We start from the raw sequence: 285,948 nt of genomic DNA on the forward strand, positions 1-285,948 counted from the left end.
TATCTGAACCATTGTGCTGCTCTTGCAGTCTCAGTCTGCTGTAACATGCCACCTTCTCCTGCAGGAGAGAGAGAAATGTGTTGGTGAAAGTGCTGCAATGTGTGTGTACAATATGTCTATCATGATTGAATATTGCAAGATGCATGTAGGATGTGAAATGTGTGCTTGTGTGTGATGGAGTAGAGTTTATCATTTGATGCGATTTGCTGCAGTTTCAATCTACCTTAACAAGCTATTAAACTGTCCCCACAACTAGAACCAGGTCCTCCAACAGTTACATTTCCCAGTGCTGCTTCATTTCAGCTTGTGAGGGCTTCTTGGGCTTTCAAATATGCAGAATTTCTTCAACCAGGATGTGAAGATTCATGTTGGTGAAATATGGCATCTATCTTTGCATTTGTGTTGCCACTCTTTTCCAGTGCTCCACAAGCTACAAAATGATTTCCAGCAGTAGTTGGATTGAGTTATTTTATTTTTTTATGAACAACAAGTAGTAATTGCACTTTTTTCACTGAACAGAAATAAGCCTTCTTCTGATGAAGCCAGTGCAGATGAGCCATCGCAGGAGTTACCTGTTGAAGCTTGGCACAGCCAAACCAGTCTTCATGTTGATGATAGGTCAGCAAGACATTGTGTTTTTGACAAACAGTTGTTTAAATGGTTGATTTTGACCAAGTTCTTCCTGCTGCTTATTTTTGATGTTGTTCCTTTCCAGGAAGCTATTAAAAGGTGTGGACTGAAATAACATCAAAAGGGCAAGTTTCTGATTCAAGATGAGCCAGGGTTGGGACAGTGTGCAGAGCTAACATTGGCACCCAGCAAATCTGGGAAATTCCAGGTGCCCTGAAATTAGCTTTATTGTTCAGTTTCAGAGTTTGACAAGATTAAACTTAAGTAGTACCGGTGCTATTGTGAGAAAGCACTTCTAGAAGCTGGTTAAGCAACTTTCAGTGGCTGTTGCCACCTTGAACATCTAGATTTGGTCCTTTATAGAAGGACTGTAGTTTTGCTTAAATGTATATTGGAAGGTGTAGACAATGGACGGAATTAATTCAAAATTGTAGCAAATAAAGAGTGAAAGAGAGCAGGAAATTTGTCTTCCGTACCTGGACTGGCCTGTATGTGACTCCAGACCTTCCAATGTAGTTGATTCTTAAGAATCTTTAGGACAACAGGGGAGAGGGGAACAGGGCAGCATTGCTAGATGGCATGACTTTAATTACTTAATCAGTTTTTTTGGTATTTATTGCCTGAAACCTGACTGGGTTTATTCAGGATCCACATATTTATTTCTGACCAGCATTGAAAATGGCAGAATCTGAACTTCCCAGATAGTCGGATTTCATTAACTATGGATGGATCCCCAGCTGCCCTGCTGCAGCTTTCAATGGATGGAGGCGTGCAGGAGCAGAAGCAGAGGCTGGAAGCTGACCTGGAGGAGCTGGGATCATTGAATGTTGTCAGTGAGCTGCCTGGTGTTGGAAGGAGAAGCAGTTCACACAAACAGGTTGAACAGCTCCAGGCATTTGCCACATTAGAACCCAGCAGTAAAAGCAGCAGGGCTGAAAGATGGCAGATGCAGAGTCTGTGTGCTGGGTGAGTGGGTAGGGGCTGAGTGGTAGGTGGGTGTGTCAATATCCAAGGGAAATATCACACAGATCTACAGCATGGAAACAGACTGTTCGGTCCAATCACTTCATGCCATTCTTTATGCTTCACTCAGAATTCCTCCTATCTTTCTTTGCCTAAACCCATCAGTGTAACCCTCCATTCCTTCCTCCCTCATGTGCATTCCTATACAGCAATGATTTAGGAAGGTTAATGGAATATTGGCCCTTGCAGCAAGGGGCCAAAATTCCATTTGCCTTCTTGATTCGTTGCTGTACCTGCATGCTTTTAACGTTTCATGTACAAGGACCCAGAGATCTATTTGTACCACAAAATGTTGTGTTCTCATTCCATTCTATTTCTTCCTTTCAAAGTAAATAGCCTCACATTTTCCACATCTTCCAACTTTTTGACCACTTGCTTAAAATATCCATTATCCCTTTTCAGGTTCCTTGTGCCCTCCTCATAATTGGCTAACCCACCCACCTATCTTTGCAAGTTAACTTGGTGTCTTGATCCAAATCATTAACATAGGTTATAAATAGTTCAGGTCCCCAGACTGATACCTTTGGTACCCCACCAGTTACTGGTTGTTGATCCAATCCATTTATCCCAACTCTATTTTCTGCAGGTTAACCACTCCCCAAAATACTATCCCCTAAACTAATGCTTTGTTACTTTGTGCAATAACCTTTTAGGTGGCAAATGCCTTCTGGAAATCCAAGTGCTCTTCATCTACTGGTTCCCCTTTATCCACCCTGTTTGTTACAGCCTCAAGGAATTCCAGCAAATCTGTCAAACATGATTTCCCTTTCATAAAACCATGTTGACTCTGTTTGATTGATTTATGATTTTCTAAATGTCCTGTTATTTCACTTTCCCAATGTTCATCCAATTGGCCTTTAGTTCCCTGCTGTCTGTCTCCCTCCTTTCTTGAATATAGGCATTGCATTTGTGGCTTTTCAATCCTCTGGGCCCTGTCCAGGATCCAGGGAATTTTGATAGACTACAACCAATGTGCAAAACAACAAAGCCTTTGGGTTATATTTTGATATTGATGTTTTTGATATTGGCGCTTAGGTTACATCGGCACATGTCATAACCTGTTTGGAAAATCAAAGTGACTAAATTCAGCTTAACTCATCAGTTTCAGATCTCAGCAGGGTTCAATGTCAAGTATTACCAGTGCTATTGTTAATGAGCGACTCCAGGAATTAGTTAAACTCTTTAAAGAACGAACAGAACAAGTCAAAGAAAAGCTCATTGACCCTGATGTATCCGAGGATGAGGGAAGTCCAACTGCAAGTAAGTAAAAGAGAGTGAATTCAGGACATGATGGTTGGGATGGGTCTGCAAACAGCAAGTATTTGAACAACAACATGAAATGATAAACTGGCTCTACTTTATTGTTTCCCTGAAATACTGAGTGAACTGCAAGAGTGTTTCAGGGAACATGATAGAGTGGGATTAGTTGCAATGAGTATGGAAGAACACAAGTAGATGCAAACATGGCAGGAGAGTCTGGAGCTCAGAGGGTTAACAAACTCACTTGACAGACCATACTTTGGGTACTGAGCCTGGCCAGTGGGTGGGATGAAAATCTCTCTCTGATGCCTACTGCTAGGGACAGCTCTGTGGGATGTGTGGGTGAGGGGTTTGGGAGTGTGGGAGGAGGAGAGGGATGTGGGAGAAAATGCAGGATTGATGTTTCAGTTTCTGAACTGGTCAATGCTCTGTCTGTTTTCTTCCATTGTTATGCCATCATTGTGGTTCACTGTTATGTTTCAAAATTTGGTTTCTAATTCATATAAGAAATTCTTTAGCGTTGAAAGCATTTGTTCATGATTATTATCTAATTATTGATTGGTTTATTTTTTCCCTTTAAAAGTCGTACTAGTGATATGTTATATTGTTAAAGAGTAATCTGTTTGCTTAGAATATACTGTACATGTTTTTCTCCTTTGGTGGATAAAATCAATACAATGCGTGTTTAAGTGAGGAGTATAGTTTAAAAAAACAATTAAGTAAGGGTTGACAGCTTCAAGCTCCTGGAAGTGAACATCACCAACAACCTGTCCTGGACAAACCACGTGGATGCCATGGCCAAGAAAGCCCACCAGCGCCTCTACTTCCTCAGGAAGCTAAAGAAACTTGGTTTGTCCCCTTTGACTCTCACCAACTTTTACCGATGCATATAGAAAGCATCCTATGAGGATGTATCACGGCTTGGTACGGCAACTGCTCTGCCCAAGACCGCAAGAAGCTGCAGAGAGCTGTGGGCACAGCCCAGCGCATTACGGACACCAGTCTCCCCTCCTTGGTCTCTGTCTTTACCTCTCGTTGTCTTGGTGTAGCAGCCAGCATAGTCAAAGACCCCACCCACCTGGACATTCTCTCTTCTCTACTCTTCCATCGGGTAGAAGATACAGGAGCCTGAGGGCACGTACCACCAGACTTAAGGACAGCTTCTACCCCACAGTGATAAGACTATTGAACAGTTCCCTTATACAATGAGATGGACTATGACCTATGACCTCATGACCTCATGATCTACCTTGTTGTGACCTTGCACCTTATTGTACTGCACTTTCTCTGTAGCTGTGACACTTTACTCTGTACTGTTATTTTTTTTACCTGTACTACATCAATGCATTCTGTACTAACTTGATGTAACTGCACTATGTAATGAATTAACCTGTAAGATCGGTTTGTAAGACAAGTTTTTCAATGTACCTCGGTACAAGTGACAGTAACAAACTAATACCAATACCAATAAGTACGTCTGGTTAGAAGGTGCTTGGCACAACCTCAGTAGCTGCTTCCACTGTGGAACCTTCCATCCAATGCCCCCACACAGAGGAAGTTGGAGCCACCCTGGCTCCTGTTGATGTAGAAATTCCAGAGACACCCTCCTATTGGTGAATCTCGGCAGGGGTGGGTATTATTTCCCTGTGGACATGCTCTTAAGTCAAATGGCAGTGTCTAACTAAACATTGTTATTCATTTTTTAACTATACTCTTTACTTAAACATGTGTTTTATCGATGTTATCTACAAAAGGAGATTAAAAAAAGTGTATATTCTATGCAAACACATCACTCTAACAATATGGCAGCACACTACTACAACTTTATAAGGGAAGAAAATAAGCCATTTTGGGAGGATACCATTGTGATGGCCTTACCTTAATTAAAGCCTGACCACACTCCAAAATTCTTCCATTGGCCATACTTTGAAAGTTCATGAGGGCATGAAGGGCAGTATATAAATGCACTTCTTTCTATTAATTTGTTCCGCTCAAGGCATGTCTCGCTTGCTCACGCATAAACCTGTTTACATTATGCCACAGCACCCATGAAGGCGGCTCCGGCAGCCCCTCCCCCACCCCCAGAGGAAAAAAAAGAGGAGAAGGAGGAGGACGAGCACTACTGTGAGATGATGTGCTGCCGATTCAAAACAGAACCTTGGCTCAGACGGATCAAATCAGTGGGGCTTCCATCCAGCGTTGATCCTTTCAGCAGTAGGTTTAATTGAGACTGTCTTTGAAAGTTTGAAACTGTGGTAGTCTGATTAGGAACTGATCAAAGTAACAACCAGTCCACAGTCATGGTACCTAAAGCAAACAGTACCTAGTTGGGCAGTAACTGGTCCACAAGATTTTTTTCTGAGGAGGAGGTAGTTAGCAGATATGTATGATGGGCCAAGATCTTAGCCAAGGAAGAATTGATTTGCAGGGACTTATCTGAGCAGTGTGAAGGGAACAGAGCCTGGTAGACTGGAATCACCCTGTAGTAATCAGGTTTTCATCACAGCAAGAGCTGTTCAGCAGAAACTAGTCAACAATTTGGAGTCCGTAGGTTAACTAGACAATAGAAAAGAATCAACAAATAATAGTTCAGCACTCTTGATCTTGAGCCACCCTGTCTGGCGGGTAGCAGGCAAGTCAGAGGTCTTCCTTTTGGAAATGGGCAAGGGCGGGATCATCATCCAGAGGCCCAGGCAGTATGCAGAGGAGAGGTTATCTGGCTCACCTCTCTCTTTTTTCAGAGACTTTATATGGGCTGTTTTTGTCCCTGGAGAAGGTGCACCATTTGTCACTAGTACACTTCAGAGGCAGACACTGGAGAGACTGGAATGAACCATTTACACCCAGAACCAAATTATATTTTAATTTGTCATATCCTTTAAAATGCTAATAACTGGCAGTTTATTGTTTGTGCTCTTTTGAAAGTGGAGATTTATGAACTCTCAATGATAATGAAAAAGGTCATCCTTGTTTGTAATTTAAATTACAGGTTTGAGCACCAAGTGTTAGTAATTTAATCAGTAACTTGTCAATAGGATCTAATCACAGCAATATCTGGATGGATAGGAAATAGCTCGGTCAAAAGTTGATTGTGGCAACTTTAATTAGTCAAAGGGGGCTAATCTGATAGGAGTTTGTCCAATGGATTTCACCTGCTCATTTTTAGTCAATATGGTCCAAATTATGCAGGTGTAACTATTTTATGATATCACATAGTAGGAAGTAGTCAGCAAAAACAAGCCAATAATTTATCTAAGCAATATCTAATTGACCAGATGTAATTGCATCAGTGTAACATTAATGAAGGAAAGATGTTTATTAAAACAACCAAACTGGCATTTGATAGAATGACTTCCTTTTGTATATAGTTTCAGTTTGACCATGTTCCTATTTAAGTTATTGTATTAACTGTAACTGTATGAAGTGTAGTGTGTGGGGCTGAAAAATAATGACATTTTCTTGTGAGGTTGTTCAAATAAACAGACCTTCATATCCTTGCTATGGCTTGAGCAGATTCCAATTTCAGTACCAAGTATCAAGCAGATTATTGTGTGGTGCAATGGGTGCACATGCTGCCATAAGAATTCTAAAAAGTAGCACAATGATTTTATGTGCTACACAATAAAATTTTATCCAAAAACTGTACATGATCTGCAACCGGTATGTAGCATGCTCCACAGAATTGCAGAGCAGTCCCCATGCATATGATATGCTTTGATATGTGGGATCCTGGGTGAGCACAGCAATATCAGTCAGCTTCAAATGCAAGGTCATCATTGGGGCAAAATTCTACCATGCAGAAGCAGTGTATGAGCACCATGAGCCTCAACTGCTGAAGCAGACCTTAAATGCTGCCGCCAGTATTATTGAAAGAGCTTGTCCTGACCTGACCCAAGCTCCTTGAGTTGATTGCTTTAGCTGGGAGCCTTAACCCACAATCTGTACTATGGTGCCCAATTTTGATGACATGGTCACCCAATAGCCACTCCTGCCACTCGAGGGCAAATGTGAAAACTGTGGCAATAAGAACACTCTGTATGGTGGAAGATCAGGCAACAAAGCTTGTGCTTCTCATGCTGCATTGCTGCTATGTGCCTATTTTATGCACAGTTAACCTCCAAAGGCCGAGCATTTGCAATTCTGTCACATGTGGTAGGCTGCTCGTCATGTGTGGTAGAATATCACCCTGGTGCCCACAGATCAGGCAGCTGTAACACGTCTTCAGATATAAACAGAATTTGTTTCTTGGTTTCTGCAGCTTGCATTTGAAATCAGTCCAGATCAGTTGGAGCATAGTCTTCTTTCTCTGTAGGCTAAATGGGATTAAAATGAAGTTCAATCTAATTGTAAGTCAACTCTAAATCTGAAGGTGGAGATTTAATGTCAGAGTTACAAGGATGGTTGGTGTGAAGACGTAAAAATCACATTGATGGAATAGGAGCAATACTCCTGAAATTAAGATTCAGATAAATTGTTGCGCAGTTGAAAAACTTTATTCCTCACCTAATCTTTGCCGCACCCACATGGAAATGTAGATCTCTCATACGTAACTCCTGCTCTGATTACCTGGGAGTATTTGTTACAGCAGAGGACAACACAATTTACAATGTAATCCTTATTATACTTAACCAAGAAACTTGATTGGGTAGTTAATAGAGAGCATCTCTGAAGTGTTGGTTTTTTGAGTGGGATGTTAAATCAAGCTTCCATCTGCCCTCTCAGGTGAACATAAAAGATTCTATGACACTCTTCTGAACAACAGTAGGGTAGTTGTTCCTAGACTTCTTGCCATTATCAGATTACAATTAGTGGGAGCCGCTCATGTGTACTTTGTCTCTGACATTTTCTCTTTGTCAACACTGGCAGTCCTTTGAAAGAATTTCACCAGTGGGCAAGGTGCTTTGGGATGACCTGAGGCTGTGAATGGTATGATATAACTGCAAGTCTTTCTTTGGCATCCAACTTGTGCTGTTGCTCTGCTGGGAGTGCTTGGTATGGATGCGAGATGTCAAAAGTGCCCCATCCAGAACATTGTCCTCTCCACAAAAAATTATAATGTAGAAGAGTTTTATTGTTGACTGAACATTGGTGTGGAATGTATATTTAGATAGTAAATAAAAATCAAAGAAAAGTGCAGATGCTAGAAATCTGAAATATACAAATGCTGGAAACACTCAGCAGGTCAGGAACACCTATGGAAAGAGAAACAGAGTTAACATTTTAGGTCTGAGACCTTTCATCAGAACCGTCTTGATGAAGGGTCTTGGACCTGAAACGTTAACTCTTTATGCTGCCTGACCCACTGTTTCTAGCATTTTCTGTTTTCGTTATGTATTTTCTTTTATCTGGGTGGATCTCAATACATATCTGTCAAACTAATTGATTGCTCTGCTTGGTCATTCCACCACAGCATAATCACTTTTCATCAAAACACCCATCATTTGCTACAGTCAGGGTATATATGTCCAGACTTCAGTTGTGTGGACACATCCAGACACCACACAGTGCACATCTGAATCACTCAGATTTGCCGGAGTCTCTAGGACCTAAATGATTAGAGCCATACCTTTCAGGGATGACTGGGAGACACTTCTACATGGTAATAGTTAGGAATCTCTTCCACAAGTGCCAATTGACACTGGGTCAGTTGCTGACTTTACATCTGAAATTGAAAGATTTTTGACAGAAGAAAAAAGTAGGTAGATGGAATTAGGTCATAGATCAGCTGTGATCTTGTCAAATGGCAGGACAGGCTTGGGAGGCTAAATGGCTTCCTTCTATTTCTATATTTTCTTGGTTACATTGTTTTACTCCACCCAAGGCAGAACAATCACCAGTTGAGACATCAAGTGACCTACCATCTGCTTAACCACTTCACAGAATTCAGCCTGCATGCCATTCCTAGTGTGACCCACCCCACAACAGCTCACTGTAGAGCTGCCACATTCAGATTCCAGTCTTGCCACCGTATTGACAGCTAAACAAGACATATAGTTCATTCTAACTATAAAGTTTGCTACACAATAAAATTAAATTTCCACTCTTACGGATTCTGGAGTCTGTTTCCAGAATCCGTGAAGGTTTCATTTCAAACCTGCTCGGGCTGCTGGAATACCAGTGGCAATGCCTTGATATTCTTATTACTGATCTCTATATCCACTTGTTATCTTCTTGAGGCTGAGGCCTATAACCTGAAATGGGTTTGGCTGGCAGGTATTCCTCCATTGGCACTGCTAGCTGCCATCTGCCAGGTAAGTGTTCATCTGCTTCCGATGTGTTAGGTTGTCTTTGTGTAAATGTCATATTTCCTGTGTTGATGTTCAAACTGGTGACATGTTGATAGTGATGTTTATACTAATATTAATACTAGTGATTGCTCACATTAGTGTGGCTGATATTTAATGTTGTTAAGGTGATGGTGTAAGTGCTTGTTGATACTGTTTAGTGGACCAATTAATCCAAGTGTGTCTGCAAAGGAAGGAATATTATTACTAGACAATGCCACATCATCTTCAAAGCCATTAAATATCAGAACCAGAGGTGCTTTTTGACATGAAATAATGAATCAGGAGTAATCTGTACTGCATTTTATTTTCACTTGGTGGCATTAGTTTGATATATGGTAAGAACTGCCTATTTCGATGATATCACCCAACTTTGTTCCTGTGCCATGCACAACGCTAACTATAGTAAAGAGTCCTCCTTGCTGTGGTAGCTACACTACAACCTGCTATGCGCTGTGACTGTATAGATTATACTTTTGCTGCTGTTAAATTAAGAGGCAATATGTCAGTAAGTGGCAATTTTCATTCATTTAGTGCCAACTGAACAGAGGGACTACTCCATTGCGTTTGTAAGTAATCTGTTATGTTTGGGTTTATCTACAATATTGGGTTCATATGTAACACAGTTATTTTTGTTTTCTGTCATAGATCCGTTGTATGTCCTGTGGTTATCCATTGTGGTATTAGCCTGGAATTGGAATGTTTGGCTAATCCCTGTGCGTTGCACCTTTCCCTATCAAACACCTGATAACATCCACCTCTGGCTTTTGATGGATTATTTTTGTGATCTGATTTACCTGACGGACATGGTTGTTTTCCAGTCCCGCCTCCAGTTTGTTCAAGGAGGAGACATTATAGTAAGTGATCATATCAATTTTTCCCTTGGTGATTAATAAAAGTTATTCACGCAGTCGGCCACCTCAGCCATATGTAGCCTTTATAGATTTTAACTTTCCTCATCTTCAACATCAGTTCAGACAACAATCAGGTTCTTTTTTAGATCTTTTCAAACCTTTTGTCATACTCAGCAAGTTAACAAAAGGTAGCAAAGGCCAAAAGCAATTCCGAAGTGTAGATTCTAGTCACATGGTTAATCTGTTCATTCCAAAACGTTGATGCATACCAGAGGATTTCAGCAACACTAGATTCCATGCAACTAAAAAAAAAGAAACACTCATTGAAACACTGCTCGATGTTGAATAAACTTTGTTCTTCTCTATTTCAGACAGCAAGGAAACCTATGAGAGAAAATTACCTAAAAACCCAGAAATTTAAGGTGAGTCGTTGCACTGGTGAGCATGGATAAGGTTCACTGCACTGTCTTTCAATAATCAAGATGAACAATTTATATTAGTGTATTGATGAATAGCTCTTGCCTGGAGTGATATTAATGGGCTCTGAAAATAGATAAGCTGCATTTAATGAAAGCTAGATAAGTGCATGAGGGAGAAATAGAAAGTTATGGCAAGGTCATTAAAGGAAGGGAGGTGGGAAGAAGCACATGTGGACCATCCACCGCATAATCAGGTTGGCCTTTATCCACAACGTAAATTCTAAGTATTCCCAACAACTGTGACCATATGGAGAACTCCCCAGCAGTTTTGTGATCATAATAGCACAGAAAGTGCTGCAGTGGCCTACTCAGCTTTGCTCTCTGGCCATTTCCACCCATTGTATCTTCTGATGTTAGTTCTTTTGGGCACCAGATCCATGTTCCACTCCATCATCCCATGTCATCCAAATATGGGGACATTTAACTAAACAGTAGCAATGGAACAACACACTCTGTTAAGCTGTCACCTCAGTAAAATGGCACTTGTCACACCAGCATTCAATGAGTGTAAATTGTTATTAGGCAAATATAAATTCCCAAAGCCATTAGGATAACTGAATAAGAAACTTAGTCAAATTTGGCAGCAAAGAGGAGCCACTAAATTGGTCCAGCTGCCCAGCTGCTACTGTAGCTACTAAACCCAACCCTGCCCCAGAACATTCTGTGCCCCATCATCGTTCATCCCCACTCCAGCATCAGCACTCCTCACCAGAGACGTGCTGCTCATGGAGTTGCTGCCTCACAGCTCCAGCAACCCGGGTTCAATCCTGACCTCCTGTGCTGTCTGCTTGGGCTCCCTTCTACAGGGACAGATCCATCGATGTGGAGTTTACATGTTCCTCCTGTCACCACTTGGGTTTTCCTCGATACTCTGGTTTCCTCCCACATCCCAAAGATGTGCAGTTTGATTGGTTAATTGTACACTGTAAGTTGCCTGTTGTGTGTGAGTGAAATCTAGGGGGAGTTATTGGGAATGTGCAAAAATAGGTTACAGGGAAAATTAGTGAGGAAATTGATTGTTCTGTGAGCTGGCATAGACTCAATGGGCTGAAATAGCCTCCTTCTATGTCATAATATGGAAAATCTGGAAATATAGAATATCTACTGACAGCTTCAACAAATGCAGTGAGGTGGGAAATACTTAATGAGGGAATATTATCTGAGGTATTTAATGGTTACATTGCTTTATTATTTAGGGCACATGTGTCCATTTGTGTGAGAGTAGAATCACTCCTTGCCTGAAGGATGATTGCTATTACTGACTTATCAGCACAAGCCCATCTCTTGAATCAGCAGTGTCACATTCAAACCCTATCCCTGCTCAATGTCCAGATGAGCCCCCAGTTTGTTAACAGTGGCCTTCAATCCATTCTGGAACTGGATCGTAGAAGGAAAGTGTTTGTCAGATATTTGATGTCTACATTGGGTCTTTTCACCAGCATTTTTTATCCAGCTCCCAAAGATTTTACAAATTTGTCACTTATAATATTCTTCATCTAACCAAGAGACAAGAATTGTTCATCATTACAGCAGCCTCCCACTTATACAGCAGGTTGAAGTGGTCATCCACTGGTCTATAGCTGGTGGAGAAGTATTTGCCTTCTAGAATCAATAGCTGAGTAGTTGAACCACATTGAACAATCCAGGCCCTGATAAAGTTTGATATGCAAGAAAGAGAGAGAAATTTTCAAAAACTAATAAAATTAATAAAAATATAACCACTTTAATTCTGTTTCCAGATGGATTTGGTGTCTCTTTTGCCTTTGGATGTTTTGTACTTGAAACTAGGCTTCAAAGTATTGCTGAGAGTTCCACGCCTCTTGAAGGTGAGTTTGTTTGACGTTTTCTTCATAGGTCCATTGTAAGTTCTGTGGTTACCCATGGTGGTACTAGCCTGGAATTGGAATGTTTGGCTAATCCCTGCCTGATAACATCTAGCTATGGCTTTTGATGGATTATTTTTGTGATCTGATTTACTTGATGAACATGATTGTTTTCCAGTCTCGCCTCCAGTCTGTAAAAAGGAGGAGACATTATAGTAAAAGCTTTACCCATAATTTGTTGCCTCTGGGTCCAACATCACCATAGGTACAGATTTATAAAGTCAGTAACTCATGGTAGAAAATTATACATATCAACAGTGCTTGATTGCAACCAGAAATCAATTAGAAAGAAATAGAATAGAACTTGCATTATGTAACACCTTTGAGAACCTCAAAGCACTTTACAGCTAAATAACTACTTTTCAAATGTAGCCAATATTGTAAGTTAAGAAATTTGAATTTAGTTTGAGCAAAGCTGGATTCTATAGCAATGAGTTGGGAATATGTTTTATTGCTGGTGGTTGAGGGTAAAAGCTGGACAGGACACTTGGCTCCCTGGTACAGGTACAAATACATCCGTGACCCAACACAATTAATACCTTCAAAGCATTGGCAGTTATAGTGGTGCATGAAGTGTCCCGTTTTCAGCTGTTACATGGTGAGCTAACACCTCAAAATGCAGACAGGGAGACTGAGTGCTCCTGAAACTGGAAGCTTGTTGTCCACATATTGTCTAAGAACAAAAGGCTTCCTTCACCTACTCCTGAAGCAGGTTATTATTAGACACTTTTCAAAATACAAACCTGTATCAGGTCCCCATTTCCACATTCTTGCCTCAGGAAAAAGCACATTATATATTGTGTACATAGAAAGGGAGGTCCTTATTATTGTTTCCATTCTTGATGGCAAAATTCCCCACCTCCAATTTCTTTCCCTACCATGGCACCAACTTCGTTAGGAGTTTGAGGAGATTTGGTATGTCACCAAAGGCTCTTACAAATTTCTATAGATGTATGGTGGAGAGCATCCTGACTGGCGGCATCACCGCCTGGTATGGAGTCTCCAATGCACAGGATCACAAGAGGCTGCAGAGTGTTATAGACTCAGGCAGCTCCATCATGGACACCACCCTCCCCACCATCGAGGACATCTTCAAGAAGCAGCATCGATCATTAAGGACTCTCACCATCTGGTACACGCCCCCTTCTCGTTACTACCCTCAGGGAGGAGGTACAGGAGCCAGAAGACCCAAACTCACTGATTCAGGAACAGCTTCTTCCCCTCCACCATCAGATTTCTGAACGATCCATGAACCCATGAATACTACGTCGTTATTCCTTTATTTCACATTATTTATTTATTTTTGTGACTTATAGATTTTATGCCTTTGCACTGTACTGCTGCTGCAAAACAACAAATTTCACAACATGTCAGTGATAATAAATCTGATTCTAATTCTAACCACCAGGTCCTGGCCTGGTCTCCAAAGTCTGAGCCCTCTGAACACCCTCCCATCCACAATCTCTTGGACCCCATAGCTCCTTCCATGGCTCCATGACATGGTGCAAAAACTCAAAGCCTCATTGATCCCAGCTACCTGTCCAAGACCAGGACTCACCCCTTCCCCTTATCTACATAGCCCAAAAACCAAGTTCCAACTAATACTGTCCAAAGACTGGACTCTACTCCCTCCTTCAATGACACCCTCCAAATCCCTCATCCCTCTCCCATTCTGTGCCAAGAGGTCCAAAGTCAGTGAACCCTCCCTGAGCCCATGTCAAAAATACCAAATACCTTGACCATCATCCCTGAATCCCACAACATCTGTCCAGAGACCCTTATTTCACCCATAATATGTCCAAACATTTAGCTCCTCCCTATCCCTTCAATCTGAGCTCTCACAGACTACATAACAATGGTCAATGATTGTATCTCTCCCACCCTCACAATAATGAGTTCAAAGACCCAACCTCATGACACATCCAAGGATTGACAGACTTGGAGCAATTACCTCATTCAACTTCCTCCTGCAGCAATTTTCTCTCTATGATGAGATCCGAGGCCAATATCGCAGCTGCTCAGACCTCTCCATTTATGATAACCTCATGTTGGGTGGCTCATCAATGTGGACAATTCTGAATTTACCCTCATAGAATCTTCTAGAAGAGAAGGTGGTCATTGAAATAATCTGCCTGATTAGTTCCACACCCCAGTGTTTCCCCATTTTCATTTACAAGAATATATCCAATTTCCTTTTAATACAAGTACTCTTTTATGCAGTTCATTCCAATTCGTATCAACTTGATTAGATTTGGCAAAGTTAGTGCTGGTTCAGTTGACGATATAAGCCTGCTTTTGAAAGATCCTGAATTTGCATTTTGTTTAATCGATCATTCACTTGGTATTGTGATTGCAATGCCAAGTGAATGGTACTTTCTGTATTCATATTATAAGTATGTGATTTTTAAAAATATTTAATATTACACGTTTTATAGTAAAGTATGTGGTGGTGTTACTGAATTTGTTTCAATAATCTTTTGTAACAGTACATGACCTTTCTTGAATTTAATGACCGATTGGAAGCAATAATGAGCAAGGCTTATATTTACAGGTGCGTAACACTGTTTTACTGCTCAGATGAACCTGTAATCATACCTTAAGAATCCATTGTGTGCTACACATTAACACTCAGGAATTTTAGTATGTAATACAGAAGTACCTCATAATACCTTCTGTGAAACAGTGATGCCCTGGTACTGCCAGGACTGTTCCCTTTAATCACAGTGATCCTTACTTATCTTTAAACATAATGATAATCATGGATTGACTCCTTTAAACATAATTGAGCATTGGCCCCTTGAAACACAGTGATACAAAGGTACTGTTCCCCTATAAATACATTGATGTTCAAATATGATTCCCTTTAAACACTGTGGTAATTAGGTGCTGTTCCTTTAAATAGAGGGACAAGTATTGCCCCCTTTGAATATGCTGATACCCAGGTACTGTCCTCTTTAAACAAAGTACTAAGCTATCACTCAGTTGCATGTGATATTATCAGGGTACTTTTTTGACACATAGGATAACACCAAGATTTCCGTGCAATGCATACAGATCAAAGTTCCCTCATATTGATACCCAGAGATGCAACTATAGCTTCATTTCAGTGAAGGCTAGGGAGATCAGAAACATGGTCATAGACTCCAATCGGGGTGGTATCCTAAAAAGAAACAGAGCTCTGTCACGTTAAGGAGTACTAAACTGCAGAAATATGGGTACAGATTCTTCACTCAAAGGGTCAGGATGTTCAGGAAAGGGGGCACACCTACTCACCAATGGTTAGTGAATTATTGAAGATACATACAATCTTCATCTCTCAAATAAACCAATCAAGAACTTTCCAATTATGCTGAATGTAAATTAATGCTTTGTTTTACAGAGTGATAAGGACCACGATATATTTACTGTACAGCCTCCACATAAATAGTTGTCTATACTATTGGGCATCTGACTATGAGGGCATTGGATCCACAAAGTGGGTTTATGATGGTGAGGGGAACAGGTGGGTTTGATTGTCAGATCTGATGTAATGCTTTTTCTGAGATTTTGTTTTGCTTGTTTCCTATTTCATGTGTTTGTATTTATACACGCCGGATTCCCCACCCAAACTACACCAGTGATCAATTGTTTGAAACAGAAACTCTGTACAAAACAGTTTAAATCTGAAAGTGAAAGAAAAAATGCTGGAAATATTCAGCAGGTCAGACAGGATCTGTCAAGAGAGAAACAGTTAACAGTTTCATTACAAATAGCAGGATGGGGTGAAAGAGACAAATGGAAATCCTGTTGGAGAGAGGAGCACAGCTTCTTCAGGGTGGGAATTCCTGGAAGGCAAATGGCAATGAATTCAGTAATAACCCCAAAGCAAACAACAGTACATGCTGGAAATCTGAATAAACAGGAAATGCTTAGCAGGTCCGGGAGCTTCTGTGGAGAGAGAAAGTCAACTTTTCAGATCAATGACCTTTCATTAGAACTGTTTCTATAAACAGCCTAACTTCTTCACTCTTTCCCACAGTTTCCTGTGGGAAGTCATAACATCTCCTTCCTGTCTGGCTCTCAACTTGTGGATTTTATAAAATTTGTCCTAAGTCATACGTTCTAAATATATAACATAGAAGCTTTTACATGTTGCATTTCCAAAATTTGGATATATTGATTTTAATGAAACCAAACTTTGGAAGCCAAAATTCAAAGGGCATATGTTAACATTTTACCTATTTGCCCACGATGATATCAGGATGGATTTTTACCCCATATCATTTCTGCAGTTTAGGCACGGAGGAACTAATATACCTGTTATGTCAGCCGTGTCTCAGTGGTAGTACACTTGGATCTAACTCAGAGAGTGGGGGGGGGAGTCCATGTCCCTTTCCAGAAACCTGAGTATGACATCACCACTCTAACCCTAATGCCACACTGTCATTTAGATGAGATGTTAAATTACCAATCAGTCTGCTTTCTTGAGTTGGCTGTAAATGATTCAAGGCCACCTTTTTCAAGAATAGCAGGAAAGTTCATCTGAATGTTGTGGCTAATATTCTGGTCTTTATCTTGCTACTATTTCTGGAATCTGGCTCTGCACAAATTGGCAGTCACAATTCATACAATCCAAACATCAGGGCATTCCAAAGGTATGTGCAAAGTTGCAAAGTGTTTTTGGATATCTTAAGGATGTGAAAAGTGCATTACCAAATGGGGGTAAAAATGTTACCCATGAAACCTTAAATTGTCAGATAACCTCCTGATGCTCACAGCGAGACTCAAAATTCAATAATGGTCACTGAGGTGAACTATTAGGATTGGCCGTACCACAGAACCACATCTCAGTTAGTGTTCACACCTTCAGGATAAACATCCAACTCAGGAATAGTGATGCAAAAACAGTAGAGCTCCAGATGCTTTCTACTCTTTGTCTGAAGTACTTCCTGAACACCCTGAATTTTGTTTTGACCCCTTGTTCTGGACTTCTCCACCTGAGGCTGTAATTTCTTTCTTTTTACTCTATTTATTCATCTTAATCACCATATGTCGATCAGCCCTAAAATGTAAATATTCAATTAAAATTACTTTGTACCTGAAACTGAGGTTTTATGCACTCTGCATTTCCTTTCCTTGCAGTTATATGAGGTGCTATTACTGGGCTGTGAAGACCTTGATTACAATTGGAGGGTTACCTGACCCACAGACAGTGTTTGAAATTTTCTTTCAGCTTGTCAACTACTTCATGGGAGTCCTCATCTTCTCCATCATGATTGGCCAGGTACTGAACTTACTATTGAAAGAAAAGGAAATGGCAAGTTTATAAATCTAAATGCAACTGAAAAGAGAGATTAGCTAATATGTTCAGTGTTCCTCTTCATTGGGACTGAAACGTACCATCTCTGTTTCAAAACCAATTAGCCTTGATTGTGATATTCCACTTTAGTTTACGTCATAGATCATCCATTCAAGAGAACAAAAGTGCTGTGACTTAATGGATAGAACTACCAAAAGGCAATGGATGAAAGGTCTTTGTGTATAAAATCCTGCCTACTGTCACTGAGAGAACTGGCAGGATTTAATGGAGAGAAAGCATTTAAATAAACAAGTTAACCCCTCACTTCACTAGTGACTCATTGCAACAGCAGAGGTCTAGAAGTCATGTATTGACCTCCACACTGGATGTTAGACAGAAAAATAACAATAAAATGGGATGCAATTTTTTTAAAAGCATCAACTTTCCTTTCTGACTAACCAGTTTGACTGTAGCTCTCTGAGAGGTGAAAGGTTTTTCAGTTTCCTCTTTACAATATAGCTGTTGGTCAAATGTCTGCACTGTTAGGGGTGGGTAGGACACCCTTTATGGATGAAGACTGAACTTGAGTATTTTCAGAATTACTGCTTTGTAAGCCTTTGCAGAGGTTGTGATATATGTTGGCCCTCTCCACCATTGTATCCATTATTCTCTTAGTGCACTGACATGCTTGTCTTCTATACTATCGTTGTACATTCAAAATTGAATATTAACATATCTATAGTTGAGGATTTGGCTCATATTCAGTTGAATATCCACAACTGAGTCATGGCAAAAATCCACTGTTTTTGTTGGTTCTTAGATGAGAGATGTGGTGGGTGCAGCTACTGCTGGGCAGACTTATTATCGAAATTGTATGGATAACACCGTGAGATATATGAACTTGTACAAAATTCCTCGAGGAGTCCAGAACCGAGTGCGGAAGTGGTATGAATTCACCTGGGAGTCACAAGGAATGCTGGGTAGGTCTGATATATTTGCCCGCAGTTTTGAGTTGTAATCTCACAATCAGCCTATGTGAATGAACATCAAATATGGTTTATGCTTGGGGTCAAGCTGTAGTTCTGCTGTATTTTCTAACCATAAAAAAGGCTGGATTCTATAGACTATGACTTTAAAAAAAATGATTGCTAGGACCAGGACCTGTAACCTGTAAGAGAAATGTCCTGTCCTAACTACATGGATCCTAAGAGCTTCCCGGTGTTCCATAGTTTCCATAGTAGGGGCAGGAGACCAAAAGAACTCCCTGATTATTTCAGGTTGGGACTGGTTCCAGGACATCTTGTGAAGAACAGAATTTCTGCCCGCCCTTAGAAAGCAGACGACCATTCAGAGATATAAAGAATGGGGAGGGTAGGCGGCTGTCATTTAGAGATTCTTGGTGATCAGGAAGCCACCAAAGGCACACTGATGGAAGAGGGCAGCTGATGCAGATTTTAAAATTTGGTGACAGATCTAGAGGTATCAGGGCAAGGAGAATGGCTACCAATAACCTTGGAAGCTACCAATAACATTGGTTAGCAGAAGCAGGTGAAATTGAAGAGATCATTTGGTTAAAAGAATGTATTCCGTACTAGATATCAGCTATGGATTTGTGGTCGCACTTCCATCTCTAAATTATAACACTGTGGGTTTAAGTACCACTCCAGAGATGTGAGATTATAATCCAGGTTGGCAATACTGGGGAAGTGCTACATTGTTGGAGGTGTCCTTCTTTAGCTGAGATATTAAACCACAGCCCTGCCAGCTATCTGAGGTGGACATGGATTCTTAACTATGGCTCACAAAAGAAGTTAAGGATAGTATTAGGATAGTATTAGATCCACAGAGTCATTTAAGATTGGCAGACAAAGTAGCGAATTTCAGGATTAGTTTATATTTAAGAAAAGGACAAATAAATTAATTAAGAGAGCAAAAGTAAAGCATGAGAGTAAATTTTCAGGGAACATAAAGGTGGACTGTAAAAACTTGTAAAAATATGTAAAAAGAAATATATTAATAAAGTCAAGTCTGGGTCCCCCACAGTCAGAAATGGATGAAATAGCAGAGCAATAAAATACTTTGGTTTTACCTTCACTGAACTGGACACAAGTAACTTTCTAGATGTGTTAGGGAAACAAGATCTAATGCAGGTGAGGGACCAAAGGAAAGTGTATTGAAGAGATTAAATTCCCAGGGTCTGATACTTTGCATCCCAGATTACAAAAGGAGGTAGCTGAGGAAGTGGTGCCTGCATGGATATCATTTTCAAGAATTGTGTAGATTATGGAATCGTTCCTGCTGATTGGAGAGTGGAAAATGTAACCCTGCCATTTACAAAGGAAATGAGTCTGAAAACAGGAAACTACAAACCAGATAGCCCAACATAATTGTTGGGGAAAATAGTAAAGGCTATTATAAAGGATTAGGTAACAGGACACTTCAAAAATATCAATGGAATTAGACAGTCAACAAGGATTTCTGGAAGGGAAATTGTGCTAACAAAATCTATTAGAGTGACTTGAGGATATAACTGGTAGAATAGATAAGGGAAAACCATTGGATGTGGTTTTCCCACATAATCCTACATAAAAAGGTTGGTGTGTAAAATTGAAGCAGAAATGGTATTGGGGTGATATATTGGCATGGACTGAAAATTGGTTGACAGACAGGAAGCACAGAGTAGGAACAAACCAGTCTTTCTTGGGCTCATAGTCAGTAATTAGTGGGATATTGCAGGGATCAGTACTTGAGCCTTAGTTATTCATAACAAACAGCTATGACTAGTGGTGTCCCACAAGGATCGGTTCTGGGACCAATACTGTTTGTGATATTTATTAATGACTTGGATGAGGGGGTAGAAGGGTGGGTTGGCAAATTTGCAGACGACACAAAGGTTGGTGGTGGTGTAAGTAGTGTGGAGGACTGTCGAAGATTGCAGAGGGACTTTGATAGGATGCAGAGCTGGGCTGAGAAGTGGCAGATGGAGTTCAATCCAAAGAAGTGTGAGGTGGTACACTTTGGAAGGACAAACTCCAAGGTGGAGTACAGAGTTAATGGCAGGATTCTGGGGAGTGTGGTGGAGCAGAGGGATCTGGGGGTTCATATCCACAGATCACTGAAAGTTGCCTCACAGGTGGATAGGTTAGCTAAGAAAGCTTATGGGATGTCAACATTCATAAGTTGTGGGATCGAATTTAAGAGCTGCGAGGTAATGATGCAGCTCTACAAAACTCTGGTTAGACCACACTTAGAGTACTCTTTCCAGTTCTGGTCACTTTATTATAGGAAGGATGTGGAAGCGTTGGAAAGGGTTCAGAGGAGATTTACCAGGATGCTGCCTGGATTGGAGAGTATGGATTATGAGGAGAGACTAAGGGAGCTAGGGCTTTACTCTTTGGAGAGTAGGAGGATGAGAGAAGACATGATAGAGGTATACATAATATTAAGAGGAATGGATAGAGTAGACAGCCAGCACCTCTTTCCCAGGGCACCAATGCTCAATACAAGAGGGCATGGCTTTAAAGTAATGGGTGGGAAGTACAAGGGAGATATCAGAGGGAGGTTTTTTACCCAGAGAGTGGTTGGGGCATGGAGGGCGGTGGTGGAGGCAGGTACATGGGTCAAATTCAAGAGATTGCTAGCTAAGCACATGGAGGAATTTAAAATAGAGGGCTATATGGGAGGAAGGGGTTAGATAGTGTTAGGCGAGGTTTAAAGGTCGGCACAACATTGTGGGCTGAAGGGCCTGTATTGTGCTGTACTTTCTATGATTCTATGAAAAATCAATGATTAATGAGAGAACAGAATGTAATATTTTTAAGTTTGCTGATGGCATTAAACTAGGTGGGATTGTGAATTGTGGGGAAAATGCATAGGGGTTTCAAGGCAGCATAGACTGAAGCATGGCAGATGCAGTATAATGTGGATAAATATGAAGTCACCTACTTCAGTAGGAGAAACCGAAAGGTGGCATATTATCTAAATCGTTTTACTTTGGGATGTGTTGATGTGCAAAGATATCTGGTTGCTCTTGTAAACCAAGCAGTTAAGAAGGCAAATGGTATATTGCCCTTCATTGATGGAGAATTTGAGTACAGGATCAAGGATGTCTTGCTAAATTTATGCAGAGCCTTGGTACGACCACATGTGAAGTATTCTGTGTAATTGTTATCTCCTTACCCAAGAAAGGATATACTTGCCATAGAGGAAGTGCAATGAAGGTTACACTGACTAATGAAGGTTCACAGACTGATTCCTGATATACCACATCAAGGAACAGAGGGAGAGAGTGGAATGTGATATTGAGCTAGATGATCAGCTGCGATCGTATTGGATAGCAGAGTGGGCTTGAAGGGACAAATGATGTACTCCTCCTACTTTCTATTCATGATCCTTTGAGTGAAGAAATTTTTCATCTTTCTCCAAAATGACGGACCTTTATCCTGAGACCATGACCTCTTATTCTAGACTCTACAGCCAAGGAAAATAACCAACCATTTTCTACCATGTCCAGCTACTGAAGAATTTTGTATATTCACAGATTACTGCCAATTTCATTTGATCTGTCCCCAAAAGACAATTCTCTTATCCCAACAATTACTGTGGTGAATTTTGTTGCACCCTCTGTAAGGCTGGCATATTCTTCCATTGGTAAGGGAATAACACAATGTACAACAGGGTGATGTGGTAGTGGTTAAGTTACCAGATCAGCAGCCATGGTACTTGGCCATTGACCAGAAACATGTTCAAAATCCCACATTGGTAGCTCTTCTTTCTGACTGAATCCTTGTTCTATCTCACTTCCTCATTGCGTCTCCAGATGAATTTAGCTGGGTGGCACAATGGCACTGCAAGTTGTGCAGTTAACCCATAGCTCCAGCAAAGTGGGTTCGATTCTGACCTTCAGTGCTGTCTTGGTGAAGTTTGCATGTTTTCCCAGTGACCACATGTGTTTCCCACAGGTTCTCTAATTTCCACCCTCATCACAAAACTGCTCTGGTTCTTGTGTTAATTGGCTCCATCATTCAATATGATTGCAGCTGATCACTTAAACTGCCCTTGCATGGGTGGCTGATAGGAGAATCAGGGGTTGTTAATGTTCATGTAAGTGAGAATAGGTTACAGGGAAATAGGCGGTGGAATGAGATTGCTCTGAGAGCTGACATAGACTCAATGAGCCAAATGGCTCCCTTCTTTGTTGGGAGCATCATGAGATATGAGAAATTCAAAAATTAGAAACAAAAGCTAGGCTTGATAATAAGTATGGAACTACTGGACTGTTTTAGGATCCCATTTATTCACTCAGGAAATCTGCCATCCTTAGTTGGTCCAACCTTTATCTAACTCCAGACCAACCAATTACCTTAATTCTTAACTCCCTCCTCAGTTTAAGGGTAGTTAGGAATGAACAATCAATGTTGGCATTGCAGGCAGTGTCTCTATCCAGTTAACGAATTAAAAAAAAATTTTAAAGGTGCATTTTTATTCCTGAAGGGAATAATCATTGAAAATTCTGAATTATGCCTCTGAATGTCTTTTGTTAAACTGGTTGGTCCATGGCCTCAGCTTTCTGTCTCAAATGCATTCCATGAATTTGTCCTCCAAAATACCTTTGCGTGTTGGGTTTGCTCGTTCTGTGGGAAGACCAACTCTTTCATAACCATTTCATTGTCTGTGTTATTCACACCTCAAATTTTTTGATACTCTGTCCAACTCTATGATTACTATTAGGAGACATATATACTACTCCCGTCAATGTTTTCTGTTCTTTGTTCCTTCTTAGCATCACCCACACTGATCCTTTGTCTTAATTTTCTGATCTTTGATCCTTTCTCCCCACTGCCTTTATCTTATTCTTTACTATTAGGGCAACTCCACCTTCTTTTTAATTTTGCCTGTCTTTTCTAGAAGTAAATTAACCAGGAATATTTGGTTCCCAACTTTGGTTACCCTACAAAGAGTAGTCTCAGAAACAGCTACCAGTTTTTCTATGTTGTTTTAAATATGATGTACATTCAGAAATAATACCATTAATCTTAATTTATAATCATTTGGCATTGAATAAGTTTTAGAAGCAGAATACAAGGCATAATTCAAGAAATTTTTACTGCCAAGTGCATTGATGTCTCATCTTCCCTACTGATACTTAATTTTATCTCTTTCTCCAGATGAAACAGAGCTATTGGTACAGCTCCCTGATAAAATGAGGCTGGACATCGCCATTGACGTTAACTACAACATTGTCAGTAAAGTCGCACTCTTTCAGGTACTGAGACAGCCAATAGGAGCAGGTGTAGAGGGACTGAATAAGGGGGACTTGTGTTGTTATAAAAGGGAAATACTAGCTGGAACACACAAGAGTGAATGATCAAAGTCTATAGGACAATGTTAAAACCATGTCCTCCTGCTCAGAGGCATTTGTATAATCAAAAGTAACAACGGCAAATAGAGCTTCACACTCAAATTTCGCAAAAATCACCTTGGTTGTTTGAGAGCTAAGATTTCTAAATCTCTTTTCAATACCATCCAAATTGTTTACCTTATCTAATTTATTTTATAGATGGGGATTTTAGCCCCAAGAAAAGATGAGCTGGTAGAGGTTGGGAGGGTTAGGGTGGGCAAAGGGTTTGTAAAAGTTTTGACTTTTTATATCATAAGGTGGTGCAATACACCCACTCTGAAGTTTAACAGGAGCATGTTTCTGTGAGAAACTGACTCAGTGAATCTGTTGATTTTCTGATTGAATGCAGGAGGGCACTAGCTGGTACAATTAACATCGTTGATGGATGTTAATACTGTGTTTTTTTTAATTATTGTTAAATTGGCTCCAAATTTAATTTGAGTAACACAGTTCCCTGGGACTCAGAGAAGTGTAGATGAGTTTCTACATCAGCTCAGGTAGGTATTTAAACATGCCTTTGTCCCGTCTGAATAAAATCTCACTTACTAAAGCTGCTGTCTTGGTGTTCTTTGACAAATTCCTGGTAGAGTGTGCTGATGGGGGTACAGCATTTATCACCATTGGACAATGTTAAATTTCAGACAGGGTAGAGTGTAGAACATATTTGTTAGCGCATCAGAAAAGGAAGACTACCACAATACATAGCAGTAGGACGGAGGAGTGGAGAAGGCACTGGAGAGGAGCCCGAGTTACAGGAATCACCTCCCACGTCACATAGTTTATGGACAGATCTCTCAGAAGACTATTCTTTTTCCTTTACAAAATTAATTCACATTTCAGCAAAAATCTATGCAGTTCTTGCAATCACAGGCAATATTTTACCGTTTCAGTTTTTTAATTCAACCTTTTTATACTAAAGAAGTGTAATTGTTATTTTTTTATAAATACACCACAAGCGCTTTTGTACGTTTTGTGTAAAGGAGGTGAGGTGAGGGAGGCATCACAAAGTAGCCCACCAGAGGATTCCAGGACCTTGGATTGTGTAGGTCAGCAGCTCTGGTTGTGGTTGGTCCCTTCCACTGGAAGATCAGCAGATTTTGGAGGGAACATCCGGCTTCTTTCCCAAGTTGATGATTCTTCAGCAGCAGCTGATCCCTGTCCTAGAAAAGGCACAGACCCTGTGTTATCAAGCTGGTGGGTTTTGAACCAGGCCACATTACCAACACTTCTCTCTCCAGGCTTCTCAGCAGGACTGCAAAAGATCAGTGCCTCCCCAGGCTGAGGTTAACACATCGATCTGTGGCAACTTATCTCCAGTCCTGTTTCTCCTCCTTGCTTTCTGCATTTCTTTCTCCTAACTAAGGACCTAGATACAAATCAGTGGCAGCATCGTACCCCAATATGAAGCTGACTCTGAGACAAACACAAATTTCAAGATGGTTGGAAGGAGCACCAACGGTGGACGACTGATTGGGAAGATGATGAACTGTTGCTACTGTGTGCTCCCATTTTAAATGAGAATGAGGAATTATGTGTTGGAGAACACTTAGCATGAGAGGATGATGGGGGTTGGATGGGGTTGCTCATTGCCACATGTCATAGTCCTATTAATTTTACTTTTCAAATATCCAGTTCCCTTTTGAGCATTACTACTGAATCTGCCACTTTTTCAGATGGTGCATTCCAGCTTCTAATAATTAACTGTGTTAAAAGAAAATTCTCCTCACCATTTCTTCTTTTATTTCCAACCATATTAATTTTCTGTCTTCTGGCTGCCAATGGAAAAAAAGTAAATATGGAAAAGTATCATAGCCCCTCCATAGCTTTGTACCCCTCTATAAGAGCTCCCCTAACCTTGTCTTAATATCTCATACATCTCCTTTTGTTGGGTCTTTTTTCACTTCATGAAGTGGCAGATGAGTGAAACAGACTATGCAGGGGCTGGAAGTTCAATTCTCATTCCATTTGTTTGACCTCTGTACAGGGCTGTGACAGACAGATGGTTTACGACATGCTGAAGCGACTCAAGTCAGTTGTATATTTGCCTGGTGACTACGTATGTAAGAAGGTAACCTCAAAACCCCTAAACTTCCTTTGGATATCTGGCACAGTAACAAGACATTTGACCTGAGTCCACATTGGTACCTGTGCTCCACTCCCACTTCCTCCCGTGTCTTCCTTTAAATCTATCAGTGTCACCCTTTGGTTTCTTTCTCCCTCACATGCTTGTTCAACTTCTCCCTAAATGCATTCTTGTAACAATTGGAGTATTGTGTATAGTTCCCATTGTCAAATTCCAAAAAGGGCATTCTTACCATTGCTTCAAACATGCTTATAACTTTCACTGCTCTTTAAGTAAAGAAATTTCTTCTAAATGTCCTTTCGGATATCTTGATGACTATCTTATATTGATGGCACCACTTATGTTCTTCTCCACATCTCCCCACAGAAACATTCACTCTGTCTCTACTCCATCAACATCCACCATCACTTTATAAAACACTATTACTTCACCCCTCAACCTTCTGTTCCCAAGAGAAAAGGGACCCAGTCTGTTCATCCTATCCTAACATGCATACCCTCACTCTTCTGGTATCATTCTTGTTCATCTTCTCTCCACCCTCACCAATGTCTCCACATCCTTTTTAGAATTTGACAATGGGAACTATACACAATATTCCAATTGTTTTTTGATACAGGTTGAGCATAATTTCCCTACTTTTCAAGTCTATCCCTCTAATAATAATTCTTGGTGTTTGTTTGCTCATTTTAAATGCCTTGCTAAACCTGTGGTACATCTTTTAGTGATTGATGCCTTTGCACTCCGAGACTCCCTTATTCCTCCATTCACATTACCTTGCATTTGGCTGTGTTGAACTCCATTGCCAATTATCTTCCCATCCTGCCTTCTGATAATTTATTGCAATCCCTCTCAATATTGACTATGTCCCACTTCCCAGGTTTCATATCATCTGCAACTTTAGAAATAGTGTTTTTGATTCCAAAGTCTAAATGTAAACAGCAATGATTCTAGCACAGATCCCTGCGGAACACCTGGACCTACCTTCTTCCATTATAATAGCTACCTTCACAGCCAATCTCTGTTTTTTGTCCTGAAGTCAGCCAGCTATCTACTCTATTGCTTGTCCCCGGTTCTGCACAGACTTACCGATTCATTAATGTCTCAGATACTGCGATGTGAATATGACCAGATATCTGTTTTTAATGGTATTTGTTGGGCTAGTAAAATTGGTTTGGCCACCAGCTCCCCTGCTCTTCTTTGAATAAGGTAATGGACCTTTTGTTTTTATCTGAGGCAGCAGGTGGTTTAATATCTTCTGTGAAAATCCCCACCCATGACAGGACCACACTCCCTTGGTACAGCAGTGGTGGATCAGCTCAGACGTTATGCTCAAATTTCAGGCATGAGAACTAACAATCTTCTGACTCCGAGTCAAGGATGTTACCACTGAGTCAAGGTTCAGCCAACAAGCTTTTGCTGAGTGAGACAAATCACTTTTGGAATAACTAACCAGCTAAGTTGCCAAAACATGGGCAATTTTAATTGATAATTGGGCTTTCTATTATACAAGCTCAGTCGCATAGCAGTCTTGTACTGTGTTTCCATTCTCCGCACAACCTCTGCACAACCAGAAATTCACTGGTTGTACTTTGGATTAGAACCAGTAGCTGGTTTTGCTTCTCTTTTGATTTTTATTTCCATTGATATCTGTAGAGGAGGTGCAACCACACTGCTGAAGCTCCTTCACTCATTTTACATTTGTGTTCAAAGTCATGACCTTCCCACTAAATAGTAAACTGAAAAAAATTCAGCACAGATATTCTTCATTCTACTTGTTGTTTCAGCCTTTAAACTTATACATGCATCATTATTTCAAATACTATCTTAAAGATTGAACAAAATTTACTTTTCTTTCATTAATCCTATAATATTATGAAATAAGTAATGCAGTTTACATCAGTCGTCATTAAAATGGAATAAACATCTTTTGCTTTGGTTTATATGCACTGACCTCCTTTTGATAAGAGTCATTTTACTTGTGCCGTTCATCACTGACGTGTTTAACAACAAGCAGAATCATCAAGCCGTGAGTTGTGAATAGACCCAGACTTTCCCCTGTCTATATATTGGATCAATTTGAACCAATTGGGTAGTTTCTGATCAAATACCAGATGTACCTCCAGTCACATTTATATGCCATCCAATTTCATTCTCCATTGACAGATTAAAATCAGGAGTAAACTGGCTATAGGAAAAAAATGAATGGATGAGATATGTATGTTTATGCAAGTTTCCTGTATGTAACTATCTTTACGTTAGTCTATATGTACTCATACACCCATACATTCATCTTTTTGAAGGATCATCTCCAGTTCTTGATGACAACGTTTCAAGCTGTCTGCTGAATAGAAGCTGTTTGTTTGTTTCAGGGAGAGATTGGAAGAGAAATGTACATCATTAAAGCTGGAGAGGTCCAGGTTGTTGGTGGCCCTGATGACAAGACTGTGTTTGTAACTCTGCGAGCAGGCTCTGTGTTTGGTGAGATCAGGTGAGGCTCCAAGTGTTTTTCTCAGACCAGTTCAGAATTAAACTTTTTTTTCACTTAACCAAATTGTAAAAAACCCTGAAAAATATACCCAAATGGAATCTGAAATGGTATGTAGGGGCAGTGCCATTGAGAAAAAAATGTTACCTCTATTAGCAAGCTTGTTTTTTTTTCCCCAGGGACAGAATAGTTGAGCGTCACCTTAAATACGAGGTCAGATAGAACTGACAGGTGCCCTCTGATACTTCACCCAAGACAGGAAGAATTAGCAGATTGCTCATCCATTGGGAATTATTATATCCTATGTACATTTAATGCCATATATCCATTATCATTAGTTGTCGGGTTGCAATAGAGTGCCATTAGATTACAATCAGTAACAAGTGGATGTTACTTGGAAACTAGAAGGTTAAATTTAGGAATAGGCAGCCTGTCCAGTTTCTGCAAACTGGGAATGGTGAAGCCAAGCTACCACTGTGCCACCCATCAACATCGATCAGTCACTGAGCCTAGCATCAGCCCAATGTATAGGGCTCAACTATTTGTGGACTAAAATCATTGAAGCCTCACATAAATGTGTGATACTTTCTAGGAATCATATCTACACTATTATGTGTTGAATTTAAAAAGATCCCATCTGCCCTCCTCTTTCACCTATGTTCATCTTATAGTTTGCTGTCTGTGGGAGGCGGGAATCGGCGGACTGCAAATGTCGTTGCTCATGGATTTGCAAATCTTTTCATCCTCGACAAGAAAGACTTGAATGACATTCTAGTCCATTATCCGGATTCTCAGAAACTGCTCCGAAAGAAAGCTAAGTCTGTACAAACTGGTTTTTAACAATTATTGTTTTTATTCATGTAATAATAGGAATACTCCTTTTGATACGAGTCATTTTATGCAATTAAGTAATTAAATGTAACCACGCAAGAGGTTCTAAATCTCAACCTCGGTGCCAGCTGCTCCTAAAATGGTAAATCTCGTCCAGGCAGCTCAGAGAGAGACCAGCCAGTTTGCTATGAGTGCACCTCCACCAGGCAATGGCCTGGTCGCAATGGCTTAGATTTTTCTCCATGGCAGCTCTGCTGCTGAAAATGGGGTGGATTGAGGATCACACCAGCCCATCAATCATGTCACTGATGTCAGAACGTTTCATGTAATTTGAATATTTTTGGCAGGCTTCCTGGCAATAGTACTGCTTCTGTTCAGGAGCTCATCATTGATGCAGAAACTCTAATCTGCTGCAGGATTTGACTCAGAAATGCAAATGCTTGGCTGCTTGACTGGCTGAGGGCTTCCAGCATTTCTGGTTTTGTTTCAGATTCCAACATCTGCAGTTTTATTTGTTTTCCATTACGGCAGGATTTGATTCACTGCTGTGATCTTTGAATTTCACATGTGAAGTTCTAATCCAAACCTCAATGCTAGCTGTTTCCCGTACATTCAAATCCTGTTCATACAACTTAATGAGAGATCAGCCAGCTGAAACACTGACATAGGCATAAGTAGGCATAGGTGTGTATAAGCTCCATGATAGGAGCTGTGGTGTGTTAGAAAAGTGCAAATCCAGAGATTTGATAAACCTGTGTTTTAAATGGGTAGTTTTAACTTCTATGTTAACTGGAGTAGGCTGACAATTCAATGATAGAAAGGGAGTGAGTTTTTTTGAGTGTATCCAAAGTTTACTGCATTGAGGGGGCAAGCCATATTAAATTTAGCAGTGAGCTCAATTCACTTAACAATGTAACAGATCATGAGTATATTTCAATAGCAATTATAATGTTATTAACAATGTTGGAGAGGGAGAAAGGCAAAATAGCTAACGTTCTAGATTGAGTTAAGTCTGGCTTTAACCCAATGAGACAATCTATCCACAATACACTGGCCAAATCTGCTAATGGGTAAGATGACAGTAAATCATCAGAAGTATGCCACACAATCAGCTTTAACCATTAAGGGACAAGATTCTTCTTGCCAAAAAAAATAGAACCAACCATGAATGACTAGGAAAGGGGAAACATAAAAGTAAAATAAAAAGCTTACAAAAATAGACATTACCAGTCTTGTGTGCAGAAGACATGCAGAAAACAACTAAAAGTGACTAATAGTGAAAAACAACTAATAGGTGATAACAGCTACAAAAAGAAAGCACGAAAAGGCATGTCAAAGTTAATAAAAACATATTCTATAAGGACATAAAGTGGTCAGAAACAACGTGGGCTCCTCGAACCTATGATAGTGATGTTGCAGATGAAAATGAAGAAATGGCGGGCAGACATAATCACTGTGCATTGGAGTCCACAGCAGGGGAAGTGTGCCAGCAAAGCTAGCATTGAATTAGGGAAAGGAAAATCAACAAAATTAATGGCAATAAAGAATGACAAATCTGAAAGACCAGATTGTTTCTAACTCAGGTTTTAAAGGAACCAGTTGAGAACATTGCACAAGACATAACTGCATTCTTCCAAAGTTCTCTTGGTTAGGGGACCATGCCTTTAGATCAGAAAGTGATGAATGTCATAAGGAAACAGAAACTAGGCATAATGGATCTTTTTCTGGTTGGCAAGATATAAAGAGTGTGCACTGTAGGGCTTCTACTTTTTACATGGCCATTAAAGGCAGAGAAAGTATGGTTGTGAAGTTTTTGCTGATGACACAAAGTTAGGTAGGAAAGTAATTTGTGAAGAGAACATAAGGAAGCTGCAAAGGGATATAGATAGGTTGACTGAATGGGCAAAGAATTGGCAAATGGAGTATTCTGTGGAAACGAGGTGAAATTGTCCATTTTGACAGGAAAAATAAAAAAGGTAGCATATTATATAAATGGTGAAATATTGCAGAGCTGTGAGATGCAGAGGGATCTGGATATCCTAACACATGATTTGCAAAAGGGTAGTGTGCAGGTTCCACCACATTTAGGAAACTTAACAGAAGCTATTATTTATTACCGCAGAACATCAATACAAACTTAGGGAACACCACACGCAAAATGCTGGACGAACTCAGCAGGTCAGGCAGCATCTATGGAGGGAAATAACACTTGACGTTTCAGGTCGAGACCCTTCATCAGGACTGGCCCCTGCTGCCTTTAGCTTCCCATGTGATATGATTCTTGACACATTTTTGCATCAGACACTGCTGTTAGTTGAAAATCACTGCCTTCAGTAGACAATGTTCACTGTAATAAAAAAGGAGCCAGAGGCAGTGTGGGCGAGTCCTGATGAAGGGTCTCGACCCAAAACGTTGACTGTTTATTTCCCTCCATAGATGCTGCCTGACCTGCTGAGTTCCTCCAGCGTTTTGTGTGTGTTGCTCCAGATTCCAGCATCTGCAGAATCTCTCAAGACAAACTTAAGGAAGTTATATTTCTTTTGTATAAGGCATTGGTGAGACCATATCTGGAGCACCATGTCCAATATTGGTCTCCTTATCCAAAGGAAGTTGTTAACATGTTTGAAGCAGTTCAGAAAAGGTTTACCTGGAAAGGATGAGTAAACATGCAGTACCCCTAAACTGGGTAACACTACTGATGAATGTTGGTCTGTACGCTGCCCCTAAACAGAGCTGCACCACAGGTGAATGTTGGTCTACACTTTGGCCCCAAACTGGGCAACGTAACTGGTGAATGCTGACCTAGATCTTACCCCTGCAGCCAGGAGCACTGTTGGTTAACGTTGGTGTAGTTACTTTGTCTTTAATCTAAATAAACACAGTATTGGCTGCTTTTTACTAGATTACAGTTTATACTGATAAGATCATGTCAAATAATTGCTTTTGCAATTTACTTGCAGGAAACTTCTTTCTAAAGATGATGCAAAATCAGTAAAGCCAGAACCAAAAGGATTCCAGCATATCATCCCACCCAGACCTGAGACTCCGAAGTTATTCCTCGCAGCCCTCTCAGTAGCAGGCAAATATGGAATCAAAGGAACATTCTCTCTTATCAAAAAGAAACTTGTGGAATCTGCCAGCATGCAGGTAGGATTATGCGAAGATTTTCTAGAAACAAATGTTCATGTTTTAAACTGTTATTAATAGGTATTAAAAAAGTGGGAAGAAATTTAAACAGCTCATCACTGTTGTGGCTAAACTCGCCAACAGTTTGATAGCATAAATAACAAGATGAATACAGAAGCATGGAAGGATATTTATAATTCATTGACAAAACTTCTCCGGTGTGTTAAGGACAGCAGTAATGGACCATACAAACTTCGGGTTCAGGGTTTCTACTCCCATCCTATACTGAGTTAGTTGAAGTCTGCTTGGGAAACATCAGCCTAGCTTCCAGCAAATGAATACTGTCCAAAGATCCCTGCCAGGAAATTCATCTAAGCAAAGAATCAGGCTCCTTTTATGATTCCATCCACAGTTGAATAGTATTTCTTAATGGCAAGATTTGTATTGATGTTTTAGAGTTCACAACAGCAGAACCTGCCAGCCAGGGAGTTGAGTTGAATATCAACTCAACTCCCTTTGCCTGCATTCCAGCATTTGCAGTATTTTTGATTTTCATTGCTTGCTTTTATTGGATATTGCAGTGAACTTCATTTGTGCCTGTGGAAGCATAAAAATTATAAGGACACCATGGAAGAATGTTGTCTGATTATTTTCCATTATTTATGTCCAAGCAAAACTGGGAGGGTAGGAGTGAAACTTATCTCCAACAGTAGCACAAAATGGGCTCCTGATGAATTGCTGCCTGTGATACTGCCAGTTATTATAAACCTGTTTCATGCCACAGCTGTAAACAGTTTCACCACCTCCCCCCAACCCCCAAGGTGTAGCAATGCCTTGATTTCCTTGTGTCAAGCTCCAGTAAGAAAATGGTTTAGTTCTGGGACTGCAAAATTCAAAGCAGCATTGGGAAAAAAAAGTGACTGTGTAGTGATGAAAAGCATTTAGCAATGGAGATAAACTAGAGTAAAGTGTTTCTTTGCGTCAGCACTGAGAACATGCTAATAACACAGAGGAACTTGTTAACAGAACTGAAGAAATTACTCTGCCTGATATGGTAGTGTAGTGTTTATGTTACCGTAATCCAGGCACCATGAGTTCCAAACCTACCAAAATAGTATGAGAATTGGAATTCAAGCTTTAAAATGATGTAAACAAAAAGCTGACACAATTGCCAGTAACCAAGAAGCTGTTGGATTGTTATATTAACAGTGTCAGTAATGCCCTTTAACAAAGGTAAGCTGCATTTCAGTCAATCTGGTGAATGTGGCTTCAATCCCAAATCAGCATACTTGGACCTGTCAAGTTACTCTGTCACCAGAGGTCATCGTTTACCCCACTCCCTATCCCATGTAACCCTGTTTATCCATTTATTTATTTATTTTTGGGTTGTGGGCATCACTGACAAAAGCAGCTTTATTGCCCACCCCTAGTTACCTCTGAGAACTGATGATGAGCCACCTTCTCTAACCCTGCGGTCCTTCTGGTGAAGATATTCCCACAACATTGTTGCCCTCATTGAACCCATGTTTTCTCTAATGATGCAGGGCTTATGGAGCAATCTATTGTCTAATGCCAGAAATGCATTCGGGGAAATGGTCCAGTGTTGTATCATTGAGGACCCAGCAGGATTCTTTAAAATTATTCATTCATTGCAATCTGGACATAATTGGCAAGGCCAGAATTTATTGTCTTAAAGCCCTTGGTGATCTGCCTTCTTGAAATACTGGTGGCTGATTAAGCTACTCCCACAATGTTATTGTCCAGAGCGTTTTGGGATTCAGAACCAACAAAGATGAAGCAATGGTGATACATTTTCCAAATGAGGACTGTGTGTGACTCAGGCAGGAGGGGACTCTGTAGCTGGTGATGTTCCCATTCATTCAATGTCCTTGGTGGCGGAGGCTGCAGGCTTAAGAGATCCCGTTGAAGTAGACTTTGGCGAGTATCTGCAGTACATTTTGTAGCTGCACACACAGCAGCCACTGTGAGTTGGTGGTGGAGGGAGGAAATGTTTAGAATGATGGATGTGTTGCTAGTCAAGCAATCTGCTTTGTCCTGGATGGTGTTGTGCTCTTGAGTGTTGTTGGGGCTGCACTCATCCAGATATGTGGACAATATCTGCTCACATTTCTGACTTGCATTATGTAGAATATAGAAATGTGGGAGGTCAGGGCAGTAAATTAGTTATGAAAATAAGAAGAAATATAGGGTAAAGTGACCCTACCTCAAAAGCTATTCAGGATTTTCCAGAACCAAATTTTTGTAGATACTGGAAAACTGAAATAAAACAGAGAAGGCTAGATAGACTTGGTTGGTCAGGCACCATCTATGCAGAGAGAAACAGATTTAATGTTTCAGGTCATTGACCTGAAGTGTTATCTGTTTCTCTCTGTAGATGCAACTCCATCCCTGCTAGTCAGTTGGACCTTGCATGAAGTACACTCTGCTAGCTTAAGCTGACTTTAGCCTGTTTGTATTTTTGGGTTTAAACCTATCCCATCTTGTCAATTCATTTACAAATGGCATCCATTTAAATGCAACTCCTCCCGAAAACCTCCAGCAACAGTGGTGAGTGGGATCTTCAGACATCTGTTGAGAAACAGTAACCTGGTCTCTGGTTCCCTAAACCCAAGGTGAACCTGAAAGAATGGACATATGCTCTGCTTTCCAGCCATGCTGGATTCTCCAGTCTTAGTGGATGTACTAAGATAAAGTGTGAACTACATTCATAAACTCACAAAACAATGCAATTTCTCAAGAAAATAAGTGTTCAGGGGGAAACAATGAAAAGGAACATCAATCTTATTGCATGTTGTAGTGAACTACTTCATGCCTGAATATCCTGTGTGAAAATATGCCCCTTGTAACATCTGTGCTTGCTTGTCTAGTGATATATCACCCTCAGATTACACTTCCCCTCCACTTCACCTCTGGTTAAACCACACAAGACCCAGGGATATAAACATTTATGCATTCTTGAGACATTTCTTATTTTAGAATTGGGTTTATAGAGGAAACTACTTTTCCCATCAAAGGTAATTAGAATATTTTCATATATCCTTTTGCTGTTAAATGGAAATATTACAGAATAGTATCTCACCTTCCTATTGCTGTTATGTATTGGTTCACTCAAGGAATGTGGGTGGCCTTTATTGCCCATACATAACTGCCCTGAGTAAGTGGTGCTGAGCTGCCACCATGAACCAATGTAGTCCGTGTGGTATTAAAAACAATGTAAAAACACACCAGTGTTCTTACCCAGCTCTCAACTGAGCACACGTGCTATCCATGCTAGACATATCATTGCTTTCTTTCTCTTTCTTGCTCCCCTTCTCTCTCCACTGTCCAGCCTATCCCAAAACCTCCTCCCTCCCCTGTTCATCATCGGTCACCTGTTTCAGCAAAAAAGCTGGAGGACGCTGATGACGACGATGATGAGGTTGTTTCAGAATCGATGGATTCATCTGTCTCGATCAGGATGTCTCCTTCACGTGATGGGTCAAAGGAACATATTCTATCTGTGGAAATTCCAGATGAAGGAGAAAAAAAGTCAGAAAAGTGATACTGCTTTGGATTCACATTTTGTTTTGTTAAAAGTAGCAGTTAAAAAGTGAGCTTCACAAGTTATTAAGAATTAGGCTCAGAGTGATGTTGCATCTTAAAGAACAAGTTGCATTTATTCAGCATGTTTCACATCTCAGGATGACCTAAAGTGCTTTACAGCTAATTAAGAATTTTTGAAGTCTAGTCGCGGTCATAATTTGGAAACACACGGTATAATCTGTTTTAGGTGTTGGTTAGTGCTAAATCTATTAGGGAAATCCAGCACAACTGTCTTCTGCAGTTGCTAAAATGGTCACATATTTTAGCAAGGAAAATCTAAATGTGTCTGTGTGTAGGAGATCCAAGAAACCAGTGTCCCAGACAGTGAAAGTATCAAGAAGTCAACACAATTAAACATATACAGCACATCTTACCTTTACAGCTTATATAAAGCCAATCTTAAATATGATTCACCAATAGGTTTACTCATAAAAACAACTTGTATACATGGACATGTCACTTCAAATACCTTATTCACATTCAAACATACATACATATTGCACAGCAAATATGTCATACACACATACACATCATTAAAGAGATACAGGAGCAGATCCTGTCCATGGCGGTGGCACTTAAAAACTACATAGAGCTTAATTACATACAAAGCTCTTTATAAATATGGCTCACATGTACTAAACTGTGACACATAAAACAGCTCACCACACTGCACATTGATAAATGTCCACAGAATAGGTTACACTAACATAAACAATTCATGTATAGACATTATTGTTGATTGTGCTAAATGTGTATCATGATCATATAATAATTCTTACTCAGTATGACTCAGTTGTTTGTAGTTAATTAAATTAATAAAATTGTGTTACAAATTGAGATGTTCTTTCCCTTCCAGAGGTTTCGTGTTAGCTTTGCCTTTCAGGAACAAGAAAATGGCAGCCTCACTGCAAACTGGAACTTCATGATTTATCTCCTAGCACATTCCCAGTAATGAACTGGGAAAGCTCAGTGAGGTAGGAAAGAATATCTTGCCCCCTTTCCTCAAAGAATACTAATATACCTGCCACAATCTCATTTTCATTATTCTTGGTCCCTCTACTATAAGGTCACCTGAAAGAGAAATTACATAAATCCCATTGTGTTTTCTACTCTCCACCACAATCACCATCCAAGATAGTTCCACTCACCCTGTGCTATCATTAATGGAGTTTCAACATTTTGGATGGATTACAGCAATTTCTCATGATCCTCCTTTCAAGGCCTTGCCCTACAGTCCCCAAAACATTTCAGTAGGTTATCTGTCATGTCCACGAGGACTGAATCTTTATAATAAAGAGAACAATAGCCAGTTCTAACAGACAAGAAAGCAAATCTTTTTTTTTACACAATTTCACAAACTCTCATGTGCATGCATACTCACACAACTGATCCAAAATATGCTATCAACAATCTGTCTGAAAGAAGTCTGATAAATAAACCCATTGTATTTGGAATGCTGCTCTAGTTATTATTGCATTTCATTATTTTCTTTTTCCAGTTAATACTTTAAGCTGAAACTGTGAAAGATTCTGTTCTTCAAGTATATTCCTGCATTATAACACAGTAACAATTGAACTGACTGTACTAATAACATAATAATTTGTAGATTCTAGAATCTAATTTAACACCATAAGCAGTAAATGGCTAAAAGGAGACATATTGCCTAAACATTTTTTTTATTTTTTGGGCTAAGCAAGTACTTTTGCATGTTTTATCATTTTTCACAGTGCCATATGGAAGCAGTACAATTTACAAAACCATTATATGAACTTCTAAAATCAAGATAAATTTAGCTGAATATTGTTCAGACCAAAGATTTTGCCAGTTTAAATAAAGTTGCTTTTTCGCCATGTTCACAATTGTGAAGCTGGGCAGATACTGCTCTCAAAATTGGGGTTAGATGAGAGCTCTTACATCCCTGTATCAGATTCAGTATCATACATACCAAGAAAGAAAAGCATCCACCAGATCACAGAGATAAAGACAACACATCATTCTCCGCTACCTCCAATGGGATCCTACCAGCAGGTATATCTTCCCCTCCGCCCCTCTCTCTGCTTTCCGCAGGGACCGCTCTCTCCGCGACTCCCTTGTCTACTCATCCCTCCCCACTGATAACTCTCCTGGAACTTGTGCCTGCAACCGCACCAAGTGCTACATCTGTCCCTACAACTCCTCCCTCACCACCATTCAGGGTCCCAGACAATCCTTCCAGGTGAGGCAGCACTTCATCTGTAAGTCCAAGGATGTCATTTATTGCATCCGGTGTGACCTCCTGTACATCAGCAAGACCCGATGCAGATTGGGTGACCGCTTCGTCGAGCACCTTCGCTCCATCCACTGCAACAGCCAGGACCTCCCGGTGGCCACCCACTTCAATTCCACTTCCCACTCCCACATTGACATATCTATCCATGGCCTCCTCCACTGCCACATTGAGGCCAGATGCAGGTTGGAGGAACAACACCTCATATTTCCACCTTGGGAGTCTCCAACCTGATGGTCTCAACATCGATTTCTCTAACTTCCGGTAACTCTACTCCTTTTCCTTCCACCCACCACTCCCCACCCACTCTGTCTTCCCTTATTCCTGTGGCTCCCTTCCCCTGCCTAGATGATCTACCCATCTCCTCTCCTCCATCCTTTATTCCATGGTCCACTGCCCTCTCCTACCGGATTCCTTCTTCTTCAGCACTTTGCCTCTTCTATCTCTCAGCTTATTACAACTTCTCCCCCTCCCCCATCCACCTACCTTCCCCCTCTCACCTGGACTCACCTATCACCTGCCTGCATGTGCTCCTCCCCCTCCCCCCACCTTCTTATTCGGTCTTCTGCCCTCTTCCTTTCCAGTCCTGATGAAGGGTCTTGGCCTGAAACATCGACTATTTTCTTTCCTCCCTGGATGCTGCCTGACCTGCTGAGTTCCTCCAGCACTTTTTGTGTATTGCTCCAGATTCCAGCATCTGCAGAATTTCTTGTGTCTCCTACAAAACTCACCTCTCCTTGTAATGCCAACTAGCTGAGGGTTTCCCAGAAGATAGAGGGCTTCCCGCAGAGCCATCTCTCCATAAGAACAATGGTGTTGGACAAGAGGAAGATATTTAGCAACACTTTCCCCTTCCTCTCATGTCCACGTGAGAATTACAGAGACCCCACTAGACAATGCATATATAGCAGTTATAGAATGGAGCAGAAAAACTTTCCAAACTAAGTCTAATATAGGTCAATTCTCTGCTTCACTTCAGTTAACTGATAGTCTTGCTGACAAGTCGCACAGCAGCAATTTAACATTAAGCAAAAGCACTGGAGATTATTTGGAGAGTACACTGAAGCTGGCACACTTTTCCGAATTTGGGAATTTTAAAGTATGGGTTAGTTGTTGGACTGGCTATGGCTGTTCCTTAAAAAACAAATTGAAACAATGTCCAGTCAGAAAACTCTATGTGTTCTGATTTATGTTATCTTTATTGCTATTTTAGATCACTTACCACTGATAAAATAATATTGATCAACAATCCAGACCCAATAGTCAGTTTAATTTGACTCACAACCACACTAAGTGCAAGGCTGAAATTGGAATCAAATCGCTAACAGCAATCATTCACTTTTTTCAGTTTTAAGATGTAGTTTGTAGGACGACTAAGGAGCGAAATATGACAGTGTTGATACCATGGGAGTGTATGAGTAAGAGAGGGAGACAACGATTAATACTGGGAGAAGGAGATAATGTATAATATATTTCTTACCTTAGGAGGAGAAAGAGAAGAAATCACCCTTTTATTTACCCACTCCTCAGGCTCCAAGCAATGTCCTTGTCCTTGTAATTTAGTCTCATTAGCACCATATCTCCCAGTGACTTTTGGACATGGGTTACTTTGCTTCATAATTCCTACTACCTTGACTTTGACCTCATAGTAGTTTTATAACCTTTGCTTGCCTGTGCCCTTCTACTTGCTTTGCATCCCTCTATTGCCTTATTTTCGATTTTACTGTCGATGTTGCTCTTCATTCACATTTTAATCTTACATTTGCTTTATGTCCTTTACCTTGTACTTCTCTTGTACTCATGATTCTTCCTTGTATTTACCCATTGACCCTTTACCCAGTGTCACCTTTTCCCCTTGCATTCACCCAAGGTCCGTGTTTTACCCTTGCATTTACTCTTCCGTTCCCAAATTAGCCGTTGCTTTAATTTCTAACCCTTGAAAGTTTTCCCCTTCTCTCTCGTCGCCCTGCCTCCCTGCACGCCGATTGGCGGGTGCCCCGCTGGCTGCTCGACGTGATTGGTGGAGGCTGGCTGTCAGTCAGGGGGCTGGGCTCGGCTGGCCCGAGGGGGGGGGGGGGGGATCGGGCCCGGAGTGTGAGTGCTGCAGAGGGTGGACGGCTGCGGCTTTGATGTCGGTAAGTGGGAGTCTGTGAGCTAGACCGGAGGCAGGGCGGCGTGGAAACCTCCCGCCTGGCGGAAAGTCGCGGGAATTGTCCCCCACCCGGCAAAAAATATACTTTATAGGCGGTAATTGTTGCACTTTCTCCCGTCTCCCTCCCTCCCTCCCCTGTGTCCGGGCAGGCGTTTCCCCGGGCCCTGCCCCCTCACCTCTCTGGGGGAGGCGGGATGCCTTCACCGGCTGAGTTCGCTGCCCGGTCTTCCAGGGGAGTCTGTGCCAGATGGCATTGGAAACACGAGACCGTTTCCCTGCGCCTTCGTTAAAGTGCAGGGTGCGAGGGAGCCGGGAGAAGCTTCTGCTATTTTTTATTGTGTTGCATTCGGCAGCCCTGCGGTGGCATCCAGGTGCCAAAATGACAAAGCACCAGTGAAACCTGCTGCATAAAGCAAGAACGTATTGTCAGCAGGGGGGAAAAAAAATCAAACAGGCGGGTAAAGCGGTCGGTTTCACCTCAACCGACGCGGTTCCGCACATCTCGCTGAAAGTGACCAATTCCGCATGTATTTTGGTCAGAAGGTGTGAGGATGGCTGACGGATGTGTCACTGTCTGATCTCAATCTAACTTGAGAGATTTTCTGCCATCTGCTCGTTCGAATACCAGGCAGAGAAGTGGGGAACAGACTCGTTTCGACAATTGGAAGACAAGGCTATAGTGAGGCTGCAGAACTGTATTTTAAATACGTGCCTGAATATCCATGGTAAACCTATTTACAAATTCATTTGCGCCTGGCATTTCTGTCTCTGGCGCTGAGTGAAGGTATTTGTTCTGTTTCTTGTGTTCAGGGTGTGTTTTGGCTGCTGCCAGGTTAGCCTTTCTCTAGACTGCATGCATGCCTTTTTTTTGTTGTACTTCAGTGTTGCACTTGGTCTGTTTCCTTGGCAACAGCATCTCTGATATCGACCTATACACCTGTATAATTCCAGTGCATTCGCCCAACGTGACCCTTTCAAAACAGCAGGAGGCCTTTGGGTAGCTTGACCCTGGACTGCTGGGTTTGAGGGTCAGTTTTATTCATTAGTGCTGGTAGTTCCAGTGTTTCTTTGTGATAGCTTGCAGCTGAAAATCACAGCAGATTGCTGCTGCTCTTCTACTTTATCAAGGGTAGAAGAGCAAAGGCCGAGGTATAGATCAGCTGTGATCTGATTCAGTGGTGGAATGAGTTCAAAGATTAAGTGGCTTTCCCATGCACCTATGTTTACACTTTCCTAACCATTTCTACTGCACACGTGGTATGGTTGAAGAACATTTGACTGCATTAAAGGACTTGCCTTGTTGGGTGAGCAACTTGAGTGTTTATTTTCAGTTTTGAGCTTGATTGGGAAAAGAAGAGGCCTGTACAACCGGTGGCCTTGTTTGTCAGGGTCATCGTGCTTGACCGTGCGTGGGCGGGATGCGCTCCGCCTCTGGAGCAGACTATCCTTCATGCACTGTGTTTGCAAAGGAGCCATTAAGCAGTAATCCAGATGTTCCCAAGCAATGGGTCTGTGGCCATTGTACTAGTTGTGCAGCTTCCTCGCCCATCCACATTAAGAGATCTTTAAATAAAAACAGAAAATGCTGGAAATACTCAGCAGGCCAGGTTGCATCTATGGGAAGAGAAACAGAGTCAACATTTCAGGTTGGAGACCCTTCGCCTTTGGGGACTTTCTCTTGTACCAATGAAACTGCAGTTTGTGGAGCCAGGGGTTTGGAGCAATGTTGGCCACTTTCTGTCTGGTGTAGCCCTTGCCTGTCACGGCCAATGTGAAAGGGAAGTGAATCCTGGTCATAGAGTTGTACAGCATGGAAACAGGCCCTTCGGCCCACTGAGTCTACACTGCCATCAACCACTCATTTGCTCCAATCCTATTTTATTTACACCACATTCTCATCATCTCCCCTCCCCAGATTCTACAAGCCTGCGCACTAGGAGCAATTTACACTCTCCACCGAACCTACTAACCCACATGTATTTGGGAGGAAACGAGTGCCAGGAGGAAATCCACGTGGCCAAGGGAGAACGTGCAAACTCCACGCAGACGGAACAAGAGGTCAGGATTGAAACAAGGTTTCTGGCGTTACAAGGCAGTGGCTCCACTAGCTGTGCCACACAGGGCATTCAACCGAAGCCCATGTGCCCGTTACAGAGGATGGGTTCAACCCAATATTGCTGTGGCCAATGCTCCTCTGAAATGCCCGTTCATTCCTCCTAAGCTGTTGTTCACAGTTCTTCCTCTCTACATCTTCACTCTGTGCTGTGTCTGAGTCCTGACTCCTTTATTCAGGACCTTCAGATGTAGCTTCCTTTACCCTGTGTGTACATAGCTCAGAGAGCCACTCATCTCCAAGCACGCAAGTGGGTGGCAACATTTCATCTACTCAGCACAGGCTCGACTTGCTCTGTGACTTGACTTGCTCAAAACCTGTGCGGGGAATTTTCTGATGTTTTTGTGGGATAACTTGGGACCCCCTCACTTAGCTGCCCCAAACCTCGCTACTTGCAGAATAAACCATGAACCTGGTGTTTGTGCAATGGTGTTTCACGTTCAGCAAGTGGTAGAGGGGAATAATCTTGGTAATTGTGGGAAATTAATCAGCATTTTATGGTCCTGAGTTGTTGATGTTTGTGAAATCTGATATCCTCCTGATAATCCTGGATAGCTAAATCTTTCCATGCCCTCCAAGCAACTTACTGCTCTATGCGACACTTTCTACGTATTCAAAAACCAGCGACCTTTGTCTTCTCCATTCTCCGTCCCAACCAGCTGTCTCTGTACAAAAGTGATAATCCCATTTCCTCGACCCTTCCTTTAGTGTAATGCTGCGGGTGCACACGGCGAGTGATTGTACTGCAGGGGTGATCCAGGCATCACCTGGTGCAGCATGCATGGGAGAGCCAGAGGTGAATGCTGTAACATCTGCAGCAGCACTGGTGTGGTTGCGTGACTTGCAGAGTCTGGGATCAGCCCGGTCAGCTGCAGCCTGCTGCCTGACTGAAGAAAGTGGAGCAGTCGTCACGGACTGTGTTGCTGCTGCTTATAAACTGGCTGAGTAGAAATGGGAGCAGACATTTCTGCTGCATACCCAGGGTCCTAGCTGACAACCTCTGCTGCCGGTTGCTAAATCTGATCTAGACACCATTTGCTGTGTGTGCTGGCAATTACAGGCTGCACGATGAAGCCTAGTGGCTGTTATAAATCACAGGAATTGTATTGTCTGGAATCCAAATACACAGTGAGAATTTCTGAGAATAACCTGGCCTGCACATTTACCTGTCCTTGCTTTTCCTGCCTTTTCCCCCACTAGATCCTTCGAATGTGAAATGGCTGAGGAGCATCTGTTACAGAGTAAGGGTGCCCTGCGCGCCAGCTGACACTAATCCTGTGTCAGATTATCTCAGTAAATGAGCTAATGATTAAGACTGGTGCACTTGGTGAATGCAGTGGGAGAGGGAGGGCAAGATAATGAAGGCATGAATTCTATGGTTACCTGGCTTCAGTCCCTGAGTTTTGGGTCAGACTATTGGAAGGTGAAGGGATATTTTCTGCACTGTGCAGGTGAGAGAGCCTTCTCAGCAGGTCTGATGCAGAGACTCAGTCACTTGAATGCAGCCTGTGCCAAGCGAGGAGAGCATACCCATTGAAAATGCGTTTCCTCTGTGGATGGTATGAGATTCTTTGGAAAATAACTTTTAGTTGTGACGAGGCCCCTCTGCCCTTGAGTCACAGGGCTTCAGGCTTGCTTTCTGAAATATCTGGGCATCCAGTTATCGAAAGAGTTGATTGAGTTTGTTTTTACTGGTTGGAATTTGAGTGGTGCGGTGAATTGTCTCCTTTTATTGCGGGTGCATTTGGTGCTGAGGGTGGACGGGTTAGATTATCGGGGTGGGATTTAGGGGGTGGGGTTTAGAGGGTGGATTGGCTGAGGCTGAAATGGGGGTTGGGTACTCGGGAATGGCTGGTGCTCAAGGTTCTGAGGTATGGGATTGCCTTGGGAGTTTTTGATAAAGGGCCTCTGAGGTTAGCAGCTGGGAGTTAGTTGTTGGGCGTACACCAGGATGAAATGCATGCGGGGGAGCACAGTGCCTCACTGTCCACCACTTCTTGCTTTATTAGTCAGTTGACCTTTGATTCACCCTGGAGCCATTTATTGGGGTTGTGACATTGGACATTTTCACTAAGACTGAATGGACTGCTCACTCCAGCTCCCCAGCAGGTAACGAGGGAAATGTCTGTTTCCTTTCTATAATTTCCTTTGTGCAGCTTACATGGATGGTTAGAGAGAGGATGTGGAAAGCGCTGCACCCCGCCATTTGCGTCCAAGCCTGTCAGAGATTTTATAGAAACGTACAGCGTGGAAACAGGCCATTTGGCCAAACTCATCCACACCAACCAGTGGGCACCCTTCCACATTAACCCTGTCACCCTGCACTTGGTCCATAGCCCTCTATGCATTTGTTTCATGTGGCTCATTTAATTTAATCTGAAGTTTCAAGAAAAATATTTGTTTCTGAACTGAGGGGTTTGATCAGTGTTGGTTAAAGCTCTCATATTAGATGTACATCTGCTTCAATTTCGTCTCTGATGATGATAACACACTGCTTCTGGTTTGTGAGTGAGGTTCACAGCTTTGTTCTCTAAATGCAGTTTGACATTTTGTTGAATCTCATTGCTGGGTTTTCTGAAGCAGAAAGAGAAATCCTTCCATCAGTTTAGGGCTAGGTGTGATCCCAGAAAATGGAAAACTGCAGATGCTGGAAATATGAAATAATAGAAAAAACAGAAGAGAGTGGAAATACTCAATAGGTCAGGCAACATTTCAGATTGGGAGCCCCTGACTCATTGCATCAGTTGGGTCCTGTTGTGATGAAGTTGATTTCCAAGTGAAACCCAGCCTCGTTTACATCGCCAATGTCGGTTCCTTAACCTCCCTGCCTCCCCATTCCTCTGAAGACTCATCTTAAAAATGACCTTTTTGGCTAAGTTAATTGGTATGTGACTTGGTGTCAAATTCTGTATTGGGAAGTTTTACTAGTTCAAGGCACTATTGTCTAAACATCCAGTTGAATAACACTTTTAGTATTGTGCAATTGAAAAGTAAATATTTTCCCCCTGGAGTGAACATGGGGGCGGGAGTAGGATCCTTTTGGTTCCTCGAGGCAGTCTTGCCATTCAACAACATGACAACGGACCTATTGCAATCTGTTTTCTTTCCCTGTCCCCCTTTCCTTTGATACCTCTAATGTCTGGAAATGGATTGATCAGTTTGAATGAAGTCAGTGACTGGGCCTCTACAGCTTCCAGGGCAGAGAATTCAAAAAATTCACCACCCTGCGAGTGAAGAAATCTTCTTTGCAAAACCAAATGGCCTGCTTCTTATCTCAAGTCTGATCCTATGATCCAGCAATGGAAGTATCCATCCATGACCTGATCATGGGCATGATCCCTCCATGCACGCACAGGTTCACCAGATTGGCTCCTGGAGCAGGGGGACTGACTGAGAGGCGAGGTTAAGCAGACCAGGTTTACACCATATTGTTTGGAAGAATGAGAAGTTATTTCATTGAAATGCGTCAAGTTCTTTTGGGGTTTGACAGGGCATACATGGAGTTGATGCTTCCCCTGGCTGAGGCGTGTAGAACAGTCTTGGGTTATAGGGGCAGCCATTCAGGACTGAGAACAATAGACTTTTGCAATTAAGAGAATCATGAGAGAGGGAGGATTGGGGCAGAAAGGTGATGTTAAGCTACAAGATCAGCTGTGTTTTTATTGAATGGTGGATCAATAACAAGGGGCCAAGTGGGCAACTGGTTCTGCATTCCCTGGCCCTGTTTCCCAACTGCAATGACAGGACACCATGAAGCAGGGATACCCCCCCCCCCCCAACTCTCGATGCCCCTCCCACAGCATTGGTCCAATGGTCCAATGAGAGATCCTGACCTTCCCCACCACCACAGACCCAGCCTCAGGACTGACCACCAGGTGGCACATCTTCAATTGAGAAAGTATGCGGTCCTTGGGCACTCCCTGAAGGTTGCACTTGGAAGGACAGTGGGTTCCGTCACTGCACCCGTAATTTATAACTCCCTGACCTTTAGCATAGCCATGGACAAGGATAGGAGCAGATGATATGGGAAAGTTTTTAATTGCTGGAGGGCTAATTACGATGGTATCAGGCAGGAACATGGGAGAGTAAATTGGGAACAGATGTTCTCGGGGAAATGCACAGCAGAAATGTGGAGGTTGTTTAGGGGCCACTTGCGTGGGGTTCTGGATGGGTTTGTCCCACTGAGATAGGGAAAGGATGGTAGGATGAAGGAACCATGGTTGAGAAGAAAGGTGGAATATTTAGGAGGAAGAAGGAAGCATACTTCAGGTTTAGGAAGCAAAAATCATACAGGGCTCTTGAGAATTATAAGGTAGCCAGGAAGGAGCTTAAGAAGGGACTTAGGAGAGCTGGAAGAGGACATAAGAAGGCCTTGGCGAGTAGGATTAAGGAAAACCCCACGGCATTCGACACGTGTGAAGAACAGGAGGATGACAGTGAGGGTAGGACCGCTCAGTGATAAGGGGGGAAATGTGCCTGGAGGTAGGGGAGGTCCTTAATACTTTGCTTCAGTGTTCACCAGGGAGAGGGACTTTGACGAATATGAGGTTGGCATTAGGACAGGCTAATATGCTGGAGCATGTTGAGGCTAAGAAAGAGGTAGTGTTGGAGCTTCTGAAAAACATTAGAATAGATAAGTTCCTGGGGCTGGATGGGATATACCCCAGGTTACTCAGGGAAACAAGGGAAGAGATTGCTGGGGTGTTGACGATGATCTTTGTGTCCTCCCTGGCCAGAGGATTGGAGGATGGCAAATGTTGTTCCGTTGTTCAAGAAAGGTAATTGGTCTATAATTCCCAGGATTATCCCTATGGTGGGCAAACTATTGGAGAGGATTCATAGGGACAGGATTTACTAGCGTTTGGAGTAGCATAGTTTTATTAGGAATAGTCAGCGTGGCTTTGTGAGGGGCAGGTCGTGCCTCATGAGCCTAATTGAGTTTGTCAAGGAGGTGACAAAACAAATTGATGAAGGTAGAATGGTGGATGTGGTGTATTTGGATTTTAGTAAGGCATTTGACAAGGTTCCTCATGGTAGGCTCATCCAGAAAGTCATGAGGCATGGGATGGAATCTTGGCTGTGTGGATTCAGAAATGGCTTGCCCACTGTAAGCAGAGGGTGGTAGTAGATGGAGAATATTCTGCCTGGAGGACGGTTACTAGTGGTGTTCCGCAGGGATCTGTTCTGGGACCCCTGCTGTTTGTGAGTTTTATAAATGACTTGGATGAGGAAGTGAGGGGTGGGTAAGTAAGTTTGCAGATGACATGAAGGTTGGAGGTGTTGGCAATAGTGTAGAAGATTGTTGTTGGTGACAACAGGATATAGACAGGATGCAGAGTTGGGCAGACAAATGGCAGATGGAGTTCAGTCCAGAAAAGTGTGAAGTGATACAGTTTGGAAGATCAAACTTGAATGCAGAGAACAAGGTTCATGGCAGGATTCTTAACAGTGTGGAGGAATAGAGGGATCTTGGGGTTCAAGTCCATAGATCCCTCAAAGTTGCAGCGCAAATTGATAGGGTGGTTAAGGAGGCGTATGGAGTGCTGGCCATCGTTAGTCGGGGGATTTTCAAGAGCTGCCACTCTATAAAACTCTGGTTAGACCACACTTAGAATATTGTGTTTGGTTCTGGTCACCTTATCATAGGAAGCTTTAGAGGGGGTGCAGAGGAAATTTGCCAGGATGCTGTCTGGATTAGAGAACATGCCTTATGAGGAAAGGTTGAGCGAGCCAGTGCTTTTCTCTTTAGAGCGACAGAGGATGAGAGGTGACTTGATAGAGGTGTATAAGATTGAGGGGCATAGATGGAGTGGACAGCCAGCACCTTTTCCCAAGGCAGCAATGGCAATACCAGAGGACATCTGGTTAAGATGAGTGGAGTAAAGTTAGGGGAGATATTAGAGGTAGTTTTTTTTTTAACACAGAGTGTGGTGGGTGCCTGGAGCACACTGCCGGGGTGTTGGTAGAGGCTGATACAACTGGGACATTTAAAAGACTCTTAGATAGGCACATGGATGTAAGAGAAATGGAGGGTTATGGAGTGTGTAGGAGGGAAGGGCTAGATTGATCATAAAGTAGGTTTATATAGGTCGGCACAACATTGTGGGCCGAAAGGCCCATATTGTGCTGTACTGTTCTATAAGTGGAGCTTGCTTTCATTGACAATCTCTCTATGGGATCTGGATTCTCCGGTGAGGTTTGGACGCACCACTGACTCGAGCTGATTAAACTTGCATTGACAAAGTGAGGGAATTGTGTAACAAGAAGTCAAAGATTGGTTTGTGAAGCGAGGGTACTGTTGTCACCACCCCAAGTGGTGGTCTGGTACCTTTTGGATATTCTGATTTACAGATGCTCGCAGTAGCTAACACGTTCACCTGGCAGGCTGCAGCTTCAATCACACGGCAACCATATAAACAAACCACACGGCAACAGTGGCAATGAGCAGCTCCTGATTGATGTTTTCAGTGGAAGAAGTTAATCACTTGGAAATGTGCTTCATTGTAATTCACCTAAAATATGTGAGACCACCTCCCGTGGTTTTAAATTCTGGGCCTGAGGCTGTTAGTCCTATGGAGTTAACAGATCCACTTCCTTCATCTGCTGCACCCAAACCTTTCTTTCTCTCTTAACTGGGATTAAGATTTGCCAAAACATTTCAATTTGAGACTTTGTACTTTCTGCCCACCTTTTCCCAACTATTGTCATTTATAAATAGAGTTTAAATATGCTTTTTTAACAGATTGCGTTTTACAATTACTTGGTTAATATTTAAGCCTTCCTTTCCACGCCTCCTGTTCCAATCCACTCTGTTATCTTTTCCCTCCAAGCACAGTTGTTGACCTTGAGATGTAAGCAATTTAGTCTTATTTTTTTAAAAGGAGTTTGGCTTTTGTGTTTTATCCTCGGGTGAACTCTGTCCCTTCTGTGGTTTGGCATGCAATTCATTGCAATTTGTGGCAGACATTAAAAACAGAAATGAGTGAAAATTATTTGAAAAGAGGAGCTTGTTTCTAAACCGCTGGAGAACTTGCCATCATGTGAACACTGTCAGGTCATTGCTGTAGAAATCTACAGCACAGGAGGAGGGAATTCGGCCCATTGTGCCCATGCTGGCTAAAATGAAGTTATTCAACTGATCCCACATCCTGGCCTTCTGCATTATGAAATTTGAGGCCTCACTTCAAATGTTCATTGAGGTACTTTTTAAATGTGAAGGATATTTCTACTTCCACCAATCTTTCAGCAAGTCCTGGAATACCCCCACTCCTTGGATGAACATGCAATGTTCCTCGAATCATCCTACCAATATCCTTAACTCTTTGACCACATGCACATAGTAGTTATTGACCTCTCCGCGAAGGGAAACGGCTGCTTTCTATTCATCCTGCCTTGGCCTCTCAAAATTTATGCAGGCAGATTAAATCTTCCCTTAGAATTTTGTTCCAAAGATGATAATCCTGGGCAAGTCACTTCTCAGAACTAATGTTCTCCAATCTTGATGTCCTCTTAAATCTCTCCAGTGCCATCGCATCCTCCCTGTAATGAGATGAAGCCAGGTGTTGTCAGTTGAATGCATTTACATTGGTGTGGCACTGAATGGGTGTGATGGGGTGTGAAGTGTTTCAGGTGATGAGAATGGCTGGACAATGGAGTGTCCACCAGTGGGTCTTACCCCTGCTTCAGTGCTCTTTCCCTGGTTATTAGCAAACATGGAGATCCTTGACCTCTCCTCTGAAGGAAGGAGGCTGCAACTTCATTGATAAACTGTTGAACTTGCTCTCTGGAAGGTTATTGTAGATAGAAGAATGAAACAGCTTCTGATCGGGACTGAGCTCGCAGCAGCGTGGTCTGCCGTTTGATGAATACACCGGTTATGGGATTTCTGCTGTCACCCACTGTCTCCTCCCCACCACTTGCCTCATCCCCAAATTATCGATGCACCATAGAAAGCATCCTATCTGGATGTATCACGGCTTGGTACGGCAACTGCTCCGCCCAAGACCGCAAGAAGCTGTAGAGAGTTGTGGACACAGCCCAGCGCATCACGGACACCAGCCTCCCCTCCTTGGTCTCTGACCTTACCTCGTTGTCTTGGTGTAGCAGCCAGCATAATCAAAGACCCCACCCACCCAGGACATACTCTCTTCTCTCCTCTTCCACCGGGTAGAAGATAAAGCCTGAGGGCACGTACCACCAGACTTAAGGATAGCTTCTACCCCACTGTGATAAGACTATTGAACAGTTCCCTTATACAATGAGATGGACTATGACCGCACGATCTACCTTGTTGTAACCTTACACCTTATTGCACTGCACTTTCTCTGTAGCTGTGACACTTTACTCTGTACTGTTATTTTTACCTGTACTACTTCAATGCACTCAGTACTAACTCAATGTAACTGCACTGTGTGATGAATTGACCTGTACGCTTGGTTTGTAAGACCAGCTTTTCACTGTACCTCGGTACAAGTGACAATAATAAACCAATACCTGGCTAAGGTTCCAATCTGGACAAGCAGAAGTTTTCCGAAATACTGGGAAGACTGAAGTCCTTGTCTCTGAGCCGATCGTTTCCGAGCCACTGAATCCACCCCTCTCCCTGGCATGGTGGGTTTTGGAGCACAAGGTTGAATACCATTTCTAGAACATTACTTACTCACCCCACCCCCTGCCCAACCCCATCTCAGAAAACCTTTCCACCGTTGACAATAAATTTGAGTTTTTAACGCACCCTTGGGTGTTCTCCTTCATTCAACTCTCCCTGTAAACTTGATTATCCAAATCTCTGCTGCTTGTGCACTAACTCGCACTGTCCCACTCACTACTACCCCATAAAAGCTGACCTTGATGGGGTCCCTACTGAATGATGGTGTTTTTATTCAGTGAAAAAAGGATTTTAGAAATATTTTCATTCTTGTTTCAGATGTCACCACAGCTTGCCACTCACTGTCGTTTTCGATCTCTTTTGCATTGCGTGTTCTACAGTTCTGGTATCTTGATCATCTCAAATGGCAGCCTACCTGGGGAATCAGGGCACTAAGCCCGGGATCACCTCAGAGCTGTTCACCTCTCTCTCTCTCTCATTTCTCAGGACCTTTCTTCAAACCAACTGCCTTTGACCAAACTGTAATTATCTGCCTTAATCTCTTTGGCTTGATGCCGATTTTTGTTTGATAAAGTTCCTGTGAAGTGGCTGGGACATTTTGCTATGTTAAAATTGCTGGACAAATACACATTGCTATTGTTAGATATCCAGGTATTGCCTGCGCATATTACCACTAGCACCAAGTTGAAGCTGTTAGACTTGAGCTCTTTTTTTTATTTCCCAAATCCTGTTGGTTTATTTTGTTTTGGACCTTCCTGTTTCCTCCTATCCATCTGACTCTTATCCTTGGTCTGTGATTCCTTGAGTGTTCTTAAGGCTTTAAGGGGATGGCCACTGATCACAGCTAGGGTACAGGGAAGGAGGGCTGAGGATGCCTTCTAATGGAGTTGGCATAGAAGAGCAGGGATCCTTGTAGCAGTGTTTGGTGTGGTGTGTGCTTAGGTATGGGGGCCAGAGGTGATTTGATGTAACAGTATAGGGAAGAGGTGGCTCTGGGTGTTCCAACTGGTTTCGTACTGTGACCTGGGGTGTGTTGAATATAGTTGCGTTTTGTTAGTGGTGAGTGGCTGTCTGTCTTTGGAATTTCCCCCTCCACTGCCCTGCATTGTAAGTTATCACTTCATCAGTGCTGGTTTAAAAATTCTGGAACTCCCTTTCTGATGGCACTCTGGGAGGGTCTTCAATACACAGTAGATCAAGACCACCTGAACCACCACCTCAAGGGCATTGGGTCTGAGCAATGAATACAATGGCGCCCATGTTTTGTGTCTGAATATTTTTTAAAAAATGAGTTGGGTAGATGGTAAATAACTGGGTTGGGGTGGGCAGAGAACTTCTTGAGTTGTGATTAACAGTATGGAGACTGGCGATGTGCATTGGGTGAGGAGATAAAGCTGCCTGTTGTAAATTATTGCGATGGTGGGAGCTGCATGGAGGACTTCTTCTGAAAGCTTCTACATGTACACCAATAACACTCAGCTCAGGCAACAGTCTCAGTGGGTCGAGCAGTACCTGTGGGAGGAAAGGAATTGTTGACATTTAGGGTGTTTCGACCCAAATTGTCGACAATTCCTTCTACCTCTTCCCCCCCCAATCCCCAGCACAGATGCTGCTCGACCCGCTGAGTTCCTCCAGCAGATTGTTGCTTCAGATTCCAGCAACTGCCATCTCTTGTTTCTCAACACCCAGCTCGGCCTTGCCTCAGCTTTGCCAAACTGACCGACATCCTGTGCAGGACAAGGAGGAATTTCCTCCATGTAAACACCTGGAAGCCTGAACCCAGTTGTCCGTGGCCACAAACTGCATTCGCTAACTGGCTGCTATGTCTTTCTCCGTGGCCACGCTTGCAATCTGGCCATCCCCATTGACCCTGAACTGGGTTTCTGGTCATCGTATCCACAAACTCTGAGACGTGATCTGTCACCACCAGTCCCGACCTCTACTGCTGAATCCCTCATCCCTTCCTTTGTTACCTTTAGACACAACTCTTCCAATGGTCTCCTGCCTGGCCTCCCATCCTGACCTCCACACTCTGACCCTGACTAACTTGGATCAAATCCCATTCGCCCATCCGTTCTATGCTTGCTGACCTCCATCAGGACTGGTTTAATAGTTGTTTGATGTTAAGATTCTCATCCATTTCTAATGTAAGTGCTGGGTTCAGAGGGATGTGAAGCCATGGGGTAGCTGGCAGAGGAGCTATGATGGCTGAGCCTATGACTACTGAAGCTCGTCTTTCCTTTTGATTTCAGGACACAAGCTGAGCTCTGGATGGTGATCGTTCCTCACCGAAGCCCCAAAGCTCCACCCCGTCCCTTCGGGCATTGTGGTAGCAAGGGCACTTATTGGAAAGTAAGCATCTGGAGGAGTGGAGGAAACTGGTGGAGCTGCATTTTTGAGATGGTTTACAGTACTGGGCGTGTCGAGGAGACTTTATTTCAAGTGAGGAAAAGTTCTTGTGTCTTTAGTTAATCAGAGCATGGTGTGGAAGTGCTGCATTTGGGGAAGCTGGCAGATCCATTTGGATTTATCGATGCTTAAGTAGGAACAGAGAGACTGAGAGGTAAAATCCATGTGGTCTGGCCTTGTTTGAGGGGACCGTTTGTTTGTTTTACACTCCTCCCCACCCAGCTGCTCTTTTGTAATCTCCCTCCTACCTTCCCTTATGCTGGGTTTGGGAGTTTGTAATGAATTAAGCCAGGGATTTGAGCATGCATGAAAAATGCTTTGGGATTGTGGTTAAACTCTGAGTCTTGGTGCAGTTATTTCTTAACATTATCACCTTGTGGCTTACAGTCTCCAGGTATGTGGCAAAAGGCCATTGTTGATTGCTCCTGGTTACTTCTATGAATTTACCACAATTTTTTGATTTGGTTTTATATCCACCTCCCCGCGCACTTGCCCCCCCCCCCCCCCCCACCCCCCATCGTGTCTTCGCCCCACCTTGAGCCCAGGTTTCGCTCAGCAAGGTGATTTAAATACATGACAGAATTTTTCTCTTTGCATGGGTCTGAACCTAGTTTTGGAAAATTTCCATCTCTTTCGCTGTAGACAGGAAGAGGTTTGCGATAGCTGATGTCTCACAGCAGTAACACCATGACTCATTTTGATATGAGTTGTAACAGCCTGTGAGAAATCTGAGCGTTTCAGATCTCCAGTCCTTGTGGAAGATCAGAAGCACCGAGTAAGATTGTTATTTGAAGGTCAAATAATACAAGTGCCAAGCTCTTAATGTTATAACTGACGCAGCACTTTAAGGGAACAGTTCAGGCTGCAGGTCAGCCTTGTATTAGTGCTTAGAATAAGGTTATTGCCCAGGGGAAGGGTTGGACTTTGGTATCATCTGTCATCATCATTTTATCCATCCAACTGTCAGACTTCCACCACAGTGGGAAGTGGGACAATTGGATAATTTGGAGGAACAGTAAGGGATGGTCAGGTTACTCAGGCCAGTAAATGAAAGCCAGCTTAGCTTGGTCAACGCCAAATCATTTTTGAGTTATGGCATTAAGTTCTTTGATATTATAAATCCAAACTTTCAAAAGATGTTTGAAGTTAACATAACAGATTTGTTAGCAAAATTAAAGCCGTGAGATAAAAGTGAGCTTGGATGTGAAATTGCTCAGGGGAAGATCACAGAAAGCAGTGAATAGTTTTTTTCAAAGTGCAGGAAAGAAGCAGTGGTGTTCTCAGAGTGTGGTATCGGATGACTGTTCTTTTTGATGCATATTAATAAAGTGGACTTCAGCGTTTTTGATTGACTCGGACCTTGAATGCGGTAAAGGTTGATGAGACATCACAGAAGGAGGATGTACAGTGAGGTGGTGCATGGGTGATGAAATTTATTGCAGAAGAGCTTCAGTTATTGATGGGAAGCACAAGGTGGATTTGTTACAATTTTAGAGGGTGCAGAAACAGACTCTGGGGGAATAATCAACAATTCTTCTGAAGAGGTGGGACAGATTGAGAAGTGTGTGAGGTTGAACGAGTCATGGGATCCTCATCTTGATTAACAAAAGAATAGTGTTACAAAAGTAAGGAAAGTATACCAAATGTTTAAGTCACTTGTTGGACCTCAGCTGAAGCATTATCTAATTCCGGGTACCACACCTGAAAGCAGAACATTGAGGTTTTCAGAAGGTTCAGCGGGTATTTAATGGAACTGTATTAGAGAGACGGATCTTGGCTGTCTCAGTGAACGAGGCTTTCTCTTTTGGAGTAAAAATATTATTTGATTTGAGATTTGATGGAAGTGTTCAAAATCATCAATGGTTTTGATAAAGGAGAAACTGGGGAAGAAAGGTTTAGGATAAAAGAATCAGAAGTGATGCAGTGATTTTTTTTATGCAGCAAGTTATGTGACGTAAAGAAGAAAAATAAGGGAAAGAGTTGAGGAATGTGACTCATTACATGGTTCTTTCTGAGAGCCTCAGGTGTGGGTTGACTGCCCTCCTCCTCTAGATTGGAATATTTGGAAACAGCATAAAGACCAATCTGGCCTGACTCCAGCTGTGGACAGAGACAGTTCATTACCCTATTAGTTTGAGTCTGAGGAAACTAGCCGCCTCACTGGTGGTGTGCTAATGATCCCAGGCATTTGATGTGATGGCCAATTGTCCCAATAATGGGGAATGAGGGATTGAGCTGGGGTGAGGGGCTGGTGGTGGTGTTAATCTACTCTGGTCTTTTTGTGGTTCATGAAGAGTCTGTGTGTGATCCAGTCAGCCTCTTGTTCTTTTCCGTTTGAGTGTTTTCCCCTTCAGACTCCAGCCATTGGCTCAGATGTCCACCTTGCAGTATGCTGTTCATTTCCCTCCTTCCCTATATTTGAGTATATTTTGTATTTCTGACCTCTGTAATGTTGAAAGCCTGTACTTCACTGCCTGTTGGTGATTTCTAAATCGAGAAAGGCTGTGAAGGTCGAGTTGGTGGTTGGACCTGAATTAGCATCTGGTTGGGACTGGGTGCTGCAGCCTATGGGATAGATTACACAGCAGAGGATCACGTTTCCTTTGATATGGTGGAGGGGTATGGGGGGAGAGGAAAGTGAGGAGTGGCAGGGAGGGAAGGGAAGAGAGCAAAGGAGTGGGGGGGGTTGCTGTGGAGGAGAGGAAGAGAAGAGAGAGAGGTGACAGCAATCTTGGATTGAGTTGATAAACTTTAGGGATCCATGAATGTACAAGGATTTCCCTAATGCGAAGAAGAATAGAACTCCTCTTGGAATCAGTTGTATGGTCTCTATTTTTAACCAAGATCCAGTATTACCTTGGAGTGAAGCATCCTGGCTATAGAATTGAAGGAGGTTTGCTGTTGGGTTGGGCTGGATGTCAGGTGAGGTGGGAGGAGGTTTCAGTTGTAGAATGTTTTCAGCAGTCACTTTTCTTTTGCACATTAGGTGACCAAAGCACGGGCACAGTTGGAGATCACATGCAAGTACAGAGGTCCTGCAGGTTTGACTATCCTGGTTTGTGGAGCATGAGCGAGACCTTAAAGAAGACTGCTGGTCCATTGTATGAGCAACAGTGCTTCTATTGAACTGTGAACCTTGGAGGTTTCTTCCTGTGTGTCTGAAAGCTCTGAAGACCCATGAATGAGTGAGATTGGTGAACCTCTCCCATCTGCACCAACTGAGCCAGTCCATGCCACGGCAAGTACATTGGATGGGAAGGGTTGCCTTCAGGAGGGAGGTCTGCTCCACATTGTGAAGGTGAGTCGTGAGCAACTGAACATTGTGTTTGTGTACCTAATGTGGTTTAGAGGGAGTCACTTGGTAGCCATGTTGCAACAGGAATTACCATGTATATATGATGGTATATTTGCCACACGTTGAGAATGGGTGGTGCTGGAAGAGGTGAAGAGTGATGGGGCTGGGTTGTGTCAGATGGGTAGTGTTTGTAATGGTGAATATTGAGCATACCTTTGGCTGTCTCCTCTCTCTTCCCTCCCTAGCTCTCCACCAGCCACCTGTAGCTTTAAGCCTGTTGCCTATTTAGTTTCTGGTGATGTGCAAGATTCTTGTCTCCATTCAGTGTTAACAAGAGGTTAACTTCCTGCAGCAGGTGACCAGAGGGCTGATGGTAGAGTTTAATGCAGCTTAAAGCACTGGTAAGTTGAGACTTGACTGTTCAGGTTTGGAGGCTTTAGGTGAGTCAGAGTGGGTCGTGTGAAGCTCAAGAAATGAGTTTCCTTCAGTGACTTTGGGCATTGTAATTCCTGTTGTAACATGAATATTAAGTGAGAGACAATGTTACGTACAGCCAGCACACTCCCATGCACTGTGGCCCAATAACTCTGAAAAGGGGCTGATGCAGCTGTCAAACAAGTCTCCAGATGTTGAAATCAGCATGTTGCACAATTGTAACTGAACAATGAAGGCAGGTTGTGCTGACGCCAGTTTCTGTTCATCAGCTGAGGGCTCCATGGATGTTGTCTTCTCCAGGACCACTCTGTGGACCTTGGACTTATTGGTGTGTGTCCCTTCATATGGAGTGCCAGTAGCTCTGTGACAACCTTGCTCCTCCATCCCTTACACCACTGATTGCACTTGAACCAGGTCAGACCTGACTGTGGAAACAGATTTACAGTCCTTTTAATGTTGGCAATTGATGCACAATGCTTGTCATTGCTTCACAGATAATAGAATCGCACGGCACAACATCCGGATGCTCGTGTGACTTCTGGTGGACAGAAGGTGGCACCGTAGAGCCCAAGCTCCGTGCCATTTCATAGTAAATCAGATGAATGATCCCAGTATTAAACCTAAAATGGTTTGTTCTGGGATCCTGTTGGAAACGCATTTTGTTGCTAAAATAAAATTTACCTGTCTCCGGCATACTTCCTAACAATCAATTCCTATCCACCTTCCTGCCACCAGTGTCATTCTGCATGGTTAACTCTCCCTTCACCTCGCAGAATGTCAGTGGCAGAGGATAATTGGGATGTTTGGTTCAAGGAGTGGATCTCCGTGGCACAGTGTAGAACCATGGCCTGATACGATTGCAGAGGATCTTGTGACCAATTGCATTCTGCGGGAGGAAAGGCCGTTGGTAATGTGTAGTTAGTGAAACATAGTTTTTGAAGACGCACTCAAAACTCACTCGGTCTGTGTTGCGTCACGTTCCGTACTGGAAGCAGACGGAGGTGTTTCTTCAGTTCTAGTGGGAGAAGCTGTTTGTGTCTCGATTGCCCAGCAAATCTCGAGTCCAGACAGCATCACTGAACAGAAACGGGAAGAGGAAAGGAAATGGAGGAGAGGGTTCAAAATAGATGCCATGCAGAGAGTAGAGAAGAGCAAATGTTGGCAGGCAAAATGAATGACCCTGCAATAGCGATGGAAATGGATGAGTAAAATGGGGAGTGGTGGTTCAAAAGTATTGGAAAATAAGAGGAGCAAAGTCAAATCTAATTGTTAGATGATGGATAATATTGCTCCCTGCTTCCTGTCTTTGTGTTAAACTATAATAAGTAAGATGCAGCCAGGTATTGGCATAAACCTTTCCAGCATTTCATAGTTTTGCTCGGTTCTTCCCTCTGTGTATCAGATGCATAGAACAGTACCGCACAGGAACAGGCCCTTTGACCCACGATGTCTGTGCCAACCCATTTATTTCCTTTTTACCAAATAGTTGATTGTAAGATTTTCTTTATCACCTTTTCTGTTTGTGCTCCTCTCAGCAACTCCTTTTATTGACCAGTGTCAAATGAGTTTCCAAGCTGCTGGTTTAACGGACTGCCAGGGAGTTCCAGGCTTTTGTGTTCTGCTAACTTCGGTCACATCTGTCCATCCTCGATGAGTAGTGAAGGGAATGAAGGAGCAAAAGATAAAAGCGAGGGGCTTCAGATAAACAACAGTGAAGAAAGGGACAGTGACAAGTAAAGGTGAAGTAAAGAGACTGGAAAATAGTGAAAGGAGAAGTAAGATTATTTGTCAAAGGAGGGGAAAGTGAGAGGACAGGTACAGTTGTTAAAGAGCAGCACGTAGAGATAACTGAAGAGCAATAAAAGAGAGGAAAGTGAATGGGATTGAAAAGAGAAAATGATCAATAGCCCGGTGGGAACAAGCACCAGCTAGTGTAGACCACTTACTTTTTATGGTTATCCATCAATTTCAACACTCATACATCTCCAGGCCATAAAACTGGCCCCAGTTACAGAGCTTCCTGCACAAATTTCTTGTGCCTGTTTATTAAGGACTCTTCAAATTACAGCCAGACTTCCGGATACAGCAGGTGATTGGCATTTTATCGCAATTTCTGTTTTTAAAATTATTCTTGAAGCTTGTTCTTTATTTCCTTTACTAAAAAAGTAAAATGTTGTAAATGCTAGAAAACCTGAAATAAAAACAGACTGCTGGAAATACTCGGTTTGTCAGGCAGCATCTGTGGGGAGAGAAACAGAAGTTAATGTTTCACATTGATCTTTTATCAGAAATAGAAGATAAGAGGAAATGCGTTACAAGTTGCAGAGAGGAAGGAATAGGAGGAAGGAGATGAAGGGAACAGCTGTAAGGGTGTGGAAGATGGTGGAGATTAATTGATGAAAAGGATAACGGCTATAGGCAAAAGATGGTGGTGAGGAAGAAAATATAAATCTAGTGGAAGTAACAGCAATTGTTGAACTTGGTGCTTTGACCAAAAGAACATATGATTGAAGTTCTGTGCTTTCCTTGGAGCCCAGTTGTTCTCACTGATCTGATGGGTATTGGTACAATCTCAACTGCAGTTGAGAGTAAAGTGCTCTGGAATTTTCAGCCACTTCTATCTAAAAGGCAAACTTTGAGTTTCCCAATTTGACTGCTTCCCTTCCACTAATGATCTGAAATGAGACAAAGGTTGCAGCACAAGTGCAGTTGTGTGATTTATTACGTGGCCTGTAGAAAGGTCTTATTTAGACAAACAGCTCATCCTATTCCATGCTTCGTACTCTTATAACATTTTGTCTTCTCGTTTGTGTGCATGTGGCTTTGTGATTTCACCAGGCATTCTATAGTCTCATATTTCTTACAACGTGGAAGAAAACCATTCAGCCCATCATGTCTGTGATTGCTCACAGTACATCCCTATCAATTCTTCTCATGTGCCCATTGACTTTCTCCAATTGTCCTGCCACGGACCTGCATGGGATAATTTACAGCAGCCAATTGGTCTACCAGCATAGGGGAGGAAACTGGGGCACCCAGGAGAACCCACGTGATTATTATGCAAAGCTCTCAGCAAAGTTCTGGAGTTCTTCATCAAACCTGGGTTGCTGGAGCTTGAGTTTTTTTGAGGAGGTGGCAAAGATGATTAATGTTGGCACATTACAGGAAGGATGTGGAGGCTTTGGAGAGGGTGCAGAAGTTCACTAGGATTAGAGGGTATTAGCTATAAGGAGCGGATGGGCAACCTTGGAATGTTTCCTTTGGAGTGTCAGAGGCTGAAGAGCGATCAACTGGAAGTATATAAAATTATGAGTGGCATAGATAGGGTAGATGATTTTTTTTTCTCTGGGTGGAAATGTCAAATAATAGAGGGCATAGCTTTAAAGTGAAAGGGGGAAAGTTTAAAGGAGAGTTACAAGGCAAGTTTTTGCACAGAGGATGGTAGATACCTGGAACGGACTGCCAGGGGAAATGGTGGAAGCAGATATGATATCAGTGTTTAAGAAGCATTTAGACAGGTACATGAACAGGCAGGGAATGAAGGGATGGGATTAATTTAGATTGAAATTTTGGTTGGCACAATCAATGTGGGCTGAAGGGCCTGTTCCTGTGCTGTATTGTTCTGTGTTCCATCACATCTCCACAACCAACCATTTGTCATACAGTAAGTACCATCATGCCACCTTGTCCACAATTCACTCATCTCCTGATGTGTGCTGTAATGTTCTTTGGTGCTGGAGTCCCAATGAATTCACCATCATCAGTCAAACAGGGAAACATATGGGAAGGAGGGCTGAATGGGCTTGGAACTGTCCCATTACAGGATTGTTGAACTCAGTTAGATCCATTGGTGTCATTTTTGTTGAGTAGTTGTCACTGCCCTTGCATTGCTTGATCCCAGTCTACTGTTGCTGACAGATAATAAACTTGGGAATTTTAAGCAATTAAGGTATTTTTGGACTTGACACTTCTTCAGATCCCCAATTCAGAAAATATACGTTGCCTTGGACTTCCCCTGGACCTCATCACAAGCAGCAGCTTTGCTACTTTTCCAGGTTCCATTGCAACTCTTGCTGCTTTCTGTGCAAATGTTTGGAAGTTGTTTAAATAATTATTTGTCAATAGTACCAAGCTTTGTTGAATTAAGACGCGATTAGTTCTATGAATGCAATCTTAGTTATTCATTGTGCTAAAATTTAGGTTTTATTTGCAGTCAGAGATGTCCTCAAGGTTCTGGAGTGAGCATTAACTGTAGGGAGGAGTAAATGACACAAGAAAAGTTGACTTAAAGCTAAAGCACAGATAATAAAGTCTGAAACCATCTGGCAGTGAGTAAATGGATGACCATGTTATCCTGGATTTTGCTCTAAATTTAAGGGGGTTAGGACATTCTTGAAGTTGAAGGTAGATGAGAGACAACAGACAAATGTAGACTCATTTTCCAAGGTGATATGTAAACTGGTAAATACTTTCCTAAGAGGCAATAAGGGATTAAAATTATAAAATTCTGAATTGGCTTTGTAAACTGGAGTTCAGTTCTCCCTCTTTTAAAAAAAAATGTTACTAATCTGGAGTTGAATTGAAGGTGTATTATCTTTGATATTAAGAGAATTAAGAGATATGGGGTTATATTACAGGAAAGTGGTGCCTATGTAAAAGATCAACCACGAGCTGTTGAATGTCAGAGCAGGCACAAGGAAATGCTCCAATTTCCCCTGTTATGATTGCAAATCATTGAACAGACAGCCCAAAAGGCACTTTGTTTTTGGCCTTGACAACGCTTATTTACATACATTCTGTGTACTTTTGCTTTCTAAGGGGAGGTTACCAGCCAGATTTGGCACCAAGCCACGTTAGAAGTATTCAGACAGAAGACCAAAAGCTTGGTCAAAATTGTCTGTTTTTAAGCATTTTATAGTATTAGATTTAAAGAAATCTAGAGCTTTAGCCCTAGACAACTCAAGGTGCAGCACTGTGAGTGTGGAGTGGGTAGGCAGTGAAAATTGGAAGAATACAGAGTTCTTGAATAAATGTTGGAAGAGAATGCAGATGTTGGGAGGGTGAGACCATTGCAAGTGTTTGGATGTATCATGACAATTATAGTGCTAATTGGAGACTGCGGCTGGTGCATAGTAAGCATACAGGTGAATGAATAAGTTATGAGACCTGATGTGAGTTGGGAAACATGCAATGTTGGTCTGAAGCCATGTTCCACCCAGACATTGTGCTCATTTCTGAGAGTATTTGTTCTGGGACAGGAGCTGAGTTTAACATTTCTGCTTGGGTCTTGCTCAGCAAATGTCTTGAAGGTACAAAAAAAAATTGGATTTGTTGCAGCAACTGCAGATGAGGAGGCTTCAGATTGTAGCGGGTATAAATGGCTGCACTGGGAGCCTCTGTGAGGAGTGATGCATGGGCAAGAATATAGGTGGGCCAGTTACCTTGCAGTTATTCCTGACCACATCATTGCATCATCCTGATCTTTACCCATGGAGTGCATTTGGCAAGAGGAATGCTGAGATTTAGGAAAAAAATTGCTGTGATTCTCAGTTGCATTGCAGCCAATGACATTGCTGAGGTGTATGTGTGGGAGAGGGAGAAAGGGTTGGGGGACGTTGGGGCTAGTGGATGTAATTTGAATGTCAGAAATATTATTGGGCGATTTTTGGCCACATATTGGCATAAAGTTCGTACATGTGGTTAAAGTAGAAAACTTTTTAGGATCCATCCTGAACTGCCCAATTCACTGTTTCTAGACCATTGAAGAAACATTGCATGATTTAGTTCTGGGAAATAAGATAAGATCATGTACATTGAAACACACAGTGAAATACATCTTTTGCATAGTGAATTTTTAGGGGATAGTGGAACAAATAACTGGAAGAACTGTCAGGATTGTAATATAACTTCAAGTTAGACTAGAAACCCTTAGGCTTAAGTGGGAATGATGGACTGGGGGTGGGGATGGTGGGGGTGGGCAAATATTGATGAAGGTGAGAAGGGCTCTGATACCATTAACTACTCAGCAAGCAGATCAAGAGAACAACAGAGGACATGTTGCTTTATGTCAGGGATGGTGCGCTTGGTAATCGTTTTCAGATGAGGCAAAATATCAAAGGATTGAGTTCATTAAATAGAGATTATAAGGTAAATTGAAATTTTAAAAGGAAGCACAAGCTTAGCAATATAAATGTAATCAAGTGGCATGGGCAAAATATAGTTTGGAAGGTTAAATGCGCTAAAAGATAATTTGAAAAAGGTTTAATAAATTATAAGAAGTATTTTAAATTATATTTTTTTAAAAAGTAGAAAAAAATGTGGGACCAATTGTGCTTTGACAAACTGAACTTATTGTTTACTTTCTGAAGAAGGGAATGGTTTAGAAGATGGGCTGCTCTCGAGGTCGGTGGGGTGGAGGGGGTGGGGAGACGCGGGTGTTGGTGATGGTAGATTATGAAGAGATTCATTAAGGTGCTTTGATCAGGGAAATCTTGCAGTGCTAGTAGGAAGTTGGTGAAAGTTTTGAAAAAAATATTTAAAGTAAATAAGTCATTTTGTTTGGCAAAGACTGAAATTGATGCACTTGTAGTGCTGCATCCACTTGTGTTTTCCAACCCAACCTCTTCCCATGATGTGGGAGAAAGGAACATCTTAGTTTGCTGACAACACAAAATGGGTGATTCAGCAATGCGTGGGAAGTTCTGTAAAAGATGGTAAGAAAATAATTTAATGTGTAAGATTATTTAATGTGGATTAAGTGTGAGGTAATAGCATTTGGCATGAATATCAACAAGGAAGGGTGTGGATACCCAGAGAGCCCCAAGGGCTTTGAAGACATTAATCCCTGCAAGTACAAATACTGACAGAACGTAATGGTTTTCCAGGCTTGTATTCACCTTGCATATCTGCTTTGGGTTTCTGGCACTCAACTACTTTGCCGGTGGCCCCTCATGTTTTTGGATTTTTAGTTGGCAGCAATTGGTCTTTAGATTGGGATTTCATTTGGGATGGGGTTCCAGTTTAATTGGAAGGACTTTTTAAGGACATTTGTATGGAGGTCCATCTACGCACCCACTGATATTCTCAATGCAGTGAGGAGTTAGTAGGCACTCGAATGCAGTCTGTTTGGTTGGAATTATAAGTAGTTGCAAACCTGATGAGTGATGGAACCATTCTGTGATCTGGGAGTGGAAAATATCTGTTCACAATTTAGTGCATTAACTTATCTTGCACATTAAAATTTTTCCATGCCATCTTTTACAGTCCTTCCCACAACTTGCCTAATCATCTATTTTGTGTTATTAGCAAACAGAGGTGTCCCCTACTCCTGAATCTTGGGAAGGGTTTGGTTGGGGTAAAGAAAGGTGGATGCAGCACTGGAATAGTCTTCTACAATCAAACAATACTCATTTACTTGTATTTATTTCACACCCATTCACCAGTTCTTCAGTTTTATTGCCACACTCAACGTGAGCAGTTCTGTTCTCTCACTTCTGAGTTCTGAGGAAGGGTTCAAACCCAAAATGTTGAAATTTGTTGTCTGCAGATGTGACAGGTGCTGTGTTTTCTGATTTCTGTTCCAGATTTTACAGCAATTGTCTTTTTACTGTTTCTTCTGTGTGCAATGGCTGTATGCACATTAAATTTATCCACGGGTGTCTCAAAGTCACCTTCTGCAGGGTTCTCAAACTTAAGGGTGTTCTTGGAAATCCAAGTCCACATTTAGTCAGAACATTTGGACTTGACTGCGTCACTCCAAAAAAAAAACCTGCCACCTGTCTCTCCCCAGGTTGGGGGACTCCCAGCTTTTCTACTCCAGCAGAGGAATCCCTTCGAGTCACCCAAAATCTCATCAAGATGATCAGCTGTCTGCAGGAGGACAAAGTGAGGCTGCAGGAGGAACTGAATACAACTGAGTCAAAACAGCAGGGGCTGGGCAGCACTCCACAATCTCAGGTATTCTGGCATTGCATGCAAGTGTTGAAAGGACTTCAGTTCTTTTATGGGTGAAAACGTACATGCATGCCCAGGTTTTGTTACTCATCCCCAATTGCCTATGAGTGTTGTTGAGGCATTTCCTTGGACCTTTGCAGTCCTTCTGAGGAAAGTACTCCCAAGATGCTCTCGGGTAGACAGTTCCTGGAAAGAATGGTGATACGTTTGCAAGTCTCATCAGGCCTGGTCAAGCAGGACCATTAATCTGCTACACCTGCCTTATTGTCCCTGCTACCAAGATAGTCGGATGTGGGCTTTCACCCAGTGCTCGCACTTCTGATGGATGGGCTTTCAGCTTTGTAGAGCACTCCCATTGCACCACATCTGTCTTGGAGTGTCTTGGTACCAGGCAATGGTGCTGGGAGGTCAGGTGCCTCTGCTCGCTGCCTTGAGTCCCAGCCCCAGTAGTCCTTGCTGATTCGTTTGTCCACCTTCTTTCCTCTTGGATGAAAGCACGAGATGGTTGCATGTCTGATCCCTGGGCTCATCTCAGCAGTGCAGGGGAGTGGAGGTGAAGCAGCCTCACTAAGTTGCAGGAACTGAAGAAATTGCTCCAAGTTGGCAGGAATCACTCCCCAGATGGAGAGAGACACTTGAATCTTATGCTGTTCCAGTGCTTATAGTAACTGTGACCCACTGTCCCTGTCTCTCTTTGACAGGGCACAACTGACCTGGAGAAACACTTAGAAATCCTGGTCCTGGAGAATGATCGACTGAAGCAAGAACTAAATGGCAGCCAGCTCCGGTTCCAGCAGTTCCGGGCCTCCCTCCCCACCTGCACCGACTGTGAGCACAGCAAGGTAAGAGAGAACCTGGATCACTGCAGCAGGGGACATCACACAGCACTTCACAGCCGATTTACTTTGGAGCATGAGGACATGGGGATAGCAGGGACGTGGCAGGAAGTTTGCGCGCACACACGTCCCAGAAACGTGTGATATCAACCAGAAACCTGTCAGCTTTAGTGATGTTGGTTAAGGGAGAACTGTTGGCCAGGACACTGGGGTGGGAACTCCAGATCTTCCTTAAAACTTTATTTACACAGCACGGTAACAGGCCTTTCTGGACCAACAAGCCCCCGCCGCTCAATTACACCCACGTTAACCTACTAACCTGTATGTCTTTGGAATATGGGAGGAAACCGGAGCACCTGGAGAAAACCCACGTGATCACAGGGAGAACGTACAAACTCCTCACAGACAGCGGCGGGAATTGAACCCCGATTGCTGGCTCTGTAATAGCATTACGCTACAGTTCCTCCCATTGGTGCTGCGAAATGATTGGCATCTAGCTGAGAGAGAAGGTGGGACCAGGGTGCAGTATCTCAGCTGAAAGCCAACACCCCTGATAAAACACTGCACTCCTTCAGTACTGCGCAGGTGATCAGTGCCTGGAATGGGGCTTGAGCTCATAACTACAGGACTTGGGATGCAAGTGCCATCACTGAGCCACAGCTAATTCATTGGAGGTCATGGCAAGTGCTGGCTTTCTCTTTGCTGAGCTCTTTGGGTTTGTCTTGGAGTCTTTCTGGTGCAGAAACTATGTTTCTAGTAGGTCTATTAAGTGAAGTACTGAAATCTGCTGTACCCAACAGGGTTGTTTTGTTTCAATTCATCCTTGGCGTCCAAGCATTGCTGGCAAACCCAGCATTTATTGGTGCTCAGGAGTTGCCCTTGAGGTGAGGGTGGTGAGCCATCTGTTGTTATGATGCAGGGTCTTCCATTGTGCTGTTAGGGTGTGGTCAGGAAAATGAAGAAATACCTCCCATGCTGAGGGATCCTTCTAATTGTTTCAGCATGAAACTGTGCCTCTCCCAGCACCTGCTCAGAGTCTGGAGGAACAAATTGGCTTTGTCCTGGGAGGACGAGGCAGGAGAGCTGGAGCGAGGCTCTGGTGGTGTTGCTGGTGGGACTCTGGCTTGACACACAGTCTCGGCCTGAGATAGGTGCCAGAACTGAGAACAGGAGTTCCACCTTCCCCCACCCTCTCCTCTCACCCGGATTCCTTTAGTGGCCTTGACTTACTGCAAATCTACGGCCCTCGGAGGTAGATAATTTCAAAGATGTATAACAAATTTCTCTTCACTAGTACCAAATAGCTTGCTGCCTCACGTGGCCTCTCGCCGAGGTCAAGGGCAACGTTCTCTTATCGTCTACTCTTACTAAACCTTCTAGAAAATCTCCCTAATTGGAGGAAGAAAGGCGCAGTGCTCGGGATTGAAGTGACTTTTTGAAGCTTACTTAATCTAGATATGTGACAATTAGGTAAATATTACCCCACAAAAGGAGAGGTAAAGATCTGGGACGTCAGGGACGGAGAATAGTAAAACATTAAACCAAGACCTGGCACTGCACCCAGGTAAAATATGACAAGCATTCTCCCACACTTAGTCCTTCCAATGAGTCAAGCTGTTGTTACTGACACTCTCTTCCTGGTTCTTGGCAACTGTTGGGACCATTGTGCGCACTGGCTGAAATTTTAAACAGATGGTAAAGATTCACAAGGATGTTGCCAGGACTGGAGGTCTTCAGTTATAAGGATAGGCTGGGACCTTTTTTCCCTGGAGCGTAGAGGCTGAGGGGTGACCTTCTAGAGGTATATAAATTCATGAGGGGCATGGATAAGGTGGATGCCCACCGTCGTCTTCCCATTGTAGGGAAGTCTAAAACTAGACGGCATTGGTTTAAGGTGAGGGGAAAGATTTAAACGGGACCTGAGGGGAAATGTTTTCACACAGAGGATGATGGGTATGTGGAACGAGTTGCCAGAGGATGTTGCAGAGGAGGGGACAACTACAATGTTTAAAAGGCATTTAGACAGGTACATGGATAGAAAAGATTTAGAGGGATATGGGCCAAATGCAGGCAAAGGGGACTAACTCGGATAGGCATCCTGGTTGGGTCATGGATGAGTTGGGCCAAAGGGCCTGTTTCCATGCTCTATGACTCAAAAGCAGAAGGTGCTCCATTTCCATTAGAACCTGAGGAGAGAAGAAAGCCAACCTACACATCAGAGCTATTTGTCAGGTTCGCAACTTTGCTGTGCTGCTGGATGTTAAGCAGATCTTGTATTCTCATCCCTGTCGTAGGAAAATTCTCGGTTACGGGAACAAATGACTGTCTTGCAGTTGGAGCTGGAGGAAAAGACCCGTCAGCTGTCAGAGCTGGAACAGCACCTCAAAGATGTCCTTCAGGACAGAGCTGAGAGGGAAGAGAGGCTAAATAAGCGCATCAGGGACTGCCATCTAGCCCTGGCCAAGCAGTCCACACCAGGAGTAAAGGTAAAAGCGATTGCCCTTCCAACCAATATGTTAGTGACGCAGAGCCCTTGGGTTGACGGGCTTGCTTCATGCTACTGGATGTGTATTGGGGCAGGTTGGATATTGTTAGACCCAAATTATAAGACAAAAAAAAACATGCACCAAAATCTTAAGCTGAACTGTTGAATGCTGTTGTGCTCAGGTGGGTGAGGGGGATTTGTGTGTTCAGGAATGAGTGGATGTGGGTAGTGGATGATGAAATGGATCAAAAAATCCAACTGCCTCCCATGTTTGTGTTTACCTTTCTCTGTACCCTTGTTGTGGTTCTTATTTGTGCTTTGCATCGGGTTTTGAACATTGGAACATAAGAACATTGAAAATGGGAGCAGGAGAAAGTCCACTTGGCCCCTCAAGTCTGTCCTGCCATTCAGTATGATCATGGCTAATCTGCCCCAGGCCTTGTTCCAGACATTCACCGTCCTCTGTGAGAAGAAGGTCCTACATACTTCAATTTTAAATGACCATCCCATAATCATGTCACCATGTCCCCTCATCTGAGATTCTCCGCCATCTTGACATCTACCCTCCTGCCTCCTCAGGATCTTCTGCGTTTCAATAAGAAAACCACTCATTCTTCTTAACTCTAAAGAATACAGATCTTTGTGATCCCTTTCTTTTTCCTTTGCTTAAGTTTTGCAGGAAGTGAACATGTAAGAGACGATCTGCATTTGCATATCAGGTTTCATAATCTTGTTTCTCTAAACAGCATTTTGTTCCTTTGAAGTACAATCACTGTATAAAATGCAGTAGCTGTATTTGTGTGCAGAAAGATCCCATAAGCAGCAATGAGAAAGTGACCAAATAATCTATTCAGTGATGCTGGTTGAACAGAACTTGGCTCATGCACAAGAAACAACTTCCTTGCTCTCCCATTTTTTTTGTGTTGAATTAAGGATGGCCTTGGTTTAATGCAATGTGCTCAGTGAGGAACCAGCAGAGCAAGACCCTCTTCCCCCACATCGTTACCCCTTAACAGTTAGTAATGAAGTATGTATGTGTGCATGCAATACGTGCATATTTAACGTGCTGTCGGAAAGTGGTCAAATTAAAGTTGCTGGTTAAACCATGTTTGACCAGAAAAGAGCTGCTGGAGGGTCAGGCAACATCTGCAGAAGGAAATGGACATTCGACGTTTTAGGTCGAGACCCTTCAACCAGACTTGAAGGATGGCTCCTCCCTTAACTTTATTCTGAAATACGATTCTGGATTCTGCTCACCTTCAGAGTGGAGTTTGAACTGGCAACCTTTTGATTCTCACCGTGAGTCATGGCCAATGCCTATGGCCCTGAGTTTTCCACCAACTTTGTGGACACCAAGGTTCTCCTCCCCCCATCTCCTTTCCCCCCCCCCCCCCCCCCCCCCATTTGCAAGGTTTTGTCAGTAAGTTTGTCTCAATTGGCCTTTCGATGAGGAATGTGGGGAACCAGAAGACGATGTCCAAACTTATTGAGGCATGTGAGGTAACCAATTGACAGAATAATACTTCCTTTTAATCTCAGAATAAACCCTGTGGCCATGAGGTGTTAATGCTTTTAACTGCATCTCTCCTGGAGATGTTGCCTCAGTCAATTACCCTCTTGCCTTGTCTTTGTTGCCTCTCCTTCCCCTTCCCCTCCCCAACCTCATTGTTTAATTTTTTGAAAACTGTTGTTGTTTCTTCAACAGGGGTATTGGTATTTTGGCTGTAATCTAATCAGTGTACTCCAGCCAAGCTCTGACTAAATTAAGGATAGATTTTCATAAGAAAATACCTTTTCCATATTCTTCCGTTTCTCTGTCAACTCTTATTAATCTCAAGATTTTTCTCTTTCTGTCAAGCAAGAAGGTTATACTACTTTAGGTCTTCATAATTTCAACAATGTGTGAGATTTATTTGTGGCTGATGTCTCTCGGCTCTCATCAGACTGCAATAATTCTTTGTACTCTTGGACATTGATATGTGGTTTCTGAGTGAGTGGCTGGGGTGGAGAGAGACACAATTGTTTTGGAACTGCTACTGATTCTGGGTTTGGTGAATGCATTTAATTAACATTGTTGTTAAATCACGCATAGTATATGACCAAAAAAATGGAAGTTGAATCATCGAGGATGAAGCAGGATTTAGAAGAAGCCCAGTCCAGGAATCATTATCTTCAGGAACAGATTGGTATCCAGAGACAACTGCTGACAGAGCAGGAACAACAGCTTCAAGACTCTTGGCGAGCGTCAGCTCAGCTTCAAGCTCAGGCAAGTCCAGGGACTCCTCTCTAATGTTAATAGAATTCCAGGAGTTGTTCATCTCCATTTGCAGCCAAAAATGTCCAATGTTACATTGTTAACGTTTACTCCATTGGAAAGATTAATGTAGTTACATTATTATCTATTAACTTGGAAACCACTTGTGATTTATAATGTCTGAGAGGTTCCAGGCCAACTCGGCTGGCAATAACACTTACTCCAAACTGCAGATCATGATGTACGAGGCAGAGCTCGAGCAAGCACAAGGGGAGATGCTCACAGCACTTCAGAAAATGGAAGATGAGAAGAACCAAGCCATTGAAGAGGTCTTCCAGCATGCCCGCTCTGAAATGAAGATCGTGCATGATAATCTGAATGGTAGGTGATGCAGAAAAAGCAATAAACATCCTTGGCGTGGAGAACTTGCATTTAATGGGATCTTCGAGTAATGTGCAGGTGGTCAAAGTTGAGTTTATTATCAAATGCACAAGTACACATATGCACAGGGGCAATGAAAACTTACTTGCAGCAGCATCACAAACACGTGGCATCAGATACGCAGCATTCACAAGAAAAACAAATTAAACATCAATTATACACAATTTTTTCAAGAAAGTGCAATTAGAACAGAAGAACTAATTTATTTTAGTGCAAATTGATCAAAGTGGTCATAGTGTTGCTAAACTGTAGTGATTAGGCTTGTGCCGGTTAGTTCAAGAACTGAATGGTTGAAGGGAAGTAGCCGTTCCTGAACCTGGTGGCGTGGGACTTCTGGCTTCTGTACCTCCTGCCCGATGGTAACTGTGAAAAGGTGGCATGGCCCGGATAGTGGGGATCTTTGATGATGGATGTTGCCTTCTTGAGACAGCGAGTGAATGAGAATGAGGCAGAGGGAATGAGAATGAGGCACTTTAACTCAATGTTTGCTTCCTTGTGGCAATTTGAGACAAACTGGGCGAACCCTGTGGTTGAGCGTGAGCAGGGTGAACTTGCAGCACGAGGGAGGCACTGAGTTGAAGCCTATTGCGAGGACAGGCTAGCACCACGTGCAGCACTTTGCTCTGGGAAGCGAAGGGCCTCGCCACCGTGCTGACCTCGGATCCTCTTCCTGCAGGTGTTCGAATGAACCTCCTCTCCATCCAACCAGCCCTAAAGACACTGACTAGTGATTACAACTGTCTGAAGAATCACGTACGGGATTTTCCCTGTCTCCTGCAGGATGCTGTCAGCCAAACAAAGAAAGAGGTGAGTTGAAAAATGTTGCAAAGGTGTGTGGAGTATGTAACTAGAGCCCCCACAGTGCAAGGACATAGGAAGCTGAATCAGCAGTCTGTGCAGGTGACATGGCAACTGACCATCTTTATGCTGTGCCTGTGGCAGTGAGGACATTTTGGCGGATCGACCATACAGGGCAAAGGACTGGTTCTTGACATGGGAGCTACATTTCTTACAACAGTGAATTCGTCAATTGGCTCTTGGATGCTTCAGGACATGTACATCCTTCTTTCTAGATTTACCAGGCGGTGGAGGAAGCGAAGGAGATAAACCAGGATCTTCTACGCAAGTACAAGCGGGAGATGCAGCTCCGCAAGAAGTGCCACAATGAGCTGGTGCGGCTTCGAGGTGAGCTGGGACCATGTGTGTGCTGAGCTTTGAACGCTCACAGCAGAGAGGAGCTCTTGGACCAAAATTAGCCACATAATATCTGCTCTGGGGGTAGATGGTCATCATCCAGTGATTTAATGGATGCAGAGAAAATTAAAAAAAATAAGAAATTGCCTTAGCTTTCACTGACACTTCTTTTGTATCATTTCTTCAGGAAATATTCGTGTCTTGTGCAGAGTTCGACCTATAACCAGGGAGGACGGTGCGGGGCCTGACAACAGGAATGTCGTTTCCTTCGATCAAGATGATGATGCAGTCTTGTACGTCTCGCATCGTGGAAAAACCTCCATGTTTGAGCTGGATAAGGTTTTTCAGCCGTACGCATTACAGGCAGATGTAAGTGGACTTGGTGTGAGAACTGGTGTATGATCTAACTCATCATTGGGATGTGTGCAAGTCCATAAGCACTGGTTGGATGAAGATCAGAAGCTGGTGTATGGGGAGTCGTAGACCAGGAGTGACCAAGGTCCATTCAGTTTGCTTTCTACCCCACTATTATTCACGAGATAAGAATGCTATAATGAAGTTGTTGACAATCATATCGGTTAATATCTCGCATTTATTCCTGCTCCTCCTCCTCCTCAACAACAAGCTAAGAGTGGGGATTGCAGAGTGTTCTCTTCCACGTGACATGAAGCAGTTCGTGCCCCCATGCAACAAGACCAGACCAATGTGCAGGCGCAGACTGATAAGTGGCGAGCATCAAGGAAGAGTCTAACCCTCTCCTTTGATTAGCATCACCACTGAATCCTCCTCCATTAACAACTTGATCAGCGGGGAGAGGGTGGGGGGAGAAGATGCTCACCATTAATCAGGAACTTAACTACGCCAACTATATAAATGCCATGACTACTCTCACAATACATTAGGTTCTTTAGTTAAGATCTGTCAACGTGTGAAATCATCTGCATCTCTATCATATTAGAATTAAGGGCATGTTTTATAGTGTACTGCATACCTTAACTTTGTTTCCATTCCTGTACTACTCTGGGCCTCTTCTGGTTTCTTATCACCTCCTCCTGGGACAATAGTTGGAGTTTCTCAAAGATTTGTGGATTTGTTTGGTTTATTTAATCAGTTTTATCTCTGTGTGAGATCACAGTCTGAGCTCATTATCAGTATACTTCCTCCACTGGCCTGCACTTTCTGAGCAGTGTCCCATTCTTGCTAGCTGGCCATTTATCTCTCACTTATGTATGGGATCTTGCAAAATAGCTACTGTTTATTTACATAATAGTGATTGAAGTTCAAAGTAATTCACAATTTGAAAGCCATCTGATATTTCAGCTGGGTGCACCAAAAAATAATTGTTTCCCCCAAGTGCTGCTGACCTCTCATGGATAGTTCTTGAATCAGCTGACCCTTTTGTTTGGCCTTTCCTATGATTTTATGTAGTTCTGGCTCATTCTGTGTCTCAACAAGCTGATGTCTAACTCCACAAAAACTGAATGAGGTTCCTCTCTTGTAGGTCGTGTGTAGTATTGGTCTCCTTAGTGAAGGAAGGATGTAAATGTATTGGAAGCAGTTCAGAGATGGTTTACTAAACTTGATACCTAGAATGGGTGGGCTGTGTTATGAGGAAAGGTTGGATAGATTAGGCTTGTATCCATTGGAGTTTAGAGTGAGATAAGACTTGACTGAAACATAAGATCTTGACAGGGTGGATGTGGGAAGGATATTTCATCTTGTGAGAGAAGCTAGAATTGGGAGTCATAATTTAAAAGTAAGTGGTTACCCATTTAAATCAGAGATGAAGCAGTTGTTTTCTGAGGATGATGAATCTTTGTGATTTCCTTCCTCAAAGGGCAGTGAAAGCAGAGTCTTTAAATGTTCTTAGGGCAGAGATGGATGGATTTTTGATCAGCAAGGGGTGAAGGGTTACTGTGGGTAGATGGGAATGTAGACTCGGATACAGTCAGATCATCCGTGGCCTGTATTCCTCCTCATCTGTGTGTTCGTAACCCCACAAATGTAGGTCCAAGTGTCCCAGGCAGGGGAAAGAGGGGATAAAACCAAACTGGCAACTGAGCTTTCCTACACAGATGATGATCACCAAACATCAGAAGGTTTGTGTCTTGACATCAGCATCAATTTCTGAAATAACTTATCCTGTTATTTGCCCCAGATATTCCGGGAGGTTCAAGCTCTCATCACGTCCTGCATTGATGGGTACAATGTCTGTATATTTGCCTATGGACAAACTGGCTCTGGGAAGACCTACACAATGGAGGTAGGGATCTTAATGGTGCATTTTTTAAATCAGGATTAATTGCCCTCATAGTGTCGCCAAGTTCATATTTTTAGATGCTTTGCGGGGAAAGCAATTTATTGGATGCCAGCAACAAGTACCGCGACTGGCCACGTGAACCACCTCGGTCTCAAGTTCACGTTAACTCTGAAATAGCGTTAACTAATTTGTGCAGGAAGGACAAGAAGGAAAAAGATCTCAGTTATCCGTTAACCTGGCTTAACAAAACTGGCTCCCCAGTAAAATGCAGGAATCATCTCACCAGCATGGGAGTTAACGGTTAATGAGAATCAAAAAAAAACTGCAGATGCTGGAAATCCTAAAACAAAACCAGGATATGATGGAAATACTTGGGTCAGGTCACATCTGTGGGAACAGAAATGAAGTCAATGTTTTGGATTGAAGACCCTTTGTCAGAAATAGGAAGGAGAGAAAAGAAAGTTAAGCTGCAGGATGTCTCCAGTAGGGCAAAACCAGGGTGCCCATGGTCTGTTGTACAGAAAGGTAGAAAGATGAGAAGTGTTAATGTTAGAGTCCAGAGACCCCTTCCTCATTAGACCTATTTCTACTGATGGGTCTCTGACCCGAAACTTCAACTCTCTCCCTTCACAGATGCTACCTGACCCACTGGGGGTTTCCAGCATTTTCTGCTTTTGTTTCAGATTTCCAGCATCTGCAGTGACTTGATTTTTCAATGGTCTCCGCATTTCGTGATAATGTACAAAAACCAGATTTGCGTTTTGAACCAGTGGTTGATTTCTTTCTGTAGTTCCTCCCTCTTTACTTTTTTGCCATTAAATTCCCCTCAGTGTCTGGAGAGCTGTTTATTTTTCTCAGCCAAGACGTAACATTGGCATGATATCCCTATTTCCCTAGGGCTTGCCGGAAGACCCTGGGATAAACCAGCGCGCTCTCCAGCACCTATTTGGTGAAGTGGCAGAGCGCTCAACAGACTGGGACCTCACCATCACTGTCAGCATGGCTGAGATCTACAACGAAACCCTCAGGTAGGAGGCGATGGGCGAGCAACGGAGGACTGCGCTCCACATGATAGCGTGTTAACTGATGGGGATTATATGTGGATGTGGTTGCTAATAGTATTTTCTCTTTTTATAGAGACCTGCTGGGGTCTGACCCCCAGAAGACTGAGGATCTAACTATGAGGTTACTAATACTTGCACTCTGATGGGAGCTGCATGATTGGTGATTGGTGCAATGCTTTGGCATGGCTGTAGAGCTGACTTTCGTTTTCATACTTTTTTAAAAAAAAGTATTCTGTGGCCTACTTAATTCAGAATTTCCCAGTGGTTTGTGCATCAGCCTTTGCTTTTCTTGGGAGATTGACTATAACTTCTGCCTCCCTCACACTATTTAGATACATGCTGTTGCTGGAAGCCTATTTGACAGGATTTTGGGCTCACTGTGTTCTCCATCTGTCCTGGTCACATCTCCTCCTCCTCCTCCTCCTCCCCCTCCTCCCCATGTAAAAGATTTGATGCAGAAGAGGTCACAAGTGATGCGTCACGATCACTAGTGATTCTGATGCTGAATCTTTCTGGCATGCCATTGGATCCAGTCTGACCAACACTGTTGGGAGCCTGGCAGAGAGATTCTCCTCTGTTCCCCTTTCCCCTCCCTGCGGGAGGTTGGACGACGTTTTTGTGGGATGTAAGAAAATTGGTGTGAGAGATTCATTCACCAGGGGAAGTCCAGTGTGATGCATGCACACACCCACTTTCCAGTAGGTAACAACAGTATAAATGGAAGGGTGGAATATTTTTTAACTAGTGAGAGTTTCTATTTAAAACAAACTATGCTCAGAGGGACCTGAGTGTCCTTCTGCACAGTTCACTGAAAGTTAACATGCAGGTACAGCAACAATTAGAAAGATAAATGGTATGTTGGCCTCTATTGTAAGAGGGTTTGAGTACTAGAACGGGTACATATTGCACCCGGAATACAGTGTACAGGTCTGGTCTCCTTACCCAAGGAAGGATTTAATTCCTACAGATGGACTATAGCTAAAGCTCACAGGACTGGTTCCTGGGATGGCAGGGTTGCCATATGAGGAGAGATTAAGTGGATTGGATCTTTACTCTTGATTTTACAAGTATTTGAGGTGATCGCCTTGAAACATACAAACTTTTATTCATACTTGACAAGGAAGTTTCAGGGATGATGTTTTCCCTGGTTGGGGTGTCCGGAACCAGCTCTCAAAATACATGGTTGATTATTCAGGACAAAGACAGGAAGAAATTGTGACTATTTCTTCAGAGGATAGTGATTTTTTTGTAATTCTCCACCCAAGGGAGCTGTGAAGACTCTGTAACCAAGTACATCCAGGATTAATAAATATTAAGGGTATCAAATGATGTGGCGTTAGCACGGGGAAGTGGCACTGAGTTAAAAGATTAGACGTGGTGGGGCGGAGAGAGTGCAAATGGCCTGCTCGTATATCTGTGATGAGCGGAGTGTCTCATCTCCATGTTTCCAAGTCCTTGCCGTTAAGCCCCAGATAAACTTGAGGACAGCTGTAGCAGCCTAATACCATCAAGCTTGACACCTCTGAAAGAACAAGTCTAAAGCTGACAGGACTTTCCTGACACCTTTGGCTTCACAAAAATACTGGATTGCTTTTTCCCTCTAAAGGAATCCTGGTCCAAACTGTTTGACTTCCCTCTGTTGATCTCTAAGTGACCCCATCTGAACCTGCTGAAGCACTTCTTTTCTCACCCTCTCATTCCTTACACTTCACCTCTGGTGCCTGCACCTGTTGGCTTTTCTCTTCGTATTTCAGCAAAGTACATCGCTGACACTCGAAGGTGATTAATCTGCTTTCATCATTGTGGGGCTTCGGCGTGGTCATCTGGTGAAATTTGTGTGGATCTGGGTTTATCCAATTGCCTTGCTGTTTACATAATGTGTTCTGTTGTGCAGAACTAGTTGATTCCACTGGCAATTAAATCATTTCAGTGCTGAACTCATTGGCCACGCAGGTCAATAACATTAAGGATATGCTCATAACTTACTGAGATCACCAGAACATGTGAATGTCCAAATGGCAAAAGTCTTGAAATCAATAATTGGGGAACCAACAAATTAATTAAAATGAATGTCTCCAATTACAATGCAAGTTAGGTGCAGAGTTAAGCACTTTATCCACTACTTCATCTAAACTGTCCAACAAGCTACAACATGAAGTGCAAATTTCTTGTGGTTTAGAGTTAGCCATGAGAGAGAGGGGCTGGTATTTCAGGGTTCTGTTTGAGCATGTTTGACAATGAAGGAAAATATTGTTGTTATGAGGAATTCCATTGTAATTACCAAACAGGTTCATCAGAATTGGTCTGGTACAATCATTTCTTAATAGAAAGGAGTATACCTTCAACTTTAGTACAAAACAAAAATCACAGAGGAATTTCTGTGTGGAGGTGTGGAGCTATTAAAATCAAAATGATTGATTAATATTGTCTGAGCTTTTGAAAAGAAAATTGATGTCTTCCAGAATGTAACCTGATCCAAGTTATAACTTGAGCAGTCTGTCTAAATTGCTGAAGTCTTTGTGATGCCACGTCCTTGATTTCTGTTAAGCTGTAAGTTCCTGGGCCCTACTGGACAGGTCATTTATTTGATGGTTAGCTTTTCCCTGTGACTCTTCCCTTCCCTGAGAAGTGGCACTTAAATGTGGTCAAATTTGAATCTTCAGATTACAGCTGCAGAAGTTTGGTTAAAGTCACTACTTTGGAAAATCCCACTCCACCTCCACCCGCGTTTCTTTCCTGGTCTCTTGTCTAAATAAGTCTTCACTTAGTCCTCATTACTGTTGATTTGCTATCTGCAGATCCACGTACTTGCGAGGTTGGTCCCAGGCTCCATCTCAGTTTTTTTTTGAATAAGTACGTCTATATGCATGTGTACAATGATCAACCAGTTGTTGTCTGTGTAAATATGGTGATCAGTTTCCACACCACTTGTGTCAAGTGGCTCCCTGCTGTTCTCTGTTTCTCATGGAGAGCAGTCCTTGTTTACACAGCTTCACCTTGTGATTTCAAAACTGATCAAAGCCTGTAAGTTTCAAACAATCAATGGAAGTAGTTTGCTAGCTAATATTTACTTTGCAGTATTTGAATGTTTTGTGTTTATTAATACATGTTAATGCTTTTAGAATGTTGTAGGGTATATTTATGTTCATTTGGGAGATGGAAAGAGCCTTAGTGGTATCCATGTTTTGTTGTTCATGGGGACTCTGTACCCCACCCCTCGCAGGTAATGAGGACTGGGTGTTGGGAACAGTTGCAAGTTTTCTGTTGTAAATTCCACTTTTGTGAGCATATTACTGTACCCACGGCCTCCCCCTGTCTGGTGCTTACTGCTGCTCTGTGTCTAGTGTGGTCTTTTCCTCCTCGTGGTTGTACGTCTGTTGGTGAGGCAGTCGCTCGATGGGCACTAGCAAACGTTGAGCTTTTGTTGAGGCCACTAGAGTCAACTTGTTTATTTGCAGGAACTTGTTGGCCAAGGACCCCAGCGAGAAGCTTGAAATAAAGCTGAGTCCCGATGGCAGTGGGCAGCTCTACGTACCAGGCCTCATTCAGATCAGAGTACAGAGTGTGGACGACATCAACAAGGTGAGAGCCGTTGTTCATTGCTTTCTGATGTGACAGGTAAAAAGAGACTGAGCAGCCCTGCAGTTTGGGACTGGGAAAGGGGATTGGAGAGTTGGATTGTTTGCTTTGAATTGGTCAGTCGTTTGGAGCTGGCTGCTGGTTATAATGTCTTGTTGTCTAGGCAGCTGGTGCCATTTCCAAGCAATTGAACCATCCACGCACAGACTCTGGAAAAAAGCACTTAACGCCTTTTGAAGTATTTTTGAAGTGTTGTCAGTGTTATAATGAAGGAATCACGGCAACTAATTAGCAAGGTCCTCGAGGGCAGCACGGTGGCATAGCCAGTAGGGCTGCTGCCTCACAGTGTCAGAGACGTGGGATCAATCCTGACTTCAGGCACTGTCCGCTCGGAGTTTGCACGTTCTCCTTGTGATCACGTGAGCTCTGGTTTCCTCCCACATCCCAAAGACGTCTGGGTTGGTAGGTTAATTGGCCACTCTGTGCAGGTGAGTGGTAGAATCGGGGGAGTTGATGAAAATGTGGGGAGAATAAAAAAAAAAATGGGATTAATGTAGGATCAGTGTAAGTCGGTGGTTGGTGTTTGAAGCAGACTCTGGGCCTGAGGACCTGTTTCTGTGCTGTCTCTCTCTGACTCGAGTTTGACTCAACAGCAACAGGAAAATAAACCAGATAATCCGCTTCTAGTGGCCTTGTTTGATGGATAGGACCTGAGCCAGAACACCCTTGTTCTTCAGTATAATGCCGTCAGCTTTGTAAGGTCCACCTGAGAGGGAAGAAGAGGCATTGGTTTAAGCTTCATCTAAAGGATTGTAGCCACAACACCTTGGTACTACTCATTGGGTCTCAGCCTGAACAGAGTGGACAAGTTATTGAGCAACAGACCTGCCTTTGCCAGTTCTGTCTGTTTTGCTCTGTTCAGCTGGCAACAGATTGAGGAGTTAGTTTTTACCATCAGTGTGATTACAAGGTGTCTTTTTCTGAAATTAAAGAGTAACGCAGCAGACACATTGCCAACAATCTTCAGCTGATGTCTAAGACTTTGAGAAATTCAGTTCTTTGCAAGACTGTCCTGTTCCCGCAGGTTTTTGAACTTGGGCGTGTGAATCGGGCCACAGATTTCACGAATGTGAATGAACGCAGCTCCCGGTCCCACGCTCTGCTTATCGTTTCCGTGACCGGGATAAACCTCACCTCTGGAGTTCGAACAACAGGTACGGTCTGAGCACAGCAGAGAACATAGAGGCTTTGTAAATCAGTAGCTGTGATGTACCTGCGGCATTGAAGGGAAGGAGTTAATGCCGTTCAATGTTATTAAACATCAGAACTCTGGTGTGTGTATCTCGGACCTCCCTTGTATCAGGTTTTGTTCATTTTTAAGTAATTTTCAATGTGTAAATGGGTACGTTAGAATGATAATGCAGGAATTAATGGATGATAAAATAGTCCAAGCTTGGCCTATTTTGTCTTATGCCCAGGAAGTCACCAATTACAAGATTATTAATGAATTGAACTCCATCAATCAGGGCTTTGTGTATAGAATGTGGTAGCGGGCCCACAGGTACTTCTGCTCAAAGCTAACTGTCCCTCCTCATACTCACTTCCCCACCTTGTAGTGTCTCTAATTATACTTCTGCCAGGGCCTGAAATAGAACTTTATGGTGGAGATTTCTAATTTGCATTTGAATGTGTTAGATTTTGGATTTGTGGTAGAGTGCTCCAGTAGGGTAGGGATTGCTCCATTTACAGCGTGTCAAGGATGAATCTCCCTTCAGTGCCTAGTTTCAAAGGGCAGGCACAGCAGTGTAGAGGTTAGCGTAACGCTATTACAGCGCCAGCGACCCAGGTTCAATTCCAGCCGCTGTCTGTAAGGAGTTTGTACGTTCTCCCCGTGTCTGCGTGGGTTTCCTCCGGGTGCTCTGGTTTCCTCCCACTTTCCAAAGACGAACAGGTTAGGAAGTTGTGGGCATGCTATGTTGGCGCCGGAAGTGTGGCGACACTTGCGGGCTGCCCCCAAAACACCCTGTGCAAAAGATGCATTTCACTGTGTTTTGATGTACATGTGACTAATAAAGATATCTTATTTGTGAAGAGTCCCTGTCCTGCACTCGGGGCCCAGGATGACCACAGGGCAGTTGGGGAGTTGTGGGAGTGTAGGAAATGGATGGGGGAACCATAATCCTTCTGGCCAACCTGTCTGTGATAGAAGAAGGTGCTTTATAGTCTGGGTGGGGTGCATTGATTCACAGAGCATGGAACCTAACAAAGGGTGAATTCCAACGAAGCCTGTGACAACTGGGCCGATAACTCATTCCCTCTTCCTGCGTGGAGATGTGATTCATGTGGGTCTTCCAATCACTGCCTTGCTTTCTTGCAGGTAAATTAAACCTGGTGGACTTGGCAGGCTCTGAGCGTGTTGGAAAGTCGGGGGCAGAGGGACCCCGGCTGAGAGAAGCCCAGAATATTAACAAATCCTTGTTGGCCCTGGGTGATGTCATCTGTGCACTACGGTCCAAGCAGCCGTACATCCCTTTCCGTAATTCCAAACTGACCTACCTGCTGCAAGACTCCCTCAGCGGTGACAGCAAAACCCTCATGATGGTCCAGGTGAGAAATCTCACTGCTCGTTCTAACAGTCTGCTTCCGTGGTGTAACCTTGGAACTGGGGAGAGGGCAGAATGGTAGCACCAGGACCTTTGCTGGACTTCAGGAGGGGTGGGGTTTGAGAGTTGGATGAGTAGGAAGAAGAACACAGAACGGCTCTATGGTAGTGAAGGCTGTTAGGATTTGAGGCACATAAAAGGAACAGGAGGTTGAATGTGCACTGTTTAATTTTAAGGCATGCAGCACCAGCATTGGTTCTGCACTGAGGGTGATGAGGGTCGTCACTTTAGTACTGAAGTTGGTGTGAAGTACTGGCAGGGTTGCTAATGGTATATAAATGACGTGGCTTCACCACATCATTGACAAATGGACAGGCTGCATTGTGGACACTCCTTCCATGGCCATCTGTATGGTTGAACCAATCTCCTGAGGTTCAGGGATCCTCTGGTCCATACAATAAAGGCCGGTTATATGCTAGGGGCTTGCATTCAGTTGTATTATAACTCCTACATGCACAGTGTTAAGTTCCATTTGCAACTCCTCAGTAAATGAAGCAGTCCGTGCCTGCTTGTAGTAAGACCTGGACAACATTCAGGCATAGGCAAAGTGGCAAGTAACATCTGTGCCATGCAAGTGCCAGCCAATGACAGTGCCCTAAAGAAAACTGTGTATGGTTTATATTCGATGGTATCCCCCACCATCAAAATTTGGGGGCTGGTCACCATTGACCAGAGACTCGGATGAGCTGGCTGCAAAGCTACTGTGGCTATGAGAACTGATCAGAGGCTGGGTATCCTGCGGTGAGTGACTCGCCTGATATCTCAAAGCCTTTCTGTCATCCACAAACCACGTCAAGAATGTGATGGAATACCCTCCACTTGCCTGCATCAGTGCAACACCAACAACTCTGAAGGAGCTGAAGACCGTCCAAGGTAAAGCAGCCCTATTGACTGGCACTCCATCCATCACCCGAAACCTTCCTTCCCTCCACTGCAAGTCGACGGTGCCAGCCTCACCTGGGTTACTCCAACAGCATCTCACTCACCCGCCATCTCCACCACCAGGAGGCACGAGTAGCAGATAGGTGGGAACACCACCACTCGCAGGCTCACTTCCCAAGTCGCACACTGCCCTCGCTTGGAAATCTCACTGCTCCACCATCACTGGGTCTGTCTCCTGGAACTCCCTCCCTAAGGTGTACCAGCCCTTGTGACAAGGGTATTGCCAGAGCAGGTCCAGAGGATGGCTGGCCATCACCTGAGGGCCATTGGGGGTGGGCAACAAATACTGGCCCACGTCCCAAAAAGTGAATGAATAACGATCCCTGGTGTCAGCGTGAGAGAGTGAGACCTGGGTTACCAGGTCTGTCAGAACATCTAGGAACTTCACAGGTCATGCAGCTACCTTTTTATGTGGGGATCCACAGTAGACATTTTGCTTGACCCAGTGTTCTTCTGGATCAGTTGAGTCTCCCACCAACTGGTCCCTGCTATAATTCACCAACCTGGGCTAAGAATGAATGGGGTCATTACGGGAGTTGAGCTTTTACTGCAGCATTTTCTTATCTAACCTCTGACTTCCACAGGTGTCTCCAATGGAGAAAAATGTCAATGAGACCATTTGCTCACTGAAGTTTGCCCAGAGGGTGCGGTCAGTGGAGCTGGGAGCTGCTGGACGCAGGGTTGAAAACCAGCATTGTTCGAGCCGCCAGGAATGTGAGGTGAATGTTTCACCATCCGGTGGGTGTGGAGATCAGACTCAAAACCAGAGCATGCTGGAAATACCCAGCTGGTCACTCAGCATTTGTGGAGATGTGAAAGGTCTTCGACCTGAAACGTTAACAGTTCTTCTCCATAAATGCTGCCAGCCCTGTGGAATTTTTCCACCATTTTCTGTGTCAAACTTCACGGGGGCTGAGGATGGTGGGGCTGCTATCGCTGCTGGGAAGGAAATATAGAAGGGAAATTAAGTTGCGTTTAGTGAATTTTAAAAGGAGCATGGAAAATATTTGCTGAATTGACATTATTCCTTTGGAAATTAATTTCCTTATTGGGCTGATGTGTTCAGGCAGGGCCGCTGTGCTGTGTGACATCGTCTGACTTGTTCTGTCCATTCAGCCTTTAAATGACTGCTGTACACAGCTGGAACACCTGGAGCTTAAATTACCAGAAATAGTTAAAGGTCAAAGAAACATAAACAATTAAAGACGTGCACATTAGTATTCTTTTGTGGGATGAGAATTATTTCTGATTTATGCCAATTACCGATTTAAAGGTCTGCCAAGATTCATTTTTCTGTTGACATCGTCCATGCTACTTCAGCAAATTGTTTGGGATAAACACGTCACCATTTTCATTCCAATGTGAGGGCAGTAAATTTAATCCCTCATTGCAATTTGGATAATTTTCATTTAACTTTTGAATCTGTAATTAGCATAAATCAGAAATAATCCTCGTCCCAGCAGTGAGTCCCACTGTGCACATCTTTAATGATTTCTATCTCCTTGCCCTTTTAACCATTTCTGGTACTTTAGCTGTTTTAAGTAAAACCTTCATGCATTCTTTACTTAGCCTGGCTTTCTGATTGAGTTCCTGAAATAGCTTCTCTTCCTGGTCTCTCATTGTTACCTCTGATGCCCCACAGATCTATAGTCAGGCACCCATTTGTCAGCTATGTTCTGCTGCTTTGTAACATCCAAAAATGCAGCATCACTTTTCACATACAAACTGAAGGTGGCCAGCTTCACCTCATCACCTTCTCTATTGAACCCTCCATTGAATGTACCTGGTGAGACAGACCTTAAATGGAGTTCCATTCATCCATCTCCCTGCACTTACTGACTGCTCTGGCTTCTAGTTAAGCAATAACTCCATTTTAAAATTCTGATCCTCTTTCAACCATCCCCCCATTGCCTTGCCCCACCCTCCGTCTGCAATCTCTTCCAACAACCTAAGATACCTTTATTAGTCACATGTACATCGAAACACACAGGGAAATGCATCTTTTGCGTAGTATGTTCTGGGGGCAGACCGCAAGTGTCATCATGCTTCCGGCGCCAACATAGCATGCCCACAACTTCCTACCTGCCCTTCTCCAGTTCAGATTACTCTTAAAATTTAATTTTCCCAGTGTTGGTGCTCTGGGTTCTCTGGGCTTCCCAGTGTGAGTGGGCTTCTCTCAGTGAATACCTCCGCGAACCCCACTGCTTTGTGATGGTCCTTAAAGCCTGTATTCGTGGTCAAGATTTTGTTGAGCTGTACATGTTATTTCTCTGAGGCTAAGTGTCAAATGTTATTGGATAACACTAACATGAAGCCCCTTGGGATGTTTTGTGATTAAAATCTCTATAAATGAGATTTTTTGTTTGTTCTTTTAACCATCAGACTGTGTTGTGGCAGTTGCTACTCTAGAACATAGAACAGTACAGCACAGGAACAGGCCCTTTGGCCCACGATGTTTTGCCAAACTAATTAACCTAATCCCTTCTGCCTGCACATGGTCCATATTCCCTCCATTCTTTGCATGTTCATGTGCCTATCCAAAAGCCTCTTAAATGCCTCTGTCAAATCTATCTCCACCGCTACCTCTGGCAGTGCATTCCTGGCACCCACCACTCTTTTTTTTAAAAAAAACTTGTCCCGCACATCTCATTTGAACTTGCCCCTTCTCATCTTCAATGCATGCCCTCTAGTATTAGACATTTCAACCCTGGGAAAAAGATACCAGCTGCCTACTGTATCTATGCCTCTCATAATTTTATAAACTTCTATCAGGTCTCCCCTCAGCCTCCACCGCTCCAGAGCAAACAATCCTAAGTAAAGTTTTATAAAGCTGCAAGATAACGTCCTGACTCTTGAACTTAATGCCTCAATTAATAAAGGCAAGCATGCCATACACCGCCTTTACAGTCCTATCGACTTGTGTGGCCACCTTCAGAGAGCTATGGACTTGGACCCCAAAATCTCTCTCTACATCAGCACTGTTAAGGGTCCTGCCATTAACTGTGTACTTTCCCTTTACATTTGATCTCCCAGAGTGCAACACCTCACATTTGGCCGGATTAAACTCCATCTGACATTTTTTCGCCCATATCTGCAGCTGATCTATATCCCACTGTATCCTTTGGCAGTCTTCTATCCACAACACCACCAATCCTTGTCATGTACCAACTTACTAACCCACCCATCCACATTTTCATCAAAGCTATTTACTGTATATAAATTACAAACAGCAGAGGTCCCAGTAAGGATCCCTCTGGAACACCACAAAGTCACAGACTTCCAGCCAGAATAAGAGCAATGGACCACAACCATCTGTCAAAACTGCAACTTCAAAATTGCTGCTTGCTCTCTGGATTATTAACAATTGTCAGTTTACGAAGATCCCTATGACTGGCAGCTTCTGTTCAGTGTCTTGTGAAACATTGTGGAATACATTCTTCGGTTCGCTGATATTTGCAGTATCATTCTTGGTGGGGTTTCTGTTTGCTAACGTGAGTGACGATTTAAGTATCAGGCTTCAGTGTACATGGTCATGTGGAGATTGGGTGGTTCACTGTGGCTGATGCGTATTTCCTTTTACAGTTAGAATCTTCACTGTCAGCTGCCCAACAGGGACGACACAACAGCTATCCAGGAGGGAACATTGTGGGGAAGAGCACAGCAGGGAAAAGAAGGCTGGTGGCATCAAGTACGGAAATCCTGTACCTTTTTGTTTTTTGGTGAGGTAGGGGGGAGACGGGCACGGTTGTGATTGTGGCAGGATTAAGATGAAGTAGGTTTGGACAAGTTTATCTAGCCATTGTGACACTGGACACTTCCGTTGGTTGTGTTCTTCAACAGTTTCAAATAATGTGGAAGACACAAGGTGTAATGGTTTGTTCAAGGTCTGTGTCAGTCCATGAAGTTGTGGACCTGCTCTCTCAACAAGCAGTTCCCTGACCAAAACACACTGCAGCATCCTTTCATTCTTGAATGATCCTGGCCAGTCAGTGACCTTGTAGGACCCTGGAAACCCAGCAAGGCCCCTGAACCCCACTATCTCCCTCTCTTGCTTTGTCACCGTCAACTTGTCGTTGGAATCAACCGTCTAGTTTTATTGGACGTAGAGCCTATGTTACTAAACCATTTGTATTTTCTCAATGTCGTTCTACTGACTGTTTCATTCTGAAGGAACAGATTCATTTTAAAATAGAATCAGCTTATCAACAATTTACTGTCTATTTTATAAATTAGTTCTCTATAAAGATATGAATGCAAAATCCATTAGTGAATGTCCTTAAAATGAAGTGGTTCAGTTCTCTAAATGATTGAAGATTGATACCATTTGGCTTGAGCCTGGTGTTCCTTTCACCAGCTTACGTATTCCCCACTGCCAGACCCTGTTGCTCACTGGTTGTCAGCCTGGGTCCACATTGTGAAGCTGTACCATGGATCCAAAATGGGTGGAGACTCTGTTCTGGTATCCCCATTGCAAAGTTCCTTTTGGTGCATTACATAGGAAATTGGACCATCTCGTCCTAGAGGGGCACTAATTGAAGGACGCTCATGGGACAGTGTGGTTTTACTCTGTTGTTACCTTTCCCACGTTATATATATATCCAGCAGCCTTTAGCTGGAATTCCCCCATACCGTCCCCAAACCTTGCCTGATTGTTGTGTGTATACATATGTTTAAAATCTATCCTTGAGTATATGCCTTGTTATCAAACTTTGTTTTGAGATGTTTCTTTTTAATCGCTTGTATAATGCTTTGTTAGCATATGGATTATTTTTAAGGCTATGTTTTAATTTTGGTAGTCTTTGAAATGTCAGGTTTTGATTCCTCTGTTTAATGTTAGTCAGCTGATCCATGAATGTTTTCCCTGCAGGTGAATTGAACCATTGATGAGGTCAGTAGTGCTGCCTGGAGCAGTGGAAGATTGGAGTGCGGTATCCTGTCCCAGTATATAAAGTTCAGCAAGTCAACACATCCCAGTAATAGATCACAGGGCAATGACTGTATATTTATATACTTCAACTCCATACATACAGCCTGGTTTTTAAAAAGTTAATGCACGGAATAGAGCTCATTACTTATTTTTTTTACATATAAAAGATTTTTATATTGTCTACTTTTTTTTAAACCTGTCATTTGATATCCAAAGGTATTCAATGAGCTCCCATACATTGTCCTTTATATGTTCTAATGTGTACTAGTTTTACTCTTTGTACTGCAAATCTTGGGCTGCTTGCAGTCACTATAGGTTTTGGGCAAAGTGCCAAATATTGTATTAGGTGAAGTTGCACTGTGATGAGTTCGGCACGAAATAGTTGTGAAGAGTGACCTATTTATTAAAAATGTCATTAAGGACTTCCTGGCCAGGGAGTGACTCATGCCACTTGCAGATTTTGGCACTTTCTTCTTTTCCGATGGAATTCCAGTTTGTGAGTAAATGCACAGTTATGGTATTTAGCCTCATTGACCAGAAATCCCTAGACTTTGTTGAGCTGGTCTTTGGTTGGCTACTGCAGATGGTCTCACTGACTTTGGATTGCAGTTGAATTTTTGTTCAAGTATTTCCATGTTTTAGAGTGGAAACGAGGCCCCCAACTTAACTGGGGATCAGACACCTGACACTACCTGCTGATGGGGACAAGTGGAGGATGACCAGTTGGGCCAGAAAATTAGAAAGTGATTCCAGTGAAAGGTTACCATCCTCCAGTGGGGTAAGTAAGAAACTGGTTGGGGGTGGGGGAGGTTGAGTGGTGATGGTGAAAAGAGGAGCAATGTGAAGATGAACCTGCTATTTTAAGCCTTTGGAGCATTGTCAGTGTTGTTTGACGGCTTAAGTGTGCTGCTCAATTGCTGAATTAATGAATGCAGCATTTAATTAAAAACAACACAAGTATATTGCTGAACCAAAGGAAACGGATGTTTTTCTTTGACTTTTTTTCAATGCTGCTGTTCCTTGTGTGGCTGTGGCTAATATCTGGTGCACCTGTTGTTGAGATGGGATCTCATCCTTTAGCATGTCAGCCTAGGGTACGCTATCCAAATTCATCTTTCCTTTTTGACACCTCACTGGCTTCAGGAACATTTAAAAAAAACAAAAATGCATGCTCTGAAGCAGAAATATCACCTAGTCCTAGAGCTGCTCAAGTGACTTTTGTGGCCCAAGCAGGGTTTTTTGAAGAAAGGCCCCTGTGCTGAAATGCTAACTTTGGGCCTGGTAAGCACATGTATAGAAAGAAACAATATGGCCAGCACTTTTGTTCATGTTATGCTTAGGTTTTAAAAGTCTAACTTCTATGTTCTGGGTTGGAAAGCCAGGAATAATTCTCTTAAGCCCCCCACAACCCTGTTGGAAGTTAGAGGTGCATTGTTGGTTTTAAACAGCCCAGAAGTATAGAGAAGCAGCATCCCTTGGTGAAAACTTCCAGCAAGGATTACTCAGGAGATTACTCTGTTTAAGTAATGCATGTTCCCACTGCTCAGAACTTTAGTATTGACCCATCTGTTGTTTGAAACCAACATTCTGAGTGGTAAGATATTCTCAAATGAAATGTATCTATCTGTAAAGTTGTATGTTGCTGCCTAATCAAGATCAAATAAAACCCAGTATTTATTCAACTTCAGAAATTCTTTAAAACCATTTTTGTTAACTTTTTACAGCAGCTGTTGGTGATTTGCATCTTATGACAAGGTATGTATTTGAAGGTTTTTTATTTTGGTGGTGGTGAGGGTAGGAACTTGTTTCAACTCATTCAAAAAAAATTGGTTTATTGTAAAGACATATTTACATAAATTACATTTTCCAAAATAACAGGGAGGGGTACTGAATTAAAATGTTAGAGAATACGATACATGTTCCTGTTCAAACAGCCTTGTTCAGTAAATGTTGCTTGGTGGTAGATGGGCTACAAATCAACATAGTACACTGGTGTGATTGCAAAATTGCAGGATGCATCTTAAATGGAGGTCAAAAAGAGCCAAGTTGCAAATTGAGTATGGAAACGGAAGGTACGTTACTTAAATAAGCAGGGCTGATTTAAGGTGACTTCAGTTAATCAGACACAAAGTAAACTTGCTGCTATATGCCTGTTCCCCAGGCTAGAGGTGTGTCATTGTAAAGTGGATTCCAAACAATCAACTCCAAAAAATTATTATTTAAGTTGCATTGTGATCTGTTTGTGAATGTAAACCAGTTCAAATTTTACCCAGATTACTGTTCCTGCACAGGAACAAAAACTGGCATGACTTGGTTTCAAGTTTATTTGAAAAACAAACCTCACTTTAAAATGGGGATAAAGAACTACATTAACATTAAGAGGCAAAATAAACAATCTTGCGATCCTCTCCAATTATTTTAAAACTTAAGGAAGATGTAAAAGAAAAGTGGATAAGATATGAAATACAATTTAGCCAGAACAATGTTTGAGGGTAAGAGAGATGCAGTCTTCCATATATAATTCAAGCAAGCACACATTTGACTTCTCTCACGGCATTTCTGTACTTTCCAACAAGGGGCTCACAATTCATTACTTTTAACCCTGCTTGCATGTTCCATGTATATATTTTTAAAAAATCCCAAACCTGTTAAAGTAATGGTAGAGGTCTTGTTTCTTGGTCAGTTCTGTAAAGCAAACAGGCTCTGACAGTTTAAAAAAACTACTTAAGCATTTCCAAATAAACCCAACTGGCTCCCTGCAACAATTATACTAACCATCACCAGGATGGACAAGGCCAGTTTCACAATGTGGTATTGTACAATGAAATGTTAACTTACTAAGATTGAAGAGTTGAAGTCATTTTATTCTTGGTGTATAAATGGAAGATAAAGGACTTAAAACAAGTCAACATGTTCAAGAATGTCTCTCCCTGGCATTGTTGACTAACAGGGATCGATTCAAAACTAACAGGAAGGGACAGTTAATTTAAGAATCAGTTTCCCCAGGTCTTCCTTCCATTGTAAATACCAAAAGGAGAATTGTTTGCAGTAGTGTTCAAAAAAAACCTTTGAGGCCCATCTTTACCTAACCGCCTAAATTTTTGTAAACTTTGAAAACAAATCTACTTAAACAATTTGGTCTTTGAATCATTTGTCAGCAGTCTCTGCAAAAGGACATCCAATTTACCAGAGAGAGGAGAACCTCAAGTCAGTCCCTGGAGAGGCGTATCCAATAACAAGTCTATGGAGACCATTTTCATTCAAAAGCTGCCATTAGAAGCTGCAGTTCACGAAAGGCACTACCTTGCCGGCCAGGCATTCCTGCTTTACTCTGAAGAATTGGGAGCAAGTTTTTTAACTGCTTGTAACAAAGTTTACATTTCTGGTGCCTGAGAAAGAAAGGAGAGAGTCAGGCATCTTGATATTTAAAGAATGCACATTCACACTGCAATTTCAGTAATATCCAACTTTCATTTGCCCAAAACTCATCCATTCAAAAGGTAGAAAATTATAAATGAACATTCTCTATATTTTTGGGAAATAGTGCAAAATTTTGCACAATTTTTTTGTTAAGGTGCAGCTCTTTAGAAAAGGGAGATCTTTTCCTAATTTCTTTTGAACCTAGCTAATTACTGTATTCCAGATGTAAATCAGATGCCATTTGTAGCATTTTTTTTCAGTGGCTTAAATATATGCATTGATAAGAGACAAACTTGAACAATGAGTGCTAATTAAACCTTCGTCTGGACCATGTCCACTGGTAAGAAACCCATAGAGCAGTAAAGACAATGGAATTAATAACTAGATCAGAAATATGCAGGGCATACTTATTCAAAGCCAACCTCAACAAGCCCTGACAGGGACATTTCACCAATGGAACACTGGCCTGAAAAGTTCCCTTGGTAATCTGTGAAACAGGGAAGGACAGGTGTAAATCAAATTACAAAGCACTACAGAGTTAAGAGGTCCAAACTGCAGTTTCTAAAGTCAGGTGATGTTTGACATGGCTTGCAAAAATCTTCTGAAGTGAAACAAAGTGACAGAAATGCATGTGCAGATTACCAAGGGAACTTTTCACAAGAAAATGAAGCACAAGAAAGGTTTAAAGAAAAGGTATTCAGCCCTGAACACAACACCTGGTTCTCCAGCAGGGGCTGCTGAATGGCCACTCATTATGAACAAGTTACCAGTATTTAGAAGTTATGGAAAACAGTAACAAATAACAAAATATTGAGAATATTAAGCTAATCAGATAAGTAGTACCTGCAATTCAATTTGGCCCACAAGTTACCAAACTTAGAAAGTGAACATACAAGTCAAATGTGGTACAGGTTAGAATTATGAATCATCACAAATAGCTGGAAGATGTGGTGTTTTTAAACAATAACTGCACTTAACCTTAAGGATATGACAATTAACTCTTCTCCGGGTCTAAAAAGTGTACCTCAAGTTCCTTAATGATGTGAATTGTTACAGATTTTTTTTCTTAAATTTCCAAATTAAAAGGGTACCTTGAAAGATGAATTTATGGAGTGTGTCAGGGATTGTTTCTTAGAGCAGAATCTACCGGGGAACAGGCAGTTTTAGATTTGGTTGTTAGTAGCAATGTCAGATAAATTGGCTATGGGATAGGTCAGTGGCAAATATTTAAGCAGATAGCAGAAATTCATCCCGATTTAGGAAAAAAGGATCCCAGCAGAAAGATGAATCGTCTGCCGTTAACAAAGGAGGTGAAGGAAAATATTTAGAGGTTTGAACCAGTAATGAAACTAAAATGTTAATGAGGGAGAAAGTTGATGGAGGGGGGTACTGGCAAGTAGTATCAAAACAGCAAAGGCTTCTTTGGATTATTAAAAAAAGAAAGTGGGACGCCTTGAGAGAGGGGTTGGGGAATTAGCAAGAGGAAGCAAATAACAAGAAACAAAAATGGCTGAGAATTGAGTTCAATACTGGTGATAACTGATGGGCTAATTTCAAACAGTACAGATGTACTTCTGATGATTACTATCACAAGAGAAGGTATTGGCAAAACTAATAGGACCCAAGGCAGATAAGTCACCAGGTCCTGATGGCCTCTGCCCAAAGGTTTTAAAAGGATGCAGCTGCAGAAAGTGGAAACATTGGTTGAAGTTCCTTAAAACTCCAAGTTCCGGGGAGGTACCAGTGGATTGGAAAACCGCAAATACGACTCCATTGTTCAAGAAGAGAGGAAGACAGCAAGCAGGTAATTATGGGCCTGTTGACGATATCTATTGTTGGCAAGATGCTGGAGCCCATAATTGAGGAAGAAAACAGCTAGTCATTCTAGAGGAGAAGCTTAATGTATTCAAACTAAGTCAGCATGGTTTAATTAAAGATAAATATGTTTGACAAATTTGCTACAGTTCAAGGATATAACAAGCAAAGTTGATAGAGGAACCTACATAAACGTTTATACTTCCAGCAGGTATTGGACAAGGTGCCACAAAATGCAGATGCACAGGATAACAGCACAGTATTAGAGAAAGGATGTTAGCATGGATTGAAGATTGGTTATTGCATTGAAGACCAGTCAGAATAAATGTCTTTCTCAGGCTAAAAAGATGTAACTAGTGGCATACCCCAAGGATCAGTTCTTAGTCCTGGTTTATATCAATGATCAGAAAGAGGCCAGGGTAAGGCATCCAAGTTTGCTGATGACACAGAGGATATTTGGACTCTGCAAGAGGATACATACAGATTGAGAGAGTGGGCAAAAATTTCCCAAAAAGTGGGAAAATGTGATGCTATGCACTTCAGTAAGAGGGATCTGGGTTTTCTTGTGCACAAAGCATAAAATGTTAGGAGGCAAGTACAGCAAGTGGTTAATGGCATTTGATAAGGTCCTGCATGCTTGGTTAATCAACAAGGTTACAGCATATGAACCTGGGGCCAATATAAATGACATGGACTGGGAATTGGTTATTGGACAGAAAGCAGAATGGGAATAAGCAGACTGTCACTGGTGAGGTGCTCCAAGGATTGGAGTTTAGGCTCCAGCTGTTCACAATTGGTATCAACAATTTGGTTCAGGGGACCAAATATATTTCCAAGTTGGTTGATGATATTAAACTAAGTGGGATTATGAATATAGAGAAAAATGTAAAGAGGCTTCAAGGGGATGTGGCTAAGTTGTGTGAATGGGTGAAAGCATGGCAGGTGGAGTAGAATGTGGAAAAATGTGTGCATCCAAAACCTGAGTAAATAGCACGTTAGCCTTCTTTACAAGAGGATTTGAATATAGGAATCTGTCATTCCAAGTGTACAGAATCAGAATAGGCAGATCATGGAGAAATGTAGTAGACCAATGGGGTAGCTGGACTACAACATTCCACAACTATATGAATAGCAAATTTGAGAAAATTTACACACCAGGGAGTTTTTCCTGAGGGTGGAAAACACTGTTTGAGGGATATGAAGTGTGGAACTAAATAGTCCAAATCCTGTAGAGAAGGCCATATATGCAAAACCAATTTTAAAAAAATGCTGGAAACAGGTCAGGCAGCATCTGTGCAATGAGATAATTAATGCTTCAAAACACTACCGCTATTTCTATCTCCACAGATGCTGCCTGACCTGCTGACTATTTGCAGTATTTTTTTTCCCAAAATCAAATAGTTGTTTATGATAAAAAGTTACTACAGTTTATGTATTACAGGATTTGGAGAAATTCAGAGAATGATGACTGAGAAACACACTGGTTGAAGTGAAGGAAATTGGCAAGTGTAGACAGATGATTTAGCATCAGGCCCACCTTTCCCAAAAAGACAAGAAAATAATGTACAGTGTACCACTCAATGGTATCAATGCATATACTCTAACAATGATGTATTTATTTGCCAAAAGTCATCACCTCTCAGCTTATTAACATCTTCTCCCCCTCTCACCTGGTGTCACCCTATTCCCTGCTTGTGTACACTCCTCCCCCTCCCCCACCACCTTATTATTCTGGCTTCTGCCCTCTTCCTTTCCAGTCCTGAAGAAGGGTCTTGGCCCAAAATGTCAACTGTTTATTTTGCTCCAGATTCCAGCATCTGCAGAATTTGTCTCCATTATACATTAATCCATACTTTGTGTAAGCAGTCACTGACCTTTCTTCCCGTGTTATGTCCACTCCAATTGATGGTGGTGTAACCAGATTGTCTGCTATTAAGAGCCCAAATCGCTGCAGGATCAGCTTCAGAGAAGTACAGCCTGTCTGGACATAACTATGGACAGAAGAGTGAGCAGAGCTTGTATATACATAAAATGGAAAGATAGTTCATGCTTAGCTATTTTATCCAAAACAAAAATCCCAGAAGTGACTTTCTAGCTTTCTGAATGAAAGGGATATCTAATGTCCAATTACATCACGTTGTATCAGCATCATACACCCCACACATGTGAAAAGCTCAGGCAGAATAGACTGAAGTTTACTCTGCATCTTTTAATACAACTCGCACCCAATCTTTGATAAGTAACTCTAATGTACTAGTGATATCCATCCATCTCCACAGCTTGAGTTGCTAGGGTTCATTGACAAGAGAGGAATGAGATCATCCAAGTATACCTCACGAAGACTTTAAGGGAAAATTATCCATTTAAAATCAATATACTGCAGCTGCTGGAAATCCTTAGGACACAATCTATGCAATTCAATGAATTTTACCACTTGTTTTGTAACTAAATTTGCCAAAAAGAACCAGGAGTGAACAACTCAGCACTTGGGTATTGGCTCCAACACAGGTTTGAAAATTTCCAACCGGAAGACTCTCATAAATACCTTGAAGCAGCTTCACCGGATCATTCACTGGAACAGCAACTGTTGCTGTTTCCCATTTACCACTACCCTGCTAGGAAGCAAATGTACACATTTCCTTTCTAATTGATGAGCTTCTGCTCTGTTATTCTACTGCATTAACAAGTGATCTGCTGATATGGTTTGAAGATCCAATCTGGTTTTTACATATTTACAAGTAATTATAAACAAATCAACATATTGTGGCATGGTCTCTTTATTTGAGCAGCAAAAGTAAATCCTATCCAGCTTCAAACGAAGGGAAATCAATGAAAAACTTCCAAGATCACCCGTTGTACACAAATAAAACAGCTGCTCTACTTGGATCACTGAAAGCATGTTTACAATGACGTGACAGAAGTGACAGTTGAGAATCAAATACTCTGACAAATTGGTTCAACAGACCAGCAAGTGTGCAGCCATATTTTATGCTCGGAGCGGAGTGCAGATAAAACAAAGCACTTGTGCAATATTATGCCCATGTCACTACGCTCTATGTCCAATAAATAAATGAAAAATGCTGACCTCTCATACTTGCTCTGTAATAGCTTGTCAATCTGAGGAATGATCGAAGGACAAAGGTCCAGTTTCCACAAGGCCCTGAAATAAAAATGCAATAACTAGCTAGATGATGTAGTTGATGGCTCATTGGTACAAATCAATCTTTTACAGAGAACAAATTGTCATTTAATCCAAAATACTAATTTCATCCACCACCTCTCCCCAAACTCCATGATTCGCACTTTTGTCATAAGACCACTACACCCAACTGGACTGCTTCCCTCAGCAGGTTTCTCAGGAAAGTAGCGCCAATCCTGAAAAAGGGTCTTATTAAAAAACACCCACAGGAAATGCAGAGGCTTATAGCATGGCCAACCACTGGGGCCAATATTGGATCTTGAATAGCAACAAATATTAGATTTTAGTGAGTAGGTAGTCAGTTTCACATCTCACCCTGTAGCTATTTTCAGAGACTTCCAGAGTTTCAACTCTTTCCCTCCCATGGACGTGAAACATTTAGTTTTCTGAATTAAATCTACCTCAAGAATGGCAGAACTTGTTACAAGGCAAGATCATGGCTCCAGTAACTGATTAAGCAGATTTGGAGATTGATTGTCAGCATATGGATTTTTCTCTCTTTTTAAATTCATTTTCAGGATGTGTGTGCTGCTGGCTAGAAAGATCTATTGCCCATGTCTAATGCTCTCGCTGTTCGGGAAGGAGTTCCAGGGTGCAGAACCATCTATTTCCAAGTCAGGATGGTGTGTAATTTGGAGGGGCAGATGATGGTGTCCCCATGTGTTTTCTAGCCATTGTACTTCTTGCTGGCTTTGTGCTTTTCATCCAACATAATGCCAGATGACAGCAAGTTCTGAGATTTACTTGGAGGAACTAACAGCCAAGGGCTTGAAACACACATTATATGGCATCAACCAAGAATTACTCTTTTAAATCTCTTTAAGAATTGATGCCAAAGAGAGGAAAGAAAAAAATAAAATCAGTCAGGGAATACAAGATATAGCTTAAACAAATTCTGTCAAGTTTTCTGACGCATCTTTTAATACTGTTTCTGTTATGGAACAGTGTTTTAAAGATTGTTATAGCAACTACAATGTCCATTAACTCAATATTAATAGGCATAAGGTTGAGAGGTAAAGAAATAATGATCAATTAAGTCAATAATGATGCTAACTACAAAGAATGTTTGAAGTAGGATTACGTTTGAAGCCTATATATTGAAGGTCCGGGCTCCTGGTTGAAAGTGTTGAGTTTAAAATAAACAGATAACCAGAGATAAAACACAAATTGAATCTGCAAGGAATGTGCTAAAGACCCGTGATTCTCAAAACAGAAGGTTAATTACATCAACAAGGACTCTACTAATAAGAATGTTAATTGAAACAAGTAGATTAGGGACAAAAGATTAAGGGACACAGAACAGCAGAGGTTGTACATCTGTAGGTACACTGAAGTAAAGAAACATTGTGGTACAAGGGTAGAGGACAGGTTACGTGAAGGAATGTTTCAGGATGGGAGCAACAGAAAGGACTGGATTGAATTGGATTACAAATGGCAAGGGGTGAGATAACTCAAAGATCAAAGAGAAAGCATAAATACAATGACAGAGAGAAAAATCATGTACTTGTTCTGGCTCAGGACCAATTCCTTGTACCCACAGTCTTTTGATGAAACCAAATCCTAAAATACTTAATAGATTAAGCTACAATTAGCAAAAGACAAAAAGGATCCTGTAAAAGATGCAAGAATCTTGTTGTACTAGCTTGAATGTCTCCATCTTGTTTGCACCATCTGCAACTTGTGAATTATTAGTTGGACAACTACCACCTACCCAAACAGAAAATATCAATCAAGTAGTGGGTGATTCATGTGAAATTAGAGGTGGGCATTAAGTAATCAAAAAATACAATTAAATGACAATCCATTATTTCTGGAATAGAAGCAGGATCATATCATTCTGATCCTCAAGTCTGTTTTGCCATTCAATTAGATCATGTTGATCAGTGATGAATTCCCAGTTAGCTGCCTATGTGCCATTAATACCACCACCCCACTTCCCCCAACATCCATCACCCCAAATATCTTACCCAGCAGTACATCAGTCTGTTTTGAATTGTTCTGGCATTCACAACTTTGTTGGGAGACGAGAACTTAGATTTCCACTAATGAATGTTTAAAAATTATTTCCCAATTTCATTCTCAATTTGTCTCATAAAAAACGATTCATATTGAATAACTTTAATGGTATTTTTATGCTATCATGCTCGACTTGTTTAAAGATTTGTACATTGATGTTATTGAGAGGAAAAAGTACAAAGTGGATAGCCTTCTAAGCAGATACATACGGTTTAAGGTTAATAATGTTCAAAATGTCTACAATAACTGCCAAGTCATTCATGGTCACTGCCGAGTCTATGGAAGTCTGCAATAAGAGATCAGTGTTAGAATGTGCATCTGAAAACAGGTCAAAACATGCAGTTCTCTGGAATACCTCATGCTTGCAAGATCATATTGTTCTCAGCATTAGATTAGGATAGAAACAGCCTTGTGTTTGCTGAAGTAAAAAGCCTAAGGCAACATCAATCCAATTACAAACCAGAAATCAGTTTCAACCAGCCAAAGGGTGGAGCTCAAATCACAAGACAACCTTTCAATATGTGCTGCCATTACAAATGAAGATGATTCACAGAAAGAAAGATCTAGTTCCAAAGACAAGGTCTGCAAGTAATGAACTTGTATTGTGCCATCATTCTCATTTACCATGTATAATGATTCAGTCAGTGGGGTATTAGCCCAAACCGCCTCTGGAAATGATTTCATAGCTGACATTTTACACTACACTAGGTGAAGGTAACCTAACCTCCATAGAACAACGTACCTATCTCTTGCATCTCATCAAAATGCAGTCCAAGGTCTTTGTGGGTGTCAGTGACTGGGATTTCTGTTAATTCGCGTGTTACTTTTCCTGGATCTGGGTGTCATTGACAAAGCCAGCCACAAACCCATCTATAACTACCCTCAGGAAGGTGATGGTGAGCCGCCTTCTTGAACCACTGAAGTCCTTCTATTGCAGTGGGATAGGGCATTCTAACATTTTATCGGAAGCTCCAAGTTACTGGAGAGGATTCAGAGGGCCAAGATACATGTGCATTTGGAAAGACAGGGGTTGATTAGAGGCTGTTAGTATGGCTTTGTACATGGGAAATCATGTCTTAGGAACTTGATTGAGTTTCTTTTGATGATATGACCAAGAAAGTTAATGAGGACAGGGTGATAGATATGGTATATATGGACTTCAGTAAAGCCTTTGATAAGGTTCAACATGGTAGGTTGCTCTGGAAGGGTGGATTGCATGGAGTCCAGGGAGAGCTGGCTAAATGGATACACAGTTAGCTTGACAGAAGGAAGCAAATGATGATGGTGGAAGGTTGTTTCTCAGATTGGAGGCCCATGACTAGTGGTGTGCCTCAGGGGTCAGTGCTGGGCCTGTTGTTTGTCATCTATATCAATGACTTGGATAAGAATGTACAAGGCATGGTTAGTAAGTTTGCAGATGACAGTAAAATAGGTGGCACAGAGGACAATGAAGAAGGTTATCAAAAATTACAAGAGGACCTTGATCAATTTGAGTAAGCGAGCCAAGGAATGGCAAATGGAGTTTACTTTGGATAAGTGCAAGGTGTTGCATTTTGTGAACTCAAACCCAGGTAGGACTTTCAATGAACAGCAGGGCCCTGGGGAGTATTGTAGAAAAGAGGGACCTTGGAGTACCAGTACGTGGTTCCCTGAAAGTGGAGTCACAGGTAGTCAGGGTGGTAAAGAATGCTTTTGGCATGCTGGCCTTCATCAGTCAGGACATTTGACTATAAAAGTTGGGAGGTCATGGTGCAGTTGTACAGGACACTGGTGAGGCCGCACTTGGAGTATTGTGTTCAGTTTTGGTTGCCCTGCTACAGGAAAGATGTTATTAAACTGGAAAGAGTGCAGAAAAGATTTACAAAGATGTTGCCAGGACTTGAGGGACTGAGTTATAGGGAAAGGTTGGACAGACAAGGACTTCATTCCTTAGAGCGAGGGAGACAGAGGTGATCTTATAGAGGTGCATAAAGTCATGAGGAGCATAGAAAGGGTGAACGCACTCAGTCTTTTTCCCAGGGCTGGGGAATCAAGAACTCGTGGGCATAGGTTTAAGGTGATAGGGGAAAGATTTAATAGGAACTTGAGGGGCAACTTTTTTTTGACACACACACACACACAAAGGGAGGTATCTATGTGGAATGAGCTGCCAGTGGAAGTGGTTCAGGCAAGTGCGATAACAACTTTTAAAAGGGCAGTTAGACAGGTACATGGATTGGAAAGGTTTAGGTGGTTATGGGCTAAACACTAGCAAATGTTTGGATGGGTCTTTGTGGTTGGCATGGACCAATTGTGCTGAAGGGCCTGTTTCCATGCCGTATAATTCTATGACACTATATCAAAAATAAACTGATAAAATCTGTTGATATGAAGGTTAAGGACATATATCCATTATTTAGATGGCATTTGGTTCAAAGCTGCAGAATACAAATGACAATTAGCTGACAAATGAGAGAACTCAAATGTTGATCAATAACCACTGTACCGATGACCAATCTTACCAAACAGTTCAGTGGAATCAAGACGAGAAAGAGGGGCCTTCACCCAAACATATACATTATCTGATGTGTTAATTCCTGTCAAGATTCACTGCACTGACCTTGATATCTCCAGTGCTCCAGACGGCTCTCACAGTGTCTAAATTCTTGAATCGACTTTTTAATACAACACACATGGTATCATGTCCTTTCTGGATTTGGCTCACAGCATCTTCATCAGTCAAATCTGCCAATTTATTATTCTGGGACTGAAAAAAAAATATACAGTACAAATCAAAATATTGCAAAAAGCCATTAGGTTTGCCAAATTGACTCTAAATTATAAATAAGGAAGCATGAAAGAAAGGCCACTGAATATGAAAATGATTAAACAGTGGGTGAGAAAGAGACGTGCTGGGAAAACTTTGAACTGCCGAGTCATGGCATCCTTGGTCCCTGAAATACCAGTCACTGACATTTGCTGCTTCATAAGCACAAGACAATCATTTGGCAGTAATGTTTCAATACTAATCATATTGTGCCTGAAAAACTGATTTTCATTTTAAAAGATTTTAAAACTGATTTTCATTGTGAAGGGGAGGTCCTGTCTGACCAACCTATTGGAGTTTTTTGAAGAAATCACAGGTAGGGTGGATAAGGGAGAGGCGGTAGATGTTGTGTATTTAGACTTTCAAAAGGCCTTTGATAAGGTGCCTCACAAGAGACTGATTAATAAGATGAGAGGTCATGGAATTATGGGCAGGGTAGCAAAATGGGTGGAGAATTGGCTGGTTGGCAGGAAGCAAAGGGTGGAAATAAAAGGATCTCGTTCTGGTTGGTTACCGGTTACTAGTGGTGTGCCGCAAGGGTCGGTGTTGGGGCCTCTCCTTTTTACCTTGTACATCAATGATTTGGATGATGGAATAAATGGTTGTGTGGCTAAGTTTGCGGATGACACCAAGATAAGTGGAGGAGTAGGGAGCATAGAGGAAATAGAAAGAATGCAGAGGGACCTAGACAGTTTAGGAGAATGGGCAAGAAAATGGCAGATGAGATTCAATGTTGAGAAATGTGCAGTTGTACACTTTGGAAGTAGAAATAAGCGGGTAGATTATTATCTAGAAGGAGAGAAGATTGATAGTGCGGTAGTACAAAGGGACTTGGGGGTACTTATACAAGATACCTTAAAAGTTAACCACCAGGTTGGATCGGTGGTTAAGAAAGCGAATGCTATGTTGGCATTCATCTCGAGAGGTATAGTGTATAAAAGTAAGGAAGTGTTGATGAGGCTCTACGGGGCGCTAGTGAGGCCTCATTTGGAATACTGTGCGCAGTTTTGGGCCCCGCATCTTAGGAAGGATGTGCTGACGTTGGAGAGGGTTCAGAGGAGATTTACGAGAATGATTCCAGGAATGAAAGGGCTTAAGTACGATGAGCGTTTGTCGGCTCTTGGACTGTACTCGCTGGAGTACAGAAGGATGAGAGGGGACCTCGTAGCGACATTTAAAATGTTGACAGGTAAGGATAGAGTAGATGTGGCTAGGCTGTTTCCCTTGGTGGGCGTGTCCAGGACCAGAGGGCACAATCTTAGAATTAGAGGGTACAGTTTCAAGACAGAGATGAGGAGAAGTTTCTTTACCCAGAGGGTGGTGAAATTGTGGAACTCCTTGCCACGCACAGCAGTGGAGGCCAGATCAGTGGGGGTGTTCAAGGAGGAGATAGACAGATATCTAAATAGTCAGGGTATCAAGGGATATGGGGATAAGGCTGGCAAATGGGATTAGAATAGTTTTTTTTTTCTCTCTCTTTTTTTCCCACCCCATTTCTTTTTCCCTTTTCCTTGGAGCAGACTCGATGGGCCGAATGGCCTGCTTCTGCTCCCTTATCTTGTGATCTTGTGAGATGGCTAGAAGACTAAAAATGCCTTCAAGAAGTCCACAGTCAGAGTCCCTCATAAAAGGCCATAAGATAAGATTAAAGCTAAAGCCCATGGACTGGAGGTAAGGGTCCAGCAAGGAAAATGATCAGCAAGAGACTGCAGATGGTGGAATATGGAGCAAAAAACAAGCTGCTGGAGGAACTCAGCAGGTCAGGTAGCATCTGTGGAGGGAAATGGATAGCTGACTGGCTATCTCCCCTCTTTCAGTCCAGATGAAGGGTTTTGACCCGAAATATCAACTGCCCATTTCCCTCCACAGATGCTGCCTGGCCTGCTGAGTTTTTCCAACAGCTCATTTTGAGCAAAAGACAAGGTAGGAATAACAGGCAGGTATTTGGGGAAAGTATTGAAAATCTTTCACTACATTTATTAAATCAACCCAGACGGCGGGGGGAGGAATGGTAAACCCTGTATCCAGGTTTGCTGGTGATATAGAAAGGTGGCACTGCAATTAGGTGAAAGAGGTATTGATAAAGTTAATGAGTAAAACTTCTGGAAGATGGATTTTGACATGAACAAGAAGAGGACCCAACTAAGGAAAAAGATCATTTCTTTATTCATGAAAATCTGGAGGCAAAGAACATCCAGAGATATGCATGTCCACAGCTGTAGGTCAATAAAATGTCACAAAAGGTTGCTGAGTGCAATAAAAAACTTTTAATGGAATGATGGCCTTTTGTATCTAGTGGATTAGTGTACAAGATGGTGAAACAGTTTTGTTTCAACCATGACTAGATCACACCTCAGGAAGGATATCTTGGACTTGATTCTGATTAGGATCCTAGATCTGAAACAATAACTCTGGGTGCAGAAGAAATTTACCAGAATGCCACCTGGATTCAATGAGTAAATTATGAGAGAGAACACAAACTAAGTCTGTATTCTCTGGAATTTAGAAAATTAAGTCCTGATTGGATCAAAATTTTCAAGATATTAAGGGCTCTAACAGCACAAGGAAAGAAGTTATATCCACAAGCAGAGTTTGGGATTAGGGCAAGTTTAAAACTAAAGGAAGGCCATGTGTACAAGAAATAAGGAAACACTTGTACAGGTAGAACGATAGGTCTTTCATTTCTTCTATTAAGAAGAATTGATGCTAGTTACATCACAGATCCACCATGTTTATTCAATTGTAATCTGCACCAGCACCTCTGGTTCTCTTTCCACCGCTAACCTGCCTAGCGATGAGAAAGCAAGAATTTATACAGAACAGAAGTAGAAAATGAGAATTCAAACACTGTATCCCATCAGGTGCCACAGTTGTGGAGAAAATAAGTTACCTGAAGGACAAATAACCCACTTACTGGGAGAAAATCTGCTGCCTTCAGTCCGATGGGCTCATTTTTGGCAATTGGAATTATCGGTGCTTCAGGCCGGTTGTTGGGGGTGGAAGCTGCTGTTGGAGGAAAGTTCAGCTGATCTGGCTGAAAAAGAACATGTTCAATAGTCTAAAGACCTCCACATCATTCCTCACATCATAAATTACTTATTACAGAAGCAGGAAGGTCACAGGTTAAACAGTACTTAAATCAGCCACAACATAGATGAACCCAATGAAATAAAGACATCAAAATAGCTGCAGAAGTCTAGAAAAGACTTTTTGCAATAGCAAACTATGTTTTAGATTGACATTAAAAGAAAACTCAATTAAAAAGATATTTTCAGGATAAAAAAATGTCAGAGACTGATTAACTGACCTAGTGATATTCTCACCACGACTGCAGCAAGTATGTTTGCAATGCTGCCAGACCTGAAAATCAATGCAAATTTTGATGGGCTCTGCTTCTTTCCTGAAATTTGATCCAACTTGTACATAAACACAATGTTGATCAGCTGAAATTGACCCACTTGTTGACCGGTGTCATGTAGTTCTATTGCGCTAACCATAATAAAGGACATACACACATCACTAAACATTTCACAAAATACTGCCCCAAAAATTAAAGTCCTCTTTAGACACATTCAATCCACTTACTCAAAATATCTAACCATAATGCTTTTCACCTAAAAATATTTGAACTTCAATATCGAAAAGACCCAGAAAAGGGTTATGTCATGTTTGTTACTCTGTGGGTCAAAATTTTAAAAGGCCTCAACCATGGTGGTGCAGCCTGTCCACTCCACTACCCAATCTAAAACAGCATTCCCTTATAACAAAAACACATCTCCAAATTCCAATGTCAACTTTCTTTCTTTACAATTACACATTTAATTTGTCTAATTACAGCAATGTGTCTGTAAGAAAGGCCAAATCCAACCCCCAATGAGCATCCCTTAATTCATACTGCAATTGGTTCTTCCTTTCATGAATACTTTGAGGAATTTTAAAAAAATAACAAATTACTCTTTATTCAGAAAATACAGGACAGCACAGTGAAGGGCCAGCTCTGAAGAGATTTATTATCAAGTTGTTCAATAAAAAATTCTTCACTGTGTGTTTCACACCAAGGTTTTCTGATAATAATACTCCTGATTAATTAAACAAAGTTATGTCTGGAATTTGAGAAGACTTGCTTTCGAGAAATCCTATAAACCACTTGCTCATCGAATGTGACCGACAAAAAGACATCAGGAACTCATTAATTGCCACAATCAAATCAAAGCTGTAGCAATACAATGTCAATGGGTTCACAGTGCAGTCAACACAATATGAATAAAGGCTGCTATCAAAGGATTGCCCTGAAGATTACAAGACATCCTATAGGACTGATATACTCCTGGAACATAAGGGATAGGTCAGGAATAGGGAAAATTGCACCTCTCGCTTGTTCTGCCATTCACCTCCTTAAATCTATTTACCCACCTAATACCCTGCATTTTCCAATTTCCTCTGGGGTCCAAAAACCATCAAACTCAGGCATATATCTGATGGAATGAGGGGACAAAATCTCAAGAAATGGAGACCTATGTCTTTACCCAGAGGACTGTGAACCTTTGGAATTCTCTGCTCCAGGAGCTGTGAGCACTCAGTTGATCAGTATATTCATAGCTGAGATCAATACATATTTGAACTCTAGAGCAATGAAGGCATACAAGGGTCGAGCAGGAAAGTAGATGAGAAATCAAGGATCAGCCATGATCTTACTGAATGGTAAAGTATGTGCATGGCATACCTGTTTTTTAAATTATAACAAATTTTAAACCCAAAATCCTCTGGCGCATTTTGGCTAGAACACTGTAACTGAGGACCCCAAAGCAGGCGGAGTGACAAATCCTGGACATCTGACCTCCAAGACCCTAAATCGATGGCTACTGTCAAACTGGGCATGAGAGTGAAAATCATGTTGATTTTTAAATGGTGTCAATAACCAAAGAAAACAAATGTGACTAAAATGTTGGGATTGTTTTAAACAAAAAAAAGGTATCAGTCACGAGCCAATTTTACATGCACAAGCAGATGACTGGGATTCCATTAACTCTAACCAATTCAGTGGATTAATGAGTCAAATAGTGCAGTGTTAATCCAACCACAATAGGAGATGCAAAATTCAGTACTTGATTTGTTCTGCAAAAAAATATGTATATTGCTGGGTTCTTACATTCTGTACATGTACCAGATTTGAGCTGTCCAATGCATAACCTAGTAGAAGCTGTTTAGTGATTTATGATAAAAGGTCTTTCAAATTGCATTACTGACCTGTAATCTTTTTACTGCAGGAGAGTGCATCTCTGTTGGAGGAGTCACTTTCTCAGATTCCTTCACTGAAATGGTATCTATGCAAAAATCCATCAAAGCATGAACAAAACATACACAAAGACTAGCAATGAAGAGCATTAAATAAAGTCCGTTGACCACAAATTAAACAATATATGTATCTGCAGACAAGGTAATTACCATAACAAATTGACATTTGTAGATCTTTGGTTATTTAGTATCCTCCTAGAATAAAGAAACTGGAAAAATACAGTTTAAAGAAATAAATGGCAAAAGTAGTTCAATCTTTTCACTGAAAGGGTGAGAGAAAAATATTACTTTATAAAATTTCAAAAATCAGCTTCATATGGTTAAACATCAATAACAAAAGAACAGAAACAAGGACAACCTGAATGGGAACAAAACCTTGTAGTTAAGATAAATTATGTAGTAAACTGCCACCTAGTGTGCAAAGAGAAACATGTTCAACACATTCACAGAAAATAGCACAATGATTAACAAGGATATAACTTTGCCCAAAGCCAAAACAAAAGATGACACACACCTCCCAAAAGAGACTTACCATCTTCTGGTGGAGCAGGGAATGGATCAGATCGCCGAGGTGGAGTTCGAGCTGTCAGAAAAACACCAATAAGGCAACAATATTTCACAATATACTTTTCTACTTAAAATAACTGCTTATATTCTCTTTAAAAAAGGATTAATAATTATCATATTAAAAGGTTTTCAAATATAATTTGGTACAACTGTGTGCCCTTAAGTTTGTTATTGCAACTGCACAATATTTTGAGGTCAAATAACTCTGGGTTTTTCATGCAGCAATCTACTGGTAAGTGCACAGATTCAATGCACAGATTCAATAATGCAAGCACAATTCAGAAGTTTCTTGATACAATTAAGCTCGTTTTCACTGCAATTATTGATGACAAGCACATGGCTACCATATAAGATATCTTTATTAGTCACATGTGCATCGAAACACACAGTGCATCTTTTGTGTAGAGTGTTCTGGGGGCAGCCCGCAAGTGTTGCCACTCTTCCGGCGCCAACATAGCACACTCACAACTTCCTAACCCGTACGTCTTTGGAATGTGGGAGGAAACCGGAGCACCTGGAGGAAACCCACACAGACACGGGGAGAATGTACAAACTCCTTACAGACAACAGCTAGAATTGAACCCGGGTTGCTGGCACTGTAAAGCATTACACTAACCACTACACTACCGTGCCTGCCCGTACGGTAGAGATAGGGATGATTAGAACATAGAACAGGCACTTCAGCACAATGTCTGTGCCAACCATGATGGCAAATTAATTTCATCTGCCTGCATGTGATCCATATCCTTTCATTCCCTACATGTTCATGTGCCTGTCCAAATGCCTCTTATCTGCTTCCACCCACCACCTCCCCGGCAGCACATTCCAGGCACCTACCACTCTCTGTGCAAAAAACTCACCCTACACAGCTTCATTTACGATTAGAGGATTGTGTTCTTTATCATCGATTTCAACTGCAGTGCAGTTTAAACAATTATCCAGTAAACCTTACCAAAAGATATTCATTAAAAAATGTCAGAAATAAGAGTGCTTGCCACTTTCAAGAGACGATCTATCTTCAACATACACGATTCAAATATTCCAATTTCAAAGAAACTGACAAATTAATAAAAATATTTATCAAATATCATTTGATTTTAATTACATCATAAGCAGAGTAACCTTTAGCAGGGGACATTTCAGCAATCATTTCCATAAAGGACACTTTCTACAAATACTCAATCTAGAAATAGTAGTTATTCACCAAAATGCTTCTAACAACTCCATAAAATCTTTTGTATTTTAAACATGATCAACACAGTGTAAAAGGCTTGGACAGACTGAAATGCATCCAAAAAAGCTTCCTTTATCAATATATAGGAGGGAGCTACTAGAGAGGGTGCAACACTGGACTTCCTCTTGGGAAATGAGGTAGTGCAAGTTGCTGAAGTGTCTGTTGGAGAACACTTTAGGTCCAGTGATCATAATTCTATTAGTTTTAAAACAGCTATAGAGAAGGGTACAACCAGTTCACAGGTTAAGGTCCTGAACTGGGGCAGAGCAAACTTTGGAGCCATTAGGCAGGTTCTTGCAGTGGTTGAATGAGCGAGATTGTTTGCAGGGAAAGGCGTGTCCGCCCAGAAGGAGGCCTTTAAAAGTGTGGTGTCAAGAGTTCAGGGCCTGCCTGTTCCTGTTAGGGTGAAGGGCAAGGCTGGCAGGTTTCAGGAATCCTGGTTGACGAGAGGTATTGAAGCTCTGATTATAAGAAAAAAAAGAGGGAGGCATACACTAAGCACAAACAATTGGAAACTAGTGAATCTTTTGATGACTGTGAGAAGCGTAGAAGTGCAATTAAGAGAGAAGTTAGGAGGGCAAAAAGAGAATACGCGAAGGATTGGGCAGGCAAAGCGAGGCAAAATTCCAAGATATTCTATAGGTATATTAAGAGTAAAAGGGTGGCTAGGGAGAGAAAAGGTCCCCTTAAAGATCAGCATGGCCATCTGTGTGTGGAACCAAAGGAAATGGGTGAGATTTTTAATGAATATTTCTCTTCAGTTTTAACTGTGGAGAAAACGATGGAAGCTAAGGAAGTGGGGAAAAATGAGCGGTGTTGTCTTGGACCGCATACGAGTTAGCAGAGAGGTGGTTTTGGAGGCTTGAAATTGCATTAAAGTGGATTAAATTCCCAGCGCCTAACCTAGTGTTTTCTTGGACCCTGTGGGAAGCTAGAGAAGAAATTGCAGAGGCCCTTGCAGAGATTTTTGCTTCATCTCTGGCCACAGGCAAGGTTCCAGAGACTGGAGAGTAGCTAATGTGGTATCATTGTTTAAAAAGGGTAGCACAAACAAGCCAGAAAACTACAAGCTGGTGAGTCTGACATGGGTGGTGGTTAAATTGCTGGAGGGGATTCTGAGAGACAGAACCTACCAACATCTGGAGAGACAAGGTCTGATTCAGGACAGCTAGCACGGCTTTGTGCGTGGGAAGTCATGTCTGACAAATCTCTTGGGAGTTTTTCCAGGATGTAACCAAGAGGGTAGATGAGGGTAGGGCAGTGGATGTTGTCTTTATAGACTTTAGCAAGGCCTTTGACAGGATCCCTCATATCAGGCTAGTCTGGAACTTAGATCGCATGGGATCTAGGGTGAGATAACGGATTGGATTCATAATTGGCTCAGTGGTAGGTATCAAAGGGTGATGGTCAAGGGTTGTTTCTCAGACTGGAGGCCTGTGTCTAGTGGTATGCCACAGGGCTCGGTGCTGGGACCTTTGTTGTTTTGTAATTTATATAATTGATTTTGATGCGAATGTGCAAGGCATGGTTAGTAAGTTTGCAGATGATACTAAAATAGGTGGTGATGTAGGCCATGTAGATGGTTATGAAAAATTACAGGGGGATCTTGATCAGCTAGGTATGTGGGCTGAGGACTGGCAAATGGCCTTCAATCCAGATAAGTGTGAGGGATTGCATTTTGGGAGATCAAACCAGGGTAGGACTTGTACAGTGAATGGTAGGGCCCTGGAACAGAGGAACCTAGGAATCCAAGTGCATAGTTCACTGAAAGTGGTGTCACAGGTTGATAGGGTGGCGAAGGTGTTTAAGCATGCTGGCCTTCATCAATCAGGGAACTGAGGATGGTGAAGGTGTTTAGCATGCTGGCCTTCATCAATCAGGGAACTGAGGATAAGAGTTGGGAAGTTATGCTGTAGTTATACAAGACATTGGTGAGGTTGTGCTTGGAGTATTGTGTATAGTTTTGTTCATCCTGTTGCAAGAAAGATGTTATTAAACGAGAAAAAGAGTGCAGAAAAGATTTACCAGGATGTTGCCTGGACTTGGGGACCCGAGTTACAAGGAGAGGTTGCGTAGACTAGAACTTTATTCCCTGGAACGTAGGAGATTGAAGGGTGACCTGACAGAGATCGTGAGGGGCACAGACAGGGTGAAAGCAGAGTCTTTTTTTCCAGGGAGATGTTACTAGAAACAAGAGAGCATGGGTTTAAGATCAAAGACAAGAGATTTAAAAGGGATATCAGGGGCAGCTTCTTCACGCAAGAGTGTTGCGTATTTGGAATGAGCTGCCAGAAATAGTGGTTGAGGCGGGCACATTAGCAACATTTAAAAGTCATCTAGATAAGTACATGGATAGGAGAGGTTGAGTGCTACAGGCCAAACGGGACCACCTCACTGGACAACACAGCGGGCCTGGACGAGTTGGGCCGAAGGGCCTGTTTCCATGCTGTATGACTGCAAAAATACAAAGAAAAACATTTTGCTGACCAATGGCATTTTGTGGCTGAAAGATCTCCTTATATTCCTCTGGGTTTCGGATCTCTGCAGTCGACTCCTTGTCATCCTTCTCCTCCTCTGCACTGGGGTTTCTTCCTTCATTCTCTGGCTCTTCTTTCACTTTGCTGCCAAGACAAAACAATTTGCATTTTGAAAGAGTAAAGCAGAATAGCTAGAGTAGATCATCTATCAATCAGCTTCATCCACAACATATGGTGCACTCAATGTGAAAGAAAACCCTTCAAAGTAGTTCACAGGAGCAACGCAAGTAAAATCCAATGCTGAGCCATGGAAGACAAACATGGCAAAAGCTCAGTCAAAGAGACAGTTTTAAGGAGGGAAAGCAGACTTGGGTTGAAATTCTGCAGTTAGGTTTTGGCAGAAGTTATGGCCATCAAGAATGGAGATTAATTTAGGTATGAGCAAGCAAGCAAATCTGTAGCAGCAGAGACACCTCAAAGGAGCTTCCAGGCGGGAATATGTCAGATAAACAGAGGAATTTCCTCATTCTGATTTCCTCGATATTTTTGGTGGAAATATCAAATCATCCAACCGGACAAGTGTCTGGAAAATTAGATACAGCGAAGAGGTGGAGGCAGGGTAGTGCTAAATGTTACCAGAATGCCTTAACTTCATCCAAAAGCACAGAGTTAATATATTGATGTTGTAGATCCAACCAGAAAATTTTATAAAGTAATTGCAGATAGGCTATTCCAAAGCAATGGGACTGAATTGTCCACATAAACCAGAAAGCATAAGGTCCAAAACATAAGTTTCATTAATGACCTTTCCATTGTAAGGACAGGAATAGGGATGTTCGTTGACGATTACACAATGTTCCATTTTATCCCAGGTGAAGCAGCCCACAGCTACATACAGCAAGACTTGGACAACATTCAAGCATGGAGTGATAAATGGCAAGTAACATTTGTGGCACAGAAGAGGCAGATAATAACTTCAGTAGGAGAGAGCCCAACCACCTACCCCTGACCTTCCCACTGACATGACAGCATTGCACAGGGGATAGTTCCACCCAGCCCAAACGTGCCACTCCACCATCTGCAATGACAACTCAGTCCCTGAAGTCAGCTGCTGAGCAGTGTACAGAACAGTCTTCTCCCTGACAATTACAAGCCTGGCCACCAGGAATGTTTTGACAGTCTACTTGGCCATATGCCAGCTTCTACCCCACTGTGATAAGACTATTGAACAGTTCCCTTATACAATGAGATGGACTATGACCTCAAGATCTACCTTGTTGTGACCTTCCACCTTATTGCACTGCATTTTCTCTGTAGCTGTGACACTTTACTCTGTACTGTTATTTTTTTACCTGTACTACATCAATGCACTCTGTACTAACTTGATGTAACTGCACTGTGTAATGAATTGACCTGTAAGATCGGTTTGTAAGACAAGTTTTTCCAATGTACCTCCGTACAAGTGACAATAATAAACCAATACCAATGACCAGCCTTCAAAGCTGTTAATGGATTTGATTGCTCCAGTCTTACAAGCATTTAAAATTAATTAAAAACACTATTTAAAAAACTTTAAAATGTTTAAGGTACTGCAAACCTTTAAAAACAATTCAATACATTTAACTTAATTAGTTCAAAATAATGGCATTTTACCCAAAAGTAACTTGCCTCTTCGTAGCAGTTTTCTTCACCGAAATGAATGGATTTCCAATACAAATGTTGGGAAACTGCAGAAGTGGGTACTCCACTTTTGAATAGACTTTCCTATGAACATCCCCCAGAAAAGTATTGAACACAAGAAAAGCGGAGCAGAAGTGGACCTTTCAAGTTTACCCCATCATTCAATACGCTCATGGCTGATCTATGCTGGCTTCAACTCCTCTACTGTGCCATTCCTCCACACCTCTCTATTCCTTGATCTATCAAGTACTTATCCACCTCCACTTTGCTTCTAATGATCCAGCTTCCACCACCAGAACTACTTTTGAATTGTCATTAGTCCTTTCTGCAATAAATTTGTCCTCCAGGGCTGTACCAAGTGATCCCACAACCTGCATTTCCGACACAGTCATGAATGGGTGCACAAGCTAATGGGAGATTTAAAAACACGACTGCCCACAATAACAAAGCCCAGCAAGAAAGTGCAAAGTGCTGAATCATCTTTGGATGTACAAGTAGACAATTTATCTCCACTTCTTAGCAAAAGGAGTCAGTTTACAAGCAACTCCATTGACTCCAGTGTTGAAGAAATGCACTGGATAATGCAAAGCCTACAATCCTGATAAATATCCTGACCGTATGGATTACAGAGCTAGCTGCTGCATCTGTACAACCACAGATTTTTTTATTAAAAAAAGGGTATCATCAGATTAGTATAGGAAAGTGGCGCAAGAGTAAAAGATCAAGATGATCTTACTGAATGATGCAATAGCCTACTCTTGTTTCTGTTTCTGTGATCTCATATTCTAGTTAGCCAAACCAGTACAGCAATGATATGACACCAGCTCAACGTCACGAAGCAGCATGTCTTGACCACCAAAAAAGATCAAATCCATTCTAATCGGACTACTTTCTGCCAGAGATAATGGAAGGTGTCATCTGAACTGCTATACAAGGAGACATACCCAATAATAACCTGCTCACCTGGTTCCAGCAGAACTATTTAGAGCTTTAGTCCAAACGAAAATATTAAACCACATGGTTCCCTAACCAATCAACAAGATTATGCATGATCCTCTATTTCAAGTTCACCTGTCCACTGTGTCCAAAAATATTGACTTTAGTCTTGAATATATTTGCAGCATCTATAGCTTCTTAAGGTAGAGAATTCCGTACATTTAAAGCTCTGAGTAAAGAATCTTTTCATCTTACTCAAATAGCCAATCCCTGATCCGGAGACTATTTACCAGTTCCAAGTTCTCCAGCCTAAGGAAATAGGCTCTCAGCATCCACACCGTCAACCCTCTCAGACTCTTGGATGTCTCAAGGAGATCCCATCTTATTCCAATAAACTTCAGGGAGAATAGGCCAATCTTCAATCTCATCTCAATGAACAAGCCTCTCATCCCCAGGGCAATATTCTAGTCCAAAACTATCTCCAGTTGCCTCATGAATGACATTCCATCAATCATTTGGTCATTAGCCTGGAAATTTACCGCAGATTTCAGTGCTCAGCTTCTCAGATAACAAAACACACCCTGTCTACCTGCAGATGACCTAGTAAACAATCAGACTTGGGCTGAAGAGTGGCAAGTATCAAGTACCATTCATGGTTCATAAGTACCAGGCAATGATCATCATCTACAAGAATTTATCCATATCCCATTTACATTAAATAGCATTCCGATCATCAAATCCCCCAGAATCAACACCATTTTAGGGGCAGGAGGTTAAGTATCTGGTCAGTGTTTATCTGAGAAAGCCACATAAATACTGGGTCTACAACAAGTCAGAGACTGGGAATTCTGTAACGAGTGATTCACTTCTCAGCTCTTCGCAGCCTATCTACCAACTACAAGGCATGTCCAAGTGTGATGAAAACATCAGTGACAGCATCTTGCCTGGATCGATATTGCTCCAACAATATTCAAACAACTCAAGATCATCCAGGACAAAGGACTGCACTCGATTGGAACTCCATCCACAATCTTAAACCCCTCTCACTTCACCAATGGACTACAAGTTCAGTATGTATCTACAAAATACACTGAGAAGCTCACAAGGCTTCTTCAACAACACCGCCAAAACTGCAGCTTCTACTATACAGGAAGACATCCAGTGCAAGAGCATTGGAGCACTATCACTTACAAGTTTGTCTCTAATTCGTATACCATTAATCTAATGGCAGTGTGAGAGTACATTCACTATGAGGACTATAATGGATCAAGCAGCAACTCACCACTACCACCTCAACGGCAATCAGAAAAAATTAAATGGTACCCTTGCCAGTGATGCCCATTTGCCTTTGTGAATTTAAAAATATAGTTTATTGATTTAATTTATTCTATATTTTACTGTTGCTGATGACCAGTTCTAACACTAAGGTCGGGAACTTTAGTACAGAAAGAAAAGGCCTTTATTTTAATGGAGGGCTATGAGGCTGTGGCTTCATGGGTAACACCGTTTATGTTAATGATTAAAACAGGTTAAAGAATGATTCAAATAAATGGTTGAAGAGAATAGGACATGAAAATAGGACAGGTACAAGAAATTAAATACTCCTGTTCATGTAGGAATAAACAGAAACACTCCCTTATTGGGCTAAATTAGCTTGCTCTATGCTGCAATTTCCATAGCACATAACTTCTCCAAATGAAACTTTTCAGGATAGTTGTTACTATCTATATAGATACACCAAAGTAATATAAAAAGACACAGAGAAATGTTCTAGGGTGCTGAAGAAATGCAATTCCAAGAGAATTGGCCAGAGGAGTGTTCAAATCAATTCGAAATGAGCCACGTTGTAACCTGATTCTGTAATTTGGCTTGAGCCAAGAAAAAAAAGACAATTACGAGGATGAGAACTTAAGATAAAACAGCTTCTAAAGTGCTTAGTCCTTGCAAAAGGATAGGTGTTGTGAAGAGAGTAGAAAAAAATATTCACGAAAGTGCTCTTTTTGATCACGGACCTTGGACAAATTTAAACCAATGCCATTACAGAAACAGCAAATAAACTAATAAAGAAAAACAAAAAGGACATGCTTAGAGTTGAACAGCATAGATGAAGGGATTTGGAGATCTGGCCTCTCCTTGGATTAACAATACAGAAGTTACTTTACCTTTGAGGTCTGTTGCACGTGGTTAGAGGTCGCTCATAGTTGCGTCTCAGTGCAGCTCCTTTCATCGCTGGTAGATTGAAGAGCTTTTCATCTTCAACTGTGCCCTGGACAATTGAACCAGTCTTCTTTACTCTGTTCAGATCCACCACAAATGTTGAGACTGTCACCTGACTGAATGAAGCTCCAATCTATTATGTAAACAAATCACAATGATATGAAACAGCAATTGAGGTAAATAGTAAAGAATGCTTACCTTTCACAATAAAGATGACGGCAGATGCTCAGGCAAAGTTATTTCTGGCCCTAAGCTTGTAATGTGCAATCTATATACAAAAAAAATCCACCCAATCATTTAAAAAAAAGCTACCTAACAATGATTTATTTCCATGTACAACCTAAAATACCTTTACCAAGAAGATGATGATCCACCATATTGAGTCAGATCTCAGCTGAATCCATAAAACAAGACAATTCAGAGCTTCAAGCTAGAATACAGATCACCCATTTACAATATTACACAAATAGGAAGCACAAGAGACAGCAGGCAGCTCCAAAGAACAAGAGCACAGTTTAATTCCATTTCTGATGATTCAACTGCAAAAGTGTTGGCAGGACACTAATAAGTTTTCAACTTTAATCTTTGGCACAATGTCTGCTCATGATCCACATTTCTATAGTGCCATCACCAAAATTATTCCTCCAAATCATTAAGATTCATGTAGATACCCTATTGCAAATCATACCCGCTCTCTCTTAATGGAGTTACCAGAAGTTACAATCAACATAGGACATCATTCTCACTTTGCAGCCTACTGCAAAATCTTTGCTGCCAGGTTTACTCAAATCAGCAGGGGAGCTTTCTTGTTAATCACTTAATCATGAGCAACAGGTGTGATGTCAGAAACTCACATCAAATGAATTGTGCAGCAATTACGAGCTGCCTTGGGATGGAAATGGCCTCATTGCACAAGATGTGAAAGCTCAGTTCTGTGACTGTGGCCTTTAGGAAGTGCAACACTGCAACAGGTACAGTGATAACCTACATTTATCTCATGAACAGGATGAAATGGGACAAAGGAATAAGAGGAAAACCAACATTTCCAAATGCAACAGAAAAATAACTGACACCACGAATGAATTCTGTTCGAGATTACTTATTAAGCTGCACAATCCTTGCTTTTCTCCTTACAATGACACCCCGATTCTATAAATAAAAACTTCCACACCCGACCAACCTGACCCCAGCAATTTTATAAATGGAGATCATCAAGATTGAAACAAACTTCATCCAATGATTAATTTCTATTCACAACTCATTTAATTGCAGTCTAAAGCATCTTTGAACCCTTTGCAACATCAATACTGCTTTTTATAAGCATTGTGATCTGGAAGATTATTATTTATAAATCTCCACCTTATGAACCTCACATGTCTTAGTGGTTTGCAGAGTGAATTATTCTGGAACTCAGGTAAATAAGTACAATTGAACACAGCTGCCATTTATCAAACAAAGTATCAGAGCAACAAGATGAATGAACAGTGAATTTATGTTAAGTGACCTTAGTAAAGGGGAAGAATCTTGGACAGGACATTAGGAAATTTCCCCAATAGATCTTAAAGGGAAAAGGATACCATGGGTCTGACAAGCATGTGCTACACAGAAATAGAAAAAGAAAATGCTGGAAATGCTCAGGTCAGGCATCAGTGAAGAGATAAACAGTTAATTTTTCAAAACAATAACCTTCCATTAGAAATTGATCAAAGTTTACCTACTTGAAATTTAAGATATTCCCTCTCGATTGATGATGCCTTGATGACAATTTCCAAGATTTTCCGTTTTTATTTCACATTTCCAGCATCGACAGTATTTTACGAAGATAAACATGTATATCTCAACATTAATCCTTATATAATTCATCTATTATGTCAATCTGTTTTGCTTGGCAGTGCAATTTCCTCTTGGAATCTTAATTCTTCATAACATAAAGGTGTATGGCTTTTTAATTACTATATGAAATTCCATTACTTGACTAGAGTTGTCCTAACTGCCCATTTTATACCATTCAATACCCATGATTGAACAGGACATACCAATTGATTGGAACAAATGGCAAGGTCTGCTGCTCTACCCCAGTTGACAGGAAGTACGTCAAAACAACGTGGAGGTTCCCAGCCGTAAACATGTAATGAATCCTGAGATCCACTGTATAGACAACAACCATCTGGATTGAACAAAATACACCTGAAGCAAAATGGAGAATGGGAAAAGTATTAACTGAACAATTTAGTCAAACTCGTTTCACACTGACCAGCCACTGCAAAGTTGGATTGGTCTCAAAGTATGTGGCAACTGTACAAAATTATTCAACTCTCGAAATAATCAGGTACTGCATTCAGAATTTACACCTAACCCACAAAAATAAAAAGGTATCTACAGCAAAGCACACTCTTTCTGTTAACAGGACATGATACCGCAGTACAAGGATCCATCAGGTCCGAAGCTGAATGCTGGTCTGGACCAAGTTATGTTCTCGCCTGCTGCAATGACAAGACAATGGCCCTCATTATTAGTCCCGGGAGAGGATGTGGGGTGGAGGAAATCAGCAACAATTCCCAGTCTTGAGCATAAAGCCACAGCAGAAAGCTCAGGCACATGGACAAAAGGCAACTACCGATGAGCCTTGACTGTAATGCAAGCCCCTACAAAATAACTTTTAAGTATTAAGTGGTCTACACTCAGTAGCTCTGAACAAAATATTAGCAGGCTACTAAAATCCACGAACGATGCTAAAGCATGAATTACTGACTTTAGAAGAGAGGAAACAAAAATGGGGAATGAAAAAGTGATGGTGCACAGTAACAGAAAATATTTTTTTCCAAAAAGCCTCTCAGCCAAATGAATAGGGCATTCAGTACCAGAGGGAAAGAACAGGCAAAAACTGAGCCAACTACAGTACAGCATCTATGTGCTACTCATAACTCTAAAGCTCTTTGGCAGTGGCAATTCAAGGCGAATATTCCTTGCATCCATTACCAGACTTCACCCAATACACACACATCTGGGGATCAAACAAAAAGATAAGCAAACAGCTGCAACACGCATTTGAACAAACAACAAGGCTCCTTGTACCTGACAGGAGTGCTCTCTACTTCTGTGCAGCTCACCATCTTGAACTTTTCTAGGTCCCAAAACTTTATTGTTCTGAAAGAGAAAATAAAATAAAACATTAAGTACTTGAGGAACACCAATGCAAATCCACATTTCCAATTATTACTATCCACATGCAAACAGCAGAGACCAAAAAAGATCTGTTTGATAAAATTTCAGATTAAAACACATCGGAGAGAATGACAATGATCCGTCTAGCACATTGCAAGTACAAAGGCTAAATGTGTTTGCTTCAATCAGTTGTCCTCACCTTCCTAAAGATATCCACTCTCACACATAGGATATGTGAATCAATAGTTAAAAATGTCTACTTAATACCTCAAGGCCCAATAGAGACACCACCCAATACAGTCAATATCACAGGTTCAGCACCCAATTCCATTTCTACTATAGCATCTGAATAAGACTCTGACCACTCAGCTCAATGCGTCACTGAGACATACTTTGGCCTGGATTAACTATATTAAGATCTCTCTTTTCTGTGGAGCCTAAGTCATAGCAAAGTTTCATGATGATTAAAATTAAGGTAATGTTAAAAACAGACTTCTAGTTACATAGTCTCGGATGACCAGGATGTCCCAAAATGGTTTTTCAGCCACTTTGACATTGTCATTAAAATACTTCTGGATTTTCCTGAACCTAAGCAGCCAATATGCATACATCAAGGTAACAAAAATAAGAAGTTTGTGACCCGATTTCCATTTCAGTGATATTGTTTTAAGGGCTAACCAATTGCAGTGACACCAGAAAGACTACTTAAATATTAGTGCTATGGGATATTTTGTTATTTACTCGAGAAAGCATTCAGGGCCTCAGATTAATATCTCACTCAAAAGAAAGGGACTCAGACAGTGCAATACCACAACAGAGTTTATGCTGATATGAGAATTATGCCTTGCAACCCAAAGGTAGTGCGCTAATGAATCAGTCAGAGCTCACATCATGTGGATGATACATCATGTGGATGATACATCATTTAAAAGTAATGAAGCAAGCACTGAATGAAAAAAAAATAAAAATGTGGGAATGTGGTCATTTTCACTATTACTACTTTCAAAGCATATTAAACCTAGAGAAAGTATATTTCAAATTCAGCACATACTGTACATATCTATAGCAGAGTTAAAGTCAATTTAGATCTTAGGCTCCTATTAGTGCTATTTACATACATAAAGGGTGCTACAGCCAATCGAAATAATTCAACCACAGGAAGTACATTACTACAACACAAAAGCTGAAGGATGAAGAATTAATTTGGATCAACAACAGTGGAAGTTGTGGGCAAAAGAGGCCAATTTCAAAGCAACATCCATTCTGACCTGTCCGAGCTGCCTGAAGCCAGCAGATATTCATTGGGGTGGAACTCCACAATATTTACAGGTCCAGTGTGATCTGTAAATTCTGTTAGAATTTTTGCTGCTGATAAGTCCCACAGCTGAAAAGAAATTAAACAGAAAGTAAATGACATTCACTAAAAATAAAACTCTTTCTACATTTAAGAACTTAGATAGTGGACAGGTAAACTCTACAGGTATTATTTTTCAATGACAGGAAGCAAGTCAAGGAAAAAAAGCACACTCGCCAGCTTTAACTTTGATGGACTTACTTACTGTTTAAAAAAGTCACATTACAACTTGCAATGGTTAAAAATACGCACAGATTATTAGTTTAGCCTTTTGTTTTCAATTTTTCATTGAATAAAGGACTACAACACAATAAATGGACACTTTTTCTATCTTGGTATCCATTCACGGCAGGTGTGGCGACTCACCGTCTAGTCGGGCGAACCGGCTCGGCAGTCGGGTCGCGCGGCGTCGGAGCGACGAGGCCCAAGATGGCGGCGGGCCTCGTCTTTCCGAGCGACGGGGAGAACCCGCGCGCGGGAAAGTCCTGATGACGTAGGACTTACGTCATTGCCGGTTTTTTTGGGCGGGAGTTTTTCTCCCTTAAAGGGCCCGCACAAGGTGGGAAAATAAACCAGTTCTGTTTGGCAATCCTCCGAGTAGAGTCTTGTTTTATTCCGCGGTAGCAACCGCTACACAGGATGCATTTCCATATCATGTGCACGGCTGAATACTATATAGCTCAAAAGGGGGAAAGAAAGTTAAAGGGAATAAATTTTCTGTTTAATCAATAAGAAAGCTTCATACTTTAAAAATAAATGAAACCTTAACTCAATCGTGATATAGACCAAGAATCAATTAACCTGATGATAAGTTACAACAATGACAGACATCGCAAGTCCTGAATTACTGCAAATTTCATTATACAAGTCAACTCTCTAGCAACTTACTGAAAGATGCTAAAGCTAATTCAACACATACTGCTGTGGATATCAGTATGTCTTCACAAACTGCGGACTGCATGAACAAGGGTTGGGGGAAAGCATAGGAACAACTGGCATGCCAGCTTTAAAATGAACATCCCAGTTCATGCAACGGTTGCAATTATCATCCTTCCTTATGCAAATCGGCAGTGAATATTTTTAAATTACTGATCAATGTGGTGGAGAAGCTCAAAAAGCATCATTAGATAGGAAGTTTCAAGACTGCAACACATACATGTAATCAACATCCTTGCAAACACGTGTTACTTTTATCAGTGTTAGGACAAATCAGGTGGGTCCATGTTGGAGTAAAAAAAAGTTTGAAACAGCAGGATGTTTTATCAGGATCCCACAATCCGAAAACAGAGCTATTTTAGATACCATAATAAAAATGTCATTAGCTAAAATGTTCCTACTCCCACAAAACTGAGGAGTGTTTTAGAAATCTGCTTTTTAAAAACAGACTGTGCAGAAGGTCTGTAAAAAGTAGTATCCCCAGGCTTTCTTCATGCTGTAATAACTTGAAGAACACTTCTTGCCACACAACTGAATACCAATGTGAATACTTGACCATTGCTTGAGGTTTTTTTAAATGTTCATTTACTGGATGAGGCTGAGGCAATCACTGGCAAGGACATCATTTACTGCCCATCTTAGAGGCAATTAGAGATGGCCTTGCCAGTAATGGCTTCAACACATAAATAAAACAAAAATATCATTTCACTATTAATTTGAAATCTTAACATTTGTGAATTTTGTATCTTTTTTTAAAAAACTATTTCATGTTATTCTCATAATGGCAAACAATACCAACTCAAATGGCCACCTGATTTTTCTGCTTTATTGAAAGTGGAACACGAGAAGAAAATACAAAGACAAATCATCAAGCTTTTCCACATTCCTCCTTGATCTTCTTACCTCCAACACTCAGAATCGATTTTGGCATTGAACTTGTGCAAACTAATCCATACTTAAATATCCATCAAGCTAAGTGAACTTGATTTTAAACAAAGAATAGTTGTTCTGCTTAGCAACAAGAGAGCAACTTCGTAGAAAAGCCTCAGCTTTTCTCATGTATGGGAAGTCCAGAAATTGATAAAGTATTTCAGATGCATGTAGCAATTTAAATGCTTGCTGATGTTGCATTCACACTATGCAAAGCTCTAAGTAAATACCTTCACGGTGCTATCATCTCCAGCAGCAGCAATCCATCGTCCATCAGGACTGAATCGTAAACACCGCACAGCATTTGTGTGTCCCTGCAAAGACAATGACAATTTAAACTGTAGAATTAACCATCAAGCCTGAATGAAGTGACTATGATACAATAAGCTCAAACCACTCCAATGTCATTGTGAAGAGGTGTAGGATTAATAAACTAGAACTGTATTGATATCTTAAGACGGATGAGAATTATGGCTGCTTGAAATACTGATTTAAAAAGTGTCCTTCAGGCCAGAACAGCCACACCACTGCTTTCCTGGGCTGGGTGCTGTGTGGTAATTGCTGTGTCTGGAACTTAATTGGATTCCCATTATGCTTGACTATGGAGATGATGGTCAATCTTAACGGGAAATGGGAAGGCTGTCTCAAACAATGAAGGTGATACCTGCCTTTGTCTCACCCGATTGCAAAATGATTAACTGAACCTGTGGTGTGAGGCTGCTCTTTGTCCATCTGCAGTAGCCCTTTGTCCGTTTCCTGCTCAACCAAGAACTCCGGCACCTGACTCATTAACGTATGCGTGACAATACCTGTATAAATCTCTGTCTACCCCTTTGTACTGGGAGAACTCGGGAGCGACTCTTAGTGAGTGCTGAAGAGAATTCTCCTAGCGGTGCACTGCTAATAAAGGTATTTGTTCGAGTCGACCTCGTGGCACTGTGTTATTTACAGCGGACGGATAGGGAAATTGATTTCGGGACGACAATTGCATTGTGCCCACATTACTCAATAAGCAGCAATCTACAGGTATTCAGGTCTTGACTGTGGTTAAGGTTGAAACTGAAAGAAAGGAAAGCTGACCACCCCACAAAACATTCAAGCCCTACATTAGGCAACGGCAGATGAAGCAAACAGGGTTCAGGGCTGGACTGTTTGTGTCTCATCGAAGTGCCATGTAACAAGTATTGTGTAACTTTTTGATTACTTAAATTCAGGAGTATTTAAAGAAGGTTCAACAGAGTAACACAGAAGATCCCCAGCCTAAATACATGAAACATTGGAAATAAGATTTCAGTCTTGGCTTTGGATTCTCTGCAGAAGGAGTAGAGCGACATTAATCTCATTCAAGTATAATTCTATTCACAAAAAGTGATAACAACAGTGGATAGACTGTTGAAATGATAGGGCTTTGTAAACTAGGAGCCAACATCTAAATTTAGAGAATTGAGAATTATCTCCAAATAGTCCAAAAAAAATGCTGACAAAAAGGAGACAAGGAAAGAAACCTTTGAAAGGTCAAAGGTTTCCCAAAATGAGTCAGAAGGTATAGGAAGGAAAGAGTGGAATTCAGCAAATAAAAAGGAGCAAGGGCATTTGGTCCCTTTATGCTGTGAAGAACATAACCAACCTTATGGACTTTACTGCTGTGTTTCTTGACAATATTTAATCTTCTAACATGAGAATCCCAATCATGCTTAGCAGCACAAAGCTTTAAGCTATAAATATCTGTAATTGTGTAATGTATTGATTGAATGTATTTATTTTCTATACAAATAGAATACACTAAAGTATCACTGAACTGTTGCCCTTCAATGTTGTTTCCTGATAACCACCGCATGACTCGTGCCCAAAATGGATTTCCTTAGTTAAAAATCACTGCAAGGTTGAGTCCTAGGTAAATAGTTTGCCATCAGCTGAAAGAAGACTTTTTTTGCCATTGGTATAATACGTGTGATTGCACTCACCTTGTAAGTCATTACACAACCTTTCCTCCGAATGTCCCACAACTAGAAAGAGAAACACAGCAAAATTAACAATACATAGCAGCTGCTACTGCGATGCGAAAGTAAGACACTAGTCGATGAGTTGCAGAACAAAACTGATCTATTTTCCCGCCTTGCGTGGGCCTGTTAAGAGGAACGGTTCCCGCCCACCGAAAACAGAAATGACGTGTGCCCTACGTCATCAGACTTTTCCTGTGCGCGGGTTCTCCCCGTCGCTCGGGGAAGACGGAGGCCCAGCGCCATCTTGGGCCTCGCTGCTCTGACAACATGTGACCCGACTGACGAGCCGGTTCGCTTGCTGGGACGGTGAGTCACTACAAATACATATTTCAAATTTTGCTTTTTAAATTGTAAACTTACACAGGGTATAAATGCCATGAAAATTCGCTTTCTACAGCAGCATCCCAATACATTCCGAACATAAAAGTTAACACAAACTTAAATTAACATAAACTATACATAACTCACATGAAAAAATAAACATAATGACATTAATGCAAGTTGAGAGAGAGAAAAAGAAACATAGTCCAAGGTAGTATTAGGGTTTTTCAGATCAGTTCAAGAACCCGATGTCAGTAAGGAAGAAGCTGTTGTTAAGCCTCGAGGTGTGGGTCTTCAGGCTCCTGTACCTCCTGCCTAATGACAGCAAGGGGAAGAGGGTATGGCCCCGATGGTGGGGGTCCCTAATGATGGATGTTGCCTTCCTGAGATACATAGCCTCTTGTAGATGTCCTTATTGGTAGGGAGAGCTGCACCCGTGATGGAATTGGATGGGTGCCCAACCCTCAGCATGGACATGATGGGCCAAATGGCCCATTTCCATGCTGTATAACAACCACCATGAAATCTTGTGTTTTTACAGAAGAATGAGAGTCTTGAAAACATTTTATCAGACAAGGCTATCATACAACAAAAATAAAGTCAGGAGACAGTTACGTGGGTTTCTCAAGAAAGGTGATGAATTACATTAGGAATTGCTGTTGCTAGTATCAGTCAGATACACAGACAGTCTTGCTGGTGAAAGTTAGTCTTTTTTTAATTTCTAAAATGTTATTTTAAAATTGCAATGAACTATAATTTGTTCTGTATTATACAGTACCTTTACATTGGTATCCACGGAGCCAGAGGCCACAAACTCTCCAAAAGGATGAAAGTCTAAACTGCAGATGTTGGCTTTGTGACCAGACAGTGTCCGAAGGACTTGAAAACAAAACAAAATTAACAATGTTAAAACATTATCACACTTGCTGCTAATTTATGAATTATCCACAAAGAGAAGTTAACAATTTCAACACGATATTCTTGTAATTGTAAACTTTTCTCAATCTGAATGTAAGATTACAATTCCATATAACTTTGTTCAGCTAACCTTTCAGTTGTGCACCCAACATAACAAATACAACCTTTCTATTAATAGTTTTTAAACTGCTGCAATTTTCTCATGTCTCCATCTGATTAATTAATACAACTAAAGATATATTCTTAGAAAAATTGTTTTGCAACAGATGAACAAAAGTGATATAATACATATCTACATTTTTACTGCTCACCAGAAGTCAGAAGTTAATATCAAGGTGTTGCACAGCATTTGTTTTCTCCTTCCTGATGCTGACAAACTATTCTACTTGAATTGCAGCATTTCTTAAAAATATCACCAGAATGAATTACTGGGACTTGCATATTATAATTGAAAAGTGTTACTGTTTCCTTCAAAAATAACTCTCTTAATCTTTTCAGGCAACTGAACAAAGCTGAGAACATGCAATGTCTTTAGTTTGGTACAAGAATCTGCCTGTACTGGCCTTTTACAGTCTTCATATGCTGCACCTGGATTTAAAAAAAGAAACCAACGAAACTGAACTAGACCAATCTGGAAGAGAAACTCACCTTTGTCATTGTACCATCTAAAATGGTAGCAGACTTAAAGAAGAAACCATACAGATCTGTTCATTAGCTCACAAAGTGATGTGTTGCTGAACTTTAAACAGTTTACCGTGTCCCTGAACATGTGCCAGACCAGTTTTGGGACATCAAAGCTGCTGAAACTTTTGAGAAAACAGAAAAATATATTCTAATGATCTCTGTTTAAGAAATGCAGGTAGAGGCAGTGGGAGAAGGGAAGAAGTGCATGCAAATGGGAATTAAGAACAGAATTTGGTTTAGTTACAGGGTTAAATACTTGGATAGCTTTAAAGACATACACACATTCATGCATTAGTAATCATTTCCACAATTTACCGGAAGGCTGCAAATGCCCACTGAATCATATGCCAGGTGGAATTACAGAATGGGTACGGGGGATGCCGTTAAGAAATTAGGATTAAACACAAGTTCTTTGACTGCAGAGCTATCTTTATCCTCAAATAAAACATGAAAATTATGCATTCATTTCTGACCATAGTTGCTCTCCTTCCGTTTTGTGAAGTACAGTAGTTGGCCAACCTTAGTGAATGTACAGAGATAATTTGGATTTTTATTTGATAAGGATTACTTAAGCAGAACTTTCAAATGAAAAATGGTTTTAAAATTGGCCATCCAATTCTACAAGAATAATTAGTACTTACTCTTAGCTGCTTCCAAGTCCCATATTCTTAGTGATCCAGACTGCGAGCCTGCAACAACCAACTCCTCAGAGTCTTTAAACTGAATGCATTCGACTGGTGTGTTGTGACCTGTAAGACTCTGAAGTGAAATTTCTCTTTTAAATGGATGGTTTGTTATGCTGTATAAAGCAAAGTTAAATACATGCATGCAAACAGGAATACAAAATTAAAAGCACAGGATTCCAAGTTAGAGGAACACACTAAATCCTTATTACAATGGGCATCTAAACTCACTTAACAAGTTTAATCAACTTACGAGTCAAGAAACCGATCATATTCCGCTAAATTTCCCAGTGATTTTGTAATTGTGCAACTATTTGCTAGCAGTTCAGTGAATGACTTTATTTCAAAAATAATGTTTATTCACAAAAAAACATAAGAAATACAAAAAAAAAGTGCATGGCTTTCTTTACACTCATATTATTGTCCTGTTTATATATTTGTAGTCTCAACAGGTTAATATACATCATGTACAAAGCACCAATGCCAAACATGTGGCTTCTTTGGACAATAGACATTTCAAGTGATTGAGAAGCTGTTATACAGGACTCATGCCCTCTGTCTAGTGGCAGCAGGACCTTAGAAAGCAGTCCTTCCCCACTGCACCCAGCTTCAGTGCTCGACATACAGTATATGCCTGCAGCCTGGAATGTTTCAGGCGATAGCATTCCCTTACAAACATCTCATTGCACTGGGAGACTAGCAAATTTTGGGCAGACCAAAGTGCATCTTTCACCGAGTTGATGATCTTCCAGTAGCATCCAATGTGTGTCTCGGTATTTTTGTTATGGCTGTCTCAAGGGCACTGTGCATTATGGCTGAAACTCTGACCTTACAGGGAGGATCTGATGGAAAGAGCCCCTCTCACTGCCAGCCAAGCAAGGTCTTCGTGCTTGTTAGCAAGTTCTGGTGATGAGGCATTCTGCCAAATGGTTTTGACAGTCTACTTGGGGATTCATCCCACAGGATCCATCATGCCCTTCTCCTCCAGGACGTTCCGTGTTGACCACTGCCTGCTAGACTTGAGGTCAAAAGGACCTGAGAGAACTTTTCCATGAAGGACAAAAGGTAGTGTAGCGAAGTCCAACTGAATGGAGTATTCCACAAGGCCAGGCCCATCTTTTGCACCACCACGGACAGGTGGAACTTCAGATACTAGTGTATTGGACACTTAGTGTTTGCAAACTTTGGTTCTATGTGCAGCTTGGTAGGTGGCCATTAGGGCAATGCTGGGTATGCTTCTCCCCCACCACCCCTGCCACCCTGTTTTCTGGAGATTTGTGCATTGCAACCCATCATACATGCCCCATCTTGGATTCACAGATGAAATAGAAGATAGCTTCGGTGAATGTCACGGGCTATGGGGCCATGCCTGCACCTTTGTATAAAGCATCGAGAGCATCTTGCACCCGATGACCAGGTTTTTGCCTGCCACCAAGAGGGAGCTCTGCTCCCAGGTTCCCATTTTTTTTTGTTGGATCGTGCCAATCCACTCCAGCCAATTTTTTGATGATTGCCTCAGTTCCTCCAAACCAGATCCCCAACACCTTCAGGTAGTCAGACTTGATGGTGAAGGGAACAGAGGATCAGTTGGGCCAGTTACCACAGAACATGGCCTAACTCTTCCTACATTGACTCTAGCCCCAGAGGCCAGCTCAAAATGGTCGCAGATGTGCGTCCCAACGTCAATCCAAGCAGAAGATGGTGACACCATCCACATACAGGGAGGTTTTGGTCCGAGTGCCCCCACTACATGGCATTATCACCCCCCTTATGCCTGCTTCCTTCCTTATAGATTTGGCAAAGGATTCTATGCAACACACAAACAAGACAGCAGTTCAGTGAATGATATACTGGTGCACAACCTTTCTGCACTTAACTCCCTGGAACTCAAGGGCACATTCAAGAAAAAACACTTTGGCTGATACACAAACACTTTGGCTGATACACAAACACCAGCGTAAACATTCATAAATTTATCTAGGCCACCCAATTTTTGCTGACAGTATGGTGAAAAAGCACACCATTCTGTAAAATTAACATGTTTTTCCCCCAGAATTCAACAATTAAAGTTAAAAGATTTGTTAAACAGATTGCCTTCTGCTAACATAAAGAACTGAAACATACAGATAAACAAAGCCACTTGTGTAAAAGTCCTCCACAATACAAAAATAAAATAAAAAAAATATGATCTGGCTTTTCCAAGGTGGACCCTTTGAAATTATCAGAAATATAATTCAAAGTTCATGGGTCACTTGGAACATGTTGGATGAAAGTACAACCCAATTTTAAAAACAGTAGTGCACCTTAACTACAATCCCAGAAGCATTCACTATTCTCTAGTAGGAATATTTACAAATCCTAGCTAACTATCTGAATGGCTTGTGAAAGTGTGTAATTGTCATTCTAATCTGAGGGTAAAGTCATGTAATTACCTTTAGCCCATAGAAGCAAAACTACACAACTTCATATGAACCCTAAGAGATGGACAAATGTTACCACCATTCCAACATCTATCAACTTACCATAATACAGTTAGGTTTGCTGACTGACCATAAGTTGACCCGACAGTCTTCACCACCAGTGGCCAATAGTCTGCCCGAATTCTTCCCCAACACCAGACACGTTACATTTCCAGCATGAGCAACAAACTCCTCTACACGGGAGATGCAAAAGAATTTCAGTAATGGATTTGACAACATATAGTTATTTAGCCACTTTAATGTGATTGAAACAATAAAACTCAAAAAGACGGTTAGGAGGCAGAAGGAAAAAAAAGGCTGAGCCAAAGATTATACATTTCCTAAACATCTCATTCACATAATAATTCACTATAATCTGTAATTTATAAACAGCTGAACCACAGATGCTCTCTATTCTGAGCATACAGTATCAAGTGTTACAATTCCTATAACATCAATAATCTACTCCATACATAGAAACTCGAACTCCAAAATCTCTAATTTTTGACAAGTATACATATCTTCCTGTAAATTCAATCTCTTCTGAAAATACTGTTTTCCATTCCTATCCCTGTCAAACATCTGGTTTTATCTCCTTGCTCACAAGTTCCCTTTTATTCTGTTCTATAAAGCTCTAGTCCAAGGTTTTGCTAATGTAATCTATAACAAACATAAATAAACAAGACCACTTTACACAAAATTATGCCAGTAGTCACGACCTCCAGTCTATGGACTGAAGGCCTGTGACTAGTGGTCTGCCTCGGGTCAGTGCTAGGCCTGTTGCTATTTGTCATCTATATTACTGATTTAGATGAGAATGTACAAGGCATGGTTAGGAAGTTTGCAGAGGACACTGAAACAGGTGGTGTCATAGACAGTGAAGATGGGTTAGAGGGATCAGCTGGGAAAGTGGGCCAACAAATGGCAAATGAAGTTTAATTCAGATAAGTGCAAGGTGTTGCATTTTAGGAAGACAAATGAGGGTAGGTCATTCACAGTGAATGGTCGGGCCCTGGGCAGTGTTGTAGGACCTTGGAGCACAAGGACATGATTCCCTGAAAGTGGCATCACAGGTAGACAGGGTGGCGAAGGTGGCTTCTGGCATGCTGGCCTTCATCAGTCAGGGCACTGAGTATAGAAGTTGGGATGTTATGTTGCAGTTGTACAAGATGTTGGTGAGGCTGCATTTGGAATATTGCGTTCAGTTTTGGTCATCCTGCTGTAGAAAAGATGCCGTTAAACTGGAAGGAGTGTAAAGGAGATTTACGAGAATGTTACCAGGACTCGAGGTACTGAGTTATGGAGAGAGGTTGAGCAGGCTGAGACATTATTCATTGGAACGTAGGAGAATGAGGGGTGTGTAGCGACCTACCTTCGAAGCGAATGAACCGGCTCCGAGAACGGAGCGCGCATCAGCAGGAAGGCCGGCAGCAAAATGGCGCCGGGCCTCCTCCTTCAACAGAAAGAAGACAAAGCCCGCGCGCAGGAAGAGTTCGGTGACGTACCGTGGGCGTCACTTCCGCCTGGAGATGGCGGGATCTGTATCGGGTTTAAAGGCTAGCATGGGTAGTTGAAAAATAAATCAGTCTCCAGTTCAGACCTCCGACTGCATGTTTCATTCTTAGCTCAGTGCGTAGCACCTCGCTACAGGTGATCTTATAGAGGTGCATCAAATCATGAGGGGTGTGGTAGGGCAGATGCACACAGTCTTTTTCCCAGGGTTGGGGAATCAGGAACTGGAGGGCATAGGTTTAGAGTAAGAGGGGAGAGATTTAACAGGAATCCGAAGGGTAACTTTTCACCCAGAGGGTATTGGTTTAATATTGTCACTTGCACCGAGGTATAGTGGAAGAACTTGTCTTGCATACCATTCATACAGATCAATTCATTACTTTTACCATGATTGTTCTCTGCATTGTGTAATCAGTAGATCTGCAGAAAGCAGTTTGCAACAAGTCGCCATGCATGCTCCCTTTTATGGTGTGAGCTGCCAAAGGAAGTTGCTGAGGCAGGTACATGAACAACAACATTTAAAAGACACTTGGACAGCTAGATGGAGAGGAACGGTTTAGAGGAATATGGGCCAAATGCTGGTAAGTGAGATGAGCTAAGATGGATGTCTTGATCAGCAATGGTCCAGTTGGGCTGAAGGGCCCATTTCTGTGCTGTATGATTCTACCACTCTAAAATTCAGGTTTGGCAGAAATGTGATTATGAGGGTGATTTGGGATGAACTTCTACAGAGTGGCATGAATGTGGTCACATATGCCAGACAATAATCATCTCAAACAAGAGGGTCTAATCACCTCTCCTTGCCAGTCAAAGGCTAATGCCAAACTGGCTGTCATAAACATTGAGGAACACTATTAACCACCACCCACAAATCAGCAGTAATGGAATATAGCACCAACACTCAGGATGCTCTGGGAAGCAAGAGAGGAGATTGCTGGGGCTCTAATGGAGATTTTTGCATTTTGTTTGCTACAGGTATGGTACCAGAAGACTGGAGGATAGCTAATGCTGTTTCCCTTTTCCAGAAAGAGCATAAGGGATAAGCCATGAAACTACAGCCTTACATTAATAGCAGGGAAATTATTGGAAAAAAAATTCAAAGCGGCAGGATTTATTTTCATTTGGAAAGGCAGGGACTGACTTCAGCAAGGTTTCATGCAAGGGGAATTCTGTCTCACAAATCTGATTGAGTTTTTTTTTTGGGGAGGTAACTAAGAAAATTGATAAAGCCAGGGTGGTGGAGATGGTTTGCATGGGCTTTAGCAGAACCTTTGGCAAAGTCCTGTGTGGTGGACTAGTCCAGAAGGTTAGGGCACTGGATTGGTGATAGGAGGCAGAGGGTAGTGGTTAAGGGGTGTTTTTCTGACTGAAAAACTGAAACCAGCAGGGTATTGCAGGGATCGGTGCTGGAACCATTGTTGTTTGTCATATATGTAATTGACTTGGATGAGAATGCAGGTGGACTGATTAACAAGATTGCCAATGACACAAAAATTGGTGGAGTAATAGATAGGAGGATGGAGGTTGTGAAAGGACACAGAGAGACATAGATCAGTTGGAAAGTTAGGCAGAACAGTGGCAGATGGAACTTAATCCAGACAAGTGTGAGGTAATGCATTTTAGGACGTCAAATTCTAACAACATATATAAAGTAAATGCAGGGACCTCAGGAGTTGATGTACCGAAGGACATTGAGGTGCAAGTTCATAGCTCCCTGAAAATGGTGACACATGGGGACAGGGTAGTGAAGAAGGCATTCTGCATGCTTGCCTTCATTGGCCGATACATTGAGTATAAAAGTTGGGATGTCACGTCACAGCTGTACAAAACATTGGTCAGGCCACACTTGGGAGTATTTTGAACAGTTCTGGTTGCCACAATACAGGATGTGTTAACAATAGAAAGAGCGCAGAAGTGATTCACTAGGACAATGCCTGGAATGGAGGGCTTTACTTATAGGAAGTGATCAGATAGATTGGGTTTATTCTCACTGGAATGCAGAAGGCTGAGGGGGTGACCTTAGAGGTTTATCAAATTATGAAGGGCATAGATAGTCTGTTTCCAAGGGTGGGGGAGCCTAAAACTAGAGGCATACGTTTAAGAGGAAAGAGATTTAAAGAAGAAGTTTTTCCACACTGAGGGTGGTGGTTATATGGAACAAACTGCCAGAGGAAGTGATAGAGGCTGATACAATTACAACGTTTAAAAGGCATTTGGAGAGGTACCTGGATAGGAAAGGAGTAGAAGGACATGGGACAAATGTAGGCAACTGTTTTAGCATAGATAAGCATCACTCTCAGCATGGATGAGTTATACCAAAAGGCCCATTTCTGTACTGTACAACTCTACAAGAAGCACTATACCATTCAGCACAAAATAGCCTACTTGGCCACCATCCCATTATCGACTTAGACATTCATTCCTTCCACTACAGGTGCACCATCACTGCAGCACATATTGTCTACACAAAGCACAGCAGGAACTCACCACAGCTTTTCAATGGCACCTCTGAACAATGACCTCAACGACCCACAATGACACTGGTAGCAGTACACAGTAATTTTTTGTTTAAAGACTGGAAGGTACCAGATAGTGTCACACCTTGGAGTCAGTGATAAGACCAGTGAAATTCAGACTTTTCCATACCCCTATATCCTCTCCCTACAGTTCTGCAAGTTCTTTCCTTTCAGATACTTGTGTAGCTCGCCTTCGAACAGAACAACTGAATCCACATTTACAGCTATTCCAGACACTGTGTAAAAACTACTCATGTCACTTTTAGCTCATTTGCCAATCACTTTCATTCTATGTCCCTGCTCCAAAGAAAACAGTTATTCTCCATGTCTTTACCTGCCACAATTTTACATACTGCCATCAGATCTCCTTGTAGCCTTTTCTATTCCAAGGAGAACCCCTCCTTCTCCAGTCTATCCATATAACTAAAATCCCTCATCCCCAAAATTATTTTGGCAAATCTCTTCTGCACCTGCTATAAAAACCTTCACATCTCACCCAGAGTGGATTCGAGAACTGGACACAATACTTCAGCTGATGCCAAATCAGTGTTTTACAAAGGCTCATCATCCCTCCCACACCTTCCATCCCAATGAAAACCTACCTGTATCTCTTTTCCCCCAGTTCTAGCAAAGGTTCACAAGCCCGAAACATTGACAGTTTCCCTTCCCACAGATACTGCCTGACTCGCTGAGTTTTTCCAGCATTTCCTATATTTCAGATTTCAAGCACCTGCAGTTTTTTGATTCTTTTTTTATATTTTTTGTACTGTCTACCTCTCTATAAAGCCCAGGATCCATGTTTGTAACCATTTTTCAATCTGCCTTGCTTCGCTTAATGATCTACGCACATCTACACCCACATCTTGCACCCCTTTGAGAATTGCACCTTCTACTTTGTATTACCTCATCATTCTTCCTACCAAAATGTAACGGTTAGCCGATCTCAGCATTAAATTTCACCTACCACTTAATTGTTGACTGAACCAGGCCAAAACCACCCCCCCCCCCCCAACAGAAAGAGACTGCGGATGCTGGAATCCGGAGCAAAAATAAATAAACTGCTGGGGGAACTCAGCGGGTGCGGTTCTGATGCAAGGTCTCGATCCCTTTGCGCATCCCCCCCCCCCCCCCCCCCCACCCATGCTGACTGACCTGCTGAGTTCTTGCAGCATTTTGCATCCCCTCGAAATCTGCTGCTGTCCTCCTCACTCCGGTTCCGCAGACCTTGTTACTCCCCAGTTTGTTTGCCCCCCCCCCCCCCCCGTCTCACACACAGACACGTCTGCCTGTTTCCTTCACCACTCTCCCCCTCCTCCTACCCCTCCCGTGTTCCCTCCCATTGCCCTTCCCACTCACGGAGCTTCCAGGCGATTTTCGTTGGCCCCGAAGCCGCCATCCTCCGAGCCGGGAGGTGGGTGGGGTGCAGGGGCCGGCCCGCTGCCCGGCTGACGGCGGGGCGGTTGCCCGGGTTACAGCACTAGGCCCGAGACCTGCAGAAGCCCAACCGCCGCTCCGCTCATGCCCGGCGCCACGCATGCGCACTCGATCAGCCCGCCGGGCGCCCTGAGGCCCCGGCAGTCACTGCGAACCCGCGCAGGCGCATTCTGGGCGCAGAGCCGCGGATCCGTTTCGTTAAACTTCAGCTGATTGGACAGCGAGAGTACAACCCGAGCTGCCCAACTGTCATATAAACGCACTATCGGAACGTCCCTCCGCTTCTTTGTCACTTGATTGGTTTTAGTCTTGTTCTGTTCTAATTATAATCAAGAATGAAGGCAATTTGCTGCTTCGATAGGGTTAAATGAAGCGTCTTTTTTGACCGTTTACGTCCTCACGGTAACAAGACAGCCAATCAGAATTGACGTCACGGAAAGTTCAGCCATTGAACGTGGAGAGGGCGCATGCGCGGTACTGTAGGTTCTCCGGCCCGGGGCGGTCGGGGATGGAGAGTGGGAGGGGCCTGAACCACGTGACCGCTGCGGCCCTCCCCTCGGTGAGAAATGGTCGCTTCGTTGTCGTCGTTTATTTTTCAGAGCCTGGCTGTCACTTAGAAAGGCAGGATTTATTGCTCTGGGGAAGGTGTTGGTGAGCAGCTGTCTTGAACCACTGCAGTACTTTTGGTGAAGGATGTTCCAGGATTCAGACCCAGCAACAATGGTGTGCAAGAGATTGGCCTTCACAAGTGTCTTTGCGGCCATTAGTTTGAGAAGTACTGTTGGAGTAGCCTTGTCACTACAGCACACTTTAAAGATGGTGCTCCAGTGATGGAGGGAATGAGCTGTGAGGGTGGTGCATAGGCTTCTCGATGTTGTCCCAGATGGCATTAAAGTTCCCAAGGATAGTTGGAGCTGTACTCATCCAGGCAGGTAGAGAATATTCTATCACACTCTTGACTTGAGCCTTGTAGGTGGTGGAGAGGCTCTGAGATGTCAAGAGATAAGTGACTTATTGCAGGATGCTTAGTGTCTGACCTGTTCTTGTAACCACAGTTTTTGTGACTGGTCTAGTCGAGTTTCTGGGCAATGCTGCCCCACAAGTTAAGAATGAGGAACATAGTGATGATAATGTTAAAGGTAGGCTAGAGATACTCCTTGCTGGCACTTTTATGGCACTGCTGTTACCTGTCAGTTATCAACTCAGTTTGTGAGCTGGAATAGTTCATTTGCCAAGGAGTCGTGAATGTAATGAACATTGTGCAATCATTAGTGAATATTCCAATGAATTTTTTTGATGGAAGGAAAAATATTGTGGACACAACAGAAGATGGTTGTGTTTGAGGTACTACTGACAGGAACTCCCTGCATTGATCTCCATGGGCTGGGATGATTGATCTCCAACAAACACACCATCTTTCTTTGATCAAAGTATGATTTCAACCACTGGAGTGTTTTCACTGTGCCCATTGCCTTTGGTTTTACCAGGCACCTTGGTGCCAAACTCAGCCAAATGCTGTCTTGATGGTAAAGGCTGTCACTCTTGCCTCACCTCTGTAATTCAGCTCTTTTCCACATCCAGACTAGGGCTGCAGTGATGTCTCATTTAGAGCAGTCCTGACTAATTGGACAATAGTGAATAGATGCTGCTTGATAGAAGTATCAATCACACCTCTCAGCACTTTGAACTATTTCACCATCAACATTCTAGCTTCCAGTCCTCATTTTGTCCTTCCAGTCTATCAGCCACTTTGCTGAGACTCTAACAGCAAGGTCACAGGGAAATAAGAAGGGGATGGGGAATGATGCGATTGCTCTGTTGGTAGCTAGCACGGGCTGAATGTTCTGTTCTGTAATAAGCATTTTACTTGGTCAAGACCAACTTAAGGTATTCATTTAGCACTTCGGCAATGTCTCTAAGTATAAGTCTCCTTTTTGACCCCTGATTGATTTTTCTCTCCACTCTTATGACTTATTTACCATTTAATTGCCGATAGAAGATTTTTGGATTCCCTTTTATATTATCTGCCAGTGTTTTCTCATACTCTCCTTTAGCCCTATGTATATATCTTTTTACTTCTGCTGAGAACTTTATAATCAGCCTGGTTCTCACTTGTGTTATCAGCCTGACATGTCATGTGCTTTATTTTTCTGCTTTATTTCATTGGCTCCGATCATCCAGGGAACTCTGGCTTGAACTACCCCACCTTTCTCCCTCATGGGAATGCACCCTTGATAATACTTGCATTATCTCCTTAAAGGCTCCCAACAATTAAAATGTTGCCTGCCAATCTTTGAATTCGGTCTAATTGGACCAGATGTGTTCTCATCCCATTGAAGTAATAGAGGCATACAGAAGGCCTTTTGGCCCACCAAATCCCTACCTACCATCTACCACCATTTATATTAATCCTACATTAACCCCTTTCTTGTATTTTTCCCACATTCCCATCAACTTCCCATAGAGTTTTTCACTCAATTTACTGTGGCAAATTAACTCACTGACCTGCATTGTCTTTGAGATGTAGGTGGAAACCCTTGTGGTCACAGCAAGAATATGCAAACTCCATACAGACAGCATCCAAGGTTGGGATTGAGGCTGGGTCTCTAGCACTGAGATGGCATCACTTGTGCTGCCTAATTGATGCTAAGCTGATGCTTCTTCAATTGACTGGAGTGATCTAAATACTTTTTCACAGCTTTGCTAAACCTTATGATTCTATGGCCTTTGTTCTCTAAATGTTCTCCCACTGATACCTGCTCCGCTTGATCTGCCTCATTTGCCAGAACCAAATCCAGTGATGATTCTTGTCTCTTTGGTATGGAAATTGAATGATCAGGAAAGTCCTCCTGACTACACTTAAGAGATTCCTTCCCCTCGTTGCCCAGTCAATGAAGAGGATGCATACCCTGACCATGATCCTACAGGATGACTGAAAGATAAAAAGCTGTTCTAAAAATGGTGCTATCCAGTCGGTCTGGAACCTATACATTGGGACCATAAAATCCTTTAGGTAGGCATAAACCTAATCACTGTTTCAGCCTCCAGATTCCACTGAACTCCAACATAGTGAGTTGCCTGTGACTCTGATTGCAACAGCTTTTGCCTTGTGTAGAAAAAAAAATGGATGGAAAGTCTTTCCTCTTACAGTGCAATGAGTAAACTTCTAGAGATGACTTCTAGTCAGTATTGCTGAAGTTCTTCTAGTCTTCCATGGGAGCTACACTAGAAAATGTTAGAAACACCAAAGAATTTCAGACTCTCTTTCTATAAACAATTTTCCCTGAAGTTTGTAGGCATTTAATTGAGTCAATGAATAATATTTCTCAAGATGTTCTACTCCTCCTTCACTCATTTAGAGCACTTCCACATTTTGTATCAAAAGTTTAAGGTTATAAGCCCCACATCAGCAACTTGAGCACAAAATCAAGGTCAATGATTCAATACGGGAAGGGGAGAGGGCTGCACTTTCTGTGGTATTGCTTTTCAGATGAGGGGCCCCACCTGTGCTTTCTGGTGGGCTTATAAGAGTCTGAGACCTTTTCAAGGAGCAGAGCAGTTGTCCCAGATGGTATTTATCCTGCAACTAACAGCTCCCATCATTATTTTTATGGGATCTTTTTGTTGTAGGGACATTTGCTGCTGGACTATATCACAACAAGAGCAACACCTCTTGGGTATAAAGAACATTAAGGCATTCTTGTATCACAAAGAGCACAATGTGAAAGTCCTTCTTTATTCTTTCCTACTACCAGCATTTACCTCAAAGTTCAATCTCTATTTTACTTAAATGAGTTTGGCAGATGTAATTAGATATAATAAAACTTTTTATTTAGGCACTTAAAAAGCAGGGTATTTGAAGATCCACAGCCCAATTCAAATGAAACCATGCAGATTGTTCCAATGTACTGTGTGAACCATCTCATTAACATATATGAATAAATGCTTGTTTCAAAAGGTGTCATTTTAGATATGGATAAGCAAAGCAATTATAGCCATGCAAATGTTTAAATTTTACATGCTGTTCCTTGAAATTATCTGACTTAGATGGCACTTCACATCGCTGACATAACATCAACTCGCATCTTGTGTGTGAACCCATAACTCAAATACTATGTTCTGTCATTTGCAGAGATGTTAGATAAACTAAGTGCAAAGGGAACACGATTTAGAGCCAGTATTAAATTGTGCTTCTCCCTTACCTTTGCATGTCCTATAGTCTGCAAGACTAATCTTTTCTCTCTAATATCCAGTCCAATGCTTACATATATGTGAGGTGTCAATTTGTAGCTGAATACCACTGAAGAGACTTCGGTCTAAGATACACTTGAGTATCCGCTTGAGTACTTTTAACACTTGAGTATAAATGTAAAGGAATACTGCACTCTCTGCTGCATTGCAACAGTGAGTACATTCCAAAATTATTTCATTAACCATGTGTCTTGAGGCATTGAAAGGCACTGTATAAGTGCAATTTTTTTCAGAATCCCTCGCCGCTGTAAAAGCTGGAGAATGCATTAAATCCAAAGGTGAAGTCATCAGTTTAAAGGTCCTGATTTTCTTCTTTTCTCACTTTTACTACGGTTGTGCACACTATACAGAGCAAATGGTCTTAACAGTAATGAAAAAGCAAATCAAAAAAAGTAGAAGCGAGAAATCTGAACTAAAACCAAATGATATAAATACTCAGGAGGTCAGGCAGCATCTATCCAGACAGAAGCAGAATTAACTGAATCTGATGAAAGGTCATCGACGTGAAAAGTCAGTAATGTTTTTCTCTCCATAGATGCTCCTTGACCTGTTGAGTATAAAGGGCATTTTCTGTTTTTAATATTAAGTTTTAACATGATTGCCTCTTCAAGATTCTGGCTTTTGGTTTTTAACAAACCATTATTTGAACTTTCAGTTGACCTAGGGCATTCTGAAATTGTTAAGTGAAGTTGTAGTAAATATATTTTAATTGCATAAAACCTTTGTTTTAGTAAATATGCTGCAATAAAATAATTAACCTCCATTTGTTAGGAAAACAAGATATTGTAGGCTATCATGTAGGCATCATTAAAAAGATAGAGCTTCCTATCTACTGGGTTGTAGTGAAGACTTGCCACATTTGGAGAGTATTTGACAAGGCGGATGTTGAGATTTTTGGCCTCTTGATTAGTGATGGTATCAAACATGTAAAATATCTCCTCTTCACTTTCACTGACATATCGTGTGGCATAAAGCACACCACAGACCATAAAGGCATTGGTTGCTGCTTTCTTAAAGAGCTTGGTTTTCCAGGTCTGCAACACAGCTAAAGTATTGCTGTTTATTTTACTCAGTACAATATTACCATAATTCTCTTCAGTGGCATAAATAACCCAGATCCCATTTTCATCCACTGAGAAATCCATGTCTGTGTAACCATAACAATTATAATAACAGTAAGGGAATTTGTTTGAATGGCCAGCATTAGGAAGGTTCACATGAATTATATCCTTTGTGATTAAGTCAAATTTGCACATTTCTCCAGATTTATAACAGTTATAATACAAAGACCTATTATAAACCACAACACCAGGGCCCTGGATTGAATTAGGTGTTGTGTATGATGATCTCACCGTAAAATCTACATGACTGTTTAACATGAGGAAGTTTTTGTAAGAAGAGTAAGTTCGTATTGAATTTCCATAAATATTGGAAGACATTAGTGCCACAACCCAGTACAATTCCGGGCTTCCAGACATTGAATCCATGCCCCAGGCTCCGTAAGGGTATGATGAACCATAGGGGTTGATTTGTGCTATTAAAGGCCTGCTGACATTGCGTAAAATTCCTCCAGTACAATTACCTGCAAGGAAGATGATTATAGTTCAATTTTCTTGAAATTATTTTGATACTTTTTCCTCTAATTAATAAAGAAAATAAACCCTCCTTGTCGAACGCGTCAATCTCACCCCATGTCTATCATTCCAATTAAACTTAATCGAATTCTTTAACGTGGTTAACCTTTACATCACTCCCATTAATTACCACCTATGCCCCTGTGATTTCCTTTAGACTTAACTCGTTGCCATGGTATTTCCCCAGATTCAAACTCACATCACTTCTCCCATTGCTTACAGCCAAACCCCTCCTGATCCCATCAGAATCAACACGTTGTCTATTTCATTTTCATCAGATTCACTATGAGTCTCCATCAATTTCTGTTGCAGCATATGTAAATATATGACATGTATGTAATGTGTCTGCATATATGCACGTAGTCACAGAATAGATAGTTCATTTAACCATAGGCTAGCAATTCTATACATCCCCTATTATCTGGATCAGAAGTAAGGCACTTGTGAGTATGCACGTACAAAACATCTTTTAGGTTCAACCCACCCCTGTCACCATCCCAGATTGGCATCACTTGCATCTGGCTTAGACTACACCTGTATTTGAATACAGAATTACATTTAAAATTTTGCCGATGTTAACAATCTTGGCAATGTGGCAAGTAATGAGAATGGTGTCCATCGGCTGCAGCAAGATGCAGCAGACTAATAGAATGGCAAACAAGTAGCAGATGAAATTTTATATAGAGAAACCTGAGGTGGAAGGATAGGAGCCAATATTGACTTAATAGCACTGTTCAAGACAGAACGCAAAAACAGAGGGTTTTAGGGGATCATGTGCATAAATCTATGAAGGTGGAGGAATGTATTGAGAGAGTAGATAGTAATGCATTTGGGATAGCACACACAAAATGCTGGAGGAACTCAGCAGGTCAGGCAGTACCTATGGAGGGAAATAAACAGTCGACGTTTTGGGTCGAGACCCTTCATCAGGTGTTTGGGATCTTGGGTTTCAGGAATAGAGGTATTGAATACTAATATGATACGTTATGTAAAAAACCTTGATAAAGCCATAATTAGAATATTGGATCCAGATCTGGTCACCATACTTTAGGAAGCATGTGAAGGATCTTGAGAGGGTGCAGATGAGAGTTACCAGAATGGGTTCTAGGGATGAAGGATTTTAGCCACAAAGTTTTGATAGCAGGGTTATTGTCCTTAGAGCAAAGATTATGGAGCAATTTGATTGAGGTGTGTGTAAAGTAGACACAAAATAGCTGTCCCAATGGTAAAAGGTCTAGGAGACACAGATTTAAGGTTACGGGCAAGAGGTGCAGGGGATGTGACAAAGAACTTTTCTTGTGCAACAAATGGTACTAGCTGCTGATTAGATTGCTTTACATAGAGCCAACGTGGACTCGGTGACCATATGGCCACCTTTTCTACTGTAAGACACTATCCCTCATCTTCTTTGCCCTCTCCAAATGCAGTACCTCACATCTGCATTCCATTTGCCACTTTTGCATCCAGCTAACCAGTTTATTGTTATCTTCTTACAATTGAGAACTTTCTTCCTTGCTTTAAATCACACTGTCAATTTTGGTTTCATCTTCATAATTATGACCTCCAAGTCATCTAATGTATGCATATGATGAGAAGCAAGTGGCCCAGTATTGAATCCTGTTGAACACTACCGCATACAGCGCTCCGGTCACTTGAGTTCCAGGTTAACTATTACTTTTTGCTTTCTGCCACTGTGTTAAATTGCCACTTTCCCTTGGGTTCCATTGAATTTTTTTTTCTTGGTTAATCTGCCAAATGGCACTTTGTCAAACACCTTGCTAAAGTCCTTGTAGACTGCATCAAATGTTCTACTATCACCCACACTCCTTGTTACCACTTCAAATATTCTATTTAATTAGTCAGAAGTGACCTTCCCATACAAGTTCTCACTGTCTGTTCTTGATTAATCCGCATCTATGTAAATGTGGATTTCACCGCTTAGAAATCTGCTGGAACTGACCTTTCTGTTTTTATTTGGTTATTGTCTTTTTAAACAACGGTACTACATCAGAAAACTTCCAGTTCACTTTTATCACACTTGTAGTTAAGACACAATGAAAAATTATAGCCAAAGCCTGTGCTACTTCCTCCCTTTCTTCTTTAAAGAGCCTGAGATGCATTTTATCTGAGCCTGGTGATTTATCCACTTTTAAAGATGCTTATCAATATTGAGGAATTCCCAACAGTGTCTACAGAGCCAGGAAGCAGTAAGCCCAGTTTCTTCACCATCCAAAGTATACACACCATACATCAGGAATTAAGAGTACTTTTAGAGTGCAGGTATTCTATCATACACCCAGACTTCCATGTAGTAAAATTAAATGTAGTTTAAATCTGAATGAGTTTGCTTGGTATTAAAGATTAATATTGCTAGAGTAACAAAAAAGGTGTGCTAGTTAATGAAACTGATGTATGTAATCTCACCAATTTTTAATTTGCCATAAACAGAAGAGCTCTCCAGTCGGTTCTTCATTTTCTTCAAGAGGTCTTTCATGTTCAGTAAGTTCTGTTTGTCATACTGCTGCAGGGTTAGCACATTGAGATAGGAATCATCCAGCTAGATCAAAAATTAAATCCATTAGACTGTATGTTTATTATAATGTATGTTGTTTACTGTATGTTTGCATCAGTACTAGCAGTAATGGGTTGACCACTTATTGTTAGGGGTAATGAGCAGTCCATTATCAGTGGTAATGTATTAATCATTTATTATAAGAAATTATGAGTAGTCTGTAGTGAACAAACTGCTTATTATCAGAGTTAATGAACTGTTTATTATTAGTGTTAATGAATTAACTATTTATTATTAGGTGTGATGAATGAACTATTTGTTATTAGGTGTGATGAAACCTTAATGTACATACTATCATTAGGGGTAGTGAACAGTCAGCTTATTCCTAGGGATAGTTGCTAGTTTATTTATTATCAGTGGTTATGAACAAACAGTTTACCATTGGAGGTGATGGGCAGACTGTTAATTATTCTGCATAATGAATAGCCTTTTTTTTAATAAGGGCAATAAACAGGATTTATCATTAATGAAGTGCATTTATTTATTATCCTTTTCCCGGTGGTGCTGCCACGTTCTTGGATTCTTCATTCTGTCTCTCTCGGTTATTCCATTATTGTCACTCTAGAATTTCTTTTTGCACTACTTCAGGTTGTGCTACTGTCTTTGCACCATTCTGTTGTTTTGTACTCATCAGGTTGTATTATTACCATATACACTGTTTACTCCATGAGCTTCATGCGAGCAAGGCATTTCATTGCATCCTGGTGTATGTGACAATAAACTAATATGAATCTGAATATACTGTCATTTATTTTTAGGGGTGATAACAGACTATTATTAGGGGTATTGGTCTGTCTGTTTATTATCTGTCTGTTTACCATTTTTTTATTGGGGTTAACTAACAGTTTATTTGTGATTTAGACATAATGAGCAAACTATTCAGGGTAATAAGCAGCTTGTTTATTATTAGGGGTATTGGAACAACTATTTATCAGCTGCCTGCTTATTATTTATGATAATAAGCATGCTCTGTTATTGGGAATAATGACTGCTCTGTTTATTAGGAAAGCTCATTGTACACCTGTTTGCTTCTTGGATTTTTAGACAGTCTGTTTTCTTTTAATTAGGGGGTAATACTTCACTTGTCAAAGGTTTCCTATGCTTGGGTTCAAAGTGTGAGTAGTTGAACAAACAAGGTGTGTGTCTGGAACCCACTCTGGTATTTAAACAGTAATTATGACAAGGTGCTGTCAGGTTTGGAATGGAGTGATCCAAAGATGGCAAATGCACTCTCCTATTTTTAATGTCCTCCGAATGTTTCTTGCTAGGTTAATGAAGTCTAAAATCAAGGCTTTATTCAGAACTTATCTTCAGCTAAGTGCAAAAAATAAATTGCTGGAAGAATTCACTTTTGTGTCGAGACTCTGAATCAGGACTAGTCTCGACCTGAAACATTGATACATCCCTTTTCCCTCCACAGATGCTGCCTGACCTGAATTAGTCATAGTAATACAGCACCGGAACAGTCCCTTCAGCCCAACTTGTCCATGCTGACTATGATGCCCAACTAAGCTAGTCCCATTTGCCTGCATTTGGCCCATAAACCTTTCCCATCCATGTACCTGTCCAAATGAGTTCTCCCAGCAGTTTATATTTTGCTCCAGGTTCTAGCATCTGCAGTCCCTTGTATTTCCTTTCTTCTTCTTGCATCAGTTTATATGCCAGGGTCAACCATTTAGGTTTAGACATAGCCAAAGGGAAAATAAATCTGTTCACAGTTGACAAATGTGGCCATTTTAAATACATAAATTTATCTCACCTCAGAAGAGATCTTTTGAAGTGCCTTAGTGTTTGGTGAAGGAACCTTCTGCACCTTTGCAATTTCTGACCGGAGCTGCTTCAATTCCCAGCGAAGGGGCCAGAAGTTGAGTGGGTGATACAGCTTCTTTTTCTGCATTGCGTCAAACTGACTAAGTCGAGCAGTCTCATTCTGTAATTCTTCAAGGAGCCCTTGGATCTCTGACTCGATAAGTATTATCTTGAAATTTACAGCAGAGTTTAAAGAAAATAGCAGAAAGCACAAGGAAGACCCCAGTTCTCAGGTTATGGTGAAGGAAGCTGGGTTGAAACACAACATCTGTGGTCTATGGCAAGTCTCATATTGGAAATCTCAAACTGCAAGGAGCAGAAGTGGTTTGGAAAGGGGAGAAACTTCTATGAGGCAGAGAGTACATTCAGTTATTATGCCAGGGTCAACCATTTAGTTTAGACATAGCTACAAAGGAAGGTTAAGTTTGTTGACAATCAATGGAAAGAAAATGAAAAATGACAAAACACCAAGCAAATGATGGAGCAGTAGCTCGGATCTACTTAATTGTCCTAATTTTCCGATGACGGATGAGCCACCCAAGAAAGCCAGTCAGACACCATTGGCAGCAAGCTGTTACTCCTGTTGCTCCCAAGAGCCTCATGGCCCTCTTTCTGGGGTCTCACTGATATGGAACCTCTTTGCTCTGTTCCTGGGGTCACTGAGACGGAGCCCCATGGCCCTCTTTCCAGGGTCTCATTGTCTCGTTGCCCCTTCCTTTGTTGCTGAGATTTCATTGTGAGTGAGGCCTCTCCCACATTACCACAAAGTTATTAACACAGAATCCTTTTGCAACTCCCTGGTTCACTCTTCCATCTGAACTAACTCATCACACAATTTTCCCATGCAATCATAGAAGCAGTAACACCAACTCTTTTACCTCATCCCTTCCTACCATCCAGCAAACTAAACAGTCCTTGCTATAAATGCAAGTTCTTTCCTTCTACATGAAGCCCTGGGCCCTATTTAAATTTCCCGTTGTTTGTGTCTCATTTTTTGAATGAATGGGTATTAGCGCCCATGTTTTGATAAAGAATCTTATATCTGAAATGTTAACTGTTTTTCTTTCCACAAATGCTATCTGACCTGCTGAGTTTTTCCAGCATTTTCTGTTTTTATTTCAGATTTCTAGCATCTGCAGTTTGGTTTTGATTTTGCTAAATTTTGCTGTGTGGGTGAAATGTATTGTAATCTGTGTACCACATTCCAGATTAATGGATTTGGTGTCAGTGTCTTTCTGTATGGGTAAATGGTTCTTGACATTTGAGTCTTGCTTTCCTGGTAAATGGATGATGGTGTGTGCATGCCACTGTCTGGGGGAGTGGGTGATATTCTGTGCTTCTCACTGTCTGGGGGAGTGGGTGATGGTGTGTGCATGCCACTGTCTGGGGGAGTGGGTGATGGTGTGTGCATCCCACTGTCTGGGGGAGTGGGTGATGGTCTGTGCTTCTCACTGTCTGGGGGAGTGGGTGATGGTGTGTGCATGCCACTGTCTGGGGGAGTGGGTGATGGTCTGTGCTTCTCACTGTCTGGGGGAGTGGGTGATGCTCTGTGCTTCTCACTGGGTGAGTGGGTGATGCTCTGTGCTTCTCTCTGTCTGGGTGAGTGGGTGATGCTCTGTGCTTCTCACTGTCTGGGTGAGTGGGTGAAGATGTCTGCACCCCACTGTCTGGGTGAATGGCTGAAGGTGTTTGTGCCTCATTGGGTGAATAGGTCAATGATTCATGTGGTCAGAGGATGCACTAGTAACATCACTGGTCATATTTATGAATATGCGTGGGATAGGGAGTTACTTACTCTTAAAAGTTTGAAGCTTATTGTAAGTAAAACTCACCAGAACTCCTGCAGTATCCAAAGCCCTCCATGAGGTACATTATTGACAACAGGATCTGTGCAGCCCTATTGGAGAACCTGATGGCAGCAAGACTCTGCTGTCTAGTGCCCAGTGCTGTGGATGTCAAATTATTTTCAAATAATGTCTGATACAGGTGAAGAATGACACCAGTTGACATAATGGAAAAGACATTAGCTCATTCAACACTAATGCCCACTCCTCTCAGCAGCCTAAGCAGAATTAGACATTAATCTTTGTGCAATGCTATTAATTAGACTTAAACCATGTAGGCACTGCCATCTGTTAGTCTGCACTCAGCTTAAGGAAAGGCCCCCTCCAGCTCCATTTAAATGGACCATCTATTACTTTCAGGTTAGATGCAGATTCATTTCTTGATTTAAGTAGTGAAAATCAAAAAAACTGCAGATGCTGAAAATCTGAAATAAAACCAGAAAATGCCAGAAACACTTAGGTCACGCAGCAACTATAGAGAGAGGAATGGTTAATGTTACATGTCAAAGACCATTGATCAATCTCCTGGAGGAACTTAGCAGGTCGAGCAGCATCTGTGGGAGGAAAGGTATTGTCAACATTTTGGGTCAAAACCCTGCATCAGGATAACCCGCTGAGTTCCTCCTGTAGGCTGTTTGTTGCTCCAGATTTCAGCACATGCAGCCTCTTGTGTCACCATTGATCAGATGTTCTTGACAAAGAGTCTTCAACTGGAAGTATTAACTCTGTTTCTCCTTCCACAAATGCTGAGTATTTCCAGTATTTTCTGTTTTTATATATATAAAAATATATGCAAAATATATATGCAAAATAGTATTTGATTCTTCCAACATTTGGTTCTTGGGAGGTTGTAAAGTCCACAAGGTTGGTCAGGTGATAAGCAATTTGTCTTAACAAATCTTATCAAAGATTTGTTTCCAGTTATGGGATGAGGGGCTTTGTCTTTGTGAGACCCCAGTAGTTATTCCGCTTGGAATGCAGCGTAACCAAGAAAGCGAAGGGAGGCAGCAGAGGAAGATAACCTGCTAATGGAGAGGGGAAAAAGGAGGATGAAAAAGAGATATCTCAGTAGGAGGTCATATCCACCAAGGATTTTCCAGGAGCAATGCTTCTACAATTGTTCCAGCAAGGAACATAAGATGCCTATAATTCAGTAAAGGGGCCCCTCACTGAAATATACCATATGGTTCAGGCACACTCCAGCTACAGAGCCCTGGGAGGACCAGCGGCTGTAAAGGTAATGGTTACCATCCACTTCTACATATTGGGATTGTTATGGACTCGGTGAAAGTCCCTTTAAGATAGAGTGTGTGTGTGTGTGGTGTGCTTACGTCAATAGAAGATAAAGGACGTAATGATGTGGTTGAAGAGGTCAGTCGAAGAAGAAGGGAGAGGGAGAGAAAAAAGGGAGAGAGACACACCAGCCTGCTAGTGTATCGATGGATGAGAAACAATAACTGTGTCTGCCATTGAAATCCACATATGGAAATTGGAAGTAATCCGGTGGAGTTCACTTTGTTGCTGACCTGTAGGAGGAAACAGGTATTTGTGTGGACGACCATGATTTGGATGCTTTTCGTGGTGAGGAAGTCACTACCAAGTCAACACTGAGGTGTTGTTTGGGTTCCATCGTGGAACATTTGGATTTCATAACTACTCTCTCTATGTTTCTCTACATCTACGTCTTATCTTCAGACAACGGTGGTTGTTGAAGAAGCCTTTGCTCATGTTTCACCTTACGGCTTGTGGAACTGAACTTTAAGAACCATTCCTGGACTTGGAGTTTGGGACTTTGCCACACACACACACATGAAGAGTTTAGTTTTTGGGGTTAATGTTCAAGGTTTAACATCTTTGAATTCTAACATACTAACATTTTTACTTCTATTTTTCGTATTGTTATAAGTAGTGATTAATAAAATAGTTTTTAACACTGAATCATGACTCAGTGTGTTTCTTTTGTTGCTGGTTCGTAACAAAATCCTTCTGTGCTGGAGCTTGAAATATTGGTATCATATCCAAGTCTGCTATCCATTGATGCACAAGAGAGATTACAGAGAGTCTCCATTCCAAGACAGGAGCAGATAGAATGAACATGATGGTGCAGTTTGCAGTGGAGCTGTCTTAGGGCTCCAGTGACCAATGTTTGGTCCTGACCTCGGGTGCTATCTATGTGGACTTTGCACATTCTCACTGTGACTCTATTGGATTTCCTCCAGGTGCTCTGGTTTCTTCTGCATCCCAAAGACATGCAGGTTAGTAGGTTGGTATTTGGCCATTGAGAGTTGTCCCTAGGATGTAGGTGAGCAACAGAATCTGGAGGGAGTTCAGGAGAATGTGCGGAGAATAAAATGGGATTAGTGTAAGTGGATGGTTGATGGTCAGCATGCACTCAATGGGCTGAAGAGCCTTTTTCTGTGTGACTTTGACTTCATATGGCTTCACGGGGACGATGGAGGGCACCAGTTGTTGCTCCCTTGGTACTTTGACAATGCTGCATATCAACTCAGAGAAGCAGTTGAAAGGGATTTTGTCCCTGCAAGTCCATCTGATCGTTAGATGGTGTCTGGGCAGTGATCTTGTGGAATCCACAGTGACAATGTTACCATGTGAAATCAAAGTGGCTATTTCATACCTAGGCCTACGTCTTGATCTAATGGTTCCTGATTTCAGTGTACAGCCCATATATACTTGGGCACATGACTGCCACAAAATAATTCTGCTGTATAGAATGTCAGAATGCAGACAATTGGTGTGCTCAGAGGTACCACTGCCTGAACTGCTATGGAGGAACACTGCAGTAGTCAGTCCAGTGGACTTCAAGAAATGTTGTGAGTCTGCTGTAATGGTACACCACCTCCCTGTAGTGAAAACACAGTTGATCAGTGAGCAGGTGCAGTGGAAGAAGAACTGTGACAGTCCCTTTCTGTATGGGCTGTGTGTGACCAAATATCTAACTGTACTAACAATTAATATATTAACAAATCCTCTGCATTCCCATGTTCCCTTCTTCTGTTGCTGATCACCACAACATCTGTCGGCACCAGTGCAAAAATAAAACATACCATATAATAAACACTATAATCCAAGACAATTTTATATTTCAAAGCATATCTCAGAAATTTAAACTAATCACCCTTGTGCATTCCTTGAATGTCTGTCTTCCTTTGCCTGTCCGTGTTCTCCCATACCCTCCCATTCCACTGATAGGTGAAAGGCTGCTAACAAATGGCAATCTCTCATTTATGGCCAACTCTTTTCCACCACCTCAATCAATGGCAACAAAGGAACATTGGAAGAGTGTGGAGTTGCCCGTGTTGTGCCACGCCTGTTTGAACAAGTTGCGTTCACCCCTGCACTGACTCAACAATTTATAAACTGCACTCCCTTTGAGAAGTGATGTCTGCTTTTAAGCAGTATAGGCGAGCTTTAATTAATGGTAGCTACTCCCAAAGAAGCATCCCCTGCTGGAGCATGCATCAATTTACTGATATTTGCTCACCTCTGATGACCTCTCTTGCAGAGAGTTGGAACAGTTCTGTGAAAGGTCTTGCAGCTCCATAAATCTTTCGACTGGAAACTCCCAATCAGCAAAGTGCACTTTGCAGACACATTGATTCCCGTTCTTGAGCACTCCATGAACCTGGTGGTTTTGCCTTTCTGTGTCCTGCTAAATACAATATTCAGTCGCTTAATAATGCGCTTAGATTCCTTTCCACTACATCACAGTGTGCCCCTAAAGGGAATAAATTGCAGAAATAAATTTCATCCCAGCTCTGATGAAAACTAGAGGGGCAAATTCAAAGATTGTAAGATTAAAAACCATTAAATGATAAAGAGGTTCCTTGGACTAACCACCCAATCTTAAGGTGACAATTTAACTAAACAGTAATATTGTATTGCTAACAAATTGAATAGTTTGTGTCTGTGAACCAAAAACAATCATGATATTCTTAGGAAACAGCTGGCCTTTTGGGGAAATGAACAAAATATGTCCATCCCCAATCAGGTTGACAAATATGAACTGGCTTCAACATGCAGCATAAAATAAGGAGCAGCCATAACTCGACTCTCTTCTACCATTCGCTTGGATCAGGTGTGCCTGCAAATATCTGGGCCAATCCAGAGGATGCCACAGTCCTTGGTTCAGGAATAAATTCAAATAGTCAGGAAACCAGAACTGAAAGATCTCGCAGGGTTGCAGGGCTGAAGGTGAATTGGAGATCAGGAGGGATGAGGCTCAGGATGGAAATGAAAGCAAGGTCTAAGTCAGAAAGTACATGGGTGAAGAGTGAACAGAACTTCCTGTGATCTGGGAAATGTCAGAAGTTTTAGACAAACTCATGTTTATGAAGAGGAGAATGGGGGAATGACAGCCAAGTCCATATTGTAAAAAAAAATCTAAAGATAACTGCAGCAGATGAGCTGAGACAGGGTGAAGCCGGACATATTCAAGAGTTGGAAATGAAGGGACTCTCAAGGTCACATATGGCACTTAGTAGCTAGGAAGGATGGAGTTTGTAGCAATGACCAAAGACAATATTGGAGGAAACATCTGCTTATCCAGAGCTGAATATCAGACAAGCTGATTAACTGCCCAGAGGAGGGGTTGACAGAGGTGGTATTAAGGGTACCTTCATCATACATTTGGAAACTGATGCTGGGTTTTTGGATGAGGGGCCAAGGATGTATTCCTTGTGGACATGAGAGATAATAATGTAGAGTGGAAAGGAGAATCATTGCAGCTGATTCTCTGGCTTTGACTGAGTAGGTAAAAACGAACCCAGGTGGGTGCAGTCCCATGGCAGTTGATGACAGTGGAGATGCCTGACCATGGCAATAGAGGAGAGTAGAGCAGAGCAGTAATGTCCAGCTGGGTGGCCACCCTGGTCACTATCCAATGCCCTGTTTGAGCCCTGACCCACACATTGCCCCAGGCCACTGCAAGGGTCAGGCCAGTCTGTCTGTCAGACATCACTTTGAGGTCCTTAACACAGAAATTACATGATCATTGAAGGAACAGACCTTCAATGAAAAATGAACCTGGGTGAGGTTGTGAATTAAACCTTGACATCAGCACCTTTTGAGGATGGTGAATCTTTAGAATTCTTTACCCAAGCGAACTGTGGATGTTCATTCACTGAGTTAATTCAAAACAGAGACACAAAAGACTGCAGATGCTGGAATCTGGAGCAACAAACAATCTGCTGAAGGAACTCAGCAGGTCGATCACCATCCGTGGAGGGAAAGGAACTGTCGACGTTTCAGGTTTTAATGGTGGTCAGGAACACGAAGGACCTCTAGCTGAATTTTCTTAGAGGTCAGGAACACAAAGAACCGCTGTCACCAAAACATGAACATTCCTCCCCCACCCCCACAGATGCTGCTGGACCAGCTGACATCCTCCAGCAGATTGTTTGTAGTTCCTAATAGAAACAGAGATGGATGGATTTCTGGACATTGAATGTGGGGGATAGCTCAGGAAAATGGCGCCGAGATAGGTCAGCCATGGTCTCGACGGGCTGAGTGGCCTACACTTGCTTCTATTTCTTACGTCACATCAGGGAGCCTTTATTCGCGGATCTGTGTGGTTTGTCCCTTGTCTTTTCCTGTGGAATAAAGGAAGGTCACCGACGCCCCTTCGTGCCCTGGTTTGGTGTGGTGGCCGGACACGGCCGCTGTCCATGCCGTCCGCTCGGCGACAGACGCCGGGCAAATGTCAGCGGCGCCGTGGGGACACGGCACACACACAAGTGCCCGGCCCCTTCTCTCGATGGGAGCCCATTGATCTGGAAATGATCGCTGCCGTGATACACCCCGCGGGAAACCACTTCTCTGTGCGGTTTCCACACAGAAAAGAGCCCAAGTGCGCCTACTTTCTAGGCTTGCATATAAACGAGCAAAAGGAAGCAGCTTTTCCACGAACGATCCCGCCAAATGTTTGGTGCAGTAATGAGAGGAAATCTCCCCCAATCTTTACCAAGTGACAAGCTCACAATGAGGGGAACGGTACCTCGCCGCCTTTACTAATATCCTTTTCAAATCCTGCTGTCAAAGAGCGGGGTTTCTGTACCATTATGGAAGACCGCTCCTTGTCACAAACTTGGGGCTGACCCTTGGTCTGACAGAACATCAAACTGTCCGGAGCGACAGTCCGACCGTACTGTTCGTGAAACACCCAGAGGGGGCGGTTCACCAGGATGGATCAATCCCAACTCGTGGTAGGACGTCCATCGCCGCTTCCCAAACCCTATCCCTGATGCTCGGGAACTGGGATCTCATCATCACACTTATGAAACCCGGCTGGGATTTTTTTTCCCGCTCAAGGGTACGGCGGGAAGATAGGAAGCGCGAAACAACCCGAACGGCGCACTAGTTTAGCAGAGGGAAGAAGGCGGCGGGGTGCGTGCGAGGGGATGAAAAGATGGGAGAACTTGGGGAGGGGAGAGGAGAAAACTAAAGGAAGAAGGATGCGTGAGGAGAGAGGCGGAGAGAAGGCAGGAAGGACGTGTAGAATGGACTGAGTTCTAAAAGGGAGCCTCCGGGATTGGAAAGGTAAGCAAAATCAAACTGCCGGAGGGACTCAGCGGGTCAGGCAGCATCTGTGGAGGGAAATGGTCAGTCGAGGTCCGGGTCGAGACCCTCCATCTGGAGACGGTGAGGCCAGTTAATGGTTGGTCATTGCGGCTGTAAGAAGCGAGTAAATCAGGGCAAGTCATCACGGAGAGATACTCACAGCAGAAGGCGAGACTACGTTAGGCACAAGGAGCGAAGCAATCATCAGATAAATGACAGTCATCCTGAGATCTCCTCGGCAGCCTGCGCGGGAAATATTTATTTATACACAAAGTGCCAGAGGGGTGGGGACAAAGAGGGGGTGGGGGAGGTGGAGAAGGGAGGAACTACAGCGCGGAGAGATTCAGTGGGGAGCCGGTGAGGGGAGGAAGGGGAGGTGATTTTGTGTAAGGAGGAACCTCAGAACCAGAAATAGATGGGCAAGTTTGGAGGCAGGGTATTTCGGAGGGGATATGGGAGAAATGTGCAGGAGGAGGAAAGGAAGGCGTGGGATGGCAGAGAGAGGGGAGGGGAGGAGAAGTGGTGACGAAACCAAAGCCACAGAGAAGTGAGTAGCAGAGAGGAAACGAAATGCAGAGGCTGTAGAGAGAAGAGCTCCAGTGGAGAGGAGAAATAGAGAAGTGATGAGAAAGAACGTAAAAGGTTTAGGAAAATGTGGTGGATTGGGGAGGGAAAGGGTGAGATGAATCATTCAGTGGGAATACTGGAGGAACTAAAACAATGTTAGGGAGAAAGGATATGTAGAGAAGAAAAGTGAGGAAATGGAGGTGATAAACTGCAAGATGATGAGTTCTGTAGTCAAATATCCTGATCCCACAGAGGCAACAAAGGCCTAAATCAGGAAAGTGGTGAAAGTGCCTCGACAACACTGGCAAAATTCTCTCCACTTATTTCCTTCTCTAGAATTACCCCACTTGCACCTTTCTACAAAAGGTTCTGCATCAATGCCTACACTCTGTCCTTTGGCCTATCTCATTGTCCCATCCTGGGCTCTTTCGGCACTATCCTTGTGAAAGAGCTTCATTTTTACTTACACACTTCACCTCACTCAGCATTGGCAAGAGTGAATCCAACTGCCTAATTTCTCCAGAAACTTTGCACCCTTGCATTTGATCCCATACCTTTCCATTGCATTAATTGTATTCACCCGCATCATTTTCTCGATAGTATTTTCTGTACTTGTGACTCACCTCAAGCTCCTTCCCTAATTTAACATCTTCACTTTCAATTATAAATTACATGGCCTCATTACCATTTACCATACCCATCCCTGGAATTTTTTTATTGCCATAAGGCAGGCGCAGTAGTGTAGCGGTACAGCGCCAGCGACCTGGGTTCAATTCTGGCCACTGTCTGTAAGGAGTTTGTACATTCTCCCCGCGTCTGCATGGGTTTCCTCCAGGAGCTCAGGCTTTCCTCCCACATTCCAAATACGTACGGGTTAGGAAGTTGTGGGCTATGTTGGCGCCAGAAGTGTGGCGACACTTGCAGGCTGCGTCCAGAGCATTCTACGCAAAGATGCACTTCACTGTGTGTTTCGATGTACATGTGACCAATAATATATTTACTTTCTCGCATCCCCTTTTAATTCTGGTCTATTGCACACTCACCCCTCCCCCCCTTCCACCAGGATTAGCACTCATATTCTGCATTCTGAATCCTTTTGTGAATCTTTACATGCTTCATACATTCACAAGCTTTCTCAGATATACTAATTTTCATTCACTTAGTCTGGTGGATTGCTGGCCCAACAGTTAGTACTGCTGCCTCACAGTACCGGGAACCTGGATTTGTTCTTGACCTTGAGTGCTATCTATGCAAAGCCTGCACATTCTCTCATGACTACTGGGTTTCTTGCAGGTGCTCCAGTTTCCTCCTACACCCCAAAGGTACACTGGTAGGCTAATTGGTCACATGATGTAGATAAATGGCAACATGAATAAAAGGGGAATTGATGGACATGTGTGAGAGAGAATGATTTGCAGGAGAACAGGGACATGAGGGGAGAAAATGGGAAATGGGTTTGGGTCAATAACTTCATTAATGGTGTCAAGCAAGGCAAAAAAGTAGTAAAGATAAGAAAATGCAAGATATGATATCCACAGAAGGGAGGGTAATGTTTTGATGAGAAACTAATGAAGATAGATGGCAAAGACACAAAAAAGAAGAGCTTGACAGATTACGATGTTCAGAAATGGATAAACTAATACAAAGAATGAGGGATAAAAGAGGGAAGAAATGGGAGTGGAAGTAGAATCAGTGGAAGCTCTAGAGGAGGAAACATTCAGGACAAGGAAAGGTATGCAGTATCAAAAGAGGAAAATTGCACAGAAGATGAAGATTGATAAAAGGGAAATGAGGGAGAAGAAGTCAATTTTCAGAAAATATGGATAATCCAACAGCAACCACTTGCACAAGCGTTGCCTTTAATACATCACTAACATTATTTCATGGGGGATAAATTACTAAGCACGATTGGAAAGGGTAGTTCAGAAAGTTGCCCAAGTTCCTCTATATTACTGGAGTGATTACATCTCAAAAGTACTTAATCAGCTGTAAAATTGTTTTGCCATGTTCTGTTTTCTAAATGTCAGGTCTTTTTAATGCTATGAAGTTCCTCTGTTCTGTCTCAATGTGGTCAGAGGTCATGCCTACAAAGGATAGTTCTGCATTCTCAGTGGGGGTCCATTTATTCCATGTGAGTTTTCAAAGAACATGGGTACCATGGATTGGAATTTAGTGGAGGAATCATGAATACTCCTTGGCTGATGGCATTCAGCTGCTATGTAGCTGTGCACCAGTGAATATTAATTGAATCTTTTTGTTCATTTGACCTATCAGGTAGATCTGAGAAGCCCATGTACCCATGGGTTTTCCAGCTACAGTGCTTTATATTCCTTTATGTGATGGTTATCAGACTGACTTAAAGGGTGCTATTGATATTTGTCTGTAATATAAGTTGTTTGTCCTCGTTTTTTAAGTAAGGAAGTAGAAGTCTTAATGCCAAGCTGCATTCTGCTGTTGTTCACCCATTTCTCCTGTGCTCATTGGCTTATGTTGATTCCTGGATAGGCAATGGCTTGATTTTAAAATTGACATCCACAACTCTCCTTTCTATCAATGTAATTTGCTTCAGCTCTATGACCTCCTATGTATCTGCACGTCTCCCATTAAAACCCCTTGAGCACCACTGATTTTTAATCACGTGATTGATGCCTGTACCCTCAGCTAGCAGGACCATAAGCACTGAGAGTTCCTCTATCTATCTCGCCTTCCTCAAAGTCAGCACAGGGTAAAGCCTACCATTTTGTTCATCTGCCCTTACATCTTGTTGTGTGAATTGGTGTTACTTTTTGTTTGGAAATACTCTCATGAAATGGCTTTTGACATTTTAAGATGTTGAGAGACTTACCACCGTTAATACCATTGATGCCATAGGTAATGGTAAGACATTCTCTTGTTGGATGTGGCCATTTTTTGGCACATGTGTGGCATCACTGTTATTTGTCATTTATCACCCAAAATCTGAATGTTGTCCTGAAGCTGCTATTTACCAACATGGATTGTGTCATTTTGTGAGGAACTGAAAACAGAACTAACATTGTGCAACCATCAGCAAACATCCTCATTTCAAATTCATTTACTGATGATGGGGTTCAGGTCACTGTCCTGAGGAACCCTTGTTAGGGCTGAAATGCCAGACTTCTATCTGTCTTTGTGTTAGGTCCAGCCAGTGGAGGATTTTCCACCCATTGCTATTGACATGAAATTACAATGCCTAAAAAGTGGGGCTGCCAGAGCAAGGACGAGGTCAAAGCTTTTCTCCCCTGTTGGCTCTCTCACCACTTGCCAGCTATGCCCATCAGGACTCATCCGGTTCAGACACGAGTCTTGCTTTGCTTTTTGTTGCTTACATTGCTTTTGCACAGCAAGTCCAATGATTGAAGTTCAGCCACCAGAGTCATGATGTATATCGTACTTCCACACTTAGCAGGGAAAACTGAGGACAGGACATCTTCTCTTTCCCCACCGCCCATTTGCTGAGAAGCTGCTTGGAGACCAAATACAGCCACTCTCACTTCACCTCTGGAATTCCATTCTTTTGTCCCAGTTTGGATCAAGGCTTTAGTAAGTTTTGGAGACAAACGATCTTGTTGGAATGGAGAAAGAGCATCAGTTAGCAAGTCGTTGGGAAGTATGTGCCATTTTGTAGCATTGTCTACAGAAATTACATCCCTTTGCTGACCATTGAGAGTAGGTTGAGAGGGCAGTGTTTGGCTGGATTGACTTGCTCATGCTTTTCGTGGACAAGATTTTACCTGAGAAATGTTCCATTTTGCCGGGCTGTACTGGAGCTGCTTGGCTAGAGGAGCATCCTGTGCTGGAGCACAGATCTTCTGCATTGCATCTGGGATGTTATCAGGGTCCTCAGACTTAGCTGGATGTGTTCTGCTGAAGGATTTTGTGGCATTATGTGGGATGAATCAAATCAGATCTGTGCTGGCATCTGTGATGGTGGAGACCTCAGTGGGATCATCTTGGCTGAAGGTGATTGTGAAGGCTTTCTATTCTGTACTCACATATTGGATTCTGCACTCTTTGAGGACAAGAATGTCATGGAGTCTTTGCCTCACTTTTGGTTGTTTAATTGTAAATACTGTTCAAAACAGAATGTGTCAAGGCTGCATTTCTTGCCTATGTCTATAGCATGCTGTTTTTACAGTTTAGCTGGCACGTGTTACAACTTCACCACATTGGCACTGCCCCCATATTCTCCTCTGGACGACTCCTCGTGGTCACAAATAGTTTGTTGGTAATATTCAAGTAACCAGCCCATGAGTTTAGAGGTTCTAGTGTAGTGCAACTGGAATGTTGCTGTTCCCTCTGGTTTTACTTGTACTTATAGCAATTTGGTACAACTGAGTGACTTATTTGATCTTTTCCGAATGTGATTAAGAGACTTCCACATAGCATTGGGTCTGGAGTCACATATATAGCTGATTGTATAGGGGTGATGAATCCTTTTAGCCATTAATGAAAGAAACTTCAGAACTATCATGCTCATTGTTACTGATGCCAAACTTTTAAGTTCCAGATTTATTTTGTTAATTGAATCTCAATTCTTCATCTCTCATGGTGTGATCTGAACTCAAATCATTTGGATTACTTGCCCGAATAACAATAATGTAGATGGCAATAAACAGTTGCAATAATCAGCTCACCATGTGACATGTTTGAGTCCCCAACCATCCATTGTGGATGTATTATATTTTAAGTGAATGTTAAAGAATATTTGCATGTGCAGTATGCTTAAATATTTGATGCATGCAGTCTCAATTTTTCAGGAACTTTATGAATTTGGAGGAATAGTTAAATAAACCGAACTAATGATAACATTAGTCGTCAGCGAAAGCACAAAGGAGGTAATAGTGATTTGGCAACCCATTTCACCAAGTGCCCGAGAAAGTAAAATCAGGAAATCTTCAGCAGTTCAAGCAACATCTGTGGAGAGAGAAACATGAAATCAAACAATTTCATTCTCCACAGTTGCTGCCTGACCTGCCAAACAATTATAGCATTACCTGTTTTGATTTTAATTACTACAGCTACAAACAAAGGATCCTAATGGTGTGCGGCAGTCACCCAGAAGTTCTTGTGGTCATTATATTCCACACATAATGCCAAATCGATGGATGGCTGGGATGGGACTAGAACTAAACTTGGCTCCTTGTTCCAGTCAGTGTCTCATGAACAAGTATGGAATGCCTTGACTGGCCAGAGCCCTTCTCCAGTACCTCTTCCTGCTCTTCTAGCAGGGTTCCCTAGTCTTCAGACCCTCTTCCCTTCCTCCTATAGAACCAATATCGTAGTGACAGCCCCTGGGAGGGTATTGGAGCAATGCTTTTGCTGCCTACTCTTCTGACTTCCTATAGCCTTTCCACTATCTGCAAGTGTGTGTTATGGAATACTATTCACCTACCTGGAAACAAACTCAAGAAGTTTTACATTATCTAGGGAAATGTAAAACTGCCTGTGGTTATGATTGGTATATCCTGGATGTTAACTTCTCCCACTGGCACACAGTAGCTGCACTGAGGTCCACCTACGCATTGCCCTGCTGCAAGGTGCGACCATTTCTTCAAATGCACCTGGTAAAACCACTAACTTTAGAACCTGGAAGGACAGAGGGGAAAATTGCATGGGAACCCCAGCACCTCCAAATCACACACCACCCTGGCTTGCCAATAAGTCTACAATGCTCCTGTGTTGACACTTATGTTATGGAGCTGACAGGATTGTGACAGTATTTTTACCCCACATGGCTCTGCTTCAAGAAGGCAGGTCCCCTCCAACTTCTCAAGGGTATTTGTGGACAATAACCAAATATTGACCATCCAGCCATGCCCACAGGTTATCAGTAAATTAATAAAACTCCTTCTATGACCGTTCCCACCTTTGTCTTTTCTCTAATGCTGATCACTTCAGTATATGCTTGACCACAATGGAGTAAAAAAGATTCAAACATATCATTATTTCATACATGTGTAAACATCCAATCAAGACCAAAGGCATATAATTCTCAACAAATCACCCTGTGCTTATCCATTGTCCCTGGTTGCTGTGTGTTTTTGCCTGCCAACAGAGTGTTCTTCAGTGGCTGCTGCCCAGTTGGTTGAACCTTATTCTCTGCCCCTTGATTGCAAGAGGATTTGAGTACAAAAGTGAAGACTTACCACTGTAATATTTTCGGGTCCTGGCGAGGCTGCACCTGGAGTGTTGTATACATGTCTCCTACCTAAGGAAGAATACACTTGCAATAGAGGGAGTGCAGTGATGGTTTATGAGATTGGTTTAAGCAGACTGCCCTTATACTTTTTAGATCTCATTGATCTCATGTAAAAGTTTTATGAAGTTTGACTGGGTAGATGAAGAGGTGATATTTTCCCTTGTTAGGGTTTCTGGAACTGGGGATTACAGTCTCAGAAAGAAGGATAAATCATTCAGGAAAGAGATGAGAATGAATTTCTTCACCCAGACCACTGTGAAACTTTGAGGGCTGTGGAGTCTCAGTCGCTGAGTGAGGTTGATAGATTTTTGGATATTAAGTGAATCAGGGGATATGAGATTGGTGCAAGAAAGTGGGGCTGCAACAAGAGATAAACCATGAATGGCGGAATCGATGTGCGTGTGTGTGTGTGGGGGGGGGGGGGGGGGTGGTGGTCAAATGGCCTACATTGCTTCTGTTCTTATGTTCTGAAGGATAACTTTGAAGAGCTCCACTCACACCGTCTTACCATTAGTGGCAGCAATACAGCTCCATTGGCCAATAGGCGGGAGCTAAAGCTTCAGCAGGTGGTGGCTTCATGAAATCTGAGTGATGACAGGAAGCTGGTGTTCCACGAAGCCACTGTCACACCACAGGGAGCACCTCAGAAATCCTAGTAATCCCCTGGAGGGTAGTTTGCTACAGTGCTGTGATTGATAGAGCTTGCTACTCAATGACTAATGGTGTTTGTGATATCTGGAGGCTAATGGCACACTCATTTTGAAAGATGTCTTCAATGTCTTTAACCAAGCATATGAGGTCATTATTGTAGGAATTCCTCCATGTCCATGGTTCTTTATTCCTGGCATTGACCTCATTGGAAACTACCTTCTACTGCTGCTTCAACTTGGACCTGGGGTCCTTCTTGGAGCGTTGTGAGTGAATGATCAACCTTCTCCTTACCACCCTATTGACTAAGATCAGAAAATTGCTGCTCAATTTCCTCCATGCTCTGGCTGTGCCCAAACCTATAGAATGATGCCAACCAGAGGTTGGGGGCAATCAGGTTGAGGACATGGCTTAATCTTGCAATAGACAACATAGAATCACAGAATGGATGCACCACAGAATGAGGCCATTTGGCCTGTTGAGTCTATACTAGCAAGAGCAATCCAGCTAGTCCTACTACCCTGTCCTCTCCCCACAGCCCTGCAATTTATTTTCCTTTCAGATACTTATCCAGCTCATTTTCGAATGCTACAATTGAATCGACTTCCACTAATGCATAATGGGTGCTTGATGGTTGGCATGGACTCAGTGGGCCAAAGGGCCTGTTTCCATGCTATATGGCTCTTTGACTCTACTACCTGGCAGTACATTCCAGCCCTAACACCTCATGTGTGGAAAAGTTATCCACAAGTCCCTTATGTTTCTATTGCCAATCATGTTAACTCTATGCCTAATGAACCCACAGCCAATGAGTAATATCTCCCTCTTTCTACTCCGTCTGTACCCTTCATGATTTTATATATATCTGTCAGATCACTTCTTTTCCAAAACAACCCAGCCTTTCCTGTCTATCCACGTAAAAGCCCTCCTCACTGGAATCATTTTTGTAAATGTTGTTGGCACCATCCCCAAAATCTGCACTCTTTTTGAAGTGTGATGCCCAGAACTGAACATAATGTTATGGCCTCACCAGTGCTTTGTAAAGGTCCATCATGATTTCTTTCCCCTTTTACTCTTTGCCTCTATTTTACAAGCTCAGGATCCAGTATTCTTTTTAATCACTTCTTCAACCTGTCCTGCCACATTCAACAAACTCTGCACAAATATTCCCATGCAATCCATGTTGAATTATGCCCTCCAGTTTATACTGCCTCTTCTTATCCTTCCTGCCAAAACGTACCTCTTCACATTGCTCGGCATTAAATTACTTCTTTCAACTATCTGCCCAGCTCACCAGCCTGTCCAGGAAGTCTATTACTACCCTCTCACAGTTGTCTAGATCTCCAATTTTTTGTCATCTGTAAACTTGGAATTTGTGCCCTGTGCATCCAAACTATAAATATATATTAAGGAAGCAGTGGTCCTCGTACCAATCCTTGGGGAACTCCACTGTGAACATTGCTCCAATCTGAAGAACAGCCTTGCGTTATTATTTTCTGTTTAACACTACTATCCCTAGTGCTAGAACCTCTTTAATTCCATGGCCACAGTTAGCCTGGGTAGATGTTTCAATAGTGATATGGAGCGGGAGCATGCATTTTGCCCACTGAACTGCACCAGGTCAGATGGGCAAGGGTTAATTGCTCATAGCCATCCCAACATTTTCGACCTTGTTCAATTTAATTCTCCTGCTGCTTTTAGTATGGTCTTACAAAAAGATTTGTTTATTTTATCTTAGTTATTAGCCATTGTATTGGTTGTGCTACATCTGCCCCTTATCAATGCTTTCTGTTTATCTTCAGTTTAAAATGGTAAGTTGGAGGGAACAATAATTTTTTTCTGCATAGCTGCAATATTGCACCACATGTGAGATAGCCACCATTCAGCATTCCCCCGCCAATCACACCCAAAGAAGCCAAATGTACAGCTGGTACACGCAAGGGTGTCACTCCGTGCAAAATGGGGTTTTGAATAAGGCATATTGCTTGAACAAAGTGTAAAATCCTATTCATAACTACGTTTGTCATTTGGGAATGTTGAAAAGGTACAGTAATTATAACTCCAGCTAATGCATGGTGTTCTGATTCAGTAAGTTTGGGGAAGTCACTCTGTTAGTTGTCACTTAAGTATGTCAGTTTGTGTCAAATACCAGAGCAGTCTACTAGTTCCTTCCAAAATCGCTTTGACAGAGACCACATATTCCACAATAAGAGGAACAATGGCTAAAAATAAAATACTGCACAATCTGAATTGACCTTACAAGTTGTCATTGATTGTAACCGCATCCTACACAAACTGTTGACTAGCAAATTAAAATTCTCCATATTGTTAAGTAACCTTTGACTCTGCAATATCTTTGTTCTATGTTTTATGCCAAATCAGCATTAACCCCAATGTCCCAATACCAGCACCTTAATGTTAGTGTCCACAATTATATTGTCTCATTAACTGGAAAGTAGCTTAAAAAAGATAGACTTATTAACAATACTCAACAATACTCAAAAAAGATTTTATTTTACAAATTTGATCAGATTTTCTGAAGCCACTATGGTAGTGGATGGTGGAGGCCTTTACTTAGACTTACATAAGGCAAGAGGCTTCCATGTAAGGCTGAATAGTCAGGTATTAGTGATAATATGGCTGAAAGACTGGGAGCAGAAATTAGTTATAGAAAGATAGATACCAGTTTGGAAACTGATCCTCACCGGTGTCCAGCAGGAATCAATGATGGGAATGTTACTCTTTAATATTTTCATTCATGTTCTTGACCTTTGTCAGTTTTGCAGAATGAACGGTGCCAGGGTGAGGAACCACACGTTCTTCAGGTGGATCCTGTGCTGCCGTTGAGCTGGTAATTTAGATGCATTGCCAGTGCATCACTGATCCTTACTCTTAATAGAAAGGACCTATTTACATCTTTTGCCAATAAACCACACCTCAAAGCTCCCAGTGCCCTTCAGGGACAATGAAACTTGGTGACTGTTATAAGAAATAGACCAGCCAACTTATGCACAGCAAGCTCCCATAAACAATAATGAGATAATGACCAGATAATCTATTTCACTCATGTTAGTTGAGGTGTACAAACCCAGAGGACATAGGTTTAGGGTAAGAGGCAGAGGGTTTAGAGAGGATCAGAGGAAGAACTTTTTTCACCCAAAGTGTGGCTGGAATCTGGAATGCCTGGGTCGGTGCTGAGTAGCTCTAATAACATTTGGATAATAACACTGGTCCAATAACACTGGTCAGTAGCTCTAATAACATTTAAAAAATATCTAAAGGAGCCCTTGGATCGCCAAGATATCGAAGCCAATGGTGCAAGTACATCTAAATGGAATTAGTATTGATAAGTTAATGGTTGACATGGATATTGTAAGCCGAAGGGCCTGTTTTGTACTATATTATTCCATGACTCCATCAGTATCAGTCAGGAGGCAACAAGGAGAACTCCTCTGGTTCTCCTACAAGATAAGTGAGAGAGCCATGATGTTATCCCAATTTTAAGTTCCCACTCCTGCCTGCTGCAAAATCACACAGTGCCACAGATTAATTCTGTTAAAACGTGTTTATTAGCAGTATACTGCCAGGGAGAATTCTCCTGACTCTCATGTAGAGTCTTTATCGGAGGTCTCCCCAATACAGAGGGGCTGACATCAATTTATACAGTTCTTGTCACACACACTTAATGAATGCGGCTTCAAGAGCTTCGATCAGGCTCCTGAGATTCAAAGACAGACATCGCACTCATTGTTCAGTATAATTGATTTACAATCAAGAGATTCAAAGACAGGTATCACACTCATTGTTTAGGACAAACCTCACACTTACAGTTTAATACAACCATCACCCTTATTGTTTAGTATAATTGGCTTGCAATGAAGTTCCGGACACCGTAATTACCACCTAGTCCTGAGTCAGGGGTTTGCTTGCGTGGTATTTTTTTCATTAGTTATATGTACAGTCACAATTTCTTAACCCTTTGCTTCCTCAATGGGGGCTGGGGTTAAGATCGAAAATAGCACCTGTGACAGTGTAGAACTTATCCAAGTGACAAAACTGAGTGATCCTGCTCCATCCGGGGGCTCACACTGTTTCTCTTTCCAGAAGTGCCAAGTACTTCCAGCATTTTCTATCTTTATTGACATTTGGAGTATTGTGCACAGTTCTGGTCACCACACTACAGGATGTGTCGCAATAGAGAGAGTGCAGAGGAGACTCACCTGGAACAGAGGGCTGCAGTTATAAGGAGAGATTGGAGAGGCTCACTGGATCATTGGAGGCAGAATATTACAGCACAGTACAGGCCCTTCGGCCCACAATGTTGTGCCGACATTTTATCCTACTCTAAGATCTATCTAATGCTTCCCTCCCATTTCTCTATCATTCATGTGTGTATCTAAGAGTCTCTTAAATGTCCCTAATGAACGTATAATAAAATTATGTGGGGCATAGACAGAGTAGATAGTCAGAATCTCTTTCTCAGGGCAAGGGAGTCTAGAACTGGAGTACACAGGTTTAAGGGGAGAAATTTAAAGGATACAGCAGGCACAGTCGTGTAGCAGGTAGTGTAACGCAATAACAGCGCCAACGACCCGTGTTCGATTCGGGCCGCTGTCTGTAAGGAGTTTGTAGGTTCTCCCCGTGCCTGCGTGGGTTTCCTCCGGGTGCTCCGGTTTCCTCCCACATTCCAAAGACCTACGGGTCAGGAAGCTGTGGGTGTGCTTTGTCGGCGCTGGAAGCGTGGTGACACTTGCGGGCTGCCCCCAGAACACTCTACGCAAAAAGCTGTATTTCACTGTGTGTTTTGATGTACAGATATCTTACCGACACCTTTCTCAAGAGTGGTGACCATCTGGAACGAGCTGTCAGAGGAGGTAGATACAGTTGTAACATTTAAAAGGCACTCGGACAGGTAACTGAACAGAAAAGGCGTGGAGGGAAAACCTGTCTAATGCGGGCAAATGGCATTGGCATGGATAAGCTTCAGGGTTGGCACGGACGAGATGGGCCGAAAGGACCCGTTCCTGTGCTGCACGTTTCTATCAACTCCCTCGGCACTGCACTTAAAAGAGTTTCCAGGGTGGGGTTCGAGGGGTTTTATTCACCCGGTTAATGTGTGGCCGGACATGTGCCGCATGTGTCACAGAGCCGTTTGCCCAGACTGCCATCGGCAAACAAATCGGAGTCAGTGACACAGAAAGCGAACTGCACCGAATCCAACCGGCATGAAGCAGGGAGTCTTAAGACCTCAGGTTGTCCCGGGTTGTGTGCCTGGGCTCAGGGAAGGTGCTGGAGGAGAAAGTGGGCTTTAAATACTTGTCTCCCCACTGCAGAAAACGGGACATCTCCTCCCGCAAACCCTCAGCACTCCAGTGCCACAGATCAATCCCCGCCCCTTTTGCTTAAATACTGGGAACTCCAGCTTTGGCAGCGCGGGTTACACCATGGCTCTGCTCACTCTGGCTGGGACACTCGGCTTCCTTTTACTGAGCACCCCTCCTCCGGTAAGTCGCCCATTTCCCAGTCCTTCACGCAGTCGATTGCAACAAGCATTCACGGAGGTTCTGACCTGTCACCATTCAACAGGTGGGCGGCGATTTCCAGAGTGGGGCTCGAGTGGCGAAGAGGTGTTACTGCGAGCTGGAGATGTCGGACGGAGCCTTCCCCTGGCCGCGGTTTGAGCAGCTGTATTCGCTCAGCGGGAACTGCAGCCAGAAGCTGAACGTCGAGCAGGTGAGCACGTCACTAACCCCCGGCGCCTGGAACCGTGGCCGCCCGTCCGCACTCCAGTGCACCCAGTGCCGGTGTGGGGTCAAAAATCGCCAACATTAACAGGGAGAACAATTATTGTCCCAGTAGGGTAACGATTCCTCGACTGTAGTTCCCCGCGGCAAGAGTGGGTGTAAAACACTCCATATAACACTGGGGTACAGTGCTGGTGAGCACAGAATTGTCACTGTATAACACTGGGGTACAGTGCTGGTGAGCACAGAATTGTCACTGTATAACACTGGGGTACAGTGCTGGTAGGCAGAGAATTGTCACTGTATAACATTGGGGTACAGTGCTGGTGAGCACAGAATTGTCACTGTATAACACTGGGGTACAGTGCTGGTGGGCACAGAATTGTCACTGTATAACATTGGGGTACAGTCCTGGTGGGCACAGAATTGTCACTGTATAACACTGGGGTACAGTCCAGGTGAGCACATAATTGTTACTGTAACACTGGGGTACAGTACTGGTAGGGACAGGTCTGTCACTGTAACATTGTGGTACAATACTGGTGAGGACAGATCTGTCACTGCATAACACTGGGGTACAGTATTGGTGGATATAGATCTGTGATGATAATAATGCGGTATAGTATTGGCTAGAAAAGGCCAGACAATTTATAACTGTGTTTCAGTACTCATGGTGCAGTTCTGTTGCTGTTGAACACTGGGGTACAGCATTGGTGTGCACAGTCCAGTCACTGTATAGCACTGGTGCATGGTGATATTTTACAGAGCTTGTACAGGTGTGATGGGCTGTAAGATTCCCTACCAGGTTTTACATTTGTTGTGGGCAGACACTTGTACATGAACCTGAGGATACTCAGACAATACTAGTTCAGCCAAGGACAGTGGGTTTTAATGTGGAGAGGGAGGAAATGTGACCATCATCCTGCCCAAGGGAAGTGGGAAGTGCTTCCCTCTGAGAGAAAGAAGCAAACTGACAGGTTTCTTCAAAACAGATCACATGAATGCCTTAGTCACATTTAGAGTTCTCCTCTGCCCCAAGGGATTCACAAGGTGTTGGTGGCTGTTTTTTTGATGGGGTTATTCAAATAAAAATCCTTTCTTCTCATCAATCAGAGAAAGCTTCAAGTGCTTTTAACATGAGCATGGTAGATGTTGAAGATAATATATTGCAGTTGGTGGAAATTTGAAATAAAACAGTAAATTTTGGAAATACTCAGCAGGTCAGGCAGTAGCTATGGAGGGAGGACATTTAACATTTGCAAGTCAGTGTCCTTTCATCAATTAATAAATTTGGAAACAATCTTCTGGCTTTTCAGGATTATATGAGTGGAGAGACAGGGGCCAGTGAGCAGGCAGTGTGTGAAGCAGGGAGGGGCAAATGAGGGCAGTGAGGGGAGCAGTGAGGGGGCAGCTAGAGGGCAGCACATGGAGGAGTGAGGGGGCAGTGAGTGCAGGGAGGTGTCAGTGAGGGGGCAGTGAGTGCAGGGAGGTGTCAGTGAGGGGGCAGTGAGTGCAGGGAGGTGTCAGGGAGGGAGCAGTGAGAAGCCAGTGAGTGAAGTAATGGGAATTATGGCTTTATAAATATATGTAAAAATATCAGCATCTGGTTACATACAGTTAAAATAAAACATGTTTCTTGTGAGTGACATTTGCATCTGGAGCCACACACACAAAATGCTGGAGGAACTCAGCAGGTCAGGCAGCATCTACGGAGGGAAATAAACAGTCGTCGTTTTGAGCCAAGAACCTTCATCAGGACTGGAAAGGAAGAGGGCAGAAGCCAGAATAAGGTCAGGGGAGGGGGAGGAACACAGGCTGGCAGGGGATAGGTGAGTCCAGGTGAGAGGGGGAAGGTAGGTGGGGTGGAGGGATAAAAGCGAGTGATGTAAGAAGCTGAGGGGTGATAGCTAGAAGAGGCAAAGGGCTAAAGAAGGAATCCAGTAGGAGGACAGTAGACCAAGGAATAAACGGAAGGAGATAGGGAATGGATGGGCAGGTCATGAGGGCAGGGGAGGGGAAAGAGAAGGAGTGAGGGGGACCAGGAATGAGGGAAAATGATGGGAAGGGAGGAAAAAAGGGGGGCGGAAGGTGGGAGGGGTTACAGGAAGTTAAGAAAAATCGATGTTGAGAAATCAGGCTGGAGACTACCAAGGTGGAATATGAGGTGTTGCAACCTGCGTCTGGCCTCAGTGTGGCAGTAGAGGAGGCCATGGATAGACACACCGGTTTGGGAGTGGGATGTGGAATTGAAGTGGCTGGCCACTGGGACATCCTTGCTTTTGTTGTGGACAGAGGAAACGTGCTTGACGAAGCGGTCACCCAATCTGCGTCGGGTCTCACCGATGTAGACCCGGATGCAATAAATGACACCCTCAGATTCACAGGTGAAGCGGTGCCTCAGCTGGAAGGACTGTCTAGGGCCCCGAATAGTGGTGAGAGAGGAGGTGTAGGGACAGGTGTAGCACTTAGTACAATTTTTAGGGTCCTGAATGGTGGTGAGGGAGGAGATATATTTGGACGTGGGATGGATTGTTAATGTTGCTGTTGCACACCACCGGATTTGCCCCGTTTTGTGCATTAAGCAGCTGGTACATTGTCTCAAATTTGTAACAGAAAAATATATTTTCTATTCAACTGATAGTTCAAGGAACCCATTGATATTATTGCTGACGTGAAGCAAAGACTGCAGGAGCTTGTGCAGCGGATTAATGCACTTGAAGAAGAATATGATGGTGATCTGTACAGTATTGTCTCATTTCGGATAATAGAGATCGAATCCGCTGAGCTGACTGACTTACTTAACCAACTTCAAGAAATGAAATCCAAGAACCAAGGGATTATGGATGATCTTGTTGTGAAGGTAAGCCACATACAGTGCTGGTGCACAAGATAAGGGAGTCAGAGTAAATGGGCCGTTTTCAGGCTGGAAGGATGTAACTAGTGGGGTGTCCCAAGGATCAGTTCTAGGCCCTCAATTATTTATGGTTTATATTAATGCCTGAAGAAGAATAGTCACCTTTAAGGCAGTCCAAAGGAGATTCTCGGGGCTAACTCCTGGGATGAGTGATTGTCCTATGATGAGCTGCTAAAGAATTTTGATCTATATTCTTTGGAGTTCAGAAGAATCTTATTGAAACTTATAAGGTTCTCAGGGGACATGACAGTGTAGAAATTTTCACTAATAGGAGACACTTGAGCAAGGGGACATAGTTACAGGACAAGGAAGTTGGACATTTAAAACTGAGGTGCTTAGGAACTTCTTGTGGGGGTGATGAATTGCTGGATTTCTCTACCCCCATGGGTTGTAGGTACAAGATCATTGGGGGCATTTAAAGAAGAAGTGGAAAAAAGTTTTGAAAAACCAAGGAATTGAGAGCTAAGGGGATTGGCACAAAAGAGAAAATGAGGCCAGTGCACATCAGCCATGCTCATGTTGACTGGTGGGGCAGACTTGAGGGACCCAGTAGTCTACCCCTGCTCCTGGTTCCTTGTGTTCTTGTGTAACTGATGTTAGTGGGTTGGTTGGAATTGCTGCTTGTGAAAGTATTGGTTAAAAAATATAGAGTCTGAGTTTGTGCAGAACCACTCTTGTCTGATCTATTGGAATGTTCTTGTAGCTTATTTTATTAAGCCTGTTATTAAATGTATTGAAAATTCAAAATTGCAGATGCTGGGAAATCTGAAATAAAATCAGAAAATGCTGGAAATGCTCAGTAGGTCAGGCAGCAACTGTGGAGAGAGAAACAGAGTTAATGTTTCAGTTTGATGACCCTTCATCATAATTTTGGACTTACATATATTGCGGGATATACAATCCAGGCATGTCCCTCTTTTGATTAAATGAAAAACATATTAAGATCTTTTGGAAAACCATATCTATCAGTATCATTATCTCCGCTTTAAATATGATTATGATAATGAGTTTTCTTTATTTTTCTGTTCCCTGCTGGAATTTAGTCCCTTGGGCGTCCTCACCACCAGAACATTGCCCATATAGTTATCATAATGTCTTAGAAGATTATCACCGCAGGCTGGAGAACCAATCTTGCCCTCTGCACTTAAAACTGTATGCATATTTCTGGTAAGGAGTCACTGACAGTAATTAGGAGCTGGAATCCTGGTAATTTCATCTTCTGATTGTTGCACCGCCAAAGAAAATTGAAGTTGGCCCAAATTAGAAATCAAATCCAGGACCTTTCTGGACTATGTGAATTACGGGAGACACTCAATGAGGTATCAGGAATATCTGATAGCGCCATTTATCCAACACATTTTTATATTTTTGTCTGTTGGCTACCACCTTTCATAGAGCTTGGGTTGGAAAAAGGTGCTACAAAAAGAAACAAGTTCTTTCTTGTATTCTTTCTTTGTCCAACAGGTGCAAAATATTACCAACGAAGTGGATGAATTAGAGAGATACGACCGACTTAAAGTAGTACAAGAGCACAGAAAAAGCATGATCCTGAAAAGGAGTCTGTCTTCTTGCCAGAGTGCACTGTTAGTAACACCGACACCCCCTGTCACTGCACATCCAGGTGGGTACCATGTGTCAGCTGTACTTCAGTTGGTAACACACTTGACTAGGTTGATTTAGAAGATTGTGTTCAAACTGCAGACCAGAGGCTTGAGTACAAAATCTCAGCTGATGCTCTGGTAGGAATGAGGGAGTGCTGCACTGCTCCACGATCAGTATTTCAGTTCAGAGGCCACTCTCTTCCATTGGGATGTAAAGGATCTCGTCCAGCACTGGTATCCTGGATACCATTTATCTCTCAATAAATATCAGTAAAAAAATGGATGATATTATTATCACTGTACTATTTGAGTTTGCTGTGTACAAGTTGGCTGGTGCATTTCTTACAACCATGACCTGCCTTCAAAAAGTACCTTATTGGCAGTAAAATGTCTTGAGACCAAGAAAGGGGCAAGACCAAACTTCTCTTTGTTTCCTACTCTAACATGTGCCCTAGTCACTTGTCACCACACAGACAAGGAGGAAAACATACCTGCTGTTTCCTTTCCCAGTCAAGGAAAACCTGGTTGCAATGAAATTGCAAACTGGTTGCCAAATGCCAACAATCAATTTGGTTGCTTTAATTTTTTTTAGATGACAGAGTCTGGAAACTTCAAAGGTAAATAGACTGTCAGAAGCAAAAAAAATGTGTATCTGTTTCAAAATGGACCCCAGCTAACCTTTACATGATATTCAGGAGTGAGTTACTAGATAGCATGGTGCCCAGCATTAGTGGAGCCAGGCTCGGTTCTTGAAAATGCTGTCCTTGGTAACGTAAAGACAAGGAGATGCTTGGGTCATCATGTCAGTTTTTTTTATAGAAACTATGCCAAACTTCCCCTGACCTAGCATGTCAAGTATCAGTTGTTACATGACAAGTTGTTACATGGTAGGAATTCCAAATCAATTCCAAGGGAGATTTTTCTCCAGTGGTTTAATCACCCTTTTGTTTCTTCTATTGTTGTTCTTTTCCATTCACACAATTCTCCTCTGAGAATACTGTGAATGGAATTTCAATCAAACAAGGAAATTGCCAGGTGGAGGCGATGGCTATACAGGTACAACAGTCTGGTAGATCTTTTATTGCATTAACAATGTTGAGGTCATGAGTTGCTGAATAATAGAAGTACAACAAATCAGGATGTTAGGATACAGAATGTTAGGATAGAGGATGAGGTATATAGGAACATGTCTAAGATAGTATGTAGTGAAGATGGTAAGAAGGATAGACAGGTGAAAAGTCAGGATAATCTGCTGAACAATAGAAGTACAACAAAATCAATAGCAGATACAGGACTAAACGTACTATATTTAAATGCACGTAGCATTAGGAATAAAGTAGATGACCTAGTGGCACAACTACAGGTTAATAAATACGACATTGTGGCAATCACCGAGTCATGGCTTTATGATGGATGTGATTGGGAACTGAATGTCCAGGGGTACACAGTGTATAGGAAGGATAGGCGGGTAGGCAGAGGGGGAGGTGTGGCCATGATGGTTAGTAGTGATATAAAATCAATAGAAAGGAAGGACATTGGGTCAGAGGAGGTGGAATCCTTATGGGTGGAGCTAAGAAATAGCAAGGGTAAAAGGACAATAGTAGCAGTCATATATAGGCCCCTATTAGCAGTCAGGAAGTGGACGATAAGTTGCAGTTTGAGATAGAAAAAGCATGCCAGAGTGACAATGTGAAGATAATTATGGGGGATTTTAACATGAAGGTGGACTGGGAAATCCAGCAAGGCGGTAGAACTCAGGAGAGTGAGTTTGTGGAATGTCTAAGGGACGTTTTTCTGGAGCAATTTGTTGATGAGCCCACCAGGGGATAGGCTGTTTTGGATTGGGTGCTGTGTAATGAACCAGAGGTGATTAGGGAACTAAAGGTAAAGGAACCACTGGCATCACAATATGACTGAGTTCAGTTTCAAGTTTGAGAAGGAGAAGCTGATAACTGGTGTATCGATATTTCAGTGGAACAAAGGAAATTACAATGGTATGAGAGAAGAGTTGGCCCAAATTGATTGGAAGAGTAAGCTAGCTGGAGGGACGGCGGAGAAGAAATGGAAGGAATTTCTACAGGAAATAAGGAAAATGCAGGATAGATATATTCCAAGCAAAAAGGTGGTTTTGAATGGAAAAAAGGCACAAATGTGGATAACGAGAGAGGTGAAGGCTAAAATAAAAGCAAAAGGGGTGGCATACAAAGTAGCAAAAATTAGTGGGAAAACAGAAGACTGGGAAGCTTTTAAAAACCTGCAGAGAGAAACTAAGAAAGTCATTAGGAAAGAAAAGATGAATTATGAAAGGAAGTTGGCGGATAACATTCGAAAGGATACTAAGAGTTTTTTTAAATACAGAAGGAGTAAAAGAGAGACACAGGTTGATATGGGACCAATTGATAACGGTGCAGGAGCTATTATAATGGACGACAGAGAGATGGCAGAGGAATTGAATGAATATTTTGCATCGGTCTTCACCGTGGAGAACATCAGCAATGCGCTGGTTAGTCAGGAGTCTCACGAAATGGAACTGACTTCAGTTAAGATTACTAGGGAGAAGGTGCTAGGAAAACTAAATGGGCTAAAGACTGATAAGTCTCCTGGACCAGATGAGGTGCATCCCCAGGTTCAGAAGGAGGTGGCTTTAGAGATAGCGGAGGCATTGGTGATAATTTTCCAGGAATCGATAGATTCCAGCATGGTTCTGGAGGACTGGAGGGTCGCAAATGTAGTTCCGCTGTATAAGAAAGGAGGAAGGCAGCATAAAGGAAATTACAGACCTATTAGTCTGACGTCAGTGGTGGTAAAGTTATTGGAATTTATCCTCAAGGATGGGGTTACGGAATACCTAGAGGTGCAGAGCAGGATAGGTCCTAGCCAACATGGTTTTGTGAAGGGAAGACCCTGCCTGACCAACCTATTGGAATTTTTTGAAGAAATCACAGGTAGGGTGGATAAGGGAGAGGCAGTAGATGTTGTGTATTTAGACTTTCAAAAGGCCTTCGATAAGGTGCCTCACAAGAGACTGATTAATAAGATGAGAGGTCATGGAATTACAGGTAGGATAACAGAATGGGTGGAGCATTGGCTGGTTGATAGGAAGCAAAGAGTGGAAATAAAAGGATCTAGTTCTGGTTGGCTACCGGTTACTAGTGGTGTGCCGCAGGGGTCGGTGTTGGGGCCGCTCCTTTTTACCTTGTACATTAACGATTTGGATGATGGAATAAATGGTTTCATGGCTAAGTTTGCAGATGACACCAAGATAGGTGGAGGAGTAGGGAGTATTGAGGAGATAGGAAGGTTGCAGAGAGACCTAGACAGTTTAGGAGAATGGGCAAGGAAATGGCAGATGAGATTCAATGTTGACAAACGTGCAGTTGTACACTTTGGAAGCAGAAATAAGCGGGCAGATTATTATCTAGAAGGAGAGAAAATTCAAAGTACGGAAGTACAAAGGGACTTGGGGGTACTCGTGCAGGATACCTTAAAGGTTAACCACCAGGTCAGATTGGTGTAAAGAAAGCGAATGCTATGTTGGTATTCATTTCGAGAGGTATAGTGTATAAAAGTAAGAAAGTGTTGATGAGGCTCCACGGGGCACTAGTGAGGCCTCATTTGGAATATTGTGCGCAGTTTTGGGCCCCACATCTTAGGAAGGATGTGCTGACGTTGGAGAGGGTTCAGAGGAGATTTACGAGGATGATTCCAGGAATGAAAGGGCTTACGTATGATGAGCGTTTGTCGGCTCTTGGACTGTACTCACTGGAGTACAGAAGAATGAGAGGGGACCTCATAGCGACATTTAAAATGTTGATAGGAAAGGACAGAGTAGATGCGGCTAGGCTGTTTCCCTTGGTGGGTGAGTCCAGGACCAGAGAGCACAATCTTAGAATTAGGGGGTACAGTTTCAAAACAGAGATGAGGAGAAATTTCTTTAGCCAGAGGGTGGTGAATTTGTGGAACTCCTTGCCACGTACAGCAGTGGAGGCGAGATCAGTGGGGGCGTTCAAGGAGGAGATAGATAGATATCTAAATAGTCAGGATATCAAGGGATATGGGGATAAGGCCGGAAATTGGGATTAGAATAGGTTCCCCCCCCCATTCCCCATTTCTTTTTTTCCCTTTTCCTTGGAGCAGACTCGATGGGCCAAATGGCCTGCTTCTGCTCCCTTGTCTTGTGATCTTGTGATGAGTTCAATCTCATCATGGGAAGTTGTGAAATTAACTTCAATAATGTTGTAGGTTGGCACCAGAAAAAATTGGGAAGTGATCATGCTAATTTCCATTCTGACTTGCATACCCCATGCTATTGTGGTTCATCTGTTTTGTCAGTGTTCAAATCGCAAGAAGAAAAACAAAAAGAATCTTCACAGTAAAGTCGTCTCAGTAATTCAGGATGAAAACAATAATAAGGAAGGCACTTTAAATAATAAGTAGGCCCTGCCACACAACTGTCAAGTATCATTAAGCTCTTATCCAAGGAATTGTTCTCGTTCATGCTGTTAATAAGAGACAAATCAGCAAAGTAGTTCCTAATTATAATCAATGATTCATCTGGACATGGCCAGTGAATGTGGACGCTGGCCACAGGGAAGATTGAACTTTGCTGAAGCGTCTTTAATGGTTATTCTATTCACTACTTGGGGTTACACTAAAAGATTGCTCATTTGAGTGAGATACAATGGAACTGTACTTCAGTAACAGTTGGCATCAGAGAAGAAAAGGCATTATGTAGGATTTGGAAGGGAAAGGTCTTATATAGTTTCTGGCTGGTTTTGAACAATCAGCAAATACTTGGAAAACATTTTCAGCTTGAGAGAAAGTAGAGCCTCATTCCCATATGCACAGAGTGAGCACTCCTTGTATCAGTGAAAATATCATAGGAAAATAAAACTGAACAGGAGTAGAACCGAAAAGCAGAGGTTATATAAAATTTTTCATAAGTTTGCTTAAGTCACACTCAAAGGTTTGTGCATAGACCTACTCTCTGCTATAAAAGAATACAGAAATACTGAAGGGGTACAAAAAATCAAGTGGCTATAACAATCAGGAATGACTGAAGGCTGGGGCTATATTCCCCGCAAGAGAGAAGACTGAGTGAATTGGCAGAGGGTTTGATTCCACAAAAGATGAAAGGACTTGATTAGAAAACGTCAATGAGACTTTGAGTCTCTCTTGTTTTAAATAAGTTGTGTAGCCACTGTAAAGTAACAGGGTTTCTTGTTTTTTTTTGTCACAGGTTCTTGTTCATTTGGAAAATTAGTGGGAGTTTCTCACCCAAAGAGTTCAATGCTCAATCATTATGGGTCATCCTACCGATATGGTTCTTGGGGAATGGACCCATGGCCGGCTCTTGGAAAAGAGGATCAATACTGGCTGACGATTCTGTCTAGTAGTAATAGATATGGGAATAAGATCCGTGTTTTCAGTTCTTATAGAAAATTTCTCACCCACAGTGGTGCTGTTGATGTGACTTTTAAAACCCATAATGCTCAAGGCTCTGGTGGGACAATGTATAAAGATGCTTACTATTACAACTGCTACAATTTGGATCAGCTCTGCAGGTTTGATATGACCACACAGGAGATTTTGTCTGTCAAACTGCCTTATGCTGGTTTTAATGACAAGTTTCCATACTGCACAGCTTCTTCCTGTTATGGGTACTCGGACATGGATCTGGCAACAGATGAAAATGGGCTCTGGGTACTTTATGCAACTGAGCTAAATTATGGAAACCTGGTCATCAGTCAGCTCAATGCAACTGACATGTCATTACTCAAAAGCTGGAACACCACTCTGTACAAACGATCAGCAACCAATGCCTTTTTGGTGTGTGGCATTGTGTATGCCACCAGATATGTGAGCTCTGAGGTTGAAGAGATATTTTATATGTTTGACACGACCACTGGAGTTGAGCAGAATAATTTAGCTATCCAGTTCCGAAAAGTCTCACCTGGCATCCAGTACATTAACTACAACCCGCGAGATAAATTGCTGTATGTGTATAGCGATGCCTATGTTGTTAGTTACAGTTTATTCTTTTCATAAACTGTACTGAGATTTATGAGACTAATGCAATGAGAGGAAACATGTCCTAATCTAGCTAGCAGCAGGAAATAATATGAATTAAAATGTTTTGGACTGCTTTCTAAGAGTGTACCTGGCAATTCTTTGGAGCAGCTTTGTGGAAAAACAAGCAAATGAATTACTTCAAAATTTGTTTTAAAACTTTATGTACTACTTTGCATCAGTTTTCAGATTGGTATTTGTATCAAAAATGCCTAACAATGATAAAATCTCAGCTTGTATATTTTGAGAAATAATATTAGATTTTGCAAATGATCTATTACTACCTGTTGCTTTGAATGTGATACAAAATGCAGGGTACAAGTAGGAAAGCAAACTGAGATCGAAAACACAAGGTTTATGGCATTTGGCATAACTGGTTATATCTTGGACACTGTATTTTGTCATTTGAAAGCTTCACTGAAGCCTTCCTTTCAACCAACTACATTAAAGGTTTGCTGCTTAATCATCATTATTCTGTCTTATGGAGAATTTATAAGTTGTTAAACCATGTTTCTAAAAAGCATTTAAATATTAAAATCTATAACAATTTGGAAAATTATTACTGTGGCAAGCAATTTTTTTTAGCTTTGTGCCTGTGCTCTAATTATCTGCCTATTACTTTTCCAACAATCCAGAGGCAATGTTGGCATCTATATCACTCTTAAGTTTTCCCGTGGCTGTTGAATGATTACTTGATTTCTTCCCCCCCCCCCCACTTGCTTTCATTGATACTTACACTGTTATCATCCAAACCAGTTCATTTCATTCTCCATCGCTGAAAGAATATGAAATGTATTATATGTTGAAGAGTAGCTTGCGACAGATCCCAATAGCCAGCACTACTTGACTGACTGCATCGACAATCATAAATGTTTACTTGTCTTTTGGCTCACTTTCCCTCAATGAAGCTCACTTTGGGAAATGTGGGAAGCTGTTAAGCTTTGTGAACAAACCATAGGGAGTCAGCCAAAACAACTTTCAGAATGGTGCGCAAAGGAGTTAGAAAAAAAGACATCAATTAAAACAGTATAAAAGCACACAAAAGAGTTTAAACCATGATTATTTCCTATTAGCATTATTCAAATTAAAACTGGATCATTCCAGAGACAAAAGCCACTAAAATTTGCACATTTCATTGGTAACCCAAATATTTCCAAGCTGTTTCTGCATGGATGATCGTAAATCTCTGAACCAAGCTATAATCTTTCTGCTTAGAGATTTACGTAGCATCCTAAATTTTTTTGCTTCCTACTTGCAGTGCAAGTAGAGGTAGTAGTTACTAGAGGTAGAGGGTGCAGGAGCAAAGGTGTGGAAACAAGGAGGAGGTGCAGCTAGGATGGAAGGATCAAGGTTCCCAGTCTTGCTTTCACACTGCCCTGTCAAATCTCCCAAATAATAATGGTGACTTTGATGCCCGAGGAGGGAGCAGCTATTGGTACCCTCTTCTTTTACCAGGAGTCCAATTGAGCAGAGGCCACGACTGAGTAAGGAGGGAGCAGCTATTGGTACCCTCTTCTTTTACCAGGAGTCCAATTGAGCAGAGGCCACGACTGAGTAAAACAAAATCTTTTTATTGGAATATATCAATAGATTAGGAGGCTTCATTCTGTATGTCACAGTGAAATAAGACCAAGTCAATTCAAACCAGATAATTATACATTCTGCGTTTCTCTTCCAGTAAACTCTTCGGGAAAAGCAAATTCTTCAGATTACTAGCAATACATAACATTTTACTATGGCCCATATTATGGAGAGGAAGAAAGACCGAGCCCAGTTAAGCCAAGTAAAACTTAAAAGGGAATACTGACCTACTGCAATAGATTGTACTGATACACTGCTGATAGTAATCAGTCCAGCCCATAATGATAGCGGATACATCCCCACAGTATTGTATCTTTAATAGTACCATTAGGTAATGCAGGAGTTGAACTATCATTTGGAATTCAGCGGCAAATCCGCGTCTCACTGCCCCTCATCCAATGATTTAGATCAGGATTTATTTCCAAAATTTCAATTTAAATGGTTTTCCCTCTGAAATTACATCAAAAGAGTGGTGTACCAGGGCATAAGAGGTTTCTCTGAAAACCTCTTCCCTTATCATGATCAGGTATTCATCTGTTTCTTTAAAACTGGATGATTATCTGTTGAAATAGTAGGAGGACATTCAAATAAGCAACAGAATGTTCAAATGGTCATAAATGGTAATAACTCACTTTGCATTTTCAGGCCTCTAATCCTTCAAACTTGAACATTTATTTCCTGTGCAGCAGTTACACAGTTATACACTTGTCTCGTTTATCTAGGCTGTACCTTCCACCGTTCACTAACATTTACAATAAAGGCTGACAGAAGTGACAACTGACCGAAGTATCACATCTCTAAGCTCTTTCATGTTGCTGCTTCCATATTCAAATAGAGAGCTTTCAGAAGAACATCCTTTATTGGTGGCAATAACTCTCAACAAAATGGCAGTGTCTGTTACGCCACATGATACACTGAGATCCTAAGGGTGTACTTATATGTTACAGGAAGGAAGTACTGATGGGGTAATCAGCCATGGCAGGTAATGCTTAAAACTCCAAAATAGGTTAATGAATATTCGTGAACATCCTATTTTTGATGATTTGTGAGATTGATTCTTTCCACCAAATTGCACCATTCCACATATTGCACTGAATTTTCATTGCTATGGACAGTAGTTCCAGAATCAGTTTTATTATCACTGACTTACATGACGTAAAATTTGTTGCGAATCATCAGGATTCAGCCCTTTAAGTGAATGCAATTCCTGTTCTTGCATGCCTGGGCTGTGAGTCTTTGACTCACTGAGTGCCAGATGGTGCCACATCTGTCAGTTGAGCCAAATGGAGATCAACAGTAGAGCCAGGTTTTGACATGATTCCCCAGCATTGTGAAGGGGAAATCACTACACGGATATTGCACCAGGACAGACTGGGCATGGGATCAGAGACTTCATTGATTTCATGTGGATCTGGAAGGATAAGTGAAGATGTTCATTACTATTTTCCTTTAAAAGCAAGAATTTTTAATTTAATTAACTTTATTTAAAATAATGATTTTATAAAAGTATTCATTATAATTTTAATAGGTGTTAAATGTTTCTGAATGTCAGAGGTGTTCAAAGACTGTTAACTAACTTACAGCCATGACAGGCTACAAAGCTCTGTACCTTGGCTTCACTTTCTATCAAAGCAAGTAAGGACTGTAGGAGTGGGGCTTCTGCACTACAATTTCTGAGGTCAGGTTATTATCTGGACTTCATCGCCCATTTCAAGTTGCAGTGGGCCAGCAGATTGGATCTCCACATCTGTCCCAGGTAAGTGGTGGTTTGCTGGGACCATGGGCAATGATTCCAGGCAGTGGTTGGCCTTCCAAGGTCCAGTACAATATATTCTACAAGCTTTTTCATGTATTTTTGTATTTTGCTCCAGTCATCCACAGTATTAATTATACTCTCCACTGTCACAATTTGATATCGGCAGTAATTGTAATTTGTTGTTTAGCACCAACTCTTCTAGGATAATAAATCTCATCTTTTATCAATCAAACTACCCTCAAGACATAATCACTGTTTATGGGTTCATATCCAGCTTGCCCTGGCCCAACCATCTACAGCATTTCATCCATGACTTTAACTTCTGCCATAAGGTCAGAAGGACAGGTCTTTGCTGATGATTGCACAGTGTTCACTCCATTTGCACCTCCGTGTCCAGATGAAGCAAGACCTGGATAAAGTTCATGATTAAGCTGGTAAGTACCATTTAACATTTGTGTTACGCAACTGTCAGGCAACAATTGTCTCCAACAAAAGAAAGTCAAACCAAGTACCTACCGCCCATCGCAGTTCTTATACAGTTCTGATCAAAATCATTATTAGTATCCTTCTTATCCTGCCTACTGCTTCTGAAATGGTTGCTCACAGCAAGCTCTTCCGATGCCTGTCCACTCTTAGCCAGTTGGATACAACAGCATTTGCTTGGTTCAATGCTCATCTATTCAGTAATAGGCAGAGAATCTCCCATCATAGCTTCTGTACCCAAACTCACACTGTTGCATCAGGCATTCTCCAAGAACTTTCCTTGGTCGCCTTCTATTTCACACTGTTGCTTCCCCTTGGCGTTATCATCCAAAACACACTATCAGTTTCCACATGTAGGCTAAAACCTTTGTTCCATTCAGGTTTGATTACTTCATTATATTAACTATCCTTCCTCTTTCTCTCAAAAAACTTGGTCATCCAAAAACATGCTCCCTAAATCCTAACCCAAATAAGACCCAATTACACATTAGCCTGTGCTTGCTAACCCGCGCTGGCTTTTGATTAGGCACTGCGATGATCTTAATATTCACTTTCATGTTTTCAAATGCCACCACGGCTTCACCCGACTTAACCTCTAATTTCCTCCAGCCCGTTATTTCTCTAATTCTAGATGTGTTCATCTGAATTTAACCACCGCAACTATCAAGAACCCAAGTTACAAAGTTCATACTGAAAACTTCTTGAGAACTGCTTAAACAGTGGCTGCAAAAGTAGGGCAAGGGAATAAGTATTCATCACTGAGTGACTCACCTCTTGACTTTCTAAAGTCATACTACCATCTACAAGCCACATTGAGAATGTGATTGAATACTCTCCACTTTCCTGACTGGCACTCTTGCAGCTCAGCACTTGATTGGCATCCCCTCCATTCACTCCCTTGTACAGTTTTGGTTTTACAAAATTAATATGTAGAAAGTTAGATTCTGGATTAATTGGTAGGAATATAGTTAGAAAGATTGAGGTATTCGTTGCATAAAATATTAACTTTGTAATGCATTAGTAACAGTCAAGATAGGATAAGCTGCATGGATCACTATGAAAACAATTTACCTAACACAGCGTATCAGGCATCAATAAATTATTGGGATGCATGATCACTAAAGGAAATACAAGCACAGGTCACTTCCATTACACTGTTTACTCAGTGCGAAGTAAAATATGCTCTTCCTATTGATTGAGAATTGTTTACTCCTATGAAATTACTTTAACAGCTTCAGATCCTGCAGCAAATCTGGTCACAGATTCCACGCCAATAGCTTCTGCTCAAAGCTTCCAAAAATCACGATGCACTTTAGTACCAAGGTCGCTGGGAAGAAGAACAGCTATAAAACAGAATTAACCATTATGACTTACCAAAATAGACATAAAGGCAATGCTAATTATGCTTAGATTAAGATGCAATTCAATGATAAATGTGGACAACAGCCACAGAGGACAGATGGTCACTGTACTGTATAGTTTGATAAGGGGGCTTCAAATAGCCTTAGCAGCCATCAGAAATTATTTGCAAGGCTTCTCACTCCCAATCAATATCTAACATCCTCCACATACACCCCCCACCCCTTGTGCATTTGTGGATATCAGGGCAGCTGCCACTTTAGTTTTGCATCCCACTCGGACCTATATGTCTGTGGCTTCTGTGCTAACGAAGTCTAACTTAAGCTTGAGGAGCAGCACCTCACCTTCTATCTGGGCAAAATGCAGCCTTCCAGACTCAATACTGAATTTAACCCCTTCAGGCAAGTCAATGTCTCTGTTCGCATCAGAACTGGGTAGTTCGCTGTGGATATTGGCTTAGTATTTTCTCACTCCATCAGAATGGCATTTCCTACAATTCTGTGTTTCACAGTTTTTACATTCCTTGGTTTGTGTTCTCTAATTTCCCCCATTAAAAACTACCACCCAGATAACTCCATCACAGCTTATCACCACGGCAAACCTCGCTTCATCCTATCAGAGATATTTTCTCTGTCCTATCCATCCCCACCTCCACAATTCCAAAACTTATCTTTTTCTCCCTTTTCTAGCTTCAACAAAGGATCTTCAACCTTAAACATTAACTGTTTTCCAACATGCGCATCATTTTGATTTTCAGCATTTGCAGTAGTCTGCTCTCTGCTGCACAATCTCGCCATCCTATGGGATGGCTTCTGCTATCCCAATAACATGAGCAGCTGTTGATCAAGAGCATGAAGGGCAAGTAAAGGAAAGGAGGTAAGTAAAGAAATGGAGGAGACAACCAATGCCCAGCTGGGCACTACACTCTCACAGGCTGCAGAAGTCCAGGCAGGATGGATAAAAGACAACTGGAAGGTGAAGGTAAGGCCATCTCTGCTCTATCAAACAAGTCCTGGTACCTGCTCTGTCCCATTTTGTACCATTGTTCCATGTTTCCAGGTCAGACCCACTTGTAGACCTGCCAGCACCTACTCTAACCAAAATGCACCTCCCTAATAAGAGGTCTAAACTAGCTTTTAGTACTTAATTCAGGTTTAACTGGAACAGCCACTCACTAGATTGGCTTCCCCTTGCCCCAGTACAGTTAACATGGACTGGTTGCAGGCAGAATGAAAGTTACATGCCATCTGTAATGAAATGAATGGATATAGGGCAATTGTGCTCCTAACTGGCCCATTTGCAGGCCAGTTTTCAAATCCAGACATACAAACTTAAAACATTAGTTCTTAGGATGCATCACTAGTAAAGCTCGGCATTAACTGCTTATTCCTAATTACCCATGGGGGGGGGGGGGGGGGGGAGGTGTAGCTGTCTTCTTAAATCATTATAGTTAATGTGGTGAATGTACTCTCACAATGCTGCAGATAGAGGGTTCTAGGACACTCATCCAATAATTGAGAAGAACTGGTGATATATCCGAAGCAAGGTGATATATAATGGCACCTGCCACCAACATCTTTCTCAGGTGGCAGAGTCATGGGTTTGGGAGATGCTTTCTAAGATAAGTGAATTACTGCATTTCACCTTTTAGATGGTATAGATACCACAATCATGATGTGCTGGTTGTGGAGTCAGTGGATGAATAACGGAGTGCATAAGCTACTGATGTACCTGCATCATACCTGCCAAATTCTTACAAAATATTAATGATTCATGCTATTCTTTTAATGTATGTGATTCCTCTTTCTTTTCAATCAAAAAAACCCAATAAACTTTCAACATTGTCTAAAGGGTTGGTGACATTGTTTTCTAAATTATGTTAATATAATCTGCTGCACCAAAGTAAGCACAAAGTGAAGATTGTAAACTAGAAACAACAGTGATACTGTGAAAAAAAACTCAACACAAGTACCTGAATGGACTGGACAAACTTCTAAATCGATTGCTGTTGAAGGTGACAGAAAAAAATATATAAATTAACAAGTTTATCTGGCAGCAATTTCAAGGAACAAGCTTTAATGAGACTTACAGAGTATTGACTGGGATGGGTTTCTGGTCATAATTGCTGACTGATGGCTCTGATTGAAGATACCACTGAAAAGAATGTGCAACAGACACCTTAAATATCACTAGGGGATTTGTATAGCAAGAGAACAAGAAGGGAGGAAAACATTGATTCTACCTTCCAGGACTGTGTAATGTTAGGTTTCAGATACCTAACTGCATACCCAGAGTAGTGTAGATCTAGAAAAAAAGAGAAAAAATGCTGGTCAATGAACAACTCAAAATATCAAGCTTACAACATGTCAGAACACTAATATACTAATGTATTAAGTAAATTTAACTTCTATAGTATATGTCATTTTATAACGTATACAATCTTTATTAAATAACACTGACTGTTATAATTCAGTGATGTTGCATCCATGAAATAAAGTACATGGAGGCTAGTTGTAATGTACCACTTAATTAATGCTAAGTGGTGTGTAGCACCCCAATGAATATTTCAATGGTGGTAGGCCCTCTGTTGCATACTTCAGCAGCACCCAAGGCTTGAGGTCCCAAATAACAGGTACTACAGAGTTGGTGTTCCACAGCACATGAAGGGACAATATAGTTGGGCCCACAAGATGGGGAATAGTAGACAGAGGGAAAAAAGACTGGCCCTTGGAGAGCCCAGTAGGGGCCTAGGATAGTCAAATGCTTTGGCCAGCAGAGGATCAGCACCAAGTGCAAGGGCTTTTGCTATCAGAAGATAAAGGTGTGAGGGGTGACAGGGTTTCAGCTATCGAAGCTCAATGGTTGGAAGAGGGGTTCAGCCATTAAATGGCTTGTAGGGAGGGATTTGGTCATCCGAGGCCAGCTTAAGACTGGAATCAGAGTGTGGCTATTCAACTAGCTAAGGTTTAGTGGTCTGGTTGGGGGTAATGCCTGAAGACTGGGGCCTCCATAGGGAAGTTTCAGGGATTGGCAGTTGAGTCATTGGAGAATCATAGCTAGTTGCAGCTGGAGGATGGGTAGTGAGATCACTGAGTTAGCATGGTGGTGGTTGGGAATGGTGGGGTGCTGGTGTGGTAAAATGTTGGTGCTGTGGGGTGGAGTGGGGGGGGGGGGGGGAGGAAGAGGCGGAATCAAAGGATAGAAGGCAAGTAATGTGACTTACCTTAGTGAGGTCCCAGTCCAGCACAGTGCAAGTGAAACTTAGTTGTTCTGGGAATGACTTGAAACAACATCTAATTTCCCCTCCAATGCATTGCTTGGGGAATGATGTGGCTTGATGTGGATCTGAGGCATGAATCATATCTGATATATAAATGCAACTCATGTCAGAAATTGGCAGTCACATTTCCACTGTGATGCAAAACACTCTGAAATGGCTGTAATCACTTTTCACTCCAGGAAAGTTATGTAGTGCTGAAATAAACCATCAAATTTCTAGGCAACAGACTTAATTATTCCCACAGGGGAAACATCCTTTCATTGCTTAACTTGTCAAGATCCCTCAGAATCTTATACGTTTCACCTCCTAGTCATCTAAAGCACCTCAATTTTTCCTCACAGGACAACCCCTTCATCCCATGAAGTGAACCAGAGAACCTTCTCTGAACTGCATATCCCTCCTTTGATAAGGAGACCAGAACTGCATGTAGTCTTTCAGGTGTAATCTCACCAATGCCTCACAGATTAGTAATTATAATAAAATATGCCTGCATTATTAATTAGGTGCTAACATTACCATTGAATCAGAAAATGACAGCAATGCAGAGTAGGGCAGTATGCAGGTGTAAATAAAAATCACAGCCTTCAATCTTCAGAGTTCTGGGTTTCAGCACACACTTTGGAAATGTCAAGGATTGCCTTTCCTGTTTACAAAAACTGCTGTGTATTGCAATATTTTGTGTTTCATTTACCATTTCCAGCAATTAATTTCTGTTTTATGTACAGAAAAAACATAGCAAATATTTGCAGAAGGCAGCCATATGGTTTCTCAAGTTTGCTCCACTATTTAATAAGACCATGGCCTAAGCTCCTGCCTATTCCCATACCCTTCGCTCCCCTTTTGACCAAAAATCTGAAAATACTCAATAATTCAGCCTCCACAGTTCTCCAGAGTAGAGAATTCCAAAGACCAGTGATCCTCTGAGAGAAGAAATTCCTCCAAACTTCCATCTTAAATGGGTTACCCCTATTCTGAAACTATCTACCCAGTTCTAGATTTCTTCACGAGGGAAACATTCCTTCAGCATCTACTGTATTAAGCCCCTTGAAAATATTATTTTTATATGATCAACCCTCATTCTTCTAAACTCCTATAAACATAGGCCCAAGTTGCTCAATCTTTCCTCATATGATGTTGACTTCATCCCACGGATTAACCCTGTGAACCTTCTCTGAATTGCCACTAAAGCTGCATCCAGGTCTCATCAGAACCTTGTCCAGTTAGAACATAGAACAATGCAGTATATGAACAGCTCCTTTGGCCCATGACGTTGTGCCGAACTAATTAAATTAATGATGCCTAATTAAACTAATCCCTTCTGCCTGCACATGGACCATATCCTTCCATTCTCTGCATATTCAAGAGCCTGTCTAAGAGGCTCTTAAATATCATATCTGCTTTCACCACCACCCCCAGCAGCACATTCCAGGCACCCACCACCCTGTGTAACACAAAACATGCCCAGCACATCTTCTTTGAACTTTCCCTCTCTCACCTTAAATGCATGCCCTCTTGTATTAGGCATTTCAACCCTGGGAAACGCCTCTCATAACTTTTATGCACTTCCCATCAGGTCTCCCCTCAGCTTCCAACACTCCATACGAAACAACACTAGTTTGTCCAACCTCTCCTTATGGCACATGCCCTCTAATCTAGGCAGCAACCTGGTAAACCTCTTCTTCACTCACTCTAAAGCCTCCACATCCTTCCTATAATGGGGTGACCAGAATTGAATGTAATACTCCAGGTGCAGCCGAAGCAGAGGTTTTTAAAGCTGCAACATGACTTCCTGACTGTTGAACTCGATGCCTTGACTAATAAAGGCAAGCATGCCATAAGCCTTTTTTACCACCCTATCAACTTGTGCTGCCACTTTCATGGCATTATGGACTTGGACCCCAAAATCCCTCTGTTCATAAACACTGTTAAGGGTCCTGCCATTAACTTTGTACTTTCCCTTTGCATTTGATCTCGCAAATTGCGACTCCTCACACTTGGCTGGATTAAACTCCATCTGCCATTTCTCCACCCATTTCTGCAATTGATCTAATAATCTCAATGTATCCTTTGGCAATCTTCTGTACTATCCACAACACCAACAATCTTTGTGTCATCTGTAAATTTACTAATCCACCCATCCATGTTTTAATCCAAGTCATTTATATATAATCACAAACAGCAGAGGTCCCAGTACAGATCCCTCCGGAACACCACCAGTCACGGACCTCCAGTCAGAATAAGACCCATCGACCATTACCCTCTGTCTTCTATGGGCAAGCCAATTCTGAATCCAAACAACCAAGTCACTGTGGATACTATGCATCTTAATCTTCTGGATGAGCCTACCACGAGGGACCTCGTTGAATGCCTTACTAAAATCCACGTAGACCACATCCACTGCTCTTCCTTCATTGATCACCCTCTCGAAAAATTCAATCAAGTTAGTAAGACGTGAGCTGCCCTACACAAAGCTATGCTGACTATCCCTAATTGGGCCATACTTTTCCAAATGCTCATAAATCCTATCCAAGAGTTGTAGCAAGACTTTCCTACCTTTATACTTCATTCCCTTTGCAATAAAAACCAACGTTCCATTTAGCTTCCCAATTACTAGCTGTAATTACATAGAACACAGAACAGTACAGCACAGGAACAGGCCTTTTGGTCCATGATGTCCGTGCTGAACAGGATGCCAAATTAAGCTAAATCTCTTCTGCCTGTACATGATCCATATCCCTCCGCTCCCTGCATATTCATGTGTCTATTTAACAGCCTCTTAAATGCCACTATCATATTCGTTTCCATCACTGTTCCTGGCAGCCTGTTCCAGGTACCTACCACTCTGTTTAAAAAACTTGCTCCTTTAAACTGCCAAAGACACAAACTCGTATGGGATATAGTTCTATAGATACAGAATCCCGCTTTAACCAGATGTCCATTTTCATTTGTATGAGCAGATATGTATAAGAACACTGCTGGCAAGCTTGAATAGTCTTCACCCAACTTTCATCTGCATGCAGTGAAACCCGTGGCAGGATTCACTGGAGTGAGGAGGGTTCTATGAGAGGGAAGTGGAAAACAGTGAGGTTTTGGGAAGAAATGAAAGAGCATGGGGTCAGACCAGTTAAAAGTGGAGCCAGCAAAGGACGATCATTGTACAATGATATAAAATCAGAGGGAAACATTTTGTGGAAGGTGTTTGCACAGCAGAACGAAGTACATGTCAATACAGGGCTGGGAGTGGGCGACTTGGCCCCTCGAGCCTGCTCCACAATTTAATAATACTGATCTGCTAACTGTCCAACTCTGCATTCTTCTCTACCCATGGTAACCTTTCACCTCCTTGCTTATAAAGATTCCTTGCGCCTCATTGTTAAAAATATCTGACTCTGCTTCCAGGAAGAGAGTTTCAAAGAATCAAAAGCCTCCAATTAAAAAATAAAATCACCTCATCTGTCTGAAATGGACAACTCTCTCTTTTAAAACTGTGACCTCTGGTTCTAGATTCTTCCACAAGGAGAACCATCCTCTTATGACCACTCAAGATCTTACGTTTCAATCAAGTTTCTTTTCACTGTTCTTAAATCAAGGTAAAATACATAGGAAAATGAGTCTCGAAGGGATTCAAAGACAAGGGTGAGAATTTTACATCTGAAACACATGGGCAGTAGGCAGGAGTCATGAGGGGTTTGATGATGGTGGAGGACAGTGGAGCTATTCTAGCTAAGCAAGAATATGGTGCATAATAGGGTATTAGAGTTAGTTAGCTAAAGCTTACAGAGTCCGTATGGTGGGAAGATACCCAGAAGACTGCTTGAACAAACTAACCTAGATGCGGCAAAGGTATGGAAAAAAAATTGGTCAAAGTAGGGGTGACCAGTATTTTGGAAGTAGACATATGCAAATGAGATTGGAAATTCAGTTCAAGGTCAATAACAATAACAAGATTGCAAACAAACTTTTGGTTTTCGTATTCACAGTATTCATCTTAAGAAAGGTATAGTTCACTAAGTATGACTAGATATTGGTCAAGCAATCTGACAGCAGTGGATTGTCAGGAAAGATGGTGAAAAGTTAGAGCCAAGGGTCTTCAATGTGGAAGCTGATCCACATCAGAGAATGACGATATGAAAGGCCGTAATAAGAAAGAGGCCATGGAGAGATGCTTGGTATGCTCGAGGGATAATCGTGCAGGGAAAGGAGATGTTATTGCTGCAATAACTTGCTCCTTCCATCTTATGAGCTTAGAGGACCAGGAGCTCACAGTTTGAGAGGGCCTAATAGTTTGACAAAGTAAATTTATGGAAAGGTCGAAAGGAAATTGTACCTTTTGAGGGTACTACAAATTTCAATTTATGAACTACGTTCTAGATAATCTGTCAGGATCAATGCCTTTGCTCTCTCCCACTTGTGGATCACAGCCCGCACAATCATGGATTTGTCGTTACTACTCAAACTCTAGTAATAAAATAGCTGATCCACGATTGAAACAATGAAATATCTCAATGCATTAACTTTAACCTCACAAGTCATGTCCACATGCACTATTCCAGTCTTCTGAAAGGCTGTAATTCCCATAATATCCTCAGACCCTATCCCACCTGCTCAATGTACAACATAACAAAATATTCCAGCCAATCCCTATTAATGGACTTCTATAAGATCTGGATTGGATCAAATCAGACTTAAATCCCCTGGCCACTATTTGTCCATCTCAGGAAACATTCTAGAATTTACCAGGTAAAACATGCACTTCGGTCTTCTGTTTTCCTACAGGATAATAAGCCAGTAGTTTGGTCTGCACTTCTCTTTATAACAGGGAGTTACCAATTAAACTGGCAACCAGACCTTGTGGATGGAGGCATGCTAGAAATATCTCCTTCTGAGAACAAATGAATACCACATTAGGCATGATCACTGGCTTGTCTAATCAAGTTCCCATTGTATCAATCAATGTGGATCATGTACTGAATCAGAATCCTAATCCAATTGTTCATCTTTGCAATTTTGTGAATTTCACCCATCTATAGTTATATTTGATTTATGACCTTCATTTCAAATATAAACTATACTATGTTCTTTCAGTGGCCAATCAAAATGTGATGTTGGGTTTAAATCAAGTTACAGTTGTGTGTTCTAATGCAGCACACTAATAAATTGACATAAATTGGTAAATTGGCTTATTATTGTCCCAAGTACTGAGGTACTGTCAAAAAGTTGTCTTGCATACCGTTCACACAGATCAATTCATTACAGCAGTGCATCGGGGTAGTAAAAAGTAAAATAACAGAATGCAGAGTAAAGTGTTACAGTTGCAGAGTTAAGTGTTAGTTACAGAGAAAGTGCAGTGCAGACAGGTAATAAGGTACAAGATCACAACAAGGTAGATTGTGAATAAATGAGGAAGAGTTTTAAGCTTCTCAGGATTCCTGTAATGATGGTAACTCTGAAGTGTAAATTGACTGCAGATTGAAAGGAAGTGATATTACAACAAATGTACATTCTAAAGCTCACCTTTATGGTCCCTTTTGGGAAGCACAAATTCCCCACACTCTGATACAAAGCGAGACCAGTCGTTTGAGGCATTAGTGATCAAAGGTTTGTAGTGACTCCAGGGTTTCTCAATATGAACACTAGGGATTGTATATCGCTTTCCATCAGGAGAAAACTTGTCGCTTATTCTCAGTGATCCTCCAGCATAGCTGAATAACTGGATAAGACGAGAATAACAATGTCATCGTAAAGAAAATGTGTTTCACGTTGCTCTAAGATGTGCAAGATTTTTTAAAGAAAGCACTTAGTTGCTTTGCAGTTACTACAGCAAGTATCTTTGCTGAATCTTTGTTAATATTATCTCTGTAATAATTGTAGTGAGTGAAGCCCATGAAGGTTGTCTCTCTCACTGAGTTTTACCTGTTGGTCAGCAACAGCAATCTTTCTCTAAGAGTGAGAAAGTCAGAGGTTCAAGTCCCACTGTAGATATTTGACCATATAATCTTGGATGGCACTTCAGTGCAGTATTGAGGGTATTATTCTTCAGGTGATACGTTAAACTGAAGCTCCACCTGCTTTCCCAAATGGATGTACAGGAACCTGCAGCATTATCACAAAGGGAAGTTCTCTTTGGTTTTCCTCCCAATGTCTATTTCTCTGCCAAAATCACTAAAGAACATTACGGATAGAACACTGCCGACCAATTCAAAGGAGAACCATCAGTGTACAATTATTCAAGTGGAGGTTAAGTTCTGGACTTGTATGCATGTTCTGCAAGTCAGGGAATTACTGTGACAGATCTTGCTGGATTTGCAATGCAGTCCAGGGTAGGAAGGCAAGCTTTCTTTAAAAAAACATTTGCTTCATTTTAATGTTCTTTGATATGCTTTTATGTCGTATTAATTAACCATTTGTAGCGGTTGCTACCGCGGAATAAAACAAGACTCTACTCGGAGGATTGCCAAACAGAACTGGTTTATTTTCCCGCCTTGCGCGGGCCCTTTAAGGGAGAATGTTCCCGCACAAAACAACCGGCAATGACGTAAGTCCTACGTCATCAGGACTTTCCCAAGCGTGGGTTCTCCCCGTCGCTCGGAAAGACGAGGCCCGCCGCCATCTTGGGCCTCGTCACTCCGACGCCGCGCGACCCGACTGCCGAGCCGGTTCGCCTGACTAGACGGTGAGTCGCCACACAACCCCCCCCCAGAACCGGCGATACAGTCCCCAAGGTCCGTGGGCTGTGCCAGCTGCCACTTAGGGGGGCGGCCTCTGCGTCGCAGCGTGGCAACCTCGACAGGCTGTTGCAGATCCAAATGGGCCAGTTTGAGGCGGTCCGCCGTGAAAACCTGTTCCCTGCTTCCAATGTCCAAAATAAAAGTGGATCCGTTATTCCGTATGACTCAGAACGGTCCCTCATATGGTCGTTGCAATGGCGCCCGAGGTGTGCCCCTGCGAACGAAAACAAACTTACAGTCCCGTAGTTCCTTGGGCTGGCAGGATGGGGCTTGACCGTGCCATGAGGTGGGAATCGGGGCCAAGGTGCCAAGCTTCTCGCGCAGTCTTTGTAGAACTGCTGGGGGTTGTTCCCCTTGGTCCCGAAGGGCAGGTATGAAATCCCCGGGGACAACTAGTGGCACCCCGTATACAAGCTCAGCTGACGAAGTGCGGAGGTCTTCTTTGGGGACAGTGCGTATGCCAAGCAGGACCCAAGGCAGCTCGTCAACCCAGTTAGGACCCTTCAGGCGGGCCATCAAGGCCGATTTCAGATGGCGGTGAAAACGTTCCACCAACCCGTTTGATTGAGGATGGTAGGCCGTGGTGGTGTGCAGCTGCGTCCCTAGCAGGTTCGCTAATGCAGCCTAGAGACTGGAAGTGAATTGGGTGCCTCTGTCTGAAGTGATGCGAGCCGGAACGCCAAAACGTGAGACCCAAGTTGTGAGCAGCGCCCGGGCGCAGGAATCAGTTGTGATGTCAGTCAGGGGGGTTGCCTCAGGCCACCTCGTGAACCAGTCCACGATGGTAAGGAGATACCGGGCTCCTCTTGAAACCGGCAGAGGGCCCAAGAGGTCGACGTGTATGTGGTCGAACCTCCTACGGGTAGGCTCGAACTGCTGTGGTGGGACTTTGGTGTGTCGCTGGATTTTTGACGTCTGGCAGTGCAGACAAGCCCTGGCCCACTCACTGACCTGTTTGCGCAGGCCATGCCAGACAAACTTGCTGGCGACCAGTCGGACAGTAGATCTGATGGACGGGTGCACCAACCCATGTACCGAGTCAAAAACACGTCTCCGCCAGGCTGCAGGGACTATAGGGCGGGGCTGACCAGTCGCAACGTCGCAAAGTAGGGTCCGCTGACCTGGACCAACCAAGAAATCTCGGAGCTGCAGACCCGAGACTGCGGTTCTGTAGCTGGGCACTTCGTCGTCGGCTTGCTGTGCGTCAGCTAGGGCTGTGTAGTCGACACCCAAGGATAGGTTGTGGATGGTTGGTCTGGAAAGTGCATCAGCAACGACATTATCCTTTCCGGAGACATGTTGGATGTCAGTTGTGAACTCGGAAATGTAGGATAAATGTCTCTGCTGATGAGCTGACCAGGGATCGGAGACTTTGGAGAAGGCAAAGGACAGAGGCTTATGATCGGTGAAAGCGGTGAAAGGCCTGCCTTCTAGAAAGTATCGGAAATGCCGGACCGCCAGATACAGCGCTAGAAGTTCCCGATCAAAAGCGCTGTACTTCAGTTCGGGCGGTCTAAGGTGCTTGCTGAAAAATGCCAAGGGTTGCCAGCGGCCTTCGAGTAGCTGTTCCAGTACCCCATCCACCGCGGTGTTGGACGCGTCTACCGTGAGGGCAGTCGGGACGTCAGTCCTGGGGTGTACCAGCATCATGGCGTCTGCCAGGGCGTCTTTGGCCTTAACGAAAGCAGCCGCAGCCTCGTCAGTCCAGGTGATGTCCTTGCCCTTACCAGCCAGCAGCGAGAACAGAGGGCGCATGATACGGGCTGCTGCAGGGATGAAACGATGGTAAAAGTTGACCATCCCAAGGAATTCCTGTAGGCCTTTGACTGTGTCGGGGCGGGCAAAATGGCGGATAGCATCCACCTTGGTGGGTAGGGGTGTTGCCCCGTCGCTGGTGATTTTGTGGCCGAGAAAATCGATAGAGTCAAGTCCGAATTGGCACTTGGACGGGTTGATCGTGAGGCCGAAATCGCGGAGGTGGGAATACAGCTGGTGGAGGTGGGAAAGGTGTTCCTGGTGGTTGCGGCTGGCGATCAGTATGTCGTCCAAGTAAATGAACACGAAGTCCAGGTCTCGGCCTACCGCGTCCATCAGCCGCTGGAAGGTCTGCGCGGCGTTCTTAAGGCCGAACGGCATCCGAAGGAATTCGAACAGGCCGAATGGGGTGATAATCGCAGTTTTGGGGACGTCATCCAGATGGACCGGGATTTGGTGGTATCCCCTAACGAGGTCCACTTTGGAAAAGATGCGGGCCCCGTGTAAGTTCGCTGCGAAGTCCTGGATGTGAGGGATGGGATAGCGGTCCGGGGTGGTGGCGTCATTCAGCCTGTGGTAGTCGCCGCAGGGCCTCCACCCTCCGGTGGCTTTGGGGACCATGTGCAGGGGGGAGGCCCAGGGGCTGTCTGACCTGCGAACAATCCCCAGCTCCTTCATGTGACGGAACTCTTCCTTTGCCAGGCGGAGCTTGTCTGGAGGTAATCGTCGTGCACGGGCATGAAGGGGTGGCCCTGTGGTAATGATGTGGTGTCGTACCCCGTGTGTGGGCCTAGAATTTGTAAACGAAGCTGCCAAAATCGATGGGAATTCGGCTAGGAGCTTGGCGAAATCGTCGCCAGAAAGGGAAATGGAGTCCAGGCGCGGGGCTGGTGGGCTGATTTCTCCCAGGGGATAGGTCCGGAGAGTGCTGGAGTGGACTAACCGCTTCCTTCGCAGGTCGACTAACAGGTTGTGGGCCCGAAGGAAATCGGCTCCTAGGAGTGGTCGGGCGACGGTGGTAAGGGTAAAGGTCCAGGTAAAACGGCTGCTGCCAAAGTGTAATTGAAGCGTACGGGTGCCGAAAGACCGTATCGTTGTACCGTTGGCGGCATTGAGTAGAGGACCTGGTGGCCTGCCACGAGTGTCGCGGCCTGTCGGGGGCAAAATACTGACCTCCGCTCCAGTATCAACGAGGAAACGCTGTCCAGATTTCTTGTCCTGAACGAAGAGGAGGCTCTGTCGGCGGCCAGCCGCCGTAGCCATCAGCGGCGGCTGGCCCTGGCGTTTCCCTGAAACTTGCAGGGTGGGCGGCATCAACGGGCCTCCGCACCCCACCTCTGATGGTAGAAGCACAGCTGGTCACCCGTGTCGTCGTCTGCATTCCTGGGGCGTGGCTGCTCGGTTGCTGGGGCCGGGCGAGGCGGGCGTTGGGCTCGCGGCCTGGTGAATTGACTGACGGACGAACCGCTCTCGCGCTTGGCCCTCCACAGGACATCTGCCCGGGCGGCCACCTCACGGGGGTTGCTGAAGTCGGCGTCAGCTAACAACAAGTGGATGTCATCGGAGAGCTGTTCGAGGAAGGCCTGTTCGAACATCAGGCATGGCTTGTGTCCCTCAGCCAATGCCAGCATCTCATTCATTAGGGCGGATGGGGATCTGTCCCCCAGGCCATCCAGATGAAGCAGGTGGGCGGCGCACTCACGACGGGAGAGGCCAAAGGTCCGGATCAAAAGGTCTTTGAAAGCCGGGTACTTAACTTCCTCCGGAGGCGACTGGATGAAGTCTCCAACCTGGGCGGTTGTCTCCTGGTCCAGAGAGCTAACCACATGGTAGTACTTCGTGGAGTCGGAGGTGATCTGCCGAAGGTGGAATTGCGCTTCGGCCCGGTCAAACCAGACGCTGGGCCGAAGTGTCCAAAAGGTGGGCAGCTTGAGGGCCACTGCGTTGGCTGCTGCGCTGTCGTCCATTTCGCGGGTCCAAAAGCCGTTTGGACCGTCGGGGTCACCAATGTAGCGGTTGCTACCGCGGAATAAAACAAGACTCTACTCGGAGGATTGCCAAACAGAACTGGTTTATTTTCCCGCCTTGCGCGGGCCCTTTAAGGGAGAATGTTCCCACCCAAAACAACCGGCAATGACGTAAGTCCTACGTCATCAGGACTTTACCGCGCGCAGGTTCTCCCCGTCGCTCGGAAAGACGAGGCCCGCCGCCAGCTTGGGCCTCGTCACTCCGACGCCGCGCGACCCGACTGCCAAGCCGGTTCACCCGACTAGACGGTGAGTCGCCACACATTTGTTATTTTTAAATATATTCACTAATTGTTGTTTCTGCTTAATTATTTCATTCAATCTTTAACAGTTTCTAAATGTCTGACTGTCACATTTAAAATCTGTTAAAATCAATGACAAAACTACATTCCAGGGTCAGTAGTTCTGCACCATCGTCCCCAGGCGTGCCTGTGTGTGCATGTGCGTTGGTGGTAGAAGGGGCAGTGAGACTGACCTAGATAAGTGTATGTATAAAGGGATCACAGGCAGGAAATTCTAAGCAGCAAGGCCCAGTTCTGTTAGGTCCAGTCCAATGTGTTGTTATGAAGCCTTGATATATGCAAAAATAGTTGCTGTGTTTCCTTATTACAAAAGTTGATTATGCTTCAAAAGTACTTTGCACTGCTTTGGACATCCTGAGGTTATAAAAAAAGTGATTTGTAAATATATCCTTTGATTTAACTGTGCTCATTTGCCCAGGTCAATATTGGTTGCAAATTATGGGCACTAAACTGGATCTTGCACCTCCACCAAGGGGTAATCTTTCCAACAATGTACTCTTTCCAACAATGTACTTCTGTCTAGAAGCTATTTGGAACATGTTGCACTTGATTTTCCACCAATTACTATCAGACAATGGTGACTACTGCATATTTGAATTTGCGATAGGCATTGCAAAGGAGTAAGGATCCCTGGCAGAAATGTTACATCCACAAATTATCTCATCGGAGCCTGGGAGCACTAGTATCATTCCAACCGTAACATGTAGTTGCAGCAGGCATTTAGAAGGACAAATGGTATGTTGGCATTTATAGTGAGAAGGTTTGATTGTTGAAGTAAGGAAGTCTTGTTGCAATTGCATATGGCCTTGATGAGACTACACCTGGAGTACTCTGCACAGTTTTTTATCTCCACATCCAAGAAAGATGTGTTTGTCATACAGGGAGTGCAGCTAAGATTCAAGCATGATGGGTTTGTCATAAAGAAAAGATTGAGTTGATTGGGACTGAGTTCAGAAGAATGAGAGGCCTTCTTGAAATTTAAAAACTTCATAAAGGGCTTGACAGGATGAATGCAGGGAGGGTGTTTCCCCTGGTTTAGGAATCTATGGCCAGTGGGCATAGTTTGAGAATAAGGGTTGGCCATTTAGGGTAGAGATTAAGAAAATTTTTTCACTTAGAGGAAATTAACCTTTGGAATTCTTCATTCAAAACAGAGACGATAAGATTTCTGGATATTGAGGGAATAAGCGGGGTAGGTGCTGGAAAATGGCACTGTGGTAGAAGATCAGCCATAATCAATGTATGGCAGAGTAGGATCAAAGGTCCAGACTGTCTACTTCTCTCCTGTTTCTTATGTTCTAAATTATGAACAATAGCAATTGGACTATTGATATATAAGAGAACATCATTGTAGTGTATAGCTCTCATACCTTTCAGCTGTGACCACATTATGACAAGTTCACTGCTAGACAATAAATGCTGTATTGGCACAAAAAGTGTGAATCTGGAACATCCAGCATGAGACCGTGTGAATGGGGAAATATCAGGGTGAATGTGACATTCAAGGCAACAGTCACAGATTCAAGTAAAATTGGGTAATGGCAGGGAACTATTCCAGGGTGCTAAGTACACTGTGGGAAATGAATAGATGGAATGGAGAAGGGATACTAGCAAAAGGTCAAATTATTTTATCTTCCTTGATATCTCAACCCAAAGAAATTCCCACTTTGCCTTATGTCAGTTATTGACAAAATGCTGGAATACATCATAAAGCGATATGGTAATACAGCATTCAGAAAATCATATCATTAGACAGAGATGACGTTTTATCAAAGAGTAATCATATTTGGCACATCAAAGAGAGTCTTTTTCGTGTATGTGACAAGCCGGATAAATAAGAGAGAACCAATGGATGTGACGTATCTACATTTTCAAACTGTATTTTACAAAATAACTCAAAAGGTTGTTGCATAAGTTAAGAGATTATGGAGTTAGAAGAAGTAATATATTAACATGGATAGATTTGTTAAAAAAACAGGAAAATAAGAATGAGGAACAGGCAATTACTAATGGGGTACCACAGAAAATAGAACTTTGCCCTCAGGTATTTACCATATATATGTTAATACCTTGAATGAATAAACAGATTGCCATGTAAAAAGCTTGGCAGGAAAGTGAGCCATGAGGAAAATGGAGAATATTCAAAGAGAAATAGACAGGTTGGATGAGTAAACAAGAAAATGGCTGTCGGACTGTGATGTTGGAAAATGCTAGTTAGCAAGAAGAATAGAGAAACATATTTTAAACTGCGAGAATCTAGTAAATGTTGGTGTACAGTGCAAACCTGAAGTACTGGTTCATGAAACTCGTGAGGTAAACATGAAAGTATAGTAAGCATTGAGGAAGATGGAGGAAGCACTGAGTTGCCTTTTATTGCATAAGAGATGGACTGCAGGAATTAAAAAACCTTTCTGGAATTAAACAAGGTTTCAATGAGACTGCAGGGTACATAGTTTTGGTTTCTGTACCTAAACAACATTCACTAGATTGATTCCTAAAATGAATAAATGATACTATGAGGAGATTCAAGACGAATGTGAGATCAACAAAATTCTAAGGAGAATTGACAGGGTAAATGTTGACGGGCTACTTCATCAAGCTGAGGAGTTGAGAACTAGAGAGCATAGTTTCAGGAAAAGGGGTCTATCATTTAGAACTGAGATGAGGAGAAATTTCTTTACATAAAAAGGCAATAATTTTCTGAAATTCTCGATCCCAGGGGGACTGTGGGTACTCAGTTGTTGAGTACATTCAAGGCTGAGGTTGGTAGGTTTCGGGCAGTAGAGGTATCAGGGACATAGGATTCAGGCAGGTATGTATGAGAAATGGGATCAGCCATCATCTTACAGAATGCCAGAACAAGATTGAGGGGTCATATGGCCTACTCCTATTTTGCAGGTAATTGTAAGTTAATTTCTAGAAAAACAGAGTTTGCAATGGGTGATGCTTTGGAAAGATTGTGTTACGTACCAGCAACAAAAGAAACACAACGAGCCATGCTTAAATGTTAGAATCTATTTACTAATAACTACTTGCAATAATAAGAGAAATAAAAACGTTAGATATCAGACATTGACCCCAAAATAAACCCGAAGTGTGTGTGTGGCAATTTCCCAAACCCCAAGTCTAGGAACAGTTCTCAAAGTTCAGTTCAGCAAGTCATGAAGCAAAACGATGAGCAAAGGCTTTTGAAGGCCACATTAGAATGTAGAGAGAAGGAGTTTATGAATTCCACAAGGTCCACGATGGAACCAATACGACACCTCAATCGCCAAAAAACTCTGTTACTTTTAGTCAGAGATAACTGCCACTTCGAGGGCACTCGATACGTGGCCGCCCACAGATATATCTGATTCCTGGTACAGGTTAACGATAAAGTAGACTCCACAGATTACTCCAAAAATCCATACATGGATTTTAAGGTGACAGTCACAATGATTGTGCTTCACTCACAGATACAGAGACTGGCAGTCAGTGCCACCAACTTTTTCATCTCTCTCTCTCTCTCTCTCTCTGCAGTTACCAGCAAGTTAGTGAATTCCCCTTCAGACTCGTACATCATTCCAGTTATAGACACTTTTCTCGCTCCCACTCATAGTAGTCAGTCAAAGCCGCACACACTACCGTCCAGGTGCCTTAAAGGGACACTCACCAAGTAACAACCTGGCTCATAACAATTGTGATGGAAGACTTGTATGTTGTACAGTTTGTGATGGACATTATCTGGGTAGATTACCTTGCATTTAATTGACAACATGTGCATTGTAACAATCCATGAACTGCAGTCTTTTTGTTCATATAGTTGTAAATTTGCAGTTTTGGCTGAGGTACTAAGATGTCAGCAACAATCAAAATTCTTAACTATGTTAAATGTCCTTGGACGTGATGTGACGCTTGATTGGTGGTAGGATCAAGCTTAGTCTGTTAAAATGTGCCATTTGCATAAACTAAACTTGATCCTACCACCAATCCCTTGGACTTGGATTGTGACAAATCTCTAATGTCCATTCTTTGTGGTTCATTATAACAATGTTTCTGCACCCACCTTGGATTCAAATCGAAATTACTCACCAGTGCTGCATGGGTCGCTTTGGGATAATCAAACAGCGTAAAGGTAGTATCTGAGAAAACATCTAATACAGAGAAAGGAGACAGAAGTTCTTCAGTGAGGTCCTTAAAGCTACAGTAAGAATATTTGCTTCCTACCCAATCATATCATAAAAACAGGAATGGAGGAACCACAAGCAATTTGGTTAATACCACAGTTTTCTCTCAATGGAGAAATGCTTACATTGCATTAGTCACATTGAAACAAAAGGAGTAAGTTAAATTCAATTAATCTCCATTCAATGTTGGTTCAAATCTGTGTGAGATGCTGGCATACTTTGGAGCTCCAGTAAAGTGGACACTCTGCCACAGCACATAAACTTGTGATAAACATCTTCAACAACATTTTTTGAATTCTTATAAACCAAATGGGTACCATTGGCGAAGACAACACTTATTGCCTAGTACAAACTGCCCTGAGACAGTGGATGAGCCAACTTGTCAAGTGCTGCTGTAGTTTATGTGATGAAGGTACTCCCATCGTGCTGTTACACAAGGAGTCCCTACTGCAAGAAAGGAACAGTAATACACGTCTTAATCAGGACGATGTGCAACTTGCAGAGAGTGGTGTTCCTGCTGCTTTTGTCCTTATAGGTAGTGGAGGATTCAAATTTGCGGCAGAGAAGCCTTGGCAATTTGCTATGGATATACACTGTACAAGACCAGCTAACAACACACACTCTGAACTGTAGATAGCAATAACATAACGTTAAACTTGTGGCTGGATGACCATAATACTAGTGGAGTTGGGGGGGGGGCATAATAATATGCAGCTTTACATTTTATTCAGCTCCATGTATGCTTTGTCAACCAATTTACAAGTGGCTCTCGTGGTATTTCGTACGTTAACAACTGGCACATTATAGGTTGACCTTTTAATCTCCCCAAGCTATAGGCACTATTTAAATGCAAGTGGATATAATTACAATGGGGAATTCACAAAAATGTCGTAAGCCAGCTAATCATTGCTTATCTTTAGCCACAAAGGGATGTGCTGCGGCATCAAAACTGTTACTTTCTGTAAATGCTGGCATCCTTAACCCCTAGTGTTTTTGCGTAAGCAAGTCTGGTTTCCTCCTCCTCGCCAAGTTTTCTGTGGATTTCTGCCGCCTGTATCTCAAGAAATGTTTGACAGCCATCACTATCACAAAATCATGCCGCTCTCAAGACCTTCCAGGTCTCAATTCCCTTCCAGGATTCCTTCATTTCCTTCTCCCAATTACAACTCGCCACCCCCTTTGCCGCAGCAACACTCGTACCTGCGCTGCAGTTGGTGCTGTTCCGGCAATGCTCGCCCGGCAGCTTGCTGGCTTCGTCATCCATTTTCATGCGGCGTAGGGTGGGTAGGTCCGGGCGATACAGGTTTGTTTTCCGGGCGGCCAGGCTAACCCGGCAAGGCGCCTGCTGCACGTCAGGTCCTTGGCTGACATTTCCCGTTCTATTTTCCATCCAACTGCACGGCTCTTTCCGAGGTTTCAACCCACCTGCTTCTCACCAACTCGCTCATTACCCACACCGATCTGTATCCAGGGAGTCACATAGTTACTTAGCAACGAAGTAGCGCTCACTGTTACCTAGTTGGTGACTTTGTAATTTTACCATTCAATTGGCATCCTATGATCGTAATTTCTCAGTTCTATAAATCTAAGCCCTTCAATGGCTCGATTGGTGTTACATATTTCAGTTTAGATTTCGCGAGGCAATAATTAAGACTTGGGACACTCCTCCCGATTTCTACAACGAAGACCAAACCTACGTCGTCCAAAATCCTCTCGGGAACACTGATGTCAAGAAAACTGTTCGCCAACGTCTCAACCAAGGATGAGGCTTCGTCAGCAACGCCCATATCTGTGAATGCATATAAAGAGTCTGATTATTGAACAATTACAGACCAGGCAGGCACACAGAAAGTTTGTTTTCTGTGCACAGTGGCTGTGCTTTTAAGTAGTTGCACATACTCGTCTGAGTACATGGTGTCATTTCTTCCACTGCCATAAATATTGATTAAAACTGAATTATGCTTCAGAAGAAAAAACAATTATCACAACAGAGTGAAAAAAGACACATATAGGCAAACAGCCATAGATAGAACATAGATACAAAGGCAAACAGGCATTACGTTTTGAGAGTGACACACAAAAATATAGACAGGAACAGGCGCAGAATGAAGACACCAATGGAAGTCAATAATAGCGAAGCTAGCAGGATTGCTGCCTCATAACGGCAGAGACGTGGATTCAACTCTGTCAGCTTGGAGTTTGAACTTTCTCCCCGTGACCTCGAGTTTTCTCCCACATTCCAAAGACGTGTGGTAGGTGAATTGGCCACTGTAAATTGCCCCTTGTGTGTAGATGGGTGGTGGTGTCTGGGAGAAGTTGATGGGAATGTGGAGACTAAAAAATGGAATTAATATAAGATACATGACAATGGGTTGTCGACTCAGTGCGGACTTGGAGTCCACCAAAGGGGCAGTCTCCGTGCTGCATCTCTGTAAAAAGAGACAACCAGTCGGATACAACTACACATGGGAACCACAGACAAAAAAAATCATGCAAAGACTTCTGGAACCCCAAACATGAAAACATTCTGACAGGGACAGATGGATACACAGAGGTAGCCAGCTGTTAAAGAGGTGGGTCAGAAGGGCAAGGAGCACTCTAGATCGATTCAACTTACTGCACACTCCACATTATAAGTAATTGTAAGAAACAGCTGTTGTCACAGCTGAGTCAAACTCAGGAAAGAGAAAATATAAGAATAGTAGAACAGATAAGGGGGAACAAGTGGATGCGATGTATTTGGACATTGCAAATGTATTTGGAAGTGTCATACAAGGGGTTGTTAAGCAAAACATTGGATTGAGGGGTAACATACAGGTGTGGATTTAGGATGGTTAATGATTAGAAAACAAGAGTAGGCTCAAACAAATCATTTGCAGGTTGGGAAGCTGTGACAAGATACTCTTTGATAGATTTTTTGGATATTACGGGAAATCAAGCGATCTGGGGTTAGGACAGGAAAGTGATGCTGAAGAACCAGCCATGATTTCACTAAATGGTGGAGCAGGCAATGAGGGTCTGAGTGGCCTATTCCCAAGTCTGTTTCTTATGTTCTTTATGGAAAACATGGAAATGTAAATCATTATGCTAAAAAAACATTGCAAGCACTTCAATTATTGTATTGGAGAAACTGCCAAACAAACTGTCTGACAAGAAAGCAAATGAGAATAACACACCCAAACTCATTATCATGGTAAGAAATAGAGGGGAGGAAGAAAGAGAAAGAGCAGGAAATAGTGTGAAATGAATTTTCAGTATATATTGCAATGGTGGACTATAATCACCACATAATAGTAAATTGCATTCACTAATCTTACAATTTTCATGTACTTTGAAGCTGTTGTACTACTTCGCCACTACAGTACAATTTTCTGAGTACATTTATGTATATTAACTTTGTAGTAAAATTTACATGGCATACATAGTTAAAATATAAATCTGAATAGTTAGTTATCAAAGCATCTTCAACATAAGAACTAAAAGCAATGGTAGATCATATACATCATTTGTTGCCAGGTTGCTATATCCCTTGATCCCTTTTGCATCCAAAAATCTGTGCATCTTAGCCTTGAATACCACTAACAACACATAGCCAATGGCCCCTGGCATGCAGACTTCTGAAAATTTACAACCATCTATAAGAAATTTCTCAGCTTAGTCTTAAATGACTAGTCCCTAACCTTGTGACTATGGTTCCTCGTTCTAAATTCTCCACCTTGAAGAAACATTTTTCAGCTTCTACCATCAATTCCTCCCAGAATCTTGTACATGTCAATGAGATCAATAATTCATCTTCCAAACTTCAGTGTGCGTAGGGAAATTTTACTTGAATTCTCCTTATGGATCAACTGCCTCTTCACAGGAAACAATCTAGTGAACCTACACCGCATTGACTCTAAGGAAAGTACTGTTTATCCTTTCTTATCTACGGAGAGCAAAACTGTACTCAGTATTCCAACTGTGGTCTTGAGAAATCTGTATCACCAACTTCCTTCCTCAGTCCAAATAAACACAGGTTCCAAGGTTCTATTCAGTTTGGCCTATATCTGTCAGAGATCCGTGGTAAATTGTGTTTTATTCATGAAGTACACATATTTGATTCTGCTATATGGTCCATGTTACAAATTGTGCTGTATTGTTTAAATGCACTCTTCTGAATAAGTATATTAGTTTCAATTGCTATAATTGTTTACAAAATACCTTAAATGTCACAAGAATACTTACCTTTACACGAGCATTGCATTCCAGAAACAGCAAACGCTGCAACTGTGTCATGATTTGGCTTAGTGGGGGGTTAAAAATAACTATACACGTCATGTTAATGCATAACAGGAAATTAATGAACCGCTGAATAAAAATGGCTAAAATGTGTTTAGTCCAAAAATTGTACTTGCCACAGGTAAATAATTAGGACTTGGATTTGAAATAGTTTTAAATAAGAGTTTAATGCAAATGATTTTAACCTCAAAGCAAAAAAAAACACAACTTTCTCAAAATACTGCGTAAGAGAATTAAGATTCCGCTTTCCTCCTGCGTTTTGCATTCCTTCCAAATGTGCTTGGTTGAGATGCCACAGTTCACCTTTCCTAACTGGCAGATGTTATCTTTTTCTGGGCTGCCCAAGGCACATCCATGACTACGCTGAAATTAAAATCCAGAATTAAAATACCGCAAATGCTGGATATCTGAAAATAAAACATAAAATACTCAGCAGATCAGGCAGCATCTGGGGAGAGAGAGACACCATTCTGACTTCACGTAGAAGTGTTCTCAGTAGCAGGGGCGGCCGTTCCGTGGGATGGATCGGCCCCAAGATTTACCCTCCGAGGCGGACTGGCCATTGAGAAATATTCCCCGGCGTCCCCCCACCCTCGATGGCGACAGTTGGAGCATTCGAGGTCGATGAAGCCCGCGCTCCCGAGGCTCTGGGTCTCCGGCGTCGTCGTCGGCGGGAGCCCGCTGTTCGTACGAAGCGCAGCGGGCTTCCGTACGGACCCTTTCCCGCTCGCATTCACCCGATGGTCCAATCACAGCCCTCCCCGCCGCTGCTCGCGCTTCCACCGTTGGACCTGGATGGCGCGCGCGGCGGATCGCCGACGACGGAAAGGCGTCGCCGCCAAATGGGCAGCAACGGGGAGGCTCGGTGGCTTCAGGCTTCATTAAGCAGAACGATGTACCAAGACTGGAGAAAAAAGCTGAAGAAAAAACACGATGCATGGTTGAACAGTGAGTTTCCACTCTGTACCAAATGTTGGGAGCACTGGTGGTGAAGCCAGCTGCAGCGATAAGCGAATGAAGAAATCAGTGTTTATTTGCGCTTTATCGCAAGGTGGTTGGGATTATGTATAAAGTTATCAAGACCAGAGCAGGAGTACTGAGTACAGTTTTGCACCCCCCCCCCCCATAGATAAAAGATATACAGTGCTCTCTGTAGAATCAATGCAGCATAGGTACACCAGATTGATTCCTGTGAAGAGACAATTGACCCAGAAGGAGAATTCAAGTAAAATTGGATTCTCTGATTAAATCTGATGGCCTTTGGTGAATATTGAAATTCCCACCCTGACCAATAACTTTATGTCTGCAAGAGTTGCCAGTTCTTGTCAAACACTTTAAGGACGAGATTTATAGGGCTTCTCAGTACTATTAGCAAAGAAAAAAGGGCAAGCCTTTCACCAAATACTTCGTGGAACCCGAAGAGAAGTTTTCGTTTTAAGGGACCAACATTGCTGCTGCTGATACCAAATTTCTTTATAGATTTTTTAAAAAGTTTTATTTATTTTGATACCTTTTGTAGGCCTCTTCATGTTTTTTGTAGTTTTTAGTATCAGTTTTGTCAATATTACCTTTACCGATCTTGATCTTTGTATTGCTCCATTTACCAAGATCTGTGCCAATTTTTGCCATTTTGTATTACTTTTCTTTTGTTAGTTGTTCCTTTGCCTTCTGAGCCATCTGTACTTGTTTAATTTGATAAGTAGAGTTGAAGCATCGCGCGTAGTAAATAACATAATGATGAAGAATCTGTGGCTGATGTGGTCGCAGTATGGCACACTGCTATATTGTGTGTTCCCCGCCTGTTTATCTGAATGCCACGTACTTTGCTGTACGGTTTTTGTGGTACATCCTTAATTTTTGTACATTTTCTCCATTTGTAGGTCAATTTTAACTGTTTTTCCATGATTATTATGTTAGCCTTTTGACATTTAACGTTTAATCCAATCTTTTTTTTGACTTCAGACTTGTTATTTTCACCTAATCCTTCTTCAACTGTTCCATTTTATGTGTTGATGCCCTATTTTTGTTCTTAGCCCTCTGATCTCATTCCGATTGAGATGCAGCATATCCCACCAACGCAGTCTTTACACTATCTGTGCTGTGCTAGAGTGAATTTCTTCCTTCCATCTTTTTACAGCACATTCACCTTCATGATTTTGCTATCTCCATGCCAATTAGTAAATTAAGGCAAACATTGATGATGAAATTCAACATTGTCTTCAATGAGCTAGTCAAATGAGGAAAAGGATATTTGGGGGGGGGGGGGAGTGACAGAAGTGAGCAGAGTCAACTTGGATTTATGAAGGGCAAATCATGTCTTACTTTAAGGACATGACTAGTAGAATAGATTAGGGAAAACCAATGGATGTATGTTTGGATTTCCAGATGCTTTCAATAAGGTCCTGCAGAGGAGACTGGTTAACAAGTTATAGGATTGAAGGTAATTGGTTTAATTCACTGATATGGATTGAGAATTGGTTATTGGACAGACAGCAAAAAATGCAACTAAATGGATCTTTCTCAGGTTGACAGCCTGTAACTTGTGAGGTACCGAAGGAATCAATGCTTGGGCTGATCTATTCAAGATCTGTCAATGATTTGACTGAGGGGCCAAAATGAAATATTTGCAGGCTTGCCTAGGTGGGGTTGTGAGTCTGGGTCAGCATGAAAGGAGACTTCAAGGGGATATGGGTGAGAACATACCATGGAATATAATGTAGAAAAATTAAGGCCATCCTCTTTGGTGTGCAGAAGAGAAAAGCAGAGTGTTTGTTGAATGGTGAGAGATTAGGTAGTTGATGTTCAAAGAGAGTCATTTGAAAGGTGATTAGAAAGACAAATGGTATGTTAATCTTTATTACAAGGAGTTTTGTTTACAGAAGTAAGGAAGTTTTATTTTAATTGCTTAGGGCCTTAATTAACTGCAGTTTTGGTCTCCTTACCTAAGAAAGAATGCACCCCCTCAATGAAGAGTACAGAAAAGATTTACTAGACTGGTTCCAGGGATGGTAGGTTTGCCATATGAAGGGAAACTGGTTCCAGGGATGGTAGGTTTGCCATATGAAGAGAAATTGGGTTGACTGGGGCTGAATTTAGAGTTGAGAAGAATAAAAGGCGATCTCATTGAAGCTGCCAAAATTCTTACAGGCTTGATGGGCTAGGTGCAGGGAAGATGCTTCTCTTGACTGAGGAGCCTAGGACCAGGGTGCACAGTTTGAGAATATGGGTAGGCTGTTTAGGACTGAGATGAGGAGTAACTTCTTCATTTAGTGCATGGAGAACTTTGGAATTCTTTGCACCAGATGGATGTGGGGGCTCAGTCCTTGTGTTCATTCTGAACAGAGATTGATAGGTTTCTGCATTAGGGGAACCAAGAGATGTGGGATAGTGCTGGAAAATAATGTTGAGGCAGAAAGTCAGCCATGATCTTGATGAGTGGCAGGGCAGGCTTGAAGGACTAACAGCCTACACTTGCTCCTGTTTCTTGTGTTGAAGATCAAGGTGCCAGACGTAGCCCAAAACTCATGGTGTACCAGGCAGTAGTGATCCCTGCTAGTCCATACACTTCTGAGACCTGGACCACAGCAAGGCACAGGAAAGATACCACACCTCCATTAAATCATCCAGATTTACCGAAAGGATAAATGAATCATCGTTATTGTTCTCTACAAGACCGACAACCCCAGAATTCAGACCTTGGTTAGTCTAATTGGTTATATTAGAAGGACCATGTCATATGCATGCCTGACACTACACCCCCAATACAAATGCTCTTCCGAACCCAATCAGGAGTAGAGATGACTAGAGGAACAGAAGAAAAGATTCAAGAATGAAAAATTGCAACACTCCCACTGACTCTTGGAAACCTCTGGCTTATGGCTGCACAAAGTGGACAAGGAGCATTTGGGATGTTTTTTTCGATTACGTGCATCAGGAACACATAGAAGCCATTTGTAAGTGGCAGAAGGAGGACACCCCCTCACAAAGTGCTCACCTGTCTGCTCCATCAGGTACCTTCTGCCCCATTTGTGGAAGGGTCTGCACTTCTCACATTGACCTCCTCAGTCACCTCAACCACAATCCTGAGGAAATGCCTAAGAAGAATAGATAGCTCTGGTTGTTATGCCAAGATTACCACCTTTGAGGTCCTGTTTCTTAATTTACTTTCTAACCTCCTAGAACCTGGACTCTTAATTAAGAGTCCCTTGTATCTATCCAGCTATCACCTATTAAAGAACTAAGGCATGAGCAAAGTCCTGATGTTGCAGCTATTGGGTCATGAGGGCTGACTGAAATGCCAGTTTAAATGTCAAATTAATGATTACTAAAGGAAAAACATGATCCGAGATGATTTCCATTACAATCTTTACTTGAAGATAAGTTGCGCACTCTTGATGTTAAATTTTAATGATTCACTTGTATAAAATAGTTGTTTTCTTCTGTGGCTTGCAGCACAACATGTCGCAGAGATATTGTAAACAAGCCCAAGGTCCTCTATACACTTTAACATCTTGGTTGGTATCTGCATTTGTAATAGAGAGAGCTGTTGTTAACCAGTAACTCTGAGGTATCTGAATACATTGTAGAATAACAAAAAAACATAGAGTAAGCTATATTTCATTGACTAAATACAACCAACAGTTTATATATACCACCCAGAGATTTGGAATGTTCAAGATCTCTTCCTCACACATCAAATTGTTCTAACAAAAGTATGCAAATTACACAACCTGATCCAGTCAAAACCTATAAAATTAATTGTTTTTTTTAATGAAATACACATTTACAATGAATATATCCCAATGTTCGCTGTACATGAAAATGGATTTTGAAACTTGAATACTCATATACTTACAAAACTTGCAAGCAGCCATCAATCACAATAAGCAAGCAAAAATATACATGTACATCTAATCCTGAATTCAGATAATCTATACATTTACACTTTAACAAAATGCATTTATACATATTCACCATTCTATGCTCACAAGGTACATTTTCAGTTTGGTATGTTGAGAATTGGTTGCCAGATTTGTGCTTCTTGTGTATCCTAACTTCTTACCATTGGTGGCAATGCCTTTGGCTGGGTTAGAAGGTGGTGGGTTTCAGCAACTGATGGAATACATACATGTGCAGTTACATTTGAAAGCTCATAACTAGCGGTTTGTATTACTTTAACAGGAACATTTTCTGATAAGAGGTTTCCCTGGCTAATCCATGGACACAATAGTTAATTATAGTGACATGCTGTGGTCCTCATGTACTTAATAAACTTAAATTCTTCTATTTATATCTGACTTTTAATGTTAGATTCTGGAATTGAAGAATAAATTTTTAAAATATTTTGAATTATTTTACTATTTTACAGTAAAGCAGTAGACTTTTACAATAAATTGCCAAGGCATGATATTGTTTCAAAGAGTCCTCTAAGATGAGGTTAGAAGGATATGAGGAACTGTAGTGAGAAGGTTGATAATGATAATTACCCTAAATGGGAATAAGGAGGTGGGAGATAGCTGATTCCTCAATGCCATTTGTTTTTATAAAAATGTTGTTCTTCACATTTTACATTATTTCCTATGAACAAAGGAAAAAAAGCTATGATTTCTGGATGTGTGACCCTTCAACAGCTGGAGGTCTGATTTGACTCTTGTTTATAATATGTTACTAGCAGAGTAGGTCAGAGAAATAAGGCAGAGAAAAGGTATTGACTTTTGTTGCAGTCAATAACTTGAAAGTACTTAGAGTCTTGATACAGTGGATGTGGACAGTATGTTTCCTGTTGGGAGTGAATTAGAACTAGGGGGCATGTTTAAAAGTTAGGGGTTGAATATATGACGGAGATGAGGCAAAATTAGTTCTCAAGAAAATCATGAATCATTGGAACTCTTTTCCTCAAAGGATGTTGGAAGTAGAGTCTTTGAATATATTTAGGGTAGTTAAATTCTTCATAAGCTAATATAGTTTGGTTCATGGAGTCCACTATTTAAAAACTAAGTACTAGCCAAGGCAATGGATGCTACTGAATATCCCTTACATGCTTTCCTTCAGGTTCTGCACCATTGCAGAGAGCACAAAGAAAAGTAACAGCCATATCTGGAAGCAGGACTGAATTTGGGAATGGAGGTAGTGGGTGAAGCTTGGGAGTTGGGTTGTCAGATTGGGATCTGGGTGAGGTGATTGCAACAATGGGTCAGGGTCTGGGTAAATGATCAGGACTGGGGGTTGATCAGACATGAATCAGGACCCAAGGGGTGAATTCAGGTCTTGGGTGGAGGGGGCTGGGTTGAGGGGTAGTTGCATTAGAGGATCAGGAAGCTGTGGATTGGGGCTTGATGGCAAAGTTTGCTGCCTGTTTCCCAAGGGTCATGAGTTGAGAGGGTGGGGAGTTGAAATTGGTGTTTGGTACAGTGTTGGGGGTGGGCAGTTGCTGAGGACAGAAGCTAAGCAATTGAAGAGGATTTTCCTCCTAGACTCATAACTTCCACAAAGCACCAAACAAAATTTAAGTACTTACTGCTTGAAGCTAGTAGTTATGTTACAGCTTGAAAACCAAAACTGCCATAGCACACCTCTTATATCAGGATATTGACTTTTTTTCTTAAGATATTTTCAAATATGAGTAAAGAGCCAGGATGCCAGCAAGGCTGAAATAGAAGTTGGTTTAGGCCATTTGGCCCTTTTTGTCTGCCTCGCTGCTCAATGAAATCCTCGATGATCCTCCACCCCATCAGCATTAGCCTCATATCCCTTGATTACCTTAATGTCCAAAATTTCATCTGTCTTTATTATACTCAGTGACTGAATTTCGTCAGCCCTCTTAGGTAGCAAATCCAAATAGTCACTACCCTCTGAGTAAAAATATTTCTTCTCTTCTCAGTCTTGAATGGCCAACCCCGTATTTTGATAATTTGACAACCAACCCCTCCCTCCCCTAAACCACCAGCAAGGGGAAATGTGATCCCTCTCTGTACCCCGCCAAGCCTGTATCCACCCCACCTTCCCACTTTTGTCCACCTGTCACTGCTCTGCTTTTCCCTCCTATGTAATGAGCTTCTCCTTTTCCTATCTTCAGCCCTGAAGAAAGGTCCTGATCTGAAACATCGACTGCCTGCTTTTCACCACGGATGCTGCCTGACCTGCTGAGTTCCTCCAACATCATCGTGCTTTTCCCTTAAGAATTTTGTATGCTTTGATGAAATCACCTCTTGTTCTTCTAAACCCTTAAGAGTAATGCTTATGCAATCTGCTTAATCTCTCCTCAAAGGACAACTCCCATTCCTTCAAACATCCCCCAACTCTAATTTGGGTGCTATGTTCTCTTTTGAGTCCGAATACATGAACAGCACACCCAACATCCTGTTCCACAATTAAAAATATGAGTGATCACAAATGCTTTCCTTTTACACGGTTACTGAGTGCCCTTTTGAATGCTACAATCGAATATATCTTCGCTATGATCCTTGGCAGTATCTTCAAGATCTTAACTTTTCATTGTTTTAAACATAAATTTCCTCTTGTCACATTTTGTTCTTTTATCTATTATCTTTATTCTTTGTCCTTTATATCTTGACCCCTCAGCCAATGAGGAAAGTTTCTCTCCATTTGTTATCTGTACTTTTCATCATTTTAAATACCATTATCAGATCTCTTCTGTCTGAAGGAGAAAAAAACAGGTGCCATCACTCTGATAGGACTATATTACAGACCTCCCCAATAGCCACTGGGATGGTGAGGAACAGATATGCAGGCAGATTAGGGAAAGGTGAAAAACAACAGGGTTGTTGTTGTGGGTAACTTCAACTTCCTGAATATAGACTGGGACCTCCTTGGTGCAAGTGGTTTAGACAGGGCAGAATTTTTTAGGTGCATCCAGGAGGGTTTCTTAAATCACTCTGAATATAGTCCAATGAGAGGAGGGGCCATAATGGACCTGGTGTTGGGTAATGAGCCTGGCCAGGTGACTGACCTTTCAGTGAGAGAACAGTTAGGGAACAGTGACCACAACTCCTTAAGCTTTAAGATAGCTATAGATAAGGATAAGTATGGAACTTGCAGGAGGGTATTAAATTGGAGCAGGGCAAATTTCAAGAGTATCAGGCAGGAACTAGGGAGAGTTAATTGGGAACAGCTGTTTTTGGGCAAGTCCACATCTGACATGTGGAGGGTGTTTAAAGACCAACTGCACAGAGTACAGGACAGGTATGTTCCACTAAGAAGGAAAGACAAGGATGGCAAGGTAAGGGGACCTTGGATGTCGAGAGGGGTGGTGAATTTAGTCAGGAAGAAAAAGGAAGTGTATTTTGGAAACTAAAATCAAATGGAGCCCTTGAGGATTATAAAGAAGCTAGAAAAGAACTCAAGAAGGAAACTAGGAGAGCCAGGCGGGGCCATGAAAAGGCTTTGGCAAGTAGGTCTAAAAAGAATCCTAAACCATACATCAAGAGCAAGAGGATGACTATGGAGAGGGTAGGACTACTCAAGGATAAAGGGGGGGCACATGTGCTTGGAAGCAGGGGATGTGGGTGAGGTCATAAATGAGTACTTTGCATCAGTATTTACCAAGGAGAGGGATGTGGAGGGTAGGGAGATCAGTGTGGAGCGTGCTAGTATGCTAGGGCATTTTGAGTTAAAGAAGGAGGTAGTTGTGTCTCTTAAAGAACATTAAGGTGGATAAGTCCCCAGGGTCGGATGGGATATACCTCAGGTTATTGAGAGAGGCAAGAGATAAGATTGCTGGGGCCTTGACTAAGATCTTTGTGTCCTCTCTAGCAATAAGCAAGGTCCCGGAGGAGTAGCAAGTAGCTAATGTTCCATTATTCAAGAAGGGAAATAGGGATAATCCTGGAAACTATTGACTGGTGAGTCTCACATCAGTGGTAGGGAAGCTATTGGAGAGGATTCTTAGGGATAAGATTTAAGAGCATTAAGAAAACCATTTAGGGACATGGCTTTGTGCAGGGCAAGTCGTGTCTTACTAATTTGATTGACCTCTGCTGTTTGTGATTTAAATATAAATGACCAGGATGAAAATGTAGGCAGGTAGGTTAGTAAATTCGCAGATATGAAGATTGGTGATGTTGTAGATAGCATAGAAGACTGCCAAAGGATACAGTGGGATATAGATCAGCTGCAGATATGGGCAGAGAAATGGCAGATGGAGTTTAATCTGGTCAAATGTGAGGTGATGCATTTTGGGAGATCAAATGTAAAGGAACAGTACACTGTTAATGGCAAGACCCTTAACAGTGTTGATGTACAGAGGGATCTTGGGGTCCAATTTCATAGCTCCCTGAAGGTGGCTGCATAGGTTGATAGGGTGGTAAGGAAGGCATATAGCATGCTTGCCTTTATTAGTCAAGGCACTGAGTTCAAGAGTCAGGAAGTTATGTTGCAGTTTATAGTTAGGTGGCATCTGGAGTATTCATTTCTGGTCGCCCCATTTAGGAAGGATGCTGCCTGGATTAGAGGGCATGTGCTATAAGGAGAGGTTGGACAAAGTATGGTTGTTTTCTCTGGAATGGCGAAGGCTGAGGGGAGACCTGATAGAGGTTTATAAGATTATGAGAGGCATAGAAAGAGTAGACAGTCGGTATCTTTTTCCCAGGGTTGAAATGTCTAATACTAGAGGGCATGCATTTAAGGTGGGGGGGGGGGGGGGGAGTTCAGAATCAGATTTATTATCACTGACTTAAATGTTGTGAAATTTGTTGTTTTACAGCAGCAATACAGTGCAAAGACATTAACATTACTATAAATTACAAAATAAGTAGTGCAAAAAAAGGAATAACGAGGTAGTGTTCATGGACTGTTCAGAAATCTGATGACGGAGTGGAAGAAGCTGTTCTTAAATTGCTGAGCGTGGGTCTTCAGGATCCTGTACCTCCTCCCCAATGGCAGGAATGAGAAGAGGGCACGTCCTGGATCATGAGGGTCCTTGGTGATGGATGCTGCCTTCTTGAAGCACTGCCTCTTGAAGATGTCCTCAATGGTGGGGAAAGTTGTGCCCACGATGGAGCTGGCTGAGTTTACAACCCTCTGTAGCCTCTAACAATCCTGTGCATTGGAGCGTCCATACCAGGCTGTGATGCAACCAGTCAGAATGCTCTCCATTATACATCTATAAAAATTTGTAAGAGTCTTTGGTGACATACCAAATCTCCTCAAACTCCTAACGAGGTAGAGCCGCTGGCATGCCTTCTTCATGATTGCATCAATGTGTTGGGCCCAGGATGGATCCTCTGAGATGTTGACACCCAGGAACTTGATAAGGTCCCTTAATGGAGGCTCATTCAGAAGATTAAGGTGCACGGGATCCACAGTTGCTTACCCTTTCCACCGCTGACCCCTCAATGAGGACTGGTGTGTGTTCTCCCGACTTCCACTTCAAATCCACAATCAAAGGAGATGTGTGGAGCAAGTTTTCTTACACAGAGTGGTGGGTGCCTGAAATGCGCTGCCAGGGGTGGTGGTGGAGGCAAATACAATAGAGGCATTTAAGATGCTCTTAGATAGGCACATGAATGTGCAGAGAATGGAGGGATATGGACATTGTGTAGGCAGAAGGGATTAGTTTAGTTAGGCATTTAATTACTAGTTTAATTAGTTCAGCACAACATCATGGGCTGAAAGGCCTGTTCCTGTGCTGTACTGTTCTATGTTCTCTATTCTGTGTTCTAACCCCAGCTTCTCCTATCCATAAAGCTAAAGTTACTAATCCCTGGAATCATTTAGAAAATCTCTTTTGCAATTTCTCCAAAGCCTTCACATCTTTCTAAATTGTGGTCTGCAGAACTGAAAACAATACCTCAATTGTCAGGCAACTAATATTCCATAAAGGCTCATCATTAATTTCTTGTTCTTGTTTTCTTTCCCTCTGTAAAGCCTAGGATCCACTCTCCTTTAACCTACTTTCTTAACTGTTACTTTCAATGAACTGTCCATGAACACTCCTCAATCTCTCTGTTCTTGCATTCCTTTTAGAATTGTCTCCATACAGTTTTGTATGCCATGTTTTGATTTCCCATGTATCACAGCACAAGTGAGAGGCTAAAAAGAAAGTACGCTCAGCAATTGCAAGAGGGAGTTGGAGAAGAGATAGAAGGGATTTCTGCAGGAGGTCATATCTGCCCAGGTGCAATTCTCCAACTTGAAATTCAATGAGGAACAATGTATGATAAATCTATATTTCATTAAGGACAACTTTAATGAAATCTGCCATTGCTGCACCCACAATTGCAACCTCCAAGTGCATTACCTTTGGCTGTTAGGTTAACCATGGCAATTAATTTTTTCTGTGCCTTGCTGCTTCCTTGCAGGAACTGTTTACAACATATTGCTGATTTCTATTCACTGTTGCATAAAAGAAATCACTGATCTTTTCTGTGAAAGAGATCCGTCCAGAAACATGCAGGTAAAAATAGAAAGGTCTTTGCTATAATTACATGCTTCCCCATGGTGTATTTCACTTTCATGCCTTCACCTATAAACTCTAATTACAACAACTGTGACGAAGATTCCATTTTCTTAGGATGTAGCTAATAGAATATCAGTCAACGCCTGATATTCTGGTGAAAGTCTTGACGTCTTCATTCAAAGACAGTCTGTAATGCTAGATGAACTTGATTTACCAAGATAAACCAAAGGATGGCTTCTGGGTAACACATGCTATCCACTGGTAATATTACTGGTGACTCCATTGTGCAACCCATGCACATGCCTGCAGCATACATTGAATGGAAAAATGCTGCTGTATGAATCTGGTACAACAGACAGTCTGCTTAAACAGCACGCCTACTGGCTCAATTGCTCTGCTGGGGACTTCAAAGTCGACTTTATTGTCACATGCACAAGTGCAATGAAAAACTTACTTGCAGCAGCATCACAGGAACATAACATCATATAAGCAGCATTCATAAGAAAAACATAACTTAAGCATAAATTATACTCAATTTTTACAAGAATTTGAGAAAAAAACAAAGTCCATTTTAGTGATTAGGGTTTTACTGGTTGGTTCAAGAACCGAATGGCTGAAGGGAAGTCGCTGTTCTTGAACCTGGTGGTGTGGGACTTAAGGCTTCTATACCTCCTGCCCGATGGTAGCTGTGAAAAGATGGTACGGCTCAGATGGTGGGGATCTTTGATGATGTATGTTGCCTTCTTGAGGCAGTGCCTCCTGTAGATATTACCAATGGTGGGGAGGGATGTGCCTGTGATGTATTGCAGTAGTAACCAGAGCTGGTGTCAAGATTTGTGATTGTCTGCCGCAGGCTTGGTCACCAACTATACAGTGAGCAGCTGAGGTAAAGGACCGTCGAAAGGAACAGGCAACAAAGGTATTTTTCTCCCAAGACTATTCTTATAGAGCTCGACCAATCTAATACCAGAAACCAAAACCCCAATTTCCCATTCATCAACAACTTTACACTGTCCTTTCTCTGTCACTAACTATCATATCGTCCATGGCTGAAATGTAAAGATAAAAGCTACCATTTAAAAAAAATCTAAACCAACTTTATAAATTAATTCATGTCTTAATAAATACTATTGTATATTTCCTTGGTACCTTTTTCCTGTTCTGATATTCTAATGCAGTGCTAGAAGGCACGAATGTAAATGCACCATTTGGGATGGGTGACAGTAATTTAGTCTAGCTAGCTGATAATTACAGAGGACAATGGTGAAGTAACAGAGCTGGGAGAGCAAATACTGTTTGGCTGAGAACTGATAGCACAGAGCAACTTCCACTCTCATGGATAACCTAATATCTGTTGAAGGACAAATTGGTGGATTGCATTGATGGCAGCAAGCTGTCCATGTATAATAGCCTGAGCTTCACAGAAACATCGAAAATCTGTAACAAACAAGGTGCCCATTCTGCCCATGTTGTCAGTGGTAGTTGAAAAAGAACTGCTCAGCTTAATCACACCATCCCACACTAGATTAATGGTTTTGCAGGATGGAAATACTCTGCATGGAAATACTCTTCTGTGTAATGAGGATTTCGGCCTCTACAATGCTTAAAGGCAATGAGTTCCACAGCACTTCTATCCTCATTTCCCTTCTAATCCTTTACAATGACTGTAAATCTACACACCCTGGATTTTGACTCCTCAACAAAGGAAAATAAGGGCGCCTTACTGGTGTTGACTCCTCCATGCCTCTTGTGAGTAATCTCATATGGGGTCCCATATTTTAAGATTCTTCATGATTTCCCAAATCAGATTAATCTCTGAATGACATAGAGCTCTTGATCCAGCCAAATTGCACATCCCCTTTAACAGATGCAGGCTTGCTTTAGCAGGTACAGGCAACTCACATTATGGACATACTACAACAGCCATTGAACAACATGGTTAGCGCAACTGGATTTAAAATGATGAGGCAGCACAGAGCCTGCACCCATTTTATGGGGGTATCCATTTTAATCCCCATCAATTTATATCCACAACTACATTCTTTCAATAAGATGGATATAGTAACCGTTGAGCGTAGAACTGGGTTAAAGAGGCTTTGGTAAATTACTTTGGATTAATCACTTTGAATGAGCAGTGAGAGGCTATTTAAGTGCCAAAGTTAGTAGGGATACTAGTTGAAAAGCTAGAATTAAATATGCGATGTTTCTTCAATGATGTAATTCTGCTATTAGAGATAATATGCTGGCAGCTTACTGTGGAGTTGGTAACCTTCATATCTACTGTATATCTGTCAACTAAACTAGGATTATCACAGATCATTTTGATATATTACAGTATATCCTGGACTTCATGGTGGACAGTCTGCTAGAGTCCAAAAGGGGGGTCTGTCAATTGCTGCATTTGATAACATCTGACGATGTAACTGGAAGGAGGGAGAATTACTTTATAAATCTGCCTAAGTTTGGATGTTTTGCAGTAAAGCCATCTGAATGAGTCATGTGTTCATAGTATTGTTGAGAATTTATAGGATAGAAATGGGCAGAATTGTGTTCCACAAACCTCTCAGTGTCATTCACCTAATCCAGTCAACCTGTCCACCTTTGTTTCTTGTCCTCTTATTTTTCCAGCTTCTAAAATGTATCTTTTTTACAACAACCACTATGTGGCAGCCTGGTCCATGTTCTCAACTCAGTGAGTAAAGAAGTTTCTCTTGTGTTCTTTATTGTCTTTCTTAGTGATTACCCATATTAATGGCCCCCAATTTTGTTCTCCCCAACAAATGGAATCTTTTTTTCATATTTATAAATAGTTTTATTTAAAAAAATTTAAATATCTTAAGAGGTATCTCTCAGTCTTTCTTGAGAAAAGAACTGTAGTCTTCACAGTCCATCCTGTAAAATCTCAGTACTGGTACTAATCTTGTAAATCCTGTTTACACTTTCTCCAGTGTCTTTGTATTTTTTTAAGGTAACCAGAACTGCAATCAATACTCTTTAGGTTCTATACTAGTTTAACATAATATTTTTGCCCTGTTGACCGTATTGACCCTATTGACCGTATTTGCCCTATTGACCCTTGCCCCTTTCCTTCTTGAGAAAGCTTATTTATTCCAGGTCCCTTCTTAGAATTTGTCAAACCCCTATGTTATTCTGCTTTTGGGAAGTCATAATTGTGAAGTTGTTGATTTGATTTGATTGAACTTGCAAAATCATTTTGTGGTTTACTCTTGGTGTTAAAGACAGGATAGAAACTTGATTAGTGCATAATTGTGATAATCATAAATATTGAATCTATTTTTTAGTGGCTCATATGTGAGCAGGTAGATTGAATATTGATTACCATTAAAAAAAAGGAAAGACAGTGCTTCTGAACAGAGTTTGAAGTCCAAACCTTGGAATGAAGATTTTCAGTTTTTTGGTTACTACGTGGCTTTCAGGAACCAACATTATAACATGTGATATGAAACAGAATGTTCATTCTTTTCTCTGGCTTCTTACAGTTAATTTAATGTTACTCTATTCTTGTATAGTTTGGTTGCTTTGTCATCCAAGATTGGAGTGTTGATTTTGATTAATGCTCATATGTGTGAAATATAAAACTACGTATACTGAAAATATACATAACATAGAAGGAACCCCAACTGAGCTTTCAAATGACCACCATTTGAAGTTAAATCTACAGGCATTTGTTTTCATTACATGTCATCTCGAGAACAATTGGATGCTGTACTAATGCTCCATACACTAGTTCAATCGACTTGATGCAACCCTGAATGGCAACATCTTGGTGCTGCAAGAAGATGATTTGGAGATTAAAATGGATAATGCTGGAAAATGGACACGGTACATAATATGCAACTAACCAAGGCACCTGTTTGACCCAGTGCAGGGTACACACAAAATTGGTGCTGCAGCTTTATTAACCTGACTTTAGCAACTAGCCAGCACTAATTGCGCAGTTGCTGGCTTTAGTGCATTTCCAGAGGTCCCAGTTCAACCATGCCAGTACTGATTAGAACCAGCCTGCACCTCTTAAGGATAATTGCTTTGCAGCTATATCTGGAAGTGGGAGTCATTGCATGGGTCTTTCAAACTTGTTGGAAGCCATGGCTGATCAGAGATAAGGTTTCCCAGTAGTCAATGAGGTGGAAAGGAGGAGGGAAGTCATCTTCCCGCAGAATGATAGGAGCCCTCCAGAAAAATAGCAATGGAAGTAGGTTGCTGAAAAGGTCAGTGCTGGAAGTGAAGCATTCAGCATTTGGAAACATTGCCTTATAAAGTCAAATCCTATCAACCTACAATTATATTACCAGCCTCACAACTTTTCCTTGCAATAAATTCACTCAACTACAGTCAGTACGTACACCTAACACCTAAATGCCTTCCCACACATTCATGTTGCTATTCTGCATTTAATATCCTCTGCACTGTGGACTGTTTAAGTGTGACAGACTTATTACCTGATGCATTACAAGACACTTCCTAACACACTACCCTCTCTCTTTTGGGAGAAGGTGAACCATAATGAATGGCAGCAGCATCAAATCACTGGTAGGGCAAGCATGGCTCCAGTGATTCACTGTAGAGGACAGGGTGTTGGCTATTAATTTGGGTGGCTGTCATTGATCCTGTGGTGAATAGCAGAACAGAGAACACTAAAGTTGCTGGTATCTAACCTGTCTAATCACATCCCATTTCCTGTTCTTTCCACAATCTCTTCAGTGTAGCCTTTGTTCTTTTCTCCTACCACATATTCATTTGGCCATAACAGCAACTGCTGAGCAGGAAGAAAGCAAGAAGGGATCGAGTCACACTATCTGATTCTCAGCCAACAGCTCAGATACTATCACTTTCAATACTGTAGTGTTATTTTAGAGGGGGGTTCTGTGGATGTGTGGTCTGCAGCCAGGACAACAAAAAAGGATAGTCCTGGTTCCAGGTCCATCGTGGGCAAAGTTGCTGCAAAGTGCTCAGAAAAAGACTTTGATAATATAGCCAATAGAAAAAGGTTGATGGGTACGCATAATGAAATGCCGAGGGCATTTGCAGGCCTACTTGAAAGCCTGCAGTATCTGTCAACAGGGGAGTGCAACCCCAGTGGCTTAACCTCAGCCATACATGTGACTTTGTGTAGAGCCTGGAGCCTTTTCTTTAAACCTAGTAGGTAGAGGCTAGCTCAGTTTTAGTACTTGCTGAGCTAAAGATTATGCAGCCTCTGGCAACTGAGATTTTAGCTTCCAGTCTACCACAGGCAGAAATCACCCAATATCTGAAGTTCTATTGGAGGTTCAGAGTTCTGCTATGCAACCTCAGAATGTTGTCATTATAACTTTGGATACTAGCTTTCAGAGGAACTTTGAGGGTATCTTGGCACTCCAGTTAATTTGTCCTGCAACAGATTATTAGGATCCCTGAGGTAAATTTTAGGAGAGTAGCAGTCGCACTGTGAAAAACAAACCTGCTGCCCTCTTAAGTTGATAACCTTCGTGCTCCCACTCCTGCCACTCTGCCAGTGTTGTTTTTGTTGCCTGTTGGCCACTCGGCCCAGACCTCTTGCTCATAACGTAGTCTGAAACTGGACTTCCTGTGCTGAGAGGTTGTGAAAGTTTATGGTTACAGGTATCTATAGTTTTCATTGCAAGTTAGCAGTCTTCTTTCTTGCCATTTTTAAGCCACTGGGGTTGCACAGCATTGGAGCAATGAGACAGTCAAAGGCACGCAGAAGAAAGGGATTCACAAAGATCATTAGTTGATTTTGTATATTTTAGTTATTTTATGTCCGAAATGTTGATTTGGTCTGATCCTATTTTCATCAGTTATAGTCAAGAGGACATTGAGATGATGAGCAACAGAAGGAAGGTAAGATAAGTTTTGTTGTGGAACGTTATTTTTCTTTTCTATTCTTCTTGTGCATCACTTGGCAGCACTTAATTCTCATGATTAGTTGGCCTCAAGAAGATGGTGAGCTACCTTCTTGAAATTACAGTCCTCAAAGTGAATGTATTTCCACAATGCACTCAGCAGTTCCAGAATTTAGAAAGCAAGTTTTGGCCCAGTGACAATGGAAGAACGCAATATATTACTGAGTCATGATGGCAAAAGTCATGTCTTTTAAAATCAGAGGAAGGTGGCAATACTCTTGATTAAGAAAGTCGTTATCTAGCACTTGATTAGTGAACATTGCTTGCAGCTCATCAGCTTATGTCTTAATTTTTTCCTAACCTTGCTGGATATAGGGGTGAACCGCTTCTTTGTTTATGGATTTGAAAATGGAATTAGGATTCGGTTTGTTGAAATTTTATCATTATTATCCATTATTTCCCAACTACCTGAATGGTCTGGGGCTCTGAACATTGCCACTTTCCACTTTCCTTTCCCTACTCTTGCTTTCCATCTCTTGCATTCTCATATCCTTGCCCCAGATGCTGGCAATGTCTGAGCCTGCATTATTGCGAGGTTGCAAAACACTGCAATACGTAATCTTGAATTTTGATATCTGGTCAGCAGTATACTACAGAACAGCTCTAGAGTTGTCCAGTCAGTGGAATCTTTAAGATACCAATCATTTTCTCCGTGATGTTCCAAATGGCCATATGGCACTTTTTGTAGGAGTAATGCATCTTTTTGCGCTGGTTTTTAATGATATGAAGAGCCCAGTGAGGATATGACCTGTCATGAAGTAGTCAGCTTTCATCTGATGAGTTAAAAGAGGGTACAGAAGCCTGTTACAAGATAAATGATTTTGGATTGCTCCTTGTCTATCACCTACCCCCACAGGTTTTTGGGAATACCTGCAGATCAGCTGCATATTCAATGAATAAAATTTCTTGTGGCTCCTGTAAATCTTGGGATTCTGGTTTGTCACACTCAAGGCAATGCAGATGGTATCAATAGCTCTGTGAACCATTGATAATCCCACAATCCTTGGGAATCCCCATGCTCACTCTGCGTGCTAGTGCTTGCCTGAGAAGGAAAGGAACTCCATTTTTTTCTAGTACAGACCCTCCACAATCTTCCTAATGTGACGGTGTGCTGCCGATTGACAAAGGTTCTGGAAAGGGCCCCTGCTTGGAGGTCTTCTCCTCTGTTCCTTTTTTTGCAGACTATTTCCTCTGCACTCAAGTTGGCACTGGAGGAGCTGAGCACCGTGATCAACAGTCACGAGACAGTGCACCCTGATGCCTTCCCGACCGTCACAGGGGACTTCAACCAGGCCAGCTTGAAGAAGTTTCTGACAAACTATCACCAACATATTACCTGTGGAACCAGAGGGGCCAACACACTCGATCAGCGTTACACCTCCATCAAGAACGCCTACCATGCCATCCCCCGCCCGCACTTTGGCAAGTCCGATCACCTGGCTGTACTTCTACTCCTTACATATAGGCAGAGACTGAAGACCGCAGCACCAGTGGGGAGGACCACGAAGGTATGGTCAAAGGAGGCAAAGGAATGTTTGCAGGACTGCTTTGAATCGGTGGACTGGACCATATTCAGGAATTTATCTTCGGGTCTGAATGAATATGCCACGGCCGTCAGCGACTTCATCAAGATCTGCGTGGATGAATGTGTGCCTTTGAGAACCTACCGAGTCTTCCCAAACCAGAAGCCCTGGATGAACCAGGAGATTTGCAGTCTTTTGAGACTGGCGTTCAAGACCAGCAATCCAGAACCCTACAAGAAATCCAGGTACCACCTACAGAAGGCTATCGTAAGAGTGAAAAGGCAATTCTGTGTGAAGTTAGAGGCACAATCAGACGCACGACAGCTGTAGCAGGGTTTGCATGTCATTACTTCCTATAAGGCAAAACGTAACAGCATAAATGGCAGTGATGCTTCACTCCCTGATGAACTGAATGCCTTTTATACGTGCTTTGAAAAGGAGAATAACATTACACCTGTGCAAATCCCCACAGCATCTGGCGACCCTGTGATCTCTGTGTCGGAAGCCAATGTCAGAACATCCTTCAAGAGGGTGAACCCTTGCAAGGCGTCAGGCCCCAACAGTGTACCTGGCAGGGTACTGAAAATCTGTGCTGACCAACTGGCTGGAGTGTTCAAGGACACCTTCAACCTCTCACCACTGCAGCCGGAGGTTCCCACCTGCTTCAAAAGGGCATCAATCATACTGGTGCCCAAGAAGAGCAGGGTAAGCTGCCTCAACGAGTATCGCCCGGTAGCACTCACATCTACTGTGATGAAGTGCTTTGAGAGGTTGGTCATGGCTAGAATTAACTCCTGCCTCAGCAAGGACCTGAACCTGCTGCAATTTGCCTACCGCCACAACAGGTCTACAGTGGACGCAATCTCACTGGCTCTCCACTCCACCTAGACAACAACAAAACATATGTCAGGCTACTGTTTATTGATTACAGCTCAGTGTTCAACACCGTCATCCCCTCAGTATTAATCAACAAGCTTCAAGACCTGAGCCTCTGTACCTCCCTCTGCAACTGGAACCTCAACTTCTTTATCGGGAGACCACAGTCAGTGCGGATCAATAATAACATCTCCTCCTCGCTGACAGTCAACACAGGTGCACCTCAAGGATGCGTGCTTAGCCCACTGCTTTACTCTCTCTACACTCATGACTGTGTGGCTAGGGACAGCTCAAACATCGTCTATAAATTTGCTGTTGACACCACTGTTGTTGGCAGAATCTCAGATGGCTATGAGGAAGCGTACAGGAGTGAGATAGATCAGCTGGCTGAGTGGTGTTGCAACAACAGCCTCGCACTCAACGTCGGCAAGACCAAGGAATTGATTGTGGACTTCAGAAAGGGGAAGTTGGGGAGAACACACTCCAGTCTTCATTGAGGGGTCAGCGGTGGAAAGAGTGAGCGGCTTCAAGTTCCTGGGTGTCGACATCTCAGAGGATTTATCTTGGGCCCAACGCATTGAAGCAGTCACAAAGAAGGCAAACCAGTGGCTCTACTTCATTAGGAGCTTGAGGAAATTTGATATGTCACCAAAGACTCTTGCAAATTTTTATAGATGTACAGTGGAGAGCATTCTGACAGGTTGTATCACCACTTGGTATGGAGAGTTCAATGCGCAGGATCAAAAGAGGCTGCAGAGGGTTGTAGACTCAGCCAGCTCCACCGGGGCACAACCCTCCCTGCCATTGAGGATATCTTCAGGAGGCGGTGCCTCAAGAAGGCGGCATCCAACATTAAGGACTCTCACCACCCCAGGATATGCCCTCTTCATGTAACTACAATTGGGGAGGAGATACAGGAGCCTGAAGACCCACACTCAACATTTCAGGAACAGCTTCTTCCCCTCTGCCATCAGATTGCTGAACGGTCCATGAACACTATCTCATTATTCTTCTCTTGCATTATTTATTTATTTTTTGTGACTTATAGTAATTTTTATATCTTACATTGTACTGCTGCCGCAAAACAACAAATTTCACGATGTATGTCAGTGATAATAAACCTGATTCTGATTCTTCATTGTGGTTTCAGGAATGTCCACAGAAGCTCCCCCTGTTTCGCAGCAATTGGTTTAAGGTTTATGTGTACTTCATCACACTCCTTCAAGATCTCCTGAACTGCAACATTCTCCAAACATCAACCGCCAGCAAATATGTACAACTAATTCTCCTTACAAATCTGTCATCAATAAACAGCAAGAATTCATGATCCATTCAAGTAGTGGAAGCAGCAGTGAATTCTTCCAGCTACTAAGCACTAGGATCTCCTTTTGTGCTTAATGCATGGTGTTAACTGGATTATTAAGGTCCAATTTGTAGTGCTGGCATCAAATGAATGTTGCCTAAGGATTGACATCAGAATCTGCCCGTTCTATATTTATGGGATCACGAATGATGAAATCACAATGCCTTCCCAGATATGACAGAGAGTGCAATTTGTGCTAAAATTCATGAATGAAGTTTCAACCAAATCAACTGGTGTTGTGGAGAACAAATTTGTGGCTTTGGTTTCCAAGAAATCAGGTGAGCTGATTAGCTAGATAACTAACCTGCTCATTAACTAAATTCAGTCAATCAGAATCAAGTGAGTCAATACTATACCATTAGTTTTCAATGGCATGAAGCTTAATTGGATGGAGGTTTTGACATACTGATTTCTGTTTGTATTATTTGGGTTTATGTAGTAATGAAGGACCAGCAATTGTCTGCTGTGATCAATAGTAACTTTTAGTAACTTCTCTGGCTGGAATGTTGCAAATTCAAGAAAAAGTAGACTAGAAGAACCTGCCAAAATATTCAAACCTGTCCAGCATCTCAATATCTTGTCTTTGTGTGAAGACAAGGTCAAAGCCTTGTTTGGTGGGCTGAGTTATCACTGCCACAAAGGGGGTTTCAGCAAAACTGAATGGTGACTCATTTTATATCCAGCCCATTTATCTTCTTGACTTACCAGACTAGCTAAACTGCTCACCAGGTCTCCTTCCCACTTTGCCAGGATGTTGCCATTCAAGGTTCCATCAAGTCAACTGAAATGTAGTATGCAGGGTTTCAGCACAGCATCCAGGAGCACTGTGACTGATATGCCATTCATAGAAGAAGTACAACAGGCTATGTTTGACTATATTTCCTCCCAAGGTCTTTCATAATGGGTTCCATATCTAAGGCAGGATGTGCTGGCATTGGAGAGGATCCAGAGGACGTTTACAAGAATGATCCTGGGAATGAAAGGGTTAAACTACAAGGAGCGTTTGATGGCTCTGGACCTGTGCTCACTGGAGTTTAGAAGATTGAGGGGAGATCTCATTGAAACCTACCAAATATTGAAAGGCCTGGTTAGAGTGGATGTGGAGAGGATGTATTCAGTAGTGGGAGAGTATAGGACCAGAGGGCACAGCCTCAGAATAGAAGGACATTCTTTTGGAACAAAGATGAGGAAGAATTTCTTTAGTCAGAGGGTGGTGAATTTGTGGAATTCATTGCCACAGACAGCTGTGGAGGCCAAGTCATTGGGTATATTTAAAGCGGAGGTTAATAGGTTCTTGATTAGTAAGCGCGTCAAAGGTTACGGGGAGAAGGCAGGAGAATGGGGTTGAGAGGGAAAAATAAATCAGCCACGATCGAATAGCAGAGCAGACTCGGGCCAAATTCTGGCTCCTATGTCTTATGGTAATGAAGGCTATAAAAATGTAGATGTGTAGGAACCTGCTGTGGAGATAAGAAACAATTTTTAATGATCTGAGTTCATGAACTGAAGATGATTTTATAATGAAGACTTTGCCAGAAGAATCAGATTGGTACTTACTCATTTCCTTAATTGCAAACAATTATGGATAATTAACATTGTACATCTCAGACTATACCAATAACTTGATATTTTAGCCAGTAAATTGTGAGCAATTATGAAACTATTAATGATTGCTATTACTTTTAACCAGTAGATTTAAAGACATTGATCAGAATCTAAAATGTCAGAGGAGGTGTTGATTATGTTTTCCAGCCAAAGTGCAGACTTAAATTGCTTTTCTTATTTATGTCAGTTTATTTTGTTCTTTTGAGTGACCCTGGAGGAAATATCACATGCTGCAACCTCTTATCACTGATCCTGAGTAATTTATTTTAGCCAAAACATTTTACATATCTTTTCATTTGGGATTACAGCGCCTCCCCCCACTACACCCCCATCACTTAAAGTCATGTACTCCCTACAATTCTGTTTCCGCTTATAAAATTCAATATTCTACCGGCCATTTTTAATGCTTTATCAGAATTTGTACTTTAAAGAAATTATACATTTGAATCTTTGTCACCTTGTCCATCAAATACCTTACCTGCCCCTTTCCTTCACTGTGAACATACTCTATGCCTTTGTCATTACATATTCTCAGAAGATTCCACTAGCATTGGCATCCCCAGCTAATAAGCTGGAATTAAACAAGGAAAAGTGAGAAGCCTGTGTATCATTGTATTATCATTTTGATCTACAAGCTCAGATCCTGACACTACAGAGTAGTGTGGAAATGTGAACTTCACATAGTGAGACACCTGGCATAAGTATATTATAGCCACCAACAAATCTGCTGGAGAAACTCAGTGGGTCGAGCAACATCTGGTGGGGGGGGAGGAATTGTTGACGTTTCGGCTCAAAACCTTGCATCAGAACTGTATCAGAGTTCCTTTCTCCCCACAGATACTGCTTACCCTGCTAAGTTCCTCCAGCAGATTTTTTGTTGCTCCAGATACCAGCATCTGCAGTCTCTTGTGTCCTCAGCTTATAGCCAGGCCAGAGGATAAATTTGGCTCATGTGCATACTCCCTGGAAGGCAAAGTTGCATACAGTTCTCCTCCAGAATATACAGATCAGGACTACAGTGGACTACCCTGCAGTTATGGAGATGTCTGGCACATTGGCCAATCTACCAGAAAACCCATGAGAGGTTTCAAGAAGAATGAAGTTCTGCTACATTCTTTCATTAGGTTTGTATGGAACCCATCCTTGCTAGTGGGGAAATTTGTGCCTGCTGACACTCCACATCAACAGGCATGAATCCAGCTATGGGTCAACAGGTGATTCCAGAGTTCTGAGCTGTCAATTCTATACAGGCAAAGACCATCCAACATTTCTGAGCTGCTTTGGATCCAGGATGTGCATGCTACCAACCAGGGCTTGAATTCCAGATCATAAAACCTTATGCATAAAAGATACTTCCTGCCATCTCTCCACTGGATTTCTTTTTGCCTGTTATCTTAAATCTGTGTCTTCTGGATGTTATGGACTCAGTGAAAGTCCCTTTAAGATAGAGTGTGTGTGTATGTGTGTGTGGGGCGTGCTTACGTCAATAGAAGATAAAGGACGTAATGACGTTGTTGAAGAAGTAAGAAGAAGAAGAAGGAGAGAGAGAGAGAAGGGAGAGAGACACCAGCCTGCTTGTTTTCTCTATCGATGGATGAGAAACAATAACTGTGTTTGCCACTGAAATCCATGTATGGAAGTTGGAAGTAATCCGGTGGAGTTCACTTTGTTGCTGACCTGTAGAGGGAAACAGGTATTTGTGTGTGGACGACCACGGTTCGGATGCTTTTCGGGGTGAGGAAGTCACTACCGAGTAAACACTGAAGTGTCGTTTGGGTTCCATCGTGGAACATTTGGATTTCGTATGTACTCTCTCTATGTTTTTCTACATCTACATCTTATCTTCAGACAACGGTGGTTGTTGAAGAAGCCCTTGCTCATGTTTCACCTTATGGCTTGCGGAACTGAACTTTAAGAACCATTCCGGAACTGGGAGTTTTGGACTTTGTCACACACACACACGACGAGTTTAGTTTTGGGGTTAACGTTCGAGGTTTAACATTTTTGAATTCTAACATACTAACATTTTTACTTTTATTTTACGTATTATCAAAAGTAGTGATTAATAAAATAGTTTTTAACACTGAATCATGCTCAGTGTGTTTCTTTTGTTGCTGGTTTGTGACATGGATAATGACCCTCCTGCCAGAGATAGTAGTTTCTTCCTAGCTTTCAAACGATCTTCGTAATTCTGTTCATACCCATTAAATCTTCCTTTAACCTTTTTTTTGATATAAAGAATATAAAGGAGACCCAGGTGTTGACAAACCTGAGAAAATAGCCCACCATCCTGTGTCATCACAGCAGCCTAAGAGACACCTTTGTATGAGTTATAATTTTACTCATGCGAAAGCATATCTTACCCAAATTGGTCTTCTGTTATGTTAAATTTCTGCTCTTTTATTATGATTGTATCAGTCAAACAAAGTAAGTAATAACTCATACCCTCACAAAGAGAACTAAAGCAGTTACTTTTTGAGTTGATATATGCATAAGTGACAAAAGGATCATATATTCAAAAGAAAGTCATGAAAACTATCTGAGAAGGACATGTATATGCTAGAGTGTTACATCATTTGAAATAAAACCTGACTGTGGCTGAATTAAAAATGGCTACACAAATCTGATTTGAGAGAAGATTTCAAAAATGAAATCTTAACATTGTACTGTTTCTTTCAATTTTGCAATCTGAGTGGCCCAGAACTCCCTTGCCAAAGAATATGCCAGCTCAATTTGTTGTAATTATCTGTTATAGTATCTGAAAAGTGGAAAAAAAAACAACTGCAGAAATTGGAAATCTAAATGCTAGAGATGTTCAGTAAGTCAGGTAGCATCTGTAGAGAGAAGAGTTAATATTTCAGGCTGAAGTAATACTTAAGGGGAAAAAAGGTTCAATATTTTTGATATTGCAAAACGTTCTGATAAAAGGTCATTGATCTGAAACATTAAACTCTGCTTCTCTCTCCAGAGATGCTGACTGACCTGATGAGTAGCTCCAATTTTCGCTGTTTTATTTAAAAGTAACTGAAGGAATACGTCAAGCCAAGCAATCCAAATTCAAATAGAAACGTTATTGGGAAGAAATTGGCTAACATCTGATAATGGGGTAGGGTAGATAATCATAAGAATATATGCAGGAATAGGTCAGATAGTGTCTCGAACCTACTTTGTCATTCATTGAGATGAATCTGTTCCTTTACATTGTCCACTTTCCTGCCCTATCCCCATAACCATTGATTCCCTTTGTATTAAAAAAAAACAGCCTTAAATGTACACAATGAATGACCATAGAAAACCCTTTGGTCAGAGAATTCCAAAGATTCCCAACTCTGTGTGTGTGAAGACATTTTCCCTCCTAACTCTAAACCCTCTTAAGAAATCTCTCAAGTCAGAAGTTGCAGCTTTGCTGCATTTACCCAGTCAATCCCTCTCAGAATCTTAACTGTTCAATGACATCACATCTCATTCTTCAAAAGTGAGTATAGACCAATTTTATTCAAATGCTCATCATGGGATAGGCCCCTTGATGTGGTTAACCCACATCTATTATCTGCATTACAGGAACTCTTCAGAATATGGAGAGTACCAACAAATGTAGTCTAAATGCAGAAGTCAAAAATATCTTAAGCCAAAAAGTAAAATAACCCAACACCATAACAAAAACATATGGAGATTTCCCAGATTCTTGTAAATGTTATATAGATATCAATTGCCTATGATTGGCTAAAAGGCATTGATTCCAATGTGTAATATTCATCACTTTAAATTGCCATTCCAGAAATAACTTATTAGTAAAAACATAATTTTCTGTTGTGTTGTGGTCTACTAAAAGTTGTAGTTGTAGTTGTGTTCATATTGATCTAGATACAGGCAGATTCATTCATAATTGTGCGTATTTAGCTGAAAACTGCAATCAGTTTATCCAAGGAGGAGGATTATAAAGGAAGATGAAGAGGATAGGATAAACGTGATATTACAGATCTAACATCCATGACATATATTGGGTAAGGAGGGGAATGTACCATCCTTCTCCTGGATCCTTCACAGGGCCACCTCACAACATATCTGTTGAGGCACCTATAAAACGTGATGGGATGCAACAGCCACTGAATAAGCCTCTTCAGATTGCTCTCTAACAATGTTTTGTAACAACAACAAATACAGAGGGCCTTAATACCTCTGGATGGAGATAATGTCACAGATGATGTTCATTCTTATCTTGCCCCATTGCATGACCTCACTGTGCTGGTTGACTGAGCGTACTTACCTAGTAGATTGACCCTCCTCAGCAGTGGTGGGAGAATATATGGATTGCCTCCAATTCCAGGGATGTTGCCACTTACCTTGGAGTTTCCTGTATTTCATAGTTTATGTCGTTCTTTCAAATGCTGCATGCTATTTTATTTAGTTCATGTCAAAACCTCAACATCAATAAAGATTTTGGATAAACTTAACTATATATTTCCTTTTTAACATGTTTTGGTTTTTAAAAGAAAAATGATGTCTCATCATTTCTTCCTGCAATTCTATATTCCTTTAACCAGTTAGTGTTTCAAAAGAAAAATGTACACTGAAGATTTTGTGCTGTGACATGGATCTGGACTAACACCTGTGCTTTCTGCAGTATTTTAGAAAATGTGGCACTCCTGCATCCTCTCATCATAATTTTTATAACATACAGCTGCAGATGATGCATGTTCTGTCAACTGATACATTTTTAACCTCTGCATGATGTAGTTCATACTGAGGTAATATTTTGTTATTGTGCCTTCAGGTGACTAATGTAAACTTATCATTGAGATGGCTGAGAAACATGCATATTTACAGAAATAATGGAGTCCTTCAAATGTGTACGTAAAATGTGGAAAACAGTAATTTGCCATGTTTTTGTTAGATCAGTTTAATTTATGTTGCACAGTAATGTCCTAATCATTCCAACTGAGATATATTTAGTGCAGACCGAAGAAAGCAATATTGCCACTACTTGGTAACGTTTCCACAGAGATCATGGTTCATAATTTTTTTTTAAAAAAGTAAGCTATTTATCCTAACGAGCAAATACGGAAGAAGCATTTACTGTAAGAGTAAAATATACTCACCTGACACTGAGGCAGAATTGGGATCTAAGAAAAGAAAATCTCATTAAATAAGAGAGGAACAAAAAAATTGGCAACTATTTAATACCACAAACTAATGAAACATTACCTGCTTTCCTTGGTTCAGTCCATGGTTGTGGGCGAGGGGCTGAAAGGGTTTGTCTTGGAGGTAGTTTCTGCAGAGGAATTGTCTTTAATTGATTTATTTGATGTACTGGATAATCCGTCTCTGAGGATCTCCTTTCCGCACTTTTTTTACCAAGAGAACTTAAATTAAATAAGTAATTGGTCAGTTTTGACTTCTTTCTTGTTGCCAAAATGAATCAAATAGAAGAAAAAGGAAGTAAACTTTAATCCTAACTAACCTCTGAGAGTGTGGTTTCAAATGTCTGATCGCATGGCCAGAGAAATGTACTTCTACAGAAAGAATAAGAGAAACGCCATTAGAAAAAGTCTAACACGTAAAGATTTTTTTAGTTTGTTTCCCACAATTCAGGATTTATTAGACTAATACCTTAGGACAGAGCATAGGAACAGTCCCTTCAGCCCACTATGTGTGTGCCAACCATGATGCCAATCTAAACTACTCCCATATGTCTGCACATGGTCCATATCCCTCTATTTCCCTGCCTGTTCATATGTCTGTCTAATTGCCTCTTAACCATTGCCATTGTGTCTGTCTCTACCACCAACCACTTTGTGTTTAAAAAGAAAAATTGCCTTGCAAATCTCCTTTAAACTTGTCCGCTTTCACCTTAAACCTGTGCCCTCAGGTATTTGACATTCCAACCCTGGAACAGAGACTCTGACTATCAAACCTATCTCTGCCTCTCATAATTTCATATACTTTTATCAGAAGACCTCTCAGCTTCTGATGCTCCAGAGGAAACAATCCAAGTTTGTCTAATCTCTCCTTATAGCATATACACTCCAATCCAGGCAAGGTCTTGGTGATCCTTTCCTGCACCCTCTCCAAATCTTCCACATCCTTCTTGTGGAGTGGCAGCCAAAACTGCTCACGATACTCAAAAAGTGGCTTAACCAAAGTTTTATACAGTTGCAACATTATTTCCTAACTTTTGTACTCAATGCCTCAACCAACAAGGCAAGCATGTTGTATGCCATGGTTGCCACTTTCAGGAAGCTGTGGACTTGCATCCAAGATTTCTCTGTACATTAATGCTCCTGCAAGTTGCTACATACTTTCCTCTCAGATTTGTCCAGATTAAACTCCATCTGCCATTTCTCTGTCCAAATTTCCAACTAATCTATATCCTGCTGTGTCTTTTGACAACCATTCTTGCTATCCACAGCTGTCACCTGCAGACTTATTAATCAGACCAACTACATTTTCATCCAAATCATTAATATAACAAACAACAGAGGTCCCAACACTGATCCTTACAGAACACCAGCAGTTACGTTCCCCTAGTCAGAAAATGCCCCTCTGCCACTACCCTCTGTCTTCTATGGCCAAGCCAGTTTTAGATCCAATTTACCAGCATAAGACTTAATCTTCTGGACTAGCCTACCATGATGGACCTTGTCAAATACTTTACTAAAGTCTATATAGACAACATTCACTGCCCTATCCTCATTCAGTCACCTCCTTCACTTCCTCAAAAAACTATCAAATTTGCAAGATAGGATACCCCCGCACAAAGGCATGCTGACTATCTCTAATAAGTCTATGCTTTTCCATTTGCAACTAAATTCTGTCTCTATTAATCTTCCCCAATAATTTCCCCACCACTGATGTAAGGCTAAGGAAAGACATTATGTTATAGGGAAAGGTTGAAGAGGCTAGGCTTGTATCCACTGGAGTTTAAGAGTGGCAGAGGATTTAATTGAAGCATAATATCTCAAGGGTTCTTGACAAGGTGGATGTAGAGAAAATGTTTCTTTGTTTGGAAGAACCTGGAACAGGAGGTCACTGTTTAAAAATAAGGGGTCCCTCATTTACGAAAGAGATGAGGTACAATTGCTTCTCTCAAAGGATTATGAGTCAATAAAACTCCGTTCCTCAAAGGGCAGTGGAAATAGTCTTTAAATATTTTTAAGACAGAGGTAAATACATTCTTGGTAAGTAAGGGAGTGAAATATTTCGTGGAAAGGGGAATGTGGAGTTGAGGTTACAATTAAATAACCCAAGATCTTAATAAATCATGGACCAGGCATATTCCTGCTCCTAATTCATATGCTCATATGTAGGATCGATAGATCCTTTCTGCGTGCAGTACTGCAGGTAGGGCCTAAACAATGCGCTATGAAACTGAAGCATAATTTCTATCCCTTTGAATTCCACAGACTTGAGATAAAAGAAATTCCTTTGTACTTTTGTTTCTTTTTAGCTATCCACAAACTTTTAATTAAATATTTCTTTTCATTGATGTTAGAACCCCTTTGTATTTCTAAATTTCTCAACATACAAAAAATTATTTTTACTTGGGATTGCAGCGAAAAGTGCTCAACTTTTGAGTAAGTGACATGAACATCTGGAGAATAAAAAAAAGTAGTATATTATACAATAAGTCTTTTTCTTTCCCTTTTTGATTATTTTTGTAATATATTCGCTTACTAAGAGACTGTGGGGCCTAGAATATATTTTTTATTCTTTATGATTATATATGTCATGATTGTCCTCCCGATCTCTTTATATCACATATATTTTGTCACGAACCAGCAACAAAAGAAACACACTGAGTCATGATTCAGTGTTAAAAACTATTTTATTAATCACTACTTATAATAATACAAAAAATAGAAGTAAAAATCTTAGTATGTTAGAATTCAAAAATGTTAAACCTTGAACATTAACCCCACAACTAAGCTCTTCGTGTGTGTGTGTGTGTGTGGCAAAGTCCCAAACTCCAAGTCCAGGAGTGGTTCTTAAAGTTCAGTTCTGCAAGCCATAAGGTGAAACATGAGCAAAGGCTTCTTCATCCACCACCGTTGACTGAAGATAAGACGTAGATGTAGAGAACATAGAGAGAGTAATTACGAAATCCAAATGTTCCATGATGGAACCCAAACAACACTTCAGTGTTTACTCTGTAGTGACTTCCTCACCCCGAAAAGCATCCGAATCGTGGTCGTCCACACAAATACGTTTCCTTCTACAGGTCAGCAACAAAGTGAACTCCACCGGATTACTTCCAATATCCATACATGGATTTCAGTGACAGACACAGTTATTGTTTCTCATCCATCGATAGAGAAACTAGCAGGCTGGTGTCTCTCTCCCTTTTTTCTCCTTCTCCCTTTGACTGACTTCTTCAACAACGTCATTACGTGCTTTATCTTCTGTTGACGTAAGCACGCCACACACACACACACACACACACACACTCTCTTAAAGGGACATTCACTGAGTCCGTAACAATAATCACTGATGTTATATGTATTAATCTATTAATTTGAAAATTAATAAAAAGATTGAAAAAGAAAGAAGGTAATATATTGGTGAATCCTCATGTTCTTGCATATATAATAGTCTGCTCAGTCATGATAATGTGATATATGTTTCTACTCTCTGGCTGCTCTTGTAGCTTCAATTCAAAGAAATGTAAATTATTTCAATTAATTTCCTGTTGTATTCATTCTCAGCCCATAATTCTCTACAAGTCAGGACTGAGCAATTACACAAAAAAAATGCCTCTTTTCCGTTCCCTTGCTGGTTCTCTGATTGTTGCCTTTATCTCCATCCCCTTCTCAACAGACATAAATAACAGAACAGGAATAAATGATTCTGTCCCTTGGGTTCTGCCGTTCAGTTAGTTCTTTAATTTCTGTATTGCAACTCCATTCGCTGTGAAGCCATACAAACTCATTGCTTCACATTCTTTGATAGCCAAACACATTCAATCTCAGTCTTGAATTTTTCAATTGTGCCAGCATCCTTGTCTAATTTGGGAAGACTCTTCTAGATTCCTTCTCCACATTGTGTATCCCAATTTCATTGCTGGTAAGTTTGGCTCTGATTTCAGTATTATTGTCCCTTTCTTTGGAATTACAGAATCAGAGGAAGTTGTTTTTCTTTTTCTATCCTATTAAATCCTTCAGTTTAAACACTTTGATTACATCTCTTTTCACTATTATTCTCAAGGTTATAATTTATTCTGTTTATCCTCCTGTATTAATGTGATTTCTACCTTTGTCACTTCTTGAATTAATTGTGTTTTTGTGGCTCCAGCCTCTGAGCAACTTATTCATTAGCATCTTGTCATTGACTGCCACTCCTGATTCTTGGCCAGAAGGCTATTTCCCCTAAACGGAAAACTCGTTCTTTAAATATTATTTTCTTTGCTTCTAGTTGGCAGTCAGACTGGCAATTTAAAACAAAAAAAAGTGCATGGACTTTAGAAAAGGTAACATTCTGTTTATGTAGAGTTTGCATAGGATTTTTCAAAGAGGCAGGAATAATTTTGAAGAATAGTCTTTATTTTTTGGAAAGGAAAAGCAAAATAATCTTCAGGAGAACTGTACAATATAGACAGAAGGCTACAAGACCAAGTGCTGGAAAAATGAGATTAGTATAGAAAGGTATTTGATGGGCAGCACATACACGGTGGGCTCAAGGGCCTATTCCCCTGCTATATGACTCAATAACTACTTTGAAGTGATCTACTCAGAGACCTAAGGATCATAAAACTGATCAGATTTCAAATTGTATTGTTGCAGATTTATACTCTGCACAACTGCCTTATTTTAACAGATGATAATTGCACAGAACATGCCCCATAGTGAGAAAAGAAAGGCAGTTCAAATAGTAAAAAAGAAGTGAAGGTATTAGTGAAGGCAATTGAGTTTTTTTTTGTCTCCAGTTATGGAGGTAAGAAAGCTCAAGGCCAAGGTTTGCTATTTTCGGCACTGAGATTAGTCCAAAGTCTTACTGCAAGTAGTGACAGCAGGAGCTGATACTTCATTGTTATTTTGTTAAAAATATAAAATAACGGTATCTACAGTTTGGAATGGACCAGGTAAACACGTCATTATTAGAAAACTGGGGTGCTCTGAAGAAAGAGGAATGAGTGAGAGTGCAAGAGTCAATGTTTGGGAGGATTGTTGGCTAAAGTCATCTCTTGAATTTGAAGCCAAATTATTAATCTGGTTAGAATATAAAAATGAGATGTAATAAGTATATAATGGAATAGGAAGGAAGTCACAAGTTGCACCTTCCAAAACTCTGCAGTGGGGATTCAAACTATTCAATATATTTGCTAATCATTTAGATAACACAATAGGAAGCTGTACATCTATGTTTGCCAATGATACAAATATTGGTGGCATGGGTATAATACAGATGAGACTATAAAGCAAGAAAGATATATTGCTGGATTAAGTGAGCTAATTGTGAAGATATTGATTTTAGACTGAATAAGGCTAGAAGTGAGTCTTTAAATAGTGAAAAAATAGAAACTGTCTAAATCAAAAGAGAACTAGATGTCATGCAAACAGGTAATTTAAATATGTTGGTTGGGTACTAAAAGTGATCCAAAAAAAAACTGAATAAACTTTAAGCCTTTGTGTCCAGATAGCTTGAATGTAAAGGGAAATAACCCTAGTTAGATCACATCGGGAGTACTATTTTAATGACCTTGGCACTGCACACTGGTAGGATATATTGGCCTTGGAAGATGTGCACCACAGATCCACTAGTATATTACTAGGGCAACAAGTGATGCATGTCTATGTTTGAAGTCACTGAATTTCTTTTGAAAGAAATCAATATGGTAGAGAGAAACTTGCTCTTCTGGGGAACAACAAGAACACAAAGTGTAAATCTGAACTGTGAGGCAGTGGGTTAGGAAGATGCTTGGGTTAGGTTTGCCAAAAGTAAAACAAATTGAGAATCCAATGCTAAACTGCAGACTTCCATGTTTAACAGCAAGAGCATTAGACTGCAGCGGGAATTCCCTTCATTTAGTCGTTAGTTAGCAATCTCCATATGGTAACCACTTATTAAGAACAACATGAACAGAATTTGGGAGTTTAAATGCCATTGCATGAGTTTTCTGAGCTGAATTGCTGGGTAACTGCACCTCAGTTTGATTTACTGAATGGTTTGATTACCTTTCTAACCAAAAGTTATATTCTGAGTTGCTTTGGAGAAATTGTTGTTGGAATAGGTGTTACATTCATGAACATAGCAGTTCAGGTTGCAAACTTTAGAGTGACCACTTGACTTTTTGCAGTTCTCCATGGCAACATTACTATGGATTATGTTGTAATACCATAGGGCTCAGGAGAACCATGCTGATTGACAGCAAGAACATCAGAAACAGCAGAAGGCTGCTCCACACAAGACTGCAGCTGCACATGGGAAGACAACAACAAGGAGAAGCATTTCACAGTCCACCACAGACAGATGGTAAGCATCCTTGACATATATCTAAAGAAAGAATATAAAAATTAGGTGCAGAAATCGGTCACCTGACCCTTCAAGCCTGCACTGTCATTCATCAAGATAATGACTGATCTTCCTGCTCAACTCCATTTTCCTGTGCTAGCCCAATATCCCTTGTTTCCCTTATTATCCAGAAATATCTTGATCTCTGAACAGACTCAATGGTTGAGCCTCCAAAGCCCTCTGGGGTAGAGAATTCCAAAGATTCATCATCATCTGAGTGAATATATTTTTCTTCATCTCAATCCTAAAGGCCCCCCCATTCTGAGATTGTGACCCCCTTGAACCGGTCTGCTGAATCTTTATTCCTTGCCTATATGTATATATTTTTTCAGGAAAGCAGACCAAAACACCATATGACACTGCGGGTGCACTCTAATCAAGGCCCTTTAGAATTGCAGTAACACATCGTTAGACAAATCCTCTCATGATGAAGGCCAACCATTCCTATTGCCACAGTTTTTTTTTCACCAAGACGTGTGCAAGTGTGTCATTCAATTTGGCATCAGATCTTGTGCTTTGCAATAACATATCTACATCATAAAACTTCATTGAAGTGCTACAAACAACTGGACTGGAATGAATAATGTGATTTTCATGGAGAATCTTAAAGGGAGGAGGATAGGCACAGAAGCTTATGGAGGAAATTTCAGAACTTAGGGCCTGGGTGGAAGGCATGCCTAGCAATGAAAATTATGAATGGACAGAAAGTTAGCATTTGATTGTGAAAATCTTGGAGACTTGTAGTGCTAAAGGCCACAGAGTTATGGTAGATCGAGGACATGGAGAGTTTTAATCAGAAGGATGAGAATTTTAAGTATGCAATATTTCTGCACTGGGCAGTGTCGTAGGTCTGCACGGGTAGGAGTGAAGAGTGAATGGAACTTGATGCACATTAGGAAGCAGTCAGCAGTTTGTTTGACTTGGGTTTATGGATAGTAGATGTTCACCAAGATAGTACTGAAATAATTAACTGTGAAAGTTTCAAAATGTAGGAACATTTAGCAGAAATTGAGCTGAAATGGGCATAGATACATTATAGAGATGGAAGGTGGTGAGTGAAGATTTTTGGGTTAGAAGCTCAGTTAATGGTCGACCAGGGCATGAAAGTTATGAAAACTCTGGTTTAGACCATGATCGAGGTAACAGTTTGTGGGGGTAACTAAAACAATGCCTTTGGTGTCTACAATATTTAATTAGAGTAAGTATCTGTATAATACTGGATGTTAGACAAGCAATGGGACACATCACAGTCATGGTTGAGAAAGATGGTGGTGTGGTAAAGGTGTCATTAGTGCATTTGTCAATTTTGATATTGTGTTTTTGGATGATGTCACTGAGAGCTGTATCTGGATGGGAAATGGATGTAGCCACAATACTTTTGTTAAACTCATCCACTGTTTCTCTCTCAGATTTGTTTCTTGGTACAGCATGTATTTTTCTGAGTTATACTTTTTTCTTTTTTTTAAGCTAATTTTATTTTCCTGCCAGGTTCCTTGCATTGCCTTTTTAACAAAAATCTTAGTGCTAGGTTTCTTCATTTTTGAGTGCTACTCCTCCCATTTGCTCACATGTTCTTAAACAGTGTAGAACTTTGTCACTTAATTCTAATTCTCAACTGCTGTTACAAACTATTTTGCACCCAGTGTCACCAAGCTCTAGTCCAGTTTGTTCCTTCTTTGATGTTTCACACCCCTACTACTGTGCACTGAAGCTTGACTTTTTCACACTGTTACTCTGACTGCTCTGTGAACTTCACTTCACTTCACTTCACTTCACCATTTGGCCAACAAAGAAATTCTGACACTCACAAATTCAAAGGTAATTTTTATTTAATGGTTTGTATACATATACTACATTCAAACTATGCTTATTTCTTATGATGTACATGCAAATATATACATTCATATAAATACATCTATATTTTGTATTAATTTGTCTTGTTTTACTTTTTCTTTTTCCAAACTTTTAAAGATATACAAATAATAATATATACTTTTATCCAAATTTCAGTCACTTGGATTTCTTTGATTTTTTTACTTGTGGTCACATTTATACATTTCTTCTTAAGCCTCCAGATCTTCCTGTCCTTATTAAACAACCAAGTTTTGTTACAGCAATTTTCTGAGAGATTTATCATAATACATTAGAGGTCGCATGCATGGTACAAACCACATGTTGAGAGCATTTATTCATTAAATAAATCACATCCATTTTCCTGCTTGGGTTGTTGAGTCATTCAACAGTCACTTTATCAATGCGGTTTTTTAAGTGAGTATATGTCCATTGTACTCTCAGATTTTCTGCAAGCAATGCCATAAGAGGTCCCAGTTCTAATCCAAGGTCATCACCTTGAAACATTAATTATGTCTCCACTGGTGCTACCTGACCTGCTGAGTATTTCCAACAATCTGAATTGTTATCTGTTGTTGAAAGTTAGATATTAAAGACATTGGTATCTACATATAACTTCCTTTCCCATGATACTACTTTGAAGAACAACAGGAGGGTTATCCATCGTATTGTGGCCATGTTTATTCCTCAACTAGCATCAGTATAATATATCATTTGGTCATTATTGCATCACTGTTTACAGGAGATTGCTGTGTGCAAGCTAGCAGAATTTCAATAACATCCATTTGTACAGCACACTTAATGTACCAAAAAGCACCCCAAGGTGCTTCACAAGAGTATTATCAAACAAAACAAAATCCATTACAACTCTGACTTTAGCCCCAGTATTAACATGAATAGGATTTCCAAGCCAGGAGCAGAGTTTAAAAGAGGAATACTGTTCAGTTTTAACTTATTGACATGTGTTTGATAGGATTCCTGCCCTGAAATCATTCTGCTCAACAAGTCTGGCTGAAGGAAAGTACTCCAGATAAGGCTGTAGCTTTAGGTCAGGAATGACAGGGTGAAAAGGACAAGTTGTCTTTGGATAGAGGACAGAGTTAATGGAGGGAATGTTGTCTGATCCCAGACTAGTTGCGGGAAGAACTGGAGAGGGAGACCTCTCCTTTTGCAAGTGGCCTACAGGCTGTGCTGCAAAGACACTTTGCCCCAAGCTGTCCTCACCCCCTTTAAGTTGACAAATTTAATGTGAATCCCCTCCAAGTCCCCCTGACAGACCTCATTACAATCTGGGAACAAATTGGTTTCACCGCAACAGGAACAGGACAATATTCTTGTGGAGTTCCCTAGTGCAGCTCGGGAGCACTTAAACTATCTTTGCGGGTGTGGAAATCGGAGAGCTGAATCACAAGAGAGAAAAGCTGTAAATAGAAGTTAGGGCTTCAGGTGAGGGGGTACTGGGAAGGGGAAAAAAAAGAGAAGGTAATAAATCATGGCGATGACAGAGGAATGATAACCAGATATGGGAAGGGGCTATGTGTACAAGCATAAGAGTGCACCAGCAGAGTAAGGAAAAATGACAAGATAAAATTGAAGACAAAAAAAGTGATTAGAAATGGGAAAATCATTCACACTAGATTAGGTTGATGGAAGGATTTTACTGAGATCCGAAAAGGGAATTAACAACTAAATTAGGTTTATGTGCAGTACTTTTGGTACCACAGACATTTTCACAGTTTGATTCATATGTGCACCCATCTATTTCTCTCCCCTCATGGGTAACATTTTGCAGTGAATGCTTTTCTTTCTCTGAGGTCCCTCACTCCTTAAGGACTGTTTAATATCTCTCACAAATATCTATGATTCAGCAGGTAGCATCCTCACCTCTGACAAAATACTCTGTTCAAATTTCATTTCAGAAACCTAAGCATATAATCCATTGTCTCCCCAGTCCAGTGCTGCATTGTCAGAGTGCAGTCTGATGAAATATTGATCGAGTGCCTCTCTGCTGCTTTAAGGAGTAAAAAAAAGTACACTGCACAATACAAAAAGCGGGTTGTACTGTTTGATGCCCTGCCGAATATTTCTCCTTCGGATAACCATCTAAAACGATTGTACATTTTGTAAATCGTTATTAGTTGAGTCTTACTATGCGGTAAATATAATTAAAGCACTGCATTGGCTAAAACGTGCTTTGTGATGTTTTGGGGTTGTGAAGGTGCTAGATCAATGCAGTTTTTCCTCGAGTAATATTTAACAGTGAAAGTTTCTCCCCACACTTACAAAGGCCAATCCTCTCTCTTAGGCGTTATAGATTTAACGAATGCATATTCGTCTTCTCTCAGGCACTCTTTATATGGTCGTACCTCAGTCTCACACGGCAATGAATGTTACCTGTGCCACCGGGTACCGTGCTCCACAGCTGAGTCTGATCATTGTCTTTCCCGAAGGCTTTCTTGAAGAAACGTTTGCGTTTTTCGGCTTGGTGCGCTTTAGCCAAACCGGGATTATATTTCAGCACAGCCACGCTGGTTCGCTTCACCCCGTCATGGTCTTTCGATTTGACCTGACTTATCTTCGAGAATTGACCCTTGGGGCCCCCAGGCAAAACTGCCTCCCCGATAGTCTTGGCCTTGGTGGGCGCTCTCCCCCTTTCTCCCATATCGTTTTTTGCCACATTTGTGTTCTGCATCAATGTGCGGGAAGGCTGCACGGCTCTATCCCGGGATGACAGCGCCGTGGCCGCCAGGCCATGTCTGTAGGAAGCGCGCGCAACCGTTACTAAGCAACGGAGTAGCACTAACAATTGCCTAGTTACCCTCTTACTTTGTTATTGCTCATTGCACACCGGCATTTCCGAGTCGTTGCGGTCCATTCAATGTTGACTTCAACTTTCCAGAATTTGAGAAGAAGCAGAGGTAAAACAAATTGCAAATTAAGGTACTTTAGCAATTTCCCTGCTCTTTTCACTCTGAAGGGTCCGATAATGGAGTCTTACGTATTTCACACACAGAGAGGAGAAATGGAAAACTCAGCGGGTCGAGAAGATATCACCTTCTCAGCCCTCTGCCTTCACCTGCATCCAGGGCAGCAGATCCCACATTTGGACTCCAGCCGATTTTCAACTCTGAGTTAATCCAAAATGCAAACTATCCTCCTAGAAAGGTTTCCCTCCAAATTTTTGCTTCCATGAGTTTTTAATCACTGTAGCCAGCTGGGAGGGCTGCTAAGAATATATTGTTTATTTGCAATGTATTTACATTGTCAGTTCCCAGTTCATCTTTCGAACACGATCAATCTTGTATGAAATCTCACTTCACCAGTGTTGTATAAAACATCATTTAATCCCATGTGTAAGACATTCCATCATGCGCAAACAACATTTTAGCAAAATGGAAGAGATTAATCAGAAATGTATTAAACTGGTGATTCGGATAAATGTCTGCTTAATCTGAGGTCCCCTGAGATCATGTGCCTTTAGTGCAGAACAGTCTTTAGGAACTCAATTTGTCAAAGTTTTCCAGAAAACTTCCTTATAAATACTTTGCCCTGCACTTTCACCAATGCAGAACTAAATTAAATAATGATATTTCTGAAGAAGAACCAATGTATCAGGTACATTGGGATGTCAAATATTTAGCATAACCACTAGAAATGAGCAGATATCATGTCTGATGTTACCATTATGACTGCAGTACATGCTTAGTAATGTATAATAGCATTGGTCTGGATTAGGTAATGTCAATATTTTCTCCAAATCTTAAGAGTAACATAGGTTTACATCACTGTAACCAACAGTGAAAGTGTATTGTTCCACGACCAGTAACGTGAGACACTAAAATCTTACCTTCCATCCTAATTGGTATCCATTATGTTGCTTCAGCTTTAAGAAATAGAGCCAGCTTGGATTCTGGTTAAAACTAAGGTATCAGTTCAGGACACCTGACATAAAAATTTGCTATAATTAAGAGTAAACTAGAAAAAAAACCAAACGTCATCTCCTGTTACAGGAGTTGTTGGTAATAGTATGCACAGATGGCATACCAACAAAGAGCAAATGACTTTCAATGATCAATGTCCTGTAAATGGATCATGTGTTCAGATCCTAGTGTGTTAGTTTGTTTTTCTATATTTAGCAGTTTTTAAAAAAAGTCAAGAAGCTGAACTGTGGGAATGTAACCTTCCCTCCAGGATTAGACTCTTCATGGCAAGATCTTCACATATGGCAATGTTTTTTACGTCCACAAAACCCAGGACAAGTCCTGCCTGTCAGAATACTCAACCATCAGTTGAAAGGTGTCATTAATAGTCCTATCAAGTGGCATTTATATGTTGTTGCTCTGTTTAGGATTTGAGATTGCACAGCAAGGAGCAAAAATCAACTGGAAATCAAACATGAATTCTCCACTTATTGGAGTCATATCTTCCCCAAAGGTAGATGCTTGTGGTTAATGGGGGTCAATCATCTCAGCCCCAGGGCATCACTGCAAGAGTTGCTTATGACAGTGTTGTAAGCTTAATCATCATAATCAGGGTCAGATGTGAGGGATACCCACTGATGAGTGCACAATGTTCAATTCCATTCAGAATTTCTTAAATTTAGAAGTGATGCCTCCACACAGCATGACCTTGATGATAGACAAGCTTGGGTGGAGAGGTAGCAAATATCATTCATACCAACAAGAAAGAATTTAACCAGCTCCTGCTGACACTCAATATATTACATCACCGAGTCTCTTCCCCACCACCCGCCCCCCCCCCCCCCCCCCCCCCCCCCTTTCAACATCCAGTGGCCATGTGTTTCAGTGGACCAGCCACATAAATACCATGGCTACAAGAGCAAGTCAGAGGCTAGGAGTCCTAGTCTTTGTGTTTATCATTGCACTGGAGTTAATACCAAAGCTATTCTAAATAGAAGGCACATATTAATACCACCACCTGGAGGTTCACTTCTAAGTCAGCACAGTGTATGACTTGGAAGTATATCACCATTCCTTCATGATCACTGGGTCTAAATTGTGGAATTCGATATCCATCAGTATCATGGAGGACTGCAGATGTTCACCACCAAGTTTTCTAGGACAAGTAGAAGTGGACAATAAATGCTGATTATGTCACAGGAGCCCAGATTCCATATTTTAATAAATAGAATATATGGGTTTGCCAGGTTGGATCACCCTATTCCTGAATAGTAGTGATGTAGGCTTGTCGAAAGGAACCCTGTAATAGAAGGTAGTGATGTTTTCTTGAGTTAACACTTCCAATTGCTTCTTTGATGGTAACAACAGTTTTAGAGGCTGTAAGTAGGCAACAGGACACTATCAAAAATTGGTTTTATTTTCTTTGACATAGTAATACAGCCAAATAGTCTAGTTGCATAAAACACGACTATCTTTTGGAGCAAGTTTAAATTCATTTTTGTTCTAGTGGAACTTTGTGAATGTTGTTCCTTAATGAGTTTATACAATTGTGTTCTAACTTTAACCCGGTCACTCTGTATTGGTTTTGCTTATGTCTTGGTCACTGTACTTTTTTTATTTTCTCCCAGGTTTTACTGCAAGTTTTATGTGATAGCTGGAAGGCAAATTTAAATAAATTAGCACTGGTTGACCACAAATCTGTTTACAAAGTTTTGTAACTATCTGCCTCTCCTTCTGCCAACAACTTTTTATTGACTACCACTCAAATCTCTCTCATTTTAATACAGTAAAGTTGGCTGTTTGGGGTAATCTTTCACTTTTATCACTAGGATTCTGGACTTGCATTTTACATCCTGTCTATTCTACTGTTCCAGTGATATCAGTACAAAAGATAGTCCATCCATTGTAGATCATTTCTGTCTGGCAGTAGAAGTGAAAATTAAAGCATTCCTTTCTGTCCCCAAGGAATTTTCCTCCCCTTTCTGCCTCTTGTTTGTTTCATGCTCTTACTCTGCGCAACTCATGTCTTTCTGCTAATCCAAATTTATCATTTTTCAAAAGCCACAACCCCACATTCGTCAAAGAAACATTTATACAAAAACATTTCAAAGCAACTTAAATACTTTGAAGTAGACTGACTTGTTACACAGCCACATACAGCAGCGATTGTATACATAGGATGATTCAAAAAGCTGCAATGACCCTCATCCTTGCTCTCTCTGTATCTTTGCAGCCTCTTTTTTTTAACTTTCTCACCAATAACTTTACTGATGTTTTATGGTTGGCTTCACCTAGCATTAATTTGTTGAAGCATTCATTTAGTATTCATTGGCCCTTTTGAGTTTCCTACAGCATGACTGGTCATTTGGATGGCACAGAAAACAAACAAGACTAGAGGGCCTGATTAAATATTTTTTTAAGATTCTTATTCACATATGTAGCCACCATATAAATACATTTTTATTCAATTTCGTAGACATTTGATATTTTTTCACATGATTCCATGGTAAAACATACAAAGGGTACCAATAGCCATGGTAACATTTTTTCATACCTTGAGTGTTTAAATGGGATGGTTCATTTGCTTTAAAGATATATTGGTATTTCTCAGCAGAAGTCAATTCACTCTTGCACACACAGACAGAGTCCAGCTATTCTTATGGAACAAAATCCTTGGTCCTCTGGGTCTGCACTGACCATCAAGCATCCATTTATACTAATCTTACAATCCACATTCCCATTAACCCTCCTGCCTCAGATTTTGCCATTAACCTACACACTAGGAGCAATTTACAGTGGCCAATTAACCAACTAACCCACACATTTTTGGGATGTGGGGGGAAACCGGGGTACTGGGGGAATACGAAAACTTTATATATGTCCACACATTTACAGTATATACATTTACACTTGGTATCATCTCTCATGAAGAGTTACTCTTATGATATAGTTGCAATTCCATGCAACTTTTATTTCAAGGCAGTTGACAAGCCTGCAGGCTATATGCAGTCACCTTTCCCATTACTTCACCATCTCACAGAGTGACACTCACCTCTGCGACATCCACTTTGCGTTCCCAGGTTTTCACTTTTTTCTCTAAGTTGAAGCGATTCCAGGTCTCCTGCACATATTCAATTATATCTGGCACTTTGTAATTGGAAATGTCATTTCGAAATTTCTTGTTTAGCTCCTCTGCTTTCACTTTGTCCTGCAGAAAAATAAATAAATAAATAGCTTAGTAAAGACTCAATCAAACTTCAGTTTTTACAGACATTTTACTGTATTAAAGGCTGGTGCTTTTAGACATTCTTATTTTGTCAGTGGAGTGAAGCGCTAAGGAAAATATGCTTGTGACATGAGTGGGAAATGATCTGTTTGTTTTATGAATAAGCAAGGGCAGTGCCTGAGTTTGAAATATACATAATCACAAGGCTTTGTTCTGATGCTTCAAAGACTGGGAACTTTCTTCTTATCACCCAGTTCAAATATTGGTTCAATTTCTCACCAATATGCGAGTAGAAGCTAGAGCTTGCTACATTTCATGCACAGTCTGTGCTGACAGATACTTTTAGAAATAGAAGTGATAAATGTTTATGTCAAGGGAGAAGTGCAACAGCTCCCAAACCAGTGTTCTGTACCATGTAGAATTGCAATGCCCAAACTATGATTTGGTGCCTGGCATCTCTTAGCAACAGGAACACTTCTAAAGGGGGGAGGGGGAGGATGGGACAGTTTCAAATGTTTTGAAGCTTAATGCATGGGCCCAAAGCACCAGTGAATGGTAAAACAGGCCTTTTCTCCATGATCATCCTCTATTGTGGAGTTAGTGAGTTAGGAAGAAGATGGCTAGGGGATGGATTTAGGAAGCGAAATACTGGAATTGATCATTGGATAGAATATCAGAGTAAAGACTACAGTGAGTTGGGGGACAAGAACTAAAGAACTGTGGGAGGCTTAGTGAGTGCAAGTGAGGCAGAAAGTCAGATGGATGATTGGGATGAGAGCTGGAAAATGGGGTCTGGCAAAGCTGGATGGGGGAGGAGGGGGTAAGAGGGTTGAATGGGTAGGTGACATAGGAGAAGCCTGGAGGGCAGATGATAAGGAGTGGTTTGGTCAACCAGAAAATTGGTGGGAGGAGTTAAGTTGAGAAGGTAATGGGGTAAGGAACTGGGGATATCAACTGCAAGGTGGTGTTGAGCTATAACAATGAAAAGTTAAAGAAGGCACCTAACTGGGAAAAATGGATGCCTTGGACTCTCAGCTCATGCAGGGTTGAGACTATCCTGTTGTCATTTTTAAGTAAAAGCAAAGTTAGTAGTTGCTATAAAATACCCTGTATCACCTACTTCTTTCACTTCCATAGTCTCAAGTTCAATCTTCTCTAGCATTTCATGCCTTGATTTAATTTCACTGACAAGTTGTTTTGTCTCTGCCAGCATTTTCTGTAATTTCCTCTGGGGGGGAGGGGGGAGGGTGTGGGGGAGAGTGATCACAGGATTAGAAAGTGTAACAGACATTTTAACAATACTATAATTGGGTGCTATGTATCCCATTGCCAGGATTTCAGATTTTATTACTATATTTGTTTATAATCCAATACAAATCCTCAACCCAGTCATTACATCTCTGAATGAATGAATCTTACAGCTTCACCACTCTTTCCCTTCTCTAAATTTCCTTCCCCTCCTGTCAAATATTTAAAGCCTCAGCTGGTATTTCAAAAGCAATTTCCTCCCTTATTCATCTACTCTCATTTGATTCTGAATAGCTTCCAAATTTGAATCTTCAATGATAAGATTCAGCCCACAAAAATCAGGTATAGCCCCTGCTACCATACACATACCTTTATTTTGCAAGGTGGATTTCTCTCCAGCATGGTCCAACAATTTGTAAAGTCAAAGGTCCATAGTCTCTATGGATGATTCTGTTCAGAGCCAAGCATCACTGCAGACCATGAGTGAAACTGCCAATTTTCTAACAGTTACAGCTGAGTTCAGAGTGTGGGCCTATCCAATAGGAATTCAGCCTAGTGCTTGTTTTCATATTGAATAGAGCAGCCAGATTAAAGAGGTTTTAACCACCAGCTTCATACAGGAAAGAATGAAAGGAAACTCTTCTACATTACCTGGTCCTCCCTACCCAGCTCATGCCAGTAAAATGACATGAATCGATCTGAGTAAAAGAGATCCTATATGCTATTTATGAGCATCATTACTTTGAATTGTATGTGAATAAGGAATGAAGAGGGGCATGCCTCCAGTAGCAACACTAGGCATGTCTAAAAATTAATTCCCTACTTAGCAAAGCTTCAGCAAAGGGCAACTTGCATGCAAAGCAGTGAAAGCATCATGCAATAAACACCAGTCTCACACCATGCTGCAGATCAAAATCTGCAGCCCTGACTCATTAAGATGTAAATGGTGATGGACAACTAAATAGCTAATGAAAGAAGGTGACAGATAAAAATACTCATTCTCAATGATAGTGGAACCCACCTGTGGCCAAAGATAAACCTGAATCAATTGCACTCACCTTGAACCACAAGTGACAAATGGGTGATCTATCTTGGCTTCCTCTGGAGATTTTGGCAGCATAGAAATCAGATTTCACCCAAATTGTTTCATACCAATTGACAGGAAGAAGTGGCTGAAAGCATTGGATACAGGAAAGACTATGGGACTACACTCAGCAATTCAAATACAGTTACAGCACTGGCATCCACCATGTGGAAAACTGCCAATGGAGAGCATGTCCACAAAAGACAGGACTAATCAAATCCAGCTAATTACTGTACATTAGTCTACTCAAAACCATCAGCAAAGCGATGGAAGGTGTCAGCAACAGTGCTGCAAATGGCACTTACACCTAATAAATTGCTTACTAATGTTCAGTTTTGCTTTTTTCAGTCCAATTAGCCCCAGAACTCAGTGCAACCTTAGTTCAAACATAGACAAAAAGCTGAATTCCAGAGATGAGGTTTGAGCAATTCCTGTTTTACTGTGTTAGGATCAAGGAGTCATAGAGAAAACTCACCACAAGTTGACATCAACCTCATACTAAAGAAGGTGTTTGTGGTTGTGGAGATCAGTCATCTCTGTCCTAGAATATTGCTGCAGAAGTTCCTCTGGAAGGTGTCCTAAGGTCAGTCATCTTCAGTTGATTCATCAATGACTATCCATCATAAGGTCAGGAACGGGAATGATCGCTAATGATTGCACAATACTCAATAGCATTCATGGCTTCTCAGAAAATAAAGCAGTCCATACTGGCAGGGCAGCATGACCTGGACAACAATCAGGCATGGGCTGATAAGTGGCAAGTAAAATTCACGCTATACAAGTGACTTGCAATGGTCATCTACAACAAGGGAGTCTAACCACCTATCCAAGATTCAAAGACATTATCGTTGTCAAGTCCCCCACTATCAACATCCTGGGGGGGGGGGGGGTCATGATTGATCAGAAATTTAAATGAAACAGCCACATAAATATTGTGACTACAATAGCAGATCGGAAGCTGTTTATCCAGCAGTTAGTGGTTCACCTACTGACGCCGCAAAGCCTTTCCACCATCCACACTGCACGAATTAGGAGGTTGATATAATACTCCCCACTTGACTGGATGAGTGCAGCTTCAATATCTCTTAAAAGATCAGCAACATCCAGCATAATGCAGTCCACTTGACTGGCATTTTATCCAACACCATAAATATTCACTCTCAATACACCAGCACACTGGGTGCACTGTATACCATCTACAAAATGTACACCAATTATTCACCAAAGCTACTTTGACAGTTTCTTCCAAAACTACAAACTTTAAGATTCAGAAGAACAAGAGCAGTAGGGGAATTGGAACCCCACCTGCAGGTTCCTCTCCAAGTCACAGACTATTCTGACTTGGAAATATATCATTGTTCCTTCCTTATTACTGATCTAAATTGTGGAGTTCTCCAGTCAATAGAAATGGGAGTGCCTTCATCAGAAGGATTTCATGATTCAAGAAAGCAGCTCACCATCACAATCTAAAAGGCAATCAGGGATAGGTAATAAATGCTCACCTTGTCAGCAATAATCACATTCTAATAATCAATAAAAAAATCAAACTTACTTTATAGGAGTTGAGCACAATTTGCGTTTGCCCTGTCATTATTTTGAGTTGGAGGAGGTCCTGATTGTACTGCTCAATCTGCCTTAAAAACTGAGTGTTTTCAATCTTCAGCTGATGGAAGTCAACCTCACGCAGCATCTCTCCTGCCTCTTCTTTCTAGAAATAGACACAAATAATAGAAAATTATCTTTTTTTCTGATTGGTATTGTTACTTTCTACCTTTTCCCCATACCACGTGCCATTCCACAGCTGACCGACGGGACAGGCAATCTTCACTTGATTCTGCTCTGAGACTCATTTGTAAAAGATGAATCAGAGTTTAAGAAAAAAAGGATGAAATTTATGTTGCTCTTTTGGACTGGATCTTCCCATGAAAACAGGAATGAGGCTAACAGAACTCACCATGATTTACGTGCAAATCAAGATAAGTTAGTTGTGAAAATCAGAAGTTTTTGTCTAAGATACGTGAATGTTCCATGGCAATGCAAAAATGCATTTCAGTAACCAGCAAATATATTGAATGGCACAAAGCGAACTTGTTATTTAGCTACTGAATGGGGCGATGTCCCTCAGATTCAACTATCACTTTAATTTTTTAATTTACTCTGTAGCTGTACACAACACGGCTGACTCGTATCACTTTAATTTTTTAATTTACTCTGTAGCTGTACACAACATGGCTGACTCAGTTCCTTGCACAACAAGGGTCACTGTATATTGGAGTAACCCACTGCTTTTTAAAATGTAGTGAAATGTTAACTTTTTCATTGCATCACTTCATCCTTTCCAATGGAGCAATTCACTAAATATCATAAATTGAAAAGGCGATTACAGCAGTGACTTTGGGATTCAAAGAATGTATAACAAAATAGTCAATTGACACAGGGCAGCATTTCAGAGATGATGAACTCTTGACTGTGCTTCAGCCTGCCCCTCCCCCCCATCCCTTTACAAACCAGCCGGAGCTGTTGGTGCATTTTCGCCTTCAGCATCTTCCATGCATGATTCTTCAACTGCAGTTTATCGATCAGCATCTCCTGACAGAGGAGAGACAAACAATCAAGATACTGTGCAGATGAATGTGCAACAAACATCACAGTTAACACTAGTCACTATTCAGAGCATGCAAAGTGCTTACTGGAAATACTAAATACAAGGTGATCTGTGAAGATATGACCTGAGATGAAAAGACTGAACCCCAATCCAAGGCGCAAGGAACTGTGAAGTTTGAAGCTTCATCACCTAACTCTACAGATAAAAATGAAAAAAAAGCAAATTCTGAAAATGTAAAATAAAAACAGAAAGGATTAGAAATAAATAGCAAACCCTTTAATAATTACAGATAGAATAATATCTTTACAAACATCCCAGCAGGCTCATGAATTAGGAGTGGCAGCAGGTCACTCCGCCACTTGAGCCTGCTCCAACATTTTAATAAGATCACGGCTGATCCGACTGTGCATTTCTACCCCAATAACCTTTCAGTGTCTTGCTTATCAAGAATCCATATATTACTCCCTTAATAATATTCAAAGACTCTGCTTCCACTCCCCTATGAGGACGAGAGTTCCAAATATTCACAACTGACAGAACATGGGTAATCCCTTATTTTTGAAATCGAGAAGGTTGAGCAATGATTTGATAGAAATGTTAAAAATCATGAAGGATCTACACAAAGTGAATGGAGAGAAACTGTTTCCATTAGAGGAAGAGTGAAAATCCAGAATGGCACAATGGAATAGCACAAATGGCCATAAGAAGCAAATGTGAAGAATGGACAATTTTCTTTGTAATAAACCATGATGGTCTGTTCGATTGCCATGTTAAAAAATCTTGTCAGCAGACAAGAAAACCTTTGTAAAAATCAATATTGTGGACCTGAAACTCCAAATCAAAATTGGCGTTGATGCCACATCCAACAACAATGCTCCAGATGATTATCAGAAAGTACAGTAAACTAGTTGCTATCTAGAATTCACTGTGTAATTAGGAGGTGGAAGCATATTTAGTTATGACTTTCAAAATAGAATTGATATGCATGTTGTAGTCATGGAGTCATACAGCATGGAAACAGGCCTTTCAGCCCAACTGGTCCATGCCAACCGAGATGACCCATCCAAGCTAGTCCCATTTGCCAACATTTGGCCTATAACCTTCTAAACCTTTCCAATCCATGTACCTGCCTAACTGTCTTTTAAAAGTTGTTATTGTACCTACCTCAGCCACTTCCTCTGGCAGCTCATTCACATAGATAACACCCTTTGTATAAAAAAGTTGGCCCTCAAGTTCCTCTTAAATCTTTTGCCTCTCGTCTTAAATCTATGCCCTCTAGTACTTGATACCCCCAACTCTGGGGAAAAGACTGAGTGCATTCACCCTGTATATGCCCCTCATGATTTTATACCTTGATAAGACCACCACTCAATCTCCTACACTCCAAGGAATAAAGTCCTAGCCTGTTCAAAATTTCCCTATACCACTGTCCATCAACTCCTGGCAACATCCTTGTAAATCTTTTCTGCACGCTTTCCAGTTTAATAACATCCTTCCAAGAGCAGGTGTCACAAACCAGCAACAAAAGAAACACACTGAGCATGATTCAGTGTTAAAAACTATTTTATTAATCACTACTTATGATAATACGTAAAATAAAAGTAAAAATGTTAGTATGTTAGAATTCAAAAAAAATGTTAAACCTTGAACATTAACCCCAAAACTAAACTCGTCGTGTGTGTGTGTGACAAAGTCCAAAACTCCCAGTTCCTGAATGGTTCTTAAAGTTCAGTTCCGCAAGCCATAAGGTGAAACATGAGCAAGGGCTTCTTCAACAACCACCGTTGTCTGAAGATAAGATGTAGATGTAGAAAAACATAGAGAGAGTACATACGAAATCCAAATGTTCCACGATGGAACCCAAACGACACTTCAGTGTTTACTCGGTAGTGACTTCCTCACCCCGAAAAGCATCCGAACCGTGGTCGTCCACATACAAATACCTGTTTCCTTCTACAGGTCAGCAACAAAGTGAACTCCACCGGATTACTTCCAACTTCCATACATGGATTTCAGTGGCAAACACAGTTATTGTTTCTCATCCATCGATAGAGAAAACAAGCAGGCTAGTGTCTCTCTCCCTTCTCTCTCTCTCTCCTTCTTCTTCTTACTTCTTCAACAACGTCATTACGTCCTTTATCTTCTATTGACGTAAGCACGCCCCACACACACATACACACACACTCTCTATCTTAAAGGGACTTTCACTGAGTCCGTAACACCTCCCACCTAAAAAAAAATTTTCCCAAGAAAATTTTAACCGCGCATAGTTAGTAATTTTAATAATTATCATGCTACACAACTACAGACTATCAGATTAGTACAGATACATGTTTCCCATTTAACATCGGGAAAGACAATCAGCAATCACATTATCTTTGCCTTTAATGTGAGTTATCATGAGATCAAACTCTTGCAAAATTAAACTCCAGTTTAACAGCCTTCTGTTCTTGTTTTTGACTCGGCTCAGAAACACCAATGGGTTATGATCTGTATACACAGTCAATGGTTTCTGAGCGGTGCAAACATATACACTGAAATGTTGCAAGGCTAAAACAAGTGACAGTAATTCTTTCTCTATGGTGGAATAATTCTTTTGATGCTCATTAAATTTCTTTGAAAAGTAAGCTACAGGATGGTCAATATCATCAAGGTCACCCTTCTGCAACAACACAGCTCCTGCAGCTTCATCACTGGCATCTACTGCTAATGAAAATGGCTTTTCAAAGTCAGGTGATTTGAGCACAGGATGGTAGCATAAAATGGCTTTCAGCTTCTCAAATGCTTCTTGACAAGAATCTGTCCAAACAAACTTTACTCCCTTCTTCAGAAGATTAGTTAGGGGAAGAGCAATATCAGCAAAATTTTTACAAAATTTTTGATAATATCCAACCATTCCCAAAAATCTTTTAACAGTCCTCGTACCTGTGGGAATAGGGAACTCAGATATTGCTTGAACTTTTGCCTGAACAGGAGCTTGCTTGCCTTGACCTACAACATAACCAAGATACGTCACAGTGGCATGGCCAAATTCACTTTTAGCCAAGTTAACTGTAAGGTTAGCCTTGGAAAGTCTTTCAAACAACCTTTCTAACGCAGAGATGTGATCCTCCCATGTATCATTCCCAGTCACTAAGTCGTCAATGTAGGCATCTGTATGTTTTAACCCATGAATCACTGAATTAATCATTCTTTGAAATGTTGCCGGAGCATTTTTCATTCCAAATGGCAAAACATTGTATTCATACAATCCAGAAGGGGTTACAAAGGCTGAAATCTCCCTTCCTCTATCTGTTAATGGAACACACCAGTACCCTTTTAATAGGTCAATCTTTGTAAGAAATTTTGCCTTTCCCACTCTGTCTATGCAATCATCCACCCTAGGAATAGGGTAAGCATCTGACTTTGTTACAGCATTCACTTTCCTGTAATCTGTGCAAAATCTAACAGTTCCATCAGGTTTAGGTACAATAACACAGGGCGAACTCCAATTTGAAGTAGAATGTCTAATAATATCATTTTCCAACATGTATTTTATCCCTGATCAACAAGTTTACTTTTTTCCACATTCATTCGATATGGGTGTTGTTTGATTGGTTTTGCATCCCCAACATCAACATCATGGGTAATTATCGATGTTCTGTTTGGAACATCTGGGAACAGATTTTTAAATTTTAAAATTAATTCTCTCATCTGTTGTTTTTGTGAAACTTGTAAATGGTCCAACTTCGTTTCAAGGTTCTCCATGATATTTTGGTTTTTTAGTTTCGATGGAACAATATTTGGTCTAAATTGGCCTTCCTCAACATCAACATCAGGCATTCTAGAAACAACCTTTACACCATCCACCAAGGCCACAACTGAATCCCTCTCATAATAAGGTTTTAGCATGTTTACATGACAGAGTTGTGTTTTCTTGCATCTATCTGGTGTTTTGATTATATATGTTAGATCAGTCACTCGAGATTCAATAACATAGGGTCCAGAAAAACGAGATTGCAAGGGATTATTTTGGCTAGGGAAAAATACCAACACCTTTTGCCCCACTGCGAATGTCCTAGGCCGAGCACGTCTATCAAAATATGTCTTCATTCTTATCTGGCTGGTTTTCAAATTCTCTCTCGCTAGCTGGCAGACTCTCTCCAACCGAGTTTTAAATTTTTGGACATAGTCCAACAGACTCAAGTGAACTTCCTCATTAACCCATTGCTCTCTTAACAATTCTGTCAACTCAGGGTCTTTTGTCTGTTCCACCATAAACTCTTTCCTCGACAAAGACAAATCTTTAAATTCAGGCTCACTACAAGGATGTTGATCCTCCAGTGAAAACAGAAAAGTCTCAGATAAGGCATCATAATTTTCTTCCTGTTTAGGACTGTCACAGGGAACTACATCAGACTGCACCGGACCGTCTGTCTTGGCTAATTCTCTAGCTCTAGCTCGAGTCACCGCACATGATGGGTAAACATCTGGATCATTCTCAGACTCATCAATCCTTGGTTTGGTTGTTAACCGTACCACAGGATCACTTTCTCCATCTGCAAGGTCATTTCCCAATAACAAAGAAACTCCTTTCACTGGCAAACTAGGTCTTATCCCTATCTCGACTGGTCCTTCTACGAACTTTGACTTTAAAATCACCCTGTGAAAAGGGACAGACATGGTCTCACCTGTAACGCCTCGTATTAGATTTACCTCACCAGTGTCACTTTCTTCACCAAAATTTAAAACACTGTCCAGCAAGAGAGATTGACTAGCCCCAGTATCTCTAAGAATTTTCACTGGCACCTGGGGTGACTCATCATTCAGTGAAACAAAACCCTCTGATACATAAGAACGGAATTCCTGTCTCACCTCCTCCAACTCTTCCGCTTTTACCTCTTGCAAGGACTGATCTTTAACAGCATCTCCTAAACCTTTTCGATTTTTAATTGCCTGAAAGCAAGCATTGGGCACAGCTTCCTTTTTTCTTCAAAAGGGCACAATTAGATATCACGTGGCCAGGTTTCCTACAGTAATAACAAGTACGCTCAACAGGTTTCTCCAGCCTTGGCTTCTTTTCATCTTTTCCTTTTTGATTACCTCCCAATTTAATCTCCGGTTTACCTGGATTGTCTTTGTAACTCTTTTGAAAGGTTTTAGGTTGTCCCCATTTGGATTTATGGGTTAAAGCATAATCATCTGCCAACCTAGCAGTTTCTTGTAAAGTTTCCACTGCCTTTTCATTTAAATATGTTGTTAATTCAGCTGGAACACATCTTTTAAAGTCTTCCACCAGTATCAATTCTGTCAATTTATCATAATCCCCATCTACATTTTTAGCCAGGCACCATCGTTCAAAACATATTCTCTTTCCATTGGCAAATTCCATATAAGTCTGATCTGCAGATTTCCTCAAGTCTCTGAATTTTTGTCTATAAGCCTCAGGGACCAATTCATAGGCCTTCAAAATAGCTTGTTTTACCTTGGTATAATCAGCTGCATCCTCAGCAGACAAAGCAGAATAAGCTTTTTGAGCTTTACCTTTAATCACACTCTGTACCATAAGAGCCCATCCTTTCCTTGGCCAGTTTGAACTCACAGCAACCTTTTCAAAATGTTGGAAATACTGATCAACCTGATCTTCTTCAAATGGAGGGACTAATCGAACCTCCCTGCTGGCTGAAAAACCATCATCAGAATCAGATTCCAAACTCTCTCTTGCTTCATTTGTAACTCATGCTGCCTCTGTTTCTCCTTCTCCTCACTATCCAGCTCCATCCTCTTCAATTCCATCTGCTTCATTGCTAGATCAGCCTCTATCTTCATCTGAGTTATCTCTTGTTCAATCTCTAATTTCTTTTGCTCTCGTTCAGCTTCTAATTTATTTTGCTCTCGTTCAGCCTCTATCTTTGCCAGCTGCACCTGTGCCTCAGAAATTGCTATTTCACTGCCAGGAAACTGTTTTAACACTTCCTTCTCAAACACCTTCTTTTCCACATAATGGCCAGCTATCAGTCTCTGAATATCTGCCTTTCTCATAGACTGCTTTACTTCTGTAAGGTTTAGCCTTGTAGCAATCTTTATCGGATCATCCTTTTTCGCCACCTCCAATCCCTTTTGGGTTGGTGACTCCAAAAATGCCTTAATATCCATTGCTGCTGGTTTCCACACACACAAGCCAATTGAAAACAATTTATCAGACCTCCCTCAACAATCTTTGGATTGAATCCCCAACGAATCTCGTCAATCTGGGGAACGATCCCAGACAACACTCGTTAGTCTTTGGATTGGATCCCGGACGAGCCCCCAATTTTGTCACAAACCAGCAACAAAAGAAACACACTGAGCATGATTCAGTGTTAAAAACTATTTTATTAATCACTACTTATGATAATACGTAAAATAAAAGTAAAAATGTTAGTATGTTAGAATTCAAAAAAAATGTTAAACCTTGAACGTTAACCCCAAAACTAAACTCGTCGTGTGTGTGTGTGACAAAGTCCAAAACTCCCAGTTCCTGAATGGTTCTTAAAGTTCAGTTCCGCAAGCCATAAGGTGAAACATGAGCAAGGGCTTCTTCAACAACCACCGTTGTCTGAAGATAAGATGTAGATGTAGAAAAACATAGAGAGAGTACATACGAAATCCAAATGTTCCACGATGGAACCCAAACGACACTTCAGTGTTTACTCGGTAGTGACTTCCTCACTCCGAAAAGCATCCGAACCGTGGTCGTCCACATACAAATACCTGTTTCCTTCTACAGGTCAGCAACAAAGTGAACTCCACCGGATTACTTCCAACTTCCATACATGGATTTCAGTGGCAAACACAGTTATTGTTTCTCATCCATCGATAGAGAAAACAAGCAGGCTAGTGTCTCTCTCCCTTCTCTCTCTCTCTCCTTCTTCTTCTTACTTCTTCAACAACGTCATTACGTCCTTTATCTTCTATTGACGTAAGCACGCCCCACACACACATACACACACACTCTCTATCTTAAAGGGACTTTCACTGAGTCCGTAACACAGGGCAACCAAGACTGAACACAATACTGCATGTGCAGCCTCACCAGCATCCTTTACAACTGCACCATGACCAACCAACTTTTATACTCAATGCTCTGACTTATGAAGGCCAGCATGCCAGAAGCCTTCTTCACCACCCTGACTACATGTGACTCCACTTTCAGTGAACCATGTATTCAAAGGTCCCTCTGTTCTATAACACTCCCCAGGGCTCTACCATTCACTGTAAAAGTCCTACCTCAATTTGACTTTACAAAGTGCAACACCTCACACTTATCCAAATTAAACTCCATTTGCCATTCCTCAGCCCACTTACTCAGCTGATCAAGATCCCCCTGCAATTTTTGATAACCTTCTTCATTGTCCACTATACCACCTATTTTAGTGTCATCCGCAAATTTATTAACCATGCCTTATACATTTTTTTCCAAATCATTGATATAGATGACAAAAAACAATGTGCCCAGCACCGACCTCTGAGGCACATCACTAGTCACAGGTCTCCCGTCCGAGAAACAACCTTCCACCATCACCCTCTGCTTTCTAAGTGGATATGTGGATACGTATATGAAGGGGAAAAAATCCAAAGTATAGGAAAAGGGATTAGCTGGATTGCTTTTATAGTGAAAGACACTATGATGCTGGAGAAACTCAGCAGGCCAGGCAATATCCATGGAGAAAAGCAGGCGGTCAACATTTTGGGTCAGGATCCTTCCTCAGGACTGAAGATAGGAAAAGGGGAAGCCCAATATAGGCAGGTGCAGGGGAGAAGGGGAGAGCAAATCCAGCTGCTTTTCTCCACGGATGCTGCCTGGCCTGCTGAGTTCCTCCAGCATCATAGTGTTTTTCATCTAGATTCCAGCATCTGCAGTCCTTTGTTTCTCTTGCTTTTACAGTAGGCCATTTTGCCCCCTTTGGTACCATAAGAATTCAATGTTTACATGTTTTCACTTAAATGGAATGCTAAAATTTAACACAGATTCTAACGGATTCTGTGTGCATTTCTTCGAATACTTTTAACAGCGACCAACCTAGAAAATTTCTAAGAATCAATGAATACAACACTCTTACCAAAATTACTTTTGAAATACACCTTGGCAGGGTAAATTAAGTGGGTTGATTTTTAGTTTTGAGTCACTTAGAGTTACTGTCTAAACTGGGGATTTTGGATCAATCCCAATGGTCTCAGTCACTCACACTCATTTGTCAATGTCCAGTGCATCCAGGGCCACATGCATTGGCTCAAAGCAACTTGACTAGTCTCAATGCTGCCTGTCACTAAGACCTTTGGCTCTGTTTTCCAATTACATGCTAGTTATAATTGCAGTCTGCACCTAGAACCAAATGCACAGAAGGACATTCAGCCCATCGTGCCTGTGTCAGTTCTTTGAGGGAGTCCCATTCCCCTCCCTTTTCTCCATAACACTGGTATTTGTTTGAAGCAAAGTTTTCACCACCATCTCAGGCAGTGCATTCCAGATCCTAATAACCTTCTGTCTTTTTTATCAAGTATTTTAAGTCTTCTAGTTATCAACTCCATTGCCAGAGGAAGCAGTTTACTGTCACCCACTTTATGAAAACTTCTCATAATAATGAAAGCATTCCAGAGATTTTGATGTGTCAGTTACATCAGAAACCATGATAATTTGCTTATTTGCTATATTAAAATAAAAATTCTTGTCATCTCATGAATTTTCAAAACAAAATCAATATCAGCGACCTGAAACTCGAAATCAGAATTGGTATCAATACCACATACCACATCGAAGGTCAATGTGATTACCAGAAACAACTATAAGCAAACTAATGATGTGGGAAATTCATTTTTTGAAATCAACACTACTCAAATGGACTTGAGTGGAACAATAACCACAGAGACTTTAACTTGCCCCCTGCTCAATATTAATTCTTCCTTTCTTGATGTAAATCTGTTTGATGTAAACGTGATGGCATGACACCCCAGTTAAAACATGCAACCAGAATCGAGGATTCTAAATAAAAGAAGTTGTCGGCATCTCTAGAAAACAACATCAGTAATGAAGGAATGGAAGATGATAGTTCCCAATACTAGGGATCTAATCAATCCAAGGTATTGAGTTGTAGTCTACAAGTTAAGGTTATTGTTTTTCTTCCATGTATAATCACTGTAAGCTTAGTTAATCTTGAATTGAAATGTAACAATATTTCCTTCTGTAATACATCTCTCTACATTTCTTCACACTAAATTTCGTCTGCTATGCATTTGCCCATTTCACTGATCCATCTGCATCGTCTTGAAGTCTGCGACTATTACCTCACCATTTGCATATCAAAAAATGAAGGCTGAGCTGTCCAAATGGATAAAAAATATCATTTTCAGCTGATCTACAATTTTCTGACACATCTGATCATTGAAGAGTCACCCCAATCACACCACATCTTCAGAAAACTAGCCCATTGTCTCAGTCAGTGATGTCTTGCAATTTTGGGTCTACTCCCCACTAAGCTCTGGTTCTAATCATATTGGTCAATCTTGCTTTCCATAGGAGAAAGCTTGAATTATCACTCACTTTTGCGTGGATCTTGTCCTCAAAGTACTTAAAGAGTGTTTCTGGTACAATTGTGCTCTCCTTTTTGCCTTGTGAGAAAGTTGCAATATCTCGTTCAAATTCATAGACTGCTTTCTTTACTTCAGTTAGTGCACATTCAGCTTCCTCAAAGGTAGCCTAAAGGAAAACAAACACACAGAGATCTTTCTATTTTGTGAGAGATCACAAAGATAGTGACTGGAAATTTTGTGCAAGTATTTCCTCTCTGCTGCTCTACTGCCGCTCCACGGAAGCTTGGGTATGGAGAAGGAGTGGAGCCAGTTCGAAGGAAGTTTCTTTTATTTTCTTTGGGATGAGAATGTCATTGGCAAAGTCAGTACTTACTACCCATCCCTAATTGCCCTTGAGAACGTGGTAGAAACTCATCTTGAAATGTTGCAATCCTCCTGGCAAAAATGCTCCCACAGTACAGGTTCAGGAGATCTTATTGGAGTTTGAGGTGGGTAATGCAATGCATTTTCTAGATGGTATTCAGTGCACTGGTGAGGGAGGCAATGAATGTTCAGGAAGGTGGATGTAGTGCCTACCATGAGATGATAATTACCATATAATGTATTTATAATGGGATGAGTGAGACTTGGGACAGATCTTGCTGCGCATGATTCTCCCCACCTCCTCATTCACCCACAGACATATCTTCCCAGTCCGGATACTGAGGCCACTACCTTGCCATCCAGAAGCATCTCAGACTCCAGTGGCATGGTCTAGATGGCAGCAAAGTGTCTGGCAGCCTTGTGAGGAGGTCTGCACATAAAACTGTCCTGAAAACTGGCAAAGTAACTCCAGTAGATTTGCTGGTGACATTTAGAGACACTTAAAAGCTATTAAAATAGAAGTAAACAACTTTAAAAATGTATTAAATATTTAAATAGTAAAAAATAACTTATGTAAAATATCTAAAGCACCCACTAAAAATTAAAACCGTTACAAAAAAAATTGACACTTACCTTTGCCTCTAATTTACAGTCCTTTGAAATCAGTGGGGTCTTGATCCTGCATCAGGTCAAACCTGAGAGGTGATTCCATAGGGTTGTGTTGAGGAATGTAAATATGACTGGTCTCCATGTGGAGTCCAGCAGTGTGAACCAATCTCTGAGTAAATCTGAGACATCCACTTTTGCGCAGAGCTCCCACATTAACTATCATTAAAAAGACTAAATGTCAGCAGTTCTGTTGAGTAACACTAGCATTACCTGGCAAGATCTGGCCCATTCTTTCTCCAAAGAACCAGTGGGAACAATAAGAATAATTTGACAAATCAAGCGCCAGCTTTTTAATAAGGTGCTATCATGGCCATCTTTTGAAAAGAGATGGATAAAGCAGGGTAAACATACATTGGTCAAATTTGGCACAGGAAGATTATCTTCATTACCAGAGCCAGAGAAAAGACTTGATGTACCAGGCAGGGAAGGCAACTCTGTACTTCATGGAAAATTATAAAATGACTTGATTTTGGGTGATAGCTTAAAATGTGGTGAATCAACACCCCATTTATTGCTCTCTTGATTTTTATTTTGCTTGACATATTCTTCCTTAAGGCAATGTAGAGTGGTGATACTGGGAGAATTTTGGATAATATTAGTAGAAAGGAAGAAGAGGAATTTCTGAAATGTGTTCAGGACATCTTCCTTGACCGGTGTGTTCTCAGTCTAACTAAGAAACAGACATTGCTGAATCTGGTGTTGGGGAATAAGGGTGGGCCAAGTGGACCAAGCAACTGTGGAGAAACACCTGGGAAAGAATGAACATTATATTCATAAGGTTTAGATTAGTAATAGAGAAGAGAAAGGAACAAACTAAAGTAGAACTTCTAAACGGGAAGGGGGCAAACTTAAACAGGTTGAGAACGGGTCTAGCCAGAGTAAAACAGAAACAAAAATTGACAGGAAAATCTGTAATGGAACAATGGGAAATCTTTAAGGAAAATGTTCAGGTCTTGGGAACCAAAGCCAGTTTTCCTTGAATGATAAGGCAGAAAGAGAAAATGATGAAATTTAAAAAAAGGAGGATGTATGATGTAGGTCAGGCGAATTTTTCAAGCAAGAACAAATAAACATGCAAGGAGCAGGAGTAAGCCATTCACCCCCTCAAGCTTGCTCTGCATTTCATAAGATCATGGCTGATCTGATCTTAACCACAACTCTGTATTCACACCTATCATCACTAACTTTTCATTCTCTACAAAAGTATCAAGAACTCATCTACCTTTGCCTTAAAAATTTTCAAAAATTCTGCTTCTGTCATTCTTTGAGGAAAAGAATTCCAAAAGAACTAATTTACTGGGCGGGAAGTGGAAAATAAGATTGACAGACAGAGAGTATGAAAGTAGAATGACAATTAACGTACAAGGGAGCACAAAGATGTTTTACCAACATATAAATAGTAAGCGAGTAGCAAGAGTTGGTGTGAGGCATATTAGCAACATAAAAAGTAATATATGCCTAGAGGTACAAAGTAAGTCTAGAATACTTAATAAGTACTTTATTTTGGTTTTTATTAAGGGAAATGATGCTGACTAAATATTGGTAGAAGCTGAGATGCCAGAAGTAATTGATGGGGTGAAAATGGCTAAACAGACTGTGCTGGAAAGTCTGGCTATATTTGGAGTGGATATGCTACCCAGTCTGGATAGATGGCATCCCAGGTTGTGAAGGGAAGTTTGGGTGGATATAGCAAAACGGCTTGCCATAATCTTACGATCTTCCCTCCACATAGGGAGTGCTAGAAGTTTTGGAAGTAGTAAGTGTCATTAAAAACTTAACAGTTAGCATAACATTGATCATGGGGAAGGTTTGAGAAACAAATAAGTTATATCTTTTTCTCCAACAATCCCAAATAGTGCAGTCAAAGGATTAAGTTTAAAATTTATTTTAAAAAGTACAGAAAAAGTATGAAAGACTTCTGTCCAATATTTTTAAAGACTCTGGCACGTCCAAAACATGTGAATTAAGGAAGGCACTCTGTTATTGCATTTATCACAGTAAGGAGAGATATCAGAATAAAAACGGGATAGTTTATCTTTAGACAAGTGAGCTCTATGGACCACTTTAAATTGAAGGAGAGAATGACGAGCACATAATGATGAAGTATTAACCAACTTGAAAATTTCATTCCAAGTTTCCTCGGAAATTGACATCAAGATATAACTTTGAAGGCTTCTGATTTACATATTCTGGCTTTTATTTCTCTTACAGCCAGGAGAGCAGTATTGCTTAAGTGGAAGGAAGCTACTCCGCCTACGCATATTCAATGGTAGCGGGACGTTATGTCATATTTGAACCTAGAGAAGATTCGCTGTTCAGTTTTTGAATCTAACCTAGACTTTCAAACCCTGTGGGGACCCTTTTTGAATTAATTTCAAAATCTTTGATTTGGGGACTAAAATGCAGATATTGGCTGACACTGTTACGTTTTCTTAAGGTTTTTCCTTGCTGTTTCTTCTATCTAACAGCTTCGGGTTTTGGTAGTGGGGGTAGATTTTTTTTTGTAATAAAATATTTCAATTTTTTTTCTTCCTTTATTAACTAACTACTATATGTGATTATTGATTTAGAGTATTGTAATCCTAAGTATGATTTAACACAATGTATTCAGTAGTATTTTTGCTCTCTTTCTTGATGCATGTACTCTATTTTTTTTCATGGATTGAATAAAAATATTGTAAAGAGAAACAAATAAGAAATATTAATAAGCATTTGGAGAGGTTTGAATTAATTGAGGAGAAAGAACACAAATTTGTAAAAGACAGATTTTGTTTAACTAACTTAATTGAATTTTCAATGAACAGAGAAGTCTGAGGAAGGGATGTTACCTATATGGATTTTAGGAAAGCATCTCATAACGTTCCACATAAAGGACTGTTTTACAAAACAGAGGCTCATAGAAGGGTCACTGTCAGCTTGAATTAAAAAATTGGCTAAAGAACAGAAAATAGTAACTTGTGGCAAATTGTTATTCTTCAGACTGGAGGAAAGAAGGCTCATTTTTAAAAACATTTTATACATATATGAATGACTTGGATATCAGATTCCAGTGTAAAGTTTTAAAAATTGCTTGATATCAAACTTAGAGACATGGTAAACAGTAAGTACTAATCAACTGCAACTGGAGAAAGGCTAGTGAAATGGCAGACAAATGATAGATTAAATTTAATGCACAGAAGTATGAGGGGATGTTTTTTGCCAAAAGGGATGGAAAGAGGCAATGTAGAATTGTTGGCGTAGATGCAAGACATGTGCAGGAATAGAGAATCCTGGGAATTCATGTGTGTAGATCTTCGACATGGCAAGGCATATTGAAAGAAAAGTTAGCAAAGCAGATGGAATCTTGGGCCTCATAAATAGAAGTACTGATTACACAAAAGTAGAGTTATGCTGAATCTTCATAAATCTCTGATTAGGCAATAACAGGAGTATTTTATTCAGTATGGTTCAGAACTTTTTAGGAAGGATTTGAAGGTCCTTGAGAGACTGCAGAGGAGGTTTACCAGAATGGTTCCTGGAATGAGGGATTTTAGCTGCAAGGCTAGATTGGAAAAGTTGCCTCAATATAACTGGAATGGTATTGCAGCACCTACAACTTTATAGCTTCAGAAAACTATGTTGCAAATATACCAGGGAATGTTGACATCTCAAACATGAACTCACAATTTCATTTCTGGTCAAAGACAGTCACTAGTGACATCTCAAACATGAACTCACAATTTCATTTCTGGTCAAAGACAGTCACTAGTCTTATGTGATGTTTATGTAAAAAACATTACTGCAAGCTTTTTGGAGCAAAGGAGTTGGAGGAGAGATTTGATTGAGCTATGAAATTATGGCAGACTCAGATAAGGCTGTTCCCATGGTACAAGGAGAAGGGGACACAGGTTTAAGAATTTGGGCTTGAGATACAGTTTAGAAAGTGAGAAAGGACATTCTGTAAGTAATTAGTAATGGCTTTAAATTCACAGGCTATGAAGGTGGTTGAAGTGGCTTTCGAAAAGAAATTGTGTAAGAACTTGAAGGGAACTTGGAGATCACAGGGATGGAATAGAGGAATGGGGCTGACAGGTTTTTCTTCGAAGAGCCAGTATGGACTCAAAGGGCCAAATGGCCTTCTCTTATCCTGTAATTACTATGACTCATTGCATAATGATAATAACTGACATTGTAATCAGAATGTTTCTCATTCCATCAACCAGCCATACCCACTGGATTATGGATATTATCATTTCTATTACATAGAATTCTAGAAATATTACAGAGGCCTTGGAATTACATTCCACAATTCCACCTATTTTTATGAAAATCACAAACCAATAACTGGTTCAGCAATGGCAGCCTTCCATTTAAAGAAGTATGAATATCCAAAATTAATACTAACTGCCTGCAGTATCTAGTCAGAGTCATCACCAATGTCTATATAATAACTGGGTGGCCATTGTTGCCCCTTACCTGTAAATTCCGAATTGTGTGGTTTGAATCCTGCCTCAGCTTTGCTAACACCTCTTTTGTTTCCTCCAGTTCTCTATAAGCGATATTGCACTTTTGCTCTGCTGTTAGGTTCAAAAGGCGTTCGACTGTTGCAGTGCGAGACCTAGATCGATGCCGTGAACGGCCCTACAAAATTCATCAAACACCAAAAAAAGTCATTTTGAGTTCTGAACATTACAATAAAACACATGATCACTGTTTTCTCCAAGCCCTCTTGAACAGTGTTCTCTGCAGCATACCTCTAGCTAAGAAGACTGCAGGTTGACTTCGCCCAGGCTTCAATAATCTGTAAACTGAGATGCTATATAAAAGCGTCTTGATCTCGTTCCCTACCTCTCACTGCGGAAACTCTTCCTTGGTGTTAGTTCATTATTGCCCTCTGTGAACTCATCATAACTGGAATGGAATTGCAGACACAAACCACTCCACAGATTCAGAAACTATGTTGCAAATGCATCAATGACTGTTGGCAACTCAAACCTCAATTGGCAAGTTCATTTGCAGTCAATGACAGTCACTAATCTCATGTGATTTTTTTTAAAAAAATCCATTATTATAGTGGAAAAGATACCAGGAGGAGAGAAAGAGTAATTTTTCAAATACATAACTATTATCAAGAGCTGGCTTGTACGCCAGAATACCATTAGCAGTGGACAGTAAGTTAGGTTCTTTGCTGCCATTCTTGTGTCAACCCCATCTGCCCTTCAAGCAGAACTGGGATTTAAATCCTCATCCCTGCTTAAGTTTAACTATTCATATAATTTTTTTTAAAGTTGTGAAATACAACTGATCTGAGTGGAGCCCAGCTTCCTTGTACTCCTTAATATCATTGAGTGTTGGCTTCTGTTGGACCCATTGTTTGCTAGTCCTGATCCAATTTAATCCCTTTGCAGAAGAATAACTTTATAGCCCTAAAGCCAATCTCTTTTCCTTAATCACCAGAAGGTATGATTCTTTTAACAAAATAAAGGCAATGGTCAGATACCACTATGACACAGGGATCCTAAATAGAATTTTAAAATCTTGAAGGATATTTTAGATCCCTTTCATTCACACTCTAAGCATCAGAAACTTTCAAGGAAGTATTAATGATGTGGCTTGATTACAACCTGTGCTGCTTGTGTATGTTCTGGTGTCACAACTTGAAGTTGTTGGACTTCTTCCTTAGGAACCATACGTTCACAGTACTTGTCAAGCATAGCAGTTTCTCTCTGCATGGCTGCATTGGAAGCACTGAGTTAAAGAGAAAAAAATCACTGTTGTTCACAGATGGACAATTTCTTATAAATTATTACACAGCTAATTCCAAGAAGTCTAGACTGCTCAAGTATAAATAAAACAACACTCACAGTTAATTATGTGTTTAAAATGGAAAGAGTTGACAGGATGTATGCAAAAGTGTAAGATTTCTACCAAATTATTGATAATGTTAGACACAAGAGACTGCAGATTCTGGAATCTGGAGCAAAAAACAAAATGCTGAAGGAACTCAGCGAGTCAGGTAGCATCTGTGGAGGGAAATGGACAGTCGGTGTTTCAGGTCAAGACCCTTCATCTAGACTCAACCCGAAATGTCAACAACTTCTTTCCTCCCACAGATGCTGCTTGACCTGCTGAGTTCCTCCAGCAGATTGTTTGCTGCTTCAGATTCCAGCATCTGTAGTCTCTTGTATCTCCAAACTCACTCAGGAGTTCAATGGGCTTATCAGTCATCACTGAGTGGTTACTACTGGTCAGTGTGGGTTGGTAGGCAGATATCGCCTTGAGAAAATTGGTCCATTATATTCCAAATGCCATTTACTTTAACCTTTTTCTATCACTTTGTAGATCTTTTGCGTCTTCCTCAGAGCCCATCTTCCCACCTGATTTTGTATCATCAGTGAACTTGGATACATTACATGCTGCCTGCTTATTAACACAGACTGTGAAAAGATGAGGACCCAGTGATCCCAGTGGTACTTCGCTAGTAAAATCTGCCAATCTGTAAAACAGTTTATTCCTAATCTTTGTTTCCTGCCCTTAAGTCATCCATCCATACAAGTGAGTTGCCTTCATGCACAGCAAGATCATATGCACCCAGCATTGGTTGTGATTAGAGAGCAGGGGAATCTCATGATTCTCCACACTGCTTCATGACTTTTCATGGCCTGTCTATAAACAGTGAATTTGGTATTTTGTATTTGCTTCCTGGACAGGAATCTCTGTATCTGCTTCTTCCCTCCTTCCACAACTGAGAAAAGAAATAAACATTCTAATTACCGTTAACAAAATACAGGTGATAATTATAATGAAACTCAACTTTGAAAAAACTACAATTAAAATAAAGAAAGAACATTTTCTCTTTCCCTCTACTTCTGTCATTGCCTGATATCAATTATAATAATCAAATTTTCTGTCAAAGTTGATGTTTCTGGACAATAATTAGAGATTTTTTTTGAAACTCAACCAAATTTCAAAGAAATATACAATCTGGCCCAGGGAAAAGTAGAGCGGGTTGAAGGGTGGCAAGTTGCGATACACGAACACTACTGTAAACGGAGAATGGCACTGCCTTCTATTCCAATGTACTGTCTCATCACTTGCCATCCTGTCCCCACTACACTGAGCTATCAAAGTCACTTTTATGGGCGAGACAGACTGTACAACTCCTTGATTCTGCTTTGACATGTAATTCAACCTTAACTGATCTACATCTAAACTTTGGTTGCCAGTCCAGATTTCAATCCTCTGATATCTTTATCTTAGGAAAAAACTATCTCAGTTGTTAAAGCTTCAGCTGTCCCAGAATACACAGTTTTTTAGGGAAGGAGAATTCCAGATTTCCTTCTTTGTGTAAAAAGAGGAGACCAATTTCTCTCAACTCTTGCTTATTCTTCTGTTTTCTTGCCAACTTAATCATACCACTATTCACTCATTAACTGGTCAAATTGCTTGTGTTATAAGGCTCGTGAATGGACCTTTTGATCTCTCAGTATACCTCATCATGGCCCTTGCACTTTATTTGTCTACCTGCACCGCACTTTCTCTGTAGCTGTAACACTATATTCTGCATTCTGTTGTTTCTTCCTTTTTGTAAAACCAATTACCAATTTCTTAATATGGATCCTGCATTTGCTTATATAATAAGCGTCTCTATACTTTGAAGCAATACATTGTGTTGCAGATTTATCTGACAAACTGATGAGGTCTTTTATAGATATAATATTTTAACTCCTTATTCAATGTTCCTCATCTTGGCAGGATCACCTACTATAACCCTCAATCATTTATCTGTGACTTCCTGGAAAAAGCATATTATTTAAATAGTGAGAAATTACAGACCTCTGAGATGGAGAGGGATCTGGGTGGCCTTGATCATGATTTACAAAAGGCTAGTATTCATGTTCAACAAGTAATTAGGAAAACAAACTGAATGACATTGATTATTGCTAGGGGAACTGAATACAAAAGTAGGGAGCTTGTGGTTCAGTTATTGGGCATTGGTGACACCACATCTGGTGTACTGTGTACAATTTGGACTCCTTAGTGCATTGGAAGCAGTTCAGCAAAGGTTTAGTGGACTAACACCCAGAATTCATGGTGGACAGAAGAGGCTCATATCCACTGGAGTCTAGAAGAGGGAAAGGTGACGATTCAAATATGCAAGATTCTGAGGGCTTTAACAGAGTATACGTGAAGAGGATTTTCCTCTTGTGAGAGAATCTAGAACTGGGATTCACTGTTTAAAAATAAGGGGTTGCCTGTTTGAGAGAGAGAGATGAAACTTTATTTTCTCAGAGTGATGTAAATCTTTGAAATGCTTCCTCAAAGGGAGGAGGAAGCAGAAGTCTTTGAATATTTTTATGAGACAGAAACTTGTTAAGCAAGGAGTGAAAGGTTACTTTGGGTAGGTGGTTGAGGTAACAATCACATTAGCCACAATCTTATTGAATGGCAGAGCAAGCTGAAAGACTGAGTGGCCATCTCCGCTCCTAATTTGTATGTTCATATATAATATATTCTGATAGTTAACAACTTGGAAAAATGCATTTTCCGGAAGTATTCTGCAATGTTTAGGAAGTCAGCTAACATCTGTATAATCCCCACATCCTTGCTGCCTGACCTGCCACCTGTCCCCATCATTTTCTGATTTATTTCACATGTCTCAATTCCCCTAGTGCCAGCTTGATGTCTGTCTGAGGCTGGATGTAGACTGCAGTCAGGGTGACACCAGAGAACTCCCTCAGTAGATAGAATGGTCGGCACTTAACCACCAGACGTTCCAGGTTGAGGGAGCAGGAATGGAACAAGACCACCTCGTCTGAGCACCACAAGTTTATCAGGAAGCAGATGTCACTGCCTCTTCCTTTTCCTGACACTGCTGTCCAGTCCTCATGATGGATGGAGAAACCCTTGGGCTGGATCACCATGTCCAGGAAGTTGGGAGGAAGCTATGTCCCTGTGAAGCAGAGTACACAGCAGTCCCTCATATCCTTCTGATACAGGTCTTTGCTCCTAGGTTTTCTGTCTTGTTCTCCAGCAATTGTACCTTGGCCAGAAGGATGCCAGGAAGTTTGGGGAGGGGGGGGGTCTCATGCCCATGCTTCAGTCTTACCTGGAGGCCTCCCCAATGCTTCCAGGTGCTGTACTTGCATTCTGAGAGGTCAGGTCTGACGGGTCCGTTGGGCAATCGTAAGTTCTCTAATGCATTTAAATGACTGAAAAGCACGTTTGTTACTGCAGTAGTTCTGCTGCAGGTTTCAGTTTTAAAAGGTCAGAACATGAATATAAAAGTGTTCTCCTGCATGCTGCCTGCAAAATATCCCTCTCTGACGCCATTTCTTTTCCCAGTTATTAATCCGGTAAACTTTCCCTGAAGAGGAGATTTACAAGGATGCTGCCTGGATTGGGGAGCATGCCTTATGAAAAGAGGTTGAAGGAACTCAGCCTTTTCTCCTTGGAGCGAAGGAGGATGAGGGGGGACCTGATAGAGGTGTATAAGATGATGAGAGGCATTGATCATGTGGATAGTCAGATGCTTTTTCCCAGGGCTGAAATGGTTGCCACAAGAGGACATAGGTTTAAGGTGCTGGGGAGTAGGTATAGAGGAGATATCAGGGGTAAGTTTTTGACTCAGAGAGTGGTGAGTGCATGGAATGGGCTGCTAGCAATGGTGGTGGAGGCGGATAAGATAGGGTCTTTTAAGAGACTTTTGGATAGCTACATGGAGCTGAGAAAAATAGAGGGCCATGGGTAAGCCTAGTAATTTCTAAGGTAGGGACATGTTCGGCACAGCTTTGTGGGCCGAAGGGCCTGAATTGTGCTGTAGGTTTTCTATGTTCTATGTCCTGTATCTGGAGGACGTCCAGTGGACCTGCACCGAGAGAGGGGCGCCAGCAGGGCGGCGCCAGAATAGCGCAAGGCCTCGGCGTGAATGATCGGACTTAATGCTTTAATGCTAAGTTTCAAGCCGCCGGAAAAAGCGCGCTGCTACCTGATTTCATCCAGTAACGTCTGGAGCTCCTCGTCGGTCATCTTCTGAACACTTTGGCCCTTGTGGAGATTCACAGTCACCATAATGGAATCGTCCATGCCCACTGCTTCCTCCATGCTTACCAGGAGCTGCAGTGTTTACAGCCGTTGCCTCGGAAACCACCCGGCGCTAACTGCGCAGGCGCAAACGGACTGAATCCCGCCAATGAGCAGGCAGGTGCAGGAGTGAAGCTTTGCTGGCGAGACGGTGCTGCTGTCACTTGACGAGCGGTAGTGCCCTCACCTCATGCTATGTCGCTGGTTCAGCAGCAAAATCAGTAATTCAGTGAATTGATATTGCGCTTCACGATTATTTCTAAAATTAGTGGGAAAGATACCAGTCGATTGGAAAGAATGCTTTGCATATGGGGGCAGTCACATTACATGACCCCCAGGTTGATCCACGTGCTTCACAGACCGTGAATTAATTTTGGAAATGTAGTCGCCATTCTAATGTTGGGTGCACAATATGCATTAAGGCCCCATAAACCACAATCTAATAATGATCAGACTTATATTTTAACTGATGTTATGTAGGGCATCAACATTGAGGGGAATGTGGGGAGAATGAATTGGGATTAGTGTAAATGGGTGCTTGATGGTCGGCACGGATTTGGTGGGTTGAAGGACCTTTTTCCTTGCTGTATGAAGTTATGACTATCATTCAAGACCCTGGAAATATCTCTCCTGCTCATCTTTGGAACAGGGTCATGGGCCCTTGAGAGTGCAGACTTTCTTTATTCAAATGTAAGAGCCCTTCTAGCTGGGTCATGGCTGATGGATTAAATCTGGAAATGATTCTTAACCTTTTCTAATGGTTTCAAGTTTCACATTTATTTAATGTAGGTTAAACCAGTGATTATCATTTTATGATTATAGGAAAGGGCATGTGGAGAAATTAACTGAAAAATGATGACTTCTGGCTTTACAGTATTGAATTGGAGCAAATTCTGACTTTGTGCCTGACAAATCAGGGTTACGGCATTGAAATTGTTATGGACCAGGAAATGATGGAGATTCAGAGCTGTGTTCCATTGGCATATGTGGAAAAAGATCTCATGCCTATAGATGGTGGCAGCAATGGGCAATCTGTAAATATAGGAAAGGAAGCCAAATGGAGGAATTTTATGCTGCAACAGAAATGGCCATGTTGTGGTAGGAGAAGAACTCATTTCACAAAATTTGCTGGCTGCATTATAAGCACAAAGATGGAACCAGGCAAGAGGAATGCAGTGGAAATAGTTGAAGATGCAACAAGGTCAGAATCAGAGAATGGGCTCAGAATGGGGTATATGTATAATAATATCAGAGATAGTATCAGAGAGTTTTAGTGGGATAAGGATAAACTTGTAAATGAGGACAGGAATTTAGAGAACCAATAAAGATTGGTGGATAAACAAGTGAAAAAACTGCACAATAAGCTTTGGGTATTAGTATTTTGGAATTTAAATTAATAGAAAGTGGAAACTGAGATGTCAAAATTCATGGAGTTGGAGAAATCAAGTGATTAAAATATTTATAGTGGTATCATTTTTAGCTCAAATGTCTCTGTTGTTAAAATGTTAGAGTTCAAACCTGAGGAAGATGGCATGATTGTGTGAACATAGTATAGTGGTCAAAAAATACAATGTTATGTAATCACAATCTTTGGTACATTTGACCAAGAAGGTCTCATCATCTGTAGGTGGGAGAAGAGGTTAATTTATAGGATTCACATAAAGCAACAGAAAATAACAACTTAGTCAAGTGTCTTGCAAAGAAAAGGAAGGTGAATCGGTGTGGTGAAGGAGGAAGGTTTAAATCTGGGCTTTTTCTTCCAGAGATGAAAGAAGTTTCTGAGGACTGTACATAGCATTTATAATATTGCTGTGCATGGAGACAATTATGTAGAATTAGTTAGAGTACTGGGACAGCGGAAAGTGAGTTTCTTGGAAGTGTGAGGAGGAAACAGTGATTGGAGAAGCCTGAGAATATATGGAGAAAATCATAGAATGATAGAATATCCTCCCAGCTGGATGGGTGACAGCTCCCCTACCTAGTATGGAGCTGCCACCCGTCTGAGATTAATTAACACAGAACTGTACAGAAATTTTGACCTTTCTTATTTATAAGACTCAGCAACATACTGAATAAGATTAATAAACCTGAATAAGAACTTTATATTTTCTGTTCATATTTCAGTCCTGGAGGATTCCCTCTAGTGATGGCATGTTAAATTGACAGAATAATTTTGTAAGAACAGATGCATTATACAGTATCATATAACATAAAATGTAATAGTCTATTACTAAATCGAATCTGTGAATACATTGGCCTAATCCTTCCAGACACAGTGGTTAATTGGTGTCAATAGGCACATCATGAAGTTAATTAAAGGCTAAAGTCATTGGAGAGTTAATTTGTTCTCTGTAGGATTATGTTTGCTTGTGAATTTCAAATTGATAGTAAATGTCACAAAAACTACCAGTTTTCTTTCCTTTTTCATTGCAATTAACACTTTGAAGTAGAACACCTGAAGAACAGTGGTGGTATCCTAAATGCAAGACTCTTATATGTGCTTGATAATCAGCTTTGGCGTCGTTTAGGGTGAGTCAGAAAATACATTGAAAAGTTTTGTCAGACAAATAATACAAGATTCATTGATTTATGGTAGTTAAGTAAGTCAAATTGTGTTTATTATAAGCATTGTGGGAAAATTCTAGACCTTGAATTCTGTGATTATGTGCACTAATATAAACAACATATTACACAATACATAAGATTATATGATGAAATTGAGAATATTTTATTGTACTGATATATTTGTAGATGTGGGAGTATCAAATATTAGTTAAAATAAAATGTAACAAATCAGTGAAATAGAAATTAATTTTATTATAAGCAAGATAAAATTTGAATATTTTAAGTAATGTACTTATAAAACAGATGAAATAAATGAAAGGTAAAGTAAATAAAAATAATTTTTTATGGCACCTTTCATTGTCTCAGGACATTCTCACCGTGCAAGTCAGTGCATTACAACCAGTGAAGCATTTTTGTATGCTCAGTGCTGAAATGGAGCTGAAGTGAGAGTAACTGCCCTCGACATCAAGGCAGCATTTGATTAAATATGGCATCAAGGAGCCCAAGCTAAACTGGAGTCAATGGGAATCAGGGGGAAACCCTCCATTGATTGGAATCATACCTAGCACAAAGGAAAATGGTTGTGGTGGTTGGACGTAAATCATCTCAGATACAGGATATCTTTGCAGGAGTGCCTTAGTGTAGTGTCCTTGGCACAAGCATCTTCAGCTACTTCGTCAATGACCTTCCTTGAATCATAAGGTCAGAAATAGGGATTTTGCTGGTGATTGTACAATGTTTGGCACCACTCATGACTCCTCAGATAATGAAGCAATCCACATCCAAGTGCAGCAAGACCTGGACATTAACCAAGCCTGGGCTGATAGGTGCCAAGTTACATTCGTGCCACACAAGTGCCAGGCAATGATGATATCCAACATGAGAAAATCCATCTGTCACCCTCTGACACTCCTGAATTCCCCACTATTAATATCCTGGGGGGGTTACCATTGACCAGAAGCTGAACTGGTGTAGCTATTTACATAATGTGGCTGTAAGAGCAGCCCAGAGGCTAGGAATCCTGTGGTGAGACTCACCTCCTAACTCCCCAAAGCCTGTCCACCATCTACAAGGCTCAAGTCAGGAGTGTGATGGAATACTTTCCCCTTGCCTGCATGAGTGCAGCTTCAACAACATTCAAAGAATACTCAATGTCATACAGGACATAGAAGTCTGCTTGATAGGCACCCCATCCACAACAATTCACCTCACTCCACCACCGATGGACAGTAGCAGCAGTTTGTACCATCTACAAGATGCACTGCGGCAACTCAGCATGATTTCTTGGGCAGCCCCTTCCAAACCATAACCTCTACCTGCTAGGGGGACAAGGTTAGCAAAAGCATGGGAACACCACCAGCATCACCACCTGGATGTTGCCCTCCAAACCACACACCACCTTGACTTGGAAATATGTCACCGCTCCTTCACTGTCGCTGGGTCAAAATCCTGGAACTCCCCCCCTAACAGCATTGTGGGTCTACCCACACCTCGAGGAGAGCAGCAGTTCAAAAGGCAGCTCACCACTACCTTCTCAAGGGTAACTAGGGATGGGCAATTAAATGCTGGTTCAGCCTGCAAAGCCCATATGCCTTGAATAAGTACAATATATAAAACGTTCATTGTTTTCTTCTAACAAGGTAAAATCCTAAAATTAGCAATTAATTAAACAACCACATCGTTAAGTTCTGACTGAACAGTGCCTAGTTCATTTTCCACTTAATCAGGAGGACAAGTGGGGCCTCAGTTTAATATTTTCCACAAAAAAACATTTCTAACAGTGCAACATTGTCTTAGTGGTCCACTGAAGTGTCACCTAGATTATGCTCTGAGTCTCGAGTGGGGCTTGAATCCAAAACTTTGATACAAATGAGAGGGTGCTATCACTAATCTACAGATAACCCATCACAAAATTAATAATGAGTGAAAGTATACTGTACATAACATATTTATACTGGTACATATAATGTTGATTTTTAATATTATTTTTGGATTCCAATGTTGCTGGCAAGATCACATTTATTGCCCAATTCTAGTTGCCCTTAAGAGCCACTGTCTTGAATCACTGCTGTCATTCTGGTGAAGGTACTCCCAAAATAATGTTGGGTTTGGAGTTCCTGGAGTTAGATCCAAAGACAGTGAAGGAATGAATATATATTTCCAGGTCTGGATATTGTCTCATTTGGAGGGAAACCTGAAGTTGGCAGTGCTCCCATGTGCCTGCTGCCCTTGATCTTCTTATTGTAAAAGCTGTGGGTTTGGGAGATGTTGGATCTAGGTGAGTAACTGCAGTGTATTTCGTAGATGGCCCACATTGCAGCCACAGTGTGCTGGTGGTGGAGGAAATGAATATTTAAGGTGATATATGGGGCACTGATCAAGTGGATTGCATTATCTTGGATGGTGTTGAGCTACTTGGGTATTGTTGGAACTACACTCTTTCAGGCAAATAGACAATATTCCATCATGCTCCCTCTAGATGGTAGAAAGGCTTTGGGTGTCAGAGGTGAATAACTCACTGTTGGACACACAATCACTGACCATTGATGATGGAGAATTCTGTTGTGGTAATGAGGAGGGAAATGATTAAATTCTCTCTTGCTCGAAGTGGCCATTACCTAGGACACTGTCCTTAGGAAACTACATTGAGGAACTCCTTCATTGATATCTTGGGGCTGGGATGATAGACCTCCAACAACCACAGCTTTCTTCTTTTGTGCAAGGTCCATCTCCAACCATTGAAGTGTTTTCCCCTTAATGCTCATTAGCTTCAGTTTTACCAAGGCACCTTGATACCACACTTAGTTAAATGCTGCCTTGATGTCAAGAACAGTCTCTCTCATCCTACTTCAGGAATTAAGTTGTTTGGTCCATGTTTGGACTAAGGGTGATCTGAAGAGTGGAGTCAAGTGGTCCTGGCTGTAGTGAATGAACAAACAAGGACCGAGCTTCAAATCTAGCATCCTTCATTGAAGTTGAACAGTGCTCAACTAACAGCAGTGGCTGATGAAGTAATGTATCAGAAGTCATACGACATTATACACAGTGTTCTTATAGGTACACACACACACAAAAGAACTACCTCATTTCCCTTTTCAAAAAAAAACAAGCTCATGAAGACAATTAAATTGTTCTATCTATTAACTATTTAAATACATTCTAAAATATACATGTAACTGATTATTTACAAGTATGTATGTACTGTTCATAATTATAAATTTATCCATTTTATCATTCTATCAATCACATCACTAAAATGTAAACTAAACTTAACAATTCCACTATACGTGCATCTGATACTGATAAACTCAATGAATGGCTTTTCCAACAAACTTCACACATGATAAATCTCATCCCGTATTAAACTATTACTTTGTCTATACATAATCATGAACATATTCTGACACTAATTGCAATTATAGAGAAACAAAGGACTGCAGATGCTGGAATCTAGATGAGAAAACAACAAGACGCTGGAGGAACTCAGCAATCCAGGTAGCATCCGTGGAGAAAAACAGACGGTCAACGCTTTGGGTCAGGACCCTTCTTCAGGACTGAAGATAGAAAAAGGGGAAGCCCAATATATAGGGGGGAAAAACATGGCAGTGTTAGGTGGACAAAAGAGGGGAGGTGGGTTGGGCACAAGGTGGTGATGGGTAGATGCAGGTAAGAGATAGTGATAGCCAGATGAAGGGGAGGAGGGGAGAGCAGATCCACTGGGGGATGGGTCACAGGTATGGAGGCAGGTGCCCCATGGGGGGGAGGGGAGGAGAGAAAAAGAAAGGGGCCCAGCTATGCCTGCCTTTTCATTAGCTACATTGAACAGTCTCTGTTTCAAGCCTGGTCTGGCCCCATTTCCCAACTCTATCGATGACTGCACTAGTGCCACCTCTTGCACCTGTGCAGAATGACAGTTTCATAAATTTTGCCACTAATTTCACCCGGCTCTCCAATTTACTCGGACTATCTCTGTTACCTTTCTCTCTGTTCTCGATCTCTCCATCTCCATCTCAGGAGGTTCTTTATCCACCAACATCTGCTACAAACCCACTTCTACAAATCTGAGATGTGCAAATTCTTTACTAACCGTGGCTTCCCCCCCTACTTTGGTCAAGAGAGCTTATCCGCATCTCTGCCATTTCCCACACCTCTGCTCTCACCCCACCCCTTCCAGACCAACAGGCATAGGGTCTCCCTTGCCCTCACATTTCATCCCACCAGCCTACGTATCCAACACATCATTCTCCGCCACTTCCACCATCTCCAACAGGACCCCACCACCAAGCATATCTTCCCCTCTCCACCCCTTTCTGCCTTTCACAGGGACCGCTCTCTCCGAGGGTCCCTAGTTCACTCCTCCCCCCAGCCATCCCGCTCCCACCCTGGCTACTTTCTACTGCCCCCGCCATAAGTGTAACACCTGCCCCTCCACCACCTCCATAACCTCCATCCAGGGACCCAAACAGTTCTTTCAGGTGAGGCAGAGATTTACCTGCACCTCCCCTATTATCATCTATTGCATTCAGTGCTCCAAGTGTGGCCTCCTCTACATTGACGAGACCAAACGCAGACTAGGTGACTGTTTCGTAGAACACTTGCGCTCTGTCCGTAACCGTGATCTGTATCTCCCCGTTGCCAGTCACTTCAACTCCCCCTCCCACTCCATCACTGATATGTCAGTCCTTGGCCTCCTCCACTGTCAGGAGAAGTCCAAATGAAAACTGGAGGAACAACATCTCATTTTCCATCTCGGGACCTTACAGCCTAATAGGATGAAAATTGAATTCTCCCGCTTTAAGTAAACTGAAACCCCTCCCCCCATGGGTCAGCTGCCTCCATGCCTGTGGCCCATCTCCTGGTGGATCTGTTCTCCCCTCCTCCCCTGCACCTGCATTTCACTATCTCTTACCTGCATCTACCTCTCATCCCCTGTGCCCACCCCGCCTCCCCTCTTTTGTCCACCTATCACTGCTCTGTTTCCCCCCCTATATATTGGGCTTCCCCTTTTCATATCTTCAGTCCTGAAGAAGGGTCCTGACCCGAAGTGTTAACTTTCTGTTTTTCTCCACAGATGCTGCCTGGCTTGTGGAGTTCTTCCAGCATCTTGTTGTATTTTTTCAATTACAATTACAAATTGTTGCCAAATTATTCCCAAAGATATCAAACCATGTGGGTTTGCCCTGGGTGCTCCAGTTTCGTCCCACATCCCAAAGAGATGCTGATTGGTTAATTGCCTGTGTAAATTGCCCCTAATTGTTGGTGATGGTTGAATCGGGGGGGGAAGTTGATGGGAATGTGGGGCATACAATAGGATTAGTGTAAATGGGTGGTTGATGATCAGTGCGGACTTGATGGGTTCTAGCCTTCTTAGCACCTTTTGAGCTCATCTAGCCAGTGAACATAGAAAACAGAGCAGTACAGCACTGGACAGGCCATTCGGCCCACAATGTTGTGCTGATCTTGATGCCAGTTTATACTAAACGTCCTCCTCCTATGTATCATCCCTATCCCTCCATTCCCTTCATATTTATGTGTCTAAAACCCTCTTGAGGTCCACCAAATTGCCTGCTTCCACTAATACCCCTGGTAACCCATTCCAGGCACCTACCACTCTCTGCATAAAAAAACTTGACCCTCACGTCTTCTTTAAACTTCGCCCCTCTAACCTTAAAAGCATGTCCTCTGGTGTTTGACATTTCTGCTGTTTCACCAGCTGCCTTCGTTATGGACTTGCACACTTGCTTAATGTGCCCTTTTCAGGAGCAATTAAAACTTCGCGCCATACCAAAAAGGGACTTATCCACCTTAATGCTTTTCAGAAAAACCAGCACTACCCCCTCCTTCATCTCAAAATGTCCCAGCACATTAGCATGCCCCACTCTGTTTTCAATATCCTCCAATTCCTTCTCCTTGGTAAATACTGACGCAAAGTAAAGTAAATGACTGTAGAAGGGGCTAAATTACCCAGCCTGAGTAGCTCCAGGGTTTTGTTACAGGCCAAATTGCAGTTCTTGGAAACAGACGGACCATTAACTCAAGTGCTGTGATCCAGTTGATGCCTATGATTTCAGGTACACAGCTCCAGCCCATTACCACCATGAGCGACCTGTCACCACTGGCAACCCAATAGTTGCTCCCATAACCTGGAAAGTCTCTCCTGCTTAATACTAGTTTACCCCACCTCAACAAAAAGACCCTGAGATATTTTGGGACACACCTTGCCCTGTACCTGACTGGTTTGCAGAAATATCAGTGCACATAATGACAATGATTCAATTGAAAAAGCAGCTGCTAATATATTGTCGATAACTCCCTCTGCAGATGTATGTACAGTAAATTCCATTTAACATACCTGTCTCCACCACATTGCTTCCTATTCCAGCGGTACCTTAGTGGATCTGTTGAATACCTTCTGGTGAAGGGCCTTCAACCTAAAACATTAACTCTGTTTTTCTTTCCACAGATACTGCCTGACTTGCTGTGTGTTTCCAGCATTTTCTGTTTTTGTTCTATACCTTTGCAACTAAGGGAGGCAAGAACTACAGTTTCACCAGCTGCCTTCGTTATGGACCTGTACAGTTGCTTAATGTGCCCTTCTAAGGGGCAATTAAAACTTCGCACCATACTAAAAAGGCATTTGAAATCTTCCGTAACAATCATCACAGGGCCTCCCACCCACATGTCTTACAGCCTTCAGACCTCTAGTGCTAATGTGACCTGCTATTTCCCTACTTGTGGCATCTACATGTCTTGGCTCCACAGAAGCAGATCATGTCACCATTACTATCTCTGTGGGCTTTCTCCTTGTCTGCACTTCAGGACTTAGTCCTGAGCGAAACAGTTTCACGTTCTTGAATGGCCTTTCCATATTCTTGGTTAATTTGCACACACCCTTGAAAGTGAGATCCAGTGTGTCAAAATAGTTCTGCTTGAATGCTCTCATCTTATTGGGTCCACATCAGTGCCTGATCTAAAAAGGTTTGAAATTTGTGCTTTTTAGCCATTGTCCTTAAACTGACAATATATTTGTTTCTTCTGGTCCCTGGTTGGACGCATCAAATGTGAAAATCTCTACATAGTTCTTACAGTATCCTTGTAAGAGACCTTGTTTATGGTTCACGGTATTAATAAACTCATTGGCATTTCATATGCATCTGATCCCACTGCTATTAATAGCTCTCCTCAGTGCACATATAAGAACTTCAGAAGTTGGAGCCAGGATGAGGCTATTCAGGCCCTTGAGCCTGCTCTGCCGTTTAACAAAACCGTGGCTAATCTTCTACTTCAACAGTATTCTCTGGCCCTATCCCCATATCTCTTGATTCCTCTAATATCCAGTAATCTCTCCATCTCTATTTTGAATACGATCAGTGACTAATCCACAGCCCTCCAGCACTGGGAATTCCAAAGATTCACTACACCCTGAGTGAAGAAATTTCTTCTCATCTCAGTCCTAATTTTTTTAGATTGTTACCTCTAGTTCTAAACTCCTCAGCCATGGGAAGCATGCACCCCACATCTACCCGGTAAAGCTATCTAAAAGTGTGAGCTTCAATGAGGTCATTTCTTCTAAGCATCAGAGAATGGACGCTTTGCTTGCACAATCTTGTCTCATTTGGCACATCTTCCATTCCAGGAATTGGTCTGCTGAATCTTCAGTGCACTCCCTCTGCAGCAGGTACATATTCATTTTTAGGTAAGGAGAACAAAATTGTACATAATACTTCAGGTGTGGTCTCACTAAGGCCCTATATAATTGGAGTAGGATACCTTTTTTCTTGTACTCAATTCCTTTAGCAATAAAGACAAACAGAGCATTTTGAATTGCCAGCTGCACCTGCAGGTTAGCTTTTGGTAACACGTGTATGAGAAAACCCTAGTTCCTTGGAACATCCTCATTTCTCAATCTGTCACTATTTAAAACATACTCAACATTTTAGGTTTTTTTCTGGCAAAGTGAAAAACCTCACATTTTTCGATTCTACCATGTTGTTGCTCACTCTCTAAACTTGTCCACATCCCCCTGAAGCCCCTTTCTTTCCTCATCACCACAGTAACACTCCAATAATCCGACACCATTGGGAATTTGGCTTCAGACTGGCAGATTTTCCAGATAATTCAAATTTACTCCTCTAAGTACTCTAACACGTTTGAAACTCACATTTTTTAAATTGTTACACAGTAGTATAATAAATTATTCAGGGAACTCAGGAAGTTTAAAAGCTGCCTGGGAAACGGATAATTTAAAAGGGGTGCAGGAACCAGGACCCAGTGAGTTTAAAGGGAATGGCCCAGCAATTCTTTTTCTTCTGAGTAATTGAATCCCCCTTCACTACTACCCTGCCAGTGCATCCTGGACCCCAGCTACCCACTGCCTAAAGGTTTGTTCCTCATGTTAGTTTTGGTTCTTTTGCCAGTCACCTTCATGCTATGTTTCCTCGTTCATGACTATTCTGCCAATGGGAACCATTTTTCTCTCTCTCTCATGATTTTAAATACCTCCATCAGATCCCCTTGCAACTTACTCTGTTCCAAGGAGAACAACCCCAGGTACTTCAGCTGGTCTACATTACTAAAGTCTCTCATACCTAGAATCATTTTGGTAAATCTATGTCTTCTCTAAAACCTTCACATGTTGCTTAAAGTGTGGCACCTAGATCTGGACGCAGTACTCCAGTTGTGGCAGAACCAGTGTTTTGTAAAGGCTCATGACTCCGTTGTTCTTGTGCAAAGGACTAAAGAAGGTAACTATGTCAATTGTGGATGCATTGGTTTTCATTTTCCAGAATTCTATAGATTATAGAATAGTTCTCACACTTTGGAAAGTGTCAGATGCCACTATTTAAAAATAGGAGGGAGAAAATAAACAGAAACTACAGTCCAGTTGGCCTATCATTAGTAATGCAAAAAAAATGCTGGAGGCTATTATAGAGGATAATATTGACAGGATTAGACAAGGTCAACATGCATTTCTGAAAGGGAAATTGTGTTTGGTAAACCTATTGGAATTTTTTGAGGATGTAACTGGTAGAATAGATATGGTAAATTAGTGGATGTGGTGTACTTAGATTTTCAGAAAACCTTTGATAAGTTCCCACATAAAAGATTAGTATATGAAATTGAAGTGCATAGGGCCAAGGGTAATGTATTGGTATGGATTGAAAACTGATTGTCAGACAGGAAGCAAGGAGCAGGAATTAATGGGTCTTTCTTGGGGTGACAGTATTAAGTAAGGCACTGTGGGGATCAATGATTGGGCTTCAGCTATTCAAACTGTGTACCAATGATTTAGATAAGGGAATGGAATGTAATATTTCAAAGACACTAAACTGAGGAGGATGCAAACGGGCTTCAAAGTGACTTGGATTGAGCAAGTGGACAAAAGCATGGCAGATGCAGTATAACATGGATAAATGTAAATTCATCCATTTCAGCAGGAAAAATAGAAAGGCGGTGTATTATTTAAATAGTGTTAGATCGAGAACTGTTGACATACAAGGAGACTTAGGTGGCCTTGAACACCAGTCACTGAAAACAAACCTAAAGGTGCAGCAAGCAGTTAAGGAATATTTGAGTATAGGATCAAGGATGTATTGCTACAGTCTTGGTGAGAGTACACCTTGAGTATTGTGCGCAATTTTGGTCTCCTTATCTGAACAAGGATATTCTTGTTATGGAGGGAATGCAGTGAAGGTTCACCAGACTGATTCCTTGGATGGCAGGACTGCCACATGAGGAGAGATTAGGTTGACTAAGTTTGT

General features: G+C 41.6%; 6 protein-coding genes and 1 long non-coding RNA gene across 19 annotated transcripts; 3 read left to right on the forward strand and 4 right to left on the reverse strand.

The window, feature by feature from the left end:
* Positions 1-1,351: 1,351 nt before the first annotated feature.
* Positions 1,352-43,699, forward strand: LOC127577504 (cyclic nucleotide-gated cation channel beta-1-like). The gene is made up of 17 exons (XM_052028737.1): positions 1,352-1,596; positions 2,762-2,913; positions 4,957-5,127; positions 9,846-10,054; positions 10,423-10,473; positions 12,270-12,356; positions 14,900-14,964; positions 15,793-15,915; positions 17,535-17,676; positions 18,512-18,671; positions 23,859-23,956; positions 26,076-26,159; positions 28,544-28,662; positions 29,331-29,477; positions 32,451-32,637; positions 35,966-36,165; positions 43,459-43,699. The coding sequence occupies exons 1-17, from the start codon at positions 1,352-1,354 to the stop codon at positions 43,697-43,699; spliced, it is 2,481 nt and encodes an 826-aa protein (XP_051884697.1).
* On the forward strand, positions 40,568-112,121 carry kifc3 (kinesin family member C3). 10 transcript variants are annotated; one of them, XR_007957332.1, is made up of 21 exons: positions 56,926-57,065; positions 65,287-65,453; positions 66,152-66,292; positions 68,581-68,772; positions 70,864-71,037; positions 71,259-71,406; positions 72,143-72,273; positions 72,540-72,651; positions 72,848-73,029; positions 74,819-74,923; positions 75,818-75,948; positions 76,058-76,105; positions 79,443-79,566; positions 80,648-80,777; positions 81,941-82,170; positions 83,753-83,887; positions 86,751-86,856; positions 88,036-88,873; positions 89,820-89,850; positions 106,619-106,788; positions 111,797-112,121. XR_007957332.1 is itself a non-coding variant. In XM_052028054.1 (19 exons), the coding sequence occupies exons 4-19, from the start codon at positions 56,949-56,951 to the stop codon at positions 88,050-88,052; spliced, it is 2,082 nt and encodes a 693-aa protein (XP_051884014.1). In that variant the 5' UTR covers positions 40,568-40,620; positions 42,553-42,695; positions 53,611-53,800; positions 56,754-56,948; the 3' UTR covers positions 88,053-89,760. The 10 variants fall into 10 exon arrangements, 8 of the variants coding, with proteins under 8 accessions (XP_051884014.1, XP_051884017.1, XP_051884015.1 ...); XR_007957333.1 differs by lacking the exons at positions 106,619-106,788; positions 111,797-112,121 and adding an exon at positions 93,181-93,218 and having other exon boundaries at positions 89,823-89,850; XM_052028054.1 differs by lacking the exons at positions 65,287-65,453; positions 66,152-66,292; positions 89,820-89,850; positions 106,619-106,788; positions 111,797-112,121 and adding exons at positions 40,568-40,620; positions 42,553-42,695; positions 53,611-53,800 and having other exon boundaries at positions 56,754-57,065; positions 88,036-89,760.
* katnb1 (katanin p80 (WD repeat containing) subunit B 1) lies at positions 89,913-134,900 on the reverse strand. The gene is made up of 19 exons (XM_052028060.1): positions 134,595-134,900; positions 129,274-129,404; positions 126,710-126,827; positions 125,245-125,345; positions 124,107-124,148; positions 122,373-122,456; positions 120,191-120,306; positions 118,833-118,904; positions 117,794-117,944; positions 115,703-115,890; positions 110,935-111,068; positions 107,179-107,229; positions 106,599-106,675; positions 104,266-104,385; positions 101,145-101,291; positions 98,755-98,831; positions 96,416-96,490; positions 95,205-95,321; positions 89,913-91,484 (listed from the first exon to the last, which is right to left on the reverse strand). The coding sequence occupies exons 1-19, from the start codon at positions 134,632-134,634 to the stop codon at positions 91,352-91,354; spliced, it is 1,974 nt and encodes a 657-aa protein (XP_051884020.1). The 5' UTR covers positions 134,635-134,900; the 3' UTR covers positions 89,913-91,351.
* A 3,511-nt stretch (positions 134,901-138,411) lies between these two features.
* Positions 138,412-153,637, reverse strand: LOC127577268 (olfactomedin-4-like). Of its 2 annotated transcripts, none has more exons than XM_052028318.1 (5): positions 153,519-153,637; positions 150,285-150,449; positions 144,889-145,107; positions 142,982-143,114; positions 138,412-140,505 (listed from the first exon to the last, which is right to left on the reverse strand). In XM_052028318.1, exons 1-5 carry the CDS (start codon positions 153,579-153,581, stop codon positions 139,691-139,693), a joined length of 1,395 nt encoding a protein of 464 aa, XP_051884278.1. In that variant the 5' UTR covers positions 153,582-153,637; the 3' UTR covers positions 138,412-139,690. The 2 variants fall into 2 exon arrangements, with proteins under 2 accessions (XP_051884278.1, XP_051884277.1); XM_052028317.1 differs by having other exon boundaries at positions 150,285-150,452; positions 153,519-153,582.
* An 11,876-nt stretch (positions 153,638-165,513) lies between these two features.
* On the forward strand, positions 165,514-177,657 carry LOC127577347 (olfactomedin-4). Of its 2 annotated transcripts, none has more exons than XM_052028474.1 (5): positions 165,514-165,667; positions 166,380-166,526; positions 169,179-169,397; positions 170,916-171,072; positions 176,292-177,657. In XM_052028474.1, the coding sequence occupies exons 2-5, from the start codon at positions 166,440-166,442 to the stop codon at positions 177,098-177,100; spliced, it is 1,272 nt and encodes a 423-aa protein (XP_051884434.1). In that variant the 5' UTR covers positions 165,514-165,667; positions 166,380-166,439; the 3' UTR covers positions 177,101-177,657. The 2 variants fall into 2 exon arrangements, with proteins under 2 accessions (XP_051884434.1, XP_051884433.1); XM_052028473.1 differs by lacking the exon at positions 165,514-165,667 and adding an exon at positions 166,193-166,297.
* Positions 177,658-179,994: 2,337 nt separating this feature from the next.
* Positions 179,995-184,308, reverse strand: LOC127577090 (uncharacterized). Its single transcript, XR_007957321.1, has 3 exons — positions 184,273-184,308; positions 182,166-182,284; positions 179,995-180,113 (listed from the first exon to the last, which is right to left on the reverse strand). It is a non-coding gene; the product is annotated as an uncharacterized LOC127577090 (long non-coding RNA).
* A 62,077-nt stretch (positions 184,309-246,385) lies between these two features.
* ccdc113 (coiled-coil domain containing 113) lies at positions 246,386-273,660 on the reverse strand. Of its 2 annotated transcripts, XM_052028422.1 has the most exons (9): positions 273,528-273,660; positions 269,164-269,287; positions 268,016-268,180; positions 262,539-262,694; positions 252,883-252,963; positions 251,927-252,082; positions 249,163-249,270; positions 247,869-248,024; positions 246,386-246,470 (listed from the first exon to the last, which is right to left on the reverse strand). In XM_052028422.1, the coding sequence occupies exons 1-9, from the start codon at positions 273,641-273,643 to the stop codon at positions 246,417-246,419; spliced, it is 1,116 nt and encodes a 371-aa protein (XP_051884382.1). In that variant the 5' UTR covers positions 273,644-273,660; the 3' UTR covers positions 246,386-246,416. The 2 variants fall into 2 exon arrangements, with proteins under 2 accessions (XP_051884382.1, XP_051884383.1); XM_052028423.1 differs by lacking the exon at positions 249,163-249,270.
* Between the last annotated feature and the right edge of the window lie 12,288 nt (positions 273,661-285,948).

The sequence above is a fragment of the Pristis pectinata genome, chromosome 13 (genome assembly GCF_009764475.1).
Source record: "Pristis pectinata isolate sPriPec2 chromosome 13, sPriPec2.1.pri, whole genome shotgun sequence".
NCBI classification, from domain to species: Eukaryota; Metazoa; Chordata; class Chondrichthyes; order Rhinopristiformes; family Pristidae; genus Pristis; species Pristis pectinata.

Excerpts from the sequence above, each read along its gene's own strand:
- LOC127577504 (XM_052028737.1), top strand. The coding sequence starts at position 1,352 with ATGGATGGATCCCCAGCTGCCCTGCTGCAGCTTTCAATGGATGGAGGC. Across the intron at positions 10,474-12,269 it reads TAAAAACCCAGAAATTTAAG|ATGGATTTGGTGTCTCTTTT; the intron begins GTGAGTCGTTGC and ends TTCTGTTTCCAG. Across the intron at positions 14,965-15,792 it reads AGCAAGGCTTATATTTACAG|AGTGATAAGGACCACGATAT; the intron begins GTGCGTAACACT and ends TTTGTTTTACAG.
- katnb1 (XM_052028060.1), bottom strand. The coding sequence starts at position 134,634 with ATGGCGGCTTCGGGGCCAACGAAAATCGCCTGGAAGCTCC. Across the intron at positions 111,069-115,702 it reads ACGTGCAACAGACCTCAAAG|CAAAGTGAAAGAAGAGCCAG; the intron begins GTAAAGTAACTT and ends TTGTCTTGGCAG. Across the intron at positions 98,832-101,144 it reads GGAGCACTGGAGATATCAAG|ACTTCCATAGACTCGGCAGT; the intron begins GTCAGTGCAGTG and ends CTCTTATTGCAG.
- LOC127577347 (XM_052028473.1), top strand. The coding sequence starts at position 166,238 with ATGGCTCTGCTCACTCTGGCTGGGACACTCGGCTTCCTTTTACTGAGC. Across the intron at positions 166,298-166,379 it reads TACTGAGCACCCCTCCTCCG|GTGGGCGGCGATTTCCAGAG; the intron begins GTAAGTCGCCCA and ends ACCATTCAACAG. Across the intron at positions 171,073-176,291 it reads CCCTGTCACTGCACATCCAG|GTTCTTGTTCATTTGGAAAA; the intron begins GTGGGTACCATG and ends TTTTTGTCACAG.
- LOC127577268 (XM_052028317.1), bottom strand. The coding sequence starts at position 153,581 with ATGACTGTCATTTATCTGATGATTGCTTCGCTCCTTGTGCCTAACGTA. Across the intron at positions 150,453-153,518 it reads ACGTAGTCTCGCCTTCTGCT|CAGGACACAGAAAGGCAAAA; the intron begins GTGAGTATCTCT and ends TATTGTATTTAG. Across the intron at positions 140,506-142,981 it reads TTATGGCAAATTAAAAATTG|GTAATTGTACTGGAGGAATT; the intron begins GTGAGATTACAT and ends TCTTCCTTGCAG.
- kifc3 (XM_052028051.1), top strand. The coding sequence starts at position 65,355 with ATGATCAGCTGTCTGCAGGAGGACAAAGTGAGGCTGCAGGAGGAACTG. Across the intron at positions 68,773-70,863 it reads AGTCCACACCAGGAGTAAAG|TATATGACCAAAAAAATGGA; the intron begins GTAAAAGCGATT and ends AATCACGCATAG. Across the intron at positions 74,924-75,817 it reads GGAAGACCTACACAATGGAG|GGCTTGCCGGAAGACCCTGG; the intron begins GTAGGGATCTTA and ends CTATTTCCCTAG.
- ccdc113 (XM_052028422.1), bottom strand. The coding sequence starts at position 273,643 with ATGGAGGAAGCAGTGGGCATGGACGATTCCATTATGGTGACTGTGAAT. Across the intron at positions 268,181-269,163 it reads AACATACACAAGCAGCACAG|GGCCGTTCACGGCATCGATC; the intron begins GTTGTAATCAAG and ends TGAATTTTGTAG. Across the intron at positions 249,271-251,926 it reads TTGTGCTCAACTCCTATAAA|AGGAAATTACAGAAAATGCT; the intron begins GTAAGTTTGATT and ends CCTCCCCCCCAG.